This window comes from Nipponia nippon, unplaced genomic scaffold (genome assembly GCF_047370975.1).
Source record: "Nipponia nippon isolate SJK-2023a ecotype South Korea unplaced genomic scaffold, ASM4737097v1 scaffold_45, whole genome shotgun sequence".
Classification (NCBI taxonomy): domain Eukaryota; kingdom Metazoa; phylum Chordata; class Aves; order Pelecaniformes; family Threskiornithidae; genus Nipponia; species Nipponia nippon.
In genome coordinates, this window is record NW_028262364.1 from 1,103,729 (window position 1) to 1,373,516 (window position 269,788).

The 269,788-nt window shown below is 55.0% G+C and overlaps 30 protein-coding genes and 13 pseudogenes across 32 annotated transcripts; 21 read left to right on the plus strand and 22 right to left on the minus strand.

The window, feature by feature from the left end:
• Positions 1–2,833: 2,833 nt before the first annotated feature.
• On the plus strand, positions 2,834–3,567 carry LOC148052697 (feather keratin Cos2-3 pseudogene; annotated as a pseudogene).
• Positions 3,568–20,070: 16,503 nt separating this feature from the next.
• LOC148052698 (feather keratin Cos2-3-like) lies at positions 20,071–29,214 on the minus strand. Of its 2 annotated transcripts, none has more exons than XM_087778687.1 (2): positions 29,131–29,214; positions 20,071–20,388 (listed from the first exon to the last, which is right to left on the minus strand). In XM_087778687.1, exons 1-2 carry the CDS (start codon positions 29,212–29,214, stop codon positions 20,071–20,073), a joined length of 402 nt encoding a protein of 133 aa, XP_087634813.1. The 2 variants fall into 2 exon arrangements, with proteins under 2 accessions (XP_087634813.1, XP_087634814.1); XM_087778688.1 differs by lacking the exon at positions 29,131–29,214 and adding an exon at positions 20,683–20,810.
• Positions 20,939–30,076, plus strand: LOC148052699 (feather keratin Cos2-3-like). 2 transcript variants are annotated; one of them, XM_087778685.1, is made up of 2 exons: positions 20,939–21,022; positions 29,759–30,076. In XM_087778685.1, exons 1-2 carry the CDS (start codon positions 20,939–20,941, stop codon positions 30,074–30,076), a joined length of 402 nt encoding a protein of 133 aa, XP_087634811.1. The 2 variants fall into 2 exon arrangements, with proteins under 2 accessions (XP_087634811.1, XP_087634812.1); XM_087778686.1 differs by lacking the exon at positions 20,939–21,022 and adding an exon at positions 29,343–29,470.
• A 7,292-nt stretch (positions 30,077–37,368) lies between these two features.
• Positions 37,369–39,855, minus strand: LOC148052700 (feather keratin Cos2-3 pseudogene; annotated as a pseudogene).
• A 6,728-nt stretch (positions 39,856–46,583) lies between these two features.
• LOC148052701 (feather keratin Cos2-3 pseudogene) lies at positions 46,584–47,227 on the minus strand (annotated as a pseudogene).
• A 214-nt stretch (positions 47,228–47,441) lies between these two features.
• LOC104013759 (feather keratin Cos2-3) lies at positions 47,442–71,297 on the plus strand. The gene is made up of 2 exons (XM_087778662.1): positions 47,442–47,525; positions 70,965–71,297. Exons 1-2 carry the CDS (start codon positions 47,442–47,444, stop codon positions 71,295–71,297), a joined length of 417 nt encoding a protein of 138 aa, XP_087634788.1.
• On the minus strand, positions 52,048–75,238 carry LOC148052702 (feather keratin Cos2-3-like). The gene is made up of 2 exons (XM_087778664.1): positions 75,155–75,238; positions 52,048–52,368 (listed from the first exon to the last, which is right to left on the minus strand). Exons 1-2 carry the CDS (start codon positions 75,236–75,238, stop codon positions 52,048–52,050), a joined length of 405 nt encoding a protein of 134 aa, XP_087634790.1.
• Positions 75,239–75,366: 128 nt separating this feature from the next.
• Positions 75,367–76,100, plus strand: LOC148052703 (feather keratin Cos2-3 pseudogene; annotated as a pseudogene).
• Positions 76,101–83,184: 7,084 nt separating this feature from the next.
• On the plus strand, positions 83,185–83,894 carry LOC104011388 (cyclin-Y-like protein 1 pseudogene; annotated as a pseudogene).
• Positions 83,895–103,535: 19,641 nt separating this feature from the next.
• LOC104008556 (olfactory receptor 5B21) lies at positions 103,536–104,480 on the plus strand. Its single transcript, XM_009475834.2, has one exon. It carries the CDS (start codon positions 103,536–103,538, stop codon positions 104,478–104,480), a length of 945 nt encoding a protein of 314 aa, XP_009474109.2.
• Positions 104,481–124,065: 19,585 nt separating this feature from the next.
• LOC148052704 (feather keratin Cos2-3 pseudogene) lies at positions 124,066–125,239 on the minus strand (annotated as a pseudogene).
• A 4,523-nt stretch (positions 125,240–129,762) lies between these two features.
• On the minus strand, positions 129,763–130,913 carry LOC148052705 (feather keratin Cos2-3 pseudogene; annotated as a pseudogene).
• A 4,523-nt stretch (positions 130,914–135,436) lies between these two features.
• On the minus strand, positions 135,437–136,587 carry LOC148052706 (feather keratin Cos2-3 pseudogene; annotated as a pseudogene).
• Positions 136,588–137,628: 1,041 nt separating this feature from the next.
• Positions 137,629–138,951, plus strand: LOC148052707 (olfactory receptor 4E2-like). Its single transcript, XM_087778638.1, has 3 exons — positions 137,629–137,780; positions 137,867–138,240; positions 138,917–138,951. Exons 1-3 carry the CDS (start codon positions 137,629–137,631, stop codon positions 138,949–138,951), a joined length of 561 nt encoding a protein of 186 aa, XP_087634764.1.
• A 2,307-nt stretch (positions 138,952–141,258) lies between these two features.
• LOC104019506 (feather keratin Cos2-3) lies at positions 141,259–142,487 on the minus strand. Its single transcript, XM_087778696.1, has 2 exons — positions 142,203–142,487; positions 141,259–141,873 (listed from the first exon to the last, which is right to left on the minus strand). Exons 1-2 carry the CDS (start codon positions 142,350–142,352, stop codon positions 141,547–141,549), a joined length of 477 nt encoding a protein of 158 aa, XP_087634822.1. The 5' UTR covers positions 142,353–142,487; the 3' UTR covers positions 141,259–141,546.
• An 810-nt stretch (positions 142,488–143,297) lies between these two features.
• On the plus strand, positions 143,298–144,616 carry LOC148052708 (olfactory receptor 4E2-like). Its single transcript, XM_087778639.1, has 3 exons — positions 143,298–143,449; positions 143,536–143,909; positions 144,582–144,616. Exons 1-3 carry the CDS (start codon positions 143,298–143,300, stop codon positions 144,614–144,616), a joined length of 561 nt encoding a protein of 186 aa, XP_087634765.1.
• Positions 144,617–146,772: 2,156 nt separating this feature from the next.
• On the minus strand, positions 146,773–148,154 carry LOC148052709 (feather keratin Cos2-3-like). Its single transcript, XM_087778693.1, has 2 exons — positions 147,870–148,154; positions 146,773–147,539 (listed from the first exon to the last, which is right to left on the minus strand). The coding sequence occupies exons 1-2, from the start codon at positions 148,017–148,019 to the stop codon at positions 147,213–147,215; spliced, it is 477 nt and encodes a 158-aa protein (XP_087634819.1). The 5' UTR covers positions 148,020–148,154; the 3' UTR covers positions 146,773–147,212.
• An 810-nt stretch (positions 148,155–148,964) lies between these two features.
• On the plus strand, positions 148,965–150,289 carry LOC148052710 (olfactory receptor 4E2-like). The gene is made up of 3 exons (XM_087778640.1): positions 148,965–149,116; positions 149,203–149,564; positions 150,255–150,289. Exons 1-3 carry the CDS (start codon positions 148,965–148,967, stop codon positions 150,287–150,289), a joined length of 549 nt encoding a protein of 182 aa, XP_087634766.1.
• A 2,402-nt stretch (positions 150,290–152,691) lies between these two features.
• Positions 152,692–153,831, minus strand: LOC148052711 (feather keratin Cos2-3-like). The gene is made up of 2 exons (XM_087778698.1): positions 153,547–153,831; positions 152,692–153,216 (listed from the first exon to the last, which is right to left on the minus strand). The coding sequence occupies exons 1-2, from the start codon at positions 153,694–153,696 to the stop codon at positions 152,890–152,892; spliced, it is 477 nt and encodes a 158-aa protein (XP_087634824.1). The 5' UTR covers positions 153,697–153,831; the 3' UTR covers positions 152,692–152,889.
• Positions 153,832–154,641: 810 nt separating this feature from the next.
• On the plus strand, positions 154,642–155,966 carry LOC148052712 (olfactory receptor 4E2-like). Its single transcript, XM_087778641.1, has 3 exons — positions 154,642–154,793; positions 154,880–155,253; positions 155,932–155,966. The coding sequence occupies exons 1-3, from the start codon at positions 154,642–154,644 to the stop codon at positions 155,964–155,966; spliced, it is 561 nt and encodes a 186-aa protein (XP_087634767.1).
• A 2,604-nt stretch (positions 155,967–158,570) lies between these two features.
• On the minus strand, positions 158,571–158,876 carry LOC148052713 (feather keratin Cos2-3 pseudogene; annotated as a pseudogene).
• A 4,951-nt stretch (positions 158,877–163,827) lies between these two features.
• LOC148052714 (feather keratin Cos2-3 pseudogene) lies at positions 163,828–165,002 on the minus strand (annotated as a pseudogene).
• A 1,017-nt stretch (positions 165,003–166,019) lies between these two features.
• Positions 166,020–167,345, plus strand: LOC148052715 (olfactory receptor 4E2-like). The gene is made up of 3 exons (XM_087778642.1): positions 166,020–166,171; positions 166,258–166,631; positions 167,311–167,345. The coding sequence occupies exons 1-3, from the start codon at positions 166,020–166,022 to the stop codon at positions 167,343–167,345; spliced, it is 561 nt and encodes a 186-aa protein (XP_087634768.1).
• Positions 167,346–169,507: 2,162 nt separating this feature from the next.
• On the minus strand, positions 169,508–170,246 carry LOC148052716 (feather keratin Cos1-1/Cos1-3/Cos2-1 pseudogene; annotated as a pseudogene).
• A 1,446-nt stretch (positions 170,247–171,692) lies between these two features.
• Positions 171,693–173,016, plus strand: LOC148052717 (olfactory receptor 4E2-like). Its single transcript, XM_087778644.1, has 3 exons — positions 171,693–171,844; positions 171,931–172,292; positions 172,982–173,016. Exons 1-3 carry the CDS (start codon positions 171,693–171,695, stop codon positions 173,014–173,016), a joined length of 549 nt encoding a protein of 182 aa, XP_087634770.1.
• A 2,307-nt stretch (positions 173,017–175,323) lies between these two features.
• Positions 175,324–175,917, minus strand: LOC148052718 (feather keratin Cos1-1/Cos1-3/Cos2-1 pseudogene; annotated as a pseudogene).
• Positions 175,918–177,363: 1,446 nt separating this feature from the next.
• LOC148052719 (olfactory receptor 4E2-like) lies at positions 177,364–179,105 on the plus strand. The gene is made up of 3 exons (XM_087778645.1): positions 177,364–177,515; positions 177,602–177,975; positions 179,080–179,105. The coding sequence occupies exons 1-3, from the start codon at positions 177,364–177,366 to the stop codon at positions 179,103–179,105; spliced, it is 552 nt and encodes a 183-aa protein (XP_087634771.1).
• Positions 179,106–179,433: 328 nt separating this feature from the next.
• Positions 179,434–179,739, plus strand: LOC148052720 (feather keratin Cos1-1/Cos1-3/Cos2-1 pseudogene; annotated as a pseudogene).
• A 2,595-nt stretch (positions 179,740–182,334) lies between these two features.
• Positions 182,335–183,655, minus strand: LOC148052721 (olfactory receptor 4E2-like). The gene is made up of 3 exons (XM_087778646.1): positions 183,504–183,655; positions 183,044–183,417; positions 182,335–182,369 (listed from the first exon to the last, which is right to left on the minus strand). Exons 1-3 carry the CDS (start codon positions 183,653–183,655, stop codon positions 182,335–182,337), a joined length of 561 nt encoding a protein of 186 aa, XP_087634772.1.
• An 11,074-nt stretch (positions 183,656–194,729) lies between these two features.
• LOC148052722 (feather keratin Cos1-2-like) lies at positions 194,730–195,035 on the minus strand. The gene has a single exon (XM_087778703.1). It carries the CDS (start codon positions 195,033–195,035, stop codon positions 194,730–194,732), a length of 306 nt encoding a protein of 101 aa, XP_087634829.1.
• A 3,463-nt stretch (positions 195,036–198,498) lies between these two features.
• LOC148052723 (feather keratin Cos1-2-like) lies at positions 198,499–198,804 on the plus strand. The gene has a single exon (XM_087778681.1). The coding sequence runs from the start codon at positions 198,499–198,501 to the stop codon at positions 198,802–198,804; it is 306 nt and encodes a 101-aa protein (XP_087634807.1).
• An 11,002-nt stretch (positions 198,805–209,806) lies between these two features.
• Positions 209,807–210,112, minus strand: LOC148052724 (feather keratin Cos1-2-like). Its single transcript, XM_087778680.1, has one exon. The coding sequence runs from the start codon at positions 210,110–210,112 to the stop codon at positions 209,807–209,809; it is 306 nt and encodes a 101-aa protein (XP_087634806.1).
• A 3,436-nt stretch (positions 210,113–213,548) lies between these two features.
• On the plus strand, positions 213,549–213,854 carry LOC148052725 (feather keratin Cos1-2-like). Its single transcript, XM_087778694.1, has one exon. The coding sequence runs from the start codon at positions 213,549–213,551 to the stop codon at positions 213,852–213,854; it is 306 nt and encodes a 101-aa protein (XP_087634820.1).
• Positions 213,855–220,790: 6,936 nt separating this feature from the next.
• On the plus strand, positions 220,791–221,096 carry LOC148052726 (feather keratin Cos1-2-like). Its single transcript, XM_087778690.1, has one exon. It carries the CDS (start codon positions 220,791–220,793, stop codon positions 221,094–221,096), a length of 306 nt encoding a protein of 101 aa, XP_087634816.1.
• A 3,484-nt stretch (positions 221,097–224,580) lies between these two features.
• On the minus strand, positions 224,581–225,309 carry LOC148052727 (feather keratin Cos1-1/Cos1-3/Cos2-1-like). The gene is made up of 2 exons (XM_087778675.1): positions 225,274–225,309; positions 224,581–224,907 (listed from the first exon to the last, which is right to left on the minus strand). The coding sequence occupies exon 2, from the start codon at positions 224,884–224,886 to the stop codon at positions 224,581–224,583; it is 306 nt and encodes a 101-aa protein (XP_087634801.1). The 5' UTR covers positions 224,887–224,907; positions 225,274–225,309.
• A 5,520-nt stretch (positions 225,310–230,829) lies between these two features.
• On the plus strand, positions 230,830–231,135 carry LOC148052728 (feather keratin Cos1-2-like). The gene has a single exon (XM_087778699.1). The coding sequence runs from the start codon at positions 230,830–230,832 to the stop codon at positions 231,133–231,135; it is 306 nt and encodes a 101-aa protein (XP_087634825.1).
• A 3,484-nt stretch (positions 231,136–234,619) lies between these two features.
• On the minus strand, positions 234,620–234,925 carry LOC148052729 (feather beta keratin-like). Its single transcript, XM_087778611.1, has one exon. The coding sequence runs from the start codon at positions 234,923–234,925 to the stop codon at positions 234,620–234,622; it is 306 nt and encodes a 101-aa protein (XP_087634737.1).
• Positions 234,926–240,869: 5,944 nt separating this feature from the next.
• LOC148052730 (feather keratin Cos1-2-like) lies at positions 240,870–241,175 on the plus strand. The gene has a single exon (XM_087778697.1). It carries the CDS (start codon positions 240,870–240,872, stop codon positions 241,173–241,175), a length of 306 nt encoding a protein of 101 aa, XP_087634823.1.
• Positions 241,176–244,660: 3,485 nt separating this feature from the next.
• On the minus strand, positions 244,661–244,966 carry LOC148052731 (feather keratin 1-like). The gene has a single exon (XM_087778676.1). It carries the CDS (start codon positions 244,964–244,966, stop codon positions 244,661–244,663), a length of 306 nt encoding a protein of 101 aa, XP_087634802.1.
• Positions 244,967–250,911: 5,945 nt separating this feature from the next.
• LOC148052732 (feather keratin Cos1-2-like) lies at positions 250,912–251,217 on the plus strand. The gene has a single exon (XM_087778700.1). The coding sequence runs from the start codon at positions 250,912–250,914 to the stop codon at positions 251,215–251,217; it is 306 nt and encodes a 101-aa protein (XP_087634826.1).
• A 3,477-nt stretch (positions 251,218–254,694) lies between these two features.
• Positions 254,695–255,000, minus strand: LOC148052733 (feather keratin 1-like). Its single transcript, XM_087778613.1, has one exon. It carries the CDS (start codon positions 254,998–255,000, stop codon positions 254,695–254,697), a length of 306 nt encoding a protein of 101 aa, XP_087634739.1.
• A 5,948-nt stretch (positions 255,001–260,948) lies between these two features.
• Positions 260,949–261,254, plus strand: LOC148052734 (feather keratin Cos1-2-like). Its single transcript, XM_087778701.1, has one exon. It carries the CDS (start codon positions 260,949–260,951, stop codon positions 261,252–261,254), a length of 306 nt encoding a protein of 101 aa, XP_087634827.1.
• A 3,485-nt stretch (positions 261,255–264,739) lies between these two features.
• On the minus strand, positions 264,740–265,045 carry LOC148052735 (feather keratin 1-like). The gene has a single exon (XM_087778677.1). It carries the CDS (start codon positions 265,043–265,045, stop codon positions 264,740–264,742), a length of 306 nt encoding a protein of 101 aa, XP_087634803.1.
• Between the last annotated feature and the right edge of the window lie 4,743 nt (positions 265,046–269,788).

Here is a 269,788-nt window from a genome sequence, read left to right on the forward strand (position 1 = left end):
AGAAGCCTGCTTCAGCATGGGCTCTGCACAGGCCACAGTTCCTGCAGGACATGATATCCACCTGGTCTGGTGTGGGATCCTCCATGGGCTGCAGTGGGGAGATCTGCTCCACTGTGGTCTCTCACACGGGCTGCCTGGGAATCTCTGCACTGTCGCCTGCAGCACCTCCTCAACCTCTTTTTTCTCTGGCCTTGGTGGTTGCAGGATTGTTTCTCACACTTGTTTTTAGTTCATCCCTCACTTCCTGTGCTCCATTTTGCCCTTTCTCAAACGTGTTTTCATGGAGCCACTCCCAGCATTGCTAAGAGGCTCAGCGTTGGGCAGCAGGGAATCTGCTTTGGAGCTGGCTGGAACTGGCTCTGTCAGACGTGGGGGCAGCCCCTGGATTCTTCTCGCAGGGACCACCCCTGCAACCTTCCTGCCAAAGCCTTGCCACGTAAGCCAAATAGAGTGGGTCCAACAGAGTATGAGGCACAATTAGATGAATAAAAATTTCAACAGAAAAGAAGCAGTCCAGGCTCCATTAAGGGAGGGATGTTACTTTGAAAACTCTTAAGAAAAATGGTATTACTAGTCACGCTTAGAGATTTGGAATAAATGCTCCAAAAATACAGCCATCTAATGTCCTTGGTAGATCCTTTCGGAAGTGGAGCAGATGGAGCTAATTATGGTGATTTCCTTAATGTTATTAACATCAGATCTTAACTGCAGTATTTCACAGTCTCCCTGGGCCTCTTTGGCAGCTTAAGGCAATTTCCCAGAGGATTCTGCCTGGCCGGTCCCTGAGGCGACAAAAATCTGCTCTCATGGAGTGCGGGGTTGCAATTCTGCCTTCTGTTCTGCACAGCCACTGCACACTCCAGACGTGAGAGCTACCCCAGCTTTTCTCCAAAACCCCAATAAGATCATAGGTCTGCAAGTGTGCACAGAGTTTTACGTCGTCCTGCTTGTGTTCTGCCTCAGGCTCTTGTCTTACATATGATAGTGTGGGGAAAAGGCAGGTCAGTGAGTGTACTGGTTTTGCCTGGGACAGAGCTAAGTTTCTTTGTAGTAGCTCGTATGGGGCTATGTTTTGGATTTGTGCTGAAAATCGTGTTGATAAGACAGGGATGTTTTGTTTGTTGCCGAGCAGTGCTTGCACAGCCTCAAGGCCTTTTCTGTTTCTCAGCCTGCCCCGCCAGCGAGTAGCTGGGAGTGCACAAGAAGTTGGGAGGGGACACAGCTGGGACAGCTGACCCCAACTGATCAAAGCAATATTCCATACTGTATAATGTCATGCTACACAATAAAACTGGGGGGGTGAAGTTGGCAGAGGCTGCCGTTGCTCGGGGACTGGCTGGGCATGAGTTGGTGGTGAGCAATTGTTTTCTTTTGCATCACTTGTTTTTCTTGGTTTTATTTTCCTTTCTTTTTGTTGTTTTGTTTTTCCTTGCAATTGTTTTCTAACTATTAAACTGTCTTTATCTCAACCCATGATTTGTCTTGCTTTTACCCTTCCAATTCTCCCCGCCATGCCACCTGGCGGGAGTGAGTGAGGGGCTGTGTGGTGCTCAGCTGCCAGCCGGGGTTAAACAACAAGAAGAGTGCATCAGTGAGTCAAGGTCAGGATGAGGTCTCAGGACAATAATCAGGGTTCAACAAAGTCCAGTGATCACCAGGTGTGTTGATAGAGACGAGGCAGGTCTCAGGTCAAGCCGGGAAGTCACCCACATGTCAGGGTCCACACTGAGACCAGTGGGGTCCATGTCCACACAGAGGCACAGATGTGCCACTGCTAGACATGTAACTCGGGTTGGGGCCAAGCATTAGAACTTAAGCTGAAAAGCTGCTCCCATGGGAAGGGGAGTTGGCTCGCAATGAAGCCTCCCAGCAGCACCATCTGGCAATGATCTCAGCAAGGCCAACAAAGGGAAGGGGGCAGCCCTCAGCTATGCTACCTCTAAGTTGGGTCGGTCCAACTATCCTACCACTCACAGCAGAGCAACATCAGAACCCTGGTACCTTTAGTCCAATACCATCTGGTGTGAGGTCTCGGCCCCTGCCTCACTCAGCACCAGGCAGATGAGCTGCACAAGTGCATCTGCCATTGGCATGTACACGAGGAGCCTGTGTGCCACCCCAGTCACCAGCAACACTGCATCATAAGGGAATCGATTCAGGGACAGCGGCCTGCGAAGGCGGGCAGGCTTTCTTGGCCTTTCTCCCTGTACATAAAGCAAGAAAGGGAGGGCAAAGGAGGCAGAGACTGCATTTCGGTTCTCTGAGCAGCTCTCTGCCAGGCCAAAGGCACCACCACGCCGCTGTAGATTCCTTTCCAGCTACCATTCTGCTATGACCTGCACATGCCCTCACGATGAGGGTCACCACAGGCACAGACTGGCACACGTGTTCTCATGCATGCCTGCATGGAACCATGCAAAAATCTATGCGCTCACGTAAAGCCAGGAAAACGTCAGCAACTGTGGGCTCTGCTGAGGACATGCTGGGGACCACCTGTGACATGACCTCTCCAATGGCGGTCCTTGGGCATCTGGAGGAGAAGTATGAGAGCGGTGCCCATTTCCTGACAACTTTGCCACAAACAAGCCCACAGGAATGACCCAGGTGCACACATCACCTGCCTGCAGGGGATGCCACCAGCACTTGATCTGACCCTTCTGCCTGCGCCGACGTGTTCCTGCCCCGGAAATCCTCAGGGCTCTCATCCCAACACTTACAGAAGCCTTCATATGGGAAATGACGTGGCATAAGCCAGGAAACGAAAAGGCAGCAGTGCAGGAAACCAGGACACAGCCCATCCCATTAGCTGGGATGGTTTGCATCTGACATGAGCTTGTCAGAAAATTAGTACTTCCACAAAGGGTGCCTCTGGGCCTGAGGCAGTGCAGGGCTACTATAAAAGGCAGGCCAACTCTCTGCTCTCTCATCCACTGCTCTCGCCTCCTTCTCCTTGGCAATCAGGTGAGTGTGAAGACTCTTCTCCTTCATGTTTAGGTCTTTCTTCGATGCATGTCTCAGCTGATGTGGGCTGCCCTAGCCCAGGGCTGGGAGCTGCATCTCATGGGAGAGGGAAGGAGAGAGAAGGTCTTTCTTCCGCAGAGAGAGGCTGGGACTTAGCTGAGGTGGCTCCTGGGCCTCGAGCTGGGTAGTGTGTGCTGGGCCACGAGGTGCCTTGGCTCCATTGTGGTTGGATGCAGTGCTGCTCCTCATGTTTCCCTGTGCTCTGCTTCCCCCTGCCCTCTCTTCCAGGTGCACCTCTGTCCCAGAGACATGTCCTGCCAGCCCTGCTGCTCGCCCTGCGGCCCGACCCCGTTGGCCAACAGCTGCAATGAGCCCTGCGTCAGGCAGTGCCAGAACTCCACCGTTGTCATCGAGCCTCCTGCTGTGGTGGTGACCCTGCCCGGCCCCATCCTCAGCTCCTTCCCACAGAACACCGTTGTGGGATCCTCTACCTCCGCTGCCGTTGGCAGCATCCTCAGCTGTGATGGAGTGCCCATCACCTCTGGGTGCTGTGACCTCTCCTGCATTACCAGCCGCTACTGTGGCAACAGATGTCAGCCCTGCTGAAGCTGCTGGCAACGGCCCCAAGCAAGAACCTCCAAGACCTCACAACATGGTGCTGACAGGAAAGAGAGCTTCTTGCCATTGTTTCCTTCTTCCACTCTCCTCTCTCTCTCTCTTTCCTTTGCTGTCGCTGTCTCCCAATGCCAGCCTAGCAGAGACCTCTTGGCCTCCCTCCCTCGGCAGGGCAGGCCAGACGGACACCCTGCAGGAGCTCCACCGCATCTTAGTGGTTGCCCCTGGTGCTCCCTGGGAGCCACCTCCTTTTCTTCCTTAGACTCATTAAAGTTGTGCTGCATCCAAGCCTGAGCCTTCGAGTACTCTTTCCTTCCGAGGCAACTCTTCCGGTCTGCTCAGGAAAAAAGGTGGAGGAAGGGGTGGGTGGGATTCACTGCAGTGGATTTTGTTTTGTGCCCTTTCCCTTGGAGCTGAGGAAGACATCCCTGGCTCCCGCACCTGGCAGGGCCCAGCTGTTCTCCAGATATGCAGGGCTGAGGTAATTCACCAGTTCGGATTGCTATCAGCCACACTCAGCCTTCACTCCATCCACCTCTTTTACACAGACTCATCTTCCCTCCTTCATTCATGGCTCTTCTATTTCCTCCACCCCCAAGCTGCACGGTGGGATGTGGAATGGGGGTGGTGGTCAGTACGCAACAGTTCCTTTCTGCCACTGTTTGCTCCTCACGATTTTCTCTGCTCCAGCATGAGCCTTTCCCATAGGCTGCAGCCTTTCAAGACTGGCTCCAGCGTGGGTCCTGTCCATGGGCCAGGGTTCCTGCCAGGAGCCTGCTTCAGCATGGGCTCTGCATAGGCCACAGTTCCTGCAGGAGATGATATCCACCTGATCTGGCGTGGGATCCTCCATGGGCTGCAGTGGGGAGATCTGCTGCACCGTGGTCTCACCCACGCGTGGCCCAGGAATCTCTGCATCATTGCCTGGAGCACCTCCTCCTCCTCTTTCTTCTCTGGCCTTGCTGTTTGCAGGATTGTTTCTCACACTTTCTTTTTTCCTCCTTTCCTCCTTTCCTGTGCAGTGTTTTGCCCTTTCTCAAATATGTTTTCACGGAGGCACCTCCAGTGTCGCTCACGGGCTCAACGCTGGGCAGCAGTGAGTCTGTTTTGGAGCCAGTTGGAACTGACTCTGTCAGCCATGGGGGTAGGCACTGGACGCTTCTCACAGAGGCCACCCCTGCAACCTTCTGCCCAGCTACCAACGTCTTGCCACATAGACCCAATAAAAGCAAGTCCAACAGAGTGTGAAACACAATTAGGCAAATAAAAATTTCAACAGAAAAGAACCAGCCCAGGCTTCAGGAAGGGATTGAACTTCAAATAACCTTAAGAAGAATGGTATTATTGGCCAGGCTTTACGGCTTGGAAAGAAATGCTCCAAAAATACAGCCATCTAATGTCCTTGGTGGATCTTTCTGATGCCTTTACCAAGTGGAGCAGATGGAGCTAGTTATGGTGATTGCCTTATTTTTAGTAGCATCAGCTCTTAACTGCTGGATTTCATATTCTCCCTGGGCCTCTTTGACCCCCAGGGCGCTTTCCCAAAGGATTCTGCCTGGCAGGTCCCCGAGGGGACAAATACCTGCTCTTATGGAGCGCAGGGTTGCAGTTCTGCCTTCTGTTTTGCAGAGCCACTGCACACTCCAGACACGAGAGCCATTCCAGTTTTTCTCCAAAACCCCAGTAAGGGCATAGGTCTGCAAGTGTGCACAGAGTTTTAAGTTGTCCTGCTTGTGTTCTGCCTCAGGCTCTTGTCTTCCATATGTCTGGGGTCAGGCTGGAAAGGCGGGTCAGTGAGTCAGTGAGTCAAGGTCAGGAGGAGGCCTCATGGCAGTCATCAGTGTTCCACAATGTCCAGCGATCACCAGGTGTGTTCACAGAGATAAGGAAGGTCCCATGTTAAGCTGGGAAGTCACCTCCATGTCAGGGTCCAAACCGAGATCAGTGGGGTTCATGGTCAGATAGAGGCCCAGATGTGTCACTGCTGGAGCTGTAACTCGGCTTGGGGCCAAGCGCTAGAACTTAAGCTTGAAAGTTGCTCCCATGGGAAGGGGAGTCGTCCCTGGCTGAAGCCTCCCAGCAGAATGATCTCAGGAAGGTCAACAAAGGGAAGAGGGGAGCCCTCAATTGCACTACCTGTAAGCTGGATGAGAGACAAGGCAGACTAGGATGGAGGATGCACTTAGGTTACTGTCCTGGTTTCAGCTGGCATAGAGCTAATTTTCTTCCTAGTAGCTGGTATAGTGCTGCGTTTTGGATTTAGGATGAGAATAATGATGATACCACACTGATGTTTTAGTTGTTGCTAAGCAGTGCTTACACTAGGCATGGACTTTTCAGCTTCCCATGCTCTGCCAGGTGCACAAGAAGCTGGGAGGGAGCACAGCCAGGACAGCTGGCCCAGACTGCCCAAAGGGCTATTCCATTCTTTTGTAGCCACCCCTTATTCTATACCATATACGTCATGCCCAGTCTTTTCAACACATTCCAGTTAATCACCACCACTTTTCCAGTCTTTTGACAGGTAAGATATACACACACAGCTACCATTTCCTTAGTCTGTGGGCTATCCCTCTAAAACGTTCGTTGAGTTCCTTTAGTCCATGACTTTGGGCTTCATCTGTCATAACAGTCTTTCGGGGCAGGAGTGTGTGGTGTTGGGTTGCTGCATGCTGGAGCCAGTTTGGGTTCTATCACCTCTGCACTCTGCTCAGTTTCCTCAATGTTCATTCTTCATTAATTTGGGCGATTCTTACTGTATGCTGTTGACATGGCATATAGTAATCATAGACGTGATGACATACAGTATTATATAGCAACTAACATTACGCAATTCAGTTTGTCGGCTATTTGCACCCAAACCCAAATCCCCTTGAGGTACACATTGGTCTTGCCCATCCTCCCGCATCACCCACCAACTGCACCCAGGTCCTTGAGCAAAAGCAATCCCACAAATGGGTTTACATTTGCCTGAGGCGGGAGTAACCCAGACTGTCTTCCCCATCGTATTTTTTATGTGCACTACAGGGACTTTATCCCCCTCTACAGTACGTAAAAGCTTTGATGGGGCAGGGCCAGCTCGATTGGCAGATCCCCTACTGTTGACTAACGACGCGGCCTATGCTAAATGTGCATCCCAATGTTTGAATGTCCCACCACCCATTGCTCTCAGTATAGTCTTTAACAGTCCATTGTATCGTTTGATTTTCCTGGAGGCTGATGTGTGGTAGGGGATGTGATATACCCGCTCACTGCCGTGCTCTTTGGCCCAGGTGTCTATGAGGCTGTTTCAGAATTGAGTCCCGTTATCTGGCTCAATTCTTTCTGGGGTGCCACGTCGCCATAGGACTTGCTTTTCAAGACCCAGGAGAGCGTTCCGGGCAGCGGCACGGGGCACGGGATGTGTTTCCAGCCATCCGGTGGTTGCTTCCACCGTTGTAAGCACATGGCGCTTGCCTTGGCAGGTTTGTGGGCATGTGATATAATCGATCTGCCAGGCCTCCCCGGATTTATAGTTCAGCCATCGTCCTCCATGCCACAGAGGCTTTAATCGCTTGGCTTGCTTGATTGCAAGTGCATGTTTCGCATTCATGGATAACCTGTGCAAGAGTGTCCATGGCCAAGTCCACCCATCGGTCACATATAGCCCATCTATATGTTTCATCTCTTCCTTGATGGCCTGAGGTCTCGTGGGCCCGCCGCGCTAGAAGTATTTCACCCCTATGTTGCCAGTCCAGATCCACCTGAGCCACTTCAATCCTAGCAGCCTGATCCACCTGCTGGTTGTTTTGACGTTCTCCTGTGGCCCAACTCTTGGGTACGTGAGCATCTACGTGATGTACTTTTACAACCAGGTTCTCTATCCGGGCAGCAATAGCTTGCCACAATGCGGCAGCCCAGATGGGTTTGCCTCTGCACTGCTGGGTGCTCTGCTTCCATTGCTGCAACCAACCCAACAGGGCATGTGCTACCATCCATGAGCCAGTACAGAGATACAGCATCGGCCGTATTTCTCAGTCAGCAATATCTAAAGCCAGCTGGATGGCTTTCACCTCTGCAAACTGACTCAATTCACCTTCTCCTTCAGCACTTTCTGCAACTTCTCGTACAGGACTCCACAGAGCAGCTTTCCACCTCCGATGCTTCCCCGCAAGACAGCAGGACCCATCAGTGAACAGGGCATATTGCTTCTCATTTTCTGGTAGTTTATTATACAGTGGGGCCTCCTCAGCATGTGTCACCTCCTCCTCTGGCGATATTCCGAACTCTTTGCCTTCTGGCCAGTCCGTGATCACTTCCAAGATTCCTGGGTGACTGGGGTTTCCTATTGGAGCCCGTTGCATGATTAGCGTGACCCACTTCCTCCATGTAGCATCAGTTGCATGATGTGTAGACCTGCCTTTTCCCCAGACATATGTAAGACAAGAGCCTGAGGCAGAACACAAGCAGGACGACTTAAAACTCTGTGCACACTTGCAGACCTATGATCTTATTGGGGTTTTGGAGAAAAGCTGGGGTAGCTCTCACGTCTGGAGTGTGCAGTGGCTGTGCAGAACAGAAGGCAGAATTGCAACCCCGCACTCCATAAGAGCAGATTTTTGTCGCCTCAGGGACCGGCCAGGCAGAATCCTCTGGGAAATTGCCTTAAGCTGCCAAAGAGGCCCAGGGAGACTGTGAAATACTGCAGTTAAGATCTGATGTTAATAACATTAAGGAAATCACCATAATTAGCTCCATCTGCTCCACTTCCGAAAGGATCTACCAAGGACATTAGATGGCTGTATTTTTGGAGCATTTATTCCAAATCTCTAAGCGTGACTAGTAATACCATTTTTCTTAAGAGTTTTCAAAGTAACATCCCTCCCTTAATGGAGCCTGGACTGCTTCTTTTCTGTTGAAATTTTTATTCATCTAATTGTGCCTCATACTCTGTTGGACTCACTCTATTTGGCTTACGTGGCAAGGCTTTGGCAGGAAGGTTGCAGGGGTGGTCCCTGCGAGAAGAATCCAGGGTCTGCCCCCACGTCTGACAGAGCCAGTTCCAGCCAGCTCCAAAGCAGATTCCCTGCTGCCCAACGCTGAGCCTGTTAGCAATGCTGGGAGTGGCTCCATGAAAACACGTTTGAGAAAGGGCAAAATGGAGCACAGGAAGTGAGGGATGAACTAAAAACAAGTGTGAGAAACAATCCTGCAACCACCAAGGCCAGAGAAAAAAGAGGTTGAGGAGGTGCTGCAGGCGACAGTGCAGAGATTCCCAGGCAGCCCGTGTGAGAGACCACAGTGGAGCAGATCTCCCCACTGCAGCCCATGGAGGATCCCACACCAGATCAGGTGGATATCATGTCCTGCAGGAACTGTGGCCTGTGCAGAGCCCATGCTGAAGCAGGCTTCTGGTGGGAACTCTGGCCCACGGACAGGACCCACACTGGAGCCAGTCTTGACAGGCTGCAGCCTATGGGAAGGGCTCGTGCTGGAGCAGAGGAGAAGCCTGAGGAGGAAACAGTGGCAGAAAGGAACTGTTGCGTACTGACCACGACCCCCATCCCGCATCCCACCACGCAGCTTGGGGCTGGAGGACATAGAAGAGCCATGAATGAAGGAGGGAAGTTGCACTAGTGGCAGGTTTACAGCTTTTCTTTCCCCAACCACCCATCCCTCATTGCCTCTCTTTTCTGGCCCATCCACTCTCAATGTTTCAGAGACAGGTCAGTGCAGAAGATCTCAGCTGCCTTTGTAGTCCCAGCTTTCTAGAGGTTCGAGCACCACAGGCTGTTGCCCATGAGCTGTAGGCTTCAGGAGAGGTGGGAGGTAGGAGGAGGGGCACAGTACCCTTCTCCTCTCTTGTCGTCCTGGCAGGAGGCCCTTCTGTGCAAGGCGGAGCTCTGGGGAAAGGGGCCTCAGTGCTCCCCTGGCAGCCCTGTTTCCCCTATGCAGCCAGAGACCTGCAGGCAAAGATCCTCTTTCTGTGAGGGGCTGGGGTTAGTGGCCCCAGGGAAAAGGAGAAGGTGGCGAGAGAGCTCCTGCCATGCAACTGTTCTTCCCCTGCGCCCCAGGATGGGATTGCACCTGCCATCAGCTGCAACGAGAGAGCGTGGGCTGTTCTGATCAGTACTCTCTCTAGAGTACCATGGGAGGAACTGTCCGTCGCTCTTCTGTGTCATCTTGCAGGCCCATGCGAATAAGCTTTCTGTCGTGGAGCTGCTGTGTCTGCCGGCAGTTGGGGATGTGCAATCTGTGCGACACCTCAGCCCTGCAAATCTGTGTAACCAGCCGCTGGGCTGCACGGGGCACTGTATGGGTGTGGCAGAAGAACAGGGGACTTGCCTTAGCTGTCATTGCTCTTGGATGGCTGCCATGCCCCGTCCTTCTGGAGAGGGGTGGGAAGGTGAGGAGGAGGAGGCTCTGGGCTCTAGCCAAGGTGATTTCTCCTCCCCTCCCCTCCTTCCATCCTTCACGGCCGTCTTCTCTCTGAGCCTTCTCGCCCAGCACAGCTCCATCCAGAGCAAGAGGAACTGCCTTGAGTGCCTGTGGGGCTGCTGACCTCCCAGGGCCTCCTGCAGCACTGGGGTGCTCCCATGAAGACAGCCCAAGTTGGGACCACCATCTGTAGGGCGTGCTCTGAGGCCAAGGGGAATATTTCTGGGCAGAGATGCAGCAAGGGAAGGGCTGATGGTCAGTGACTGTGGAGTAGCCAGAGATGTCGTCCTCAGCTCCAAGGGACAGGGACTGAAGGAGGCGCACAGACGGTGTGTCCTGCCCTCGCATTCCTCTAGGAATGAGAAAGGGTCCACTTGCTCAGCCATTTGTTCCCTCCCAGCATATCTCCTTTCTCGCTGGACAGCTTTAAGGAGCATCCAGAGAGGAAACGAGCACACAGAGCCAGAGGCTGGGATGCAGCAGAGTTTAATGAGTCTAAAGAGGGAAACAAGATGTCTCCGAGAGGAGGCCACAGTGAAAGGACGGGCAGGCAAAAGTCAGTGCCCCACAGAGGGAGAGGGGCAGGCAGGTCCCCCCAGGCTGGCTTTGGTGGGCCTCATGGTCCAGGGGAGCAGAAAACAACACAGGAAAAGAAGGGAAAGGAGAAAGGGGAGGAAGGGAACGAGAGGCATTGGCCATGCTTTCAGAGAGCACAGGCTGGCCCCTTGCAAAGGGCTGACACCCTTTGCAGGAAGAGCGGGGCTTGCTCAGCCCCTCTCAGCGCAATGGCCACAATCTCCGTCATTCAGCCTGGCATCATCTTCTGGGTGTCCGGGGCTCCTTGTCTGGATTGTCAGCAGGGGCTTTAGCAATGGGGGCACCTTCTGCTGCCACAGTAGCGGCTGGTGATGCAGGAGAGGTCACAGCACCCAGAGGTGATGGGCACTCCCTGAGAGCTGAGGATGCTGCCAACAGCAGCGGAGGTGGAGGATCCCACAACGGTGTTCTGTGGGAAGGAGCTGAGGATGGGGCCAGGAAGAATCACCACCACGGGAGAGGGCTCGATGACAACGGTGGAGTTCTGGCACTGCCTGACGCAGGGCTCATTGCAGCTGTTGGCCAACGGGGTCGGGCCGCAGGGCGAGCAGCAGGGCTGGCAGGACATGTCTCTGGGACAGAGGTGCACCTGGAAGAGAGGGCAGGGGGAAGCAGAGCACAGGGAAACATGAGGAGCAGCCGGAAACCCCACCTAAAGGAAACCAAAGCGTCTGCCGGGTAGGCAGGTAGAAGCTGCGCAGGGGGGAGCAAGGGCTTCTTTGCCTGAGCCCAGCGGGGCCCTTCGGTTAGCAGCCAGGCCCAGGGATGCTCCTGACTAGCCTGCAGCAAAGAGCCACCTCATCCCAGCCTCAGTCTCTCTCCGTGACAGACCAGACCATCTCTCCTCTGCCCTCTGCCGTGACCACGATCTCAGAGCACAAACATAAGATGAAGGAGCAGGTATCAGCTGAGTTGTCCTTGAAGGCATGACCCCGTCCTAGAAGAGGTGGAGGAGAAAGGGGCTTCCAACTCACCTGGTTCCCAAGGAGAAGGAGGTGGCAGAAGTGGTTGAGAGAGCGACAAGTTGGGCTGGCTTTTATATTGTCTTCACACTGCCTCAGGCCCAAAGGCAGCTGCTGCCTAAGCATCAGTTTTCCTGTATGCTCCTAATGAACGGAAACATCCCAGGTAATGACATGGCACGTGTTGCTGTTTCCCTCCACGCTGTCTTTGCATTTCCTTGTTTTGTCATGCTCATTCCCTCACGGATGCTTGTATTCCTGGGGTGACAGGCCTTATGATTTCTGGGGCAAGGATGCGTCAGTGCGGGGAGAAGACACGGACTGAGTGCCAGAGGGTTCCAGCGGAGGCAGGTGATGTCAAGTGGGGCACTCTGGTGGTTTTGTTTTTTTTTTTTATGAGCCTGCTGACAGGAAGGGCCCAAGCTCCTCTCAGCCCTGCAATTATTGGCTCATCAAACAGGGGCTCCTGTGAGTATGTGGCCTGCCCTCCTCTTTCCTTCCCTCTCGGCTGACTCCAACAGTCAGTGGCTGTTGCCTTCCCAGGCAGGCGTGCTGCACTTCAGGTTTTCACCTCTCTTTCGCCTTAAGCTGCCCTCAGGAGGGAATTGCCAACCTCTTTGGCCTCCTCCTCTCTCTGGACAGTCCCTGAGACTCCTTTAACAGTGCTGCCTGTGCATCTGTCCTGCTTAGAGTGCCCCACCCCTGCTCTGGCAGGGAGGTCCCCAGCAGCTCCTCAGTCACATCCCTTCCCATCACCCCTGCCCCCATGTGCTTAGCTGCAATAACGTGCGTGGGAGCGTGATCGTGTACCAGTCTGTGCGATCATCTGCATGCACATCTATGTGCTTGTATGCTTGTGTGTACACACACCTGCGTGCCTCTGGTGACATCACGTTTCTGTGTAGGTGTGTATTTTTTTGCACGGGTGTCAGTACTTATATGCAACTACACGTGTCTGTGTCCTTGTGCACGTTTGCTTGTGTCTGTGCATCGGTGTGTATCTTTGTGCACGCTTGGGCATGTTGGGCACGTGTTAGTGCATGCGTGAGCGTACATAGTTGTGCGTGACCTCACGCCCAGGCCCAAGCATTCCAAGGCCTGCAGTGACATCCCGCCACGACAGTGCCAGGCACTGACACAGTCTCAGCCCCTCGTTGTCTGAGGGGACACGGACAGGGCCACAGCACTCAGCTCTCACTGAGGACAACCCTGAACCCAGGCCAACTCTTTTCATGCTGCCTCCAGGCAGCCTCGAGGGGCTGAGCTGCTTCCCAGGGCCCTCGCTCCTGACTCATGTAAAAGCTTTGAGGCTACAGGATTCTGCTGGTCTGTAGTCATGGGGTAGCCCTCTCCCCCGCCTGGCTCTTGTCCAGAGCCAGGAGCTATGGGAAAAGGAATGAGAGCCTGGGGAGGCTGGGAGGAGGAAGGTGGTGAACATCAGGGCTGGAGCCAATGGCACCAGAAAACGGCACCAACGTTGGAAAGGCCGAGGATCCCCCCCCAGCAGCACTACAGGAATCCAGCCGTGGCGTAAGCTCCCCCTCCAAGCCTCAAATGAGGGACTGCCTGGAAACAGCGGTTCCCAACCGTTTGGCCTTGGCTGAGATGCAGAAGACGTAGTTTCAGGGCCCCATGGCCTCGGGAAGAGAAGGGGAACGCCATCATCACTACACAGGGGAAACCACCCACTGGTTCTGCTCCGATCAGCATTTCCTTATAAGCAAGCATGCTGGCAAAACAGTTTGGCATTTGCCAGATGAAGCCTTTCATCTGGAGAAGCTGCAACGGCATGCTCTGACTTCACTGTGATTCCTGCCAAGTCCAGTTGGCAGTCGGCAGTGTTTTCAGGCTGCCCGCAGCCTCGCCTTCCCAGGAGGCTTGCTTTCCTGGAACCACCACTACCCACATTTGTTGCACGCTGTCCCTAAGCCAGCTCCCTCAGCCCTGCTGCCTCCCTGCTCTGGCAGCACTGAGGTGTACCCCACCTGGGTACCCCTGAGAGCTTCCTGAGGGGTGCAGGGAAGCAGCTGTGTGGCATCAGCCTAGGGGCATGTGCATAAGGGATCCTCTTTCTCTGCCAGTCAGATTCCTCCCTGATGCCTTCAGTCTGCCATCCCAAGCTCTCCATCATTCCTATTGATGTTGCCCCTCCTTTCCAGGCAGCACGTCACCAAAGGGCAGCACAGTGCATCCCCAGCTCCAGGGGGACCAGCGAGTGGAGACCTTCTGTCTTGCGTGGCCAGGCTCTTCTCAAGTAGTGCCCACCGGCAGGGAGAGAGGCAAAGGGCAAAAATTAACACACACAGCGTTCCAGCTGACCACAAAGAGAAACCTTTTTGCTGTGAGGGTGGTCAAACACTGGAACAGGTTGTTCAGAGAGGTCGTGGAGTCTTCATCTGTGGAGCCAGTCAAAACCTGTCTGGACATACTTCTAGACAACATGCTTTAGCTGACCTGAGGGCACAGCAGCAGCACCAGCCCCTGGCCACCAGGAAATTCTGCTTTCCTTCAGGGCCAAGCACACAGCAACCCTGAACTCACTTTTCGCCCATCACCGCAATGGCCTTCTGCACATACCCTCCACAGGGCCGTGCTGCAGTCCAGTGCAACCCCTTCAGGAGGCACTGCTCCAGCACTGCCCACCATGTCTCTCCGGAGCTGCTCTCACTTCTTAGCCAAGCACCCTTGACGGGGCGCTCAGGGCACTGTGACTTCTCTCTCCTCCTCTCTCCCACAGATGTTTGGGAAACACCTCTCCCCCTCAGCGAGGACAGACACCATCTTCATGGCCATCCAGGGCATGAGAGACTCCAGGAGCCATGACTCCTCAGTGGTTGCCTGTCTGCTGGCCTTGTCCATGAAAGCTGAAGGAAGTAAGCAGCCTGCAGCTGACGGGCCCAAAGACCCTCCAGCTGCCAAATCTAGGGAGTTTTTCTGAATGCCAGAGGAGCAGGGCCCTCCGTCCCCACTGCTGCTAAGTTAATCACACGTGCAGTAGCCGGAGCTACCTGAATCTCCCTGCGCGCAGCCCCAGAGCCCAGCTGCTGTAATAACTCTGCATCCCCACGTCTCCTGCCTTCTGGGGCAGGGGCTGCTGGGTGCTCCTCGTGAAGGGGTAAGGGCAGGGGCAGCGCTGCTGGACAGTCAGGGCCCTTGCGGCCTTTCCAGGCCCAAAGTAGCACCCAACCTGCCTGAGTCCAGGGAGGGAGCCAGGAAAGATTCATCCCTGTGCCCTCTGTCAGCTGGGCTTCCCATCCCTTTTGCCACAACCTCAGCTGAGCAACGTGATCCTGAAGGCTATGTGGAAGCAGGGCTGTGAATGGGAGGTGCTGTGCTGACAACTGAAGCTTTACAGCTGCTCTTCACTGTGCTAGCAAAGGTCCCGAGCAGCGTAGTAAAGGAGCGCTGCAAGCTGAATCCTCCTGGCATTCATTGGAAGGGATTAAAAAGGGGTTTTCATTGTGCTTGCCTGGGTAGCGGAGAGCTGAGGTCAGGGTAGCACAGGCTGCCAGAGGTTGTTTACGTGCGTACGTGCACATAAGGGCAGAGAAGGGCTGCTGTATAGCTTAGGGTTGTGTTGGGTTGTCATCCTGCTGCTGGAGTGAGGGACTGTGTCTGTCTCTGGATGGGGGTTTCTGCAGCAGGTGCTGTTCACAGAGATCTTTCTCTTGAAGAACCTCCCCTGTCTGTGGGGAGAAGGGAGAGAAAATGCAGCTGTGGGGAGAGACTGACAGACACCGGGGTTCAGGTGTTCTGTCTGTGCCTGCTCCTGTCTCCATCCAGGCAGTCCCTGGAGCAAAGCAGGCACAGGTGGGTAGCAGGTCCCTCCCCTCCCTCTGCAGGGGTGGGTGCAGCACTTCTGTCTGGCATAGATGTGGATGGCAGCAGCAGATCATCAGGGACACCTCCTCTTTGCTGAGGGACAGTTGATGTAGTAGTGATCTCAAGGCTGGGCAAAGAGAAGGAGGCTTCCAACGTCCTCCTTCGTGCCTTTTGCTTGACTGCAGCCTGCAATAACTGTCCATTACTTTTCTACAGTCCCTTTGGAGATCTGGCCTGAACTTCAGGGGCAGAAAAGAGCAGCTGTGGCCTGACTGCACAAGTAGGAACTGCCCAATGCTGAAGATCCCGGCCCTGGCCATAAGAAGCCTGGGGAACAGCAAAGGAGGAGGTTTCATTTCTTGCATTGGGACGAATGTTTTAACCGCTGGTCCATTGTCTCTCCAGAGGGCTTCTTCATGGCAGAGGAGCAGGGAGGTTAGGTAGAACACAGCAAACCATCTGAGACATATCAGGAGCAATGGGTATATAAAGATCATAAGACTCTGCACTTTTCTTTTGCAGATACCAAGCGTTCTTACGTGCACTGTTAATACGTAGGTATTTTGGAAGAGCAGTTGGGAACAGACCAGTAGCACATAGAGGAACTTCTCCTCTCCTGGATGTATTGGAGAAAATGTTGCCAATTTACTGAGGGATTGACATAATGCTTGAAGGACATTCAGAGAAGGTGAAGTCAAAAAAAAAACCCAAAACACAAAAAACAAAAAGAAAAACAAACAAACAAAAACAACAAAAAACAACAAGAAGAAGAATGCGCAGATACTCAGCTCAGCATTACGCAGGCTGCATTGTGTAGAAAGGTGTGGAGGGTTCTCTGGGTAGTTGTTCCCTGCCTGCCACTGTAGCTCTGTGATCTGCTCGCCCAGGAGTGGCAGCCAGGACCTGTGGTGAGGCTAGATCTCTGTCTCTCCAGCCAGGGCAGTAGGGAGAAATGCTGTGCGGCACGTTCCAGTGTGACTTTTTGCAGCTCAGTCCGGACCAAGAGCCTTGGATGAACAAAAGGGTCCAAAAATCCTAACGTGTACTCAAGGGGAGACTGGACTTGGAGGAAATTGGCATTGTCTCAGAAATGTGTCAAACCCAGAAGGGACAGATTTCCATGCAGCCCATGTCAGGCTGGTTCCCCTGAAGACAAAGCGACAGCTGCGCGTCCTTCACTTGACAACATGCTAAATTAATTTCATGCTTTCACGAATGAACTAATTGCTCCAGGGGGATGCACACCTTCGTGGGTGTCCCACCATAGCTTAGCTCCCTTGGGCAAGGACAATGGCAGCTCTCGCCCAGCGTTCTCTCCTCTTCCCAATGACACTTGATGAGATCCCCACCCGGGCTCTACACTATAGCTAACAGGCACCTTGAACAATTGAAGGAGGCAATTAAGAATGAGGCAATTAAGAAACCAATGCAACCAGGAATTCCCACACATACAGTGAGGTGCAACGGGAGTCAGGCATTTCATGGCAATGGCCAGTTCTGGCCAACGAGAAATGTCATTCAGAAGTCTGCCGGGTCCTCTGTGCTCTGGCCTAGGACCCGCACCTCAGCCCAGGCATGATCAGACCTTCATCTGGGGAAAATGGGTTCTGCCAGTCGGCAACAGGAGCTGGTTTTGTCCCCCTGACAGCAAGAGAAAGAGTAGATTTAACCCACCACAGCTTTGTTCCTTCCCTCTTGTCTGGGCAGCTGATTCCTTCTGGTCATGTACTGGGCCCCGGCAAAGGAGAACAAGACACCTGTAACTGATCTCATTCCCAGGGGGCTTCCCAGACCTCCCTAGCTGAGCACGTGGCCCCATGCACCTTTATCTTTGCCACGTAACTTCTAACCCTGGTGGAGAACGGCCTCCTCTTTGTCCCTGTGTGGAGCAATCAGCACCTGCAGACCTTGCTGCACTTCTTCTTCCTCATCAGGTCTCCTTTGTGGAAATGTGCTACACCACCACCGTTGTGTCAAAAAAGATGACGACTTCCCTTGCCACCAGGAAAACCATTTGTGTTGACCCGCTGGCTGGCACAGTCATTTTTCCCCTGCTTCCAGGCTGTCACTGAGTTCATGATCCGCTCCGTGATGTCGTTTAATGGTGATGCCACCATATGCAAACTGCTCCGTTACACCACTCTCACAAAAAGAAAATCTGGTAGCATGGGCACTGGGTTTGTCGTCATCTTCAGCCAGGTGGCTCTACTGCTGACTGGCTGTTCTGCACCAAGAAAGCCACCGCAGGGATCCAAGTCCCCTGACTCAGCTTCTGCTGATCCTGGTCCAGTGCCTGCTGCCACCCCGTTGTACCAAAGGGCTGGAGAACGTGTCCTATGAGGAAAGACTGAAGGAGTTAGGTCTTTTTTCCCCAGAGAAGAGACGGCTCGGCGGGAACCTCAGCATAGCATTCCAGTCCATGGAATGTACATAGCATTCCAGTACATAAAGGGTGGCTACAAAGAGGACGGAGTCTCTCTCATCACAAGGAGCCACATGGGGAAGACAAGGGCCAACGAGAACCTGTTGCACCGGGAGAGGTTTCATCTTGACAAAGAAATACATTTTTTACAGTAAGAACAATCATTCACTGCAACAACCGGCCCAGGGATGTGGTAGGGTCCCCACTGCTGGAAGTTTTCAAGATGCGATTGGACAAGGTGGTAGATAACCTCATCTAGGCTCCCTTTCCCATGCAGGAGTGGACCAGATGATCTTTCATGGCCCCTTCCAACCTGGACTATTCTATGATTCTATGGTCCTCTCAGTGGTGTACTTCAACCGCTATGTGACCATATGCAGACCACTCCACTGCACCACTGTCATGACAAAGAAAATCCGCATTGCAGAAGAGTTGATTGCAATTGAGGCTAGCATTTTTTTCGGAGAAAATGGGATGCTGCATGGGAATGTCCTCTTCCTTTACTAGACTCGTTCACCTAAAGAGACATACACTGCAGGAATGGAATAGCAAACAGGGACTTGAATATTTGAACTTCTTCTCTAGAAGGCTTTTGTTACAATCAAAAGAAATGAGATCCCCCAAAGGGTGAGTCAGCAGGCCCACATTAGACTTCTGTCTAAGGTGGCACATATATGTATCCCGAGGAGTGTACGGATCATCTCGGTCTTCTTGGTGACAGCTCTCTTGTGTGTTGAAGGGCTCCCTCCTGGAGTCCATTGCCTGGGCCCAGGGCAGAGCGGGGCCTTGGACCCATGCAGGGGCTGTGCCTTCCTGGGCTTAGAAGCACTATTCATCCTCCCAGTGTAACTGTCCGGACTGGTCCTGTTCCCTGCAAGGCCCAGCGTGGGGAGAGGTGTCCTACTGTGAGGGCCCAGCCCTGCCCTTCAGCGTGCCCATGTGGCTCCCAGTGGTGTGCAGAGTCTGTTGGAGGACAGATCTCTAACAGCCAGGGACTGCAGTGCTAGGAAGACCCTGGCCTGCATGTGAGGAGCAGCGGTGGTGTGAGCAGAGCTCAGGCTGACCCTGCCTCAGAGCACGTGGGGAGTCAGGGAAGCTGAGTACGAAGAGGTCATCCCCAGAGTTTGTGCTATACGTGGGTCGATGCTTTCCCTGTACCTCTGAAGGTGCCCAGCACCCAGTGAGATGGAGGAAGATGGTGTCCCTGCCCCGAACTGAGGGCAGGAGGAGCATGACTGGAACTTCAGATGGTTCACAGGGTACTGTGTGCCTGAGAGGTTATTTTGAGCCCAGCAGTGCCCTCAGGAGTTCCTTTTCTGCACTCAGGAGACCAAGGACACCAGAGGGGTGCCAGGATTTAGAGCATTGCCCGGGGCTCAACGCCAAGGTCTAAAAGGCAATTTTCAAGTATAATTGAAAATCACACCTACGTGTTGACATTAATAGTGAAGCCACAAGTCGCTTGCACAGGGAAGATGGACACGTGAAGCAAGCAATGAGAGCCTGCTGGGCATGTTGGGTTGAGAGGGAGTGGGGACGGCTTTGCGTAGGCAGAGTGTGGCTGATAGCAATCCAAACTTGTGAATTACCTCAGCCCTGCATATCTGGAGAACAGCTGGGCCCTGCCAGGTGCTGAAGGACTGTAGGAGGTACCTACCTCCTCTGCCTGTGCCCACGTGTGCTGGCCATGGACCCTAGGTGGGTCAATGGAGGGGAGGGGCAGACAGAGACGAGGCAGGTGGCTGTCCCCAGGCATTATTGTCTCCCCACGCCCACTCCTGCCACCCTTTGGAGCCATCCTCTCACTGAAGGCCATTGGCTGTGGAGTAGCCAGGGATGTCTTCCTCAGCTCCAAGGGAAAGGGCACAAAACAAAATCCACTGCAGTGAATCCCACCCTCCCCTTCCTCCACCTTTTCTCCCAGAGCAGACCGGAAGAGTTGCCTCGGAAGGAAAGAGTACTCGGAGGCTCAGGCTTGGATGCAGCACAACTTTAATGAGTCTAAGGAAGAAAAGGAGGTGGCTCCCAGGGAGCACCAGGGGCAACCACTAAGATGCGGTGGAGCTCCTGCAGGGTGTCCGTCTGGCCTGCCCTGCCGAGGGAGGGAGGCCAAGAGGTCTCTGCTAGGCTGGCATTGGGAGACAGCGACAGCAAAGGAAAGAGAGAGAGACAGAGGAGAGTGGAAGAAGGGAACAGTGGCCTGAAGCTCTCTTTCCTGTCAGCACCATGTTGTGAGGTCTTGGAGGTTCTTGCTTGGGGCCGTTGCCAGCAGCTTCAGCAGGGCTGACATCTGTTGCCACAGTAGCGGCTGGTAATGCAGGAGAGGTCACAGCACCCAGAGGTGATGGGCACTCCATCACAGCTGAGGATGCTGCCAACGGCAGCGGAGGTGGAGGATCCCACAACGGTGTTCTGTGGGAAGGAGCTGAGGATGGGGCCGGGCAGGGTCACCACCACAGCAGGAGGCTCGATGACAACGGTGGAGTTCTGGCACTGCCTGACACAGGGCTCATTGCAGCTGTTGGCCAACGGGGTCGGGCCGCAGGGCGAGCAGCAGGGCTGGCAGGACATGTCTCTGGGACAGAGGTGCACCTGGAAGAGAGGGCAGGGGGAAGCAGAGCACAGGGAAACATGAGGAGTAGCACTGCATCCAACCACAATGGAGCCAAGGCACCTCGTGGCCCAGCACACACTACCCAGCTCAAAGCCCAGGAGCCACCTCAGCTAAGTCCCAGCCTCTCTCTGCGGAAGGAAGACCTTCCCTCTCCTGCCCTCTCCCATGAGATGCAGCTCCCAGCCCTGGGCTAGGGCAGCCCACATCAGCTGAGACATGCATCAAGGAAAGACTGGATCTTGAAGGAGGAGGAGAAGAGTCTTCACACTCACCTGATTGCCAAGGAGAAGGAGGCGAGAGCAGTGGATGAGAGAGCAGAGAGTTGGCCTGCCTTTTATAGTAGCCCTGCACTGCCTCAGGCCCAGAGGCACCCTTTGTGGAAGTACTAATTTTCTGACAAGCTCATGTCAAATGCAAACCATCCCGGCTAATGGGATGGGCTGTGTCCTGGTTTCCTGCACTGCTGCCTTTTCGTTTCCTGGCTTATGCCACGTCATTTCCCATATGAAGGCTTCTGTAAGTGTTGGGATGAGAGGCCTGAGGATTTCCGGGGCAGGAACACGTCGGCGCAGGCAGAAGGGTCAGATCAAGTGCTGGTGGCATCCCCTGCAGGCATGACAGGGAGAGTCAAACTACTGAGGACTCCTTTGGTGTTCAAGCACCAGGACTTCCATGTCCCCTATAAAATACTGAACCCGATTGCCCAGCGACTATATCTAGGAAGGCAGGGATATGTGATTCAAGGCCAAATCACACAAAATCTGCTGCTGTTTCATGAGGGGGGGTCAGGCACATTCCCTCTTTGCGACAGAGGTGGCAGGTATTTTGTAATGGACCTAAGTGCATCCTCCATCCTAGTCTGCCTTGTCTCCCATCCAGCTTACAGGTAGTGCAATTGAGGGCTCCCTTGAAGCTGGGAGGCTTCAGCCAGGGACGACTCGCCTTCCCATGGCAGCAACTTTCAAGCTTCAGGTCTAGCGCTTGGCCCCAAGCCGAGTTACAGCTCCAGCAGTGACACATCGGGGCCTCTCTCTGACCATGGACCCCACTGAAGCGGGGAGGGAGCACAGCCAGGACAGCTGACCCAGACTGGCCAAAGGGCTATTCCATTCCATATAACATCACGCTCAGTATATAAACGGGGGAAGTTGGCAGGGTGCAGCGATTGCTGCTTGGGGACAAGCTGGGCATTGATCAGCGGCTGGTGAGCAATTTTGTATAGTGTATCACTTGCTTTGTGTATTATTATTGTATCATTATTATTATTGCTACTACTACTACTATTACTACTATTACTACTATTCTGTTCTATTTTACTTCAATTATTAAACTGTTCTTACCACAGCCCATGAGTTTTCTCACTTTTGGTTTTTGCGGTTTTCTGTGCTCCGCAGTGATTAGTGATGTTTTGCCTGGAGATTTGTTATTAAAACACTGACCTTGAGCTTCATCTGGTATTTGGGTTCTGTAGTGAAGCCATTACTGTACTTCGGGTACCACCTCATGGAGACAATTAGCCATTATACCTCTTCCTCTGAGAGGTGTTTTAGGGAGGAAATACAGAATGGCACCTTTGCTGCCTTCTTCTGTGGTGTTTCCTCCTTCAATTACAACCACTTTTCAGTTTCTTCAACATCCTTGGGTAGTTAAGATATATCTATTGGTAGTTCTCGGGAATACTGTCTTGGTTTTGTCTAAGGTTAATAAGCACTTTAAGAATATCATCCCGAGATCTGCCCCAAGGCCGGATAGTTATGAATGGCAGGGTGTGCGGAATAGCACGGGCAAAAGCCTAGGACGGTGGGCACCTCCAGTGTTTTGGAACTTCATCCCTGAACAAGTGCAGAGTCCTGAGAAATCAGTAGAATATTTGGAAAAGTATGCTGTCACCCTGGCAATTCTATGGAGACGCACATCACTGCAACGTGCTGGGGCCTGGCCCATGCCTACCGAGCCCTATTCAACACTATTCAGAAGCCTCAAGGGGAAGACATCATCTCTGGATCCGATGACAAAATGACAGGCGCTGCGGCTACGCCAGCCCCTGCGACAGGTGCTGCAGCTATGCCAGAGAACCAGCCTCTGCCAGTATCAGTCACCCCTATACAGAAGAAAAAATACACAAGAAAATCAGCTTGTTTACTAAGGGCTGATGATAAGCCAGGGCCATCACGAGAACAGGAGGAGGAAGAGGCAGAACCCATAAATGAGATGGTAACCACCCAATCCCTGTCCCTGAGTGACCTGCGAGATATGCAAAACGATTTCAGCCATCATCCAGGCGAGCACATTGTCACCTGGCTGCTTCGATGCTGGGATAATGGGGCCAGTAGCCTGGAATTAGAGGGGAGGGAAGCCAACCTGCTGGGATCCCTTTCTAGGGAAGGGGGCATTGAAAAAGCGATTGGAAAAGGGGCAAAAGCCCTCAGCCTCTGGAGGCAACTCCTGTCAGGCGTGAAGGAAAGGTATCCCTTCAAGGAAGATGTTGTATGCCACCCAGGCAAGTGGGCCACCAGGGAGAGAGGTATCCAGTACCTGAGGGAATTAGCCATGCTGGAGGTGATTTATGGTGACCTGGACAACGAGCAGTTATCCAAAGATCCAGATGAAGTCCAGCGCACATAACCCATGTGGCGGAAGTTTGGATGGAGTGCACCATCATTGTACGCAAACTCATTGGGAATAATGACCGGGAAAGATGAAGCGGGACCAACAGTGGATGAAGTGGCTGGCCAACTGCGGCAAGACGAAGAAAGTCTCTCTTCCTCCCTACGGGCCTGTGTCTTGGCTGTGGAGAAACTGCCTGACATGCTAGCTGAGAAATTATCTCGGGAGTTCTAGCGACTCAAAGAGGATATGTCCTGCTCCTCACCTGTACGAACCAGTATCTCAGCCATTAGGAGGAAGCACCTCTCTGTTCAAGAGAGAAGATATAGTGGATACACACCACGGGCCACCCTGGGGTATTACCTGCATGACCACGCAGAGGACATGAGGAAGTGGGATGGCAAATCTACCTCGACCCTAGAGGCACGGGTACGTGAGTTGCGAGGCAAAGCAATGACACAAGGGGGTTCTTCCAGGAAAATTGCTACTCCGGTTTCCAGTGAGCACTTCCCCAGACAGAGTAGAAGGGCTGATTTTGCATCCAATCTTAATAAATGGACTTTTGATTTGCATTTACAAGAAGTGAGAAACAAATGCTATGACCGGGACTAGAGGGGCCCTGCCTCCAGCCAGGTGGAGGAAAGGGACAACAGGGTTTACTGGACTGTGTGGATTCAACGGCCTGGCACATCAGACCCACAGAAGTATAAGGCTCTAGTGGACACCGGTGCACAGTGCACCCTCATGCCATCGAGCTATGAAGGGGCAGAACCCATCTGTATTTCTGGAGTGACAGGGGCATCCCAACAGCTGACTGTATCGGAGGCTGAAGTGAGCTTAACCGGGAAGGAGTGGCAGAAGCACCCAGAGGCTCCATGCATCCTTGGCCTAGATTACCTCAGGAGAAGGGATTTCAAGGACCCAAAAGGGTACCGGTGGGCTCTTGCTATAGCTGCCTTGGAGACGGAGGAAATTAAACAGCTGTCTACCCTGCCTGGTCTCTCGAAAGACCCTTCTATTGTAGGGATGTTGAGGGTCAAAGAACAACAGGTGCAAATCGCTACCACAACAGTGCACTGGCGGCAATGTCCCACCAACAGAGACTCCCTGATTCCTATCCATAAGCTGATTCGTCAGCTGGAGAGCCAAGGAGTGATCATCCAGACTCACCCACCCTTTAACAGTCCCATATGGCCAGTGCAAAAGCCTAATGGAGAGTGGAGGCTAACAGTAGACTGAAGGCAGTCATGCTGCCGCTGAGCGCTGCCGTGCCGGACATGCTAGAACTTCAGTACGAACTAGAGTCAAAAGCAGCCCAATGACATGCTATAATTGATATTGCTAATGCATTCTTCTCAATCCCTTTAGCGGCAGAGCGCAGGCCACAGTTTGCTTGCACCTGGAGGGGTGTCCAGTACACCTGGAACTGACTGCCCCAGGGGTGGAAACACAGCCCTACCATGTGCCATGGGCTGATCCAGATGGCACTGAACCAGGGTGGGGCTCCAGAACACCTGCAAGACATTGATGACATCACCATACGGGGCAACGCAGCAGAAAAGGCTTTTGAGAAAGGGAAGCAAATAGTCCAAATCTTTCTGGAGGCCGGCTTTGCCGTAAAACAAAGTAAGGTCAAGGGACCTGTACAGGAGATCCAGTTTTTAGGAACAAAATGGCAAGATGGACGTCGTCAGATCCCAATGGATGTGATCAACAAAATAACACGCCATGTCTCCACCAACCAGCAAAAAGGAAACACGAGCTTTCTTGGGCATTGTGGGCTTTTGGAGAATGCATCCTCCAAATTACAGTCTGATCACAAGCCCTGTCTATCAAGTGACCCAGAAGAATCATAGAATCATAGAATCGTCAAGGTTGGAAAAGACCCTTAAGATCATCGAGTCCAACCGTTAACCTAGCACTGCCAAGTCCATCTATACCATGTCCTCGAGCACCACATCTATCCGTTCTTTAAATACCTCTCGGGAAGGGGACTCAACCGCTTCCCTGGGTAGCCTGTTCCAATGCTTGACCACCCTTTCGGTGAAGAAGTTTCTCCTAATATCTAACCTCAACCTCCCCTGGCGCAGCTGGAGGCCGTTTCCTCTCGTCCTATCAGTTGTTACTAGGGAGAAGAGACCGACCCCCACCTCGCTACAACCTCCTCTCAGGTAGTTGTAGAGAGCAATAAGGTCTCCCCTCAGCCTCCTCTTCTCCAGACTAAACAACCCCAGTTCCCTCAGCCGCTCCTCCTAAGACTTGTGCTCTAGACCCTTCACCAACTTCGTTGCCCTCCTCTGGACACGCTCCAGCACCTCGATGTCCTTCTTGTAGTGAGGGGCCCAAAACTGAACCCAGTACTCGAGGTGTGGCCTCACCAATGCCGAGTACAGGGGCACTGTCACCTCCTTGGTCCTGCTGGTCACACTCTTCCTGATACAAGCCAGGATGCCATTGGCCCTCTTGGCCACCTGAGCACACTGCTGGCTCATGTTCAGGCGGCTGTCACCCAACACCCCCAGGTCCTTTTCTGCCAGGCAGCTCTCCAGCCACTCCTCCCCCGGCCTGTAGCGTTGCATGGGGTTGTTGTGAAGAAATATTTCAAATGGGGCCCTGAGCAATGACAAGCCTTTGAACAAATTAACCAGGAGGTAGTTCATGCAGCAGCCCTTGGGTCAGTCTGGGCAGGACAAGATGTAAAAAATGTGCTCTATAGCGCAGCCGGGGAGAATGGCCCTTTCTGGAGCCTCTGGCAGAAAGCACCAGGGGGGACTCGAGGTCGACCCCTAGGGTTCTGGAGGTGGGGATACAGAGGATCCGAGGCCCGCTATACTCCAAATGAAAAAGAGACACTGGCAGCATATGAAGACGTTTGAGCTGCTTTGGAAGTGGTTGGTAGTGAAGCACAGCTCCTCCTGACACCCCGACTGCTGGTGCTGGGCTGCATGTTCAAAGGGAGGATCCCCTCTACACATCATGCAACTGATGCTACATGGAGGAAGTGGGTCACGCTAATCATGCAACGGGCTCCAATAGGAAACCCCAGTCACCCAGGAATCTTGTGCCCCTCCTCCTACCTCCCACCTCTCCTGAAGCCTACAGCTCATGGGCAACAGCCTGTGGTGCTTGAACCTCTAGAAAGCTGGGACTACAAAGGCAGCTGAGATCTTCTGCACTGACCTGTCTCTGAAACATTGAGAGTGGATGGGCCAGAAAAGAGAGGCAATGAGGGATGGGTGGTTGGGGAAAGAAAAGCTGTAAACCTGCCACTAGTGCAACTTCCCTCCTTCATTCATGGCTCTTCTATGTCCTCCAGCCCCAAGCTGCGTGGTGGGATGCGGGATGGGGGTCGTGGTCAGTACGCAACAGTTCCTTTCTGCCACTGTTTCCTCCTCAGGCTTCTCCTCTGCTCCAGCACGAGCCCTTCCCATAGGCTGCAGCCTGTCAAGACTGGCTCCAGTGTGGGTCCTGTCCGTGGGCCAGAGTTCCCACCAGAAGCCTGCTTCAGCATGGGCTCTGCACAGGCCACAGTTCCTGCAGGACATGATATCCACCTGGTCTGGTGTGGGATCCTCCATGGGCTGCAGTGGGGAGATCTGCTCCACTGTGGTCTCTCACACGGGCTGCCTGGGAATCTCTGCACTGTCGCCTGCAGCACCTCCTCAACCTCTTTTTTCTCTGGCCTTGGTGGTTGCAGGATTGTTTCTCACACTTGTTTTTAGTTCATCCCTCACTTCCTGTGCTCCATTTTGCCCTTTCTCAAACATGTTTTCATGGAGCCACTCCCAGCATTGCTAACAGGCTCAGCGTCGGGCAGCAGGGAATCTGCTTTGGAGCTGGCTGGAACTGGCTCTGTCAGACGTGGGGGCAGCCCCTGGATTCTTCTCGCAGGGACCACCCCTGCAAGTTCCTGCCAAAGCCTTGCCACGTAAGCCAAATAGAGTGGGTCCAACGGAGTATGAGGCACAATTAGATGAATAAAAATTTCAACAGAAAAGAAGCAGTCCAGGCTCCATTAAGGGAGGGATGTTACTTTGAAAACTCTTAAGAAAAATGGTATTACTAGTCACGCTTAGAGATTTGGAATAAATGCTCCAAAAATACAGCCATCTAATGTCCTTGGTAGATCCTTTTGGAAGTGGAGCAGATGGAGCTAATTATGGTGATTTCCTTAATGTTATTAACATCAGATCTTAACTGCAGTATTTCACAGTCTCCCTGGGCCTCTTTGGCAGCTTAAGGCAATTTCCCAGAGGATTCTGCCTGGCCGGTCCCTGAGGCGACAAAAATCTGCTCTCATGGAGTGCGGGGTTGCAATTCTGCCTTCTGTTCTGCACAGCCACTGCACACTCCAGACGTGAGAGCTACCCCAGCTTTTCTCCAAAACCCCAATAAGATCATAGGTCTGCAAGTGTGCACAGAGTTTTACGTCGTCCTGCTTGTGTTCTGCCTCAGGCTCTTGTCTTACATATGATAGTGTGGGGAAAAGGCAGGTCAGTGAGTGTACTGGTTTTGCCTGGGACAGAGCTAAGTTTCTTTGTAGTAGCTCGTATGGGGCTATGTTTTGGATTTGTGCTGAAAATCGTGTTGATAAGACAGGGATGTTTTGGTTGTTGCCGAGCAGTGCTTGCACAGCCTCAAGGCCTTTTCTGTTTCTCAGCCTGCCCCGCCAGTGAGTAGCTGGGAGTGCACAAGAAGTTGGGAGGGGACACAGCTGGGACAGCTGACCCCAACTGATCAAAGCAATATTCCATACTGTATAATGTCATGCTACACAATAAAACTGGGGGGGTGAAGTTGGCAGAGGCTGCCGTTGCTCGGGGACTGGCTGGGCATGAGTTGGTGGTGAGCAATTGTTTTCTTTTGCATCACTTGTTTTTCTTGGTTTTATTTTCCTTTCTTTTTGTTGTTTTGTTTTTCCTTGCAATTGTTTTCTAACTATTAAACTGTCTTTATCTCAACCCATGATTTTTCTTGCTTTTACCCTTCCAATTCTCCCCGCCATGCCACCTGGCGGGAGTGAGTGAGGGGCTGTGTGGTGCTCAGCTGCCAGCCGGGGTTAAACAGCAACAAGAGTGCATCAGTGAGTCAAGGTCAGGATGAGGTCTCAGGACAATAATCAGGGTTCAACAAAGTCCAGTGATCACCAGGTGTGTTGATAGAGACGAGGCAGGTCTCAGGTCAAGCCGGGAAGTCACCCACATGTCAGGGTCCACACTGAGACCAGTGGGGTCCATGTCCACACAGAGGCACAGATGTGCCACTGCTAGACATGTAACTCGGGTTGGGGCCAAGCATTAGAACTTAAGCTGAAAAGCTGCTCCCATGGGAAGGGGAGTTGGCTCGCAATGAAGCCTCCCAGCAGCACCATCTGGCAATGATCTCAGCAAGGCCAACAAAGGGAAGGGGGCAGCCCTCAGCTATGCTACCTCTAAGTTGGGTCGGTCCAACTATCCTACCACTCACAGCAGAGCAACATCAGGACCCTGGTACCTTTAGTCCAATACCATCTGGTGTGAGGTCTCGGCCCCTGCCTCACTCAGCACCAGGCAGATGAGCTGCACAAGTGCATCTGCCATTGGCATGTACACGAGGAGCCTGTGTGCCACCCCAGTCACCAGCAACACAGCATCATAAGGGAATCGATTCAGGGACAGCGGCCTGCGAAGGCGGGCAGGCTTTCTTGGCCTTTCTCCCTGTACATAAAGCAAGAAAGGGAGGGCAGAGGAGGCAGAGACTGCATTTCGGTTCTCTGAGCAGCTCTCTGCCAGGCCAAAGGCACCACCACGCCGCTGTAGATTCCTTTCCAGCTACCATTCTGCTATGACCTGCACATGCCCTCACGATGAGGGTCACCACAGGCACAGACTGGCACACGTGTTCTCATGCATGCCTGCATGGAACCATGCAAAAATCTATGCGCTCACGTAAAGCCAGGAAAACGTCAGCAAGTGTGGGCTCTGCTGAGGACATGCTGGGGACCACCTGTGACATGACCTCTTCAATGGCGGTCCTTGGGCATCTGGAGGAGAAGTATGAGAGCGGTGCCCATTTCCTGACAACTTTGCCACAAACAAGCCCACAGGAATGACCCAGGTGCACACATCACCTGCCTGCAGGGGATGCCACCAGCACTTGATCTGACCCTTCTGCCTGCGCCGACGTGTTTCTGCCCCGGAAATCCTCAGGCCTCTCATCCCAACACTTACAGAAGCCTTCATATGGGAAATGACGTGGCATAAGCCAGGAAAGAAAAAGGCAGCAGTGCAGGAAACCAGGACACGGCCCATCCCATTAGCTGGGATGGTTTGCATCTGACATGAGCTTGTCAGAAAATTAGTACTTCCACAAAGGGTGCCTCTGGGCCTGAGGCAGTGCAGGGCTACTATAAAAGGCAGGCCAACTCTCTGCTCTCTCATCCACTGCTCTCGCCTCCTTCTCCTTGGCAATCAGGTGAGTGTGAAGACTCTTCTCCTTCATGTTTAGGTCTTTCTTCGATGCATGTCTCAGCTGATGTGGGCTGCCCTAGCCCAGGGCTGGGAGCTGCATCTCATGGGAGAGGGAAGGAGAGAGAAGGTCTTCCTTCCGCAGAGAGAGGCTGGGACTTAGTTGAGGTGGCTCCTGGGCCTCGAGCTGGGTAGTGTGTGCTGGGCCACGAGGTGCCTTGGCTCCATTGTGGTTGCATGCAGTGCTGCTCCTCATGTTTCCCTGTGCTCTGCTTCCCCCTGCCCTCTCTTCCAGGTGCACCTCTGTCCCAGAGACATGTCCTGCCAGCCCTGCTGCTCGCCCTGCGGCCCGACCCCGTTGGCCAACAGCTGCAATGAGCCCTGCGTCAGGCAGTGCCAGAACTCCACCGTCGTCATCCAGCCCTCCCCCGTGGTGGTGACCCTGCCCGGCCCCATCCTCAGCTCCTTCCCACAGAACACCGTTGTGGGATCCTCCACCTCCGCTGCCGTTGGCAGCATCCTCAGCTGTGATGGAGTGCCCATCACCTCTGGGTGCTGTGACCTCTCCTGCATTACCAGCCGCTACTGTGGCAACAGATGTCAGCCCTGCTGAAGCTGCTGGCCACGGCCCCAAGCAAGAACCTCCAAGACCTCACAACATGGTGCTGACAGGAAAGAGAGCTTCTTGCCATTGTTTCCTTCTTCCACTCTCCTCTCTCTCTCTCTTTCCTTTGCTGTCGCTGTCTCCCAATGCCAGCCTAGCAGAGACCTCTTGGCCTCCCTCCCTCGGCAGGGCAGGCCAGACGGACACCCTGCAGGAGCTCCACCGCATCTTAGTGGTTGCCCCTGGTGCTCCCTGGGAGCCACCTCCTTTTCTTCCTTAGACTCATTAAAGTTGTGCTGCATCCAAGCCTGAGCCTTCGAGTACTCTTTCCTTCCGAGGCAACTCTTCCGGTCTGCTCCGGGAAAAAAGGTGGAGGAAGGGGAGGGTGGGATTCACTGCAGTGGATTTTGTTTTGTGCCCTTTCCCTTGGAGCTGAGGAAGACATCCCTGGCTCCCGCACCTGGCAGGGCCCAGCTGTTCTCCAGATATGCAGGGCTGAGGTAATTCACCAGTTCGGATTGCTATCAGCCACACTCAGCCTTCACTCCATCCACCTCTTTTACACAGACTCATCTTCCCTCCTTCATTCATGGCTCTTCTATTTCCTCCACCCCCAAGCTGCACGGTGGGATGTGGAATGGGGGTGGTGGTCAGTACGCAACAGTTCCTTTCTGCCACTGTTTGCTCCTCACGATTTTCTCTGCTCCAGCACGAGCCTTTCCCATAGGCTGCAGCCTTTCAAGACTGGCTCCAGCGTGGGTCCTGTCCATGGGCCAGGGTTCCTGCCAGGAGCCTGCTTCAGCATGGGCTCTGCATAGGCCACAGTTCCTGCAGGAGATGATATCCACCTGATCTGGCGTGGGATCCTCCATGGGCTGCAGTGGGGAGATCTGCTGCACCGTGGTCTCACCCACGCGTGGCCCAGGAATCTCTGCATCATTGCCTGGAGCACCTCCTCCTCCTCTTTCTTCTCTGGCCTTGCTGTTTGCAGGATTGTTTCTCACACTTTCTTTTTTCCTCCTTTCCTCCTTTCCTGTGCAGTGTTTTGCCCTTTCTCAAATATGTTTTCACGGAGGCACCTCCAGTGTCGCTCACAGGCTCAACGCTGGGCAGCAGTGAGTCTGTTTTGGAGCCAGTTGGAACTGACTCTGTCAGCCATGGGGGTAGGCACTGGACGCTTCTCACAGAGGCCACCCCTGCAACCTTCTGCCCAGCTACCAACGTCTTGCCACATAGACCCAATAAAAGCAAGTCCAACAGAGTGTGAAACACAATTAGGCAAATAAAAATTTCAACAGAAAAGAACCAGCCCAGGCTTCAGGAAGGGATTGAACTTCAAATAACCTTAAGAAGAATGGTATTATTGGCCAGGCTTTACGGCTTGGAAAGAAATGCTCCAAAAATACAGCCATCTAATGTCCTTGGTGGATCTTTCTGATGCCTTTACCAAGTGGAGCAGATGGAGCTAGTTATGGTGATTGCCTTATTTTTAGTAGCATCAGCTCTTAACTGCTGGATTTCATATTCTCCCTGGGCCTCTTTGACCCCCCAGGGCGCTTTCCCAAAGGATTCTGCCTGGCAGGTCCCCGAGGGGACAAATACCTGCTCTTATGGAGCGCAGGGTTGCAGTTCTGCCTTCTGTTTTGCAGAGCCACTGCACACTCCAGACACGAGAGCCATTCCAGTTTTCCTCCAAAACCCCAGTAAGGTCATAGGTCTGCAAGTGTGCACAGAGTTTTAAGTTGTCCTGCTTGTGTTCTGCCTCAGGCTCTTGTCTTCCATATGTCTGGGGTCAGGCTGGAAAGGCGGGTCAGTGAGTCAGTGAGTCAAGGTCAGGAGGAGGCCTCATGGCAGTCATCAGTGTTCCACAATGTCCAGCGATCACCAGGTGTGTTCACAGAGATAAGGAAGGTCCCATGTTAAGCTGGGAAGTCACCTCCATGTCAGGGTCCAAACCGAGATCAGTGGGGTTCATGGTCAGATAGAGGCCCAGATGTGTCACTGCTGGAGCTGTAACTCGGCTTGGGGCCAAGCGCTAGAACTTAAGCTTGAAAGTTGCTCCCATGGGAAGGGGAGTCGTCCCTGGCTGAAGCCTCCCAGCAGAATGATCTCAGGAAGGTCAACAAAGGGAAGAGGGGAGCCCTCAATTGCACTACCTGTAAGCTGGATGAGAGACAAGGCAGACTAGGATGGAGGATGCACTTAGGTTACTGTCCTGGTTTCAGCTGGCATAGAGCTAATTTTCTTCCTAGTAGCTGGTATAGTGCTGCGTTTTGGATTTAGGATGAGAATAATGATGATACCACACTGATGTTTTAGTTGTTGCTAAGCAGTGCTTACACTAGGCATGGACTTTTCAGCTTCCCATGCTCTGCCAGGTGCACAAGAAGCTGGGAGGGAGCACAGCCAGGACAGCTGGCCCAGACTGCCCAAAGGGCTATTCCATTCTTTTGTAGCCACCCCTTATTCTATACCATATACGTCATGCCCAGTCTTTTCAACACATTCCAGTTAATCACCACCACTTTTCCAGTCTTTTGACAGGTAAGATATACACACACAGCTACCATTTCCTTAGTCTGTGGGCTATCCCTCTAAAACGTTCGTTGAGTTCCTTTAGTCCATGACTTTGGGCTTCATCTGTCATAACAGTCTTTCGGGGCAGGAGTGTGTGGTGTTGGGTTGCTGCATGCTGGAGCCAGTTTGGGTTCTATCACCTCTGCACTCTGCTCAGTTTCCTCAATGTTCATTCTTCATTAATTTGGGCGATTCTTACTGTATGCTGTTGACATGGCATATAGTAATCATAGACGTGATGACATACAGTATTATATAGCAACTAACATTACGCAATTCAGTTTGTCGGCTATTTGCACCCAAACCCAAATCCCCTTGAGGTACACATTGGTCTTGCCCATCCTCCCGCATCACCCACCAACTGCACCCAGGTCCTTGAGCAAAAGCAATCCCACAAATGGGTTTACATTTGCCTGAGGCGGGAGTAACCCAGACTGTCTTCCCCATCGTATTTTTTATGTGCACTACAGGGACTTTATCCCCCTCTACAGTACGTAAAAGCTTTGATGGGGCAGGGCCAGCTCGATTGGCAGATCCCCTACTGTTGACTAACGACGCGGCCTATGCTAAATGTGCATCCCAATGTTTGAATGTCCCACCACCCATTGCTCTCAGTATAGTCTTTAACAGTCCATTGTATCGTTTGATTTTCCTGGAGGCTGATGTGTGGTAGGGGATGTGATATACCCGCTCACTGCCGTGCTCTTTGGCCCAGGTGTCTATGAGGCTGTTTCAGAATTGAGTCCCGTTATCTGGCTCAATTCTTTCTGGGGTGCCACGTTGCCATAGGACTTGCTTTTCAAGACCCAGGAGAGCGTTCCGGGCAGCGGCACGGGGCACGGGATGTGTTTCCAGCCATCCGGTGGTTGCTTCCACCGTTGTAAGCACATGGCGCTTGCCTTGGCAGGTTTGTGGGCATGTGATATAATCGATCTGCCAGGCCTCCCCGGATTTATAGTTCAGCCATCGTCCTCCATGCCACAGAGGCTTTAATCGCTTGGCTTGCTTGATTGCAAGTGCATGTTTCGCATTCATGGATAACCTGTGCAAGAGTGTCCATGGCCAAGTCCACCCATCGGTCACATATAGCCCATCTATATGTTTCATCTCTTCCTTGATGGCCTGAGGTCTCGTGGGCCCGCCGCGCTAGAAGTATTTCACCCCTATGTTGCCAGTCCAGATCCACCTGAGCCACTTCAATCCTAGCAGCCTGATCCACCTGCTGGTTGTTTTGACGTTCTCCTGTGGCCCAACTCTTGGGTACGTGAGCATCTACGTGATGTACTTTTACAACCAGGTTCTCTATCCGGGCAGCAATAGCTTGCCACAATGCGGCAGCCCAGATGGGTTTGCCTCTGCACTGCTGGGTGCTCTGCTTCCATTGCTGCAACCAACCCAACAGGGCATGTGCTACCATCCATGAGCCAGTACAGAGATACAGCATCGGCCGTATTTCTCAGTCAGCAATATCTAAAGCCAGCTGGATGGCTTTCACCTCTGCAAACTGACTCAATTCACCTTCTCCTTCAGCACTTTCTGCAACTTCTCGTACAGGACTCCACAGAGCAGCTTTCCACCTCCGATGCTTCCCCGCAAGACAGCAGGACCCATCAGTGAACAGGGCATATTGCTTCTCATTTTCTGGTAGTTTATTATACAGTGGGGCCTCCTCAGCATGTGTCACCTCCTCCTCTGGCGATATTCCGAACTCTTTGCCTTCTGGCCAGTCCGTGATCACTTCCAAGATTCCTGGGTGACTGGGGTTTCCTATTGGAGCCCGTTGCATGATTAGCGTGACCCACTTCCTCCATGTAGCATCAGTTGCATGATGTGTAGACCTGCCTTTTCCCCAGACATATGTAAGACAAGAGCCTGAGGCAGAACACAAGCAGGACGACTTAAAACTCTGTGCACACTTGCAGACCTATGATCTTATTGGGGTCTGGGGAAAAGCTGGGGTAGCTCTCACGTCTGGAGTGTGCAGTGGCTGTGCAGAACAGAAGGCAGAATTGCAACCCCGCACTCCATAAGAGCAGATTTTTGTCGCCTCAGGGACCGGCCAGGCAGAATCCTCTGGGAAATTGCCTTAAGCTGCCAAAGAGGCCCAGGGAGACTGTGAAATACTGCAGTTAAGATCTGATGTTAATAACATTAAGGAAATCACCATAATTAGCTCCATCTGCTCCACTTCCGAAAGGATCTACCAAGGACATTAGATGGCTGTATTTTTGGAGCATTTATTCCAAATCTCTAAGCGTGACTAGTAATACCATTTTTCTTAAGAGTTTTCAAAGTAACATCCCTCCCTTAATGGAGCCTGGACTGCTTCTTTTCTGTTGAAATTTTTATTCATCTAATTGTGCCTCATACTCTGTTGGACTCACTCTATTTGGCTTACGTGGCAAGGCTTTGGCAGGAAGGTTGCAGGGGTGGTCCCTGCGAGAAGAATCCAGGGTCTGCCCCCACGTCTGACAGAGCCAGTTCCAGCCAGCTCCAAAGCAGATTCCCTGCTGCCCGACGCTGAGCCTGTTAGCAATGCTGGGAGTGGCTCCATGAAAACACGTTTGAGAAAGGGCAAAATGGAGCACAGGAAGTGAGGGATGAACTAAAAACAAGTGTGAGAAACAATCCTGCAACCACCAAGGCCAGAGAAAAAAGAGGTTGAGGAGGTGCTGCAGGCGACAGTGCAGAGATTCCCAGGCAGCCCGTGTGAGAGACCACAGTGGAGCAGATCTCCCCACTGCAGCCCATGGAGGATCCCACACCAGATCAGGTGGATATCATGTCCTGCAGGAACTGTGGCCTGTGCAGAGCCCATGCTGAAGCAGGCTTCTGGTGGGAACTCTGGCCCACGGACAGGACCCACACTGGAGCCAGTCTTGACAGGCTGCAGCCTATGGGAAGGGCTCGTGCTGGAGCAGAGGAGAAGCCTGAGGAGGAAACAGTGGCAGAAAGGAACTGTTGCGTACTGACCACGACCCCCATCCCGCATCCCACCACGCAGCTTGGGGCTGGAGGACATAGAAGAGCCATGAATGAAGGAGGGAAGTTGCACTAGTGGCAGGTTTACAGCTTTTCTTTCCCCAACCACCCATCCCTCATTGCCTCTCTTTTCTGGCCCATCCACTCTCAATGTTTCAGAGACAGGTCAGTGCAGAAGATCTCAGCTGCCTTTGTAGTCCCAGCTTTCTAGAGGTTCGAGCACCACAGGCTGTTGCCCATGAGCTGTAGGCTTCAGGAGAGGTGGGAGGTAGGAGGAGGGGCACAGTACCCTTCTCCTCTCTTGTCGTCCTGGCAGGAGGCCCTTCTGTGCAAGGCGGAGCTCTGGGGAAAGGGGCCTCAGTGCTCCCCTGGCAGCCCTGTTTCCCCTATGCAGCCAGAGACCTGCAGGCAAAGATCCTCTTTCTGTGAGGGGCTGGGGTTAGTGGCCCCAGGGAAAAGGAGAAGGTGGCGAGAGAGCTTCTGCCATGCAACTGTTCTTCCCCTGCGCCCCAGGATGGGATTGCACCTGCCATCAGCTGCAACGAGAGAGCGTGGGCTGTTCTGATCAGTACTCTCTCTAGAGTACCATGGGAGGAACTGTCCGTCGCTCTTCTGTGTCATCTTGCAGGCCCATGCGAATAAGCTTTCTGTCGTGGAGCTGCTGTGTCTGCCGGCAGTTGGGGATGTGCAATCTGTGCGACACCTCAGCCCTGCAAATCTGTGTAACCAGCCGCTGGGCTGCACGGGGCACTGTATGGGTGTGGCAGAAGAACAGGGGACTTGCCTTAGCTGTCATTGCTCTTGGATGGCTGCCATGCCCCGTCCTTCTGGAGAGGGGTGGGAAGGTGAGGAGGAGGAGGCTCTGGGCTCTAGCCAAGGTGATTTCTCCTCCCCTCCCCTCCTTCCATCCTTCACGGCCGTCTTCTCTCTGAGCCTTCTCGCCCAGCACAGCTCCATCCAGAGCAAGAGGAACTGCCTTGAGTGCCTGTGGGGCTGCTGACCTCCCAGGGCCTCCTGCAGCACTGGGGTGCTCCCATGAAGACAGCCCAAGTTGGGACCACCATCTGTAGGGCGTGCTCTGAGGCCAAGGGGAATATTTCTGGGCAGAGATGCAGCAAGGGAAGGGCTGATGGTCAGTGACTGTGGAGTAGCCAGAGATGTCGTCCTCAGCTCCAAGGGACAGGGACTGAAGGAGGCGCACAGACGGTGTGTCCTGCCCTCGCATTCCTCTAGGAATGAGAAAGGGTCCACTTGCTCAGCCATTTGTTCCCTCCCAGCATATCTCCTTTCTCGCTGGACAGCTTTAAGGAGCATCCAGAGAGGAAACGAGCACACAGAGCCAGAGGCTGGGATGCAGCAGAGTTTAATGAGTCTAAAGAGGGAAACAAGATGTCTCCGAGAGGAGGCCACAGTGAAAGGACGGGCAGGCAAAAGTCAGTGCCCCACAGAGGGAGAGGGGCAGGCAGGTCCCCCCAGGCTGGCTTTGGTGGGCCTCATGGTCCAGGGGAGCAGAAAACAACACAGGAAAAGAAGGGAAAGGAGAAAGGGGAGGAAGGGAACGAGAGGCATTGGCCATGCTTTCAGAGAGCACAGGCTGGCCCCTTGCAAAGGGCTGACACCCTTTGCAGGAAGAGCGGGGCTTGCTCAGCCCCTCTCAGCGCAATGGCCACAATCTCCGTCATTCAGCCTGGCATCATCTTCTGGGTGTCCGGGGCTCCTTGTCTGGATTGTCAGCAGGGGCTTTAGCAAGGGGGGCACCTTCTGCTGCCACAGTAGCGGCTGGTGATGCAGGAGAGGTCACAGCACCCAGAGGTGATGGGCACTCCCTGAGAGCTGAGGATGCTGCCAACAGCAGCGGAGGTGGAGGATCCCACAACGGTGTTCTGTGGGAAGGAGCTGAGGATGGGGCCAGGAAGAATCACCACCACGGGAGAGGGCTCGATGACAACGGTGGAGTTCTGGCACTGCCTGACGCAGGGCTCATTGCAGCTGTTGGCCAACGGGGTCGGGCCGCAGGGCGAGCAGCAGGGCTGGCAGGACATGTCTCTGGGACAGAGGTGCACCTGGAAGAGAGGGCAGGGGGAAGCAGAGCACAGGGAAACATGAGGAGCAGCCGGAAACCCCACCTAAAGGAAACCAAAGCGTCTGCCGGGTAGGCAGGTAGAAGCTGCGCAGGGGGAGCAAGGGCTTCTTTGCCTGAGCCCAGCGGGGCCCTTCGGTTAGCAGCCAGGCCCAGGGATGCTCCTGACTAGCCTGCAGCAAAGAGCCACCTCATCCCAGCCTCAGTCTCTCTCCGTGACAGACCAGACCATCTCTCCTCTGCCCTCTGCCGTGACCACGATCTCAGAGCACAAACATAAGATGAAGGAGCAGGTATCAGCTGAGTTGTCCTTGAAGGCATGACCCCGTCCTAGAAGAGGTGGAGGAGAAAGGGGCTTCCAACTCACCTGGTTCCCAAGGAGAAGGAGGTGGCAGAAGTGGTTGAGAGAGCGACAAGTTGGGCTGGCTTTTATATTGTCTTCACACTGCCTCAGGCCCAAAGGCAGCTGCTGCCTAAGCATCAGTTTTCCTGTATGCTCCTAATGAACGGAAACATCCCAGGTAATGACATGGCACGTGTTGCTGTTTCCCTCCACGCTGTCTTTGCATTTCCTTGTTTTGTCATGCTCATTCCCTCACGGATGCTTGTATTCCTGGGGTGACAGGCCTTATGATTTCTGGGGCAAGGATGCGTCAGTGCGGGGAGAAGACACGGACTGAGTGCCAGAGGGTTCCAGCGGAGGCAGGTGATGTCAAGTGGGGCACTCTGGTGGTTTTGTTTTTTTTTTTTTTATGAGCCTGCTGACAGGAAGGGCCCAAGCTCCTCTCAGCCCTGCAATTATTGGCTCATCAAACAGGGGCTCCTGTGAGTATGTGGCCTGCCCTCCTCTTTCCTTCCCTCTCAGCTGACTCCAACAGTCAGTGGCTGTTGCCTTCCCAGGCAGGCGTGCTGCACTTCAGGTTTTCACCTCTCTTTCGCCTTAAGCTGCCCTCAGGAGGGAATTGCCAACCTCTTTGGCCTCCTCCTCTCTCTGGACAGTCCCTGAGACTCCTTTAACAGTGCTGCCTGTGCATCTGTCCTGCTTAGAGTGCCCCACCCCTGCTCTGGCAGGGAGGTCCCCAGCAGCTCCTCAGTCACATCCCTTCCCATCACCCCTGCCCCCATGTGCTTAGCTGCAATAACGTGCGTGGGAGCGTGATCGTGTACCAGTCTGTGCGATCATCTGCATGCACATCTATGTGCTTGTATGCTTGTGTGTACACACACCTGCGTGCCTCTGGTGACATCACGTTTCTGTGTAGGTGTGTATTTTTTTGCACGGGTGTCAGTACTTATATGCAACTACACGTGTCTGTGTCCTTGTGCACGTTTGCTTGTGTCTGTGCATCGGTGTGTATCTTTGTGCACGCTTGGGCATGTTGGGCACGTGTTAGTGCATGCGTGAGCGTACATAGTTGTGCGTGACCTCACGCCCAGGCCCAAGCATTCCAAGGCCTGCAGTGACATCCCGCCACGACAGTGCCAGGCACTGACACAGTCTCAGCCCCTCGTTGTCTGAGGGGACACGGACAGGGCCACAGCACTCAGCTCTCACTGAGGACAACCCTGAACCCAGGCCAACTCTTTTCATGCTGCCTCCAGGCAGCCTCGAGGGGCTGAGCTGCTTCCCAGGGCCCTCGCTCCTGACTCATGTAAAAGCTTTGAGGCTACAGGATTCTGCTGGTCTGTAGTCATGGGGTAGCCCTCTCCCCCGCCTGGCTCTTGTCCAGAGCCAGGAGCTATGGGAAAAGGAATGAGAGCCTGGGGAGGCTGGGAGGAGGAAGGTGGTGAACATCAGGGCTGGAGCCAATGGCACCAGAAAACGGCACCAACGTTGGAAAGGCCGAGGATCCCCCCCCCAGCAGCACTACAGGAATCCAGCCGTGGCGTAAGCTCCCCCTCCAAGCCTCAAATGAGGGACTGCCTGGAAACAGCGGTTCCCAACCGTTTGGCCTTGGCTGAGATGCAGAAGACGTAGTTTCAGGGCCCCATGGCCTCGGGAAGAGAAGGGGAACGCCATCATCACTACACAGGGGAAACCACCCACTGGTTCTGCTCCGATCAGCATTTCCTTATAAGCAAGCATGCTGGCAAAACAGTTTGGCATTTGCCAGATGAAGCCTTTCATCTGGAGAAGCTGCAACGGCATGCTCTGACTTCACTGTGATTCCTGCCAAGTCCAGTTGGCAGTCGGCAGTGTTTTCAGGCTGCCCGCAGCCTCGCCTTCCCAGGAGGCTTGCTTTCCTGGAACCACCACTACCCACATTTGTTGCACGCTGTCCCTAAGCCAGCTCCCTCAGCCCTGCTGCCTCCCTGCTCTGGCAGCACTGAGGTGTACCCCACCTGGGTACCCCTGAGAGCTTCCTGAGGGGTGCAGGGAAGCAGCTGTGTGGCATCAGCCTAGGGGCATGTGCATAAGGGATCCTCTTTCTCTGCCAGTCAGATTCCTCCCTGATGCCTTCAGTCTGCCATCCCAAGCTCTCCATCATTCCTATTGATGTTGCCCCTCCTTTCCAGGCAGCACGTCACCAAAGGGCAGCACAGTGCATCCCCAGCTCCAGGGGGACCAGCGAGTGGAGACCTTCTGTCTTGCGTGGCCAGGCTCTTCTCAAGTAGTGCCCACCGGCAGGGAGAGAGGCAAAGGGCAAAAATTAACACACACAGCGTTCCAGCTGACCACAAAGAGAAACCTTTTTGCTGTGAGGGTGGTCAAACACTGGAACAGGTTGTTCAGAGAGGTCGTGGAGTCTTCATCTGTGGAGCCAGTCAAAACCTGTCTGGACATACTTCTAGACAACATGCTTTAGCTGACCTGAGGGCACAGCAGCAGCACCAGCCCCTGGCCACCAGGAAATTCTGCTTTCCTTCAGGGCCAAGCACACAGCAACCCTGAACTCACTTTTTGCCCATCACCGCAATGGCCTTCTGCACATACCCTCCACAGGGCCGTGCTGCAGTCCAGTGCAACCCCTTCAGGAGGCACTGCTCCAGCACTGCCCACCATGTCTCTCCGGAGCTGCTCTCACTTCTTAGCCAAGCACCCTTGACAGGGCGCTCAGGGCACTGTGACTTCTCTCTCCTCCTCTCTCCCACAGATGTTTGGGAAACACCTCTCCCCCTCAGCGAGGACAGACACCATCTTCATGGCCATCCAGGGCATGAGAGACTCCAGGAGCCATGACTCCTCAGTGGTTGCCTGTCTGCTGGCCTTGTCCATGAAAGCTGAAGGAAGTAAGCAGCCTGCAGCTGACGGGCCCAAAGACCCTCCAGCTGCCAAATCTAGGGAGTTTTTCTGAATGCCAGAGGAGCAGGGCCCTCCGTCCCCACTGCTGCTAAGTTAATCACACGTGCAGTAGCCGGAGCTACCTGAATCTCCCTGCGCGCAGCCCCAGAGCCCAGCTGCTGTAATAACTCTGCATCCCCACGTCTCCTGCCTTCTGGGGCAGGGGCTGCTGGGTGCTCCTCGTGAAGGGGTAAGGGCAGGGGCAGCGCTGCTGGACAGTCAGGGCCCTTGCGGCCTTTCCAGGCCCAAAGTAGCACCCAACCTGCCTGAGTCCAGGGAGGGAGCCAGGAAAGATTCATCCCTGTGCCCTCTGTCAGCTGGGCTTCCCATCCCTTTTGCCACAACCTCAGCTGAGCAACGTGATCCTGAAGGCTATGTGGAAGCAGGGCTGTGAATGGGAGGTGCTGTGCTGACAACTGAAGCTTTACAGCTGCTCTTCACTGTGCTAGCAAAGGTCCCGAGCAGCGTAGTAAAGGAGCGCTGCAAGCTGAATCCTCCTGGCATTCATTGGAAGGGATTAAAAAGGGGTTTTCATTGTGCTTGCCTGGGTAGCGGAGAGCTGAGGTCAGGGTAGCACAGGCTGCCAGAGGTTGTTTACGTGCGTACGTGCACATAAGGGCAGAGAAGGGCTGCTGTATAGCTTAGGGTTGTGTTGGGTTGTCATCCTGCTGCTGGAGTGAGGGACTGTGTCTGTCTCTGGATGGGGGTTTCTGCAGCAGGTGCTGTTCACAGAGATCTTTCTCTTGAAGAACCTCCCCTGTCTGTGGGGAGAAGGGAGAGAAAATGCAGCTGTGGGGAGAGACTGACAGACACCGGGGTTCAGGTGTTCTGTCTGTGCCTGCTCCTGTCTCCATCCAGGCAGTCCCTGGAGCAAAGCAGGCACAGGTGGGTAGCAGGTCCCTCCCCCTCCCTCTGCAGGGGTGGGTGCAGCACTTCTGTCTGGCATAGATGTGGATGGCAGCAGCAGATCATCAGGGACACCTCCTCTTTGCTGAGGGACAGTTGATGTAGTAGTGATCTCAAGGCTGGGCAAAGAGAAGGAGGCTTCCAACGTCCTCCTTCGTGCCTTTTGCTTGACCGCAGCCTGCAATAACTGTCCATTACTTTTCTACAGTCCCTTTGGAGATCTGGCCTGAACTTCAGGGGCAGAAAAGAGCAGCTGTGGCCTGACTGCACAAGTAGGAACTGCCCAATGCTGAAGATCCTGGCCCTGGCCATAAGAAGCCTGGGGAACAGCAAAGGAGGAGGTTTAATTTCTTGCATTGGGACGAATGTTTTAACCGCTGGTCCATTGTCTCTCCAGAGGGCTTCTTCATGGCAGAGGAGCAGGGAGGTTAGGTAGAACACAGCAAACCATCTGAGACATATCAGGAGCAATGGGTATATAAAGATCATAAGACTCTGCACTTTTCTTTTGCAGATACCAAGCGTTCTTACGTGCACTGTTAATACGTAGGTATTTTGGAAGAGCAGTTGGGAACAGACCAGTAGCACATAGAGGAACTTCTCCTCTCCTGGATGTATTGGAGAAAATGTTGCCAATTTACTGAGGGATTGACATAATGCTTGAAGGACATTCAGAGAAGGTGAAGTCAAAAAAAAACCCAAAACACAAAAAACAAAAAGAAAAACAAACAAACAAAAACAACAAAAAACAACAAGAAGAAGAATGCGCAGATACTCAGCTCAGCATTACGCAGGCTGCATTGTGTAGAAAGGTGTGGAGGGTTCTCTGGGTAGTTGTTCCCTGCCTGCCACTGTAGCTCTGTGATCTGCCCGCCCAGGAGTGGCAGCCAGGACCTGTGGTGAGGCTAGATCTCTGTCTCTCCAGCCAGGGCAGTAGGGAGAAATGCTGTGCGGCACGTTCCAGTGTGACTTTTTGCAGCTCAGTCCGGACCAAGAGCCTTGGATGAACAAAAGGGTCCAAAAATCCTAACGTGTACTCAAGGGGAGACTGGACTTGGAGGAAATTGGCATTGTCTCAGAAATGTGTCAAACCCAGAAGGGACAGATTTCCATGCAGCCCATGTCAGGCTGGTTCCCCTGAAGACAAAGCGACAGCTGCGCGTCCTTCACTTGACAACATGCTAAATTAATTTCATGCTTTCACGAATGAACTAATTGCTCCAGGGGGATGCACACCTTCGTGGGTGTCCCACCATAGCTTAGCTCCCTTGGGCAAGGACAATGGCAGCTCTCGCCCAGCGTTCTCTCCTCTTCCCAATGACACTTGATGAGATCCCCACCCGGGCTCTACACTATAGCTAACAGGCACCTTGAACAATTGAAGGAGGCAATTAAGAATGAGGCAATTAAGAAACCAATGCAACCAGGAATTCCCACACATACAGTGAGGTGCAACGGGAGTCAGGCATTTCATGGCAATGGCCAGTTCTGGCCAACGAGAAATGTCATTCAGAAGTCTGCCGGGTCCTCTGTGCTCTGGCCTAGGACCCGCACCTCAGCCCAGGCATGATCAGACCTTCATCTGGGGAAAATGGGTTCTGCCAGTCGGCAACAGGAGCTGGTTTTGTCCCCCTGACAGCAAGAGAAAGAGTAGATTTAACCCACCACAGCTTTGTTCCTTCCCTCTTGTCTGGGCAGCTGATTCCTTCTGGTCATGTACTGGGCCCCGGCAAAGGAGAACAAGACACCTGTAACTGATCTCATTCCCAGGGGGCTTCCCAGACCTCCCTAGCTGAGCACGTGGCCCCATGCACCTTTATCTTTGCCACGTAACTTCTAACCCTGGTGGAGAACGGCCTCCTCTTTGTCCCTGTGTGGAGCAATCAGCACCTGCAGACCTTGCTGCACTTCTTCTTCCTCATCAGGTCTCCTTTGTGGAAATGTGCTACACCACCACCGTTGTGTCAAAAAAGATGACGACTTCCCTTGCCACCAGGAAAACCATTTGTGTTGACCTGCTGGCTGGCACAGTCATTTTTCCCCTGCTTCCAGGCTGTCACTGAGTTCATGATCCGCTCCGTGATGTCGTTTAATGGTGATGCCACCATATGCAAACTGCTCCGTTACACCACTCTCACAAAAAAGAAAATCTGGTAGCATGGGCACTGGGTTTGTCGTCATCTTCAGCCAGGTGGCTCTACTGCTGACTGGCTGTTCTGCACCAAGAAAGCCACCGCAGGGATCCAAGTCCCCTGACTCAGCTTCTGCTGATCCTGGTCCAGTGCCTGCTGCCACCCCGTTGTACCAAAGGGCTGGAGAACGTGTCCTATGAGGAAAGACTGAAGGAGTTAGGTCTTTTTTCCCCAGAGAAGAGACGGCTCGGCGGGAACCTCAGCATAGCATTCCAGTCCATGGAATGTACATAGCATTCCAGTACATAAAGGGTGGCTACAAAGAGGACGGAGTCTCTCTCATCACAAGGAGCCACATGGGGAAGACAAGGGCCAACGAGAACCTGTTGCACCAGGAGAGGTTTCATCTTGACAAAGAAATACATTTTTTACAGTAAGAACAATCATTCACTGCAACAACCGGCCCAGGGATGTGGTAGGGTCCCCACTGCTGGAAGTTTTCAAGATGCGATTGGACAAGGTGGTAGATAACCTCATCTAGGCTCCCTTTCCCATGCAGGAGTGGACCAGATGATCTTTCATGGCCCCTTCCAACCTGGACTATTCTATGATTCTATGGTCCTCTCAGTGGTGTACTTCAACCGCTATGTGACCATATGCAGACCACTCCACTGCACCACTGTCATGACAAAGAAAATCCGCATTGCAGAAGAGTTGATTGCAATTGAGGCTAGCATTTTTTTCGGAGAAAATGGGATGCTGCATGGGAATGTCCTCTTCCTTTACTAGACTCGTTCACCTAAAGAGACATACACTGCAGGAATGGAATAGCAAACAGGGACTTGAATATTTGAACTTCTTCTCTAGAAGGCTTTTGTTACAATCAAAAGAAATGAGATCCCCCAAAGGGTGAGTCAGCAGGCCCACATTAGACTTCTGTCTAAGGTGGCACATATATGTATCCCGAGGAGTGTACGGATCATCTCGGTCTTCTTGGTGACAGCTCTCTTGTGTGTTGAAGGGCTCCCTCCTGGAGTCCATTGCCTGGGCCCAGGGCAGAGCGGGGCCTTGGACCCATGCAGGGGCTGTGCCTTCCTGGGCTTAGAAGCACTATTCATCCTCCCAGTGTAACTGTCCGGACTGGTCCTGTTCCCTGCAAGGCCCAGCGTGGGGAGAGGTGTCCTACTGTGAGGGCCCAGCCCTGCCCTTCAGCGTGCCCATGTGGCTCCCAGTGGTGTGCAGAGTCTGTTGGAGGACAGATCTCTAACAGCCAGGGACTGCAGTGCTAGGAAGACCCTGGCCTGCATGTGAGGAGCAGCGGTGGTGTGAGCAGAGCTCAGGCTGACCCTGCCTCAGAGCACGTGGGGAGTCAGGGAAGCTGAGTACGAAGAGGTCATCCCCAGAGTTTGTGCAATACGTGGGTCGATGCTTTCCCTGTACCTCTGAAGGTGCCCAGCACCCAGTGAGATGGAGGAAGATGGTGTCCCTGCCCCGAACTGAGGGCAGGAGGAGCATGACTGGAACTTCAGATGGTTCACAGGGTACTGTGTGCCTGAGAGGTTATTTTGAGCCCAGCAGTGCCCTCAGGAGTTCCTTTTCTGCACTCAGGAGACCACGGACACCAGAGGGGTGCCAGGATTTAGAGCATTGCCCGGGGCTCAACGCCAAGGTCTAAAAGGCAATTTTCAAGTATAATTGAAAATCACACCTACGTGTTGACATTAATAGTGAAGCCACAAGTCGCTTGCACAGGGAAGATGGACACGTGAAGCAAGCAATGAGAGCCTGCTGGGCATGTTGGGTTGAGAGGGAGTGGGGACGGCTTTGCGTAGGCAGAGTGTGGCTGATAGCAATCCAAACTTGTGAATTACCTCAGCCCTGCATATCTGGAGAACAGCTGGGCCCTGCCAGGTGCTGAAGGACTGTAGGAGGTACCTACCTCCTCTGCCTGTGCCCACGTGTGCTGGCCATGGACCCTAGGTGGGTCAATGGAGGGGAGGGGCAGACAGAGACGAGGCAGGTGGCTGTCCCCAGGCATTATTGTCTGCCCACGCCCACTCCTGCCACCCTTTGGAGCCATCCTCTCACTGAAGGCCATTGGCTGTGGAGTAGCCAGGGATGTCTTCCTCAGCTCCAAGGGAAAGGGCACAAAACAAAATCCACTGCAGTGAATCCCACCCTCCCCTTCCTCCACCTTTTTTCCCGGAGCAGACCGGAAGAGTTGCCTCGGAAGGAAAGAGTACTCGGAGGCTCAGGCTTGGATGCAGCACAACTTTAATGAGTCTAAGGAAGAAAAGGAGGTGGCTCCCAGGGAGCACCAGGGGCAACCACTAAGATGCGGTGGAGCTCCTGCAGGGTGTCCGTCTGGCCTGCCCTGCAGAGGGAGGGAGGCCAAGAGGTCTCTGCTAGGCTGGCATTGGGAGACAGCGACAGCAAAGGAAAGAGAGAGAGACAGAGGAGAGTGGAAGAAGGGAACAGTGGCCTGAAGCTCTCTTTCCTGTCAGCACCATGTTGTGAGGTCTTGGAGGTTCTTGCTTGGGGCCGTTGCCAGCAGCTTCAGCAGGGCTGACATCTGTTGCCACAGTAGCGGCTGGTAATGCAGGACAGGTCACAGCACCCAGAGGTGATGGGCACTCCATCACAGCTGAGGATGCTGCCAACGGCAGCGGAGGTGGAGGATCCCACAACAGTGTTCTGTGGGAAGGAGCTGAGGATGGGGCCGGGCAGGGTCACCACCACGGGGGAGGGCTGGATGACGACGGTGGAGTTCTGGCACTGCCTGACGCAGGGCTCATTGCAGCTGTTGGCCAACGGGGTCGGGCCGCAGGGTGAGCAGCAGGGCTGGCAGGACATGTCTCTGGGACAGAGGTGCACCTGGAAGAGAGGGCAGGGGGAAGCAGAGCACAGGGAAACATGAGGAGCAGCACTGCATCCAACCACAATGGAGCCAAGGCACCTCATGGCCCAGCACACACTACCCAGCTCAAGGCCCAGGAGCCACCTCAACTAAGTCCCAGCCTCTCTCTGCGGAAGGAAGACCTTCCCTCTCCCATGAGATGCAGCTCCCAGCCCTGGGCTAGGGCAGCCCACATCAGCTGAGACATGCATCAAGGAAAGACTGGATCTTGAAGAAGGAGGAGAAGAGTCTTCACACTCACCTGATTGCCAAGGAGAAGGAGGCGAGAGCAGTGGATGAGAGAGCAGAGAGTTGGCCTGCCTTTTATAGTAGCCCTGCACCGCCTCAGGCCCAGAGGCACCCTTTGTGGAAGTACTAATTTTCTGACAAGCTCATGTCAGATGCAAACCATCCCAGCTAATGGGATGGGCCGTGTCCTGGTTTGCTGCACTGCTGCCTTTTTGTTTCCTGGCTTATGCCACGTCATTTCCCATATGAAGGCTTCTGTAAGTGTTGGGATGAGAGGCCTGAGGATTTCCGGGGCAGGAACACGTCGGCGCAGGCAGAAGGGTCAGATCAAGTGCTGGTGGCATCCCCTGCAGGCAGGTGATGTGTGCACCTGGGTCATTCCTGTGGGCTTGTTTGTAGCAAAGTTGTCAGGAAATGGGCACCGCTCTCATACTTCTCCTCCAGATGCCCAAGGACCGCCATTGAAGAGGTCATGTCACAGGTGGTCCCCAGCATGTCCTCAGCAGAGCCCACACTTGCTGACGTTTTCCTGGCTTTACGTGAGCGCATAGATTTTTGCATGGTTCCATGCAGGCATGCATGAGAACACGTGTGCCAGTCTGTGCCTGTGGGACCCTCATTATGAGGGCATGTGCAGGTCATAGCAGAATGGTAGCTGGAAAGGAATCTACAGCGGCGTGGTGGTGCCTTTGGCCTGGCAGAGAGCTGCTCAGAGAACCGAAATGCAGTCTCTGCCTCCTCTGCCCTCCCTTTCTTGCTTTATGTACAGGGAGAAAGGCCAAGAAAGCCTGCCCGCCTTCGCAGGCCGCTGTCCCTGAATCGATTCCCTTATGATGCTGTGTTGCTGGTGACTGGGGTAGCACACAGGCTCCTCGTGTACATGCCAATGGCAGATGCACTTGTGCAGCTCATCTGCCTGGTGCTGAGTGAGGCAGGGGCCGAGACCTCACACCAGATGGTATTGGACTAAAGGTACCGACTAAAGGTACCAGGGTCCTGATGTTGCTCTGCTGTGAGTGGTAGGATAGTTGGACCGACCCAACTTAGAGGTAGCATAGCTGAGGGCTGCCCCCTTCCCTTTGTTGGCCTTGCTGAGATCATTGCCAGATGGTGCTGCTGGGAGGCTTCATTGCGAGCCAACTCCCCTTCCCATGGGAGCAGCTTTTCAGCTTAAGTTCTAATGCTTGGCCCCAACCCGAGTTACATGTCTAGCAGTGGCACATCTGTGCCTCTGTGTGGACATGGACCCCACTGGTCTCAGTGTGGACCCTGACATGTGGGTGACTTCCCGGCTTGACCTGAGACCTGCCTCGTCTCTATCAACACACCTGGTGATCACTGGACTTTGTTGAACCCTGATTATTGTCCTGAGACCTCATCCTGACCTTGACTCACTGATGCACTCTTGTTGCTGTTTAACCCTGGCTGGCAGCTGAGCACCACACAGCCCCTCACTCACTCCCGCCAGGTGGCATGGTGGGGAGAATTGGAAGGGTAAAAGCAAGAAAAATCATGGGTTGAGATAAAGACAGTTTAATAGTTAGAAAACAATTGCAAGGAAAAACAAAACAACAAAAAGAAAGGAAAATAAAACCAAGAAAAACAAGTGATGCAAAAGAAAACAATTGCTCACCACCAACTCATGCCCAGCCAGTCCCCGAGCAACGGCAGCCTCTGCCAACTTCACCCCCCAAGTTTTATTGCGTAGCATGATATTATACAGTATGGAATATTGCTTTGGTCAGTTGGGGTCAGCTGTCCCAGCTGTGTCCCCTCCCAACTTCTTGTGCACTCCCAGCTACTCGCTGGCGGGGCAGGCTGAGAAACAGAAAAGGCCTTGAGGCTGTGCAAGCACTGCTCGGCAACAAACAAAACATCCCTGTCTTATCAACACGATTTTCAGCACAAATCCAAAACATAGCCCCATACGAGCTACTACAAAGAAACTTAGCTCTGTCCCAGGCAAAACCAGTACACTCACTGACCTGCCTTTTCCCACACTATCATATGTAAGACAAGAGCCTGAGGCAGAACACAAGCAGGACGACTTAAAACTCTGTGCACACTTGCAGACCTATGATCTTATTGGGGTTTTGGAGAAAAGCTGGGGTAGCTCTCACGTCTGGAGTGTGCAGTGGCTGTGCAGAACAGAAGGCAGAATTGCAACCCCGCACTCCATGAGAGCAGATTTTTGTCGCCTCAGGGACCGGCCAGGCAGAATCCTCTGGGAAATTGCCTTAAGCTGCCAAAGAGGCCCAGGGAGACTGTGAAATACTGCAGTTAAGATCTGATGTTAATAACATTAAGGAAATCACCATAATTAGCTCCATCTGCTCCACTTCCGAAAGGATCTACCAAGGACATTAGATGGCTGTATTTTTGGAGCATTTATTCCAAATCTCTAAGCGTGACTAGTAATACCATTTTTCTTAAGAGTTTTCAAAGTAACATCCCTCCCTTAATGGAGCCTGGACTGCTTCTTTTCTGTTGAAATTTTTATTCATCTAATTGTGCCTCATACTCTGTTGGACCCACTCTATTTGGCTTACGTGGCAAGGCTTTGGCAGGAAGGTTGCAGGGGTGGTCCCTGCGAGAAGAATCCAGGGGCTGCCCCCACGTCTGACAGAGCCAGTTCCAGCCAGCTCCAAAGCAGATTCCCTGCTGCCCGACGCTGAGCCTGTTAGCAATGCTGGGAGTGGCTCCATGAAAACACGTTTGAGAAAGGGCAAAATGGAGCACAGGAAGTGAGGGATGAACTAAAAACAAGTGTGAGAAACAATCCTGCAACCACCAAGGCCAGAGAAAAAAGAGGTTCAGGAGGTGCTGCAGGTGACAGTGCAGAGATTCCCAGGCAGCCCGTGTGAGAGACCACGGTGGAGCAGATCTCCCCACTGCAGCCCATGGAGGATCCCACACCAGACCAGGTGGATATCATGTCCTGCAGGAACTGTGGCCTGTGCAGAGCCCATGCTGAAGCAGGCTTCTGGTGGGAACTCTGGCCCACGGACAGGACCCACACTGGAGCCAGTCTTGACAGGCTGCAGCCTATGGGAAGGGCTCATGCTGGAGCAGAGGAGAAGCCTGAGGAGGAAACAGTGGCAGAAAGGAACAGTTGCGTACTGACCACGACCCCCATCCCGCATCCCACCACGCAGCTTGGGGCTGGAGGACATAGAAGAGCCATGAATGAAGGAGGGAAGTTGCACTAGTGGCAGGTTTACAGCTTTTCTTTCCCCAACCACCCATCCCTCATTGCCTCTCTTTTCTGGCCCATCCACTCTCAATGTTTCAGAGACAGGTCAGTGCAGAAGATCTCAGCTGCCTTTGTAGTCCCAGCTTTCTAGAGGTTCAAGCACCACAGGCTGTTGCCCATGAGCTGTAGGCTTCAGGAGAGGTGGGAGGTAGGAGGAGGGGCACAGTACCGTTCTCCTCTCTTGTCGTCCTGGCAGGAGGCCCTTCTGTGCAAGGCGGAGCTCTGGGGAAAGGGGCCTCAGTGCTCCCCTGGCAGCCCTGTTTCCCCTATGCAGCCAGAGACCTGCAGGCAAAGATCCTCTTTCTGTGAGGGGCTGGGGTTAGTGGCCCCAGGGAAAAGGAGAAGGTGGCGAGAGAGCTCCTGCCATGCAACTGTTCTTCCCCTGCGCCCCAGGATGGGATTGCACCTGCCATCAGCTGCAACGAGAGAGCGTGGGCTGTTCTGATCAGTACTCTCTCTAGAGTACCATGGGAGGAACTGTCCGTCGCTCTTCTGTGTCATCTTGCAGGCCCATGCGAATAAGCTTTCTGTCGTGGAGCTGCTGTGTCTGCCGGCAGTTGGGGATGTGCAATCTGTGCGACACCTCAGCCCTGCAAATCTGTGTAACCAGCCGCTGGGCTGCATGGGGCACTGTATGGGTGTGGCAGAAGAACAGGGGACTTGCCTTAGCTGTCATTGCTCTTGGATGGCTGCCATGCCCCGTCCTTCTGGAGAGGGGTGGGAAGGTGAGGAGGAGGAGGCTCTGGGCTCTAGCCAAGGTGATTTCTCCTCCCCTCCCCTCCTTCCATCCTTCACGGCCGTCTTCTCTCTGAGCCTTCTCGCCCAGCACAGCTCCATCCAGAGCAAGAGGAACTGCCTTGAGTGCCTGTGGGGCTGCTGACCTCCCAGGGCCTCCTGCAGCACTGGGGTGCTCCCATGAAGACAGCCCAAGTTGGGACCACCATCTGTAGGGCGTGCTCTGAGGCCAAGGGGAATATTTCTGGGCAGAGATGCAGCAAGGGAAGGGCTGATGGTCAGTGACTGTGGAGTAGCCAGAGATGTCGTCCTCAGCTCCAAGGGACAGGGACTGAAGGAGGCGCACAGACGGTGTGTCCTGCCCTCGCATTCCTCTAGGAATGAGAAAGGGTCCACTTGCTCAGCCATTTGTTCCCTCCCAGCATATCTCCTTTCTCGCTGGACAGCTTTAAGGAGCATCCAGAGAGGAAACGAGCACACAGAGCCAGAGGCTGGGATGCAGCAGAGTTTAATGAGTCTAAAGAGGGAAACAAGATGTCTCCGAGAGGAGGCCACAGTGAAAGGACGGGCAGGCAAAAGTCAGTGCCCCACAGAGGGAGAGGGGCAGGCAGGTCCCCCCAGGCTGGCTTTGGTGGGCCTCATGGTCCAGGGGAGCAGAAAACAACACAGGAAAAGAAGGGAAAGGAGAAAGGGGAGGAAGGGAACGAGAGGCATTGGCCATGCTTTCAGAGAGCACAGGCTGGCCCCTTGCAAAGGGCTGACACCCTTTGCAGGAAGAGCGGGGCTTGCTCAGCCCCTCTCAGCGCAATGGCCACAATCTCCGTCATTCAGCCTGGCATCATCTTCTGGGTGTCCGGGGCTCCTTGTCTGGATTGTCAGCAGGGGCTTTAGCAAGGGGGGCACCTTCTGCTGCCACAGTAGCGGCTGGTGATGCAGGAGAGGTCACAGCACCCAGAGGTGATGGGCACTCCCTGAGAGCTGAGGATGCTGCCAACAGCAGCGGAGGTGGAGGATCCCACAACGGTGTTCTGTGGGAAGGAGCTGAGGATGGGGCCGGGCAGGGTCACCACCACGGGAGAGGGCTCGATGACAACGGTGGAGTTCTGGCACTGCCTGACGCAGGGCTCATTGCAGCTGTTGGCCAACGGGGTCGGGCCGCAGGGCGAGCAGCAGGGCTGGCAGGACATGTCTCTGGGACAGAGGTGCACCTGGAAGAGAGGGCAGGGGGAAGCAGAGCACAGGGAAACATGAGGAGCAGCCGGAAACCCCACCTAAAGGAAACCAAAGCGTCTGCCGGGTAGGCAGGTAGAAGCTGCGCAGGGGGGAGCAAGGGCTTCTTTGCCTGAGCCCAGCGGGGCCCTTCGGTTAGCAGCCAGGCCCAGGGATGCTCCTGACTAGCCTGCAGCAAAGAGCCACCTCATCCCAGCCTCAGTCTCTCTCCGTGACAGACCAGACCATCTCTCCTCTGCCCTCTGCCGTGACCACGATCTCAGAGCACAAACATAAGATGAAGGAGCAGGTATCAGCTGAGTTGTCCTTGAAGGCATGACCCCGTCCTAGAAGAGGTGGAGGAGAAAGGGGCTTCCAACTCACCTGGTTCCCAAGGAGAAGGAGGTGGCAGAAGTGGTTGAGAGAGCGACAAGTTGGGCTGGCTTTTATATTGTCTTCACACTGCCTCAGGCCCAAAGGCAGCTGCTGCCTAAGCATCAGTTTTCCTGTATGCTCCTAATGAACGGAAACATCCCAGGTAATGACATGGCACGTGTTGCTGTTTCCCTCCACGCTGTCTTTGCATTTCCTTGTTTTGTCATGCTCATTCCCTCACGGATGCTTGTATTCCTGGGGTGACAGGCCTTATGATTTCTGGGGCAAGGATGCGTCAGTGCGGGGAGAAGACACGGACTGAGTGCCAGAGGGTTCCAGCGGAGGCAGGTGATGTCAAGTGGGGCACTCTGGTGGTTTTGTTTTTTTTTTTTTATGAGCCTGCTGACAGGAAGGGCCCAAGCTCCTCTCAGCCCTGCAATTATTGGCTCATCAAACAGGGGCTCCTGTGAGTATGTGGCCTGCCCTCCTCTTTCCTTCCCTCTCAGCTGACTCCAACAGTCAGTGGCTGTTGCCTTCCCAGGCAGGCGTGCTGCACTTCAGGTTTTCACCTCTCTTTCGCCTTAAGCTGCCCTCAGGAGGGAATTGCCAACCTCTTTGGCCTCCTCCTCTCTCTGGACAGTCCCTGAGACTCCTTTAACAGTGCTGCCTGTGCATCTGTCCTGCTTAGAGTGCCCCACCCCTGCTCTGGCAGGGAGGTCCCCAGCAGCTCCTCAGTCACATCCCTTCCCATCACCCCTGCCCCCATGTGCTTAGCTGCAATAACGTGCGTGGGAGCGTGATCGTGTACCAGTCTGTGCGATCATCTGCATGCACATCTATGTGCTTGTATGCTTGTGTGTACACACACCTGCGTGCCTCTGGTGACATCACGTTTCTGTGTAGGTGTGTATTTTTTTGCACGGGTGTCAGTACTTATATGCAACTACACGTGTCTGTGTCCTTGTGCACGTTTGCTTGTGTCTGTGCATCGGTGTGTATCTTTGTGCACGCTTGGGCATGTTGGGCACGTGTTAGTGCATGCGTGAGCGTACATAGTTGTGCGTGACCTCACGCCCAGGCCCAAGCATTCCAAGGCCTGCAGTGACATCCCGCCACGACAGTGCCAGGCACTGACACAGTCTCAGCCCCTCGTTGTCTGAGGGGACACGGACAGGGCCACAGCACTCAGCTCTCACTGAGGACAACCCTGAACCCAGGCCAACTCTTTTCATGCTGCCTCCAGGCAGCCTCGAGGGGCTGAGCTGCTTCCCAGGGCCCTCGCTCCTGACTCATGTAAAAGCTTTGAGGCTACAGGATTCTGCTGGTCTGTAGTCATGGGGTAGCCCTCTCCCCCGCCTGGCTCTTGTCCAGAGCCAGGAGCTATGGGAAAAGGAATGAGAGCCTGGGGAGGCTGGGAGGAGGAAGGTGGTGAACATCAGGGCTGGAGCCAATGGCACCAGAAAACGGCACCAACGTTGGAAAGGCCGAGGATCCCCCCAGCAGCACTACAGGAATCCAGCCGTGGCGTAAGCTCCCCCTCCAAGCCTCAAATGAGGGACTGCCTGGAAACAGCGGTTCCCAACCGTTTGGCCTTGGCTGAGATGCAGAAGACGTAGTTTCAGGGCCCCATGGCCTCGGGAAGAGAAGGGGAACGCCATCATCACTACACAGGGGAAACCACCCACTGGCTCTGCTCCGATCAGCATTTCCTTATAAGCAAGCATGCTGGCAAAACAGTTTGGCATTTGCCAGATGAAGCCTTTCATCTGGAGAAGCTGCAACGGCATGCTCTGACTTCACTGTGATTCCTGCCAAGTCCAGTTGGCAGTCGGCAGTGTTTTCAGGCTGCCCGCAGCCTCGCCTTCCCAGGAGGCTTGCTTTCCTGGAACCACCACTACCCACATTTGTTGCACGCTGTCCCTAAGCCAGCTCCCTCAGCCCTGCTGCCTCCCTGCTCTGGCAGCACTGAGGTGTACCCCACCTGGGTACCCCTGAGAGCTTCCTGAGGGGTGCAGGGAAGCAGCTGTGTGGCATCAGCCTAGGGGCATGTGCATAAGGGATCCTCTTTCTCTGCCAGTCAGATTCCTCCCTGATGCCTTCAGTCTGCCATCCCAAGCTCTCCATCATTCCTATTGATGTTGCCCCTCCTTTCCAGGCAGCACGTCACCAAAGGGCAGCACAGTGCATCCCCAGCTCCAGGGGGACCAGCGAGTGGAGACCTTCTGTCTTGCGTGGCCAGGCTCTTCTCAAGTAGTGCCCACCGGCAGGGAGAGAGGCAAAGGGCAAAAATTAACACACACAGCGTTCCAGCTGACCACAAAGAGAAACCTTTTTGCTGTGAGGGTGGTCAAACACTGGAACAGGTTGTTCAGAGAGGTCGTGGAGTCTTCATCTGTGGAGCCAGTCAAAACCTGTCTGGACATACTTCTAGACAACATGCTTTAGCTGACCTGAGGGCACAGCAGCAGCACCAGCCCCTGGCCACCAGGAAATTCTGCTTTCCTTCAGGGCCAAGCACACAGCAACCCTGAACTCACTTTTCGCCCATCACCGCAATGGCCTTCTGCACATACCCTCCACAGGGCCGTGCTGCAGTCCAGTGCAACCCCTTCAGGAGGCACTGCTCCAGCACTGCCCACCATGTCTCTCCGGAGCTGCTCTCACTTCTTAGCCAAGCACCCTTGACAGGGCGCTCAGGGCACTGTGACTTCTCTCTCCTCCTCTCTCCCACAGATGTTTGGGAAACACCTCTCCCCCTCAGCGAGGACAGACACCATCTTCATGGCCATCCAGGGCATGAGAGACTCCAGGAGCCATGACTCCTCAGTGGTTGCCTGTCTGCTGGCCTTGTCCATGAAAGCTGAAGGAAGTAAGCAGCCTGCAGCTGACGGGCCCAAAGACCCTCCAGCTGCCAAATCTAGGGAGTTTTTCTGAATGCCAGAGGAGCAGGGCCCTCCGTCCCCACTGCTGCTAAGTTAATCACACGTGCAGTAGCCGGAGCTACCTGAATCTCCCTGCGCGCAGCCCCAGAGCCCAGCTGCTGTAATAACTCTGCGTCCCCATGTCTCCTGCCTTCTGGGGCAGGGGCTGCTGGGTGCTCCTCGTGAAGGGGTAAGGGCAGGGGCAGCGCTGCTGGACAGTCAGGGCCCTTGCGGCCTTTCCAGGCCCAAAGTAGCACCCAACCTGCCTGAGTCCAGGGAGGGAGCCAGGAAAGATTCATCCCTGTGCCCTCTGTCAGCTGGGCTTCCCATCCCTTTTGCCACAACCTCAGCTGAGCAACGTGATCCTGAAGGCTATGTGGAAGCAGGGCTGTGAATGGGAGGTGCTGTGCTGACAACTGAAGCTTTACAGCTGCTCTTCACTGTGCTAGCAAAGGTCCCGAGCAGCGTAGTAAAGGAGCGCTGCAAGCTGAATCCTCCTGGCATTCATTGGAAGGGATTAAAAAGGGGTTTTCATTGTGCTTGCCTGGGTAGCGGAGAGCTGAGGTCAGGGTAGCACAGGCTGCCAGAGGTTGTTTACGTGCGTACGTGCACATAAGGGCAGAGAAGGGCTGCTGTATAGCTTAGGGTTGTGTTGGGTTGTCATCCTGCTGCTGGAGTGAGGGACTGTGTCTGTCTCTGGATGGGGGTTTCTGCAGCAGGTGCTGTTCACAGAGATCTTTCTCTTGAAGAACCTCCCCTGTCTGTGGGGAGAAGGGAGAGAAAATGCAGCTGTGGGGAGAGACTGACAGACACCGGGGTTCAGGTGTTCTGTCTGTGCCTGCTCCTGTCTCCATCCAGGCAGTCCCTGGAGCAAAGCAGGCACAGGTGGGTAGCAGGTCCCTCCCCCTCCCTCTGCAGGGGTGGGTGCAGCACTTCTGTCTGGCATAGATGTGGATGGCAGCAGCAGATCATCAGGGACACCTCCTCTTTGCTGAGGGACAGTTGATGTAGTAGTGATCTCAAGGCTGGGCAAAGAGAAGGAGGCTTCCAACGTCCTCCTTCGTGCCTTTTGCTTGACTGCAGCCTGCAATAACTGTCCATTACTTTTCTACAGTCCCTTTGGAGATCTGGCCTGAACTTCAGGGGCAGAAAAGAGCAGCTGTGGCCTGACTGCACAAGTAGGAACTGCCCAATGCTGAAGATCCCGGCCCTGGCCATAAGAAGCCTGGGGAACAGCAAAGGAGGAGGTTTCATTTCTTGCATTGGGACGAATGTTTTAACCGCTGGTCCATTGTCTCTCCAGAGGGCTTCTTCATGGCAGAGGAGCAGGGAGGTTAGGTAGAACACAGCAAACCATCTGAGACATATCAGGAGCAATGGGTATATAAAGATCATAAGACTCTGCACTTTTCTTTTGCAGATACCAAGCGTTCTTACGTGCACTGTTAATACGTAGGTATTTTGGAAGAGCAGTTGGGAACAGACCAGTAGCACATAGAGGAACTTCTCCTCTCCTGGATGTATTGGAGAAAATGTTGCCAATTTACTGAGGGATTGACATAATGCTTGAAGGACATTCAGAGAAGGTGAAGTCAAAAAAAAAACCCAAAACACAAAAAACAAAAAGAAAAACAAACAAACAAAAACAACAAAAAACAACAAGAAGAAGAATGCGCAGATACTCAGCTCAGCATTACGCAGGCTGCATTGTGTAGAAAGGTGTGGAGGGTTCTCTGGGTAGTTGTTCCCTGCCTGCCACTGTAGCTCTGTGATCTGCCCACCCAGGAGTGGCAGCCAGGACCTGTGGTGAGGCTAGATCTCTGTCTCTCCAGCCAGGGCAGTAGGGAGAAATGCTGTGCGGCACGTTCCAGTGTGACTTTTTGCAGCTCAGTCCGGACCAAGAGCCTTGGATGAACAAAAGGGTCCAAAAATCCTAACGTGTACTCAAGGGGAGACTGGACTTGGAGGAAATTGGCATTGTCTCAGAAATGTGTCAGACCCAGAAGGGACAGATTTCCATGCAGCCCATGTCAGGCTGGTTCCCCTGAAGACAAAGCGACAGCTGCGCGTCCTTCACTTGACAACATGCTAAATTAATTTCATGCTTTCACGAATGAACTAATTGCTCCAGGGGGATGCACACCTTCGTGGGTGTCCCACCATAGCTTAGCTCCCTTGGGCAAGGACAATGGCAGCTCTCACCCAGCGTTCTCTCCTCTTCCCAATGACACTTGATGAGATCCCCACCCGGGCTCTACACTATAGCTAACAGGCACCTTGAACAATTGAAGGAGGCAATTAAGAATGAGGCAATTAAGAAACCAATGCAACCAGGAATTCCCACACATACAGTGAGGTGCAACGGGAGTCAGGCATTTCATGGCAATGGCCAGTTCTGGCCAACGAGAAATGTCATTCAGAAGTCTGCCGGGTCCTCTGTGCTCTGGCCTAGGACCCGCACCTCAGCCCAGGCATGATCAGACCTTCATCTGGGGAAAATGGGTTCTGCCAGTCGGCAACAGGAGCTGGTTTTGTCCCCCTGACAGCAAGAGAAAGAGTAGATTTAACCCACCACAGCTTTGTTCCTTCCCTCTTGTCTGGGCAGCTGATTCCTTCTGGTCATGTACTGGGCCCCGGCAAAGGAGAACAAGACACCTGTAACTGATCTCATTCCCAGGGGGCTTCCCAGACCTCCCTAGCTGAGCACGTGGCCCCATGCACCTTTATCTTTGCCACGTAACTTCTAACCCTGGTGGAGAACGGCCTCCTCTTTGTCCCTGTGTGGAGCAATCAGCACTTGCAGACCTTGCTGCACTTCTTCTTCCTCATCAGGTCTCCTTTGTGGAAATGTGCTACACCACCACCGTTGTGTCAAAAAAGATGACGACTTCCCTTGCCACCAGGAAAACCATTTGTGTTGACCTGCTGGCTGGCACAGTCATTTTTCCCCTGCTTCCAGGCTGTCACTGAGTTCATGATCCGCTCCGTGATGTCGTTTAATGGTGATGCCACCATATGCAAACTGCTCCGTTACACCACTCTCACAAAAAAGAAAATCTGGTAGCATGGGCACTGGGTTTGTCGTCATCTTCAGCCAGGTGGCTCTACTGCTGACTGGCTGTTCTGCACCAAGAAAGCCACCGCAGGGATCCAAGTCCCCTGACTCAGCTTCTGCTGATCCTGGTCCAGTGCCTGCTGCCACCCCGTTGTACCAAAGGGCTGGAGAACGTGTCCTATGAGGAAAGACTGAAGGAGTTAGGTCTTTTTTCCCCAGAGAAGAGACGGCTCGGCGGGAACCTCAGCATAGCATTCCAGTCCATGGAATGTACATAGCATTCCAGTACATAAAGGGTGGCTACAAAGAGGACGGAGTCTCTCTCATCACAAGGAGCCACATGGGGAAGACAAGGGCCAACGAGAACCTGTTGCACCGGGAGAGGTTTCATCTTGACAAAGAAATACATTTTTTACAGTAAGAACAATCATTCACTGCAACAACCGGCCCAGGGATGTGGTAGGGTCCCCACTGCTGGAAGTTTTCAAGATGCGATTGGACAAGGTGGTAGATAACCTCATCTAGGCTCCCTTTCCCATGCAGGAGTGGACCAGATGATCTTTCATGGCCCCTTCCAACCTGGACTATTCTATGATTCTATGGTCCTCTCAGTGGTGTACTTCAACCGCTATGTGACCATATGCAGACCACTCCACTGCACCACTGTCATGACAAAGAAAATCCGCATTGCAGAAGAGTTGATTGCAATTGAGGCTAGCATTTTTTTCGGAGAAAATGGGATGCTGCATGGGAATGTCCTCTTCCTTTACTAGACTCGTTCACCTAAAGAGACATACACTGCAGGAATGGAATAGCAAACAGGGACTTGAATATTTGAACTTCTTCTCTAGAAGGCTTTTGTTACAATCAAAAGAAATGAGATCCCCCAAAGGGTGAGTCAGCAGGCCCACATTAGACTTCTGTCTAAGGTGGCACATATATGTACCCCGAGGAGTGTACGGATCATCTCGGTCTTCTTGGTGACAGCTCTCTTGTGTGTTGAAGGCTCCCTCCTGGAGTCCATTGCTGGGCCCAGGGCAGAGCGGGGCCTTGGACCCATGCAGGGGCTGTGCCTTCCTGGGCTTAGAAGCACTATTCATCCTCCCAGTGTAACTGTCCGGACTGGTCCTGTTCCCTGCAAGGCCCAGCGTGGGGAGAGGTGTCCTACTGTGAGGGCCCAGCCCTGCCCTTCAGCGTGCCCATGTGGCTCCCAGTGGTGTGCAGAGTCTGTTGGAGGACAGATCTCTAACAGCCAGGGACTGCAGTGCTAGGAAGACCCTGGCCTGCATGTGAGGAGCAGCGGTGGTGTGAGCAGAGCTCAGGCTGACCCTGCCTCAGAGCACGTGGGGAGTCAGGGAAGCTGAGTACGAAGAGGTCATCCCCAGAGTTTGTGCAATACGTGGGTCGATGCTTTCCCTGTACCTCTGAAGGTGCCCAGCACCCAGTGAGATGGAGGAAGATGGTGTCCCTGCCCCGAACTGAGGGCAGGAGGAGCATGACTGGAACTTCAGATGGTTCACAGGGTACTGTGTGCCTGAGAGGTTATTTTGAGCCCAGCAGTGCCCTCAGGAGTTCCTTTTCTGCACTCAGGAGACCACGGACACCAGAGGGGTGCCAGGATTTAGAGCATTGCCCGGGGCTCAACGCCAAGGTCTAAAAGGCAATTTTCAAGTATAATTGAAAATCACACCTACGTGTTGACATTAATAGTGAAGCCACAAGTCGCTTGCACAGGGAAGATGGACACGTGAAGCAAGCAATGAGAGCCTGCTGGGCATGTTGGGTTGAGAGGGAGTGGGGTTTGGCTACTTCTTACCCAAACACCCTTGACAGGGCGCTCAGGGCACTGTGACTTCTCTCTCCTCCTTTCTCCCACAGATGTTTGGGAAATACCTCTCCCCCTCAGAAGGACAGACACCCATCCTCTCTGGTGTCTGTTGAACCCAGGTGTCTGTCAGTCTCTCCCCACAGACAGGGGAAAAGCTCTACTTTCTCTCCCTTCTCCCCACAGACAGGGGAGGTTCTTCAAGAGAAAGATCTCTGTGAACAGCACCTGCTGCAGAAACGCTCATGCAGAGACAGAGGCTGTCCCCAGTGCAGGCACCTCAGCCATGGGGAACCTGGTTCCCTGAAAGCAGCCAAAGGGGAGGGTGACATCAGAGCAACAGGGGATGGCAGGAGGTTTGAAAGATTAATTACTGTCCCAATCCACTGTCAGGGGAGGTTTTGATATGATCCCAAGGACGAGATAAGACGTTGAAATAGGTCAGATGTCGTACAACCTTTTACTTTTCGGGGGGGGGGGGGGGAAGAATGGAGGGATGAGGGAGGGCAAGGGAAGAGAGGAAAAGAATAGGAGAGAGAGGGGGAGAGAGAGAGAAGAAGGAGTCTTTCGCCACCTTCCCAAGTCCGAGGATCTTCCCCTGGGTCTTCAGTGGCCTCAAGCTTCGTTGGGGACTGAGGGGGGCCTGAGGGTGGAGGAAGGGAAGGAGTGGTCACGCGTGCCACCGCCACCGAGGGGCACGTGTGCTCCTTATATAGGGGTTCTCGTGCATGCGCAGATCGCAAATGTTTACGTGCAGTTTGTCACGGATGTGCTGTCCCCGCTTCTGCTCTTTTCGCGCCTTTTGTCCCTGTGCAGGTGCAGGAGGTTGTTTCTCTCAAAACTGTGGAGAAGATCGTTGTTCTCGAAGCGCGACGCCTGATGGCCACATTTTCTATCAGTCCTTCACACCACCCCGTGAGAGAAAACAAGGGAGAAAGAAAGAAAACGCAGAGTTGAGAGAGTTGGGGATAAGGGTGGAGGAAAATTGTGGGAAGGAAAAAGGGAACATGGTTTTGGGTGAAGGAGTGCCTTAACACAGATTAACTGAGGTGTTGCTCAATGCAAGCTCATTCTCGAACGACTTTAACAATTTTTCAACTTTGAAGGGTAAACATTGGAAATGGGGTTAACGAGGTAGGTAACGCCTAAAATAAAGGTAAAATAACTGGCAATATACAATTTCTTCCTTTAGGAGGAGTTGGGAATGGGTTTAAATGATGGGTATTGAGGTTGGTACTGAGGTTGGTTGCAGCTGATGGATGGTACGGATTTTTGTTACACTGTCAGGTGGAGTGCTAGGAACAAATTGCATAGTTGCCACAACATGTCGAGTTAATTGAATAAAACATGGAATTATACAGGGTAGGAACAGTTAGGCGGCAGTTGCACATAGCAAATACAATATTAACTGTTTGACCCATAGTGCCCCTGGTAACCAGGACCACAAATCGCCACTCCAGCCACTCCAGGTTTGGACAGGGACACGGGCTATTTTTCTGATATCTTTGGTTAATTGAAGAACCACTTTCCCCACGTCGTCTATTTCTAGACAGCAGTTAGAGACATTCAGTTTTCCACACACCCCTCCCTCCACAGCCAATAAATAATTTAAAACCATACTGTGTTGAAAGATTGCCATGCACATTTGTTGAGACTGTCGAGTTAATAGGTCTATAGCGTCAGTGGTTTTGTTGGTGATAATTTCTAGGGCCGCTTGTAGTCTGATTATTCGATTTAGATTATAGATTGGTTCTCTTGCCCCTGCAATGGGCTCGTTAGGATTCCAGGTCTCTGGCCTGTAATGTTGAATTATTCATTCGGGGGGCCATTCATCATTTCCCCTTTCTTGTGTCCCACCTAATTTTACCTTGGTAGACCGCGTCTTACAGGCAATACTTTTATCCCCGAGGTTATCATACATCTTTATGCCTAGTTGGGGCCCACTGGTTTCCGGCAAGAGGAAAAATAGGGGTCTGATGATCCCTATATAACAAATTCCCGACCACCCCGCGGGTAAGAATTTATATGCCGTATTCCCACAAATCCAATAATGCCCTTTTTTGGATTTATTTCCCTGAGTGAATGGCCCATCTTTCCCTGGTGGAAATTGAAAGTAAGTTGTGTCTTTGTTGCCCAGAGGGCTGAAAAGGGTGGTTGCCCCATCCCTTATTTGGCCGGTACAATACCAAGCCCCATAAGTACTGAACATTTAATATTTACTTATTGCAAAGAAAACTAAACAATTACATTTTCTAAGCAAGTACAACATTTCATGTTACTTGGCTATTAAGTTTTCCCATATACAGGACTATTTAATGATGAAAACAGAGGAAGATCAAAAAAGTAAGAATTATATATATAGTAAATCATAGGTTGAAATTCTTGAAATGCCTAACATAAACAGGTATCATTGGAAAGTTATTGTGTATTTTTTCTTAAATAAGCACACACACATATATATGCTTAAATATGCACCAGACAATTAGATGTCTTTGTACTATTGCATAAAGACTCTAGTGCACTGAAACATCTAATATTTAGCCTGTTTGCCATAAATATTAAATCTTGGTTTATTCATAGACCTGCAATGAAGTACAAACATATATGCACACATATGTACCACCAATTATAAAAACTGATATACACAGTGGAATATTCTGATGGGTTGGTGTCCCTGAGTTAAAATGATCCAAAGTAGCAGGTGCATCGTGGTCATATCGCCGCCCTTAAAAAACAGAAACAGGAACAAAACTCGCTCCTGGGGTTATGTCCTGGTTTCAGCTGGGATAGAGTTAATTTTCGTCTTGGTAGCTGGTATGGGGCTGTGTTTTGGGTTTAGGATGAGAACAATGTCGATGATACACTGATGCTTTGGTTCTTGCTAAGTAGTGCTAAACTGTTGCTAAATAGGTGCTAAGTGGCGCTCACACTGGTCAAGGACTTTTCAGCTTCCCCTGCTCTGCCGGTGCACAAGAAGCTGGGAGGGGGCACAGCTGGGGGGGGGGCGGTGCTGACCCAGACTGGCCCAAGGGCTATTCCATACCATATGACGTCATGCTCAGTATATAAGCTGGGGGAAGAAGAAGGAATTTGGGACATTGGGTATGATAGCGTTTGTCTTCCCAAGTAACCGTTATGTGTGATGGAGCCCTGCTTTCCTGGAGATGGCTGAACACCTGCCTGATGATGGGAAGTAGTGAATGAATTTCTTGTTTTGCTTTGTTTGCGTGCACGGTTTTTGCTTTGCCTATTTAACTGTTCTAATTGATTTTACTTCAATTATTAAACTGTTCTTATCTCAACCCACGAGTTTTCTCCCTTTTACCCTTCTGATTCTCTCCCCCATCCCACTGGTGGGGAGGGAGTGAGCCGCTGCATGGTGCTTAGTTGCTGGCTGGGGTTAAACCGTGACAGGTTAGAAGGAGAGAATAATCCATTTGGTGTGGATTTTGTGGGTTCTCCCACTGGTATCTTTCACTTTCCATGTATATTTGTTTAGGGGGGTATCTAATATGAGAGGCACAGCTCCCACGGTGGGAAGCTCAACCAGAATCGGCTGGTCAGGAGAGTAAGATGATGCACCAGGGGAATTGGGGTTTCGAGAGACAGGTACCATGGTTGGGGCTTGTGGACAAAATGCTGCAATTTTCAGACACCCGTTTGTACCCCAGCGATTATTGACATTGGCCGCTCCCTCCCCCACCCACTCAGCCCATCCCTGTTGGTGGGGTTTTAGAAAGCGCTTAAGCAGCCTGTTCGTCCATTCCACAATCCCGTTTGCCTGTGGATAATATGGGGTGTGGAACACCCACGAAATCCCTTCCCGAGCCCCCCACTCTTGCACTATTTTGGCAGTGAAGTGCGTGCCGTTGTCTGACTGGATGGCCTGTGGTTTAGGGAAGGTCCCGAACCATTCTTTAAGGGCCCTTTTGGTATTTTCCCCAGTCGCTTTCGCACAAGCCCGGGCTTGTACAAGTCCGGAGACTATTTCAACCCCCACCAGCACATAACACTTCCCTGCAGACTTTCGGAAGGGCCTGATATAGTCGACCTGCCAGGCCTCCCACAAACCTTTCCTCCCCATCCAATGCTGGTGCAGAAGGCGGGTTCGGTTTGGGAGGGGGTCCTTGTCTGGACCACTTCCGCACCAGGAGCTTTAACTTTTTGGTGGGGAGCCCATCCATCAAGTCTCGGGGCACACCCTTTTGCAGTTCCTTTTGCCACAATCCTTGTCGGAGCAGGGTTTTTTCCCTTTTTGTTAGGTTGGGGCTTCCCCCCGAAGGAGCCAGTGATTTATCTGCTGGCTCCGCTGCCCGCACGGCCCTAGTTTCTACCTTTTGCTAAGTCCTGCCTACTGGCCCGTATTTTCTCCCGTAGTTTATTAGTTCCTGAGCTATCTCCCCCGACGTCCACACCTTCCTCCCCCACTGCCGCTGTTTGGGGGTTACCGTTCCCTCCAGGGCAGCTGCGCTTCACTCCTCACGAGGCACATTTTGAATTCTCCCCTGTAATTGGATCCCGATAGGTTTTAGCGAGTTGGGGAGTCCTCTTATTAGTGGCATCAGCCACTCGGGGTCTACCGGTAGTAACATCGGAGAGCTTAGATTTGGTTTAAGTTCCCAGTCATACATCATTTGCAGGCATGCCGCCTTCTGTACGTTTTCTAATAGTTGATCGACAGACCCAGTTATAGCTAGGGGATCCCCCCTCTCTAATGGGTTCAGCCACCCCGCCCAATATGCGGCCCTCTGGGTCAGAGACCATGGGGCTCGGTGATCGCCTCTTGCGAGGAAGATGCCTGGGCCCCAATACCCCTCTGCTTCCTTTTCCGATAGCATGATCCCGCCCCCCCCGACAGGGATAACATCCACACATATTCAGTTTCGGACTCCCTTGTTGTCCTAGCAAAATCCTTCCGTAGTTTGGCCAATTTGGTGGCAGTAAAGGAGATTTCTTTAGTGACAACTTGGAGATGGTTGTCGCTATCGTCTTCATATATGTATTCTGTTTTTACCAGTGGGCACATATTGGGGGGGATATCCACAGTCTCTCTTAATCGTGTTAAATCTTTCTGGGAGTAAATTTGGCATACCCCTTCCTCCTCCAGCATTACCTCTGCCTCAGCAAGGGTGTCTGCCTCCCTCAGAAGTTGAACCCTCAGCTCCTCCTTCAAAATCATATTTTGGCGCTTCTCCTCTAGCGCCCGTTTGGTTTCTAGTAATTGCTCTCACAGCGGTGTTATCACTGCTTGCAATGAAGCAGCCACAGCCTCCGCTTGGCAGGGCGATCGTTTCCTGTCCTCCACCGCCACTGCCAGACATGCTCCTAGCACAGCGCAAACGATGGCTTTCCCTTTCCCCCTCCTAGCTCTAGGTTCTTTATGAAAGCCCGTTATTTGGTCTATAACGCTTTATAGTTGGAACCAATGGTCCCGTGCCCAATCTCGTCCCAGAGGCGAGGGGCGGGAGTGGTAAATTTCCAAGAGATTATATAATTTCTCTGTTTCATCGCTAAAATCACCTGGTTTCTGGGTGGCCATGTCCTACAAAGGGGAATTCGTCCTGGGAGGGTCAAACCTTAGTGAGCTCAAATTTTCCCCTATAGACTCCCCGGAGATCAAATTGTATTTTACTATGAAAACCAGGGACAACCTACAAAGGGGATATTGTCCTGAGGGGGTCACACCGTAAAATTCAACTTTCCCCTAAACTCCCTCAGGAGGCCAGACCATAAACTGCTGTATAAGTTTTAATATGAGGACCTCAACACCCACTCCTTCCTTGCGCTTTGTTCGTCTCCAGCTGCTTCCCTCGCAGGAGAGCAGAACCGTGGATCAGAACTCCGCACTCGCTTCATGCTTACTTGCACGTCTCATTCACACACAATCGCTCAGCACACCATAAGGTTGTATGACACTCTCGTCTCAAGGGATCCTGTCCGTGATGCCAATTAAATGTCCCGATCCACTGTCAGGGGAGGTTTCGATATGATCCCAAGGACGAGATTAAGACGCTGAAATTGGTCAGATGTCGTACAACCTTTTACTGTTTTTGGCGGGGGGGGGGAAAGAATGGAGGGATGAGGGAGGGCAAGGGAAGAGAGGAAAAGAATAGGAGAAAGAGGGGGAGAGAGAGAGAAGAAGGAGTCTTTCGCCACCTTCCCAAGTCCGAGGATCTTCCCCTGGGTCTTCAGTGGCCTCAGGCTTCATCGGGGACTGAGGGGGGCCTGAGGGTGGAGGAAGGGAAGGACTGGTCACGCGCGCCGCCGCCACCGAGGGGCACGTGTGCTCCTTATATGGGGGTTCTTGTGCATGCACAGATCGCAAATGTGTACGTGCGGTTTGTCATGGATGTGCTGTCCCCACTTCTGTTCTTTTCGCGCCTTTTGTCCCTGTGCAGGTGCAGGAGGTTGTTTCTCTCAAAACTGTGGAGAAGATGGTTGTTCTCGAAGCGCGACGCCTGATAGCACTACAGCGGCAATGTCGAGACAAAACCACATTTTCCATTCGTCCTTTACAATTACATTAGGGTTAATAAGCTAATGTTCAACTTATTATAATTTTGATATACTCCTCTGCACTTGATACATGCAAACCCTGACCCTCCCCCTGCCCCTGTCTCTGCCATGTCCTGCTCTTCCCAAGGTTTCCATTCTGGTCAACAAGGCAGGGGAATGCAAGGACAGGGAAGACAGGTAGCCCTGGCATGGGCAGGCTGTGTGCCTTTGAGCAGAGGGGACCAAGCAGGCCTACTTTGCCCTGCAAGATACAGCCAGATGGTGAAGCGTTTCTCCTGGCCATGGCCCCAGGGTGCCAGATTCCATGGGTCCCAGGCAGTCCAGGAGTTTAAAGCAAGGCAGAGGGTAGCTCTGGCTACTACATGCCTGATTAATTTACCAGAAGTAAACTCTCTGTTTGACCAACCCCACAGTGAAAAAGTTTTTCTTTGGAGCTGGGAATGCACAACTGGGATGGGACACAGCAGGTGCCAGGGCCCAGTAAGAGCTCTGCAGAGTGGACAGAACCTACAAAGCCCCCTTTCCAGCACTAGTCCCTCACTGCAGAACTCCAGGCTCTCAGGGTGTTTCAGTGGACCCTCAAATCCCACAAGGGGAGAAGACTGTCCCTACAGCTGCCTGATGGGACACGGGTGTGGAGCAGGACATGCTCAAGACCCACATTCCAGTGTGCCCAGAGTTGCCCTCATATGTTTGCTACTAAAAAAACACCCGTTAGAGGGGATGGGCCATCTCCCAGGTCACTCGGGGGATGCTGAGAGCATTATCTCTGCAAACATGTGGGGAAGGGGAAATGTACTGGGGAGTGAGCCAGTCCCTAATTTCAGGCTTAGAGGGGGAGCTTACGCCATGGCTGGATTCCTGTAGTGCTACTAGTGGGGGAATCCTCGGCCTTTCCAACGTTGGTGCCGTTTATGCTGCCATTGGCTCCAGCCCTGATGTTCACCACCTTCCTCCTCCCAGCCTCCCCAGGCTCTCATTCCTTTTCCCATAGCTCGTGGCTCTGGACAAGGCTCTGGACAAGGAAAGCAGAATTTCCTGGTGGCCAGGGGCTGGTGCTGCTGCTGTGCCCTCAGGTCAGCTAAAGCATGTTGTCTAGAAGTATGTCCAGACAGGTTTTGACTGGCTCCACAGATGAAGACTCCACGACCTCTCTGAACAACCTGTTCCAGTGTTTGACCACCCTCACAGCAAAAAGGTTTCTCTTTGTGGTCAGCTGGAACGCTGTGTGTGTTAATTTTTGCCCTTTGCCTCTCTCCCTGCCGGTGGGCACTACTTGAGAAGAGCCTGGCCACGCAAGACAGAAGGTCTCCACTCGCTGGTCCCCCTGGAGCTGGGGATGCACTGTGCTGCCCTTTGGTGACGTGCTGCCTGGAAAGGAGGGGCAACATCAATAGGAATGATGGAGAGCTTGGGATGGCAGACTGAAGGCATCAGGGAGGAATCTGACTGGCAGAGAAAGAGGATCCCTTATGCACATGCCCCTAGGCTGATGCCACACAGCTGCTTCCCTGCACCCCTCAGGAAGCTCTCAGGGGTACCCAGGTGGGGTACACCTCAGTGCTGCCAGAGCAGGGAGGCAGCAGGGCTGAGGGAGCTGGCTTAGGGACAGCGTGCAACAAATGTGGGTAGTGGTGGTTCCAGGAAAGCAAGCCTCCTGGGAAGGCGAGGCTGCGGGCAGCCTGAAAACACTGCCGACTGCCAACTGGACTTGGCAGGAATCACAGTGAAGTCAGAGCATGCCGTTGCAGCTTCTCCAGATGAAAGGCTTCATCTGGCAAATGCCAAACTGTTTTGCCAGCATGCTTGCTTATAAGGAAATGCTGATCGGAGCAGAACCAGTGGGTGGTTTCCCCTGTGTAGTGATGATGGCGTTCCCCTTCTCTTCCCGAGGCCATGGGGCCCTGAAACTACGTCTTCTGCATCTCAGCCAAGGCCAAACGGTTGGGAACCGCTGTTTCCAGGCAGTCCCTCATTTGAGGCTTGGAGGGGGAGCTTACGCCACGGCTGGATTCCTGTAGTGCTGCTGGGGGCCATCCTCGGCCTTTCCAACGTTGGTGCCGTTTTCTGGTGCCATTGGCTCCAGCCCTGATGTTCACCACCTTCCTCCTCCCAGCCTCCCCAGGCTCTCATTCCTTTTCCCATAGCTCCTGGCTCTGGACAAGAGCCAGGCGGGGGAGAGGGCTACCCCATGACTACAGACCAGCAGAATCCTGTAGCCTCAAAGCTTTTACATGAGTCAGGAGCGAGGGCCCTGGGAAGCAGCTCAGCCCCTCGAGGCTGCCTGGAGGCAGCATGAAAAGAGTTGGCCTGGGTTCAGGGTTGTCCTCAGTGAGAGCTGAGTGCTGTGGCCCTGTCCGTGTCCCCTCAGACAACAAGGGGCTGAGACTGTGTCAGTGCCTGGCACTGTCGTGGCGGGATGTCACTGCAGGCCTTGGAATGCTTGGGCCTGGGCGTGAGGTCACGCACAACTATGTACGCTCACGCATGCACTAACACGTGCCCAACATGCCCAAGCGTGCACAAAGATACACACCGATGCACAGACACAAGCAAACGTGCACAAGGACACAGACACGTGTAGTTGCATATAAGTACTGACACCCGTGCAAAAAAATACACACCTACACAGAAACGTGATGTCACCAGAGGCACGCAGGTGTGTGTACACACAAGCATACAAGCACATAGATGTGCATGCAGATGATCGCACAGACTGGTACACGATCACGCTCCCACGCACGTTATTGCAGCTAAGCACATGGGGGCAGGGGTGATGGGAAGGGATGTGACTGAGGAGCTGCTGGGGACCTCCCTGCCAGAGCAGGGGTGGGGCACTCTAAGCAGGACAGATGCACAGGCAGCACTGTTAAAGGAGTCTCAGGGACTGTCCAGAGAGAGGAGGAGGCCAAAGAGGTTGGCAATTCCCTCCTGAGGGCAGCTTAAGGCGAAAGAGAGGTGAAAACCTGAAGTGCAGCACGCCTGCCTGGGAAGGCAACAGCCACTGACTGTTGGAGTCAGCTGAGAGGGAAGGAAAGAGGAGGGCAGGCCACATACTCACAGGAGCCCCTGTTTGATGAGCCAATAATTGCAGGGCTGAGAGGAGCTTGGGCCCTTCCTGTCAGCAGGCTCATAAAAAAAAAAAACAAAACCACCAGAGTGCCCCACTTGACATCACCTGCCTCCGCTGGAACCCTCTGGCACTCAGTCCGTGTCTTCTCCCCGCACTGACGCATCCTTGCCCCAGAAATCATAAGGCCTGTCACCCCAGGAATACAAGCATCCGTGAGGGAATGAGCATGACAAAACAAGGAAATGCAAAGACAGCGTGGAGGGAAACAGCAACACGTGCCATGTCATTACCTGGGATGTTTCCGTTCATTAGGAGCATACAGGAAAACTGATGCTTAGGCAGCAGCTGCCTTTGGGCCTGAGGCAGTGTGAAGACAATATAAAAGCCAGCCCAACTTGTCGCTCTCTCAACCACTTCTGCCACCTCCTTCTCCTTGGGAACCAGGTGAGTTGGAAGCCCCTTTCTCCTCCACCTCTTCTAGGACGGGGTCATGCCTTCAAGGACAACTCAGCTGATACCTGCTCCTTCATCTTATGTTTGTGCTCTGAGATCGTGGTCACGGCAGAGGGCAGAGGAGAGATGGTCTGGTCTGTCACGGAGAGAGACTGAGGCTGGGATGAGGTGGCTCTTTGCTGCAGGCTAGTCAGGAGCATCCCTGGGCCTGGCTGCTATCCGAAGGGCCCCGCTGGGCTCAGGCAAAGAAGCCCTTGCTCCCCCCTGCGCAGCTTCTACCTGCCTACCCGGCAGACGCTTTGGTTTCCTTTAGGTGGGGTTTCCGGCTGTTCCTCAGGTGTCCCTGTGCTCTGTTTCCTCCCTGCCCTCTCTCCTAGGTGCACCTCTGGCCCAGAGACATGTCCTGCTACAACCAGTGCCAGCCCTGCTGCTCGCCCTGCGGCCCGACCCCGTTGGCCAACAGCTGCAATGAGCCCTGCGTCAGGCAGTGCCAGAACTCCACGGTTGTCATCGAGCCCTCTCCCGTGGTGGTGATTCTTCCTGGCCCCATCCTCAGCTCCTTCCCACAGAACACCGTTGTGGGATCCTCCACCTCCGCTGCTGTTGGCAGCATCCTCAGCTCTCAGGGAGTGCCCATCACCTCTGGGTGCTGTGACCTCTCCTGCATCACCAGCCGCTACTGTGGCAGCAGAAGGTGCCCCCCTTGCTAAAGCCCCTGCTGACAATCCAGACAAGGAGCCCCGGACACCCAGAAGATGATGCCAGGCTGAATGACGGAGATTGTGGCCATTGCGCTGAGAGGGGCTGAGCAAGCCCCGCTCTTCCTGCAAAGGGTGTCAGCCCTTTGCAAGGGGCCAGCCTGTGCTCTCTGAAAGCATGGCCAATGCCTCTCGTTCCCTTCCTCCCCTTTCTCCTTTCCCTTCTTTTCCTGTGTTGTTTTCTGCTCCCCTGGACCATGAGGCCCACCAAAGCCAGCCTGGGGGGACCTGCCTGCCCCTCTCCCTCTGTGGGGCACTGACTTTTGCCTGCCCGTCCTTTCACTGTGGCCTCCTCTCGGAGACATCTTGTTTCCCTCTTTAGACTCATTAAACTCTGCTGCATCCCAGCCTCTGGCTCTGTGTGCTCGTTTCCTCTCTGGATGCTCCTTAAAGCTGTCCAGCGAGAAAGGAGATATGCTGGGAGGGAACAAATGGCTGAGCAAGTGGACCCTTTCTCATTCCTAGAGGAATGCGAGGGCAGGACACACCATCTGTGCGCCTCCTTCAGTCCCTGTCCCTTGGAGCTGAGGACGACATCTCTGGCTACTCCACAGTCACTGACCATCAGCCCTTCCCTTGCTGCATCTCTGCCCAGAAATATTCCCCTTGGCCTCAGAGCACGCCCTACAGATGGTGGTCCCAACTTGGGCTGTCTTCATGGGAGCACCCCAGTGCTGCAGGAGGCCCTGGGAGGTCAGCAGCCCCACAGGCACTCAAGGCAGTTCCTCTTGCTCTGGATGGAGCTGTGCTGGGCGAGAAGGCTCAGAGAGAAGACGGCCGTGAAGGATGGAAGGAGGGGAGGGGAGGAGAAATCACCTTGGCTAGAGCCCAGAGCCTCCTCCTCCTCACCTTCCCACCCCTCTCCAGAAGGACGGGGCATGGCAGCCATCCAAGAGCAATGACAGCTAAGGCAAGTCCCCTGTTCTTCTGCCACACCCATACAGTGCCCCGTGCAGCCCAGCGGCTGGTTACACAGATTTGCAGGGCTGAGGTGTCGCACAGATTGCACATCCCCAACTGCCGGCAGACACAGCAGCTCCACGACAGAAAGCTTATTCGCATGGGCCTGCAAGATGACACAGAAGAGCGACGGACAGTTCCTCCCATGGTACTCTAGAGAGAGTACTGATCAGAACAGCCCACGCTCTCTCGTTGCAGCTGATGGCAGGTGCAATCCCATCCTGGGGTGCAGGGGAAGAACAGTTGCATGGCAGGAGCTCTCTCGCCACCTTCTCCTTTTCCCTGGGGCCACTAACCCCAGCCCCTCACAGAAAGAGGATCTTTGCCTGCAGGTCTCTGGCTGCATAGGGGAAACAGGGCTGCCAGGGGAGCACTGAGGCCCCTTTCCCCAGAGCTCCGCCTTGCACAGAAGGGCCTCCTGCCAGGACGACAAGAGAGGAGAAGGGTACTGTGCCCCTCCTCCTACCTCCCACCTCTCCTGAAGCCTACAGCTCATGGGCAACAGCCTGTGGTGCTCGAACCTCTAGAAAGCTGGGACTACAAAGGCAGCTGAGATCTTCTGCACTGACCTGTCTCTGAAACATTGAGAGTGGATGGGCCAGAAAAGAGAGGCAATGAGGGATGGGTGGTTGGGGAAAGAAAAGCTGTAAACCTGCCACTAGTGCAACTTCCCTCCTTCATTCATGGCTCTTCTATGTCCTCCAGCCCCAAGCTGCGTGGTGGGATGCGGGATGGGGGTCGTGGTCAGTACGCAACAGTTCCTTTCTGCCACTGTTTCCTCCTCAGGCTTCTCCTCTGCTCCAGCACGAGCCCTTCCCATAGGCTGCAGCCTGTCAAGACTGGCTCCAGTGTGGGTCCTGTCCGTGGGCCAGAGTTCCCACCAGAAGCCTGCTTCAGCATGGGCTCTGCACAGGCCACAGTTCCTGCAGGACATGATATCCACCTGATCTGGTGTGGGATCCTCCATGGGCTGCAGTGGGGAGATCTGCTCCACTGTGGTCTCTCACACGGGCTGCCTGGGAATCTCTGCACTGTCGCCTGCAGCACCTCCTCAACCTCTTTTTTCTCTGGCCTTGGTGGTTGCAGGATTGTTTCTCACACTTGTTTTTAGTTCATCCCTCACTTCCTGTGCTCCATTTTGCCCTTTCTCAAACGTGTTTTCATGGAGCCACTCCCAGCATTGCTAAGAGGCTCAGCGTCGGGCAGCAGGGAATCTGCTTTGGAGCTGGCTGGAACTGGCTCTGTCAGACGTGGGGGCAGCCCCTGGATTCTTCTCGCAGGGACCACCCCTGCAACCTTCCTGCCAAAGCCTTGCCACGTAAGCCAAATAGAGTGGGTCCAACAGAGTATGAGGCACAATTAGATGAATAAAAATTTCAACAGAAAAGAAGCAGTCCAGGCTCCATTAAGGGAGGGATGTTACTTTGAAAACTCTTAAGAAAAATGGTATTACTAGTCACGCTTAGAGATTTGGAATAAATGCTCCAAAAATACAGCCATCTAATGTCCTTGGTAGATCCTTTCGGAAGTGGAGCAGATGGAGCTAATTATGGTGATTTCCTTAATGTTATTAACATCAGATCTTAACTGCAGTATTTCACAGCAGTTTCTCAGCCTGCCCCGCCAGTTAGTAGGCTAGGAGTGCACAAGAAGTTGGGAGGGGACACAGCTGGGACAGCTGACCCCAACTGACCAAAGCAATATTCCATACTCTATAATGTCATGCTACACAATAAAACTGGGGGGGAGTGAAGTTGGCAGAGGCTGCCGTTGCTCGGGGACTGGCTCAGCATCCGTGGGTTGGTAGTGAGCAATTGTTTTCTTTTGCATCACTTGATTTTCTTGGTTCTATTTTCCTTTCTTTTTGTTGTTTTGTTTTTCCTTGCAATTGTTTTCTAACTATTAAACTGTCTTTATCTCAACCCATGAAGTCACCCACGTGTCAGGGTCCAAACTGAGACCAGTGGGGTCCATGTCCACACAGAGGCACAGATGTGCCACTGCTAGACATGTAACTCGGGTTGGGGCCAAGCATTAGAACTTAAGCTGAAAAGCTGCTCCCATGGGAAGGGGAGTTGGCTCGCAATGAAGCCTCCCAGCAGCACCATCTGGCAATGATCTCAGCAAGGCCAACAAAGGGAAGGGGGCAGCCCTCAGCTATGCTACCTCTAAGTTGGGTCGGTCCAACTATCCTACCACTCACAGCAGAGCAACATCAGGACCCTGGTACCTTTAGTCCAATACCATCTGGTGTGAGGTCTCGGCCCCTGCCTCACTCAGCACCAGGCAGATGAGCTGCACAAGTGCATCTGCCATTGGCATGTACACGAGGAGCCTGTGTGCTACCCCAGTCACCAGCAACACAGCATCATAAGGGAATCGATTCAGGGACAGCGGCCTGCGAAGGCGGGCAGGCTTTCTTGGCCTTTCTCCCTGTACATAAAGCAAGAAAGGGAGGGCAAAGGAGGCAGAGACTGCATTTCGGTTCTCTGAGCAGCTCTCTGCCAGGCCAAAGGCACCACCACGCCGCTGTAGATTCCTTTCCAGCTACCATTCTGCTATGACCTGCACATGCCCTCACGATGAGGGTCCCACAAGCACACACTGGCGCACGTGTTCTCATGCATGCCTGCATGGAACCATGCAAAAATCTATGCGCTCACGTAAAGCCAGGAAAACGTCAGCAAGTGTGGGCTCTGCTGAGGACATGCTGGGGACCACCTGTGACATGACCTCTTCAATGGCGGTCCTTGGGCATCTGGAGGAGAAGTATGAGAGCGGTGCCCATTTCCTGACAACTTTGCCACAAACAAGCCCACAGGAATGACCCAGGTGCACACATCACCTGCCTGCAGGGGATGCCACCAGCACTTGATCTGACCCTTCTGCCTGCGCCGACGTGTTCCTGCCCCGGAAATCCTCAGGCCTCTCATCCCAACACTTACAGAAGCCTTCATATGGGAAATGACGTGGCATAAGCCAGGAAACAAAAAGGCAGCAGTGCAGGAAACCAGGACACGGCCCATCCCATTAGCTGGGATGGTTTGCATTTGACATGAGCTTGTCAGAAAATTAGTACTTCCACAAAGGGTGCCTCTGGGCCTGAGGCAGTGCAGGGCTACTATAAAAGGCAGGCCAACTCTCTGCTCTCTCATCCACTGCTCTCGCCTCCTTCTCCTTGGCAATCAGGTGAGTGTGAAGACTCTTCTCCTTCATGTTTAGGTCTTTCTTCGATGTATGTCTCAGCTGATGTGGGCTGCCCTAGCCCAAGGCTGGGAGCTGCGTCTCATGGGAGAGGGAAGGAGAGAGAAGGTCTTCCTTCCGCAGAGAGAGGCTGGGACTTAGTTGAGGTGGCTCCTGGGCCTTGAGCTGGGTAGTGTGTGCTGGGCCATGAGGTGCCTTGGCTCCATTGTGGTTGGATGCAGTGCTGCTCCTCATGTTTCCCTGTGCTCTGCTTCCCCCTGCCCTCTCTTCCAGGTGCACCTCTGTCCCAGAGACATGTCCTGCCAGCCCTGCTGCTCGCCCTGCGGCCCGACCCCGTTGGCCAACAGCTGCAATGAGCCCTGTGTCAGGCAGTGCCAGAACTCCACCGTTGTCATCGAGCCCTCTCCCGTGGTGGTGACCCTGCCCGGCCCCATCCTCAGCTCCTTCCCACAGAACACCGTTGTGGGATCCTCCACCTCCGCTGCCGTTGGCAGCATCCTCAGCTGTGATGGAGTGCCCATCACCTCTGGGTGCTGTGACCTCTCCTGCATTACCAGCCGCTACTGTGGCAACAGATGTCAGCCCTGCTGAAGCTGCTGGCAACGGCCCCAAGCAAGAACCTCCAAGACCTCACAACATGGTGCTGGACAGGAGCTAGAACTTTGGGCCATTGTGTTTAGAGCTTCGGGCCATTGTATTTAGAGCTTCTTGCCATTGTTTCCTTCTTCCATTCTCCCCTCTCTCTTTCTTTCCTTTGCTGTCGCTGTCTCCCAATGCCAGCCTAGCAGAGACCTCTTGGCCTCCCTCCCTCTGCAGGGCAGGGAGACAGACACCTTGCAGGAGCTCCACCGCATCTTAGTGGTTGCCCCTGGTGCTCCCTGGGAGCCACCTCCTTTTCTTCTTTAGACTCATTAAAGTTGTGCTGCATCCACGCCTAGGCCTCCAAGTCCTCCTTCCTCCTGAGGCAACTCTTCCAATCTGCTCAGGGAAAGAGATGTTTTTTTGGAGAGAATAAGGCTGGGCACAAAAGAGGACCCTCCTCATTCCCAGAGGAAGGAGGGCATTACTCACCGCACTGGGTTTTATTTTGTGCTCTGTTGCTTGGAGCTGAGGAAGACATTCCTAGTCTTTCCACAGCCAATGGCCTTTCCACAGCCCATGGCCATCAGTCCTTCCAGCCTTGCTGCATCTCTTTCCAGATGGGCCTGGAGCACTGGGACCTGTAGCACATTCTGTTAATTGGGAACCCAACGCTTGAATGAGGAGCCCATGCCTGCGGGAAGCCAATGGATGAGAAGCTAGGAGGGGTCACAGCCAGGACAGCTGACCCAGACTGGTCAAAGGGCTATTCCATACCGTATGATGTCATGCTCAATATATAACTGGGGTGAGTTGGCCACGGGGGGGGAAGCGATTGCTGCTCGGGAATGGGCTGGGCATCAGTCAGTGGGGGGTGAGCAATTGTGTCGTGTATCACTTGCTTTGTATTTTATTATTGTATTATATTATTATTATTATTATTACCACTACTACTCCTACTACCATTCTATTTCATTTTACTTCAATTATTAAACTGCTCTTATCTCAACCCATGAATTTTCTGACTTTCACCCTTCCAATTCTCTCCCCCACCCCACTGGGGGGGGAGTGAGCAAGCGGCTGTGTGGTGCATAGTTGCTGGCTGGGGTTAAACCACGACAGTCCTTTTTGGCACCCAACGTGGGGCGAAGGGTTTGAGATAATAACAGATTAATCAGAGTGTATTAAGGAATTTGTATCTGTTAACAGTTACTGGTCATAATATTGATTCATCTGCTCTCGGTATTAGTCTACCTGATCTGCACCATGCTCTTGTGTTTGCAGTATATGTTAAAGATTGGTGTTGGGTGTTGCAGTTTGCTGTGCTCTGCTGTGATTACTGATGTTTTGCCTGGGAGATTTGTTATTAAAACACTGACCTGGAGCGCTATCTGGTATTTGGGTTCTGTAGTGAAGCCATTACTGTACTTTGGGTACCACCTCATGGAGACAATTAGCAATTATACCTCTTCCTCTGAGAGGCTTTTTATGGAGGAAATACAGAATGGCACCTTCACTGCCTTCTTCTATGATGTTTCCTCCTTCATTACAACAACTTTTTTGTATCTTGAACATCCTTGGGTAGTTAAGATACATCTATTGGTATTTCTTGGGTATATTGTTTCGGATTTTTCTAGAGTTAATAAGTATTTTAAGAATATCATCCAGAGATCTGCCCCAAGGCTGGATAGTTATGAGTGGCAGGGTGTGTGGGAGAGTATGGGCAAAAGCCTAGGATGGTGGGCCCCTCCAGATTTTTGGAATTTCACCCCTGAACAAGCGCGGAATCCTGAAAACTTAGTAGAACATTTGGAAAAAGTATGCTGTGATCCTGACAATTCTAGGGAGACACAAATCACTGCAATGTGCTGGGGCCAGGCCCATTCCTACCGAGCCATATTAAACACTATTCAGAACCCTCAAGGGGAAGAGAAGGTCTCTGGATCGGACAAGAAAACGACTGGCGCTGCAGCTATGCCAGCCCCGGCAACAGACACTGCGGCTACGCCGGGCCCTGTGACCAGCACTGCCGATACACCAGCCCCTGTAACAGGTGCTGTGGCTACACCAGAGAACCAACCCGTGCCAGTATCAGTTGCCCCTATACAGAAGAAAAAATACACAAGAAAATCAACTCGTTTAGTAAGGGCTGATGGTGAACCAGGGGAATCACAAGAACAGGAGGAGGAAGAGGCAGAACTCACAAATGAGATGGTAACAACCCGATCTCTGTCCCTGAGTGAGCTACGAGATATGCGAAAAGATTTTAGTCGTCATCCAGGCGAGCACATCATCACTTGGCTGCTCCGATGCTGGGATAACGGGGCTAGCAGCCTGGAATTAGAGAGTAAGTAAGCCAAGCAGCTGGGATCCCTTTCTAGGGAAGGGGGCATTGAAAAAGCGATTGGAAAAGGGGCTTGTACAGGAGATCCAGTTTTTAGGAACAAAATGGCAAGATGGACGTCGTCAGATCCCAATGGATGTGATCAACAAAATAACACGCCATGTCTCCACCAACCAGCAAAAAGGAAACACGAGCTTTCTTGGGCATTGTGGGCTTTTGGAGAATGCATCCTCCAAATTACAGTCTGATCACAAGCCCTGTCTATCAAGTGACCCAGAAGAATCATAGAATCATAGAATCGTCAAGGTTGGAAAAGACCCTTAAGATCATCGAGTCCAACCGTTAACCTAGCACTGCCAAGTCCATCTATACCATGTCCTCGAGCACCACATCTATCCGTTCTTTAAATACCTCTCGGGAAGGGGACTCAACCGCTTCCCTGGGTAGCCTGTTCCAATGCTTGACCACCCTTTCGGTGAAGAAGTTTCTCCTAATATCTAACCTCAACCTCCCCTGGCGCAGCTGGAGGCCGTTTCCTCTCGTCCTATCAGTTGTTACTAGGGAGAAGAGACCGACCCCCACCTCGCTACAACCTCCTCTCAGGTAGTTGTAGAGAGCAATAAGGTCTCCCCTCAGCCTCCTCTTCTCCAGACTAAACAACCCCAGTTCCCTCAGCCGCTCCTCCTAAGACTTGTGCTCTAGACCCTTCACCAGCTTCGTTGCCCTCCTCTGGACACGCTCCAGCACCTCGATGTCCTTCTTCTAGTGAGGAGCCCAAAACTGAACCCAGTACTCGAGGTGTGGCCTCACCAATGCCGAGTACAGGGGCACTGTCACCTCCCTGGTCCTGCTGGTCACACTCTTCCTGATACAAGCCAGGATGCCATTGGCCCTCTTGGCCACCTGAGCACACTGCTGGCTCATGTTCGGGTGGCTGTCAACCAACACCCCCAGGTCCTTTTCTGCCAGGCAGCTCTCCAGCCACTCCTCCCCCAGCCTGTAGCGTTGCATGGGGTTGTTGTGAAGAAATATTTCAAATGGGGCCCTGAGCAACGACAAGCCTTTGAACAAATTAACCAGGAGGTAGTTCATGCAGCAGCCCTTGGGTCAGTCTGGGCAGGACAAGATGTAAAAAATGTGCTCTATAACGCAGCCGCGGAGAATGGCCCTTTCTGGAGCCTCTGGCAGAAAGCACCAGGGGGGACTCGAGGTCGACCCCTAGGGTTCTGGAGGTGGGGATACAGAGGATCCGAGGCCCACTATACTCCAAATGAAAAAGAGACACTGGCAGCATATGAAGACGTTTGAGCTGCTTTGGAAGTGGTTGGTAGTGAAGCACAGCTCCTCCTGACACCCCGACTGCTGGTGCTGGGCTGCATGTTCAAAGGGAGGATCCCCTCTACACATCATGCAACTGATGCTACATGGAGGAAGTGGGTCACGCTAATCACGCAACGGGCTCCAATAGGAAACCCCAGTCACCCAGGAATCTTGGAAGTGATCACGGACTGGCCAGAAGGCAAAGAGTTCGGAATATCGCCAGAGGAGGAGGTGACACGTGCTGAGGAGGCCCCACTGTATAATAAACTACCAGAAAATGAGAAGCAATATGCCCTGTTCACTGATGGGTCCTGCTGTCTTGCGGGGAAGCATCGGAGGTGGAAAGCTGCTCTGTGGAGTCCTGTACGAGAAGTTGCAGAAAGTGCTGAAGGAGAAGGTGAATTGAGTCAGTTTGCAGAGGTGAAAGCCATCCAGCTGGCTTTAGATATTGCTGACTGAGAAATACGGCTGATGCTGTATCTCTGTACTGGCTCATGGATGGTAGCACATGCCCTGTTGGGGTGGTTGCAGCAATGGAAGCAGAGCACCCAGCAGTGCAGAGGCAAACCCATCTGGGCTGCCGCATTGTGGCAAGCTATTGCTGCCCGGATAGAGAACCTGGTTGTAAAAGTACATCACGTAGATGCTCACGTACCCAAGAGTTGGGCCACAGGAGAACGTCAAAACAACCAGCAGGTGGATCAGGCTGCTAGGATTGAAGTGGCTCAGGTGGATCTGGACTGGCAACATAGGGGTGAATTACTTCTAGCTCGGCAGGCCCACGAGACCTCAGGCCATCAAGGAAGAGATGAAACATATAGATGGGCTATATGTGACCGATGGGTGGACTTGGCCATGGACACTCTTGCACAGGTTATCCATGAATGCGAAACATGCACTTGCAATCAAGCAAGCCAAGCGATTAAAGCCTCTGTGGCATGGAGGACGATGGCTGAACTATAAATCCGGGGAGGCCTGGCAGATCGATTATATCACATGCCCACAAACCTGCCAAGGCAAGCGCCATGTGCTTACAACGGTGGAAGCAACCACCGGATGGCTGGAAACACATCCCGTGCCCCGTGCCGCTGCCCGGAACGCTCTCCTGGGTCTTGAAAAGCAAGTCCTATGGCGACGTGGCACCCCAGAAAGAATTGAGCCAGATAACGGGACTCAATTCTGAAACAGCCTCATAGACACCTGGGCCAAAGAGCACGGCAGTGAGCGGGTATATCACATCCCCTACCACACATCAGCCTCCAGGAAAATCAAACGATACAATGGACTGTTAAAGACTATACTGAGAGCAATGGGTGGTGGGACATTCAAACATTGGGATGCACATTTAGCATAGGCCGCGTCGTTAGTCAACAGTAGGGGATCTGCCAATCGAGCTGGCCCTGCCCCATCAAAGCTTTTACGTACTGTAGAGGGGGATAAAGTCCCTGTAGTGCACATAAAAAATACGATGGGGAAGACAGTCTGGGTTACTCCCGCCTCAGGCAAATGTAAACCCATTTGTGGGATTGCTTTTGCTCAAGGACCTGGGTGCAGTTGGTGGGTGATGCGGGAGGATGGGCAAGACCAATGTGTACCTCAAGGGGATTTGGGTTTGGGTGCAAATAGCCGACAAACTGAATTGCGTAATGTTAGTTGCTATATAATACTGTATGTCATCACGTCTATGATCACTATGTGCCATATCAACGGTATACAGTAAGAATCGCCCAAATTAATGAAGAATGAACATTAAGGAAACTGAACAAAGTGCAGTGGTGATGGAACCAGAACTGACTTCAGCATTCAACAATCCAACACCACACACCATCTCTCCTGCTCTGAAAGACTGTTATGACAGATGAAGCCCAAAGTCATGGACTAAATGAATTCAACAAACATTTTAGAGGGATAGCCTATAGACTAGGGAAATTATATCTATATGTGTGTGTATATATATATATAAAACATATCAAAAGACTGGAAAAGTGATAGTGATTAACTGGAATGTATTTGAAAGTGTAAGACCTGGGCATGACGTATATGGTATGGAATAAGGGGTGGATACTGTCCTGGTTTCAGCTGGGATAGAGTTAATTTTCTTCTTAGTAGCTGGTATAGTGCTGTGTTTTGGATTTAGGATGAGAATAATGTTGATAACACACTGATGTGTTAGTTGTTGCTAAGCAGTGCTTACACCACTCAAGGACTTTTCAGCTTCCCATGCTCTGCCCGGTGCACAAGAAGCTGGGAGGGGGCACAGGCAGGACAGCTGACCCAGACTGGCCAAAGGGCTATTCCATACCGTATGACGTCATGCTCAGTATATAACTGGGGCGAGTTGGCCGGGGGGGAAGCGATTGCTGCTTGGGAATGGGCTGGGCATCAGTCAGTGGGGGGTGAGCAATTGTGTCGTGTATCACTTGCTTTGTATATTATTATTGTATTATATTATTATTATTACTACTACTACTACTACCATTCTATTTCATTTTACTTCAATTGTTAAACTGCTCTTATCTCAACCCATGAGTTTTCTGACTTCACCCTTCCAATTCTCTCCCCCACCCCACTGGGGGGGAGTGTGCGAGCAGCTGTGTGGTGCATAGTTGCTGGCTGGGGTTAAACGACAACAATGAGGTCAGCAGCCTCTCTGTCTGTTGGGGAAGGGCTCTCCTCTAGCTCTAGATGGAGTTGTGCTGGGGGAGCAAACTTTCATAGGCAATGTCTCCTAAGGTCATAAAAGGAACTCCTGAAGGCACTGCTGGGCTCAAAATAACATCTCAGGCACACAGTGCCCTATGAACCATGTCAGGTTCCACTCATGCTCCACCTACTGACAGTATCGGGCAGAGGCACCATATTTGACCATCTGTCTGGGCACTGGGCACCTTCTTGCTGGGCACAGAAACCAAGGCTTCACTTCCTGCTTTATGAGACCTGCTGCCCCGGCACTGGGGTCAGTTGCCAGCACCCAGGCATCTCCAGTTTCTCCTTACTGTGCGAATGACCCCCACGGGCAGCCCCACAGGTCGAGAATCAGTCCTGCCCTGGGGACATGGTTTTACAGGACTGGCTTCAACCCAAGTGTAGCACAAACACTGGGGCAGGAGCTTGCCCATACTCAGCTTCCCTGGCTCCCCAAGTGCTCTGAGGCAGGGCCAGCCTAAGCTCTGCTTACATCACCACTGCTCCTCACATGCAGGCCAGGGTCTTCCCAGCACTGCAGTCCCTGGCAGCTGGAGATCTGTCATTGCCCCTTGTCTGCTCCATGTGGCTTTTTGTGATGAGAGAGCCTCTGTCCTAGCTGCCCTTTAAGTAGAGGACTACTGTGATAAGGTCGCCCTGAGACTTCTGTTCTCCAGGGAGAAAAGACTTAACTCCTTCAGTCTTTCCTTATAGAACAAGTTCTCCAGCCCTTTGGTCATCTTTGACATGTACAAGGTGGTGACAGCAGGTGGCAGATCAGAATCAGTGGAGGCCAAATCAGGGAACTCAGATCCCAGCAGTAGCAGCCCTCACCTCCAGCACATCAGTGACCAGGTGTTCCTAATCTAATCCATCCGATCATACCAGAGCAAGTACAATTTTCCTGAGGAAGTCTCAAATAGATGTGCAAGAGAAGAGGAAGAGTAACCACATCAACCATGTTTCTTCTGGGCAGCTTACAAAAATATACAGCTCATGCTTAACAATATTTATAGATGACTGCACAGTCAGTCAACCTAATCTTAGAAGCACAATAAAGTGCAACATTATCAATATTCTACCATACAAAGAACAGAGATTCAGACAGATTATTGGATATTTTGAAAAATCTCATCCTCTCACATAGGAAGAAGTTCCAGATGACTACTACAAGCATGGTCCTGATGGCAAGCACATCTACCAGTTTGTTCAGACACTTTTCAGTGCTGCACGGCTGACAGCTGAATATGCAATTTGGTTTATTTGGAAAGGCTTTTAACCTATGCAGAGACTGACATATGCCCTAGCAACTGTAAACAGATAGTCCTAGGAGCTATAATGCTGGCTTCTAAAGTAGGGATGATCAGGCTCTGTGGAATGTGGATTATGGCCAAACATTGAAGGACTTATTGAAGGACAATGAACTCAGTAATAGCCAGGAAGAAAGGGGAACATGACTGTGCCAGACAGCAGGCCACACAAATACTTTTCCTTATGATATGGAAGGTTGTCATAATTTTTGCCACAACAGTGGTGGTGTACCAGATCTCCACAAAGGAAATCTGATGAGGAAGAAATGCATCTGCAGGTGCTTATTACTCCACAGAGTGACAATGAAGAGGTCATTCCCCACCAGGGTTAGAAGATACATGCAGAAGATAATGGCACGTGGGGTCATGTGTCTACCTAGGGAGGTCAGGAAGACCAAGGGAATGAGACTGGTTACAGGTGTCTTGTTCTCCTTTGCCATGTCTCTGAAAATTACAAAGGAGGTTATCTCAAAGTAAAAAAAAATTCTGCCTGAAGGAAGGTCCTAACTAATAAAAATTTCAGCTACATATTGCAAATAATCACCTGCATGATCATCCTCACTAAGCCAATTCTATCCCCAGAATGCATTCTCTTAAAACAAAAGTGAACATAAATGGAATTTAAGGATGCTATAAAAATAACAAAGTGTGGTCATTTTTTTTCCAGTTCATCTACTCCTGATCTGCAGCTCTCAACAGCTGGAAGAATACATTGAGGGTTTTTTTTTGAAATGTGGTCCTTTTTGACGCAGAGGCATCTATTCTCCCTTGTATGATTTTATTCTTTCCAAGAATAATTGCAATTTTCCAGTTCTCAGAAAGGTATCAAATAGGAGTCCTGTTCTTTCCTGGCTGGGTTCCTGGTCCTGTCCTCCACCTTATTCTTGCTTATGTTTATGTTTCTCAAGGGCATCATATTGTCCTGTTGGAGTAGCTTTGTCATATCCTTTAGTGGGTTTGACCTTGGCTAGCTGTCAGATGCACACCACTCTTTCTCAATCCCCCTCCTCCACAAGACAGGGGGAGAAAACAAGGTGAAAAAACTCGTGGGTCAAGATAAAGACAGGAAGATCAAATACCAGTTACCCTCACAAGCAAAACAGACTCAATGTGGGGAAGATTAATGTAAATTATTACCAATTAAAAATAGAATATGATGGTGAGAAACAAAGACAAAAAAACCCCAACTAAAACCAGTTTAAGTATGCTTTTCAATGATACTTGACAATTTCTTTGACCTCCACCCTCAGCTCCAGGTAGTGACTTAAACACTTGTCACTCTCAGGCAATCACCATCTCCTAGGTGCAGAGGAGGAACTCCTGAAGGCACCGCTGAACTTGAAATAAGAGCTCAGGCATGCAGGATTCCATGGACCAGGCAATGCTCTCCTCACTCCCCTCCTGCCTGCATTTCTGGGAAGATTCACTGTCCATATTCATTATCCAGGAAGTGGGCACTTCTTGCTGTGCCCAGGCCAAGGCCTCACTTCTTCCTCTCTGAGACCCGCAAGCAGTGGCACTGGGTGATTCATCAGCACACCATCTCCTCACCCTGCCTTGGACAACAGAGCTTTGTTTCAGAGGGAATCTGTCCTCCAACAGACCTCACATACGGAGAGGATCTGCAGCAAAATAATGGAGGGCAGATCAGTGTCACCAAGGTAGGAGACCTCTCCTCATGCTAAGCTTTGCTGGCCAAAGTGCTAGGATGGGTGGAAGGAAGGCACAGCCCCTGAGTGTGTACTCAGGAACCCAGAAACCATCCAAGATGACAGAGAATTGGAAGTGGGATGTGATGTTCTCATAGAGGCTCCTTGGGTCCCTCACCCCACTGCAGGTGTCCTGGTCCCAACACACAAGGACCAGGCACTACACGCTGTTCTCTGGAGGCTCTGGGCAATGGGAAAGCAGGGAGCTGGGGCACAGCACAGCTCCCCTCTGGGGGCACCCTGGCAGGAGGTGACAGGCATTTTTGGACAGTGGGATCCACACTGAGCTGAGGTGCATGCTGAGACCAATGCTCCTGTTTGTATGTGAGAATGTCAGAAAACCACCTCCCAGCCCCAAGAGCAGAGCTCCTGGAAATGACTCAGTGGGGAAGGTGAAGGAAGAATTGAGGAAGAGAAAATACGTGTTCTTGTCTTGCCTGAAACACTCCTTCTCTGGTTCTGTCTGCTCTGGTAGTGAATCATTTTTGTCCCTCAGCCAACAGCCCACTGAACCTCTTCATGGAGGACACCCTGGGGGTGATCTTGCAGATGGCCGTGTGGATCCCCTGAGCTCTCCACAGACACAATGTGTATCCAGCTTTCCAGCTCTAAGTGTAGACAAGGAAGCACAGAAGATGTGAGCATGTTAACTGAGCAGGCTAATGCAGAACCTCTGTGTCCTGGTTTCAGCTGGGATAGAGTTAATTTTCTTCGGAGTGAATGAGCAGCTGTGTGGTGCTTAGCTGTTAGCTGGAGTTAAACCACGACACTCTGTCTGCACTTCTCAGTGACCATCCACCTTGCCTTCCCTCTCAGGCACAGGACATCTCTTTTCTTCAGGTGCCTTATTCTCTTTGCTTCTTTCTGGTTCTCCCAGTTCTGTCTCTCCTTCTCATACACACCAATTTGATACAGACTAAGCTCTGCCTGTCACTCCAGAAGGCTTCACTGCTAACACACACACTTTTACTCCCTCAGAAAGGAAAACTCAGCTAGAACTTATTTGTAGCCACCACGGTTGGTTTTGTCAGCTTCCTACACAGCTGCTCTCCAAGGTCAGCTCTTTTCTTCACCAAATGGGCTTAGCATGACACCGTGCACAGAGAGAGAAGCTCATTCCTAGAAATGGAGTGAACAGCTGTTTTCTGTCAGTAAAGTAGGGCACAGGGATTCCCCCTAGCAAAGCAGTGGTGATTCCCCTGGGATGAAGGAGAGACATGAAAAGCAACAGAATGGCTTGGGGCATGGGTGGGAATCCAGCTGAACAGAAAATCTTCCCCAGTCTCTGGCTGATGGTTTTTTTTCACATGCTGAGGGTTTGGCTGATGCCCAGGTGCATGGCTAGGAAGGGATTTTCCTTCCTCAGGCTATTTTGGCTAGGAGATAAGCCCACAAGAGTCCTCATGTCTCACAATAAGGGCTCCCTTCTGCAACAGTGTGCTTCAGAGGAGGCTGAGGGCAGAGCAGGACAAGCCAGTCAGATACGTCTTTTTAATACTCATTCCCATGCCGCAGTTAGTTTCAGCTCAGGGGGTTTGATGAAGCCTGGTGTGGTTCATGTGGCACCCCTCATTAGCTCTCGCTGAAGTCCAGGCACTCCTTGAACCTGGCAGTTTTATTGTACTATTTTGCTCTTTTCCCAAGACCCTGGATCTGAACTCAGACAAAAAAAGTCACACCAGCATGCTGTTAATGACATTTGTCTTTACTGAACAGGCTGTGGAGACAGAGACCCAGCCTCACCACAACCTCAACATGCCACCGCTGGACAAGCAGGTCTACAAGAAAACAGTGCTGGGGAGGGAAACACTCCACAGGGAACACACACACTCTTTCTGTGTGATGCTGCATGCTGTGGGTACCAATGTCGGCTCAGTGGAGAGACAAGTGGTGCTGCCCTGCAGCTTGGCATCCTGCACATGGAAAGGTACCTGAGAGTTCTCCACAGACAGCACAGAGGAGAACCTCTCTGAATCTACCCAAGGTTTGGATCTATCCATTCACAGCGGCATCTGAGAGGCCTGGGTCAGGAACTCCTCTTGCTCCAATCCCTGCTAGCCTGAAAGACACATCTCATCAAAGGCTGCAGTCCCACCAAGACTTCCAGAAAAAACAGGACTATATCATGCTTTCCCTTTCACAGGTTGCCCACAGAGTTCCAAGAAAGAGGGAGTACCTACTTGCAGGTTCCCATCTTCTCCTACCTCTGCTGCCTCAAAGCAGCCTCCAAACCTCACTGTGAAGAGTGGAGAAAATCTTTTTAACTGCTGCTCCACATAGACCTCCTTACATCCCCACACTGCTGACCCAGGGAGGCTCTCTAGAGAGATGATAGACTGGTGCTCATCCCAAGCAAAGGAATCAAGTTGCAATCATCTTTGCTATGCCACAGCTTCCCTAGGGCCAGGGCCAGGTTTTTCAGGCACTTGGAGATTCTTACTTGAGCAGTGAGGCAGCAGCTGGAATTTTCACAGCCCTCTAAGTCAGAAGGTATTCCAACATCCTCTCAGGCAGACATACCTGCTGTAGAACTGCTTCCTCCAAACTCCAGGTCACAATGTCAACGGGGCCTTGGGCACCTGAAAATTTATGTAGTAGACTAAGGAACAGATCATGCAGTCCACTGTCAGGCAACAGAAGGCTGCCAGGAGCCTTCCAACATGTTATGTGTTTTGATGATCTCAATGAGCCCAACCATTCCCCATCAAGGGAGGTGTGTATGATGATTTTCTCTGTCTGTATAGTACCCAGCTGGACATGAGGTCTGCATCCTGGGAGTGGAGAAGGTCCCCTTCAAGCCCACTCATGTCCACCTCTTCTATAGGTACTACCTGGATCGAGATAGGACCAGGCACAGACAAAAGTTTCCCAGGGACTGGCTGGACCCAGGACTCTCTTCCCAAAGGCCTCTTTACAGCTTTGACAAAGCTCAGATCTTCATCACCTTATCTCTGCTTAGCAAATTTCATAGTGATTCACTCCTGAGGTATGAACTTCCTTTGAGCCCCCGAAGTGTCTTTACAGGAAGTGGCTGGTTCAATCATTCATTCAATCTCCAGGACCTTACATCAACACCAAAGGCTCTGTGTTTGGGGTTGAGAAAGATATGTACAACAAGCTCTTCATCTCAAAACTAGTCACTGTGAGGAACGCTTGAAGGTGTCGGTAACCTCCCTTTCTGGTGCTGGTGTTGAACTCGAAATCCTAACTTTTTGACATTAAGTCCTAGCAGAAACAGGATTGTCTTGGGAGGAGATTATGAAATTGGAGGTTTGTATATCTGAGCTTGTTTACAAAGTAACCAAACAAGAAACCACTTCTTTTCTTTTTTAAGGACGAAGCTAACAGTAACATGTCACATGGGTCTTGTTCTAACACTGCTCAGGCTTTCGATGGCTATGTTAGTGGTGTCAAAAAAAAAAAAAAAAACAAGAGAAGATGACCCTACCCACTGCAAGGCAGCAATGCCCAGTCTTTGCAGCAGGACTGAGGGCTGTCAGTCTATTCACAGGGAGAAGGATCTCTGCTGCTCATCTTTCTGTGCAGAGCAGAAAGGCGCTGCTTCTTTCTGGGAGCTAGCGGGGCTGGCAGCTGCAATCATTCCTTTCTGGGCACTGCCAGACACTGCCACTGGTCCCATCATGATTTCCTCTCCCAATACCAATGCCTATGCGGGGGATTTCTGTCTTCTTCCTGGTACGAGTATGGAGGGCAAGGAAGTGTGAGTGGCAGGAGAGGAATTTTGCCTGTTGGGCAGCTCTACAGCTGTGTCAGGGCGGGGGGGGGGGTGGGGGGGTGGGACACACAGCACACGGGACCTCACAGGGCTGCAGGGCTTTAGTGGGTCCGATGCTGATGCTGGTATGGATTCCAGTGCTGGGCAGGCAGACAAACCGCCCCAGGGCCTGGGGCCAGGCGGGTCGGAGGGGCAGAGCAGCAGCGCCCCCTGGCGGGCCCGGCCGGGGCTGTCCCCCCGCCCCCGCCACACCCGCCCGGCCCCGCCCGTGCTGGTTCGTGCCCGGCCGCAGCCCCGGCTCCTCTCCCCGTGCCTCCCACGGCGCAGTAATACACCGCCGCGTGCCCGCGCCGGGGCCGGGCGAGCCACAGGGCGCTGGACCGGCGGTCTGCCGACACCCACAGCTGCCCCACTGGGGCCAGCAGCTCTTTGGATCCTTTAAGACCGAGCGCAATGGATGCAGGGCCTCAGCCCAGGAGCTGATGATACCAATGGATGAATTCGGTGTCAGAGTATGACCAGTTGATGTTGATGCCAGTGCTCTCGGTGATCTCTGCCAACAGCTCCTGCTGCACCTGGGCTTTGTGTGCAGCCACTGTCGAGGAGACAAAGAAGAAAATAACCTCATAACCTGCTTTCTGCTCAGCTGTTTCCCAGGACAAATCCCACAGAAGCAGTCAGGAACATACAGACGTGATAAGGAGAAAAGTTCCTAGAGGATGTCAGCATCATACAGAAAGACACAGAGGAAAGCACAGAAATAGGGAGAGCTGGATGAAGAATAGACTGATGAGTTTGCTGAGGGAAGGTGGGACGAGAGCAGTGGAAGGGATGGAGGGGAGGACAGTGTGGGGCAAAGACGTCTGTGAAGAAGCCAGAGGTCACAGCAGACGAGGGAACTGTGGTGCCACTCCATGTCCAGCCCCAGTCCTGGCCCCACACAGCACCGAGCCTGGCCCCTGTTCTCTGCCCCCAGCCCTGCACACCTAGGAGCACCGCAGCCAGCCCCACCGGACCTGCGCCCCAGCATTGCCACATCCCGCCATTCCGCTGCCCACACCTCACTGCCTTCCACCAGCTCTGGGTCTCTGTTCCATCCATGGTGCCTCCTCTCTGCCATGTCCTCTCCTCCACTGGTACCAGCTCCACTCTGGGACCATGCCCTGCACCAGTGCCACATGGGACCTCACTTGGTCCTGGGCGCTGGCAGGGTGCAGAGGGGAGGCAAGAGTGGTGGGAGCAGGGTTCTCAGTGGGGCTGTGGCCCATGGAGGCAGAGGGATCAGGGCAGGCAGGACAGAAGTGGAATAGGACAGGAAGCATGGGGCTGCTAAGCCGTGGTCCCCCTGCATTGCCAGGCACAGACAGGAGTGGGATGAGCTGCCATCATGGGGGCGTCTGGCACTACTGGATTGCAGGAACAGGTGCTGCTGTGCAGGGACACGGCACCCCAAAAACACACACTGACCCTCCACCCTAGAGCGCCACAGACTGGTGCTGCCCTTGGAGGCCTGTGGCCCATAGTGCTAGCCAAGTGGCCCATGAAAGGATGGAAGCAGCCCCAGAAAGAGAGGCTGGGAGTGCTGAGCAAGCAGGAGCAGCAGCTCAGCCCCAGGGCCTGAAGGCAGTGCCAGCGGAGGGACCAGCAGGAGCAGAGCTGCCTGGAGCAACACTGGGTGTATGGGATTATAGGCAGGGGTTGCCCCCAGCATGGGCACCTTGGCCACAGGGATCCCAGTGCCCTGAAAGCAGCCAAAGTGGAAGGGAGGATGACAGCAACAGGGCATGGCAGGAATTTTTTTGAAGTTACTTATTTTCTCAAAATGTCTCATTGGAAAATTGGTCATTTAAAACTACATCTGGAAGTAAAGGGCACTGGGTTCTGCTGCATGCTTTCATCCATCAACGTAAAAGGAAAAGTAAGCTATATCAGGTGAAGTCTCCAGAGGATGCAAAGCAGGCATCGACTATCATGCAAAAATGCAGGAAGAATCAAGTGCTGAAGGTCAGGCAGGGGAGGAGGCTGTGGGAGCAGGAGCGGTGGAACAAGTAGAGGGGGAGAAGCTGAATATATAAGAGGAGGAGTCAGTGCTGCTGGGAGACATGTGGTCTGGGAGAGAAACAGCACCTTTCTGGAGCCAGATGGATCCTTCCTCCCTCTCAAACACAAGAACAAACCCAACCCTCCTTTCCAGCACTTTCTCAGGCAGCTTCTCTCCCCACCTAGCATCATGACTCACAAGCCCATGAACGTCCTTCCTCTTCCTCAGTCCACAGGTGTCTCTTGTAGAGGGAAAATACCTACTGAATCTGGCCCAGCCCCCTCCCACCAGACAACCTGGTGAGGTCAGCTTTCATATCCTGATTCCTCAAGGTGAACATGAGGGGATTCACCAGGAGTGTCTTTGTGGTGCAGAAGTCAGCAGCCAACTCTGTCCTCAGGTACATGAGACCATGGGCATGTAATAGCCAGTCACACAGGCCCAAGATGAGCGTTCAGAGGAGTGAGGCATGGACACTACCTGCACGCAGGGAGGGAATTGATTTTAGGGGTCCTGTGTCAGGATGACAGGGATTTCTACTCACCAGCACATGCCTTTGCAGGTGGACATCAGCTCCTTGGCCACATTCAGAGCCAATGGAAGGGCACGTAGCTCCGATAACCAGAGCTCAGCATATTTTCCAGTTTTCAGATGGCATTTTCTGGTGAGTGTGCAGAACTTTTCCCAACTTACAGAACAAGCTGTATATACACATATACCTACAGCTGAGAAACAACACAATCCAGTACACCACTCTGCTGCCATCACTGGCCTTCAGAGCTCAGAAAGTGCTAGAAGAGGTAAATTTCCATTGGCAGGTGCGGGAAAGAAACCTGACTTCTCTATCAGTGCACCTTAGAAGAAAGACTGAAATGATATGGTTCAGCTGTCATCAACTGGACTGGTTTGACTTCATGCAAATAGCACTTGCAGTTCCACAAATTAAGCAATGAAACAATGATGCCACTGGAAGGGGGCTGATGGACTGTGAGCACGGTACCCTGACATAACGACAGTGCAACCTGGACTATCTCGACATTCTGGTCCACCTGGACCCCCAGGCCTGCTGGCAACAGATGGCGTACACCTATCTCAAAGTGGGAAAACGATCTTTGCACAGGAGTTAGCATGGCTCATTGAAAGAGCTTTAAACTAGATTTGAAGAGGGCAAGGGATAAAACCAGGCTCGCTAGAGATAAGCCTGTGGGTGGCATGTCAATGTTTGAGGGATGGTGTGCTAGCGAGGTCCTTCAGTCTGCCGTCTCAGTGAAGGTAGGGGATGGAGAGCCATGCGGCAGCAAAGACACAAGGGTTATGGATGTGTTAGAAACCACGGAAGCACCTGAGAGAATGGTCATGTAGGAATTAGGGCTTCTCCCCCAAAAAAGGTGTCGGGATCAATAGTCCATCTACACCAATGCACACAGCATGGGCAACAGGAGGAGCTGGACGTCATTGTGCAGCAGGAAAACTATGATGTAGTTTCCATCATGGAAACACAGTGGGATGACTTGCACAACTGGAGTGCTGCAACGGACGGCTATAAACTCTTCAGAAGGTTTAGGCAAGGAAGGAGAGGCGGAGGGGTAGCCTTGTATGTTAGGGAATGTTTTGATTGTCTAGAGCTTAATGATGGCGATGATAGGATTGAGTGTTCATGGGTAAGAATCAGGAGGCAGATATCATGGTGGGATTCTGTTATAGACCACCCAACCAGGATGAAGAGGCAGACGAAATATTCTATAAGCAGCTGGGAGAAGTCTCACAATTGCTAGCCCTTGTTCTTGTGGGGGACTTCAACTTACCAGGTGTCTGCTGGAAATACAATACAGCAGAGAGGAAATAGTCTAGGAGTGTGTGGAAGATAACTTCCTTACACAGCTGGTGAGTGAGCCAACTAGGGAAGGCACCCCGCTGGACCTGTTGTTTGCAAACAGAGAAGAACTTGTGGGTGACGTGATGGCTGGAGACCGTCTTGGGCATAGCAATCATGAAATGACAGTTTTCGATTCTCGGAGAAGTAAAGAGGGGGTTCAGCAGAACTCCTACCTTGGACTTCCGGAGGGCAGACTTTGTCCTGTTTAGGAGCCTGGTTGACAGAGTCCCTTGGGAAGCAGTCCTGAAGGGCAAAGGAGTCCAGGAAGGCTGGACATTCTTCAAGAAGGAAATCTTAAAGGCGCAGGAGCAGGCCATCCCCATGTGCCGAAAGATGAGCTGGCAGGGGAGAAGACTGGCCTGGCTGAACAGAGAGTTTTGGCTGGAACTCAGGAAAAAACTGGGAGTTTATGACCTTTAGAAGAAGGGACAGGCAACTCAGGAGGACTACAAGGATGTTATGAGGTTATGCAGGGAGAAAAGGAGAAGGGCCAAAGCCCAACTAGAACTTAATCTGGCTACTGCTGTAAAACACTATAAAAAATGTTTCTATAAATACATTAGAAACAAGAGGACGGCTAAAGAGATGGGGGGGGGAACATAGTAACAAAGGATGAGGAAAAGGCTGAGGAACTTAATGCCTTCATTGCCTTAGCCTTTAATAGTCAGACCACTTGTTCTCGGGGTACCCAGCCCCCCGAGCTGGAAGACAAGGATGGGGAGCAGAATGAAAGCCCCATAATCCAAGGGGAAATGGTTGGCAACATGCTACACCAATTAGACACACACAAGTCTATGGGGCCAGATGGGATCCACCCAAGGGTACTGATGGAGCTGGCAGAAGTGCTCACCAAGCCACTCTCCATCATCTATCAGCAGTCCTGGCTAACCAGGGAGTCCCAGTTGACTGGAAGTTAGCAAATGTGATGCCCATCTACAGGAAGGGCTGGAAGGAGGATCCGGAGAACTACAGGCCTGTCAGCCTGACTTCAGTGCTGGGGAAGGTTATGGAGCTGATCATCTTGAGCGCCATCCCATGGCATGTACAGGAAAACCAGGTGATCAGGCCCAGTCAGCATGGGTTAATGAAAGGCAGGTCCTGCTTGACTGGCCTGACCTCCTTCAGTGATGAGGTGACCCGCTTAGTGGATGAGGGAAAGGCTGTGGATGTTGTCTATCTGGACTTTACTAGGGTCTTTGACACTGTTTCCTGTAGCAAAAAGTTGTGGTGAATGGAGCCAAATCCCGTTGGCGGCCAGTCACAAGTGGTGCTCCCCAGGCCTCAGTATGGGGCCAGTTCTGTTTACTGTCTTTATCAAGGATCTGGAGGAGGGGATTGAGTGCACCCTCAGTCAGTTTGCAGACGACACCAAGTTGGGCGGGTGTGTTGATCTGCTGGAGGGTAGAAAGTCTCGACAGAGGGGTCTGGACAAGCTGGGTCGATGGGCTGAGGCCAACTGTATGAGGTTCAACAAGGCAAAGTGTCGGGTCCTGCACTTGGGTCACAAGAAGCCCATGCAACGCTACAGGCTGGGGGAGGAGTGTCTGGAGAGCTGCCTGGTGGAAAAGGACCTGGGGGTGTTGGTCAATAGGCGGCTGAATATGAGCCGGCAGTGTGCCCAAGTGTCCCAGAAGGCCAAGAGCATCGTGGCTTGTATCAGAAATAGTGTGGCCAGCAGGACTGGGAAAGTGATTCTCCCCCTGTACTCAACACTGGTGAGGCCACACCTCGAATCCTGTGTTCAGTTTTGGGTCCGTCACCACAAGAAGGACGTTGAGGTGCTGGAGTGTGTCCAAAGAAGGACAATGAAGCTGGTGAAGGGTGTAGAGTACAAGTCTTAGGAGGAGCAGCTGAGGGAGCTGGGGTTGTTTAGCCTGGAGAAAAGGAGGCTGAGGGGAGACGTTATCGCTCTCTACAGTTACCTGAAAGGAGGTTGTAGCGAGGTGAGGGTCAGTCTCTTCTCCCAAGTAACAAGCGACAGGACAAGAGGAAATGGCCTCAAGTTGTGCCAGGGGAGGTTTAGATTGGATACTAGAAAAAAATTCTTCACCAAAAAGGGCTGTCAGTCATTGGAACAGGCTGCCCAGGGAAGTGGTTCAGTCCCCATCTCTGGAGGTATTTAAAAGACGGGTGCTTAGGGACATGGTTTAGTGGTGGACTTGGAAGTGCTAGGTTAATGGTTGGACTTGATGATCTTAAAGGTCTTTTCCTCTACCTGTTGAACAGGCTATGGGAGGTCATAACCACCCTAAGCACTTACCCAAATCCTTCCACACACCCTGCCACTCAGGGACTGGCCACCTCAGGGCATGTTTCACTGTTGCCTCACCCAAAAGTTGTCTCCTCTTACACTAGGACAACACTGAATTCCACAAAACTGACAATAAGCCAACAGTGTCAATTAGTACAGCTGTTAAGTAAACACCTCACGTAAGGGTGAACAAGGACCTCAGGAGCCTGCGCAACGGAACAACCCACATCAGTCCTGGATGGGAAGAGGCAGGTGTATTCCCTCCTCCTCTCCACAAGACAGCTCCCCCAGCACAGCAAGGGCCTCAGTGCCAGGGCAAAGCACGTAGCCTTTGCTTCTATTAACACGTTCTCAAGCTCAGCCAAATAAAGAGATAAGCAGTGCAGCAAGCAAACTCCCTGACCTGCACAGAAGCCTGCCAGTTGGTAACTGCTACTACAGCTACGGCGTGCTCAATTCAAAACCGCCATTGTCTCGAGCCCCACGTGAAGCAACAAAAAGACTGGGGGTGAGTTGACTTTGTCTGGCCACCAGGTGCCCACCAAGCTGCTCTCTCAGTCCCCTTCCTCAGTGGGACAGGGGGAGAAAATAAGATGATAAACTTGTGGGGCAAGATAAAGGCAGTTTAATGAATGAAAGCAAAAGGTGCACACAAAAGCAAAGCAAAGCAAAAAGTTTTATTCTCTACTTCCCATCAGCAGGCAATGTCCAGCCACTCCTGTGAAGCAGGGCCAGAGTTTGTGTAGTGGTTGCGATAGACAAATGCCTTAATAATAAATGCCATCCCCACTCCTCCTCCTTTCTCTTGCGTTTTATTGCTGAGCATGACCTCGTATGGTACGGAATATCCTTTTGGTCATTCTGGGTCTGCTGGTCTGGCTATGTCCTCTTGCAACCTCTTGACCACCCCCAGCCTACTGACCTTTGGGAGAGGGAGTTGGAGAGACAGCCTTGCTGCTGTGCAAGCTCTGCTCAGCAGTAGTCAAAACATTTATGTGTTATCAACACCGTTCTAGCTACAAATACGGAGCACAGCACTATGAGGGTTAATATGGGGAAAGTTAACTCCATCCCAGAGAGACCCAGTACCTGTGTGCTCACATGTGAGTAAAGTTTGTGTTTGTTCAAGCACATTGTATGTGTTTTCACCCATATATGTGTGTGAGATGTGCACACACACGTATATACACATGCTTGTAATGATACATACATGTGTGTCCAAATAACCATGCATGTATGTGCACCCTTTGTGTGTGCATGTGAGCATGTTTTTTATGAATTTGTGTGTATGTGGTTGTGAAATTCCTTCCATTTGCTTGTGATGTCAATAAGTGAGTTCACGATGAAAACAAGGGGTCCAACTGAAACCTTCAGAACCTGCTGCTCTGTAATGCTCATGGATAGAGTAGTAGAGAGTGCCATGAGCAGCACATTCCCTCACGATGAGGGACACACAAGAACACAAAAATACATATGATCATGTAGATCTGCATGGAGTCATGCACAACTTTGTGCACCCACACGCATTCACAGAGATCCACATGCACAAATGTCCACGCAAGCAAGCACACATGCATCTACACAAGTTAACTGTGGACTTAAGTGACAAGACTCTGGATTCCATCCCAATGGGGAAGGTCTGGAGTACCTGGGGGTAGAATAAAGCTCCAGACACATCAATACTGTATGCTGAGAACTCCCAGAGACTTTCCAGAGTGGGCAGGAGGCCAAAGAGGCTGGCAATGTTCTTAAATTAAATGCTAGCAACACAGCCCACTCACCTGAGAAAGCGAAAACAAATACCTGTCTGGCAAGTCGGGGGTAGCAAGCTGGGAGGGAGGGATGGAGGAAGAAAGAAGGGTGTAACATGCCCTCTCACACAGAAGCCTTTGGGTGTCCGACTGAGGATTGCACGGGTGCAAGTAGCTGGGCCCAGGCCGACGTTACCTGCTTACATGGGACCTTTCTGGCACTTGGTCCACATCTTCTGCCTGTATAAACACACTCCTGTCCTTGAAATCCTTGTGCCTGTCATTCCAGCACACCATGGGGGCTGTGGCCTCTCCAGCTTCTGCAGCCTACTAAACCTGCTAGTGAAGGCTCTGTCACATGGTGACCCTTCACCATTGCCAGAGGAAAGGTAGAGTGGGAGATATTGAGTAGGCCCCATTCAGGACCTGTACCTTGGAGCTAAGAAAGGTTTCTCCAGACCCAGTGGCCATGAGGGTCTTCCTTGCTTTGTCTCTTCTGAAAAATGTCCTTGCAGCCTCAGAACATGTCCTGCAGATGTGGACCCTGACCAGTGCTAGGGTCTGGTGAGGACCCTGGGGCCTGCAGGAGGCCCTTAGAGGGCAGCATCCCCACAGGGTCTTGAGGAAAGATGTTCCTCTTGCTGGGGAGTTGGCTTGTACAGAAGATTATCTTTAAGGATGGCACATTTTCCTGTATAGTGGGAGACGAAAGGGAGAGGGTTGCATTGCAGGAAGAGAGGATGGGGTGTTGCCTACATGTCCCAAGGGTAGCCAGAAGCTTTCCGAATTATTGTTTTCTCCAGCGGAAGACATTAGAGGATGTCATCTACCTGAGGAAGGGGAGCTCCTGAACTGTTTGCAGGAAATGGTTGGGCATGCTGACATGCATCCACCCAAAGTCCTGCTCAAGGATCCCTGCAGCAGGGAGTAAACCCATGCTTTCTGACCCAGCACACCTTCCAGCCCCTCACAAACAAAACTGAAGTGGGGAGAAAGGAAAACCTGCTAAGAGGGGAGGTAAATACGTTAAGACAGACGTGATAATGCCGATAATGCTGATAAAAAAATTTCCACCTGCTAATTAGCAATTTTTTGCATGTTGAAGAGAGTGTATTTGTCAGTAATTAATGCTGGAAGTAACTTCATCAGCTCAGCTTCATTTCTATTTCCTCACCTCAGCATTTCCAGCTTATGACAAGTCAGGCTTGTCCCAGACTCACAACCCACTGCTGCAGCATGACTTCCTGCACAGGAGCTCTGGCTGGTTCCAGACCCCCACCTTTTTCTCTAAGGAGTTTTCAGTCACCAGGGAGCTGCAAGGTTTCATGTGTTCATTTCTTTTTTTCTTTATTTTCTGCAAACTTGAGGAACACTTGAGTCTTTGCCAAGAGGTGCTGTTCTACGTGTCTTTTGTTTTTCCTTACATGTAGATGTGGTCTGGATGAATGTCTGGAACTGACTTGGCAGCTTCAACTCCAATGCAGTTTCTTTCTTTCCTTTAGGAGGTAACAACCCCCTAAACCTGTCAAAACACCTCGGTTAGGAGCAGCCAGGCTGAGCTGACCAATCCTCTTTTCACTTTGTAACAGTGGGCATTCAGCAACTTGCTAACAGTGCCCGGAGGGGCTGGGAGCTGGCCCTAGAACTCCTGGTTCCCAGCAGGGTTTTCTCTGCTGTTCTTAGAAAGGGCAGAAGAGCAGGCCAATGCTGTCCCAGACAGATAAACAGGGTCAGTCCTCTCTCCCCGGCCAGCACAAAGCCCACGGCCCACACCTTGGAGCATGGGTGGCTGCACCAGCGTAGGGAGCAAAGCCAGCTAATCCTGGGAGAATTGACAAGATAGTACTTGGAGCCTTCCCTCCTCTATCCAACCACACACTCTGAGTTCTTCACACAAGGTTTTGAACTATGGCAAAGAGGCACCATGGGTTTGTGTTATTAGCTCTCCCTAATGAGCCCTGGGGATGATTCACCTTGCAAGGACGTAGCCAGTTAAGCAATTCAGAAATGCGTGCACTCTGAAATTACCATGTATATAATGAGTTGCCGTAGGAGCTTGACATTTTGTGACAGGAAATGTTTGTCAGAGCTCTGTAAGGTCATCTTTACTCTGATCTACCACCTGTTCCTCAAGCAAAGCAAAATCAGACCTTCATCTGGGATAAACTGATTACCATAATTTACAACAGTGTGGGTATTTTGGCCCTCTGATGCCAATAGAGACAATGAATTTACCCTGCCACTGCTTGGACACCCTGCTTTTGTCTGGGCAGTCATTTTCTTTAGGCGTGACAAAGATGTGCCAAAGCAGAATATGACATTGCTTTCTATAGAATTGCAAACTGAAGAAAGTCTACATTCCTGAGAGCTGGAGGAGGAGAAAACTGCACATTGTGGATCCACCTCTGTTGTTTGATCCCACGTCTGGGCAAAGCCTAGAATTCCACAGGGTAGAGAACACTGGAGGACTGCAGTCTGGACTCCTGGATTTTTGGTAGGGAGGGGTGGCTGTTGAGCTTCAGTTCAAAGGGCTGGACTTGAGGGTCCATGTCCAGAGGAAAGGTGTGGCCTAGTGGTTAGAGCAAGTGGTGCTGGGTGTCACAGTGCCTTGGTCAAATTCTCAAGTCTCACAAGGAAGGGTGAGGTCTATTGTTCATAGACTCCCACACCCCTATTCCTCTCTGCTTTCCTGAAGTGAATCCAACATTTAGAGAAGCAGAGCTCAAAAGTGAAAAATTCTATGTTGCCTTCCCTTATTCAGGGCCAAGTAAACAGTGCCCTACAAGAGGAGGACAGACATTCAGGCCTAGGAATAGTTCCATAGGAAGACTGAATCCCTTACCTAGTGTGGAAAAATATCACCTCCCATCAATTACTCCACAGGCAGAGCTCAAGTCCCTGACACTTTCAAAGATCCGGTTACTCCAGCACAACTCAAGCCTAGCTCAGAGAATTTCTACCTCCCAGGGGCAAGCAGGTCATTAACCACAAACCCCACAATACCTCAAGAAGCCAAAAGGCTCCTGACCCCATAGGAAATGATGTATCCTGAGTCAAGCCTTAGGGGAAGAAATCTGATGACCAGTCTCTGCCTTCCTGACCTGGGATCTGGACAGGGGGAACAAATGACCAGCAATTTTCTCTGCTCTTAAGGGGTCAGTCATTGTGGAAGATGAGCCATCCATGGCAGGAGGTAACACAAGAAAGCTTGCCCATGGCCATGTGGAAGATGGTCCTGGAGCTCCCTACAGCCACAATGATTTTTCAGCTCCAGCCTCAACTGTGGTCAAAGAGACACAAAAAGCATGAGCATGTTGACTGAGCTCATGTCTTCTGTCTGCACTTCTCCGTGACTGCTCAGTCTTGGAAGAGACTCCAGGCACTTGGACATGAGATCTGCAGCTGGGCCCACGTACCTGTGCCCAAGGACCTGGCAATGTCCACCCTCATCAACTCTTCTGTCCTTGATGGTAGTTGTGGAAATGCTTTAAAACCCACTGAGGCTGGATCACACCTGCTCTGGAGTGTCTGTAACTGCTTACCTTCCTGGCTGGGATGATGTTTCATTCGGGGGTTAATTCTACCTGTTGAGTATTAGAGCTCTCTTCAGCCCTGGAGAGCAAGCAAAAGCAGGACCTCAAATGTCTAAAGGACCTGAGGCACAGATGAGTGCAGGACACTGAAGGCTGCAGACAATTCCACATCAATTCAATCAGTAGTCCTCTGACATAAATTGGGATATACAAGGCCCTGCCTAGGGCTGTCAGTGAGGAGCTGGGACCTCTATGAGAGGCAGGTTGACCTAGACCAGCAGTGGAACGTCAGTGGGGTACCCTATGCCCTCTCAAGTGGACTGGTAACCTTCCTGAGACACAAGCCCAAATCCATAGAGTTGGATCCAGATGGAAAGTCAGCACCCTCCAGCTGAGCATCCACATGCAGTGCTGGGGTGGGATTGCCTGAACACAGGACCCTGGAAGCAGTTCTGTTGCTCATGGGCTGTTCGAGGCATCCATATGGGGCAGAGAGCTATGACACAATGGTTGGAGGCAACTCTGCCTCTCTTGGAGTGGCAGTGGGAGGCCAAAGAGACCCACTAGGCAGTGGAAATGCTCTAGTGCACAGGTGACAAGCTTCATCCTTAAGCCACTACTGACCAGATGAGGACCGCACATGTGGAGTCCAGATGTTGGCATCTCCACGTTCATGCTCACAGTCCAGAGTGTGACTCCCAGCAGAAACTCACCCTTTCTTTGAGATTCATCTCACCCATCCTGAAGACCCAGGGCACAAAAGTCCATTTGCACTGGCCACTCTTTCCTGCCTTGCCAGCCAGTGGAGAGATAAATCAGACAAGGCACTGTGGACTTCTGCATTTGAAAAGATGATTCAAAACTATGGGGACATATGGGCAGCTCAGCTCACTTCAGCCCTGATGGGTCTAACCTCTAAGCACCAAAGCGAGGTTTGGGTGGCCTCACTCCTCTGAGGACAGAGCCTGGCACCCCCAAAGGTGACTTATCCCATCCCACCTTGCAGGTCGCCATGGACTGGAGAAAATGTGTGCTGCTTGTTTCTTTTTCTCCCCACTGAGCATTGGTAGACATGGGAAAGATGACTGTCATGAGCTACAGCTGCCTGATTCTGAGGGGGTTATTTCCAATGTAGTCTTCTACAGGGAGAGATCTGAATCCCCTTCCTGGGGTCTCCCTTGTCTTTGCTGCAGTGTTTACAGAAGCCATTGCTTATTATTCTGCCTCAGTTTTGCTCTTCCTCAGAGCAGGCTGAACTGCCACAGAGGTCTGGGGATGGGTAGCCCTTGCTGGAGTTGTTGACACACTTTCCACCAGCGCAGAGCTTCCTTCCCCCAGAGACTAGTTACACAGTGGTGCTCCCTGCAGTCCCAAGGAGAAAGGAGATGCAGCAAGATCCTTCAGGAGGCTGATTCCTTCTATAAGCAGCAGAAGAGTTTGGAGAGCAGGTACATTCAGGTACTGTTAATGACTCACAGCAGGAACTGCTGGAAGCAGAGTACAGGAGTGTAGCTGCCTGTGTGGCAGGAGTTGGGGTCTGAAGAGATAAGAAGGAAGGGAAGGAAGTGGACAGGAAGAAACTGAGTGTGAGATCCAGCCCTCGAGTTTTGTTCACAGGTACCATCAGAGAAGTCAGTACTTCATGGTGAGGCTTACAGGTAGGTGCTGCATTTGCACAGGTAAACTTGTTGTTACTTAGCTCATGGGAGTTTGTGTGGTGTCAGTTCTACAGGACCTGTGCCTCTGTCTTGTCCTTTCCTGGGTGTCTTACTTCCTGAGCTCATTCCTTCCTCCAGATACTGCCTCTGTGTCCTTGACATTGCTGAGCTCTTTGGCAGCGAGACTGTTACTGCTCAGTTAGAGCTGTGCTGCTGCTGTGAGGGAGCCAGCTTGGGGCCACTCTTATACCCCACGTGGGCTGTAGGAAGGGTCTGGGCAGGTGTGGGCCCAGGGTGCCTGCACATGTCACTTCATCTCTCACAGTGAAATTCTGCTTCACTCTCTCTCTCTCATCTCAGGGATCAGTCTCCCATCTTCAGCTTTCTCACATTTTATCCTATGCTACTCTCCAGATACAGCACTGATTTGGGGGCCCTCTCTCCACAGGAGTACCTCACAGAACAGTGCTTCCCAGTCCAGGAGAAGGCTGTCAAGGAGTTAGTGTGATTGCCCATTTTGAGGTGCCAGTCCTTCCCAGCAACTGTCTGTTCTGTGTAGGTACCTGCCACGGTTGTCTCCAATTCACTGTAAAAGCTCTAAAGTCAAAAGATGAGAAACCACAGGCACGTTGGTGTGTCCCTCCCCAATTTTGCAGAAATGCAAGAAGGAGGATTGGGCAGAGGGCTTCATCTCTCAGCATGGGGCTTCCCTGTGCACACATGCAAATGCCTACTTGGTGTTTACCTCCATCACTTACTAGATACTGCTCCTGCCCCATCTCAGCTCTCACTCACCATCCCTTTCCCTAGAGAGCTCTGAGAGCACATCTTGAAGTGTGGAGGCACAGGTACTGTGCTGCTGCAGGAATGCAGCCCAAATGCACTCAGAGAGTGCAGCTGAAGGGGAAAAGATATGAAGCATGTTATCTTCATGATCTTCTCTGACCTATTTCCTTCCTTCTAGAACAGTCTTTCTTCATCACATTGCCTCATTGATTCAGATGTCCCTTTCCGTGCATTCACCTTTCCTTCCCTTTCTCCTTCCCTTTCTCCTTCCCTTTCTCCTTTCCTTCTTACAGAGAATATGAAAACTCTCAGGTGTGTGTGAACGTCCATGCTTTCTCCAGAAGAAGCTGCTTCCACAATTCCTTTGTGAAACAATACATCAACAAGAGCTCTATCTTGCAGCTCTCCTGCCTGGCAAGTGGGAAAAAAAAAGACTGACAGCACAGCATGGAGAGAGGGGAATGGGAGAACCAGACATTGCTGATGGAGTTCCGCTTGCTTGGACTGGGGGATGACCATGAGCTCCAGACACCTCTCTTTCTCCTCTGTCTGACCATATACACAGTGACCATGGTTGGGAATAGCCTCATCATTGTGCTGGTGGTCACAGACCCGCATCTCCACACACCCATGTACTTCTTCCTGGTGAATCTGTCCAGCCTAGAGACCTGCTACAGCTCCACCATCCTGCCCAGGCTGCTAGCCAGCTTCCTGACTGGAGATAGGACCATCTCTGTGCAGGGATGTATGGCACAGTTTTTCTTCTTCGGCACTTTTGCAACTTCTGAGTGTTACCTGCTGGCTGCTATGTCCTATGACCGGTATCTAGCCGTATGTCAACCCCTGCTTTATGCAAGCCTCATGAACTGGAAGATATGTCTCCAACTGGTGGCTGGATCATGGGTTGCAGGACTGCTAATTTCTACAGGAATCACATCTTTCATATCTCGCCAAAGGTTCTGTGGCCCCAGTGCAATTGACCATTTCTTCTGTGAAGAAGCTCCATTGCTAGAACTCTCCTGCAGTGACACTGAGATGATCAGAATTCTTATTATCATATTATCTTTCCCAGATGTAGTTTTCCCATTTCTGTTCACGCTGGCATCCTATGTCTGCATCATAGCTGCCATCCTGAGGATCCCATCCAGCATGGGGAGGCACAAGGCCTTTTCCACCTGCTCCTCTCATCTCACTATGGTCATTGTTTTCTATGGGACCCTCATCATTGTCTACATGTTGCCCAGAACAGTGCCACTGAGACAGCTCAACAAAATGTTCTCCTTTTTTTACACAGTCCTCACACCTCTCATCAATCCACTCATCTACGCTCTGAGGAACAGAGAGGTCAAGGGGGCACTCGGGAGGGTGCTCAGAAGGGCTGCCTTGCATTGACAGCTCCAACTAGGTGTGAATTTCAGGGCACAAATCTGGTTCTCCTGCAAACTGGTGAAGAGAACATGAGAAGGAATGTGCTCCTTCCCAGAAGTACCTCTCCAAGTGTCTGGCTTTCACCTAGGCTGTGCAACAGCAACAGGCAGAGGCAGAAGAGGGCTGTCCTGGTTTCAGCTGGGATAGAGTTGATTTTCTTCCTAGTAGCTGGTATAGTGCTGTGTTTTGGATTTAATATGAGAATAATGTTGATGTTTTAGTTGTTGTTAAGTAGTGCTTACACTGGTCAAGGACTTTTTCAGCTTCCCATGGTCTGCCAGGTGCACAAGAAGCCGGGAGGGAGCACAGCCAGGACAGCTGACCCAGACTGGCCAAAGGGCTATTCCATACCATATAATGTCATGCTTAGTACATAAACTGGGGGGGGGGTTGGCCTGAGGGCAGTGATCCCTGATCGGGGATGGGCTGGGTGTCGGTCAGCGGGTGCTGAGTGGTTGCATCACTTGTTTTTCCTGGCTTTTGTTCCTCTCTTTTTTTCTTGTTGTTTCCCTTTTCACTACAATTTATTATCATCATCATCATAATAATTTTATTATTATTATTTCTATTTTATTTTATTTCAATTATTAAACTGTTCTTATCTCAACCCATGAGTTTTCTTACTTTTGCCCTTCCAATTCTCTCCCTCACCCCACCAGGGGTGGGGGGAGGGTGAGTGAGTGGCTGTGTGGTGCTTAGTTGCTGGCTGGGGTTAAACCATGACAAGGGCCTTAGGGAAACACATGTCCAGTTGAGAAGAGAAGGTAATATCTTTCTATTGCTTGCTTTTTCCTTAGAGGCAATGGAATGGTGGGGGCTACTTTATGTGGGAGCTGAAACCAAATGCTGAACTTCTCTTTATCAGGGAAGTGAATAAAGCAATCTGGGTTGAAATGTGACATTGGTCTTGGGGCAAGTGTGGCACCATTTTTTCTGACTGTGAGATCCTGGGGTGGGAACTGTCTTCCTTTAGCCATGCACATTTCCAGTGAGAAAGTCATTCAGACCATGACCCTAGTATCACTTTTATTCAGTGGAGACCCCTGGCTGAGCACAGCTGCTTACATGCCTGGAAGTGCCTCTTTTGGTTCGAGATATCACTGAGTATCCCACACATCCAGAATTTCCTGTCATATGGGGAGCAAATGAACTCAGGAAGGAAGCTGAAGGTATCTGAGAGGGCCTCTAGCCCTAACTGTGGCCAGCAGCATTCACATCTGCTACATCAGAGACTCCAGTGGAAACAGGTCTGTCATAAACCCACCTTGAGATCAGTGCTAACCACAGGTCACACATGGTATGCCTTCAGAGCACCTCATTCTTTCTGCAGTGTGTCCTGGGAGTATGGAGGAACCAGGTGGAGTGGAGAAGGCCCTTTCACTGTTGTGACACTCATAAATCTGTTTCACCTTTTACTTATTTATGAAGAATCCAGACTGCACATGGAGTTGGTGTTGGATGGTGAGAGGTTTAGTCTTCATAGGAAGCATTTGAGAAGTATTTAAGATGCTTTAGACCTATCCTAAGATATAACCAGTTTTTAAATAAGGTAAAAACTGACCTTGCATCCCATATGCTTCCCTGGACTTGTGTAGGCCCCATTTGGTTGTGTGCTCCCTATCTTGAACTTTCTTCTCTGTGAGTAAAGCTTCCCTCATGCAGATTCTGCCCTGGGCTTAGGGATGTGGTAAAATCAGTGTCTCTGTATTCCTCCTAGGTAGCCCATCTGCTGACAAGTAGATTCCTGAACCAGATGAAGTCTGCTCTCATGGTTCCGATGCTACTATTTTTTTTACCCACTTCTCTCAGGATCTTAAACTCTACCATCTCATGTTCACTGCAGCCAAAGCTGCCTTCAGATTTCATACCCTCACCCAGTTCTTCCTTTTAGGTAAGCAACTGGTAGAGCAGATAATTTACCCTAGTTGGTCAGTGATCAGTGGATCACCTACATTAAAAAACTGTTTTTAATACACTGCAGATATCACCTGATTGCTTGTGATCCACTGTGTTGCCTTTTCAGCAGGTATGAGGGGGAGCAGGGAGAGTCCCCCAGGAGAATGAGGACCTGTGATTGTGAGTCTTCCTCTAGCAGCCTGAAGAAGCCTTTGTCTGCTTCCTCTCCTTGATCAGGTGGCTTGTGGTAGGTGTTCAGCATGACATCACCATGTTGGTCTGTCCTCTGGACCTTTCCCAGAAGCTCTTGACTGTCTCTCCAGTTCTGTGAAGGGAAAACCCCACACATTTGAGCCACTGCCAAGTTTCCCAACATTCAGGAAACATTCCAAAAGACTAGAAGTGTCAAACATCTGGCTGTGAAGATTGTGGTATCTCCAGAGCTGAAAATAAGTAGATGGCAAATATGGATGTTTAAATAGAGAATCATTAAGGTTTAATTCATCCTACCTCATTTTAGATGTCAGAGTATCTATCACAGTAAAGGTCTGAATCATAACAATCTAAATAAAGATCTGAGCTGTGCATCAGGCAACAAATCTGGTGCTCTTACTCAGGTCAATGGCGAGAGATATTGTAGGTGACGCAGAGGTAGTGATCCGATGTAGGAGGTGATTGATCACCCATGGAAAGTTCTGCTCTCTTTGCATGGGTGAAGGAAAGAACTGAGATTAATGCCTTTGATACACCACAGGTAGCTTTACCATCTCAGCAGAGACATCTGCAAGGAATCAGTCTCATAAACCTCCCTTTCATGTTATAAATGAGCAAAAACAGTGTTCCAGGATGTAGCTTGTCTTTGAGACTTTTTCAGATATTTATTTGGAGACAGAATTCTAATTAGAAATGAATTTATCTCCCTGACCTCCAGAGCAGGTGTCTTCACCTGATCTATTCATCTTTGCTCCACTGATCATCAGTGGAGAGAAATGGGCAGTGTCAGGCCTTAGTTCACCTCCTCCAAAAGTTACTGTACAGGTCAGGCAAGCCATGTTTTAGAAGGATCAATTTTTCTCCCAGTGGTGCTCAAGAGAGTTTAAAGACTAAAGCTGACCTAGGCAGAAGAAAATTCACAGTAGACATCCAGGTTTTGTTGAGAAGACTTCCACCCCAAGAGACACTGTCTACACTGTCCAGGACCAAAACAGAGAGATGTTGGACATGACAAAATCACTTTCTGCAACTCCTGTGTCAAGACCAAGGGCTCAATGTGGTTAAAGGGAGGGTGATTTACTTGTGCTTTGTGTGACAGATGCAGCTGATTAGAGCAACCTGCCCAACTTCTTTTCTACATACAAAAATATCTCTCTCCCTGGAGTACTTTGGACATGGGCGTGAGGTTCAGCAGTCGGATGGAGGTGCTTGTTCAGGCTGGTATGGCAGGTAATGAGTTCACTTCTGATCATTTGATGAAGCAAGACATGCAGACATGACAATGCATATTGGTCATGCAATTGGTTCACACAATTCAACTAGATCAGTGGACATTTTGTTCCCATTGGCTTTACCAACACTTTCTGCCCTCTCTCCGAGATTATCCTAATAGCCAAACTGTGGAGATAGAAGCTGGAGAAGTGGAGTTTAAGGTGGGTGAAAAATTCACTAGATATCTGGTCTCAGAGGATTCTCACAAGAGGTAAATACTCCATCTCCCATGAAGGCACCTTGATCCACTGAATTTGCAACATCAGAAAATCTTGTCTTTACTAGAAACAAAAGGCAAAGGCTCAGGCAAAAGATGACAGAAAGAAATGCCATTGTCTTGAGAGCTTATTAAAATCCTCCTGTTTACCATTTCCCTTGTCAATATAAACAAACAAACCACCAAGACTGGAAAAGCACCCTAATTAGCCACATGGGAATGACTTATCTTCCAAGTCTTAATGAGCGGTAAAAAACATTCCACACTTCAGCAGGGGCAGGGATGGGTGGTGCTAGCCTTTAGGTCCCCTTGGGGGGATTGCACACATGTCTTTAAATCATTGCATGCAACCTGGTCAGCAGGAACCTTGAGTCTTCTTCTCATGCTACTGTGGAAGAGCTGTTCCTTTAGGAACTCTAGGTTCACCAGTGTGCACCAAGGGGATCCATTTCTGTCTAACATCTCTTCAACAGTGCAGTGAACTGCACAGATTCAACACCAATATTAGACTCAAGGGAAGGATGAATAAACAGGTGTGTAGCAGATGCTGTTGATTTCTTATGAGCTTTGAAGATGGACTTCTGCTCATACTCTTTTTAGCCAAGACCTGGTTTTGTCCCAACTAAAGAGATGCATTTAAATGAAGAAACCCAGTTCAAAGTGTAATTATATAGCCTTCTACTACCTGGAGTCAGATGAGATGGGTCAGGTCCTCTGGTGGGGCCTTTCATGATTCCTTTCATTTTTCTAGGTTTCCAAGGGCTTAATCCTCCTTCAGGGTCCCTTTGAAGTTGCTTCCACAGTGTTCATTCAGTTCTATCATCATTTAACTTCAGAAAACAAAGCCAGGTGCAGACCTTCAGGATGTCTGACTTGCTCCCCCTGGACCATTCCTCCACCACTATCCCAGAAGACTGAGTACATACACCCCCACACGCCTTTGGTCCTCGCCCAGCACATGGAAATACATCTTAAGCACCAAGCTACAGAAACCTCTCTCTGAACGGCACTGCACATGAGAAAAGGGAGGTAGAGCCCTTATGCTACATCCTCTGGAGGGTGTTCTCCACCCACTAACAAGTCCTTTCCTGTGTTTGGGGGCTGGAATAGGTGGTTACTGGAAGGAAAATGTTACCCTTCCACCCCCCCACCTAGATGCAGTGCCTTAGTCATCAGGTCCAACTTGTAATGATTGTTACTAGAAAGGATCCCAGCTAATGAAAAACGGGGAATTGTTGAGACCACTTCTTGGGCAGGATCTCAAAAATGGTGAGGTAAAGGAAAGTTCCAGCTGCCACTCTTTCCAGGATGACTCCTCCTAGCTTGCTGATGCCCTTGTCAGATCAAGTGACCCTAGTGACCACAAAAATGCAGATGGGGGACATGAAGACAAACAGTACAACGTAGAGCAGTTACCCGTGTGATCAGGTTTCCCTCTGGCTTAGCTTGAAGGCCGAGTGAACATGACCTACATGGCTAAGATTCCTTGAAGAGCTGCATCACTTCCTGTTAAGGCATACCAAATCTGGTAGCCCAGTAGAAATGCTTCCATAGTTCCATGTGTCCAGAGCCAACCAGCAGGAAGGCTCAGAATGTATTCCAAGTAAGCACACACACACACAAGCAAACCACACAGCTCAACGCAGGCAGGCACACTCAGCACTCATATGAAAACAAAAAAGTGCTAAAGGCACACCCTGTTCCTCTCTCTGGCTGATCAGAAGGTCATTTAGTGGGAAATATATGTATACTTGTATACAATGTGGATCTCTGGAGTAGCTTGGCTTAGACATTCAGTCTACCCTGTAGCCATCCTTTGGATCCAACAGCAGACACAAACACCCCAGAAGTATGTGCCCTCTTACCCAAGGTCACACTCTAGTTGCTGGCACCTAAACATCTATACATACAGCCTGACACAGAACAGAGGGTTCCTCATGCTGAGAAATAAGTAGAAATTGAATTTAGTGAGAAGATAGGAGACACTGCAATTATCAGGCTCAGGGCATCACCAGCATTCACACACATAGAGAGTGAAATTACATGGAAAGACAGATAAGGAAGATTCAATCAGAAGATAGGACAGAATGCCGTGGTCAAGGGCAGGGCTTAGTTAGACAAGCATACTGACTGGCAACTGCTTACATCTAACAAGCTCGTTTTATAGCCCCATCTCTATTTCTCATTCCCTTTCCCTAAACATTCCTTAGTAATTTTTCCCTAGTCCCACAGGTCTTCCTTGAATTTCCCAAATCCTCATGTTCATCTCATTTCCCCCTTCTTATCAGTTACAAAGTCCAGATGGCCCTTCTCCAAAGCTATGACTGTATTTTCATAACGGTCCATTAATTAGCTATTGGAGATTTTTAGTCTTGGTTATTGTTATCCCTTGTCTATCATCAGGTTTGTGCCTCCTTGTGATTTTGGTTATTGCATCCCCCTTTATGTATTATCCCACTTGCACTATAAAGGTCCTTGATCAGGTAACATTAATGAAACAGAGACTGTCCCATTCCACATACCCTTACATGAGGAATGGCTGAGAGGACTGGGTTTGATCAGCCTCAAGAAGGCTATGGGAAGACATAACTTCTGTCTACAACTACCAGCTGGGTGCCGATAGAGAAGATGGAGCTGCCTCCCTGCTGGACCTCAAGCTTGCCCAGTGCCCATGGGACTCAGATCCATGGTGGGGCTGCTGCTGCTGCTGCTGCCCACCCTCCTGGCATGGACCAGACCTGAGACACAACCTTCCCAATGCACCTGTCCTGCAGCCCAGCCGTGGAGAGGCCTCGCTTGTCCAGGCAGCCCACAGAGCACATCTGCCCTGGGAGGTCCAAGGCAAGGACAGGCAGGGTTTGATATCATCCTTACACTTTTCCAGGCACAGGCAGGGCAGGGGAGCTGTGGGGAAGGGCACAGATTCCTGGTGAGAGCTCCCAGATGTTCGCACCCACGCTTGCACAGGGGAACATCTCTCTCCACATCCAGAGCTCTACCCCATGGGTTCATTTGCTGCCCTGCCACAAGTGGCTGCATCATCCTGCCCCAGGTTGGTCAAGGTATTCCTAGTCAGGATCAGGAGAAAGATGGCTGAGAACAGGACAATGAGGTACAATTCTCAGCCAAAACTGGATGACCTGTCTTTCTTTGTCCTGTTCACAGCCAGACCCAGCAGCACAAGAGAGTCACCTGGTGAGGTTCCATCCATCCCCTGGAAAAGGTTCCCTCCCAGGATGCAGGGAGAGGAATCCACACTGCACCTGAGGAAGGAGGTTGGAAGTTGCTGCTATTGTCTTTGATCCTCTGGGGACATGGCAAGGATGGGAAATATCTAAAACTCCCCAGAATAGAGATTTCCAGGCTACCTGCTTCAGTTCCATGAACACCAAGGCCAGAACTTGGCTAGCCCTGTGACCTGAGCAGGGGAGATCAGTTACATCCCTCTCTGGGATTGTTCCTTGCATTCCATGAGAGCTCATGTGAGCGTTTTTTTCAGGCTCTGCATGGGCAGGCAGGAGCTCAGATCTCTGCAACAGAATGTATCTCCTGTTTTTGTGGCCTGAGCTGTGCTAGCCCACCTAGAATCCCTCCCCAGATTAATCAGGTCCACTGAACATGAAAGAAGCACAGAGACACTAAGTCATGGCTGTATCTCACACATCTTAATGTGAAGAAACCCACTCTAGTGAGTGCAGACACACAGTCTGATCTGCTGTACCTGAAAAAGTTTTTAGGTATGCCTGGGAATGCAGGCCTAAGATGTGAGCTCAAGGGAGTAAGTCATGAACACTACCTACGTTTTAGATAGAAAAGTTTCCTGGGTGTTATGTCTGCATAAGGAGCATTTCTATGTACCAACATGTGTCTTGGCAGGAAGCCATCAGCCATATTCTGACGTTGTGGAAGGGCATATAATTAGGACTAGCACAGTCCTAAGCATGATTTCTCATTATTCAATTTACAAGTGGTACTTGTCTGCAGAGAGCACAGAACATTTGTCATCATACAGAATGACCCACGTTGTGTCCCCCACAGATGAGTAGTACAGTCATATAAACCCCTCTGTCACCTTCACTACTGCTCAGAGGTACAGAACAAAGCTGTGAGTTGTTGGGGGTAGGGGGCATCTCTCAACTGAACTAACTTCTTGGACAACAGTTCATTGTGATGTAGGGAGGGGACAGGTTGGCTGTCCCATTTTCATGTAAAAACAGTATGGTTCAAAACTAAGACTAGTGCAGTACCGGAATTAGGGCATGGGCATAGCTTTTTAGCTATCTGTTCTACCCCTTATTCTCTCACTTCTCCTTCCTTTATGGTAAACCTCCCCTGCCATACCTACTTTAAAATTCTCTCTTTGTTAACATGCCTGACTGCAAAGACTCTGCTGCATGACTTTGTCAAGTATTTCCCATCCTTGATCAGTAGTCCTCGTTCATCAAAGACAGTTCTCTGACAATCAAAACCAAAGTTCTGCTTGCAACACAACGCATGCAGCCAGCTGTTGATCCGCTGGATGAGTTCTCTTCTACTCAAGCCTTTCCAGTTTGGGCCTTCACACCCTTACTTCACCCAGAGCTCTGTAGTCACTCTAGAGACACTTTGGGCATTATCATTGGTGCCCACAACAAAAAGTACCAAAGACAAAACAAGCTCAACAGTCCCTCTGCAACATATTGCATCTGCTCTCTGGCACACAAGAAACCTCTTGAGACACCAGGTCAGGTTAGCAGACTGGTGCTTAAGATTCCTAAGAGAGGGAGTCTCCTAAAGATGTCACAGGTCTTTTCTCCTTCATGGAGGAAAAATTATTTGAGCACAGCTCCCTCAGGTGAATTCCCTATATGTGTCTTTTTGTCCTCACTAGTTCTCAGGCAACAGCACCTGTTCTGAAGTTAAAGTCTGCAGGTGGAACAAGAGCCTTTTTTCTATTGCCGGAAGTCACCAACTTCCAGCCTTCCCCACCTTTACTGTCCCCCTCTGCCATGTGGTTGGCCATGGTCTCCACCTATCCTGCTTTTCTTGCTGTGTGTAGCTTAAGCTCTTGCCTCCATGGAGACAGGCACTACCAACACAGCACTAGATGCAGATCCACTCAAGATTTCCCTGCACAAGGTGGGCAGAATTTCTCTGGATTTCTACCTGGATGCAAAGCTAATGTTCTTTTGAGCTCTTTAACACTGAGGCGAGGAGAGGCAACCTAGCCTGCAGGGATGGGCAGTGCTGAGGAACTCCAACTGTTGGTATGTTGCATTATACAGAATTTCCAAACTGGAGTGAAACAGCCCTTTCTGGTCTCTGAAATCTGCAGTAGCAGAGCATGATCTTTTGAGGGTCAGGGAAAAAAGGGCACAGGAAACAGGGGCTGCATCTCAGTGCCTGCTGCTGGGGCACCTCTCAACCTGGGAGCTGTCACTGCTCTGCTAAGTTAGGCCCTTTCTGGCCTGGGGAACCTGCAGCTCTGTGGTGCTCACGGACATAGAAATGGAAAGGGCCCCTGACACGATCATCACATCTTGTTGTGATGACAGCCAAGTATGTACAAACAGACGTGTTCATGCTCACCTGCATGGAATTGCATACAATTTTTTCCATACCATGCATTTAAAGAAATTTATTATACACATAAGTGTACCCATCAAGCAAAAATGCCTACAGATGACCACCTCTGGATTCAACTAGACACAACTTTGTTAGGGCTGGCACACCCCAGGGCACCTTAAGGCCAAAAGCATGGATTGGCTGGGAATCCCCAGACATCTCCTAGAGAGTGGAGGAAGCCAAGCACCCTGGGAAATCTCTCCCAAGATTCATGTTAGAAGGAGAAATGTTGAAACTCAGCAGTGCAGTCCACCTGCCTGGGAAGAGAAAGACCAGTAACAACCAGAAAGGGCTGGGACAGAGAGGGAAAAGGACATGGCACGTCATCACGTATGGGAGCCCTTGCATGTCTGGTCAAGGATTGCAGACCTGAGAGGAGCTTGGTCTTTCCTCCCAATGGGGCTGAAAACAACCCCTCAAGAGTTCCCAGGCCAGTGTCCCTAGTCTCTACAGGACCCCTCCAGCAACTGGTGTGAGTGTTCTGCCAGGAATGACATGCCCACGTGGGAGCAGGACACCCCAAAGCATCTGTGGCTGTGGATATGTCAGTGCTGCAGAAGGTATATCTCTGAAGGGATCGTGATCCAAGGATAAATTCAACACTGGAGAACATACACCTTGAAGCATCTGTGGCTGTGGATAAGTCCACACCGCAGCAGGTACACCTTGAAGCATAAGTGGCTGTGCATGAAACCATACTGGAACACCTCACAGCGTCTGTGGCTGTGGATAGGTCTATGCTGCAGCAAGTATACCCCTGAAGAGACTGTGGCTCATAGATAAGGCCACACTGCAACAGGTAAACCCCTATGGGACTGTGGTCTGTGCATAAGTCCACACCAAAGCAGGGGCAAAGGGAGGAATTAATTCCAATGTTAAACTATCATCTGGTCCAAAAGGACCAGGGGAGGACACTGTAAGAGATATACCTTTAGATTGTTGTAACCCATGATTTGAGTTACAGGAACAAGTACTATAGCAGGAACCACTTGAACCAATGGAGGACAAGCCTCACAAGAAGCAATGGAAGTGCAGCCATGACCCAACTTGAGCTGGCTTTAGTGCCCAGTAACTCCACACAACACACCACCTCTCCTGTCCTGAGTGTACCACCATAACAGATGGAGCCCAAAGTCATGGACTCAAGGAACTCAGTGGACTTTTGTGGACATTTTACAGACATTATACAGGGGTGGTCCATAGACTAAGGGAATCATATCTGTATATGTATCAAAGGATGGGAAGAGGGGGGGGTGGTTAATGAGGATATATTGGATAGTGTAGTGTGGGACCTGAGCATGATGTAAATGGTATGGAATAAGGGGTGGAGAATGTACTGGTTTTGGCTAGGATAGAGTTAGGTTTCTTCACAGTAGCTGGTGTGGGGCTATGTTTTGGATTTGTGCTGAAAACAGTGTTGATGAAACACTGACGTTGTAGTTATTGCTGAGCAGCTCTTACACAGCATCGAGGACTTTTCTGTTTCTCAGCCTGCCCTGCCAGTGAGTAGGCTGCATGTGCACAAGAAGCTGGGAGGGGACACAGCTGGGACAGCTGACCCCAACTGACCAAAGGGATATTCCATACCGTATGATATCATGCTTAGCAATAAAAGCTAGGGGAAAAAGGAGTAAAGGGGAGGACATTTGGAGTTATGGCGTTTGTCTTCCCAAGTAGCCGTTACACATGATGGAGCTCTGTGTTTCTGGAAATGGCTAAACACCTGCCTGCTGATGGGAAGTAGTGAATGAATTCCTTATTTTGCTTTGCTTGCGCACGCAGCTTTTGCTTTACCTATTAAACTGTCTTTATCTCAACTCATGAGTTTTTTCACTTTTTCCCTTCTGATTCTCTCCTGCATCTCACCAGGGGGTGGGGGGAGTGAGTGGCTTTGTAGTTAAACCACAACAGATTGCCAAAAGAAGGCTGCATTCCAGCCTCAACCAGAGTCACTTACAGCAAGATCTCCTCTTCAGTGACAGCCTGGATCATGCCTTCATCCTGGTCCTGTCCTACAAAAATATCAGGAAGAAAAACTGCTGCACTTTTTACCCAAATGCCCTCCTGTGGTCAGCTCCCACAGAGTGGGGACAAAATTATGCAGACGGTCACAGGGGCGAGCAAACACACAGAAAATCTCCTTCCCACCCCAGGTGATTTCCCCTTGGTTTCAGGGCTCCAGTTTCCACTGAAGCAGCACGCTTTAGGTTCTTCAGAAATGCCCCATCTGGGCAGATTCTGTGATCTATTCACAGAGACTCATCAAGTTCTTTTTTTGCATGGGAAAAGGGATTTCTAACAGGAGATCCCTGGGTGAACAGGGGAAATAACACCACCAGGGGAGAGCTGAGGGCCACTTCCCTAGAGCTCAGCCTTGCACAGAGACACCTGCTCCCTCAAATAGATTTTTGCACAGCCAGGGAAGCTCCCAGCACCAGGATGTCATGCATAGCACAGAGATATGAGGAGACCTTGACTTCCTCTAGTGCAGGAGGCTGAAGTTTACTGTGGTGTTTGGCAATGTGGTGAATGGGCTGCTCTCCTTGGACCCAGTTGCTGCCTGATATGACAGCTGGGGGGAACTTGTCCTCTCCTCTGCTGGTACCAGATCATAGTGTGTAAGTTAGAGCTCTAGTAGGTACGAGTTGTCTGGAAGGTGTCTGCCTCCCACCATGACTAGGCCCTTTTTCTGGGCAACAGTGGTCTGGCTCATGGTGTCTGGAAGAAAGCGAGAGACAGCAACAGTGCAAGAAAAGACTCCAGGAAGCAAACCTAGACGTGTGATGCAAGTTCTTGTGGAAGAAGGCTTCCTGTTCCTTGCTCTTCAGCAAGAACACAAGGGCTGGGAACAGCAAGGTGGTGAGGGCAAGAGCTCTCAGTTCTCAGCTCAGTGTGGTCCCACAGTGTAATAATGACCACCACCACCACTCAGATGCCCCTAAAGGACAACTGTATTGTGCCCTGCTCCCAGATTCCTGCTATCTTGTTGCTCAAAGATCCCAGGAAACAGCCTGTTTGTCTGGCCCTTGTGCTGGGACCCATGGAGCAGCTGAGAAGGTTGCATCCTGCTTCCAATCTCCTGTCATCCAGGATGGCTCCTGGGTCCCAGAATCCACAAATCAAAGCCAGAATGGAGGAAAGAGGGGTCTTTGGCAGTTTTGACATACAAGAAGAAATCAGTGGCTACAGCATGCTTCATCGTATGTGCCAGCCAGAAGAGAGAGTGGAACTGCCTATTAATGTTAATAGGATGAGAGCAGCTGCACCTTTAAAATATTCACTGAATTTGTGTTGCCAGGTGTTGTGGTTTAACCCCAGCTAGCAACTAAGCACCACACAGCTGCTCACTCACTCCCCCCCACCGGTGGGATGGGGGAGAGAATCGGAAGGGTAAAAGGGAGAAAACATGGGTTGAGATAAGAACAGTTTAATAACTGAAGTAAAATAAAATAGAATTGTAGTAATAGTAGTAGTAGTAGTAGTAGTAATAATAATAATAAAACCAAATAATAATAATGCAATAATAATATACAAAGCAAGTGATACACTGTACAGTTGCTCACCACCCACTGATCAATGTCCAGCATGTCCCCAAGCAGCGATCGCTGCCCCCTGGCCAACTCCCACAGTTTATATACTGAGCATGATATCATGTGGTATGGAATAGCCCTTTGGCCAGTCTGGGTCAGCTGTCCTTCCTATGCCCCCTCCCAGCTTCTTGTGCGCTGGGCAGAGCATGGCAAGCTGAAAAGTCCTTGACCAGTATAAGCACTACTTAGCAACTGCTTAGCAACAACTTAGCACTACTTAGCACTACTTAGCACCAACTAAAACAGCAGTGTATTATCAACATTATTCTCATCCTAAATCCAAATCACAGCACTATACCAGCTACTAGGAAGAAAATTAACTCTATCCCAGCTGAAACCAGGACACCAGGGCAGAAATTTTGGCAGCAGTAGAGGAGAGAGCTCCCTCAGGGACACAGCTGTGAAACATTGGCCCAAGTGGATCAGAAGAGAGAGGCAGAGAAAAATGAATGCAGGGAGAGAGGGAGCAAGGAAGCGAAGGATGGGGAAAGAAAAGCAGAAGTTAGTCTGCAATGGTCTGGGCCCCATGGCCATGTCCCAGGCAGTGCTTATTGCTCCCCTTATGGCTCTGTCAGAAAGGCCGAGATACAACTAGGCTGAGTCAGACCACAGGGGCATTGACAGGAATCAGGGTGCCAGTCCTGTGGAACAGAGCAATGGGAGCAGGTGGGGACCTCTCAGGAATTGGCAACCACATGTCCCAGGAGAGAAGCCCTGCATCCATGGGCCTCAGGGCCAGTCTCTGATGAATTCCCTGATGTGTCTTTTTGAGCTACCAATGCCCAGGTGAGGGCACCTCTTCTGAAGGAGCAGTTCTGCAGGCAGAGCAGCAGCTGTCCTCACACATGGCAATCCTTGGATGACTGGTCAAGGATTGCAGGGCTGGGAGGATCTTGGCCTTCCCTACCAACTGGGCTGAAAACAATTCCACAGGAGTGCCCCAGGCCAATGTCCCCAGCCTGCAAGGGAACCCTCTACCACTTCGGATGTGCCTTATGATAGCAATGATGTATTCCTGCCATGAAAATTCTTGGAATTCTCATTCCACCTCTCAAAATAAATATCCATGGGGGAACAAACATGGCATAAACACAGGAATCAAAAGACAGCAAAGATGGAATTTGAAACACAGGCCATATCATTAGCTGGGATGCTTTGCAACTGAGCCTCTCAGATAATTATTACTTCTCTAGGCCTGGAGGAGTGCAGGACCAGGCCAATTCTTCACTCTCTCATCTGTTTCACTCCCCTTTTTTCTCCTTGTGAAACAGTAGAGTTGGAAGCTCCGTTCTCTTCCTCCAGGATGTGCTCTTGACTGAATAGACATCTCAGTTCAGTCCTATGATAAGGCTTGGGAGTGCCTGTAATGGACGTGGGAAATGGGTAAAGGGTCTAGTATGAAGGGAGATGGAGGGTTTGATTAAGTGGATTCTGAGCTCTAACCTAGACAAAGACTCCTTGGCCCTGGCTGCTCTTTGCAGGGTTCTTGGGACCTAAGGACAGTGAATTATAAATGCCTCCCGGCATAGCCTCCACCTCCTCACACAGCAGGTACCCTGGATCTCTCGTTGTGGGATGACAGACTGCTCCTTACCCAGCCCCGCGCTCTATTTCCCCTGCCTTCTCTCTCAAGTGCACCACCAGCCCCCAGACATGTCCTGCTACAACCCGTGCCTGCCCTGCCAGCCCTGCAGCCCGACCCCACTGGCCAGCACCTGCAACAAGTCCCGGGTCAGGCAGTGCCAAGACACAACTGTCTTCATCGAGCCTTCTGCTGTGGTTGTGACGCTGCCAGCACCATTCTCAGCTCCTTCCCACAGAGTACCGTTGTGGGATCCTCCACCTCCACTGTCGTTGGCAGTGTACTTTTAGAAAGCTCAAGCCATAGAAGAGTAAGTGTGAACTGTGAGGGCCCTCTCCTGGGAAAAATGAATGGCTGTGAAATGAGAGAAGAGACTAGAAAGGTTGGACTAGATGACCCTTGAGGTCCCTTCCAACCTGGAATTCTATCATTCTATGATTGAGACAAGAAGAAAGGAGAGGAGAGGAGAGGAGAGGAGAGGAGAGGAGAGGAGAGGAGAGGAGAGGAGAGGAGAGGAGAGGAGAGGAGAGGAGAGGAGAGGAGAGGAGAGGAGAGGAGAGGAGAGGAGAGAGGAGAGGAGAGGAGAGGAGAGGAGAGGAGAGGAGAGGAGAGGAGAGGAGAGGAGAGGAGAGGAGAGGAGAGGAGAGGAGAGGAGAGGAGAGGAGAGGAGAGGAGAAGAGATTGGGGAGAAATGCAAAAAAAGGCAGACACATTCTATAAGAGCAGCATATGTATTCATGAATACACGACTGCATGGCTGCCTTTTCATTTCCTTGTTTGGCTGTACCCGCTCCCCTTTGAAGGCTCCTTTTCAGCGCTGGGGTGGGAGGCCCAAGGATTGCTGGGACAGGAGCGCATCGGTGCCTGCAGAAGATGAGTGCGAAGGGCCGGAGGGGTCGCGTGCAGGCTGGGGACATTGGCCTGGGGCACTCGCGTGGGCTTCTTTGCAGCCCCATTGGCAGGAAGGGCTCTGCTGCTCCCAGCCCTGCAGTCCCCGCCTGGATGCCAAAGGGCTCCCGAGCGGGACCAGGTGCCGCATTCCCCTTTCTCCCACCCTCCGAGACCTCTCTGATGGTCACTGGCCATTGCCTCCGCAGGCGGGTAGTCAGCGCTGCAGCCTTTGACTCTCTTCCTCCTCCTGCTGCTCTGGGGAGGCCTTTGTGCACCTCTTGGGCCTCCCCCACTCTCTCTGGGGGTCCCTTACCAACACCAACACCAACACCAACACCAACACCAACACCAACACCAACACCAACACCAACACCATGAGTGTGCCTGGAGCCTTGTCCTGCCCCGGGGTGCTCCAGCCCTGCTCTGCCCTGCCCTGCCCTGCCAAGGGGCTTCCCCGTCTGTCCCCGGGCAAGTCCACGCTTGCTCACGTGTAGGCAGGGGTGCTTGCTTAATTGCCCTTGTGTGCATACTGGAGCTGCGTGCAAGGGAATTCCACATGGGCCTGAGGAAAAACTCTTTTACTGGGAGGGTGGCCAAGCCCAGGAGATACTGCCCAGGCAGCCTGTGCAAGCTCCATTCTTGGGGATATTCAGGAGCACACGGGGCAGTGTCCTGATCAACCTGCTCTCGTTGAGCCTGCTCTGAGCAGGAGAGTTGCACCTGACCATCTCCAGAGCCACCTTCCAACCTCAACGGTTCTAGGATTCTGGGCCTCGGCAATCGGCCACTCATTGGTCACGATGCTCAAGATGCCACTGCACTTCCTACCTGTGGAGAGGACAAGCTGCTTTGGCAGCTGCGTGGCCCAGCTCTTCCTGCTCGCAGTCGTGGCCTGCGACCGATCTGTGGCCATGTGCCAGCCCCAGGGGTCCCCGGTGTCATGCGAGGGAAGGTCTGTGCCATTGCGGTGGCAGGCCTGAGGGCTGGGGCCACTCTCCCCTTGTTGGCGCCAGTGGCGCTCACCCTGTGTTTGCCCAGCCGCAGCCCCAATGACCTGGACTGCTTCTTCTGTGAGGTACCGCCCATGCTGGCCTGTGCCGAGAGCTGCTGGGCTGGTGTGCTCCTTGTCTCCAAAGGTGGCACCAATGCCCTGGTGTGCAGCCTGGCCTTGCTGGGCTCCTGGGACTCAGTGGTTCAGCTCTCCACCAGGGCGGCAGACAGGAGAAGAGAGACGCAAGGCACTTGCCACTTCACTGTGGTTGTGCTGTTCTTCGGGCCATGGTCCCGGATCTTCACCCGCCTCACTACCAGCCTCTCCCGGGACAGAGGAGTGTCCGTCTTCAACAGTGCTGGTGCTGCCTCTCCTCAAGCCACTGCTCTAGAGCCCGAAGAAACAGAAGGTGAGGGAAGCGGTAAGAAAGTGGGAAACAGAGTGGTATTCTCCAGGATGTGGAAGGATGGTGGAAGGACTGGGAGCATCCAACTGGGGCAAGTTTCTTTCTAGAGGAGGGGAGGTGGGACGGAGAAGGAGGGCTTGCAACGACAGTGGATAAGGATCCACACACTGGATGGGAAAGAGGCAGAGGAGAAAATGGAAGGAGAGGCAAGGCACGGCAAGGCACGGCAAGGCAAGGCAAGGCAAGGTACAGAGCTCTTTTGATGGGTGCCTTTCATGAGTTGTTCTCCATCCACAGGGACCGCTTGGCTTTTCGGGACACAATGCCCATGTGCAACAGCCATATGTGGAATTACTCTGAGGAAACAAGCAATTTGCAGGCAGTATGTGCGATTGTCTTGATGACAGTGTAGGTGGCTTCTGTGGTGAATGACTGGCTGCTCTGGAGGTGCGAGGTGGTGCAACTCATCTCGTGCTTCCTTGGGATTTGGGGGGGGGGGGGGGGACGGGGGCTCTGCGGGCACCCCATGGTACAGTCAGTGGGACCACTTGGTGAGCAAAGTCCACCCCAGCGCAAACGACTGCTCATGGGGGGAGAGATCTGTGAAGATGTCTGCCAGCTGGTCTAGAGAGACAGGCCTCTCTCTTTGGAATCGCTGGCATTTGCTCTGAGTTTTCCCTGCCGTTTTGTTTCCAATTTGTGGGGACGGCAAGTGGGTAGTTACGACCTGAAAAGACACGGAGAAGTCAAGAAGAGGAGGAGCTATCCTGTTGGGCGATCGCCGCTACAATCCATGGCTGATCGATTATGTGGTACGGACAGCCGTTCCCTGTGGGACACCGTTGACAATCTTTCTACCATTCCCAGTGGGCCGCCTTCCCCTTCTCCATACAAAATACAACCAGTGTCATGGGTGGTGGCTTCAGCCGCGTGGCCTTCTCTCAGGTAAGAAAGACAGGCTGACCATGTGGGCAGAAAGCCCCGGGAGGAAGGAGGTAGAGCTGAATGTCCTGAGAAGTGCTGGATGGAGAGGGCGAGGCAGAAATGGGGATCGGTGTCATCAAGCAGGAGAAAAGCAGCGCTGCTCGGCATCAATGTGTGCCGACACAGATGCTGCCCTGTGTCTGGCTGTGCGCTGGGTGGCCAGAGAAGTCGGCCAGGGAGCCTTTTGCCCTGCTGGAGATGGGTGTGAGGGCTGTGTCCCTGGCTGCCTCCTTTGTCTCCTTCTGCCTGAGCACTGCACTGCCAGTTCTGGGAACTGTCAGCAGGCTGCCACCTGCCTGTCGCAGGCGTGCACGGCTCCCCTTGGGCAGCCTGGCCTGGAGTTTCACAAGAGGCAGCAGTGTTACAAGCGGGTATGAGTGCCTGCGAGGATGTTCAGGGCCCTTGTGACCGAGAGGATTTTGAAAGGTCGAGCTGTGGCCTGGCTGCACCAGTTGGAAGCTCCCAGCGCTGGAAAACCTGGTCCTGGCCCTGGGGAGCCCGGGGCCCAGCACCGCTGGCCGCTTGACTCCCTTAGTCTGGCCGAGCAAGTGCTTTAACCACTAGGCAATGTGAGTAGAAAAGCTCCCTGGGGCAGAGGTGTGAGATCCCAGGCAGCCCTCGGAGTGTTTTGCTCCGCCCTTTGGGCTGAGGTTTGGAGGTGGCTTTGAGCTGGTAGAGGGAGGAGAAGACAGGAGCTGGCAAGCTTCAGCTCCCACTTCCTGGAGCTCCCTGGGCACCTTGCTGAGTGGGGAGCGTGACGCGGTCCAGGTTTGCCCGGCAGCCTTGGCGGGACTGGCGGAGGCTGGTGAGACACGGGTGTCAGGCTGGGGAGGAGCAGGGCGGTGGGCCAGTGGGAGTGTCAGCGCTGGAGGGGGAAGAGGGGAGTCCTGGCCCTTTGGCAAAACTGGGAGCTATCGTGTTGGGAGAGGGGAGGCTGCAGATGGCGCGTGGCAAAGGATGGGAGCATGACGTGTTGTGAGCAACGGGCGTGAAAGGGGGAGCAGGACTCTACACATCCCTTTTGCAGGTAGCGCAAAGCCTCCTATGTGCTGTTTCTACATGCGTGCCTAGAGAGACAGAGAGTGAGCTGTCAGGAAACAGACCACATCTGCACTTGGAAACTCCGCCTCTTCTAGCTGTGCTGGAGGGAGTGCTGGCAGCCTGACTGGGGATAGAGAAGATCCCTGCAAGCCCTACAAGGAAGGCTAAGTCAACGCAAGGAGAGCTGAAATGCTGGAGAAGCACCGGCTTGCAGTTGGAAGCCACAAAGGCAGGTGGGCGAGGAAGAGCCCACCTCTCTTCCTCGCCTGAGGGAGAGAGAGGTTGTAGCTGGAGCTGTCTTGTGGCCAGAGGTGCACCGGGGAGAGATGGCAGGGAGGAGCAGAGGGGCACGTGAGGCGCAACCTGTCACACAACCACCACCACCGCCACCACCACACCTGCCGCAGGGAGAGGGGCCCTCCTGAAGCAAGAGGTGCCAGCCAGGGAGGGCTCACAGGTGCTGCTGGTTGCAGAACCAGTGCCCAGTGCCGCCACCACCCGCCAGTGCGGCCGGGGAGATGGACTCCTCGCTCGGGCAGTGCTTGGGCTCCCCGTCATCTGCAGGGCGTGCTCAAAGGCTGAGGAGGGCATTTGCGTGCAGGGATGCAGCAAGGCAGGCCCTGACGGCTGCTGGCCCTGCAGCGGCCGGGGGCATCTCCCTCAGCTGCAAGGGACAGTGTCTTGAAAGGAGCCCATTGCCTGGGTCTCACCCTCCGCTTCCTGCGGGAATGCCAATGGCTCTCCTTTGTGCCTGCAAGATCTCCCCAGAGCGACACCTTTCTCTCTGGAAGCCAGGGAGAGCGTCCGGAGAGAGAAGGACCACGCAGAGGCCCAGGCTGGGATGCAGCAGAACTTTAATGAGTCGAAAGAGGGGAAGGAGGTCCTCTGAGTGGGGGGCCAAGGTGCAGGGAGCACCAGGGGGAGCTAGGAGTCTTTGCCCCTTGGCCAGGGTGGAGTTCGCACTGGGCGCCTGCCTGCCTGCCTGCCTGCCTGCCTGCCTGCCTGCCCCCGAGAGGGAAAGGGGCAGCAGGTCCTTCCTCGCGTGGGGCTTAGCAGGTGCTCAGAGCCCAGGGGAGCAGAAGACAACAGAGAGAAGAGAGAGAGAAAAGAGACTGAGAAACAGGCAAGCTAGAGAAGGGCCATGTTTTCAGAGAGCCCAGGCGCGCCTCTTCCTGCCTTCCTTTGCGGCTGGAGCCGTGGATGCTCAGCCCCTTTGAAAGCCATGGCCAGGATCTCCGTGCTCAGTCCATTACCGTCTTCTGGGTTCCTGGGGGTCCTCCTGTGGGGCCGCCTGCGGCAGCTTTAGCAGGGGAGGCATGTTCTCCCGCAGTAGCGGCTGGAAATGCCAGAGAGGTCACAGCACCCAGAGGTGATGGGCACTCCCTGAGAGCTGAGGATGCTGCCAACAGCAGCGGAGGTGGAGGATCCCACAACGGTGTTCTGCGGGAAGGAGCTGAGGATGGGTCCGGGCAGGGTCACCACCACGGGAGAGGGCTCGATGACGACGGTGGAGTTCTGGCACTGCCTGACACAGGGCTCATTGCAGCTGTTGGCCAGCGGGGTCGGGCAGCAGGGCTGGCATGGCAGGCACGGGTTGTAGCAGGACATGTCTTGGGGCTGGAGGTGCACCTGGGAGAGAGGGCAGGGAGGAGCACGGGGGCGTGTGAGGAGCAGCCTGTGCGCCCACCACGAGGGAGCCAAGGCACGTGCTGGGAGGGGAGCTGGAGGCTCTGCAGGGAGGCCCACGCGCCTCTTTGCCTGTCCCCCGCGCGCCTCTTTGCCTGTCCCCCCGCGCGCCGTGCAAAGAGAGCCAGGCACAGGAAAGCTCTTTCCTAGACAAGAGCCCAAGAGTCCCCTCGGCCCAGACCCAGGCCCTGTCCACGCCAGACCTTCTCCCCGCTTCCCCGCCCAGGAGCAGCAGCCCCAAGCCCCGGTCTAGGACAGGGCTTCCAACTCACTTGCTTCCGAAGGAGAAGAAGGGGAGCGAAGCGGATGAGAGAGTGAAGAGCTGGGGTGGCTTTTATAGTGGTCCTGCACTGCCCCAGGTCCAGGGGAAGCCTCTGTGGAAGTAATAATTTTCTGAGAAGCTCATCTGAAATGCAAAACATCCCAGCTAATGATACGGGCTGCGTTTTGGTTTCCTGCACGGCTGCCTTTTCATTTCCTTGTTTGGCTGTACCCGCTCCCCTTTGAAGGCTCCTTTTCAGCGCTGGGGTGGGAGGCCCAAGGATTGCTGGGACAGGAGCGCATCGGTGCCTGCAGAAGATGAGTGCGAAGGGCCGGAGGGGTCGCGTGCAGGCTGGGGACATTGGCCTGGGGCACTCGCGTGGGCTTCTTTGCAGCCCCATTGGCAGGAAGGGCTCTGCTGCTCCCAGCCCTGCAGTCCCCGCCTGGATGCCAAAGGGCTCCCGAGCAGGACCAGGTGCCGCATTCCCCTTTCTCCCACCCTCCGAGACCTCTCTGATGGTCACTGGCCATTGCCTCCGCAGGCGGGTAGTCAGCGCTGCAGCCTTTGACTCTCTTCCTCCTCTTGCTGCTCTGGGGAGGCCTTTGTGCACCTCTTGGGCCTCCCCCACTCTCTCTGGGGGTCCCTTACCAACACCAACACCAACACCAACACCAACACCAACACCAACACCAACACCAACACCATGAGTGTGCCTGGAGCCTTGTCCTGCCCCGGGGTGCTCCAGCCCTGCTCTGCCCTGCCCTGCCCTGCCAAGGGGCTTCCCCGTCTGTCCCCGGGCAAGTCCACGCTTGCTCACGTGTAGGCAGGGGTGCTTGCTTAATTGCCCTTGTGTGCATACTGGAGCTGCGTGCAAGGGAATTCCACATGGGCCTGAGGAAAAACTCTTTTACTGGGAGGGTGGCCAAGCCCAGGAGATACTGCCCAGGCAGCCTGTGCAAGCTCCATTCTTGGGGATATTCAGGAGCACACGGGGCAGTGTCCTGATCAACCTGCTCTCGTTGAGCCTGCTCTGAGCAGGAGAGTTGCACCTGACCATCTCCAGAGCCACCTTCCAACCTCAACGGTTCTAGGATTCTGGGCCTCGGCAATCGGCCACTCATTGGTCACGATGCTCAAGATGCCACTGCACTTCCTACCTGTGGAGAGGACAAGCTGCTTTGGCAGCTGCGTGGCCCAGCTCTTCCTGCTCGCAGTCGTGGCCTGCGACCGATCTGTGGCCATGTGCCAGCCCCAGGGGTCCCCGGTGTCATGCGAGGGAAGGTCTGTGCCATTGCGGTGGCAGGCCTGAGGGCTGGGGCCACTCTCCCCTTGTTGGCGCCAGTGGCGCTCACCCTGTGTTTGCCCAGCCGCAGCCCCAATGACCTGGACTGCTTCTTCTGTGAGGTACCGCCCATGCTGGCCTGTGCCGAGAGCTGCTGGGCTGGTGTGCTCCTTGTCTCCAAAGGTGGCACCAATGCCCTGGTGTGCAGCCTGGCCTTGCTGGGCTCCTGGGACTCAGTGGTTCAGCTCTCCACCAGGGCGGCAGACAGGAGAAGAGAGACGCAAGGCACTTGCCACTTCACTGTGGTTGTGCTGTTCTTCGGGCCATGGTCCCGGATCTTCACCCGCCTCACTACCAGCCTCTCCCGGGACAGAGGAGTGTCCGTCTTCAACAGTGCTGGTGCTGCCTCTCCTCAAGCCACTGCTCTAGAGCCCGAAGAAACAGAAGGCGAGGGAAGCGGTAAGAAAGTGGGAAACAGAGTGGTATTCTCCAGGATGTGCAAGGATGGTGGAAGGACTGGGAGCATCCAACTGGGGCAAGTTTCTTTCTAGAGGAGGGGAGGTGGGACGGAGAAGGAGGGCTTGCAACGACAGTGGATAAGGATCCACACACTGGATGGGAAAGAGGCAGAGGAGAAAATGGAAGGAGAGGCAAGGCACGGCAAGGCACGGCAAGGCAAGGCAAGGCAAGGTACAGAGCTCTTTTGATGGGTGCCTTTCATGAGTTGTTCTCCATCCACAGGGACCGCTTGGCTTTTCGGGACACAATGCCCATGTGCAACAGCCATATGTGGAATTACTGTGAGGAAACAAGCAATTTGCAGGCAGTATGTGCGATTGTCTTGATCACAGTGTAGGTGGCTTCTGTGGTGAATGACTGGCTGCTCTGGAGGTGCGAGGTGGTGCAACTCATCTCGTGCTTCCTTGGGATTTGGTGGGGGGGGGGGACGGGGGCTCTGCGGGCACCCCATGGTACAGTCAGTGGGACCACTTGGTGAGCAAAGTCCACCCCAGCGCAAACGACTGCTCATGGGGGGAGAGATCTGTGAAGATGTCTGCCAGCTGGTCTAGAGAGACAGGCCTCTCTCTTTGGAATCGCTGGCATTTGCTCTGAGTTTTCCCTGCCGCTTTGTTTCCAATTTGTGGGGACGGCAAGTGGGTAGTTACGACCTGAAAAGACACGGAGAAGTCAAGAAGAGGAGGAGCTATCCTGTTGGGCGATCGCCGCTACAATCCATGGCTGATCGATTATGTGGTACGGACAGCCGTTCCCTGTGGGACACCGTTGACAATCTTTCTACCATTCCCAGTGGGCCGCCTTCCCCTTCTCCATACAAAATACAACCAGTGTCATGGGTGGTGGCTTCAGCCGCGTGGCCTTCTCTCAGGTAAGAAAGACAGGCTGACCATGTGGGCAGAAAGCCCCGGGAGGAAGGAGGTAGAGCTGAATGTCCTGAGAAGTGCTGGATGGAGAGGGCGAGGCAGAAATGGGGATCGGTGTCATCAAGCAGGAGAAAAGCAGCGCTGCTCGGCATCAATGTGTGCCGACACAGATGCTGCCCTGTGTCTGGCTGTGCGCTGGGTGGCCAGAGAAGTCGGCCAGGGAGCCTTTTGCCCTGCTGGAGATGGGTGTGAGGGCTGTGTCCCTGGCTGCCTCCTTTGTCTCCTTCTGCCTGAGCACTGCACTGCCAGTTCTGGGAACTGTCAGCAGGCTGCCACCTGCCTGTCGCAGGCGTGCACGGCTCCCCTTGGGCAGCCTGGCCTGGAGTTTCACAAGAGGCAGCAGTGTTACAAGCGGGTATGAGTGCCTGCGAGGATGTTCAGGGCCCTTGTGACCGAGAGGATTTTGAAAGGTCGAGCTGTGGCCTGGCTGCACCAGTTGGAAGCTCCCAGCGCTGGAAAACCTGGTCCTGGCCCTGGGGAGCCCGGGGCCCAGCACCGCTGGCCGCTTGACTCCCTTAGTCTGGCCGAGCAAGTGCTTTAACCACTAGGCAATGTGAGTAGAAAAGCTCCCTGGGGCAGAGGTGTGAGATCCCAGGCAGCCCTCGGAGTGTTTTGCTCCGCCCTTTGGGCTGAGGTTTGGAGGTGGCTTTGAGCTGGTAGAGGGAGGAGAAGACAGGAGCTGGCAAGCTTCAGCTCCCACTTCCTGGAGCTCCCTGGGCACCTTGCTGAGTGGGGAGCGTGACGCGGTCCAGGTTTGCCCGGCAGCCTTGGCGGGACTGGCGGAGGCTGGTGAGACACGGGTGTCAGGCTGGGGAGGAGCAGGGCGGTGGGCCAGTGGGAGTGTCAGCGCTGGAGGGGGAAGAGGGGAGTCCTGGCCCTTTGGCAAAACTGGGAGCTATCGTGTTGGGAGAGGGGAGGCTGCAGATGGCGCGTGGCAAAGGATGGGAGCATGACGTGTTGTGAGCAACGGGCGTGAAAGGGGGAGCAGGACTCTACACATCCCTTTTGCAGGTAGCGCAAAGCCTCCTATGTGCTGTTTCTACATGCGTGCCTAGAGAGACAGAGAGTGAGCTGTCAGGAAACAGACCACATCTGCACTTGGAAACTCCGCCTCTTCTAGCTGTGCTGGAGGGAGTGCTGGCAGCCTGACTGGGGATAGAGAAGATCCCTGCAAGCCCTACAAGGAAGGCTAAGTCAACGCAAGGAGAGCTGAAATGCTGGAGAAGCACCGGCTTGCAGTTGGAAGCCACAAAGGCAGGTGGGCGAGGAAGAGCCCACCTCTCTTCCTCGCCTGAGGGAGAGAGAGGTTGTAGCTGGAGCTGTCTTGTGGCCAGAGGTGCACCGGGGAGAGATGGCAGGGAGGAGCAGAGGGGCACGTGAGGCGCAACCTGTCACACAACCACCACCACCGCCACCACCACACCTGCCGCAGGGAGAGGGGCCCTCCTGAAGCAAGAGGTGCCAGCCAGGGAGGGCTCACAGGTGCTGCTGGTTGCAGAACCAGTGCCCAGTGCCGCCACCACCCGCCAGTGCGGCCGGGGAGATGGACTCCTCGCTCGGGCAGTGCTTGGGCTCCCCGTCATCTGCAGGGCGTGCTCAAAGGCTGAGGAGGGCATTTGCGTGCAGGGATGCAGCAAGGCAGGCCCTGACGGCTGCTGGCCCTGCAGCGGCCGGGGGCATCTCCCTCAGCTGCAAGGGACAGTGTCTTGAAAGGAGCCCATTGCCTGGGTCTCACCCTCCGCTTCCTGCGGGAATGCCAATGGCTCTCCTTTGTGCCTGCAAGATCTCCCCAGAGCGACACCTTTCTCTCTGGAAGCCAGGGAGAGCGTCCGGAGAGAGAAGGACCACGCAGAGGCCCAGGCTGGGATGCAGCAGAACTTTAATGAGTCGAAAGAGGGGAAGGAGGTCCTCTGAGTGGGGGGCCAAGGTGCAGGGAGCACCAGGGGGAGCTAGGAGTCTTTGCCCCTTGGCCAGGGTGGAGTTCGCACTGGGCGCCTGCCTGCCTGCCTGCCTGCCTGCCTGCCTGCCTGCCCCCGAGAGGGAAAGGGGCAGCAGGTCCTTCCTCGCGTGGGGCTTAGCAGGTGCTCAGAGCCCAGGGGAGCAGAAGACAACAGAGAGAAGAGAGAGAGAAAAGAGACTGAGAAACAGGCAAGCTAGAGAAGGGCCATGTTTTCAGAGAGCCCAGGCGCGCCTCTTCCTGCCTTCCTTTGCGGCTGGAGCCGTGGATGCTCAGCCCCTTTGAAAGCCATGGCCAGGATCTCCGTGCTCAGTCCATTACCGTCTTCTGGGTTCCTGGGGGTCCTCCTGTGGGGCCGCCTGCGGCAGCTTTAGCAGGGGAGGCATGTTCTCCCGCAGTAGCGGCTGGAAATGCCAGAGAGGTCACAGCACCCAGAGGTGATGGGCACTCCCTGAGAGCTGAGGATGCTGCCAACAGCAGCGGAGGTGGAGGATCCCACAACGGTGTTCTGCGGGAAGGAGCTGAGGATGGGTCCGGGCAGGGTCACCACCACGGGAGAGGGCTCGATGACGACGGTGGAGTTCTGGCACTGCCTGACACAGGGCTCATTGCAGCTGTTGGCCAGCGGGGTCGGGCAGCAGGGCTGGCATGGCAGGCACGGGTTGTAGCAGGACATGTCTTGGGGCTGGAGGTGCACCTGGGAGAGAGGGCAGGGAGGAGCACGGGGGCGTGTGAGGAGCAGCCTGTGCGCCCACCACGAGGGAGCCAAGGCACGTGCTGGGAGGGGAGCTGGAGGCTCTGCAGGGAGGCCCACGCGCCTCTTTGCCTGTCCCCCCGCGCGCCGTGCAAAGAGAGCCAGGCACAGGAAAGCTCTTTCCTAGACAAGAGCCCAAGAGTCCTCTCGGCCCAGACCCAGGCCCTGTCCACGCCAGACCTTCTCCCCGCTTCCCCTCCCAGGAGCAGCAGCCCCAAGCCCCGGTCTAGGACAGGGCTTCCAACTCACTTGCTTCCGAAGGAGAAGAAGGGGAGCGAAGCGGATGAGAGAGTGAAGAGCTGGGGTGGCTTTTATAGTGGTCCTGCACTGCCCCAGGTCCAGGGGAAGCCTCTGTGGAAGTAATAATTTTCTGAGAAGCTCATCTGAAATGCAAAACATCCCAGCTAATGATACGGGCTGCGTTTTGGTTTCCTGCACGGCTGCCTTTTCATTTCCTTGTTTGGCTGTACCCGCTCCCCTTTGAAGGCTCCTTTTCAGCGCTGGGGTGGGAGGCCCAAGGATTGCTGGGACAGGAGCGCATCGGTGCCTGCAGAAGATGAGTGCGAAGGGCCGGAGGGGTCGCGTGCAGGCTGGGGACATTGGCCTGGGGCACTCGCGTGGGCTTCTTTGCAGCCCCATTGGCAGGAAGGGCTCTGCTGCTCCCAGCCCTGCAGTCCCCGCCTGGATGCCAAAGGGCTCCCGAGCAGGACCAGGTGCCGCATTCCCCTTTCTCCCACCCTCCGAGACCTCTCTGATGGTCACTGGCCATTGCCTCCGCAGGCGGGTAGTCAGCGCTGCAGCCTTTGACTCTCTTCCTCCTCTTGCTGCTCTGGGGAGGCCTTTGTGCACCTCTTGGGCCTCCCCCACTCTCTCTGGGGGTCCCTTACCAACACCAACACCAACACCAACACCAACACCAACACCAACACCAACACCAACACCATGAGTGTGCCTGGAGCCTTGTCCTGCCCCGGGGTGCTCCAGCCCTGCTCTGCCCTGCCCTGCCCTGCCAAGGGGCTTCCCCGTCTGTCCCCGGGCAAGTCCACGCTTGCTCACGTGTAGGCAGGGGTGCTTGCTTAATTGCCCTTGTGTGCATACTGGAGCTGCGTGCAAGGGAATTCCACATGGGCCTGAGGAAAAACTCTTTTACTGGGAGGGTGGCCAAGCCCAGGAGATACTGCCCAGGCAGCCTGTGCAAGCTCCATTCTTGGGGATATTCAGGAGCACACGGGGCAGTGTCCTGATCAACCTGCTCTCGTTGAGCCTGCTCTGAGCAGGAGAGTTGCACCTGACCATCTCCAGAGCCACCTTCCAACCTCAACGGTTCTAGGATTCTGGGCCTCGGCAATCGGCCACTCATTGGTCACGATGCTCAAGATGCCACTGCACTTCCTACCTGTGGAGAGGACAAGCTGCTTTGGCAGCTGCGTGGCCCAGCTCTTCCTGCTCGCAGTCGTGGCCTGCGACCGATCTGTGGCCATGTGCCAGCCCCAGGGGTCCCCGGTGTCATGCGAGGGAAGGTCTGTGCCATTGCGGTGGCAGGCCTGAGGGCTGGGGCCACTCTCCCCTTGTTGGCGCCAGTGGCGCTCACCCTGTGTTTGCCCAGCCGCAGCCCCAATGACCTGGACTGCTTCTTCTGTGAGGTACCGCCCATGCTGGCCTGTGCCGAGAGCTGCTGGGCTGGTGTGCTCCTTGTCTCCAAAGGTGGCACCAATGCCCTGGTGTGCAGCCTGGCCTTGCTGGGCTCCTGGGACTCAGTGGTTCAGCTCTCCACCAGGGCGGCAGACAGGAGAAGAGAGACGCAAGGCACTTGCCACTTCACTGTGGTTGTGCTGTTCTTCGGGCCATGGTCCCGGATCTTCACCCGCCTCACTACCAGCCTCTCCCGGGACAGAGGAGTGTCCGTCTTCAACAGTGCTGGTGCTGCCTCTCCTCAAGCCACTGCTCTAGAGCCCGAAGAAACAGAAGGCGAGGGAAGCGGTAAGAAAGTGGGAAACAGAGTGGTATTCTCCAGGATGTGCAAGGATGGTGGAAGGACTGGGAGCATCCAACTGGGGCAAGTTTCTTTCTAGAGGAGGGGAGGTGGGACGGAGAAGGAGGGCTTGCAACGACAGTGGATAAGGATCCACACACTGGATGGGAAAGAGGCAGAGGAGAAAATGGAAGGAGAGGCAAGGCACGGCAAGGCACGGCAAGGCAAGGCAAGGCAAGGTACAGAGCTCTTTTGATGGGTGCCTTTCATGAGTTGTTCTCCATCCACAGGGACCGCTTGGCTTTTCGGGACACAATGCCCATGTGCAACAGCCATATGTGGAATTACTGTGAGGAAACAAGCAATTTGCAGGCAGTATGTGCGATTGTCTTGATCACAGTGTAGGTGGCTTCTGTGGTGAATGACTGGCTGCTCTGGAGGTGCGAGGTGGTGCAACTCATCTCGTGCTTCCTTGGGATTTGGTGGGGGGGGGGGACGGGGGCTCTGCGGGCACCCCATGGTACAGTCAGTGGGACCACTTGGTGAGCAAAGTCCACCCCAGCGCAAACGACTGCTCATGGGGGGAGAGATCTGTGAAGATGTCTGCCAGCTGGTCTAGAGAGACAGGCCTCTCTCTTTGGAATCGCTGGCATTTGCTCTGAGTTTTCCCTGCCGCTTTGTTTCCAATTTGTGGGGACGGCAAGTGGGTAGTTACGACCTGAAAAGACACGGAGAAGTCAAGAAGAGGAGGAGCTATCCTGTTGGGCGATCGCCGCTACAATCCATGGCTGATCGATTATGTGGTACGGACAGCCGTTCCCTGTGGGACACCGTTGACAATCTTTCTACCATTCCCAGTGGGCCGCCTTCCCCTTCTCCATACAAAATACAACCAGTGTCATGGGTGGTGGCTTCAGCCGCGTGGCCTTCTCTCAGGTAAGAAAGACAGGCTGACCATGTGGGCAGAAAGCCCCGGGAGGAAGGAGGTAGAGCTGAATGTCCTGAGAAGTGCTGGATGGAGAGGGCGAGGCAGAAATGGGGATCGGTGTCATCAAGCAGGAGAAAAGCAGCGCTGCTCGGCATCAATGTGTGCCGACACAGATGCTGCCCTGTGTCTGGCTGTGCGCTGGGTGGCCAGAGAAGTCGGCCAGGGAGCCTTTTGCCCTGCTGGAGATGGGTGTGAGGGCTGTGTCCCTGGCTGCCTCCTTTGTCTCCTTCTGCCTGAGCACTGCACTGCCAGTTCTGGGAACTGTCAGCAGGCTGCCACCTGCCTGTCGCAGGCGTGCACGGCTCCCCTTGGGCAGCCTGGCCTGGAGTTTCACAAGAGGCAGCAGTGTTACAAGCGGGTATGAGTGCCTGCGAGGATGTTCAGGGCCCTTGTGACCGAGAGGATTTTGAAAGGTCGAGCTGTGGCCTGGCTGCACCAGTTGGAAGCTCCCAGCGCTGGAAAACCTGGTCCTGGCCCTGGGGAGCCCGGGGCCCAGCACCGCTGGCCGCTTGACTCCCTTAGTCTGGCCGAGCAAGTGCTTTAACCACTAGGCAATGTGAGTAGAAAAGCTCCCTGGGGCAGAGGTGTGAGATCCCAGGCAGCCCTCGGAGTGTTTTGCTCCGCCCTTTGGGCTGAGGTTTGGAGGTGGCTTTGAGCTGGTAGAGGGAGGAGAAGACAGGAGCTGGCAAGCTTCAGCTCCCACTTCCTGGAGCTCCCTGGGCACCTTGCTGAGTGGGGAGCGTGACGCGGTCCAGGTTTGCCCGGCAGCCTTGGCGGGACTGGCGGAGGCTGGTGAGACACGGGTGTCAGGCTGGGGAGGAGCAGGGCGGTGGGCCAGTGGGAGTGTCAGCGCTGGAGGGGGAAGAGGGGAGTCCTGGCCCTTTGGCAAAACTGGGAGCTATCGTGTTGGGAGAGGGGAGGCTGCAGATGGCGCGTGGCAAAGGATGGGAGCATGACGTGTTGTGAGCAACGGGCGTGAAAGGGGGAGCAGGACTCTACACATCCCTTTTGCAGGTAGCGCAAAGCCTCCTATGTGCTGTTTCTACATGCGTGCCTAGAGAGACAGAGAGTGAGCTGTCAGGAAACAGACCACATCTGCACTTGGAAACTCCGCCTCTTCTAGCTGTGCTGGAGGGAGTGCTGGCAGCCTGACTGGGGATAGAGAAGATCCCTGCAAGCCCTACAAGGAAGGCTAAGTCAACGCAAGGAGAGCTGAAATGCTGGAGAAGCACCGGCTTGCAGTTGGAAGCCACAAAGGCAGGTGGGCGAGGAAGAGCCCACCTCTCTTCCTCGCCTGAGGGAGAGAGAGGTTGTAGCTGGAGCTGTCTTGTGGCCAGAGGTGCACCGGGGAGAGATGGCAGGGAGGAGCAGAGGGGCACGTGAGGCGCAACCTGTCACACAACCACCACCACCGCCACCACCACACCTGCCGCAGGGAGAGGGGCCCTCCTGAAGCAAGAGGTGCCAGCCAGGGAGGGCTCACAGGTGCTGCTGGTTGCAGAACCAGTGCCCAGTGCCGCCACCACCCGCCAGTGCGGCCGGGGAGATGGACTCCTCGCTCGGGCAGTGCTTGGGCTCCCCGTCATCTGCAGGGCGTGCTCAAAGGCTGAGGAGGGCATTTGCGTGCAGGGATGCAGCAAGGCAGGCCCTGACGGCTGCTGGCCCTGCAGCGGCCGGGGGCATCTCCCTCAGCTGCAAGGGACAGTGTCTTGAAAGGAGCCCATTGCCTGGGTCTCACCCTCCGCTTCCTGCGGGAATGCCAATGGCTCTCCTTTGTGCCTGCAAGATCTCCCCAGAGCGACACCTTTCTCTCTGGAAGCCAGGGAGAGCGTCCGGAGAGAGAAGGACCACGCAGAGGCCCAGGCTGGGATGCAGCAGAACTTTAATGAGTCGAAAGAGGGGAAGGAGGTCCTCTGAGTGGGGGGCCAAGGTGCAGGGAGCACCAGGGGGAGCTAGGAGTCTTTGCCCCTTGGCCAGGGTGGAGTTCGCACTGGGCGCCTGCCTGCCTGCCTGCCTGCCTGCCTGCCTGCCTGCCCCCGAGAGGGAAAGGGGCAGCAGGTCCTTCCTCGCGTGGGGCTTAGCAGGTGCTCAGAGCCCAGGGGAGCAGAAGACAACAGAGAGAAGAGAGAGAGAAAAGAGACTGAGAAACAGGCAAGCTAGAGAAGGGCCATGTTTTCAGAGAGCCCAGGCGCGCCTCTTCCTGCCTTCCTTTGCGGCTGGAGCCGTGGATGCTCAGCCCCTTTGAAAGCCATGGCCAGGATCTCCGTGCTCAGTCCATTACCGTCTTCTGGGTTCCTGGGGGTCCTCCTGTGGGGCCGCCTGCGGCAGCTTTAGCAGGGGAGGCATGTTCTCCCGCAGTAGCGGCTGGAAATGCCAGAGAGGTCACAGCACCCAGAGGTGATGGGCACTCCCTGAGAGCTGAGGATGCTGCCAACAGCAGCGGAGGTGGAGGATCCCACAACGGTGTTCTGCGGGAAGGAGCTGAGGATGGGTCCGGGCAGGGTCACCACCACGGGAGAGGGCTCGATGACGACGGTGGAGTTCTGGCACTGCCTGACACAGGGCTCATTGCAGCTGTTGGCCAGCGGGGTCGGGCAGCAGGGCTGGCATGGCAGGCACGGGTTGTAGCAGGACATGTCTTGGGGCTGGAGGTGCACCTGGGAGAGAGGGCAGGGAGGAGCACGGGGGCGTGTGAGGAGCAGCCTGTGCGCCCACCACGAGGGAGCCAAGGCACGTGCTGGGAGGGGAGCTGGAGGCTCTGCAGGGAGGCCCACGCGCCTCTTTGCCTGTCCCCCCGCGCGCCGTGCAAAGAGAGCCAGGCACAGGAAAGCTCTTTCCTAGACAAGAGCCCAAGAGTCCTCTCGGCCCAGACCCAGGCCCTGTCCACGCCAGACCTTCTCCCCGCTTCCCCTCCCAGGAGCAGCAGCCCCAAGCCCCGGTCTAGGACAGGGCTTCCAACTCACTTGCTTCCGAAGGAGAAGAAGGGGAGCGAAGCGGATGAGAGAGTGAAGAGCTGGGGTGGCTTTTATAGTGGTCCTGCACTGCCCCAGGTCCAGGGGAAGCCTCTGTGGAAGTAATAATTTTCTGAGAAGCTCATCTGAAATGCAAAACATCCCAGCTAATGATACGGGCTGCGTTTTGGTTTCCTGCACGGCTGCCTTTTCATTTCCTTGTTTGGCTGTACCCGCTCCCCTTTGAAGGCTCCTTTTCAGCGCTGGGGTGGGAGGCCCAAGGATTGCTGGGACAGGAGCGCATCGGTGCCTGCAGAAGATGAGTGCGAAGGGCCGGAGGGGTCGCGTGCAGGCTGGGGACATTGGCCTGGGGCACTCGCGTGGGCTTCTTTGCAGCCCCATTGGCAGGAAGGGCTCTGCTGCTCCCAGCCCTGCAGTCCCCGCCTGGATGCCAAAGGGCTCCCGAGCAGGACCAGGTGCCGCATTCCCCTTTCTCCCACCCTCCGAGACCTCTCTGATGGTCACTGGCCATTGCCTCCGCAGGCGGGTAGTCAGCGCTGCAGCCTTTGACTCTCTTCCTCCTCTTGCTGCTCTGGGGAGGCCTTTGTGCACCTCTTGGGCCTCCCCCACTCTCTCTGGGGGTCCCTTACCAACACCAACACCAACACCAACACCAACACCAACACCAACACCAACACCAACACCATGAGTGTGCCTGGAGCCTTGTCCTGCCCCGGGGTGCTCCAGCCCTGCTCTGCCCTGCCCTGCCCTGCCAAGGGGCTTCCCCGTCTGTCCCCGGGCAAGTCCACGCTTGCTCACGTGTAGGCAGGGGTGCTTGCTTAATTGCCCTTGTGTGCATACTGGAGCTGCGTGCAAGGGAATTCCACATGGGCCTGAGGAAAAACTCTTTTACTGGGAGGGTGGCCAAGCCCAGGAGATACTGCCCAGGCAGCCTGTGCAAGCTCCATTCTTGGGGATATTCAGGAGCACACGGGGCAGTGTCCTGATCAACCTGCTCTCGTTGAGCCTGCTCTGAGCAGGAGAGTTGCACCTGACCATCTCCAGAGCCACCTTCCAACCTCAACGGTTCTAGGATTCTGGGCCTCGGCAATCGGCCACTCATTGGTCACGATGCTCAAGATGCCACTGCACTTCCTACCTGTGGAGAGGACAAGCTGCTTTGGCAGCTGCGTGGCCCAGCTCTTCCTGCTCGCAGTCGTGGCCTGCAACCAATCTGTGGCCATGTGCCAGCCCCAGGGGTCCCCGGTGTCATGCGAGGGAAGGTCTGTGCCATTGCGGTGGCAGGCCTGAGGGCTGGGGCCACTCTCCCCTTGTTGGCGCCAGTGGCGCTCACCCTGTGTTTGCCCAGCCGCAGCCCCAATGACCTGGACTGCTTCTTCTGTGAGGTACCGCCCATGCTGGCCTGTGCCGAGAGCTGCTGGGCTGGTGTGCTCCTTGTCTCCAAAGGTGGCACCAATGCCCTGGTGTGCAGCCTGGCCTTGCTGGGCTCCTGGGACTCAGTGGTTCAGCTCTCCACCAGGGCGGCAGACAGGAGAAGAGAGACGCAAGGCACTTGCCACTTCACTGTGGTTGTGCTGTTCTTCGGGCCATGGTCCCGGATCTTCACCCGCCTCACTACCAGCCTCTCCCGGGACAGAGGAGTGTCCGTCTTCAACAGTGCTGGTGCTGCCTCTCCTCAAGCCACTGCTCTAGAGCCCGAAGAAACAGAAGGCGAGGGAAGCGGTAAGAAAGTGGGAAACAGAGTGGTATTCTCCAGGATGTGCAAGGATGGTGGAAGGACTGGGAGCATCCAACTGGGGCAAGTTTCTTTCTAGAGGAGGGGAGGTGGGACGGAGAAGGAGGGCTTGCAACGACAGTGGATAAGGATCCACACACTGGATGGGAAAGAGGCAGAGGAGAAAATGGAAGGAGAGGCAAGGCACGGCAAGGCACGGCAAGGCAAGGCAAGGCAAGGTACAGAGCTCTTTTGATGGGTGCCTTTCATGAGTTGTTCTCCATCCACAGGGACCGCTTGGCTTTTCGGGACACAATGCCCATGTGCAACAGCCATATGTGGAATTACTCTGAGGAAACAAGCAATTTGCAGGCAGTATGTGCGATTGTCTTGATGACAGTGTAGGTGGCTTCTGTGGTGAATGACTGGCTGCTCTGGAGGTGCGAGGTGGTGCAACTCATCTCGTGCTTCCTTGGGATTTGGGGGGGGGGGACGGGGGCTCTGCGGGCACCCCATGGTACAGTCAGTGGGACCACTTGGTGAGCAAAGTCCACCCCAGCGCAAACGACTGCTCATGGGGGGAGAGATCTGTGAAGATGTCTGCCAGCTGGTCTAGAGAGACAGGCCTCTCTCTTTGGAATCGCTGGCATTTGCTCTGAGTTTTCCCTGCCGCTTTGTTTCCAGTTTGCGGGGACGGCAAGTGGGTAGTTACGACCTGAAAAGACACGGAGAAGTCAAGAAGAGGAGGAGCTATCCTGTTGGGCGATCGCCGCTACAATCCATGGCTGATCGATTATGTGGTACGGACAGCCGTTCCCTGTGGGACACCGTTGACAATCTTTCTACCATTCCCAGTGGGCCGCCTTCCCCTTCTCCATACAAAATACAACCAGTGTCATGGGTGGTGGCTTCAGCCGCGTGGCCTTCTCTCAGGTAAGAAAGACAGGCTGACCATGTGGGCAGAAAGCCCCGGGAGGAAGGAGGTAGAGCTGAATGTCCTGAGAAGTGCTGGATGGAGAGGGCGAGGCAGAAATGGGGATCGGTGTCATCAAGCAGGAGAAAAGCAGCGCTGCTCGGCATCAATGTGTGCCGACACAGATGCTGCCCTGTGTCTGGCTGTGCGCTGGGTGGCCAGAGAAGTCGGCCAGGGAGCCTTTTGCCCTGCTGGAGATGGGTGTGAGGGCTGTGTCCCTGGCTGCCTCCTTTGTCTCCTTCTGCCTGAGCACTGCACTGCCAGTTCTGGGAACTGTCAGCAGGCTGCCACCTGCCTGTCGCAGGCGTGCACGGCTCCCCTTGGGCAGCCTGGCCTGGAGTTTCACAAGAGGCAGCAGTGTTACAAGCGGGTATGAGTGCCTGCGAGGATGTTCAGGGCCCTTGTGACCGAGAGGATTTTGAAAGGTCGAGCTGTGGCCTGGCTGCACCAGTTGGAAGCTCCCAGCGCTGGAAAACCTGGTCCTGGCCCTGGGGAGCCCGGGGCCCAGCACCGCTGGCCGCTTGACTCCCTTAGTCTGGCCGAGCAAGTGCTTTAACCACTAGGCAATGTGAGTAGAAAAGCTCCCTGGGGCAGAGGTGTGAGATCCCAGGCAGCCCTCGGAGTGTTTTGCTCCGCCCTTTGGGCTGAGGTTTGGAGGTGGCTTTGAGCTGGTAGAGGGAGGAGAAGACAGGAGCTGGCAAGCTTCAGCTCCCACTTCCTGGAGCTCCCTGGGCACCTTGCTGAGTGGGGAGCGTGACGCGGTCCAGGTTTGCCCGGCAGCCTTGGCGGGACTGGCGGAGGCTGGTGAGACACGGGTGTCAGGCTGGGGAGGAGCAGGGCGGTGGGCCAGTGGGAGTGTCAGCGCTGGAGGGGGAAGAGGGGAGTCCTGGCCCTTTGGCAAAACTGGGAGCTATCGTGTTGGGAGAGGGGAGGCTGCAGATGGCGCGTGGCAAAGGATGGGAGCATGACGTGTTGTGAGCAACGGGCGTGAAAGGGGGAGCAGGACTCTACACATCCCTTTTGCAGGTAGCGCAAAGCCTCCTATGTGCTGTTTCTACATGCGTGCCTAGAGAGACAGAGAGTGAGCTGTCAGGAAACAGACCACATCTGCACTTGGAAACTCCGCCTCTTCTAGCTGTGCTGGAGGGAGTGCTGGCAGCCTGACTGGGGATAGAGAAGATCCCTGCAAGCCCTACAAGGAAGGCTAAGTCAACGCAAGGAGAGCTGAAATGCTGGAGAAGCACCGGCTTGCAGTTGGAAGCCACAAAGGCAGGTGGGCGAGGAAGAGCCCACCTCTCTTCCTCGCCTGAGGGAGAGAGAGGTTGTAGCTGGAGCTGTCTTGTGGCCAGAGGTGCACCGGGGAGAGATGGCAGGGAGGAGCAGAGGGGCACGTGAGGCGCAACCTGTCACACAACCACCACCACCGCCACCACCACACCTGCCGCAGGGAGAGGGGCCCTCCTGAAGCAAGAGGTGCCAGCCAGGGAGGGCTCACAGGTGCTGCTGGTTGCAGAACCAGTGCCCAGTGCCGCCACCACCCGCCAGTGCGGCCGGGGAGATGGACTCCTCGCTCGGGCAGTGCTTGGGCTCCCCGTCATCTGCAGGGCGTGCTCAAAGGCTGAGGAGGGCATTTGCGTGCAGGGATGCAGCAAGGCAGGCCCTGACGGCTGCTGGCCCTGCAGCGGCCGGGGGCATCTCCCTCAGCTGCAAGGGACAGTGTCTTGAAAGGAGCCCATTGCCTGGGTCTCACCCTCCGCTTCCTGCGGGAATGCCAATGGCTCTCCTTTGTGCCTGCAAGATCTCCCCAGAGCGACACCTTTCTCTCTGGAAGCCAGGGAGAGCGTCCGGAGAGAGAAGGACCACGCAGAGGCCCAGGCTGGGATGCAGCAGAACTTTAATGAGTCGAAAGAGGGGAAGGAGGTCCTCTGAGTGGGGGCCAAGGTGCAGGGAGCACCAGGGGGAGCTAGGAGTCTTTGCCCCTTGGCCAGGGTGGAGTTCGCACTGGGCGCCTGCCTGCCTGCCTGCCTGCCTGCCTGCCTGCCTGCCCCCGAGAGGGAAAGGGGCAGCAGGTCCTTCCTCGCGTGGGGCTTAGCAGGTGCTCAGAGCCCAGGGGAGCAGAAGACAACAGAGAGAAGAGAGAGAGAAAAGAGACTGAGAAACAGGCAAGCTAGAGAAGGGCCATGTTTTCAGAGAGCCCAGGCGCGCCTCTTCCTGCCTTCCTTTGCGGCTGGAGCCGTGGATGCTCAGCCCCTTTGAAAGCCATGGCCAGGATCTCCGTGCTCAGTCCATTACCGTCTTCTGGGTTCCTGGGGGTCCTCCTGTGGGGCCGCCTGCGGCAGCTTTAGCAGGGGAGGCATGTTCTCCCGCAGTAGCGGCTGGAAATGCCAGAGAGGTCACAGCACCCAGAGGTGATGGGCACTCCCTGAGAGCTGAGGATGCTGCCAACAGCAGCGGAGGTGGAGGATCCCACAACGGTGTTCTGCGGGAAGGAGCTGAGGATGGGTCCGGGCAGGGTCACCACCACGGGAGAGGGCTCGATGACGACGGTGGAGTTCTGGCACTGCCTGACACAGGGCTCATTGCAGCTGTTGGCCAGCGGGGTCGGGCAGCAGGGCTGGCATGGCAGGCACGGGTTGTAGCAGGACATGTCTTGGGGCTGGAGGTGCACCTGGGAGAGAGGGCAGGGAGGAGCACGGGGGCGTGTGAGGAGCAGCCTGTGCGCCCACCACGAGGGAGCCAAGGCACGTGCTGGGAGGGGAGCTGGAGGCTCTGCAGGGAGGCCCACGCGCCTCTTTGCCTGTCCCCCGCGCGCCTCTTTGCCTGTCCCCCCGCGCGCCGTGCAAAGAGAGCCAGGCACAGGAAAGCTCTTTCCTAGACAAGAGCCCAAGAGTCCCCTCGGCCCAGACCCAGGCCCTGTCCACGCCAGACCTTCTCCCCGCTTCCCCTCCCAGGAGCAGCAGCCCCAAGCCCCGGTCTAGGACAGGGCTTCCAACTCACTTGCTTCCGAAGGAGAAGAAGGGGAGCGAAGCGGATGAGAGAGTGAAGAGCTGGGGTGGCTTTTATAGTGGTCCTGCACTGCCCCAGGTCCAGGGGAAGCCTCTGTGGAAGTAATAATTTTCTGAGAAGCTCATCTGAAATGCAAAACATCCCAGCTAATGATACGGGCTGCGTTTTGGTTTCCTGCACGGCTGCCTTTTCATTTCCTTGTTTGGCTGTACCCGCTCCCCTTTGAAGGCTCCTTTTCAGCGCTGGGGTGGGAGGCCCAAGGATTGCTGGGACAGGAGCGCATCGGTGCCTGCAGAAGATGAGTGCGAAGGGCCGGAGGGGTCGCGTGCAGGCTGGGGACATTGGCCTGGGGCACTCGCGTGGGCTTCTTTGCAGCCCCATTGGCAGGAAGGGCTCTGCTGCTCCCAGCCCTGCAGTCCCCGCCTGGATGCCAAAGGGCTCCCGAGCGGGACCAGGTGCCGCATTCCCCTTTCTCCCACCCTCCGAGACCTCTCTGATGGTCACTGGCCATTGCCTCCGCAGGCGGGTAGTCAGCGCTGCAGCCTTTGACTCTCTTCCTCCTCCTGCTGCTCTGGGGAGGCCTTTGTGCACCTCTTGGGCCTCCCCCACTCTCTCTGGGGGTCCCTTACCAACACCAACACCAACACCAACACCAACACCATGAGTGTGCCTGGAGCCTTGTCCTGCCCCGGGGTGCTCCAGCCCTGCTCTGCCCTGCCCTGCCCTGCCAAGGGGCTTCCCCGTCTGTCCCCGGGCAAGTCCACGCTTGCTCACGTGTAGGCAGGGGTGCTTGCTTAATTGCCCTTGTGTGCATACTGGAGCTGCGTGCAAGGGAATTCCACATGGGCCTGAGGAAAAACTCTTTTACTGGGAGGGTGGCCAAGCCCAGGAGATACTGCCCAGGCAGCCTGTGCAAGCTCCATTCTTGGGGATATTCAGGAGCACACGGGGCAGTGTCCTGATCAACCTGCTCTCGTTGAGCCTGCTCTGAGCAGGAGAGTTGCACCTGACCATCTCCAGAGCCACCTTCCAACCTCAACGGTTCTAGGATTCTGGGCCTCGGCAATCGGCCACTCATTGGTCACGATGCTCAAGATGCCACTGCACTTCCTACCTGTGGAGAGGACAAGCTGCTTTGGCAGCTGCGTGGCCCAGCTCTTCCTGCTCGCAGTCGTGGCCTGCGACCGATCTGTGGCCATGTGCCAGCCCCAGGGGTCCCCGGTGTCATGCGAGGGAAGGTCTGTGCCATTGCGGTGGCAGGCCTGAGGGCTGGGGCCACTCTCCCCTTGTTGGCGCCAGTGGCGCTCACCCTGTGTTTGCCCAGCCGCAGCCCCAATGACCTGGACTGCTTCTTCTGTGAGGTACCGCCCATGCTGGCCTGTGCCGAGAGCTGCTGGGCTGGTGTGCTCCTTGTCTCCAAAGGTGGCACCAATGCCCTGGTGTGCAGCCTGGCCTTGCTGGGCTCCTGGGACTCAGTGGTTCAGCTCTCCACCAGGGCGGCAGACAGGAGAAGAGAGACGCAAGGCACTTGCCACTTCACTGTGGTTGTGCTGTTCTTCGGGCCATGGTCCCGGATCTTCACCCGCCTCACTACCAGCCTCTCCCGGGACAGAGGAGTGTCCGTCTTCAACAGTGCTGGTGCTGCCTCTCCTCAAGCCACTGCTCTAGAGCCCGAAGAAACAGAAGGCGAGGGAAGCGGTAAGAAAGTGGGAAACAGAGTGGTATTCTCCAGGATGTGCAAGGATGGTGGAAGGACTGGGAGCATCCAACTGGGGCAAGTTTCTTTCTAGAGGAGGGGAGGTGGGACGGAGAAGGAGGGCTTGCAACGACAGTGGATAAGGATCCACACACTGGATGGGAAAGAGGCAGAGGAGAAAATGGAAGGAGAGGCAAGGCACGGCAAGGCACGGCAAGGCAAGGCAAGGCAAGGTACAGAGCTCTTTTGATGGGTGCCTTTCATGAGTTGTTCTCCATCCACAGGGACCGCTTGGCTTTTCGGGACACAATGCCCATGTGCAACAGCCATATGTGGAATTACTCTGAGGAAACAAGCAATTTGCAGGCAGTATGTGCGATTGTCTTGATGACAGTGTAGGTGGCTTCTGTGGTGAATGACTGGCTGCTCTGGAGGTGCGAGGTGGTGCAACTCATCTCGTGCTTCCTTGGGATTTGGGGGGGGACGGGGGCTCTGCGGGCACCCCATGGTACAGTCAGTGGGACCACTTGGTGAGCAAAGTCCACCCCAGCGCAAACGACTGCTCATGGGGGAGAGATCTGTGAAGATGTCTGCCAGCTGGTCTAGAGAGACAGGCCTCTCTCTTTGGAATCGCTGGCATTTGCTCTGAGTTTTCCCTGCCGCTTTGTTTCCAGTTTGCGGGGACGGCAAGTGGGTAGTTACGACCTGAAAAGACACGGAGAAGTCAAGAAGAGGAGGAGCTATCCTGTTGGGCGATCGCCGCTACAATCCATGGCTGATCGATTATGTGGTACGGACAGCCGTTCCCTGTGGGACACCGTTGACAATCTTTCTACCATTCCCAGTGGGCCGCCTTCCCCTTCTCCATACAAAATACAACCAGTGTCATGGGTGGTGGCTTCAGCCGCGTGGCCTTCTCTCAGGTAAGAAAGACAGGCTGACCATGTGGGCAGAAAGCCCCGGGAGGAAGGAGGTAGAGCTGAATGTCCTGAGAAGTGCTGGATGGAGAGGGCGAGGCAGAAATGGGGATCGGTGTCATCAAGCAGGAGAAAAGCAGCGCTGCTCGGCATCAATGTGTGCCGACACAGATGCTGCCCTGTGTCTGGCTGTGCGCTGGGTGGCCAGAGAAGTCGGCCAGGGAGCCTTTTGCCCTGCTGGAGATGGGTGTGAGGGCTGTGTCCCTGGCTGCCTCCTTTGTCTCCTTCTGCCTGAGCACTGCACTGCCAGTTCTGGGAACTGTCAGCAGGCTGCCACCTGCCTGTCGCAGGCGTGCACGGCTCCCCTTGGGCAGCCTGGCCTGGAGTTTCACAAGAGGCAGCAGTGTTACAAGCGGGTATGAGTGCCTGCGAGGATGTTCAGGGCCCTTGTGACCGAGAGGATTTTGAAAGGTCGAGCTGTGGCCTGGCTGCACCAGTTGGAAGCTCCCAGCGCTGGAAAACCTGGTCCTGGCCCTGGGGAGCCCGGGGCCCAGCACCGCTGGCCGCTTGACTCCCTTAGTCTGGCCGAGCAAGTGCTTTAACCACTAGGCAATGTGAGTAGAAAAGCTCCCTGGGGCAGAGGTGTGAGATCCCAGGCAGCCCTCGGAGTGTTTTGCTCCGCCCTTTGGGCTGAGGTTTGGAGGTGGCTTTGAGCTGGTAGAGGGAGGAGAAGACAGGAGCTGGCAAGCTTCAGCTCCCACTTCCTGGAGCTCCCTGGGCACCTTGCTGAGTGGGGAGCGTGACGCGGTCCAGGTTTGCCCGGCAGCCTTGGCGGGACTGGCGGAGGCTGGTGAGACACGGGTGTCAGGCTGGGGAGGAGCAGGGCGGTGGGCCAGTGGGAGTGTCAGCGCTGGAGGGGGAAGAGGGGAGTCCTGGCCCTTTGGCAAAACTGGGAGCTATCGTGTTGGGAGAGGGGAGGCTGCAGATGGCGCGTGGCAAAGGATGGGAGCATGACGTGTTGTGAGCAACGGGCGTGAAAGGGGGAGCAGGACTCTACACATCCCTTTTGCAGGTAGCGCAAAGCCTCCTATGTGCTGTTTCTACATGCGTGCCTAGAGAGACAGAGAGTGAGCTGTCAGGAAACAGACCACATCTGCACTTGGAAACTCCGCCTCTTCTAGCTGTGCTGGAGGGAGTGCTGGCAGCCTGACTGGGGATAGAGAAGATCCCTGCAAGCCCTACAAGGAAGGCTAAGTCAACGCAAGGAGAGCTGAAATGCTGGAGAAGCACCGGCTTGCAGTTGGAAGCCACAAAGGCAGGTGGGCGAGGAAGAGCCCACCTCTCTTCCTCGCCTGAGGGAGAGAGAGGTTGTAGCTGGAGCTGTCTTGTGGCCAGAGGTGCACCGGGGAGAGATGGCAGGGAGGAGCAGAGGGGCACGTGAGGCGCAACCTGTCACACAACCACCACCACCGCCACCACCACACCTGCCGCAGGGAGAGGGGCCCTCCTGAAGCAAGAGGTGCCAGCCAGGGAGGGCTCACAGGTGCTGCTGGTTGCAGAACCAGTGCCCAGTGCCGCCACCACCCGCCAGTGCGGCCGGGGAGATGGACTCCTCGCTCGGGCAGTGCTTGGGCTCCCCGTCATCTGCAGGGCGTGCTCAAAGGCTGAGGAGGGCATTTGCGTGCAGGGATGCAGCAAGGCAGGCCCTGACGGCTGCTGGCCCTGCAGCGGCCGGGGGCATCTCCCTCAGCTGCAAGGGACAGTGTCTTGAAAGGAGCCCATTGCCTGGGTCTCACCCTCCGCTTCCTGCGGGAATGCCAATGGCTCTCCTTTGTGCCTGCAAGATCTCCCCAGAGCGACACCTTTCTCTCTGGAAGCCAGGGAGAGCGTCCGGAGAGAGAAGGACCACGCAGAGGCCCAGGCTGGGATGCAGCAGAACTTTAATGAGTCGAAAGAGGGGAAGGAGGTCCTCTGAGTGGGGGGCCAAGGTGCAGGGAGCACCAGGGGGAGCTAGGAGTCTTTGCCCCTTGGCCAGGGTGGAGTTCGCACTGGGCGCCTGCCTGCCTGCCTGCCTGCCTGCCTGCCTGCCTGCCCCCGAGAGGGAAAGGGGCAGCAGGTCCTTCCTCGCGTGGGGCTTAGCAGGTGCTCAGAGCCCAGGGGAGCAGAAGACAACAGAGAGAAGAGAGAGAGAAAAGAGACTGAGAAACAGGCAAGCTAGAGAAGGGCCATGTTTTCAGAGAGCCCAGGCGCGCCTCTTCCTGCCTTCCTTTGCGGCTGGAGCCGTGGATGCTCAGCCCCTTTGAAAGCCATGGCCAGGATCTCCGTGCTCAGTCCATTACCGTCTTCTGGGTTCCTGGGGGTCCTCCTGTGGGGCCGCCTGCGGCAGCTTTAGCAGGGGAGGCATGTTCTCCCGCAGTAGCGGCTGGAAATGCCAGAGAGGTCACAGCACCCAGAGGTGATGGGCACTCCCTGAGAGCTGAGGATGCTGCCAACAGCAGCGGAGGTGGAGGATCCCACAACGGTGTTCTGCGGGAAGGAGCTGAGGATGGGTCCGGGCAGGGTCACCACCACGGGAGAGGGCTCGATGACGACGGTGGAGTTCTGGCACTGCCTGACACAGGGCTCATTGCAGCTGTTGGCCAGCGGGGTCGGGCAGCAGGGCTGGCATGGCAGGCACGGGTTGTAGCAGGACATGTCTTGGGGCTGGAGGTGCACCTGGGAGAGAGGGCAGGGAGGAGCACGGGGGCGTGTGAGGAGCAGCCTGTGCGCCCACCACGAGGGAGCCAAGGCACGTGCTGGGAGGGGAGCTGGAGGCTCTGCAGGGAGGCCCACGCGCCTCTTTGCCTGTCCCCCCGCGCGCCTCTTTGCCTGTCCCCCCGCGCGCCGTGCAAAGAGAGCCAGGCACAGGAAAGCTCTTTCCTAGACAAGAGCCCAAGAGTCCCCTCGGCCCAGACCCAGGCCCTGTCCACGCCAGACCTTCTCCCCGCTTCCCCTCCCAGGAGCAGCAGCCCCAAGCCCCGGTCTAGGACAGGGCTTCCAACTCACTTGCTTCCGAAGGAGAAGAAGGGGAGCGAAGCGGATGAGAGAGTGAAGAGCTGGGGTGGCTTTTATAGTGGTCCTGCACTGCCCCAGGTCCAGGGGAAGCCTCTGTGGAAGTAATAATTTTCTGAGAAGCTCATCTGAAATGCAAAACATCCCAGCTAATGATACGGGCTGCGTTTTGGTTTCCTGCACGGCTGCCTTTTCATTTCCTTGTTTGGCTGTACCCGCTCCCCTTTGAAGGCTCCTTTTCAGCGCTGGGGTGGGAGGCCCAAGGATTGCTGGGACAGGAGCGCATCGGTGCCTGCAGAAGATGAGTGCGAAGGGCCGGAGGGGTCGCGTGCAGGCTGGGGACATTGGCCTGGGGCACTCGCGTGGGCTTCTTTGCAGCCCCATTGGCAGGAAGGGCTCTGCTGCTCCCAGCCCTGCAGTCCCCGCCTGGATGCCAAAGGGCTCCCGAGCGGGACCAGGTGCCGCATTCCCCTTTCTCCCACCCTCCGAGACCTCTCTGATGGTCACTGGCCATTGCCTCCGCAGGCGGGTAGTCAGCGCTGCAGCCTTTGACTCTCTTCCTCCTCCTGCTGCTCTGGGGAGGCCTTTGTGCACCTCTTGGGCCTCCCCCACTCTCTCTGGGGGTCCCTTACCAACACCAACACCAACACCAACACCAACACCATGAGTGTGCCTGGAGCCTTGTCCTGCCCCGGGGTGCTCCAGCCCTGCTCTGCCCTGCCCTGCCCTGCCAAGGGGCTTCCCCGTCTGTCCCCGGGCAAGTCCACGCTTGCTCACGTGTAGGCAGGGGTGCTTGCTTAATTGCCCTTGTGTGCATACTGGAGCTGCGTGCAAGGGAATTCCACATGGGCCTGAGGAAAAACTCTTTTACTGGGAGGGTGGCCAAGCCCAGGAGATACTGCCCAGGCAGCCTGTGCAAGCTCCATTCTTGGGGATATTCAGGAGCACACGGGGCAGTGTCCTGATCAACCTGCTCTCGTTGAGCCTGCTCTGAGCAGGAGAGTTGCACCTGACCATCTCCAGAGCCACCTTCCAACCTCAACGGTTCTAGGATTCTGGGCCTCGGCAATCGGCCACTCATTGGTCACGATGCTCAAGATGCCACTGCACTTCCTACCTGTGGAGAGGACAAGCTGCTTTGGCAGCTGCGTGGCCCAGCTCTTCCTGCTCGCAGTCGTGGCCTGCGACCGATCTGTGGCCATGTGCCAGCCCCAGGGGTCCCCGGTGTCATGCGAGGGAAGGTCTGTGCCATTGCGGTGGCAGGCCTGAGGGCTGGGGCCACTCTCCCCTTGTTGGCGCCAGTGGCGCTCACCCTGTGTTTGCCCAGCCGCAGCCCCAATGACCTGGACTGCTTCTTCTGTGAGGTACCGCCCATGCTGGCCTGTGCCGAGAGCTGCTGGGCTGGTGTGCTCCTTGTCTCCAAAGGTGGCACCAATGCCCTGGTGTGCAGCCTGGCCTTGCTGGGCTCCTGGGACTCAGTGGTTCAGCTCTCCACCAGGGCGGCAGACAGGAGAAGAGAGACGCAAGGCACTTGCCACTTCACTGTGGTTGTGCTGTTCTTCGGGCCATGGTCCCGGATCTTCACCCGCCTCACTACCAGCCTCTCCCGGGACAGAGGAGTGTCCGTCTTCAACAGTGCTGGTGCTGCCTCTCCTCAAGCCACTGCTCTAGAGCCCGAAGAAACAGAAGGTGAGGGAAGCGGTAAGAAAGTGGGAAACAGAGTGGTATTCTCCAGGATGTGCAAGGATGGTGGAAGGACTGGGAGCATCCAACTGGGGCAAGTTTCTTTCTAGAGGAGGGGAGGTGGGACGGAGAAGGAGGGCTTGCAACGACAGTGGATAAGGATCCACACACTGGATGGGAAAGAGGCAGAGGAGAAAATGGAAGGAGAGGCAAGGCACGGCAAGGCACGGCAAGGCAAGGCAAGGCAAGGTACAGAGCTCTTTTGATGGGTGCCTTTCATGAGTTGTTCTCCATCCACAGGGACCGCTTGGCTTTTCGGGACACAATGCCCATGTGCAACAGCCATATGTGGAATTACTCTGAGGAAACAAGCAATTTGCAGGCAGTATGTGCGATTGTCTTGATGACAGTGTAGGTGGCTTCTGTGGTGAATGACTGGCTGCTCTGGAGGTGCGAGGTGGTGCAACTCATCTCGTGCTTCCTTGGGATTTGGGGGGGGGGGGGACGGGGGCTCTGCGGGCACCCCATGGTACAGTCAGTGGGACCACTTGGTGAGCAAAGTCCACCCCAGCGCAAACGACTGCTCATGGGGGGAGAGATCTGTGAAGATGTCTGCCAGCTGGTCTAGAGAGACAGGCCTCTCTCTTTGGAATCGCTGGCATTTGCTCTGAGTTTTCCCTGCCGCTTTGTTTCCAGTTTGCGGGGACGGCAAGTGGGTAGTTACGACCTGAAAAGACACGGAGAAGTCAAGAAGAGGAGGAGCTATCCTGTTGGGCGATCGCCGCTACAATCCATGGCTGATCGATTATGTGGTACGGACAGCCGTTCCCTGTGGGACACCGTTGACAATCTTTCTACCATTCCCAGTGGGCCGCCTTCCCCTTCTCCATACAAAATACAACCAGTGTCATGGGTGGTGGCTTCAGCCGCGTGGCCTTCTCTCAGGTAAGAAAGACAGGCTGACCATGTGGGCAGAAAGCCCCGGGAGGAAGGAGGTAGAGCTGAATGTCCTGAGAAGTGCTGGATGGAGAGGGCGAGGCAGAAATGGGGATCGGTGTCATCAAGCAGGAGAAAAGCAGCGCTGCTCGGCATCAATGTGTGCCGACACAGATGCTGCCCTGTGTCTGGCTGTGCGCTGGGTGGCCAGAGAAGTCGGCCAGGGAGCCTTTTGCCCTGCTGGAGATGGGTGTGAGGGCTGTGTCCCTGGCTGCCTCCTTTGTCTCCTTCTGCCTGAGCACTGCACTGCCAGTTCTGGGAACTGTCAGCAGGCTGCCACCTGCCTGTCGCAGGCGTGCACGGCTCCCCTTGGGCAGCCTGGCCTGGAGTTTCACAAGAGGCAGCAGTGTTACAAGCGGGTATGAGTGCCTGCGAGGATGTTCAGGGCCCTTGTGACCGAGAGGATTTTGAAAGGTCGAGCTGTGGCCTGGCTGCACCAGTTGGAAGCTCCCAGCGCTGGAAAACCTGGTCCTGGCCCTGGGGAGCCCGGGGCCCAGCACCGCTGGCCGCTTGACTCCCTTAGTCTGGCCGAGCAAGTGCTTTAACCACTAGGCAATGTGAGTAGAAAAGCTCCCTGGGGCAGAGGTGTGAGATCCCAGGCAGCCCTCGGAGTGTTTTGCTCCACCCTTTGGGCTGAGGTTTGGAGGTGGCTTTGAGCTGGTAGAGGGAGGAGAAGACAGGAGCTGGCAAGCTTCAGCTCCCACTTCCTGGAGCTCCCTGGGCACCTTGCTGAGTGGGGAGCGTGACGCGGTCCAGGTTTGCCCGGCAGCCTTGGCGGGACTGGCGGAGGCTGGTGAGACACGGGTGTCAGGCTGGGGAGGAGCAGGGCGGTGGGCCAGTGGGAGTGTCAGCGCTGGAGGGGGAAGAGGGGAGTCCTGGCCCTTTGGCAAAACTGGGAGCTATCGTGTTGGGAGAGGGGAGGCTGCAGATGGCGCGTGGCAAAGGATGGGAGCATGACGTGTTGTGAGCAACGGGCGTGAAAGGGGGAGCAGGACTCTACACATCCCTTTTGCAGGTAGCGCAAAGCCTCCTATGTGCTGTTTCTACATGCGTGCCTAGAGAGACAGAGAGTGAGCTGTCAGGAAACAGACCACATCTGCACTTGGAAACTCCGCCTCTTCTAGCTGTGCTGGAGGGAGTGCTGGCAGCCTGACTGGGGATAGAGAAGATCCCTGCAAGCCCTACAAGGAAGGCTAAGTCAACGCAAGGAGAGCTGAAATGCTGGAGAAGCACCGGCTTGCAGTTGGAAGCCACAAAGGCAGGTGGGCGAGGAAGAGCCCACCTCTCTTCCTCGCCTGAGGGAGAGAGAGGTTGTAGCTGGAGCTGTCTTGTGGCCAGAGGTGCACCGGGGAGAGATGGCAGGGAGGAGCAGAGGGGCACGTGAGGCGCAACCTGTCACACAACCACCACCACCGCCACCACCACACCTGCCGCAGGGAGAGGGGCCCTCCTGAAGCAAGAGGTGCCAGCCAGGGAGGGCTCACAGGTGCTGCTGGTTGCAGAACCAGTGCCCAGTGCCGCCACCACCCGCCAGTGCGGCCGGGGAGATGGACTCCTCGCTCGGGCAGTGCTTGGGCTCCCCGTCATCTGCAGGGCGTGCTCAAAGGCTGAGGAGGGCATTTGCGTGCAGGGATGCAGCAAGGCAGGCCCTGACGGCTGCTGGCCCTGCAGCGGCCGGGGGCATCTCCCTCAGCTGCAAGGGACAGTGTCTTGAAAGGAGCCCATTGCCTGGGTCTCACCCTCCGCTTCCTGCGGGAATGCCAATGGCTCTCCTTTGTGCCTGCAAGATCTCCCCAGAGCGACACCTTTCTCTCTGGAAGCCAGGGAGAGCGTCCGGAGAGAGAAGGACCACGCAGAGGCCCAGGCTGGGATGCAGCAGAACTTTAATGAGTCGAAAGAGGGGAAGGAGGTCCTCTGAGTGGGGGGCCAAGGTGCAGGGAGCACCAGGGGGAGCTAGGAGTCTTTGCCCCTTGGCCAGGGTGGAGTTCGCACTGGGCGCCTGCCTGCCTGCCTGCCTGCCTGCCTGCCTGCCTGCCTGCCCCCGAGAGGGAAAGGGGCAGCAGGTCCTTCCTCGCGTGGGGCTTAGCAGGTGCTCAGAGCCCAGGGGAGCAGAAGACAACAGAGAGAAGAGAGAGAGAAAAGAGACTGAGAAACAGGCAAGCTAGAGAAGGGCCATGTTTTCAGAGAGCCCAGGCGCGCCTCTTCCTGCCTTCCTTTGCGGCTGGAGCCGTGGATGCTCAGCCCCTTTGAAAGCCATGGCCAGGATCTCCGTGCTCAGTCCATTACCGTCTTCTGGGTTCCTGGGGGTCCTCCTGTGGGGCCGCCTGCGGCAGCTTTAGCAGGGGAGGCATGTTCTCCCGCAGTAGCGGCTGGAAATGCCAGAGAGGTCACAGCACCCAGAGGTGATGGGCACTCCCTGAGAGCTGAGGATGCTGCCAACAGCAGCGGAGGTGGAGGATCCCACAACGGTGTTCTGCGGGAAGGAGCTGAGGATGGGTCCGGGCAGGGTCACCACCACGGGAGAGGGCTCGATGACGACGGTGGAGTTCTGGCACTGCCTGACACAGGGCTCATTGCAGCTGTTGGCCAGCGGGGTCGGGCAGCAGGGCTGGCATGGCAGGCACGGGTTGTAGCAGGACATGTCTTGGGGCTGGAGGTGCACCTGGGAGAGAGGGCAGGGAGGAGCACGGGGGCGTGTGAGGAGCAGCCTGTGCGCCCACCACGAGGGAGCCAAGGCACGTGCTGGGAGGGGAGCTGGAGGCTCTGCAGGGAGGCCCACGCGCCTCTTTGCCTGTCCCCCCGCGCGCCTCTTTGCCTGTCCCCCCGCGCGCCGTGCAAAGAGAGCCAGGCACAGGAAAGCTCTTTCCTAGACAAGAGCCCAAGAGTCCCCTCGGCCCAGACCCAGGCCCTGTCCACGCCAGACCTTCTCCCCGCTTCCCCTCCCAGGAGCAGCAGCCCCAAGCCCCGGTCTAGGACAGGGCTTCCAACTCACTTGCTTCCGAAGGAGAAGAAGGGGAGCGAAGCGGATGAGAGAGTGAAGAGCTGGGGTGGCTTTTATAGTGGTCCTGCACTGCCCCAGGTCCAGGGGAAGCCTCTGTGGAAGTAATAATTTTCTGAGAAGCTCATCTGAAATGCAAAACATCCCAGCTAATGATACGGGCTGCGTTTTGGTTTCCTGCACGGCTGCCTTTTCATTTCCTTGTTTGGCTGTACCCGCTCCCCTTTGAAGGCTCCTTTTCAGCGCTGGGGTGGGAGGCCCAAGGATTGCTGGGACAGGAGCGCATCGGTGCCTGCAGAAGATGAGTGCGAAGGGCCGGAGGGGTCGCGTGCAGGCTGGGGACATTGGCCTGGGGCACTCGCGTGGGCTTCTTTGCAGCCCCATTGGCAGGAAGGGCTCTGCTGCTCCCAGCCCTGCAGTCCCCGCCTGGATGCCAAAGGGCTCCCGAGCGGGACCAGGTGCCGCATTCCCCTTTCTCCCACCCTCCGAGACCTCTCTGATGGTCACTGGCCATTGCCTCCGCAGGCGGGTAGTCAGCGCTGCAGCCTTTGACTCTCTTCCTCCTCCTGCTGCTCTGGGGAGGCCTTTGTGCACCTCTTGGGCCTCCCCCACTCTCTCTGGGGGTCCCTTACCAACACCAACACCAACACCAACACCAACACCATGAGTGTGCCTGGAGCCTTGTCCTGCCCCGGGGTGCTCCAGCCCTGCTCTGCCCTGCCCTGCCCTGCCAAGGGGCTTCCCCGTCTGTCCCCGGGCAAGTCCACGCTTGCTCACGTGTAGGCAGGGGTGCTTGCTTAATTGCCCTTGTGTGCATACTGGAGCTGCGTGCAAGGGAATTCCACATGGGCCTGAGGAAAAACTCTTTTACTGGGAGGGTGGCCAAGCCCAGGAGATACTGCCCAGGCAGCCTGTGCAAGCTCCATTCTTGGGGATATTCAGGAGCACACGGGGCAGTGTCCTGATCAACCTGCTCTCGTTGAGCCTGCTCTGAGCAGGAGAGTTGCACCTGACCATCTCCAGAGCCACCTTCCAACCTCAACGGTTCTAGGATTCTGGGCCTCGGCAATCGGCCACTCATTGGTCACGATGCTCAAGATGCCACTGCACTTCCTACCTGTGGAGAGGACAAGCTGCTTTGGCAGCTGCGTGGCCCAGCTCTTCCTGCTCGCAGTCGTGGCCTGCGACCGATCTGTGGCCATGTGCCAGCCCCAGGGGTCCCCGGTGTCATGCGAGGGAAGGTCTGTGCCATTGCGGTGGCAGGCCTGAGGGCTGGGGCCACTCTCCCCTTGTTGGCGCCAGTGGCGCTCACCCTGTGTTTGCCCAGCCGCAGCCCCAATGACCTGGACTGCTTCTTCTGTGAGGTACCGCCCATGCTGGCCTGTGCCGAGAGCTGCTGGGCTGGTGTGCTCCTTGTCTCCAAAGGTGGCACCAATGCCCTGGTGTGCAGCCTGGCCTTGCTGGGCTCCTGGGACTCAGTGGTTCAGCTCTCCACCAGGGCGGCAGACAGGAGAAGAGAGACGCAAGGCACTTGCCACTTCACTGTGGTTGTGCTGTTCTTCGGGCCATGGTCCCGGATCTTCACCCGCCTCACTACCAGCCTCTCCCGGGACAGAGGAGTGTCCGTCTTCAACAGTGCTGGTGCTGCCTCTCCTCAAGCCACTGCTCTAGAGCCCGAAGAAACAGAAGGCGAGGGAAGCGGTAAGAAAGTGGGAAACAGAGTGGTATTCTCCAGGATGTGCAAGGATGGTGGAAGGACTGGGAGCATCCAACTGGGGCAAGTTTCTTTCTAGAGGAGGGGAGGTGGGACGGAGAAGGAGGGCTTGCAACGACAGTGGATAAGGATCCACACACTGGATGGGAAAGAGGCAGAGGAGAAAATGGAAGGAGAGGCAAGGCACGGCAAGGCACGGCAAGGCAAGGCAAGGCAAGGTACAGAGCTCTTTTGATGGGTGCCTTTCATGAGTTGTTCTCCATCCACAGGGACCGCTTGGCTTTTCGGGACACAATGCCCATGTGCAACAGCCATATGTGGAATTACTCTGAGGAAACAAGCAATTTGCAGGCAGTATGTGCGATTGTCTTGATGACAGTGTAGGTGGCTTCTGTGGTGAATGACTGGCTGCTCTGGAGGTGCGAGGTGGTGCAACTCATCTCGTGCTTCCTTGGGATTTGGGGGGGGGGGGGACGGGGGCTCTGCGGGCACCCCATGGTACAGTCAGTGGGACCACTTGGTGAGCAAAGTCCACCCCAGCGCAAACGACTGCTCATGGGGGGAGAGATCTGTGAAGATGTCTGCCAGCTGGTCTAGAGAGACAGGCCTCTCTCTTTGGAATCGCTGGCATTTGCTCTGAGTTTTCCCTGCCGCTTTGTTTCCAGTTTGCGGGGACGGCAAGTGGGTAGTTACGACCTGAAAAGACACGGAGAAGTCAAGAAGAGGAGGAGCTATCCTGTTGGGCGATCGCCGCTACAATCCATGGCTGATCGATTATGTGGTACGGACAGCCGTTCCCTGTGGGACACCGTTGACAATCTTTCTACCATTCCCAGTGGGCCGCCTTCCCCTTCTCCATACAAAATACAACCAGTGTCATGGGTGGTGGCTTCAGCCGCGTGGCCTTCTCTCAGGTAAGAAAGACAGGCTGACCATGTGGGCAGAAAGCCCCGGGAGGAAGGAGGTAGAGCTGAATGTCCTGAGAAGTGCTGGATGGAGAGGGCGAGGCAGAAATGGGGATCGGTGTCATCAAGCAGGAGAAAAGCAGCGCTGCTCGGCATCAATGTGTGCCGACACAGATGCTGCCCTGTGTCTGGCTGTGCGCTGGGTGGCCAGAGAAGTCGGCCAGGGAGCCTTTTGCCCTGCTGGAGATGGGTGTGAGGGCTGTGTCCCTGGCTGCCTCCTTTGTCTCCTTCTGCCTGAGCACTGCACTGCCAGTTCTGGGAACTGTCAGCAGGCTGCCACCTGCCTGTCGCAGGCGTGCACGGCTCCCCTTGGGCAGCCTGGCCTGGAGTTTCACAAGAGGCAGCAGTGTTACAAGCGGGTATGAGTGCCTGCGAGGATGTTCAGGGCCCTTGTGACCGAGAGGATTTTGAAAGGTCGAGCTGTGGCCTGGCTGCACCAGTTGGAAGCTCCCAGCGCTGGAAAACCTGGTCCTGGCCCTGGGGAGCCCGGGGCCCAGCACCGCTGGCCGCTTGACTCCCTTAGTCTGGCCGAGCAAGTGCTTTAACCACTAGGCAATGTGAGTAGAAAAGCTCCCTGGGGCAGAGGTGTGAGATCCCAGGCAGCCCTCGGAGTGTTTTGCTCCGCCCTTTGGGCTGAGGTTTGGAGGTGGCTTTGAGCTGGTAGAGGGAGGAGAAGACAGGAGCTGGCAAGCTTCAGCTCCCACTTCCTGGAGCTCCCTGGGCACCTTGCTGAGTGGGGAGCGTGACGCGGTCCAGGTTTGCCCGGCAGCCTTGGCGGGACTGGCGGAGGCTGGTGAGACACGGGTGTCAGGCTGGGGAGGAGCAGGGCGGTGGGCCAGTGGGAGTGTCAGCGCTGGAGGGGGAAGAGGGGAGTCCTGGCCCTTTGGCAAAACTGGGAGCTATCGTGTTGGGAGAGGGGAGGCTGCAGATGGCGCGTGGCAAAGGATGGGAGCATGACGTGTTGTGAGCAACGGGCGTGAAAGGGGGAGCAGGACTCTACACATCCCTTTTGCAGGTAGCGCAAAGCCTCCTATGTGCTGTTTCTACATGCGTGCCTAGAGAGACAGAGAGTGAGCTGTCAGGAAACAGACCACATCTGCACTTGGAAACTCCGCCTCTTCTAGCTGTGCTGGAGGGAGTGCTGGCAGCCTGACTGGGGATAGAGAAGATCCCTGCAAGCCCTACAAGGAAGGCTAAGTCAACGCAAGGAGAGCTGAAATGCTGGAGAAGCACCGGCTTGCAGTTGGAAGCCACAAAGGCAGGTGGGCGAGGAAGAGCCCACCTCTCTTCCTCGCCTGAGGGAGAGAGAGGTTGTAGCTGGAGCTGTCTTGTGGCCAGAGGTGCACCGGGGAGAGATGGCAGGGAGGAGCAGAGGGGCACGTGAGGCGCAACCTGTCACACAACCACCACCACCGCCACCACCACACCTGCCGCAGGGAGAGGGGCCCTCCTGAAGCAAGAGGTGCCAGCCAGGGAGGGCTCACAGGTGCTGCTGGTTGCAGAACCAGTGCCCAGTGCCGCCACCACCCGCCAGTGCGGCCGGGGAGATGGACTCCTCGCTCGGGCAGTGCTTGGGCTCCCCGTCATCTGCAGGGCGTGCTCAAAGGCTGAGGAGGGCATTTGCGTGCAGGGATGCAGCAAGGCAGGCCCTGACGGCTGCTGGCCCTGCAGCGGCCGGGGGCATCTCCCTCAGCTGCAAGGGACAGTGTCTTGAAAGGAGCCCATTGCCTGGGTCTCACCCTCCGCTTCCTGCGGGAATGCCAATGGCTCTCCTTTGTGCCTGCAAGATCTCCCCAGAGCGACACCTTTCTCTCTGGAAGCCAGGGAGAGCGTCCGGAGAGAGAAGGACCACGCAGAGGCCCAGGCTGGGATGCAGCAGAACTTTAATGAGTCGAAAGAGGGGAAGGAGGTCCTCTGAGTGGGGGGCCAAGGTGCAGGGAGCACCAGGGGGAGCTAGGAGTCTTTGCCCCTTGGCCAGGGTGGAGTTCGCACTGGGCGCCTGCCTGCCTGCCTGCCTGCCTGCCTGCCTGCCTGCCTGCCTGCCCCCGAGAGGGAAAGGGGCAGCAGGTCCTTCCTCGCGTGGGGCTTAGCAGGTGCTCAGAGCCCAGGGGAGCAGAAGACAACAGAGAGAAGAGAGAGAGAAAAGAGACTGAGAAACAGGCAAGCTAGAGAAGGGCCATGTTTTCAGAGAGCCCAGGCGCGCCTCTTCCTGCCTTCCTTTGCGGCTGGAGCCGTGGATGCTCAGCCCCTTTGAAAGCCATGGCCAGGATCTCCGTGCTCAGTCCATTACCGTCTTCTGGGTTCCTGGGGGTCCTCCTGTGGGGCCACCTGCGGCAGCTTTAGCAGGGGAGGCATGTTCTCCCGCAGTAGCGGCTGGAAATGCCAGAGAGGTCACAGCACCCAGAGGTGATGGGCACTCCCTGAGAGCTGAGGATGCTGCCAACAGCAGCGGAGGTGGAGGATCCCACAACGGTGTTCTGCGGGAAGGAGCTGAGGATGGGTCCGGGCAGGGTCACCACCACAGGAGAGGGCTCGATGACGACGGTGGAGTTCTGGCACTGCCTGACACAGGGCTCATTGCAGCTGTTGGCCAGCGGGGTCGGGCAGCAGGGCTGGCATGGCAGGCACGGGTTGTAGCAGGACATGTCTTGGGGCTGGAGGTGCACCTGGGAGAGAGGGCAGGGAGGAGCACGGGGGCGTGTGAGGAGCAGCCTGTGCGCCCACCACGAGGGAGCCAAGGCACGTGCTGGGAGGGGAGCTGGAGGCTCTGCAGGGAGGCCCACGCGCCTCTTTGCCTGTCCCCCCGCGCGCCTCTTTGCCTGTCCCCCCGCGCGCCGTGCAAAGAGAGCCAGGCACAGGAAAGCTCTTTCCTAGACAAGAGCCCAAGAGTCCCCTCGGCCCAGACCCAGGCCCTGTCCACGCCAGACCTTCTCCCCGCTTCCCCTCCCAGGAGCAGCAGCCCCAAGCCCCGGTCTAGGACAGGGCTTCCAACTCACTTGCTTCCGAAGGAGAAGAAGGGGAGCGAAGCGGATGAGAGAGTGAAGAGCTGGGGTGGCTTTTATAGTGGTCCTGCACTGCCCCAGGTCCAGGGGAAGCCTCTGTGGAAGTAATAATTTTCTGAGAAGCTCATCTGAAATGCAAAACATCCCAGCTAATGATACGGGCTGCGTTTTGGTTTCCTGCACGGCTGCCTTTTCATTTCCTTGTTTGGCTGTACCCGCTCCCCTTTGAAGGCTCCTTTTCAGCGCTGGGGTGGGAGGCCCAAGGATTGCTGGGACAGGAGCGCATCGGTGCCTGCAGAAGATGAGTGCGAAGGGCCGGAGGGGTCGCGTGCAGGCTGGGGACATTGGCCTGGGGCACTCGCGTGGGCTTCTTTGCAGCCCCATTGGCAGGAAGGGCTCTGCTGCTCCCAGCCCTGCAGTCCCCGCCTGGATGCCAAAGGGCTCCCGAGCGGGACCAGGTGCCGCATTCCCCTTTCTCCCACCCTCCGAGACCTCTCTGATGGTCACTGGCCATTGCCTCCGCAGGCGGGTAGTCAGCGCTGCAGCCTTTGACTCTCTTCCTCCTCTTGCTGCTCTGGGGAGGCCTTTGTGCACCTCTTGGGCCTCCCCCACTCTCTCTGGGGGTCCCTTACCAACACCAACACCAACACCAACACCAACACCAACACCAACACCAACACCAACACCAACACCATGAGTGTGCCTGGAGCCTTGTCCTGCCCCGGGGTGCTCCAGCCCTGCTCTGCCCTGCCCTGCCCTGCCAAGGGGCTTCCCCGTCTGTCCCCGGGCAAGTCCACGCTTGCTCACGTGTAGGCAGGGGTGCTTGCTTAATTGCCCTTGTGTGCATACTGGAGCTGCGTGCAAGGGAATTCCACATGGGCCTGAGGAAAAACTCTTTTACTGGGAGGGTGGCCAAGCCCAGGAGATACTGCCCAGGCAGCCTGTGCAAGCTCCATTCTTGGGGATATTCAGGAGCACACGGGGCAGTGTCCTGATCAACCTGCTCTCGTTGAGCCTGCTCTGAGCAGGAGAGTTGCACCTGACCATCTCCAGAGCCACCTTCCAACCTCAACGGTTCTAGGATTCTGGGCCTCGGCAATCGGCCACTCATTGGTCACGATGCTCAAGATGCCACTGCACTTCCTACCTGTGGAGAGGACAAGCTGCTTTGGCAGCTGCGTGGCCCAGCTCTTCCTGCTCGCAGTCGTGGCCTGCGACCGATCTGTGGCCATGTGCCAGCCCCAGGGGTCCCCGGTGTCATGCGAGGGAAGGTCTGTGCCATTGCGGTGGCAGGCCTGAGGGCTGGGGCCACTCTCCCCTTGTTGGCGCCAGTGGCGCTCACCCTGTGTTTGCCCAGCCGCAGCCCCAATGACCTGGACTGCTTCTTCTGTGAGGTACCGCCCATGCTGGCCTGTGCCGAGAGCTGCTGGGCTGGTGTGCTCCTTGTCTCCAAAGGTGGCACCAATGCCCTGGTGTGCAGCCTGGCCTTGCTGGGCTCCTGGGACTCAGTGGTTCAGCTCTCCACCAGGGCGGCAGACAGGAGAAGAGAGACGCAAGGCACTTGCCACTTCACTGTGGTTGTGCTGTTCTTCGGGCCATGGTCCCGGATCTTCACCCGCCTCACTACCAGCCTCTCCCGGGACAGAGGAGTGTCCGTCTTCAACAGTGCTGGTGCTGCCTCTCCTCAAGCCACTGCTCTAGAGCCCGAAGAAACAGAAGGCGAGGGAAGCGGTAAGAAAGTGGGAAACAGAGTGGTATTCTCCAGGATGTGCAAGGATGGTGGAAGGACTGGGAGCATCCAACTGGGGCAAGTTTCTTTCTAGAGGAGGGGAGGTGGGACGGAGAAGGAGGGCTTGCAACGACAGTGGATAAGGATCCACACACTGGATGGGAAAGAGGCAGAGGAGAAAATGGAAGGAGAGGCAAGGCACGGCACGGCACAGCAAGGCAAGGCAAGGCAAGGTACAGAGCTCTTTTGATGGGTGCCTTTCATGAGTTGTTCTCCATCCACAGGGACCGCTTGGCTTTTCGGGACACAATGCCCATGTGCAACAGCCATATGTGGAATTACTCTGAGGAAACAAGCAATTTGCAGGCAGTATGTGCGATTGTCTTGATCACAGTGTAGGTGGCTTCTGTGGTGAATGACTGGCTGCTCTGGAGGTGCGAGGTGGTGCAACTCATCTCGTGCTTCCTTGGGATTTGGGGGGGGACGGGGGCTCTGCGGGCACCCCATGGTACAGTCAGTGGGACCACTTGGTGAGCAAAGTCCACCCCAGCGCAAACGACTGCTCATGGGGGAGAGATCTGTGAAGATGTCTGCCAGCTGGTCTAGAGAGACAGGCCTCTCTCTTTGGAATCGCTGGCATTTGCTCTGAGTTTTCCCTGCCGCTTTGTTTCCAATTTGTGGGGACGGCAAGTGGGTAGTTACGACCTGAAAAGACACGGAGAAGTCAAGAAGAGGAGGAGCTATCCTGTTGGGCGATCGCCGCTACAATCCATGGCTGATCGATTATGTGGTACGGACAGCCGTTCCCTGTGGGACACCGTTGACAATCTTTCTACCATTCCCAGTGGGCCGCCTTCCCCTTCTCCATACAAAATACAACCAGTGTCATGGGTGGTGGCTTCAGCCGCGTGGCCTTCTCTCAGGTAAGAAAGACAGGCTGACCATGTGGGCAGAAAGCCCCGGGAGGAAGGAGGTAGAGCTGAATGTCCTGAGAAGTGCTGGATGGAGAGGGCGAGGTAGAAATGGGGATCGGTGTCATCAAGCAGGAGAAAAGCAGCGCTGCTCGGCATCAATGTGTGCCGACACAGATGCTGCCCTGTGTCTGGCTGTGCGCTGGGTGGCCAGAGAAGTCGGCCAGGGAGCCTTTTGCCCTGCTGGAGATGGGTGTGAGGGCTGTGTCCCTGGCTGCCTCCTTTGTCTCCTTCTGCCTGAGCACTGCACTGCCAGTTCTGGGAACTGTCAGCAGGCTGCCACCTGCCTGTCGCAGGCGTGCACGGCTCCCCTTGGGCAGCCTGGCCTGGAGTTCCACAAGAGGCAGCAGTGTTACAAGCGGGTATGAGTGCCTGCGAGGATGTTCAGGGCCCTTGTGACCGAGAGGATTTTGAAAGGTCGAGCTGTGGCCTGGCTGCACCAGTTGGAAGCTCCCAGCGCTGGAAAACCTGGTCCTGGCCCTGGGGAGCCCGGGGCCCAGCACCGCTGGCCGCTTGACTCCCTTAGTCTGGCCGAGCAAGTGCTTTAACCACTAGGCAATGTGAGTAGAAAAGCTCCCTGGGGCAGAGGTGTGAGATCCCAGGCAGCCCTCGGAGTGTTTTGCTCCGCCCTTTGGGCTGAGGTTTGGAGGTGGCTTTGAGCTGGTAGAGGGAGGAGAAGACAGGAGCTGGCAAGCTTCAGCTCCCACTTCCTGGAGCTCCCTGGGCACCTTGCTGAGTGGGGAGCGTGACGCGGTCCAGGTTTGCCCGGCAGCCTTGGCGGGACTGGCGGAGGCTGGTGAGACACGGGTGTCAGGCTGGGGAGGAGCAGGGCGGTGGGCCAGTGGGAGTGTCAGCGCTGGAGGGGGAAGAGGGGAGTCCTGGCCCTTTGGCAAAACTGGGAGCTATCGTGTTGGGAGAGGGGAGGCTGCAGATGGCGCGTGGCAAAGGATGGGAGCATGACGTGTTGTGAGCAACGGGCGTGAAAGGGGGAGCAGGACTCTACACATCCCTTTTGCAGGTAGCGCAAAGCCTCCTATGTGCTGTTTCTACATGCGTGCCTAGAGAGACAGAGAGTGAGCTGTCAGGAAACAGACCACATCTGCACTTGGAAACTCCGCCTCTTCTAGCTGTGCTGGAGGGAGTGCTGGCAGCCTGACTGGGGATAGAGAAGATCCCTGCAAGCCCTACAAGGAAGGCTAAGTCAACGCAAGGAGAGCTGAAATGCTGGAGAAGCACCGGCTTGCAGTTGGAAGCCACAAAGGCAGGTGGGCGAGGAAGAGCCCACCTCTCTTCCTCGCCTGAGGGAGAGGGAGGTTGTAGCTGGAGCTGTCTTGTGGCCAGAGGTGCACCGGGGAGAGATGGCAGGGAGGAGCAGAGGGGCACGTGAGGCGCAACCTGTCACACAACCACCACCACCGCCACCACCACACCTGCCGCAGGGAGAGGGGCCCTCCTGAAGCAAGAGGTGCCAGCCAGGGAGGGCTCACAGGTGCTGCTGGTTGCAGAACCAGTGCCCAGTGCCGCCACCACCCGCCAGTGCGGCCGGGGAGATGGACTCCTCGCTCGGGCAGTGCTTGGGCTCCCCGTCATCTGCAGGGCGTGCTCAAAGGCTGAGGAGGGCATTTGCGTGCAGGGATGCAGCAAGGCAGGCCCTGACGGCTGCTGGCCCTGCAGCGGCCGGGGGCATCTCCCTCAGCTGCAAGGGACAGTGTCTTGAAAGGAGCCCATTGCCTGGGTCTCACCCTCCGCTTCCTGCGGGAATGCCAATGGCTCTCCTTTGTGCCTGCAAGATCTCCCCAGAGCGACACCTTTCTCTCTGGAAGCCAGGGAGAGCGTCCGGAGAGAGAAGGACCACGCAGAGGCCCAGGCTGGGATGCAGCAGAACTTTAATGAGTCGAAAGAGGGGAAGGAGGTCCTCTGAGTGGGGGGCCAAGGTGCAGGGAGCACCAGGGGGAGCTAGGAGTCTTTGCCCCTTGGCCAGGGTGGAGTTCGCACTGGGCGCCTGCCTGCCTGCCTGCCTGCCTGCCTGCCTGCCTGCCCCCGAGAGGGAAAGGGGCAGCAGGTCCTTCCTCGCGTGGGGCTTAGCAGGTGCTCAGAGCCCAGGGGAGCAGAAGACAACAGAGAGAAGAGAGAGAGAAAAGAGACTGAGAAACAGGCAAGCTAGAGAAGGGCCATGTTTTCAGAGAGCCCAGGCGCGCCTCTTCCTGCCTTCCTTTGCGGCTGGAGCCGTGGATGCTCAGCCCCTTTGAAAGCCATGGCCAGGATCTCCGTGCTCAGTCCATTACCGTCTTCTGGGTTCCTGGGGGTCCTCCTGTGGGGCCGCCTGCGGCAGCTTTAGCAGGGGAGGCATGTTCTCCCGCAGTAGCGGCTGGAAATGCCAGAGAGGTCACAGCACCCAGAGGTGATGGGCACTCCCTGAGAGCTGAGGATGCTGCCAACAGCAGCGGAGGTGGAGGATCCCACAACGGTGTTCTGCGGGAAGGAGCTGAGGATGGGTCCGGGCAGGGTCACCACCACGGGAGAGGGCTCGATGACGACGGTGGAGTTCTGGCACTGCCTGACACAGGGCTCATTGCAGCTGTTGGCCAGCGGGGTCGGGCAGCAGGGCTGGCATGGCAGGCACGGGTTGTAGCAGGACATGTCTTGGGGCTGGAGGTGCACCTGGGAGAGAGGGCAGGGAGGAGCACGGGGGCGTGTGAGGAGCAGCCTGTGCGCCCACCACGAGGGAGCCAAGGCACGTGCTGGGAGGGGAGCTGGAGGCTCTGCAGGGAGGCCCACGCGCCTCTTTGCCTGTCCCCCCGCGCGCCTCTTTGCCTGTCCCCCCGCGCGCCGTGCAAAGAGAGCCAGGCACAGGAAAGCTCTTTCCTAGACAAGAGCCCAAGAGTCCCCTCAGCCCAGACCCAGGCCCTGTCCACGCCAGACCTTCTCCCCGCTTCCCCTCCCAGGAGCAGCAGCCCCAAGCCCCGGTCTAGGACAGGGCTTCCAACTCACTTGCTTCCGAAGGAGAAGAAGGGGAGCGAAGCGGATGAGAGAGTGAAGAGCTGGGGTGGCTTTTATAGTGGTCCTGCACTGCCCCAGGTCCAGGGGAAGCCTCTGTGGAAGTAATAATTTTCTGAGAAGCTCATCTGAAATGCAAAACATCCCAGCTAATGATACGGGCTGCGTTTTGGTTTCCTGCACGGCTGCCTTTTCATTTCCTTGTTTGGCTGTACCCGCTCCCCTTTGAAGGCTCCTTTTCAGCGCTGGGGTGGGAGGCCCAAGGATTGCTGGGACAGGAGCGCATCGGTGCCTGCAGAAGATGAGTGCGAAGGGCCGGAGGGGTCGCGTGCAGGCTGGGGACATTGGCCTGGGGCACTCGCGTGGGCTTCTTTGCAGCCCCATTGGCAGGAAGGGCTCTGCTGCTCCCAGCCCTGCAGTCCCCGCCTGGATGCCAAAGGGCTCCCGAGCGGGACCAGGTGCCGCATTCCCCTTTCTCCCACCCTCCGAGACCTCTCTGATGGTCACTGGCCATTGCCTCCGCAGGCGGGTAGTCAGCGCTGCAGCCTTTGACTCTCTTCCTCCTCCTGCTGCTCTGGGGAGGCCTTTGTGCACCTCTTGGGCCTCCCCCACTCTCTCTGGGGGTCCCTTACCAACACCAACACCAACACCAACACCAACACCATGAGTGTGCCTGGAGCCTTGTCCTGCCCCGGGGTGCTCCAGCCCTGCTCTGCCCTGCCCTGCCCTGCCAAGGGGCTTCCCCGTCTGTCCCCGGGCAAGTCCACGCTTGCTCACGTGTAGGCAGGGGTGCTTGCTTAATTGCCCTTGTGTGCATACTGGAGCTGCGTGCAAGGGAATTCCACATGGGCCTGAGGAAAAACTCTTTTACTGGGAGGGTGGCCAAGCCCAGGAGATACTGCCCAGGCAGCCTGTGCAAGCTCCATTCTTGGGGATATTCAGGAGCACACGGGGCAGTGTCCTGATCAACCTGCTCTCGTTGAGCCTGCTCTGAGCAGGAGAGTTGCACCTGACCATCTCCAGAGCCACCTTCCAACCTCAACGGTTCTAGGATTCTGGGCCTCGGCAATCGGCCACTCATTGGTCACGATGCTCAAGATGCCACTGCACTTCCTACCTGTGGAGAGGACAAGCTGCTTTGGCAGCTGCGTGGCCCAGCTCTTCCTGCTCGCAGTCGTGGCCTGCGACCGATCTGTGGCCATGTGCCAGCCCCAGGGGTCCCCGGTGTCATGCGAGGGAAGGTCTGTGCCATTGCGGTGGCAGGCCTGAGGGCTGGGGCCACTCTCCCCTTGTTGGCGCCAGTGGCGCTCACCCTGTGTTTGCCCAGCCGCAGCCCCAATGACCTGGACTGCTTCTTCTGTGAGGTACCGCCCATGCTGGCCTGTGCCGAGAGCTGCTGGGCTGGTGTGCTCCTTGTCTCCAAAGGTGGCACCAATGCCCTGGTGTGCAGCCTGGCCTTGCTGGGCTCCTGGGACTCAGTGGTTCAGCTCTCCACCAGGGCGGCAGACAGGAGAAGAGAGACGCAAGGCACTTGCCACTTCACTGTGGTTGTGCTGTTCTTCGGGCCATGGTCCCGGATCTTCACCCGCCTCACTACCAGCCTCTCCCGGGACAGAGGAGTGTCCGTCTTCAACAGTGCTGGTGCTGCCTCTCCTCAAGCCACTGCTCTAGAGCCCGAAGAAACAGAAGGCGAGGGAAGCGGTAAGAAAGTGGGAAACAGAGTGGTATTCTCCAGGATGTGCAAGGATGGTGGAAGGACTGGGAGCATCCAACTGGGGCAAGTTTCTTTCTAGAGGAGGGGAGGTGGGACGGAGAAGGAGGGCTTGCAACGACAGTGGATAAGGATCCACACACTGGATGGGAAAGAGGCAGAGGAGAAAATGGAAGGAGAGGCAAGGCACGGCAAGGCACGGCAAGGCAAGGCAAGGCAAGGTACAGAGCTCTTTTGATGGGTGCCTTTCATGAGTTGTTCTCCATCCACAGGGACCGCTTGGCTTTTCGGGACACAATGCCCATGTGCAACAGCCATATGTGGAATTACTGTGAGGAAACAAGCAATTTGCAGGCAGTATGTGCGATTGTCTTGATGACAGTGTAGGTGGCTTCTGTGGTGAATGACTGGCTGCTCTGGAGGTGCGAGGTGGTGCAACTCATCTCGTGCTTCCTTGGGATTTGGTGGGGGGGGGGGACGGGGGCTCTGCGGGCACCCCATGGTACAGTCAGTGGGACCACTTGGTGAGCAAAGTCCACCCCAGCGCAAACGACTGCTCATGGGGGGAGAGATCTGTGAAGATGTCTGCCAGCTGGTCTAGAGAGACAGGCCTCTCTCTTTGGAATCGCTGGCATTTGCTCTGAGTTTTCCCTGCCGCTTTGTTTCCAGTTTGCGGGGACGGCAAGTGGGTAGTTACGACCTGAAAAGACACGGAGAAGTCAAGAAGAGGAGGAGCTATCCTGTTGGGCGATCGCCGCTACAATCCATGGCTGATCGATTATGTGGTACGGACAGCCGTTCCCTGTGGGACACCGTTGACAATCTTTCTACCATTCCCAGTGGGCCGCCTTCCCCTTCTCCATACAAAATACAACCAGTGTCATGGGTGGTGGCTTCAGCCGCGTGGCCTTCTCTCAGGTAAGAAAGACAGGCTGACCATGTGGGCAGAAAGCCCCGGGAGGAAGGAGGTAGAGCTGAATGTCCTGAGAAGTGCTGGATGGAGAGGGCGAGGCAGAAATGGGGATCGGTGTCATCAAGCAGGAGAAAAGCAGCGCTGCTCGGCATCAATGTGTGCCGACACAGATGCTGCCCTGTGTCTGGCTGTGCGCTGGGTGGCCAGAGAAGTCGGCCAGGGAGCCTTTTGCCCTGCTGGAGATGGGTGTGAGGGCTGTGTCCCTGGCTGCCTCCTTTGTCTCCTTCTGCCTGAGCACTGCACTGCCAGTTCTGGGAACTGTCAGCAGGCTGCCACCTGCCTGTCGCAGGCGTGCACGGCTCCCCTTGGGCAGCCTGGCCTGGAGTTTCACAAGAGGCAGCAGTGTTACAAGCGGGTATGAGTGCCTGCGAGGATGTTCAGGGCCCTTGTGACCGAGAGGATTTTGAAAGGTCGAGCTGTGGCCTGGCTGCACCAGTTGGAAGCTCCCAGCGCTGGAAAACCTGGTCCTGGCCCTGGGGAGCCCGGGGCCCAGCACCGCTGGCCGCTTGACTCCCTTAGTCTGGCCGAGCAAGTGCTTTAACCACTAGGCAATGTGAGTAGAAAAGCTCCCTGGGGCAGAGGTGTGAGATCCCAGGCAGCCCTCGGAGTGTTTTGCTCCACCCTTTGGGCTGAGGTTGGAGGTGGCTTTGAGCTGGTAGAGGGAGGAGAAGACAGGAGCTGGCAAGCTTCAGCTCCCACTTCCTGGAGCTCCCTGGGCACCTTGCTGAGTGGGGAGCGTGACGCGGTCCAGGTTTGCCCGGCAGCCTTGGCGGGACTGGCGGAGGCTGGTGAGACACGGGTGTCAGGCTGGGGAGGAGCAGGGCGGTGGGCCAGTGGGAGTGTCAGCGCTGGAGGGGGAAGAGGGGAGTCCTGGCCCTTTGGCAAAACTGGGAGCTATCGTGTTGGGAGAGGGGAGGCTGCAGATGGCGCGTGGCAAAGGATGGGAGCATGACGTGTTGTGAGCAACGGGCGTGAAAGGGGGAGCAGGACTCTACACATCCCTTTTGCAGGTAGCGCAAAGCCTCCTATGTGCTGTTTCTACATGCGTGCCTAGAGAGACAGAGAGTGAGCTGTCAGGAAACAGACCACATCTGCACTTGGAAACTCCGCCTCTTCTAGCTGTGCTGGAGGGAGTGCTGGCAGCCTGACTGGGGATAGAGAAGATCCCTGCAAGCCCTACAAGGAAGGCTAAGTCAACGCAAGGAGAGCTGAAATGCTGGAGAAGCACCGGCTTGCAGTTGGAAGCCACAAAGGCAGGTGGGCGAGGAAGAGCCCACCTCTCTTCCTCGCCTGAGGGAGAGAGAGGTTGTAGCTGGAGCTGTCTTGTGGCCAGAGGTGCACCGGGGAGAGATGGCAGGGAGGAGCAGAGGGGCACGTGAGGCGCAACCTGTCACACAACCACCACCACCGCCACCACCACACCTGCCGCAGGGAGAGGGGCCCTCCTGAAGCAAGAGGTGCCAGCCAGGGAGGGCTCACAGGTGCTGCTGGTTGCAGAACCAGTGCCCAGTGCCGCCACCACCCGCCAGTGCGGCCGGGGAGATGGACTCCTCGCTCGGGCAGTGCTTGGGCTCCCCGTCATCTGCAGGGCGTGCTCAAAGGCTGAGGAGGGCATTTGCGTGCAGGGATGCAGCAAGGCAGGCCCTGACGGCTGCTGGCCCTGCAGCAGCCGGGGGCATCTCCCTCAGCTGCAAGGGACAGTGTCTTGAAAGGAGCCCATTGCCTGGGTCTCACCCTCCGCTTCCTGCGGGAATGCCAATGGCTCTCCTTTGTGCCTGCAAGATCTCCCCAGAGCGACACCTTTCTCTCTGGAAGCCAGGGAGAGCGTCCGGAGAGAGAAGGACCACGCAGAGGCCCAGGCTGGGATGCAGCAGAACTTTAATGAGTCGAAAGAGGGGAAGGAGGTCCTCTGAGTGGGGGGCCAAGGTGCAGGGAGCACCAGGGGGAGCTAGGAGTCTTTGCCCCTTGGCCAGGGTGGAGTTCGCACTGGGCGCCTGCCTGCCTGCCTGCCTGCCTGCCTGCCTGCCTGCCCCCGAGAGGGAAAGGGGCAGCAGGTCCTTCCTCGCGTGGGGCTTAGCAGGTGCTCAGAGCCCAGGGGAGCAGAAGACAACAGAGAGAAGAGAGAGAGAAAAGAGACTGAGAAACAGGCAAGCTAGAGAAGGGCCATGTTTTCAGAGAGCCCAGGCGCGCCTCTTCCTGCCTTCCTTTGCGGCTGGAGCCGTGGATGCTCAGCCCCTTTGAAAGCCATGGCCAGGATCTCCGTGCTCAGTCCATTACCGTCTTCTGGGTTCCTGGGGGTCCTCCTGTGGGGCCGCCTGCGGCAGCTTTAGCAGGGGAGGCATGTTCTCCCGCAGTAGCGGCTGGAAATGCCAGAGAGGTCACAGCACCCAGAGGTGATGGGCACTCCCTGAGAGCTGAGGATGCTGCCAACAGCAGCGGAGGTGGAGGATCCCACAACGGTGTTCTGCGGGAAGGAGCTGAGGATGGGTCCGGGCAGGGTCACCACCACGGGAGAGGGCTCGATGACGACGGTGGAGTTCTGGCACTGCCTGACACAGGGCTCATTGCAGCTGTTGGCCAGCGGGGTCGGGCCGCAGGGCTGGCATGGCAGGCACGGGTTGTAGCAGGACATGTCTTGGGGCTGGAGGTGCACCTGGGAGAGAGGGCAGGGAGGAGCACGGGGGCGTGTGAGGAGCAGCCTGTGCGCCCACCACGAGGGAGCCAAGGCACGTGCTGGGAGGGGAGCTGGAGGCTCTGCAGGGAGGCCCACGCGCCTCTTTGCCTGTCCCCCCGCGCGCCTCTTTGCCTGTCCCCCCGCGCGCCGTGCAAAGAGAGCCAGGCACAGGAAAGCTCTTTCCTAGACAAGAGCCCAAGAGTCCCCTCGGCCCAGACCCAGGCCCTGTCCACGCCAGACCTTCTCCCCGCTTCCCCTCCCAGGAGCAGCAGCCCCAAGCCCCGGTCTAGGACAGGGCTTCCAACTCACTTGCTTCCGAAGGAGAAGAAGGGGAGCGAAGCGGATGAGAGAGTGAAGAGCTGGGGTGGCTTTTATAGTGGTCCTGCACTGCCCCAGGTCCAGGGGAAGCCTCTGTGGAAGTAATAATTTTCTGAGAAGCTCATCTGAAATGCAAAACATCCCAGCTAATGATACGGGCTGCGTTTTGGTTTCCTGCACGGCTGCCTTTTCATTTCCTTGTTTGGCTGTACCCACTCCCCTTTGAAGGCTCCTTTTCAGCGCTGGGGTGGGAGGCCCAAGGATTGCTGGGACAGGAGCGCATCGGTGCCTGCAGAAGATGAGTGCGAAGGGCCGGAGGGGTCGCGTGCAGGCTGGGGACATTGGCCTGGGGCACTCGCGTGGGCTTCTTTGCAGCCCCATTGGCAGGAAGGGCTCTGCTGCTCCCAGCCCTGCAGTCCCCGCCTGGATGCCAAAGGGCTCCCGAGCGGGACCAGGTGCCGCATTCCCCTTTCTCCCACCCTCCGAGACCTCTCTGATGGTCACTGGCCATTGCCTCCGCAGGCGGGTAGTCAGCGCTGCAGCCTTTGACTCTCTTCCTCCTCCTGCTGCTCTGGGGAGGCCTTTGTGCACCTCTTGGGCCTCCCCCACTCTCTCTGGGGGTCCCTTACCAACACCAACACCAACACCAACACCAACACCATGAGTGTGCCTGGAGCCTTGTCCTGCCCCGGGGTGCTCCAGCCCTGCTCTGCCCTGCCCTGCCCTGCCAAGGGGCTTCCCCGTCTGTCCCCGGGCAAGTCCACGCTTGCTCACGTGTAGGCAGGGGTGCTTGCTTAATTGCCCTTGTGTGCATACTGGAGCTGCGTGCAAGGGAATTCCACATGGGCCTGAGGAAAAACTCTTTTACTGGGAGGGTGGCCAAGCCCAGGAGATACTGCCCAGGCAGCCTGTGCAAGCTCCATTCTTGGGGATATTCAGGAGCACACGGGGCAGTGTCCTGATCAACCTGCTCTCGTTGAGCCTGCTCTGAGCAGGAGAGTTGCACCTGACCATCTCCAGAGCCACCTTCCAACCTCAACGGTTCTAGGATTCTGGGCCTCGGCAATCGGCCACTCATTGGTCACGATGCTCAAGATGCCACTGCACTTCCTACCTGTGGAGAGGACAAGCTGCTTTGGCAGCTGCGTGGCCCAGCTCTTCCTGCTCGCAGTCGTGGCCTGCGACCGATCTGTGGCCATGTGCCAGCCCCAGGGGTCCCCGGTGTCATGCGAGGGAAGGTCTGTGCCATTGCGGTGGCAGGCCTGAGGGCTGGGGCCACTCTCCCCTTGTTGGCGCCAGTGGCGCTCACCCTGTGTTTGCCCAGCCGCAGCCCCAATGACCTGGACTGCTTCTTCTGTGAGGTACCGCCCATGCTGGCCTGTGCCGAGAGCTGCTGGGCTGGTGTGCTCCTTGTCTCCAAAGGTGGCACCAATGCCCTGGTGTGCAGCCTGGCCTTGCTGGGCTCCTGGGACTCAGTGGTTCAGCTCTCCACCAGGGCGGCAGACAGGAGAAGAGAGACGCAAGGCACTTGCCACTTCACTGTGGTTGTGCTGTTCTTCGGGCCATGGTCCCGGATCTTCACCCGCCTCACTACCAGCCTCTCCCGGGACAGAGGAGTGTCCGTCTTCAACAGTGCTGGTGCTGCCTCTCCTCAAGCCACTGCTCTAGAGCCCGAAGAAACAGAAGGTGAGGGAAGCGGTAAGAAAGTGGGAAACAGAGTGGTATTCTCCAGGATGTGCAAGGATGGTGGAAGGACTGGGAGCATCCAACTGGGGCAAGTTTCTTTCTAGAGGAGGGGAGGTGGGACGGAGAAGGAGGGCTTGCAACGACAGTGGATAAGGATCCACACACTGGATGGGAAAGAGGCAGAGGAGAAAATGGAAGGAGAGGCAAGGCACGGCAAGGCACGGCAAGGCAAGGCAAGGCAAGGTACAGAGCTCTTTTGATGGGTGCCTTTCATGAGTTGTTCTCCATCCACAGGGACCGCTTGGCTTTTCGGGACACAATGCCCATGTGCAACAGCCATATGTGGAATTACTGTGAGGAAACAAGCAATTTGCAGGCAGTATGTGCGATTGTCTTGATGACAGTGTAGGTGGCTTCTGTGGTGAATGACTGGCTGCTCTGGAGGTGCGAGGTGGTGCAACTCATCTCGTGCTTCCTTGGGATTTGGGGGGGGGGGGACGGGGGCTCTGCGGGCACCCCATGGTACAGTCAGTGGGACCACTTGGTGAGCAAAGTCCACCCCAGCGCAAACGACTGCTCATGGGGGGAGAGATCTGTGAAGATGTCTGCCAGCTGGTCTAGAGAGACAGGCCTCTCTCTTTGGAATCGCTGGCATTTGCTCTGAGTTTTCCCTGCCGCTTTGTTTCCAGTTTGCGGGGACGGCAAGTGGGTAGTTACGACCTGAAAAGACACGGAGAAGTCAAGAAGAGGAGGAGCTATCCTGTTGGGCGATCGCCGCTACAATCCATGGCTGATCGATTATGTGGTACGGACAGCCGTTCCCTGTGGGACACCGTTGACAATCTTTCTACCATTCCCAGTGGGCCGCCTTCCCCTTCTCCATACAAAATACAACCAGTGTCATGGGTGGTGGCTTCAGCCGCGTGGCCTTCTCTCAGGTAAGAAAGACAGGCTGACCATGTGGGCAGAAAGCCCCGGGAGGAAGGAGGTAGAGCTGAATGTCCTGAGAAGTGCTGGATGGAGAGGGCGAGGCAGAAATGGGGATCGGTGTCATCAAGCAGGAGAAAAGCAGCGCTGCTCGGCATCAATGTGTGCCGACACAGATGCTGCCCTGTGTCTGGCTGTGCGCTGGGTGGCCAGAGAAGTCGGCCAGGGAGCCTTTTGCCCTGCTGGAGATGGGTGTGAGGGCTGTGTCCCTGGCTGCCTCCTTTGTCTCCTTCTGCCTGAGCACTGCACTGCCAGTTCTGGGAACTGTCAGCAGGCTGCCACCTGCCTGTCGCAGGCGTGCACGGCTCCCCTTGGGCAGCCTGGCCTGGAGTTTCACAAGAGGCAGCAGTGTTACAAGCGGGTATGAGTGCCTGCGAGGATGTTCAGGGCCCTTGTGACCGAGAGGATTTTGAAAGGTCGAGCTGTGGCCTGGCTGCACCAGTTGGAAGCTCCCAGCGCTGGAAAACCTGGTCCTGGCCCTGGGGAGCCCGGGGCCCAGCACCGCTGGCCGCTTGACTCCCTTAGTCTGGCCGAGCAAGTGCTTTAACCACTAGGCAATGTGAGTAGAAAAGCTCCCTGGGGCAGAGGTGTGAGATCCCAGGCAGCCCTCGGAGTGTTTTGCTCCGCCCTTTGGGCTGAGGTTTGGAGGTGGCTTTGAGCTGGTAGAGGGAGGAGAAGACAGGAGCTGGCAAGCTTCAGCTCCCACTTCCTGGAGCTCCCTGGGCACCTTGCTGAGTGGGGAGCGTGACGCGGTCCAGGTTTGCCCGGCAGCCTTGGCGGGACTGGCGGAGGCTGGTGAGACACGGGTGTCAGGCTGGGGAGGAGCAGGGCGGTGGGCCAGTGGGAGTGTCAGCGCTGGAGGGGGAAGAGGGGAGTCCTGGCCCTTTGGCAAAACTGGGAGCTATCGTGTTGGGAGAGGGGAGGCTGCAGATGGCGCGTGGCAAAGGATGGGAGCATGACGTGTTGTGAGCAACGGGCGTGAAAGGGGGAGCAGGACTCTACACATCCCTTTTGCAGGTAGCGCAAAGCCTCCTATGTGCTGTTTCTACATGCGTGCCTAGAGAGACAGAGAGTGAGCTGTCAGGAAACAGACCACATCTGCACTTGGAAACTCCGCCTCTTCTAGCTGTGCTGGAGGGAGTGCTGGCAGCCTGACTGGGGATAGAGAAGATCCCTGCAAGCCCTACAAGGAAGGCTAAGTCAACGCAAGGAGAGCTGAAATGCTGGAGAAGCACCGGCTTGCAGTTGGAAGCCACAAAGGCAGGTGGGCGAGGAAGAGCCCACCTCTCTTCCTCGCCTGAGGGAGAGAGAGGTTGTAGCTGGAGCTGTCTTGTGGCCAGAGGTGCACCGGGGAGAGATGGCAGGGAGGAGCAGAGGGGCACGTGAGGCGCAACCTGTCACACAACCACCACCACCGCCACCACCACACCTGCCGCAGGGAGAGGGGCCCTCCTGAAGCAAGAGGTGCCAGCCAGGGAGGGCTCACAGGTGCTGCTGGTTGCAGAACCAGTGCCCAGTGCCGCCACCACCCGCCAGTGCGGCCGGGGAGATGGACTCCTCGCTCGGGCAGTGCTTGGGCTCCCCGTCATCTGCAGGGCGTGCTCAAAGGCTGAGGAGGGCATTTGCGTGCAGGGATGCAGCAAGGCAGGCCCTGACGGCTGCTGGCCCTGCAGCGGCCGGGGGCATCTCCCTCAGCTGCAAGGGACAGTGTCTTGAAAGGAGCCCATTGCCTGGGTCTCACCCTCCGCTTCCTGCGGGAATGCCAATGGCTCTCCTTTGTGCCTGCAAGATCTCCCCAGAGCGACACCTTTCTCTCTGGAAGCCAGGGAGAGCGTCCGGAGAGAGAAGGACCACGCAGAGGCCCAGGCTGGGATGCAGCAGAACTTTAATGAGTCGAAAGAGGGGAAGGAGGTCCTCTGAGTGGGGGCCAAGGTGCAGGGAGCACCAGGGGGAGCTAGGAGTCTTTGCCCCTTGGCCAGGGTGGAGTTCGCACTGGGCGCCTGCCTGCCTGCCTGCCTGCCTGCCTGCCTGCCTGCCCCCGAGAGGGAAAGGGGCAGCAGGTCCTTCCTCGCGTGGGGCTTAGCAGGTGCTCAGAGCCCAGGGGAGCAGAAGACAACAGAGAGAAGAGAGAGAGAAAAGAGACTGAGAAACAGGCAAGCTAGAGAAGGGCCATGTTTTCAGAGAGCCCAGGCGCGCCTCTTCCTGCCTTCCTTTGCGGCTGGAGCCGTGGATGCTCAGCCCCTTTGAAAGCCATGGCCAGGATCTCCGTGCTCAGTCCATTACCGTCTTCTGGGTTCCTGGGGGTCCTCCTGTGGGGCCGCCTGCGGCAGCTTTAGCAGGGGAGGCATGTTCTCCCGCAGTAGCGGCTGGAAATGCCAGAGAGGTCACAGCACCCAGAGGTGATGGGCACTCCCTGAGAGCTGAGGATGCTGCCAACAGCAGCGGAGGTGGAGGATCCCACAACGGTGTTCTGCGGGAAGGAGCTGAGGATGGGTCCGGGCAGGGTCACCACCACGGGAGAGGGCTCGATGACGACGGTGGAGTTCTGGCACTGCCTGACACAGGGCTCATTGCAGCTGTTGGCCAGCGGGGTCGGGCCGCAGGGCTGGCATGGCAGGCACGGGTTGTAGCAGGACATGTCTTGGGGCTGGAGGTGCACCTGGGAGAGAGGGCAGGGAGGAGCACGGGGGCGTGTGAGGAGCAGCCTGTGCGCCCACCACGAGGGAGCCAAGGCACGTGCTGGGAGGGGAGCTGGAGGCTCTGCAGGGAGGCCCACGCGCCTCTTTGCCTGTCCCCCCGCGCGCCTCTTTGCCTGTCCCCCCGCGCGCCGTGCAAAGAGAGCCAGGCACAGGAAAGCTCTTTCCTAGACAAGAGCCCAAGAGTCCCCTCGGCCCAGACCCAGGCCCTGTCCACGCCAGACCTTCTCCCCGCTTCCCCTCCCAGGAGCAGCAGCCCCAAGCCCCGGTCTAGGACAGGGCTTCCAACTCACTTGCTTCCGAAGGAGAAGAAGGGGAGCGAAGCGGATGAGAGAGTGAAGAGCTGGGGTGGCTTTTATAGTGGTCCTGCACTGCCCCAGGTCCAGGGGAAGCCTCTGTGGAAGTAATAATTTTCTGAGAAGCTCATCTGAAATGCAAAACATCCCAGCTAATGATACGGGCTGCGTTTTGGTTTCCTGCACGGCTGCCTTTTCATTTCCTTGTTTGGCTGTACCCGCTCCCCTTTGAAGGCTCCTTTTCAGCGCTGGGGTGGGAGGCCCAAGGATTGCTGGGACAGGAGCGCATCGGTGCCTGCAGAAGATGAGTGCGAAGGGCCGGAGGGGTCGCGTGCAGGCTGGGGACATTGGCCTGGGGCACTCGCGTGGGCTTCTTTGCAGCCCCATTGGCAGGAAGGGCTCTGCTGCTCCCAGCCCTGCAGTCCCCGCCTGGATGCCAAAGGGCTCCCGAGCGGGACCAGGTGCCGCATTCCCCTTTCTCCCACCCTCCGAGACCTCTCTGATGGTCACTGGCCATTGCCTCCGCAGGCGGGTAGTCAGCGCTGCAGCCTTTGACTCTCTTCCTCCTCCTGCTGCTCTGGGGAGGCCTTTGTGCACCTCTTGGGCCTCCCCCACTCTCTCTGGGGGTCCCTTACCAACACCAACACCAACACCAACACCAACACCATGAGTGTGCCTGGAGCCTTGTCCTGCCCCGGGGTGCTCCAGCCCTGCTCTGCCCTGCCCTGCCCTGCCAAGGGGCTTCCCCGTCTGTCCCCGGGCAAGTCCACGCTTGCTCACGTGTAGGCAGGGGTGCTTGCTTAATTGCCCTTGTGTGCATACTGGAGCTGCGTGCAAGGGAATTCCACATGGGCCTGAGGAAAAACTCTTTTACTGGGAGGGTGGCCAAGCCCAGGAGATACTGCCCAGGCAGCCTGTGCAAGCTCCATTCTTGGGGATATTCAGGAGCACACGGGGCAGTGTCCTGATCAACCTGCTCTCGTTGAGCCTGCTCTGAGCAGGAGAGTTGCACCTGACCATCTCCAGAGCCACCTTCCAACCTCAACGGTTCTAGGATTCTGGGCCTCGGCAATCGGCCACTCATTGGTCACGATGCTCAAGATGCCACTGCACTTCCTACCTGTGGAGAGGACAAGCTGCTTTGGCAGCTGCGTGGCCCAGCTCTTCCTGCTCGCAGTCGTGGCCTGCGACCGATCTGTGGCCATGTGCCAGCCCCAGGGGTCCCCGGTGTCATGCGAGGGAAGGTCTGTGCCATTGCGGTGGCAGGCCTGAGGGCTGGGGCCACTCTCCCCTTGTTGGCGCCAGTGGCGCTCACCCTGTGTTTGCCCAGCCGCAGCCCCAATGACCTGGACTGCTTCTTCTGTGAGGTACCGCCCATGCTGGCCTGTGCCGAGAGCTGCTGGGCTGGTGTGCTCCTTGTCTCCAAAGGTGGCACCAATGCCCTGGTGTGCAGCCTGGCCTTGCTGGGCTCCTGGGACTCAGTGGTTCAGCTCTCCACCAGGGCGGCAGACAGGAGAAGAGAGACGCAAGGCACTTGCCACTTCACTGTGGTTGTGCTGTTCTTCGGGCCATGGTCCCGGATCTTCACCCGCCTCACTACCAGCCTCTCCCGGGACAGAGGAGTGTCCGTCTTCAACAGTGCTGGTGCTGCCTCTCCTCAAGCCACTGCTCTAGAGCCCGAAGAAACAGAAGGCGAGGGAAGCGGTAAGAAAGTGGGAAACAGAGTGGTATTCTCCAGGATGTGCAAGGATGGTGGAAGGACTGGGAGCATCCAACTGGGGCAAGTTTCTTTCTAGAGGAGGGGAGGTGGGACGGAGAAGGAGGGCTTGCAACGACAGTGGATAAGGATCCACACACTGGATGGGAAAGAGGCAGAGGAGAAAATGGAAGGAGAGGCAAGGCACGGCACGGCACAGCAAGGTAATGCAGTGACTGCGTGCTTGGCGGTGCGAGGTGGTGCAACTCATCTCCTGCAAGCACCTCTGCCTACACATGAGCAAGCGTGGACTTGCCCGGGGACAGACGGGGAAGCCCCTTGGCAGGGCAGGGCAGGGCAGAGCAGGGCTGGAGCACCCCGGGGCAGGACAAGGCTCCAGGCACACTCATGGTGTTGGTGTTGGTGTTGGTGTTGGTGTTGGTGTTGGTGTTGGTGTTGGTGTTGGTGTTGGCGTTGGTAAGGGACCCCCAGAGAGAGCGGAGGAGGCCCAAGAGGTGCACAAAGGCCTCCCCAGAGCAGCAGGAGGAGGAAGAGAGTCAAAGGCTGCAGCGCTGACTACCCGCCTGCGGAGGCAATGGCCAGTGACCATCAGAGAGGTCTCGGAGGGTGGGAGAAAGGGGAATGCGGCACCTGGTCCCGCTCAGGAGCCCTTTGGCATCCAGGCGGGGACTGCAGGGCTGGGAGCAGCAGAGCCCTTCCTGCCAATGGGGCTGCAAAGAAGCCCACGCGAGTGCCCCAGGCCAATGTCCCCAGCCTGCACGCGACCCCTCCGGCCCTTCGCACTCATCTTCTGCAGACACCGATGCGCTCCTGTCCCAGCAATCCTTGGGCCTCCCACCCCAGCGCTGAAAAGGAGCCTTCAAAGGGGAGCGGGTACAGCCAAACAAGGAAATGAAAAGGCAGCCGTGCAGGAAACCAAAACGCAGCCCGTATCATTAGCTGGGATGTTTTGCATTTCAGATGAGCTTCTCAGAAAATTATTACTTCCACAGAGGCTTCCCCTGGACCTGGGGCAGTGCAGGACCACTATAAAAGCCACCCCAGCTCTTCACTCTCTCATCCGCTTCGCTCCCCTTCTTCTCCTTCGGAAGCAAGTGAGTTGGAAGCCCTGTCCTAGACCGGGGCTTGGGGCTGCTGCTCCTGGGAGGGGAAGCGGGGAGAAGGTCTGGCGTGGACAGGGCCTGGGTCTGGGCCGAGGGGACTCTTGGGCTCTTGTCTAGGAAAGAGCTTTCCTGTGCCTGGCTCTCTTTGCACGGCGCGCGGGGGGACAGGCAAAGAGGCGCGCGGGGGGACAGGCAAAGAGGCGCGTGGGCCTCCCTGCAGAGCCTCCAGCTCCCCTCCCAGCACGTGCCTTGGCTCCCTCGTGGTGGGCGCACAGGCTGCTCCTCACACGCCCCCGTGCTCCTCCCTGCCCTCTCTCCCAGGTGCACCTCCAGCCCCAAGACATGTCCTGCTACAACCCGTGCCTGCCATGCCAGCCCTGCGGCCCGACCCCGCTGGCCAACAGCTGCAATGAGCCCTGTGTCAGGCAGTGCCAGAACTCCACCGTCGTCATCGAGCCCTCTCCCGTGGTGGTGACCCTGCCCGGACCCATCCTCAGCTCCTTCCCGCAGAACACCGTTGTGGGATCCTCCACCTCCGCTGCTGTTGGCAGCATCCTCAGCTCTCAGGGAGTGCCCATCACCTCTGGGTGCTGTGACCTCTCTGGCATTTCCAGCCGCTACTGCGGGAGAACATGCCTCCCCTGCTAAAGCTGCCGCAGGCGGCCCCACAGGAGGACCCCCAGGAACCCAGAAGACGGTAATGGACTGAGCACGGAGATCCTGGCCATGGCTTTCAAAGGGGCTGAGCATCCACGGCTCCAGCCGCAAAGGAAGGCAGGAAGAGGCGCGCCTGGGCTCTCTGAAAACATGGCCCTTCTCTAGCTTGCCTGTTTCTCAGTCTCTTTTCTCTCTCTCTTCTCTCTGTTGTCTTCTGCTCCCCTGGGCTCTGAGCACCTGCTAAGCCCCACGCGAGGAAGGACCTGCTGCCCCTTTCCCTCTCGGGGGCAGGCAGGCAGGCAGGCAGGCAGGCAGGCAGGCAGGCGCCCAGTGCGAACTCCACCCTGGCCAAGGGGCAAAGACTCCTAGCTCCCCCTGGTGCTCCCTGCACCTTGGCCCCCACTCAGAGGACCTCCTTCCCCTCTTTCGACTCATTAAAGTTCTGCTGCATCCCAGCCTGGGCCTCTGCGTGGTCCTTCTCTCTCCGGACGCTCTCCCTGGCTTCCAGAGAGAAAGGTGTCGCTCTGGGGAGATCTTGCAGGCACAAAGGAGAGCCATTGGCATTCCCGCAGGAAGCGGAGGGTGAGACCCAGGCAATGGGCTCCTTTCAAGACACTGTCCCTTGCAGCTGAGGGAGATGCCCCCGGCCGCTGCAGGGCCAGCAGCCGTCAGGGCCTGCCTTGCTGCATCCCTGCACGCAAATGCCCTCCTCAGCCTTTGAGCACGCCCTGCAGATGACGGGGAGCCCAAGCACTGCCCGAGCGAGGAGTCCATCTCCCCGGCCGCACTGGCGGGTGGTGGCGGCACTGGGCACTGGTTCTGCAACCAGCAGCACCTGTGAGCCCTCCCTGGCTGGCACCTCTTGCTTCAGGAGGGCCCCTCTCCCTGCGGCAGGTGTGGTGGTGGCGGTGGTGGTGGTTGTGTGACAGGTTGCGCCTCACGTGCCCCTCTGCTCCTCCCTGCCATCTCTCCCCGGTGCACCTCTGGCCACAAGACAGCTCCAGCTACAACCTCCCTCTCCCTCAGGCGAGGAAGAGAGGTGGGCTCTTCCTCGCCCACCTGCCTTTGTGGCTTCCAACTGCAAGCCGGTGCTTCTCCAGCATTTCAGCTCTCCTTGCGTTGACTTAGCCTTCCTTGTAGGGCTTGCAGGGATCTTCTCTATCCCCAGTCAGGCTGCCAGCACTCCCTCCAGCACAGCTAGAAGAGGCGGAGTTTCCAAGTGCAGATGTGGTCTGTTTCCTGACAGCTCACTCTCTGTCTCTCTAGGCACGCATGTAGAAACAGCACATAGGAGGCTTTGCGCTACCTGCAAAAGGGATGTGTAGAGTCCTGCTCCCCCTTTCACGCCCGTTGCTCACAACACGTCATGCTCCCATCCTTTGCCACGCGCCATCTGCAGCCTCCCCTCTCCCAACACGATAGCTCCCAGTTTTGCCAAAGGGCCAGGACTCCCCTCTTCCCCCTCCAGCGCTGACACTCCCACTGGCCCACCGCCCTGCTCCTCCCCAGCCTGACACCCGTGTCTCACCAGCCTCCGCCAGTCCCGCCAAGGCTGCCGGGCAAACCTGGACCGCGTCACGCTCCCCACTCAGCAAGGTGCCCAGGGAGCTCCAGGAAGTGGGAGCTGAAGCTTGCCAGCTCCTGTCTTCTCCTCCCTCTACCAGCTCAAAGCCACCTCCAAACCTCAGCCCAAAGGGCGGAGCAAAACACTCCGAGGGCTGCCTGGGATCTCACACCTCTGCCCCAGGGAGCTTTTCTACTCACATTGCCTAGTGGTTAAAGCACTTGCTCGGCCAGACTAAGGGAGTCAAGCGGCCAGCGGTGCTGGGCCCCGGGCTCCCCAGGGCCAGGACCAGGTTTTCCAGCGCTGGGAGCTTCCAACTGGTGCAGCCAGGCCACAGCTCGACCTTTCAAAATCCTCTCGGTCACAAGGGCCCTGAACATCCTCGCAGGCACTCATACCCGCTTGTAACACTGCTGCCTCTTGTGAAACTCCAGGCCAGGCTGCCCAAGGGGAGCCGTGCACGCCTGCGACAGGCAGGTGGCAGCCTGCTGACAGTTCCCAGAACTGGCAGTGCAGTGCTCAGGCAGAAGGAGACAAAGGAGGCAGCCAGGGACACAGCCCTCACACCCATCTCCAGCAGGGCAAAAGGCTCCCTGGCCGACTTCTCTGGCCACCCAGCGCACAGCCAGACACAGGGCAGCATCTGTGTCGGCACACATTGATGCCGAGCAGCGCTGCTTTTCTCCTGCTTGATGACACCGATCCCCATTTCTGCCTCGCCCTCTCCATCCAGCACTTCTCAGGACATTCAGCTCTACCTCCTTCCTCCCGGGGCTTTCTGCCCACATGGTCAGCCTGTCTTTCTTACCTGAGAGAAGGCCACGCGGCTGAAGCCACCACCCATGACACTGGTTGTATTTTGTATGGAGAAGGGGAAGGCGGCCCACTGGGAATGGTAGAAAGATTGTCAACGGTGTCCCACAGGGAACGGCTGTCCGTACCACATAATCGATCAGCCATGGATTGTAGCGGCGATCGCCCAACAGGATAGCTCCTCCTCTTCTTGACTTCTCCGTGTCTTTTCAGGTCGTAACTACCCACTTGCCGTCCCCGCAAACTGGAAACAAAGCGGCAGGGAAAACTCAGAGCAAATGCCAGCGATTCCAAAGAGAGAGGCCTGTCTCTCTAGACCAGCTGGCAGACATCTTCACAGATCTCTCCCCCATGAGCAGTCGTTTGCGCTGGGGTGGACTTTGCTCACCAAGTGGTCCCACTGACTGTACCATGGGGTGCCCGCAGAGCCCCCGTCCCCCCCACCAAATCCCAAGGAAGCACGAGATGAGTTGCACCACCTCGCACCTCCAGAGCAGCCAGTCATTCACCACAGAAGCCACCTACACTGTCATCAAGACAATCGCACATACTGCCTGCAAATTGCTTGTTTCCTCAGAGTAATTCCACATATGGCTGTTGCACATGGGCATTGTGTCCCGAAAAGCCAAGCGGTCCCTGTGGATGGAGAACAACTCATGAAAGGCACCCATCAAAAGAGCTCTGTACCTTGCCTTGCCTTGCCTTGCCGTGCCTTGCCGTGCCTTGCCTCTCCTTCCATTTTCTCCTCTGCCTCTTTCCCATCCAGTGTGTGGATCCTTATCCACTGTCGTTGCAAGCCCTCCTTCTCCGTCCCACCTCCCCTCCTCTAGAAAGAAACTTGCCCCAGTTGGATGCTCCCAGTCCTTCCACCATCCTTGCACATCCTGGAGAATACCACTCTGTTTCCCACTTTCTTACCGCTTCCCTCGCCTTCTGTTTCTTCGGGCTCTAGAGCAGTGGCTTGAGGAGAGGCAGCACCAGCACTGTTGAAGACGGACACTCCTCTGTCCCGGGAGAGGCTGGTAGTGAGGCGGGTGAAGATCCGGGACCATGGCCCGAAGAACAGCACAACCACAGTGAAGTGGCAAGTGCCTTGCGTCTCTCTTCTCCTGTCTGCCGCCCTGGTGGAGAGCTGAACCACTGAGTCCCAGGAGCCCAGCAAGGCCAGGCTGCACACCAGGGCATTGGTGCCACCTTTGGAGACAAGGAGCACACCAGCCCAGCAGCTCTCGGCACAGGCCAGCATGGGCGGTACCTCACAGAAGAAGCAGTCCAGGTCATTGGGGCTGCGGCTGGGCAAACACAGGGTGAGCGCCACTGGCGCCAACAAGGGGAGAGTGGCCCCAGCCCTCAGGCCTGCCACCGCAATGGCACAGACCTTCCCTCGCATGACACCGGGGACCCCTGGGGCTGGCACATGGCCACAGATCGGTCGCAGGCCACGACTGCGAGCAGGAAGAGCTGGGCCACGCAGCTGCCAAAGCAGCTTGTCCTCTCCACAGGTAGGAAGTGCAGTGGCATCTTGAGCATCGTGACCAATGAGTGGCCGATTGCCGAGGCCCAGAATCCTAGAACCGTTGAGGTTGGAAGGTGGCTCTGGAGATGGTCAGGTGCAACTCTCCTGCTCAGAGCAGGCTCAACGAGAGCAGGTTGATCAGGACACTGCCCCGTGTGCTCCTGAATATCCCCAAGAATGGGGATATTTGTCCAATAATGGAGATAACTCAGCCCTTTGGCTGAGCCTTTCGGGCCCCCGCATGTCAAGGGCCTTTCCGAGGAAAAGCGCCTCATATAGCATGCCACCGAGCAGTTCTGCAGCTTTGGAAATTACTTTCCCCCATCACGTAACTGGGTGGTTACTAAGTTCAGCCAGGAGGTGTGTATGGTTGGTTCATCCTTGTCTTCCTTAGGAGAAGGAAGTGATATGACTTCCTGTGGTAGAAAGGTCCTTTTCCTGGGCAGCTGCCCACATCTGCCTGTTGGTATGTTCCTAGACTGACCTCTCTACTAGAGCCTTGGAGTCTGGTCCCACTGGAAAACAGCAGGGGATGTGGAACGTCACGAGGAAGGACAGGAGAATTGTTGCAGGTGTCACAGGGTTTGCAGGCTGTATGCTGAACAGACCCTCCAGACAGAATCACAAAGCCACACACCTCCTCCAGGAACCACAGGTTAAACCAAGTAATTCATGCGAAGCACCATAAACAACCTTAGATATTATTTTTCTGAATTTCATCTTGGCTATTCAGAGTCATCTCTGTGGCTCCATCAATAATTCAATACCCACAAACCAAACCCACGACTTCCCAAGTGCTTATGCTCTAGATGGTCACCCAGTAACCAAATGACCTGCTCTTCACAGTCCTTTGGAAACCCATAAGATCTGCTCACTGGGAACAGGTGCAGGAATGTGGTCCTTTCGGCCATCACTTCACACTTTATAGATTATTGGTGAGGAACAGAGATCCTCACAGCAAGTTGTGCTGGCCAGGATCTTATGAGTCCCTGCTTCCCTACAGATAACACAGCAGATTCAAACCAGTTTTTAGCTGCATCTAGCTCATTTCTACAATTTAATTTCACTGAGGCTCTGTTAAGGCAACTTGGCTTCCCTAGTATTGAAAGCATTTACATATTTTTTTTGTTAAACTTGAAAAAAAAATTAAACTTTCTTCCTCAACTCAAGGTAGTAATTAAAGCACTGGCACCCCTTAGGCATCCATGGTCACCTGGGTGCAAAGCACTGGGCTCAAAATAAGAGTTCAGGCTCACAGGTTGCCACAGACCAGACAAGGTTGCCCTTGCGCTCCTCCATCCATGGTGTGGGGAAGAGCCACCATCCTTCTTTATCACTGCAGGTACTGGGTACCTTCTTACCATGGTCAGACACCAAGGCCTTGCTTCCTACCCACCAAAACCTGCAGCACCAGCACCTGGGTGAGTCACCACTGCCCATGCAGCTCCAGCTCCTCACCCTGCCCATGTACCGCAGGATTCCCTGCTCCCTCCTGACCTCACAGACAGTCACCTGGCTCAAGCACCAGTTCTGCCATAGGGACACAGCAGTGCAGGACACTCATGCTGTTTGCTGACCCTCTTGACTGCTCTTTTCTTCAGTTATAAGCAGAGTGTCACAGGGGTTTTCAAATACACTAGGAAACCTAGAGATGAGGATGGGGCCCTCTACAGACAGCTAGAATTAGCCTCACATTCACAGGCCCTGGTCCTTATGGGGGACTTCAACCATCCCAGTATCTGCTGAAGAAACAACACAACAGGGCACAAGCAATCCAGGAGGTTCATGGAGGGCATCAATGACAACTTCCTGACCCAATTGATAGAGCAGCCAATGAGGAGAGATGCTCTGCTGGACCTCACACTCACTAATAAGAAGGGTCTTGCTGGGGATGTGAAAGTTGAAAGCAGCCTTAGATGCAGTGACCTTGAAATAGTGGCATACAGGATGCTGCGAAGAGGGAGCAGGACAAAAAGGAAGAACAAAGCCCTGGACTTTAGTAGCCAGATTTTGGTGTTTCAGAGATCTGTTCAGAAAAGACCCAAGGGATAAGGCCCTGGAGGGAAGAAAGTGGCAAAAAAGCTGGTTAATAGTCAAGGATCACCTCCTCCAAGCTCAAAAGCAGTTCATCCCAAGCATAGAATCATAGAATCATAGAATCGTTAAGGTTGGAAAAGACCCTTAAGATCATCGAGTCCAACCATTAACCTAGCACTGCCAAGTCCACCACTAAACCATGTCCTTGAGCACCACGTCTACCCTTCTTTTAAATACCTCCAGGGATGGACAAAAGAACAACTAGGGAAAATGTGGGCCCACTGCTGAATAGGGCAGAGGCCCTGGTGACACAGGACATGAATTTCTTCTTCATCTCAGTCTTTACTTGCAAGACCAGTCTTCAGGAATTCCAGGCCCCACAGACCAAGGGGAAAGTCTGGAGCAAGGAAGACATACCCTTGGTAGAATGGGATCAGGTTAGACAATACTTAGGCAAACTGGACATACATAAGTCCATGGGCCCTGATGGGACACACCCACAAGTGCTGAGGAAGCTGGCTGATATCATTATGAGGCCACTCTCAATAATCTTTGAATGATCATAGTGATTGGGAGAGGTGCCTGAGGACTGGAGGAAAGCAAGTGACACCCTCATCTTGAAAAAAGACAAGAAGGAGGTGTGGGAGGGCTCCAGAATCCCCATGGAAGGAAAGGGCTATTCCTAGCATAGTCTTTCAGTTGAGTCCTCACCTGCCTAGCTAGAAACATCTGCTCTTCTGCACATGCCTGCTTGGCCATTGGGGATTTCATGAGTTTTGCCCCACTGGAGTTTTACACCTTCCCCTGGGGTCCCCAGTTTTCTGGAGATAGTACTATTTTTTCTGGGAATAGAGGTCCTCACTGTTTCTGCCAGTTGTCCCCTTCCAGTGGTGTTTGCAAATACTGTTCTGCATCACCCCATGGAGCCTGGCTGTGTCCTGTTCTGGTAGGACAACCTTCAACCACAGCAAGGAGCCAGTCTTCAGCGGGGTCTTTAGGATTGCCACAAGAGGTGGCAAGGTGTCAAGAATGAGTGGTTAGGTCACTTAAAGAATCACCGTCAAAGACTTTTGCAAAAAGTTACTTTAATAGAAATTTATAAAAGCGTGATTTAACAAAGTTCGATGGTAAGGTTCACTCTATTACTCTCTAAATGAATGGGGGAGGAGAGAGAGAGAGAAGGGAAAGTTGAGATAAAAGAAAATGCAAAAGAGGGGGAGGGGTAAAGGAAGCACTCCCATTGAGTCACAAGGTTCAGAATGGACCCCCTTGCTTTCTAAACTCCTTCTCAGAGAGGAGCCTAGGTGTGGCTGGATCCAGTCCTAGTCTCAAACTTGGTTAATGGTTTATGTCTAAGGACTGTGTATGTTTAGTGGCAGTTCAAGGTTTGTTCACAGTAAGGAGAGAATCACAGAAATTTAACAGTAATTAATCATTGGTTAATCTAGCATCTACAAAGTGATTAAATGGGGTTTACTACAATATTTGTATTGCTACACACACACACACACAATAGGCCTGATAAAGGTACCTAGTAATTTATGACAAATTTAATGAAATACACACAATATGTGCAAATAAAGGTACCTGTTAAAAATTCCCCTCGAGTTCAGTGAAATACTCACTTCAAATGATTGTCTCAAAGGGCGAAAGTCAAGCTCAAAGAGTGAAAGGCGCTGGAGATCAGCCCAGGTACCATTGCCAGGCCTTCTTATACAAACTTAAGAGTTTGCAACTCTGAGAGGCGTCCCGCTCGGACAGTGTTTCTGGCACAGCTCGCTGTAGTCCAGGAGAGCTCGAAGGGTCTCCCTTGGTACTGCTGTTTATAGGGTTGTGAGGTGATTGACTTTAGGCATCAGTGAATTTCCATTCTGGCCACAATTCCGGTTGGTAATTGCTGAGTTCTCATCAACCTCAGCAAGACAGGTACAATCCTCCCATACCGATCCGCCTGAGTTATGATACACAACGATATATTCCCAAGCTGTCAGGGGCGTGGCTGATTATGCCAGGTGTAGTCAAGGCATTCTTGTTTCCCAGCTCAGCCATACAAAAGTGACTGGGACAGCCAAGGGGCACTTAACCACCAGAGTCATTGCTCAAAGGCCAAGCCTTGACAGGAGTCCCTGTGACTGTAAAGTGGTCCAGAGGAGAGGGGGGGATGCACCACCACACAAGGACATCTTATTCCATGGCTGAAAGATGAGGGGTTGGTGGAAGAAGGATGAGGGATACCTCCCACACAACAGGGAGCACATGGGGTACTCATCGGTGTGCTACACTGAGTGGTGTGGATTGCACAGCCCTGTGCCCTGGAGCAGGAAGGGGATGTGAAGGGAGGGGTTGATGGGGAACTGGGGAAGCCCCCCCTTTTAGGACTGCATTCAGGATGACTATATGCACCAGCCTCTGCAATGATAAGCTCTGGTGATTTAAGTTTATTCTAAATTAGCGTTTTCTCCCAAAAAGATCCAAAAAATCATAATCTTTCTCCCCACTCCCCACAGTAAGGTTGGGAGCAATTAAGGCTTCAGAATCTCTTAGACACCCCCACCCCACAAAAGTTCTGCACCTCTTCATCATTCAAAGAGTATCCCTGAATATGTGAAGGGTCCCAAGGCTGATGGAGCTTTGCCCAGCCAAGGAACTCCTCTCCTTAGAGACCACTTTGGAGCTGGTTGCATCCTGTCCTCTCACAGTCTCTTAAGATGGACAGGAGAAGGAATGTGCCCAAGCCAGGGAGTGGGATAAGGGCTGTGAGAAAAGAGGGAGAGAGTGTGTGTGTACGTGTGTGAAGTTATGGAGGTTTTGGAGGGGAGAAGTTGTCCACACACGCTGACTGGCAGACTGACATTAAATTCCAAAAAGCAAGGGACATGTCCGAGGGAACTTCCCCAGCAGCCCCCTCACCCTACAACCACTGTAAGACACAACAACTCTTCTGTGACTGTGGTAGTGCCACAGCTCTCAAAACCAGTGAGTACCCTGTGAGGAGGGACTGGAGAAACAGCAGGGGCTGAGGTGAGAAGGGGGATTTTGGAAGCATGTTGTGAAGCCTCAAAAGTAACAAGGAGGAGGGCTTTGGAGTAATTCACCATGAACAGAAAGGACAAATTGTCATCTAGCCCTTGTCAGGCTGGTTCTACTGAAGTCAGTGTGATACCTTTAGGCCCTTGCTTTTTTGGACATGGCAAATGGATGTCATATGGTCTTTGATGAACAGATCGTAATTGCTCCTGAGGGATACTCACTTACGAAGGTATCTATCTCATTAGAGCTTAGCTTTCCGCTGCAAAGACATCAGCAGCTATCATCCAGCATTCCCTACTCTTTCCAAATACAAACTCTGAATTCTCCACCCAAGGGTTTGCATCACAGCTAAAAGACAGCATGAGCATTCATTATAAACTCTTCCAAATGAGACTGGGAGATAATTTTCCTTACAAGGAGGTAGCCAAGTAGTCAATTCAGAAATGTGGCATCCAGGAACCTCAGCCTATAGGTGCAGCAAAACTCTCTCACTGCTGCTCCAGACAGACCTCCTTGTGACTGCAATGTACTGATATAAGGCCTATGTTTGTTATGATCCTGGTAAGAACAGTACTCAGAGTCCACAAGGTATTGGTTAAAATACCATTTATTGGACCTATCACAGGAAAGAAAAAGAGGATTGACAATCTTAGATCCTTTCAGATGCTGGGAACCCCAAGATGTATCCCCAAGCATCAGACAGACCTCCAGTCAGAGCATGGCACAGAATGCAGATCCCATCCATGGAGAGTTTTGCTGTTATTTTGGCCCTTTGAGGTCTTTTAGGATTTTCCTGGAAGAAAACAATTCTAGTCATTTCTACTCTCTACTGTTTAATCTCTTCATTAGTGACCTGGACAATGGGATAGAGTGCACCCACAGCAGGTTTGCAGATGACACGAAACTGGGAGGAGTGGTACCTTTGTGCTACCATTCAGAGGCACCTGGGCAGGCTGGAGAAATGAACAGACAAGAGTCATGCAGTTCAATAAAGGGAAATGCAAAATCCTGCACTTGCACCTGTGGATTAATAATCCCATTCACTGGTACAGGCTGGGGCTGACAACCTGATAAGCAGTTTTGGAGAAAAGCACGTAAGGGTCCTGGTGGTGGACACCACATTAGACATGAACCAGCAATGTACTCTTGTAACAAAGGCCAACAGCATCCCCAGGCTGTGTTAGGAAGACCATTGCCAGCAGATCGAGGGAGGTGAGTGTCTTCCCAGAGAAAACCCATGTGCAGCAATATGTAACTGTAATATGAATTTTTGTATTTCTGACTCAATACAGTTATATTTCTTGAGTACCATTTCAGTGGAGGTTGCTACAGTGGAAAACAGTATGTATTTCTTTCATTGTACTTTCTATTTTACCACCTCCATGCAATTGGTCTAGCTTCACCTAACTCTTTATTAATACCCTTCTTTAATAATAGAATCAAGACTCCCAGCTGCTTTCATGACAAATAGATTACCTAGTTGGACCTCCTAAATAATACAAGGTCCAGAAGCTCCACTGAATTATATTTCTAGTACAATCTAAGCAAGTCTTCCAAAATGAACATACAACTTTGCAGTTTGTTGGAGTCTTTTTGGAGTGAGGAAAATGTTCATTTGGCAAGAATGGTGTATCTTTCATCACCGTTAATAAATTCTCCAGATATTATTTTCCTATTGAAATGGCATGCTTTGTATCCAGTCCTGACTCAAAGACAATGTGGGGTACTTCTACTCCATCTAAAAGCCTTCTGCTATACCTGGACAGACTTCAGAGATTTTGAACAAACCATTCCTCTGCATTTTCATGGAGAATGCTATAAATTTATTTTCTTCATTTTTACTAACAAGGATGTCTCATCAAAAGGAAGCACTTCGTAAGATATTTAACTCTTAATTATATATGTTCTGTCCTTTTATGTGGAGAGGATGAAAAGGGATATTTTTAGTAGGATAGAAGAAAAAAAAAATCAATCTGAAATATTTTTTTCTTTTTTTTTTCTGTAGAGCTATGGAATTCAATTATATATGACACCTCTAAGACCAAAAATGTACTGAGATTACCAGACAGACTTGATAATCTCTAGAGTGAAGGAGAATTAAAAGGCTGAACTTCAAAGGTAAATGCAAATTCTCCAGGTACCCAATATGGTAAATATCTTCTCATATCATCTGATGATTTGTCTATGTTTTTACAGTCAGTGAGTCAAGAGTAAGATCTGAATTGCGGAAATTAATGCTTTCTATCCTACTATTTCACTTGTTCCTGGGGTTGCCAGCAAGCAGAGGAACACAAAACTTCCTAAAAAATAGACCAAAAATAGATTAACTTTCTATGTGCAATTTCCCCTTCCCGTTCAGAAAGAAAAAGTTGGAGAAAGAGACATTGATTCAGACCACAGTGAAAGAGTTCATCCTTCTGGGATTTTTCTTGATCCCACAGACACCAGTGTTTCTCTCTGTGGTGTTCCTGAGCCTCTGCCTGTGCAGCCTCATTGCAGCTTCTTCACAGTGGTGTCTAATGTCCATGACAGATGCCTCCACACATCCACATACTTCCTCAACAATCTCTCTTTTGTTGGCACCTGTCATTCCTCGGTCACAGTGCCCAAGGCACTGGCTGACCTCTTCAGAAGAAGGCCATTTCTTTTGAAGGCTGCATGGCTTAGATAATTTTCTTCACCTCTTTGTTTGCATAGAGATCTGATCATCAAGGGCCAGGGATGCCAAAGGCTGATGGCAGCCTCCTTCAGCCCCACATGCCCTGCTTGGGTGCTGCACCCCAGGGACCATGCTGGGCCACCTGCTACTGATTCACTTCCTTGTTGTGATCCCAGTAAAGAAGCATCCCTATTTCTTCACGATGTGTGGGTACTTTTTATTTATTGCGACAATAGGAAGTGAGAAAAATTACCCCTGTAGTGAACCAGGATCATATGGGGGTGGCATGGTTCCCAGGGTTGTCTGTAGCTCAAAACAATCAGATCCACTTTTTTTTTTCTTTTTTTTTGCCAGAAAACACATTTTTTTTTGCCAGAAAACACTGGGCCCCAAAACCCGGAGGGTGGAAGACAGCTTTATCCAAGCCTACCCTCTCCAGAGATATCCTGGGATCAGAAAAGACACCTGCCCTATGGAAAATTTTCATCACATGTCTTCTTTTGTCCTGTTGCTCAGCTGTGGCACCCTCTATCCCCACCCAAGGCAAGTGCCAGAGTGAAGGAACCTGGGGCTTGGCTCCAGGCTGCCCAAACCTTTTCCAAGAGGGAGCTGCTCCCTGGGGCAGCACAGCGGCCAGGCTGGGCTCTGTGCATCTTGTGAACATGTGTACTATGATGTTTTACAGAATGGTGACCTCTCCAACTAAGGGGCAAAAAGAGGTGGCATAAACAGGCCGTGTGTCCAGCAGAGGGGTGGGACTTCTAGGTCAAGAGGGACACATGTTTGCCCAGAGGATGGGATTCCACCCATAGGACAGGACTTTAATAGGAGGTTGGGGATGTGGCACCTATGACTTCTTGTGCTCTTATATTGCCAATCTGCCCCAGTGTTTTCTTCCCTAGTCTTAAAGACAGAATTACCAAGACAAAGGAGTGCAGTAAAAAGCTGGATGGGAAGGAAGGGAGCAGGAGGATGGAGGTTTCTGTGAGAAACCTGGCCTTATCTCAATCCATGAGCTTTTTCATCCTATTTTCTCCCCTTGTCCTGTTGAATAGGGGGAATGATAGAGCAGCTTGGTGACAACCTGGCAGCCAGCCGAGGTTAACACACTTACAGATGTATATCACTGTGGGAGCTCTCTGTTGCCGTGCAGATGTGAATTTTTCCTTTTACAACACAGTTACATCAATATTCTGCAGGGATAATAGGAAATTGAAAGTCCTTTTCCTGTTAACAGTATTAGGATATCCCAGGCTCTCTCATGGCTGACACATGCAATGAAGCATGCTGCGGCTACCACTTTCTTCCGGAATATCTAGGAAGGAACCTCTAGGGCTTGCTATTCCCTCCCTTCCAGCTCTGCTTTGTGAGTACTCAGGGACCCAGGAGAAACCCAAGATGACAGGGAATGGGAAATGGGATGTAACTTTCACAGCAGCTCCTGATTCTCTCACCCTGCAGGTGCTGTCCTGGTCCCAGCACGCAAGGGTCAGGCACCACAGGCTGTTCCCTGGGGCTCTCGGCAGCAGCAGACCAGGGACCTGGAGCAGGGGCACAGCACAGCTCCCCTACCAGGCCATCCTGCAAGAGGTGATAGGCATTATTGTAATGCAGGATCCACGCTGAGACAAGAGCTCTAAGCTCCTGTGCCAAACCACTGTTCGTCTTGCTGTCTCCAGCCTTCTAGTTCTTGCTGCAGAGTCAGGAATATGTTGCCTTCTCCAGGATCATCTGAATCGTGGAGCCTTTCCCTGTGCAATCACTGACTTCCACTTTTTCCAGATTCCATGGGAAAGACCACTGTGAGTCAGCAGAAGGGACTAGTCATAGTGGAGGAAAGATACACCTTCCAGACCACCTGCTTTTATCAGATATGCCACTTTGGTGCCATGTTCTGACACCAGCAGAGGGGACACCAAACCTCACATCTGGTCTCTATCACACAGCAGCTGGCCCCAAGCAGAGCAGCCAGCTCACCACATGGCTGAGCACCACGGGGAAATAGAAACACCAGCAGCTGCAGGAATTCGAGGTCTCTGATGCTGGTTTGTGACTCTCTGCTGTCCATGAAACCCTAGTGCAGGGAGCTTCCACAGCTGGGAAAAAAATGTGAAAGGAAGGGAGTGTTTCTGTGCAAGAGTGAGCTCTGGGGCCACTTCTCTGTTGGCTGTGCTATTTCACCTCCACAGCCAGGCATGTCCAGTTAATGAACCTCTTTCTCAACGTAGCCTCTCTTCAGAGGATGGACAAAGTGGTAAGACAGCCTGTGCAGAGGAAATTTTCTCTCTCCACATCCCAGGTCAGGATCACACTCACTGTAGGCTACACAGGGCTCTTTTGACCTGGTCTCACTGCATGGTTCCAAGGGCTGAAAGAGACTGGTAAAGGTTCATCCAAGTCCAGCAGTCCTGTGTCAAAAACTTTTTTGGTCTCTGCAGAAGAATTTTTCCCACAAAACAGAAAGGAGGGATTGTTCCCAGATGGAGCATTTATGCAGAACAAAAGGGATCCTGGCATGCAGCGTCTGTGAAAAGCGGACCCCCAACCTGCAAGAGTGGAAATTTAATGGCATGGGAAGAATTGCCAGATGTGGACCAAGTTATCCTGGTGCCCTAGAGAAACACAGTGGCACTCTGTGTGCACTTTCCCTCTTTCCCTCCACAGCATAAGGTTGGCCATGAGTGTCATTCAGAGTAGAATACTTTTGCAGCTCAAATATTAAAAGCCTACTGGTTTTGTAAAAGGCAGAGAAGTTTAGAAAGCAAAGAGTAACCCAATGCATGACTAAGAACACTCTGTGCAAGCCTATGTTAAGAGTCATTGCAAAACCATCCCCATATACGTCATCCCAGAACCAACCTAGAGCAACATCTCTCTCCCTGGGCATCTTGGGAAAGAGTCTGTAAGGAAAAGGATGACACAGAGGCGTGGGCTGGGATGCAGCAGAACTTTAATGAGGCAAAAGAGGGAAACAGCTTGCTCTGAGTGGAGGTCCCAGTGCAGGGAGCACCGGGGCAGGTAAGAGTCTGAACCCCACGGCTGTGGCAGAGCTCCCGCCAGGCGTGCATCGGCCTGACCCAGAGAGGGAGCAGGGCCAGCAGGTCCTCCCTAGGCTGGCTTTGTGGGGCTCACGGCCCAGGGGAGCAGAAGAGAACAAGGACACGGGAGGGAAAGGAGAGAGCGGAAGAGGGGAAAGGCAGGCATGGGCTGTGCTTTCGGAGAGCCCAGGCTGGCCCTGTCCCTTTACAAGGGCTGCTGGCATTGCTCAGCCCCTCTGGAAGCAAGAAGCCAATGCTCCGTCCCCAGTCCGGTACCATCTTGTGGGTCCCTGGGGGCCTTCCCCAGGGCCATCGCCAGCAGCTTTAGCAGGGGAGGCACCGGCTGCCGCAGTAGCGGCTGCCAAAGCCCGAGAGGCCAAGGCCCCCGGAGGAGATGGGCACTCCCTGAGAGCTGAGGATGCTGCCAACGGCAGCGGAGGTGGAGGATCCCACGGCGGTGCTCTGCGGGAAGGAGCTGAGGATGGGTCCGGGCAGGGTCACCACCACGGGAGAGGGCTGGATGACGACGGTGGAGTCCTGGCACTGCCTGACACAGGGCTCATTGCAGCTGTTGGCCAGCGGGGTGGGGCCGCAGGGCTGGCAGGGCAGGCACGGGTTGTAGCAGGACATGTCTTGGGTCTGGAGGTGCACCTGGGAGAGAGAGTAGAGCCGAAGCAGTGGATAAGGAGTGGTCTGTCACCCCACCGCGAGGGAGAAAAGCCATGAGCTGGAGCCGAGAGCTGGAGGTGTTGTAGGGAGGGCCAGGCATTGGCCTTCCCCTCTGCCCAAAAGCGCCCTGCAAAGAGCAACCAAGCCCAGGGACATCCCTTCCTAGCCCATAGCTCAGGAGACACTCAGCCAAGCCTCCACCTCTCTCCATGCCACACCTTCTGCCCCCTTCCCTCTCCCATGGCAAGCAGTTCCAAGACCCAGCGTAGGACAAAGGGTCAGGTATGAGCTGCGGGATGCTGGAGAAGTACGAGGAGGAGGAGGAGAAAGGGCTTCAGACCCACCTTCTTGCCAAGCAGATGGAGGCGAGAGGAGTGGGTGAGAGAGTGAGGAGAAGGGGCTGCTTTTATACTGCTCCTGCACTGCCCCAGGCCCAGGCTCACTGCACGCGGGCAATAATTTTCCAGCAGACTCACCTCCTAAGCAAACTGTCCTACCTAATGGCACAGGTTGGGTTTTGGTTTCCGTCAACGCCACTGTTTCATTTCCTCGCTTCTGACATGCCTGGTCTGCCATGCAGGCTCCTTTCGTGCGTTGGGATGAGAGGCCCAAGGATATCCCGCCTAAGATCGTGTCTGGGCAGGCAGGAGACGTGCCCCCAGGTGGTGGAGGGGTCCCGTGCAGGCAGGGGATGTTGGCTTGGGCCAGTGAGGTGCAATTGTTTGCAGCTCCCTTTGCAGGAAGAGGTTTCAGCTGTCTTCCTCCTGATGCCCTTTGCTCTGGGGAGACTATTTGCTAGGCTGTCTGAGTATGCAGGGAAAGCCAAAGCCCACCTGGCACTGAACCAGGCAAAGCATGTGGAGGGCAACTAGAAAGTTTTCTCCCAGGTAGGTCAGCAGCAAAAGGGAGGCTTGGTGAAAGGCTGAATGGGGCAGCTTCCCTGGGGACAGGGCTTACAGGAAAGGGGAGGCACTCCAAGGCTTCTTGGCCTTGGTCTTTATTGGCAGGATTTGCTGTTGAGCGATTGGGCTTCTGAAATTCCTCGGAAGTCTGGAGCAGGAAAGACTTACCTGCACTAGAAGAGCATCAGGCCTGGGAACATTTAAACCGATTGGACTGACATGAGTGCATGCAACCTGATGCCATGAAGCCAAAGGACTTAGCTGGTGTCACTACAAGGATGCTCTCAGCTCCCTTTGGAAGTCACCGCAGTCAGGGAATGGATCTGAGGACTGGAAGAAAGCCAGTGGGCCTCCTGTCTTCAAGAAGGGCATGAAGGAGGAGCCGGGGAACAATGGGCCGGTCGGCCTTATCTCGATCCCAGCAATGGTGATGGAGCAAATCATCCCGGAAGCCCTTTCCCAAAAGGAAAGGACAAGAAGGTGCTTGTGAGTGGTCAGCATGGATTTATGGAGGGGAAAGCAGGCCTGACTGACCTCACGGCCTTCTTTGATGATGTGCCTGCCTCCGGTGGGTGAAGGATGTGCAGCAAATGTTGTTAGTCTCCTCTAACCAAAGCTTTTGACGCTGTCTCCTGTCACAATCCTTAGAGGCCAACTGACGAAATACAGGCTAGGGAAGAGGGCAGTGCAGGGGATTGAAATCTGGCATGGGTGCTGCTCTCCAAGGGCTGCGATGAGTGGCATGAAGTCCAGCTGGCAGAGAGTTTTCCTAGTGCACTGCAGGGGTCCAGACTGAGGCCAACAGTGTTTAACCCCTTTATGAGATGTCCTGCAGTGTTGGGGGAAGAACCTCCCGCACCGCTACAGGCTGCGGCCGACGGGCTTGCAAACAGCTCGTCCCTGGGTCCCATGCGATACGTCTTCTGCTGGCAGTAGGGCTTCAGCATGCGCCTTTCTCACGCCCCAAAGGCATGCTCCTCAGCTTGGAGCACAACCCTACACCGTTGGAGAGGCAAGGAAAGTTGCCTGGTTCCCCGGGGAATGAGGGCTGTCAGGACCCTGAGAATCCTCAGGGAGGGGACAGGATCAGAAGGCCCCTGAGTACAAAACCAGCTCTCAGACTACATCGAGGAGGTGATGCACTTCCCTGCCCTGCAGACACGGAGGCAGCTGGGATGCGTCCCAGGAGGCCAAGGGAATGCCTTCAGTAGGCAAGCTTCCTGGGATAGACTGTCCCTACCCATGGCGAGTCACACTCTAATTTTGGATTGGCCGTGTGTCAGCCTTTTGGTGTGAGGCCAAGCCAGGAGCGCTTGCTGTCTGCAGGCCCGTGTCTCATGCAGGGCTGAACTCCCCTCCGGCCAGGGCCGCTCCATCCATAACGCAGGAAAACTGGTCCGAGCACTGGGCTGTAGCCGAGTACACAGCTCCAGGCAGCCGTAACAGCCATTGCCCTCAGCCTGACCTTCTTGCCAGCACTCCCACAGCCGTGGGGGCTCACAGGACGGTCTGCCTGTTTTGCAAAAGTGTCTCCTGCTGGTCAGGGTCCAAAGCGTGTGGGCTAAGTCCACAGCGGTGAGGAGAGTGGGAGGAACGAGGCACTGTCCCGAGCCCCAGTGCACCCCTCATGCAGGGAGGAGGGACCTGACTCCACCAGGCTTGTTGAGCAATCATGGTGTTCAGAAGGGTAATGTTTTCCTTCTTCATGCCTGCTGAAGGCAGTGATTGGAGACCCCAGAGACCGCCACGAGAGGGGATGATCTTGCCAAATAAAGCGCTAAAGGATTAAGGGAGAAGGATGCGTCACGTCGTCAGGCATGTCAGGTACATCTTCTGCCCGTACTGACATGATTCTTCCGGGGAAATCCTTGGGCCTGTCATCCTGGTACTTGAAAGGAGCCTCCACAGCCTAATGGGCACGCCAGAAATGAGGAAAGGTAATGGCAGCGTTGACGGAAACCAAAACCCAACCTGTGCCATTAGGTAGGATAATTTGCTTAGGAGGTGAGTCTGCTGGAAAATTACTGCCCACGTGCAGTGACCCTGGGCCTGAGGCAGTGTAGGAGCAGTATAAAAGCAGCCCCTTCTCCTCACTCTCTCATCCACTCCTCTTGCCTCCACCTCCTTGGGAAGAAGGTGAGTTTAGAGCCCTTTCTCCTCCTCCTCCTCCTCCTCCTCCTCCTCCTCCTCCTTCTCCTCCTCCTCCTTCTCCTCCTCCTCCTCCAGGATTTCTCAGAACATATCTGCCCCTTTGTCTTACGATGGGTCTTGGAGCTACTACCCTTGCGAGAGGCAAGGGGGCAGACAGTGTGGCATGGAGAGAGGCTGGGGCTTTGCTGAGATGTCTCCTCAGCTATGGGCTAGGTGGGCACCTCCACAGGCTTGGTTGCACTTGGCAGGGCTCTTCTGGGCTGAAGGGAAGGGTCTTCTCCCTCCTGGTGGGGTGACAAGCTGCTCTGCAACTACCCGTCACACTTTGTTTTCCCTGCCCTCTCTCTCAGGTGCACCTCCGGCCCCAAGACATGTCCTGCTACAACCCGTGCCTGCCCTGCCAGCCCTGCGGCCCCACCCCGCTGGCCAACAGCTGCAATGAGCCCTGTGTCAGGCAGTGCCAGGACTCCACCGTTGTCATCCAGCCCTCCCCCGTGGTGGTGACCCTGCCCGGACCCATCCTCAGCTCCTTCCCGCAGAGCACCGCCGTGGGATCCTCCACCTCCGCTGCCGTTGGCAGCATCCTCAGCTCTCAGGGAGTGCCCATCTCCTCTGGGGGCCTTGGCCTCTCGGGCTTTGGCAGCCGCTACTGCGGCAGCCGGTGCCTCCCCTGCTAAAGCTGCTGGCGATGGCCCTGGGGAAGGCCCCCAGGGACCCACAAGATGGTACCGGACTGGGGACGGAGCATTGGCTTCTTGCTTCCAGAGGGGCTGAGCAACACCAGCAGCCCTTGTAAAGGGACAGGGCCAGCCTGGGCTCTCCGAAAGCACGGCCCATGCCTGCCTTTCCCCTCTTCCGCTCTCTCCTTTCCCTCCCGTGTCCTTGTTCTCTTGTGCTCCCCCGGGCCGTGAGCCCCACAAAGCCAGCCTAGGGAGGACCTGCTGGCCCTGCTCCCTCTCTGGGTCAGGCCGATGCACACCTGGCGGGAGCTCTGCCACAGCCATGGGGTTCAGACTCCCACCTGCCCCTGGTGCTCCCTGCATTCAGAGTGACCTTGTTTCCCTCTTTTGCCTCATTAAAGCTCTGCTGCATCCCAGCCCACGCCTCTGTGTCATCCTTTCCCCTGCAGATGCTTTCCCCAGATGCCCAGAAAGAGAGAGATGTTGCTCAGGGGTAATTCTGGCAGGGTGCTCTTCGGGATGGTTGTGCAGTGCTTGTTAACACAGTTGTGTTGGGTCTGTCTGGGATGGAGTTAACTTTCCCCGTAGCAGCCTTCATAGCGCTGTGCTTTGAAGCTGTAGCTAGAACAGTTCTGATATAACACATAAATGTTTTGGCTTTTGCTGAGCAGACCTTGCACAGCAGCAAGGCTGTCTCTCCAACCGCACTCCCAAAGGCCCGTAGGCTGCAGTGAGGCAAGAGGTTGGGAGAGGACATAGGCAGGACAGCTGACTCAGACTGACCAAAGGGATATTCCATACCATATGACGCTGTGCTCAGCAACAAAAGTTATGAGAAATAAGGAGGAGGCAGAGAGGGCATTCAGTATTAAGGGGTTTGTCTTCCAAAGCAACCACTAGAGGTACTCTGGCCCTGCTCTGCAGGAAGTGGCTGAAAATCACTTGCTGATGGAAGGTAGGGAATACTTCCCCCAGTCTTTTTGTTGCTTCACGTGGGGCTCGAGACAATGGCGGTTTTGAATTGAGCACGCCGTAGCTGTAGTAGCAGTTACCAACTGGCAGGCTTCTGTGCAGGTCAGGGAGTTTGCTTGCTGCACTGCTTATCTCTTTATTTGGCTGAGCTTGAGAACGTGTTAATAGAAGCAAAGGCTACGTGCTTTGCCCTGGCACTGAGGCCCTTGCTGTGCTGGGGGAGCTGTCTTGTGGAGAGGAGGAGGGAATACACCTGCCTCTTCCCATCCAGGACTGATGTGGGTTGTTCCGTTGCGCAGGCTCCTGAGGTCCTTGTTCACCCTTACGTGAGGTGTTGAATACTGCTAGTTAACGCTGCTGACTTAATGTGGGCTTTGTGGCATCTGGTGTCATGCTGGCATAAGAGGAGACACCTTTTAGGTGCAGCGACAGTGAAACATGCCCTGAGGCGGCTGGTCCCTGCGTGGCAGCTTGTGGCACCGCACTGGAGCTTGACCTGTGCCTATCGAGCCACGATTCAGTACTATCAGAGGACCGTGGTTAAGACGGGGACCCAAACCACCTCTGAGAATGCCATGATTGAGCCAGGCATCCAAAGTACATCTAAGAACATGGTAGTTGAGGCAGAGACCCAAACCACATGTGAGGACACCATGGCTGAGATAGGCACCCAGACACCACCTACAGCAATCGCCTCAGTAGGGAAAAAGAAATAGCGGGCCATGAGGGGGATGGGTCCATCTCATTGATTAGTAAGGGAGTGAGGAGGAGGAGGAGGAGGAGGAGGAGGAGGAGGTGGAAGAGTCTGGTTGGTAAGCCAGTCCTTCAGCAAAGGAATGGGAGGCAGAAGTGAGAGAAATCACTCGAGACAGAAAGCACGCAGTCCCTGACCTCGAGAGATCTTGGAGACGTGTGTAAAGATTACAGGCACCAGCCAGGCAGGTGGATTACTGCCTGGCAAGTCTGATGCTGGGAGAGCGGGGCCAACAGTCAGGAACTGGAAGGTAAGGAAGCCCAACAGCTGGGATGCCTCACTAGGGACTGGGGAGTTGACAGCGGAATTGGAAAAGAGGCAATGTGCTGCAGTCTCTGGAGGCGTCTCCTGGCAAGTGTGAGGGCAAGATAGCTGTTCAAGGAAGACCTTGTGATCTGGCGAGGCAAGTGGACTACCGCTTAGGAAGGCATCCAGTACCTGAGAGAATTAGCGGTGCCGGAAGTCATCTACGGTGACCTCGATGACAATGAGGTCTCCAAAGGTCTGGAGAATGCCCTGTGTACATGAGCCATGTGAAAAAGGTTGTCCAAAATGCACCAGTGTCATATTCTAATGGCTTGGCAACAACGCATTGCCCAGGCGTGGATACACCAACTGTGGGGAGAGCATCTTCCTGTCTCTGAAATCTGGAAGAAAATCTCTCTCCTTCCCTGTCACCAGAGGCCAGCACTTGAGCTGTGAGGGGCAACCCATGGAGACAGCCCTCTCCCACCACGGTCAGTGGGAAAGGGAACCCCCAGAGCACGCTGCGTGGCTCGCTCTGGTTCTTCCTGCAGGACCAGGGGGAGGACTGAGGAAGTGGGATGGGGAGCCCACCTTTAAGCTGGAAGCCTGTGTACGCAAACTGAGGGGAAAGACAGCTGCTAAGAAGGGGCCATGCAAGAAGGCTGTCATTTTAGTTGCCCCATCCCGTGGGGCAAGAGGGGAGAAGAAGGGTTTGAGAAGGGCAAAAGAATAATTCTGACTCTTCTTAAAGGTGGATTGGCCATAAAAAGAAGCAAGGCCAAAGGACCTGGACAGGAGAGGCGTTTCTTGGGAGTACAATGGCAGGGTGGATGTCGTCCCATCGCTATGGGTGTGATCAGTAAGACAACAACTATGTCTCCACCACCTGGTAGAGGTGTGCCCTGGAGAAGTTAGGGGTGAGTGGGGCACCTGGGGAGCCTTCAGCATTCACAAAAGGAAGGGAGGGTGGGACAGAGTGCAGCGGGTCCCCTTTGGGTACTGTCACTGGCAGGTTTGGAGGGCATCCAGGACTCCGGCAGAGCCCCTGCTCATCAGAGCCAGCTTGGCTGAGCCTCTGCCTAGACGTTCTCTCTTGGCCTCGGTGCACATGCTACGGAAGGGGCATGTGGCCACTGCTGGTGGTGGTTGAGGAGCCTGGGCTGTGGGAGGCCCTGGGAGGGCAGCAGCCCCACAGATTCCTGGGACGTGTCCAGGAGGGGAGAGGAGGAGAGGGGAGAGGAGGGGCGGCAGTTCCTCTTGCCCTGGCTGCCACTGTGCTGGGGAGGGAGGATCAAGCAGGACATGGCCTCGAATGGTTTACCCAAGTGGACGAAAGAGCTGTTCCATGCCATCGTGCTCAGCAGTAAAACTGTGGGCAGTCTTTCCACAGTAGCAGCTCTTTTGAGAATACCTGGGCATTGGTCTGCTGGTGCTAGGTAGTGGAGGATTGCCTTTGCACCACTTGTTTTTTTCTCCTTTGTCCCTTCCTCTCTTAGACTGTCCTGGTTTTGACCCAAGGGTATTTTGCTGTCTTGCTCTTCCAATTCTGCCCCCATCCCACTGGGACAGCAGAGCGAGTGAGAAGGGCCAGTGGGTGCTTAGTGCCGGCCGGGGTCAACGTACCGCACAGACCCACAGGCAGTGCACGTCTCATTCTCACCTTGTTCCTTCCCTGTCTGTGCCCAGGGCTTCCTAGGAAAATGTCTGGAGAGAGGGAGGCAGGGAGAAACTCAGGGCAGTAAGAGAGGCAGCAGGTGTGGGCTGAGTGCCTCGAAGGGCTGTCCAGGAGCTCTCCAAAGCAGTGTGGAGACCAGCTGCAAAGGCTGCAGAGAGGCTTGCAGCTGAACTGCTGCAGGACACATCTGGGCACGGTGACACATGCCTGCCCAGAGCCCTGATTGGCCGCTGGCTTGGTAGCAGCCTGCCATCCTTCAGGCCCCGACAAGCAGCAGCCCAAAAGCAGGGCCAAGAAAGGTTGTGTTTGCGGCAACGCCATCAAAACAGGTGCGACTCCCAGCACTGTTCCCGCACACCAAGCACTGTCATCAACATCTGGGGCTATATGAGCAGGAGCGTAGCCAGGAGATCGACGGGAGCGACGCAGGCACTCTGCTCAGCACTCACCTGACGGCATCTAGAACACTGTTTGGCGTTTTGGGCTCTAATGCAAGAAAGATGCATCTACAAGTAGGGCTGGAGGGAGGCTGCGTAAACTCCAGGCCTGTCAGTCTGACCTCGGTGCCGGCGAAGGTTACGGAGCCCATCATCTTGAGCGCCATCACGTGGCATGTGCAGGAAAACCAGGTGATCAGGCCCAGTCAGCATGGGTTTGTGCAAGGCAGGTCCTGCTTGACTAACCTGACCTCCTTCAATGATGAGGTGACCCGCTTAGTGGATGAGGGAAAGGCTGTGGGTGTTGTTTACCTGGACTTGAGTAAAGCCTTTGACACCGTTTCCCATAGCATTCTCCTGGAGAAACTGGGTGTTCCTGGCTTGGACGGGTGTACTCGTTGCTGAGTAAAAAATAGGCTGGCTGGCCGGGCCCAAAGGCTTGTAGTGAACAGAGTTAAATCCAGCTGGCGGCCAGTCACAAGTGGTGCTCCCCAGGCCTCAGTATGGGGCCAGTTCTGTTTACTGTCTTTATCAAGGATCTGGAGGAGGGGATTGAGTGCACCCTCAGTCAGTTTGCAGACGACACCAAGTTGGGTGGGCGTGTTGATCTGCTGGAGGGTAGAAAGTCTCGACAGAGGGGTCTTCTGGCCAGGCTGGATCGATGGGCCGAGGCCAGCTGTATGAGGTTCTATGAGGCGAAGTGCCGGGTCCTGCACTTGGGTCACAACAAGCCCATGCAACGCTACAGGCTGGGGGAGGAGTGGCTGGAGAGCTGCCTGGCGGAAAAGGACCTGGGGGTGTTGGTCGATAGGTGGCTGAATATGAGCCGGCAGTGTGCTCAGGTGGCCCAGAAGGCCAAGGGCATCCTGGCTTGTATCAGAAAGAGCGTGGCCAGCAGGACTGGGGAAGTGATCATCCCCTTGTACTTGGCACTGGTGAGGCCGCACCTCGAATCCTGTGTTCAGTTTTGGGCCCCTCACCACAAGAAGGACATTGAGGTGCTGGAGCGTGTCCAAAGAAGAGCAACAAAGCTGGTGAAGGGTGTAGAGCACAAGTCTTAGGAGGAGCAGCTGAGGGAGCTGGGGTTGTGTAGCCTGGAGAAAAGGAGGCTGAGGGGAGACGTTATTGCTCTCTACAACTACCTGAAAGGAGGTTGTAGCGAGGCGGGTGTCGGTCTTTTTTCACAAGTAGCAAATGATAGGAGGAGAGGAAACGGCCTCAAGTTGTGCCAGGGGAGGTTTAGATTGGATATTAGGAACAGTTTCTTCACCGAAAGGGTAGTCAGGCACTGGAACAGGCTGCCCAGGGAAGTGGTTGAGTCCCCTCTCGGGCCTTGGCATCTCGGGCCTCTCGGGCTTTGGCAGCCGCTACTGCGGCTACTCATCGAGTACTCATCGCCTACTGCTACTCATCGAGTCCAACCGTAAACCTAGCATGGCCAAGTCCCACTAGACCATGTCCCTAAGTACCACATCTACACGTCTTTTAAATACCTCCAGGGATGGGGACTCAACCACTTCCCTGGGCAGCCTGTTCCAGTGCCTGACTACCCTTTCGGTGAAGAAACTGTTCCTAATATCCAATCTAAACCTCCCCTGGCACAACTTGAGGCCGTTTCCTCTCCTCCTATCATTTGCTACTTGTGAAAAAAGACCGACACCCGCCTCGCTACAACCTCCTTTCAGGTAGTTGTAGAGAGCAATAACGTCTCCCCTCAGCCTCCTTTTCTCCAGGCTACACAACCCCAGCTCCCTCAGCTGCTCCTCCTAAGACTTGTGCTCTACACCCTTCACCAGCTTTGTTGCTCTTCTTTGGACACGCTCCAGCACCTCAATGTCCTTCTTGTGGTGAGGGGCCCAAAACTGAACACAGGATTCGAGGTGCGGCCTCACCAGTGCCAAGTACAAGGGGATGATCACTTCCCCAGTCCTGCTGGCCACGCTCTTTCTGATACAAGCCAGGATGCCCTTGGCCTTCTGGGCCACCTGAGCACACTGCCGGCTCATATTCAGCCACCTATCGACCAACACCCCCAGGTCCTTTTCCGCCAGGCAGCTCTCCAGCCACTCCTCCCCCAGCCTGTAGCGTTGCATGGGCTTGTTGTGACCCAAGTGCAGGACCCGGCACTTCGCCTCATAGAACCTCATACAGCTGGCCTCGGCCCATCGATCCAGCCTGGCCAGAAGACCCCTCTGTCGAGACTTTCTACCCTCCAGCAGATCAACACGCCCACCCAACTTGGTGTCGTCTGCAAACTGACTGAGGGTGCACTCAATCCCCTCCTCCAGATCCTTGATAAAGACAGTAAACAGAACTGGCCCCATACTGAGGCCTGGGGAGCACCACTTGTGACTGGCCGCCAGCTGGATTTAACTCTGTTCACTACAAGCCTTTGGGCCCGGCCAGCCAGCCTATTTTTTACTCAGCAACGAGTACACCCGTCCAAGCCAGGAACACCCAGTTTCTCCAGGAGAATGCTATGGGAAACGGTGTCAAAGGCTTTACTCAAGTCCAGGTAAACAACACCCACAGCCTTTCCCTCATCCACTAAGCGGGTCACCTCATCATTGAAGGAGGTCAGGTTAGTCAAGCAGGACCTGCCTTGCACAAACCCATGCTGACTGGGCCTGATCACCTGGTTTTCCTGCACATGCCACGTGATGGCGCTCAAGATGATGGGCTCCGTAACCTTCGCCGGCACCGAGGTCAGACTGACAGGCCTGGAGTTTACGCAGCCTCCCTCCAGCCCTACTTGTAGATGCATCTTTCTTGCATTAGAGCCCAAAACGCCAAACAGTGTTCTAGATGCCGTCAGGTGAGTGCTGAGCAGAGTGCCTGCGTCGCTCCCGTCGATCTCCTGGCTACGCTCCTGCTCATATAGCCCCAGATGTTGATGACAGTGCTTGGTGTGCGGGAACAGTGCTGGGAGTCGCACCTGTTTTGATGGCGTTGCCGCAAACACAACCTTTCTTGGCCCTGCTTTTGGGCTGCTGCTTGTCGGGGCCTGAAGGATGGCAGGCTGCTACCAAGCCAGCGGCCAATCAGGGCTCTGGGCAGGCATGTGTCACCGTGCCCAGATGTGTCCTGCAGCAGTTCAGCTGCAAGCCTCTCTGCAGCCTTTGCAGCTGGTCTCCACACTGCTTTGGAGAGCTCCTGGACAGCCCTTCGAGGCACTCAGCCCACACCTGCTGCCTCTCTTACTGCCCTGAGTTTCTCCCTGCCTCCCTCTCTCCAGACATTTTCCTAGGAAGCCCTGGGCACAGACAGGGAAGGAACAAGGTGAGAATGAGACGTGCACTGCCTGTGGGTCTGTGCGGTACGTTGACCCCGGCCGGCACTAAGCACCCACTGGCCCTTCTCACTCGCTCTGCTGTCCCAGTGGGATGGGGGCAGAATTGGAAGAGCAAGACAGCAAAATACCCTTGGGTCAAAACCAGGACAGTCTAAGAGAGGAAGGGACAAAGGAGAAAAAAACAAGTGGTGCAAAGGCAATCCTCCACTACCTAGCACCAGCAGACCAATGCCCAGGTATTCTCAAAAGAGCTGCTACTGTGGAAAGACTGCCCACAGTTTTACTGCTGAGCACGATGGCATGGAACAGCTCTTTCGTCCACTTGGGTAAACCATTCGAGGCCATGTCCTGCTTGATCCTCCCTCCCCAGCACAGTGGCAGCCAGGGCAAGAGGAACTGCCGCCCCTCCTCTCCCCTCTCCTCCTCTCCCCTCCTGGACACGTCCCAGGAATCTGTGGGGCTGCTGCCCTCCCAGGGCCTCCCACAGCCCAGGCTCCTCAACCACCACCAGCAGTGGCCACATGCCCCTTCCGTAGCATGTGCACCGAGGCCAAGAGAGAACGTCTAGGCAGAGGCTCAGCCAAGCTGGCTCTGATGAGCAGGGGCTCTGCCGGAGTCCTGGATGCCCTCCAAACCTGCCAGTGACAGTACCCAAAGGGGACCCGCTGCACTCTGTCCCACCCTCCCTTCCTTTTGTGAATGCTGAAGGCTCCCCAGGTGCCCCACTCACCCCTAACTTCTCCAGGGCACACCTCTACCAGGTGGTGGAGACATAGTTGTTGTCTTACTGATCACACCCATAGCGATGGGACGACATCCACCCTGCCATTGTACTCCCAAGAAACGCCTCTCCTGTCCAGGTCCTTTGGCCTTGCTTCTTTTTATGGCCAATCCACCTTTAAGAAGAGTCAGAATTATTCTTTTGCCCTTCTCAAACCCTTCTTCTCCCCTCTTGCCCCACGGGATGGGGCAACTAAAATGACAGCCTTCTTGCATGGCCCCTTCTTAGCAGCTGTCTTTCCCCTCAGTTTGCGTACACAGGCTTCCAGCTTAAAGGTGGGCTCCCCATCCCACTTCCTCAGTCCTCCCCCTGGTCCTGCAGGAAGAACCAGAGCGAGCCACGCAGCGTGCTCTGGGGGTTCCCTTTCCCACTGACCGTGGTGGGAGAGGGCTGTCTCCATGGGTTGCCCCTCACAGCTCAAGTGCTGGCCTCTGGTGACAGGGAAGGAGAGAGATTTTCTTCCAGATTTCAGAGACAGGAAGATGCTCTCCCCACAGTTGGTGTATCCACGCCTGGGCAATGCGTTGTTGCCAAGCCATTAGAATATGACACTGGTGCATTTTGGACAACCTTTTTCACATGGCTCATGTACACAGGGCATTCTCCAGACCTTTGGAGACCTCATTGTCATCGAGGTCACCGTAGATGACTTCCGGCACCGCTAATTCTCTCAGGTACTGGATGCCTTCCTAAGCGGTAGTCCACTTGCCTCGCCAGATCACAAGGTCTTCCTTGAACAGCTATCTTGCCCTCACACTTGCCAGGAGACGCCTCCAGAGACTGCAGCACATTGCCTCTTTTCCAATTCCGCTGTCAACTCCCCAGTCCCTAGTGAGGCATCCCAGCTGTTGGGCTTCCTTACCTTCCAGTTCCTGACTGTTGGCCCCGCTCTCCCAGCATCAGACTTGCCAGGCAGTAATCCACCTGCCTGGCTGGTGCCTGTAATCTTTACACACGTCTCCAAGATCTCTCGAGGTCAGGGACTGCGTGCTTTCTGTCTCGAGTGATTTCTCTCACTTCTGCCTCCCATTCCTTTGCTGAAGGACTGGCTTACCAACCAGACTCTTCCACCTCCTCCTCCTCCTCCTCCTCCTCCTCCTCCTCACTCCCTTACTAATCAATGAGATGGACCCATCCCCCTCATGGCCCGCTATTTCTTTTTCCCTACTGAGGCGATTGCTGTAGGTGGTGTCTGGGTGCCTATCTCAGCCATGGTGTCCTCACATGTGGTTTGGGTCTCTGCCTCAACTACCATGTTCTTAGATGTACTTTGGATGCCTGGCTCAATCATGGCATTCTCAGAGGTGGTTTGGGTCCCCGTCTTAACCACGGTCCTCTGATAGTACTGAATCGTGGCTCGATAGGCACAGGTCAAGCTCCAGTGCGGTGCCACAAGCTGCCACGCAGGGACCAGCCGCCTCAGGGCATGTTTCACTGTCGCTGCACCTAAAAGGTGTCTCCTCTTATGCCAGCATGACACCAGATGCCACAAAGCCCACATTAAGTCAGCAGCGTTAACTAGCAGTATTCAACACCTCACGTAAGGGTGAACAAGGACCTCAGGAGCCTGCGCAACGGAACAACCCACATCAGTCCTGGATGGGAAGAGGCAGGTGTATTCCCTCCTCCTCTCCACAAGACAGCTCCCCCAGCACAGCAAGGGCCTCAGTGCCAGGGCAAAGCACGTAGCCTTTGCTTCTATTAACACGTTCTCAAGCTCAGCCAAATAAAGAGATAAGCAGTGCAGCAAGCAAACTCCCTGACCTGCACAGAAGCCTGCCAGTTGGTAACTGCTACTACAGCTACGGCGTGCTCAATTCAAAACCGCCATTGTCTCGAGCCCCACGTGAAGCAACAAAAAGACTGGGGGGAAGTATTCCCTACCTTCCATCAGCAAGTGATTTTCAGCCACTTCCTGCAGAGCAGGGCCAGAGTACCTCTAGTGGTTGCTTTGGAAGACAAACCCCTTAATACTGAATGCCCTCTCTGCCTCCTCCTTATTTCTCATAACTTTTGTTGCTGAGCACAGCGTCATATGGTATGGAATATCCCTTTGGTCAGTCTGAGTCAGCTGTCCTGCCTATGTCCTCTCCCAACCTCTTGCCTCACTGCAGCCTACGGGCCTTTGGGAGTGCGGTTGGAGAGACAGCCTTGCTGCTGTGCAAGGTCTGCTCAGCAAAAGCCAAAACATTTATGTGTTATATCAGAACTGTTCTAGCTACAGCTTCAAAGCACAGCGCTATGAAGGCTGCTACGGGGAAAGTTAACTCCATCCCAGACAGACCCAACACAACTGTGTTAACAAGCACTGCACAACCATCCCGAAGAGCACCCTGCCAGAATTACCCCTGAGCAACATCTCTCTCTTTCTGGGCATCTGGGGAAAGCATCTGCAGGGGAAAGGATGACACAGAGGCGTGGGCTGGGATGCAGCAGAGCTTTAATGAGGCAAAAGAGGGAAACAAGGTCACTCTGAATGCAGGGAGCACCAGGGGCAGGTGGGAGTCTGAACCCCATGGCTGTGGCAGAGCTCCCGCCAGGTGTGCATCGGCCTGACCCAGAGAGGGAGCAGGGCCAGCAGGTCCTCCCTAGGCTGGCTTTGTGGGGCTCACGGCCCGGGGGAGCACAAGAGAACAAGGACACGGGAGGGAAAGGAGAGAGCGGAAGAGGGGAAAGGCAGGCATGGGCCGTGCTTTCGGAGAGCCCAGGCTGGCCCTGTCCCTTTACAAGGGCTGCTGGTGTTGCTCAGCCCCTCTGGAAGCAAGAAGCCAATGCTCCGTCCCCAGTCCGGTACCATCTTGTGGGTCCCTGGGGGCCTTCCCCAGGGCCATCGCCAGCAGCTTTAGCAGGGGAGGCACCGGCTGCCGCAGTAGCGGCTGCCAAAGCCCGAGAGGCCAAGGCCCCCAGAGGAGATGGGCACTCCCTGAGAGCTGAGGATGCTGCCAACGGCAGCGGAGGTGGAGGATCCCACGGCGGTGCTCTGCGGGAAGGAGCTGAGGATGGGTCCGGGCAGGGTCACCACCACGGGGGAGGGCTGGATGACAACGGTGGAGTCCTGGCACTGCCTGACACAGGGCTCATTGCAGCTGTTGGCCAGCGGGGTGGGGCCGCAGGGCTGGCAGGGCAGGCACGGGTTGTAGCAGGACATGTCTTGGGGCCGGAGGTGCACCTGAGAGAGAGGGCAGGGAAAACAAAGTGTGACGGGTAGTTGCAGAGCAGCTTGTCACCCCACCAGGAGGGAGAAGACCCTTCCCTTCAGCCCAGAAGAGCCCTGCCAAGTGCAACCAAGCCTGTGGAGGTGCCCACCTAGCCCATAGCTGAGGAGACATCTCAGCAAAGCCCCAGCCTCTCTCCATGCCACACTGTCTGCCCCCTTGCCTCTCGCAAGGGTAGTAGCTCCAAGACCCATCGTAAGACAAAGGGGCAGATATGTTCTGAGAAATCCTGGAGGAGGAGGAGGAGAAGGAGGAGGAGGAGAAGGAGGAGGAGGAGGAGGAGGAGGAGGAGGAGGAGGAGGAGGAGAAAGGGCTCTAAACTCACCTTCTTCCCAAGGAGGTGGAGGCAAGAGGAGTGGATGAGAGAGTGAGGAGAAGGGGCTGCTTTTATACTGCTCCTACACTGCCTCAGGCCCAGGGTCACTGCACGTGGGCAGTAATTTTCCAGCAGACTCACCTCCTAAGCAAATTATCCTACCTAATGGCACAGGTTGGGTTTTGGTTTCCGTCAACGCTGCCATTACCTTTCCTCATTTCTGGCGTGCCCATTAGGCTGTGGAGGCTCCTTTCAAGTACCAGGATGACAGGCCCAAGGATTTCCCCGGAAGAATCATGTCAGTACGGGCAGAAGATGTACCTGACATGCCTGACGACGTGACGCATCCTTCTCCCTTAATCCTTTAGCGCTTTATTTGGCAAGATCATCCCCTCTCGTGGCGGTCTCTGGGGTCTCCAATCACTGCCTTCAGCAGGCATGAAGAAGGAAAACATTACCCTTCTGAACACCATGATTGCTCAACAAGCCTGGTGGAGTCAGGTCCCTCCTCCCTGCATGAGGGGTGCACTGGGGCTCGGGACAGTGCCTCGTTCCTCCCACTCTCCTCACCGCTGTGGACTTAGCCCACACGCTTTGGACCCTGACCAGCAGGAGACACTTTTGCAAAACAGGCAGACCGTCCTGTGAGCCCCCACGGCTGTGGGAGTGCTGGCAAGAAGGTCAGGCTGAGGGCAATGGCTGTTACGGCTGCCTGGAGCTGTGTACTCGGCTACAGCCCAGTGCTCGGACCAGTTTTCCTGCGTTATGGATGGAGCGGCCCTGGCCGGAGGGGAGTTCAGCCCTGCATGAGACACGGGCCTGCAGACAGCAAGCGCTCCTGGCTTGGCCTCACACCAAAAGGCTGACACACGGCCAATCCAAAATTAGAGTGTGACTCGCCATGGGTAGGGACAGTCTATCCCAGGAAGCTTGCCTACTGAAGGCATTCCCTTGGCCTCCTGGGACGCATCCCAGCTGCCTCCGTGTCTGCAGGGCAGGGAAGTGCATCACCTCCTCGATGTAGTCTGAGAGCTGGTTTTGTACTCAGGGGCCTTCTGATCCTGTCCCCTCCCTGAGGATTCTCAGGGTCCTGACAGCCCTCATTCCCCGGGGAACCAGGCAACTTTCCTTGCCTCTCCAACGGTGTAGGGTTGTGCTCCAAGCTGAGGAGCATGCCTTTGGGGCGTGAGAAAGGCGCATGCTGAAGCCCTACTGCCAGCAGAAGACGTATCGCATGGGACCCAGGGACGAGCTGTTTGCAAGCCCGTCGGCCGCAGCCTGTAGCGGTGCGGGAGGTTCTTCCCCCAACACTGCAGGACATCTCATAAAGGGGTTAAACACTGTTGGCCTCAGTCTGGACCCCTGCAGTGCACTAGGAAAACTCTCTGCCAGCTGGACTTCATGCCACTCATCGCAGCCCTTGGAGAGCAGCACCCATGCCAGATTTCAATCCCCTGCACTGCCCTCTTCCCTAGCCTGTATTTCGTCAGTTGGCCTCTAAGGATTGTGACAGGAGACAGCGTCAAAAGCTTTGGTTAGAGGAGACTAACAACATTTGCTGCACATCCTTCACCCACCGGAGGCAGGCACATCATCAAAGAAGGCCGTGAGGTCAGTCAGGCCTGCTTTCCCCTCCATAAATCCATGCTGACCACTCACAAGCACCTTCTTGTCCTTTCCTTTTGGGAAAGGGCTTCCGGGATGATTTGCTCCATCACCATTGCTGGGATCGAGATAAGGCCGACCGGCCCATTGTTCCCCGGCTCCTCCTTCATGCCCTTCTTGAAGACAGGAGGCCCACTGGCTTTCTTCCAGTCCTCAGATCCATTCCCTGACTGCGGTGACTTCCAAAGGGAGCTGAGAGCATCCTTGTAGTGACACCAGCTAAGTCCTTTGGCTTCATGGCATCAGGTTGCATGCACTCATGTCAGTCCAATCGGTTTAAATGTTCCCAGGCCTGATGCTCTTCTAGTGCAGGTAAGTCTTTCCTGCTCCAGACTTCCGAGGAATTTCAGAAGCCCAATCGCTCAACAGCAAATCCTGCCAATAAAGACCAAGGCCAAGAAGCCTTGGAGTGCCTCCCCCTTTCCTGTAAGCCCTGTCCCCAGGGAAGCTGCCCCATTCAGCCTTTCACCAAGCCTCCCTTTTGCTGCTGACCTACCTGGGAGAAAACTTTCTAGTTGCCCTCCACATGCTTTGCCTGGTTCAGTGCCAGGTGGGCTTTGGCTTTCCCTGCATACTCAGACAGCCTAGCAAATAGTCTCCCCAGAGCAAAGGGCATCAGGAGGAAGACAGCTGAAACCTCTTCCTGCAAAGGGAGCTGCAAACAATTGCACCTCACTGGCCCAAGCCAACATCCCCTGCCTGCACGGGACCCCTCCACCACCTGGGGGCACGTCTCCTGCCTGCCCAGACACGATCTTACGCGGGATATCCTTGGGCCTCTCATCCCAACGCACGAAAGGAGCCTGCATGGCAGACCAGGCATGTCAGAAGCGAGGAAATGAAACAGTGGCGTTGACGGAAACCAAAACCCAACCTGTGCCATTAGGTAGGACAGTTTGCTTAGGAGGTGAGTCTGCTGGAAAATTATTGCCCGCGTGCAGTGAGCCTGGGCCTGGGGCAGTGCAGGAGCAGTATAAAAGCAGGCCCTTCTCCTCACTCTCTCATCCACTCCTCTTGCCTCCACCTCCTTGGGAAGAAGGTGAGTTTAGAGCCCTTTCTCCTCCTCCTCCTCCTTCTCCTCCTCCTCCTCCAGGATTTCTCAGAACATATCTGCCCCTTTGTCTTACGATGGGTCCTGGAGCTACTACCCTTGCGAGAGGCAAGGGGGCAGACAGTGTGGCATGGAGAGAGGCTGGGGCTTTGCTGAGATGTCTCCTCAGCTATGGGCTAGGTGGGCACCTCCACAGGCTTGGTTGCACTTGGCAGGGTCTTCTGGGCTGAAGGGAAGGGTCTTCTCCCTCCTGGTGGGGTGACAAGCTGCTCTGCAACTACCCGTCACACTTTGTTTTCCTTGCCCTCTCTCTCAGGTGCACCTCCAGACCCAAGACATGTCCTGCTACAACCCGTGCCTGCCCTGCCAGCCCTGCGGCCCCACCCCGCTGGCCAACAGCTGCAATGAGCCCTGTGTCAGGCAGTGCCAGGACTCCACCGTCGTCATCCAGCCCTCCCCCGTGGTGGTGACCCTGCCCGGACCCATCCTCAGCTCCTTCCCACAGAGCACCGCCGTGGGATCCTCCACCTCCGCTGCCGTTGGCAGCATCCTCAGCTCTCAGGGAGTGCCCATCTCCTCTGGCGGCTTTGGCCTCTCGGGCTTCGGCAGCCGCTACTGCGGCAGCCGGTGCCTCCCCTGCTAAAGCTGCTGCCTGCACTGAGGCCTCCACTCGGATCGACCTCATTTCCCTCCTGCCACTCATTAAAGTTCTGCTGCATCCCAGCCTGCGCTTCTCTCTCATCCTTTCCCCTGCAGATCCTCTCCCATGATGCCCACGCCAAGACATGTTCCTCAGGGCTGGTTCTGGGAGGGGGGTGTTGGGCATGATTTTCCACTGATTGTCAACACAGGCTTGCAGTCAGCATGCTTAGTTGCGCATCGGGTGATCCTCCAGTTTCTAAAATTGTCTGCCTTTCTGCGTCGCAATGGAATTACCCGACATAGTTCAGTGACTACTTTGTCATCCACTTTGTTGTGCACACCTCTTCTTTTTCCTTGGAAAGCTCAACACTGTGATGCGAGTAGTCAGCAGGGAATGTGGTATTGACAAGACATAGGCACTAGCTTCCCAGGAGAGGCCAGGACAACCCATCCTCACCATAGCATTCTCAAAGGAACAGAGGAACACAGTGCAGTGGGCTGCCTTGACAGCAGACCATAGTAGAATACAATCAGAGAATGGTTGTGCTTGGAAGAGACCTTGAAAGATCATCTAGTCCAACCCCCCTGCCATGGGCAGGGATAGCTGGCCCTACATCACGTCACTCAAAGTTCCCTCGAACCTCACTTTCAACACTGCCCGTGATGGGGCAGCCCATCGTTCTCGGGGCAACCTTTTCCAGGGTCTCACCACCCTCATCGTAATACATTTCTTCCTTACGTCCAAGCTTCATCTACCCAGCTTCAGTTTAAAACCGTTGCTCTTCTCCGGTCCCTACAGGCCTTGATAAAATGTCTCTCTCCAACTTCCTGATAAGTCCCCTTTATATACTGAAAGGCTGCAATAAGGTCTCAGAGCAGGGCTGCTCTCAGCCGCTTATACTCCAGTCTGTATTGACTGTAACATCACGCTCAGCAATAAAATGTTGCGCAGTCTTTGCAAAGGAGCAGCTCTGGGGAGAATGCATGGGCGTGAGTCTGCTGCTGCTAGGTGGTGGGTGATTGCCTTTGCACCACTTGGTTTTCTCCCTTCTTTCCCCTTCCCCTCTTAGACTGGCCTGAGCTCAACCCAAGGGTATTTCGCTTTCTTGCTCTTCCAATTCTCCCCCCATCCGAATGGGACAACGCATCGAGAGAGCTGCTGCGGGGTGCTTAGTACTAGTCAGGGGCAGCACACCACACAGGCCCACGGGCAGTGCATGCCCTCCTTGCCCTGCTCCTTGCCTCTCTGTGCCCAGGCTTTCCTGGGAATGTTTCTGCAGAGAGGGGAGCAGGGAGAGACCCGCGCCAGGAAGAAAGGCAGCGGGTGTGGGCTGAGTGTCTCAAAGGGCTGTCCAAGAGCTCTCCAAAGCAGTGCGCAGACCAGCAGCAAAGGCTGCGGAGAGACTTGCCGCCGGCAAAGGGGAGCAGCTGAACTGCTGCAGGACACAGCCGGGCAAGATGATACTTCTCCACCCAGAGCCCTGACCAGAAGCTGCCTTGGCAGTCACCAGCCCTGTCTCCCCACAAATCCTTCAGTCCCTCACAAGCAGGGCCAGGAAAGGTGCTTTTGCGGCAACCCCATCAAAACAGGTGCGACTCCCAGCACTCTTCCCGCACACCAAGGACTGTCATCAACATCCTGGGCTATATGAGCAGGCGTGTAGACAGGAGATCGAGGGGAGTGATGAGCGCCCTCTGCTCAGCACTCACCTGACGGCATCTAGAACACTCTTCCGCGTTTGGGGCTCTAATGCAAGAAAGACCTTGACTGAATGGGGCGAGTTCAGCGGAGGGTGGGCTGGATGGTGAGGGGGCTGGAGCACTTGGTTGGGGAGGAGAGGCTGAGGGCTCGCTGAGCATGGAGAAGAGAATGCTTTGGTGGGAGACCTAAAATCATCTCTGCAGTAGCTATGGTCATTCAACTGCCTCGGGTCACTCTGTCCAGCCCCAGAGACGCACAGAAGTTCAGAAAGCAGATGGTCACACGAAGCATGGCTAAGCATATTCAAAGCAAGCCTGTGTTAACAATCACGGCAGAACCATCTCCAGCCAGCTCCTCCCAGAACCACCCCTGAGCAACATCTCTCTTCCTGGGCATCTTGGCAAAGTGTCTGCAGGGAAAAGGATGAGACAAAGGCATGGGCTGGCATGCAGCAGAACTTTAATGAGGCAAAAGGGAAATGAGGTCAAGACGGGTGCAGGTCCCCGTGCAGGGAGCACCAGGGGCATATGTGAATCGGCACCCCACGGCTGTGGCAGAGATCCCACCAGGTCTCCATCTGCCTGCCCCAGAGACAGAGCAGGGCCTGCAGTTCTGCCCTAGGCTGACTTTACGGGGCTCACAGCCCACGGAGAGCAATAGAACAAGGACATGGGAGGGAAAGGAGAGAGCGGAAGAGGGGAAAGGCAGGCATGGGCCGTGCTTTCGGAGCTCCCAGGATGGCCCCATCCTTTTGCAAGGGGTACTGGCGTTGCTCAGTTCCTCAGAAAACAAGTCGATGCTCTGTCCCCAGTCCGGTACCATCTTGTGGGTCCCTGGGGGCCTTCCCCAGGGCCATCGCCAGCAGCTTTAGCAGGGGAGGCAACTCCTGCCACAGTGGCGGCTGCCAAAGCCCGAGAGGCCAAAGCCCCTGGAGGAGATGGGCACTCCCTGAGAGCCGAGGATGCTGCCAACGGCAGCGGAGGTGGAGGATCCCACGGCGGTGCTCTGCGGGAAGGAGCTGAGGATGGGTCCGGGCAGGGTCACCACCACGGGGGAGGGCTCAATGACAACGGTGGAGTCCTGGCACTGCCTGACACAGGGCTCATTGCAGCTGTTGGCCAGCGGGGTGGGGCCGCAGGGCTGGCAGGGCAGGCACGGGTTGTAGCAGGACATGTCTCGGGGCTGGAGGTGCACCTGGGAGAGAGGGCAGGGGGAAGCAGAGCAGGGGCGATGGGTGAGGAGCAGCCTGTCACCCCACCGCGAGGGAGAAAAACCATGAGCTGGAGACAAGAGCTAGAGGCATTTTGGGGAGGCTCACGGGCTTCACCTTCCCCTCAGCCCAAAACAGCCCTGCCAAGAGCATTCAAGCTCATCGAGGTCCCCGTCTAGCCCATCACCCACTTCAGCCAAGCATCAGCCTCTCTCCATGCCACACCTTCTCTGCCCTTCCCTCTCCCATGATAGGTAGCCCCATGACCCGGTGTAGGACAAACGGCAGATACGCACTCAGAAAACCCAAAGGAAAACGCAGAGGAGGAAGAGAAAGGGCTTCAAACTCACCTTCTTCCCAAGGAGATGGAGGTGAGAACAGTGGATGAGAGAGTGGGGAGAAGGGCCCGCTTTTATACTGCTCCTGCACCGCCCCAGGCCCACAGTCACTGCACGCGGGCACTAATTTTCCAACAGACTCACCTCCCAAGCAAAATATGCTACCTAATGGCAGAGGCTGTGGTTTGGTTTCCGTCAATGCTGCCATTTCATTTCCTCATTGCTGACATGCTTGGTCTGCCATGCAGGCTCCTTTCACGCGCTGGGATGAGAGGCCCAAGGATACCCCAGGCAGGGTCATGTCTAACTGCTGGACGGGTCCACCTGGCATTGAATCAGGCAAAGCATGTGGAGGGCAACGAGAAGGTCTTCTTCCACGTAGGTCAGCAGCAAAAGCAAGCCTTGGTCAAAGGCAGCCCCAGCCCTGAACGAGGCAGCTTCCCTGGGGACAGGGCTTACAGCAAAGGTGGAGGTAACCCCAAGGTTTCTTCGCCTTGGTCTTGCTCTGGCACGGTTTGCTGTCAGAGATCGCTCTCCTGACATTTTCCTAGGAACATCTGGAACAGGAAAGACCTGCAGCAGAGGAGGATCGGGTCTGGGAGCATTTAAACCGATTGGACTGACATGACTGCTAGCAACCTGCTGCGAGGCACCCGAGGGAGTCGGTTGGTGTCACTACAAGGTCGCTCCCAAGTCCCTTTGAAAGTCACAGCAGTCAGGGAATGCATCTGAGGACTGGAGGGAAGCCAGTGAGATTCCCACCAGTGGGTAAAAGAGCTGATGGGAGGGAGTCAAGAACGTAGAGCCAGACTATTCCGAGTCCTATGCAGTGAAGGAACAAGAGGTAACGGGCACATATTGAAATAGGGGAAATTCCCGGAAAACAGAAGAAAACACATTGTTAGTGTGAGCATGGGCAAGCACCCGCTGGGGGTGCCCAGATAAATTGTGGCTTCTCCATCCTTGTAGATATTCAGGGCTTGACAGGACTTGGCCCTAAGAACCTTCCAAAGGCTGACCGTGCTTTGAGCAGGGGCGGTTGGACTAGACGATCTCCAGAGGTGCCTTCCAACCTCAAGGATCCTGAGGTTCTGTCATGGGCAAAAAACAGGTGATGCACAGCTGCCACTAACAAGGATAAATTGCTTAGGAACATTGGAATCAAGGGCAGCCTTGGCTGTCACACCTGAGAAGCAGCGGAGTTCATGATGTGAACACAGGAAGGAAAGCCAGTAGCGGAGTGCTGTCCCTGGCTTTCAGGCACGCCAAATTCGGCCTAGTCAGGCAGCTGGCAGGTAGAATGCCATGGAGGCAGCTGTGAAGGGCAAAGGAGCTCAGAAAAGCTGGCAGCGCCTTAGGCACCTCATGGTCCAAGAGCAAGAAGGGTCCAGCCCGATACTCAGGAAAACAAAGAGATGTCTCAGCAGATCACCTTTGCCTAAGGTGGGACTCAAGGTGGGGAAGCAATGTCAAAAGGCAGCATCCTGGAGGTGGAAGGAGGAACGAGCTGCAAAGGAGGAATTTGGAAATAATTCCTAGGCATGTTGGGATGCTGTTAGGAAAGCCAAACTCAGCCTGCATTGAGTCTTGCAAGGGGCATGAAGAGCAACAGGCAACAACCATCAAGAGCAACACAGAATCATAGAATCGTTTCGGTTGAAAAAGACCTTGAAGGTCATCGAGTCCAACCGTTAACCTAGCACTGCCAAGTCCACCTCTAAACCCTGTCCCTTAGCACTCTATCTGCCCGTCTTTGAAATACCTCCAGGGAGGAGGACTCAAGCACTGCCCTGGGCAGCCTGTTCCAGTGCCTGACTACCCTTTCAGTGAAGAACTTCTTCCTAACATCCAACCTAAACCTGCCCTGACGCAACGTGAGGCCGTTTCCTCTCGTCCTGTAGCTTGTTACTAGGGAGAAGAGACCAACCCCCACCTCGCTGCAACCTCCTTTCAGGTAGTTGTAGAGAGCAATAAGGTCTCCCCTCAGCCTCCTTTTCTCCAGGCTAAACAACCCCAGCTCCCTCAGCTGCTCCTCCTAAGACTTGTGCTCTACACCCTTCACCAGCTTTGTTGCCCTGCTCTGGCCACGCTCCAGCACCTCAACGTCCTTCTTGTGGTGAGGGGCCCAAAACTGAACACAGTACTCGAGGTGCAGCCTCACCAGTGCCAAGTACAAGGGGATGATCACTTCCCCAGTCCTGCTGGCCACACTATTTCGGACGCAAGCCAGGATGCCCTTGGCCTTCTGGGCCACCTGAGCACACTGCCGGCTCATATTCAGCCACCTATCGACCAACACCCCCAGGTCCTTTTCCACCAGGCAGCTCTCCAGACATTCTTCCCCCAGCCTGCAGCGTTGCATGGGCTTCTTGTGACCCAAATGCAGGACCCGGCACATTGCCTCATAGAACCTCATACAGCTGGCCTCGGCCCATCGATCCAGCCTGGCCAGACTGTGTCATGCAGGTCAGGGTCCAATGCGTGTGAACAAAGCGCATGGTGGGGTGAGGAGAGTGGGAGGAACAAGGCACTGTCCCGAGCCCCAGCACACCCCTCTGGTACTGAAAGGGGAGGAACACGACTCCACAGGGCTTGCTGAGAAATCAGGGGCTTGGGGAGGGCAATGTTCTCCTTCCGCAAGCCTGCTGATTGCACTGGTTGGGGACCCCCAGAGACTGCCACGAGAGGGGACGCCTTTGCCAAAGAAACCAGCAAATGTCTGCCCAGAAGGAGAAGCTTTCCTTGGGCGCAGGCGTTTGAAACCAGTAGCGCAGCCCACCTGCCTTTCAGGACACTGCCAGGCAGTGCTCAGGGACTGCTGCAGCAAGCAAGGCGGCAGGCAGGGAGGGGGAAGGATGCAGCATGGCCTCATGCGCAGAAGCCTCTGGGCACCCAGGAGAGCACTGCATTGGTGGGAAGACGTGCCCACCTTCCTGCACAGGCATTCAAAAACAGCCTCACCAGATTTCTCCAGACCCATGTCTTCCATCTGCACAGACACCTCCGGCACTTGCGGGCACATCTTCTGCCTGTACGCCCATGATGCTGCTCAGGAAATCCTTGGGCCTCTCATCCCAATACTTCAAAAGAGCGTCCCTGGCCTAATGCTCATGGCAGAAATGAGGAAATGAAATGACAGTGTTGATGGAAACCAGACCACAACCTGGGCCATTAGGTAGCATATTTTGCTTGGGAGGTGAGTCTGTTGGAAAATTAGTGCCCGCGTGCAGTGACTGTGGGCCTGGGGCGGTGCAGGAGCAGTATAAAAGCAGGCCCTGCTCCTCACTCTCTCATCCACTCTTCTTGCCTCCACCTCCCTGGGAAGAAGGTGAGTTTGGAGCCCTTTCTGTTCTTCCTCCTCCTCAGCCTGCTCCTCCTTCTCCTCCTCGGGGATTTCTCAACACATACCTGCCTCTTTGTCCTATGCTGGGTCCTGAGGCTGCTGGCCATGGGAGAGGGAAGGGAGCAGAAGGTGGGACATGGAGAGAGGCTGATGCTTGGCTGAGGTATCTCCTGAGCTACGCGCTAGGTGAAGACCTCCCTGAGCTTAGTCACTTTTGGTGAAGCTCCTTTGGGCTGAGGGAAAGGGGCGGCCTTGTGCTGGGGGGATAGGCTGCTCTTCAACCACCCCTCCTCCTCTCCTTCCCCCTGCCCTCTCTCTCTCAGGCGCACCTCCAGACCCAAGACATGTCCTGCTACAACCCGTGCCTGCCCTGCCAGCCCTGCGGCCCCACCCCGCTGGCCAACAGCTGCAATGAGCCCTGTGTCAGGCAGTGCCAGGACTCCACCGTCGTCATCCAGCCCTCCCCCGTGGTGGTGACCCTGCCCGGACCCATCCTCAGCTCCTTCCCACAGAGCACTGCCGTGGGATCCTCCACCTCCGCTGCCGTTGGCAGCATCCTCAGCTCTCAGGGAGTGCCCATCTCCTCTGGCGGCTTTGGCCTCTCGGGCTTCGGCAGCCGCTACTGCGGCAGCCGGTGCCTCCCCTGCTAAAGCTGCTGCCTGCACTGAGGCCTCCACTCGGATCGACCTCATTTCCCTCTTTCCACTCATTAAAGTTCTGCTGCATCCCAGCCTGCGCTTCTCTCTCATCCTTTCCCCTGCAGATCCTCTCCCATGATGCCCACGCCGAGACATGTTCCTCAGGGCTGGTCCTGGGAGGGGGTGTTGGGCATGATTTTGCACGGATTATCAACACAGGCTTGCAGTCAGCATGCTTAGTTGCGCATCGGGTGATCCTCCAGTTTCTAAAATTGTCTGCCTTTCTGCGTCGCAATGGAATTACCCGACATAGTTCAGTGACTACTTTGTCATCCACTTTGTTGTGCACACCTCTTCTTTTTCCTTGGAAAGCTCAACACTGTGATGCGAGTAGTCAGCGGGGAATGTGGTATTGACAAGACATAGGCACTAGCTTCCCAGGAGAGGCCAGGACAACCCATCCTCACCATAGCATTCTCAAAGGAACAGAGGAACACAGTGCAGTGGGCTGCCTTGACAGCAGACCATAGTAGAATACAATCAGAGAATGGTTGTGCTTGGAAGAGACCTTGAAAGATCATCTAGTCCAACTCCCCTGCCATGGGCAGGGATAGCTGGCACTACATCACGTCACTCAAAGTTCCCTCGAACCTCACTTTCAACACTGCCCGTGATGGGGCAGCCCATCGTTCTCGGGGCAACCTTTTCCAGGGTCTCACCACCCTCATCGTAATACATTTCTTCCTTACGTCCAAGCTTCATCTACCCAGCTTCAGTTTAAAACCGTTGCTCTTCTCCTGTCCCTACAGGCCTTGATAAAATGTCTCTCTCCAACTTCCTGATAAGTCCCCTTTATATACTGAAAGGCTGCAATAAGGTCTCAGAGCAGGGCTGCTCTCAGCCGTTTATCCTCCAGTCTGTACTGATATGGAGGATTGCCCCAGTGCAGGTGCAGGACCGCGCACTTGGCCTTGTCCAAGTTCCTGAATTTCACATCGGACCATTCCTCAAGCCTGTCAAGATCCCTCTGGACAGCGTCCCTTCCCTCAGGCGTACCAGTTGCGCCCCTCACCCTGGTGTCATGCACAAACTTGATGAGGGCGCACTCAATCGCACTATCCATGTCATTGATGAAGGCAGGAAACAGTATTGGTCCCAGGACGGACCCCTGAAGGGCACCAGTTGCACTGGTTTCCACTTGGACCTTGAGACGTTGACTGTAACTCTTGGGATGCAGCCACAGTGCCCTTGAGGCACTGTCACTTGCAGGTGAGGAAGGCTTCCATGACTCCCGCAGAGCCCCTGCCCATCAGGCCCAGCTTTGCTGAGCCTCTGCCCCAACGTGGCAGAGGCACTGTTTGCGTCGGTACACATGCTGTGGAAGTGGCGTGGGCCCACTGCTGACCTCGGTTGAGGAGCCTGGGCTGTGGAAGGCTCTGGGAGGGCAGCAGCCCCAAAAGCTCCTGGGACGAGGAAGAGAGTGGAGAGGAGGGGCCACAATTCCTCTTGCCCTGGCTGCCACTGGGCTGGGGGGAGGAGGCTCAAGCAGAAAATGGCCCCAGAGGACAACAGGAGAGGGAACGAGGGAACCAGGCTGTACTGGCTCTGGCTGGGATGGAGGTGATTTTCTTCAGCGCAGCCCATATGGTGCTGTGCTTCAAATGTGGGCAGAAACAGGGCAGACAACACACCAAAGCTTTAGCTAGTGCTGCGCAGTGCTTGCTCACCATCAAGGCCGTCTCTCTTTCTCACTCTGCACGCCCCTGCAGGGGTGGAGCAAGCACCTGGGAGGGGACACAACCAGGACGGCTGACCTGAATTGACCACAAGGCTATTCCATGCCACATAACATCACGCTCAGCAATAAAATGTTGCGCAGTCTTTGCAAAGGAGCAGCTCTGGGGAGAATGCATGGGCGTGAGTCTGCTGCTGCTAGGTGGTGGGTGATTGCCTTTGCACCACTTGGTTTTCTCCCTTCTTTCCCCTTCCCCTCTTAGACTGGCCTGAGCTCAACCCAAGGGTATTTCGCTTTCTTGCTCTTCCAATTCTCCCCCCATCCGAATGGGACAACGGAACAAGAGAGCTGCTGCGGGGTGCTTAGTACTAGTCAAGGGCAGCACACCACACAGGCCCACGGGCAGTGCATGCCCTCCTTGCCCTGCTCCTTCCCTCTCTGTGCCCAGGCTTTCCTGGGAATGTTTCTGCAGAGAGGGGAGCAGGGAGAGACCCGCGCCAGGAAGAGAGGCAGCGGGTGTGGGCTGAGTGTCTCAAAGGGCTGTCCAAGAGCTCTCCAAAGCAGTGCGCAGACCAGCAGCAAAGGCTGCGGAGAGACTTGCCGCCGGCAAAGGGGAGCAGCTGAACTGCTGCAGGACACAGCCGGGCAAGATGATCCTTCTCCACCCAGAGCCCTGACCAGAAGCTGCCTTGGCAGTCACCAGCCCTGTCTCCCCACAAATCCTTCAGTCCCTCACAAGCAGGGCCAGGAAAGGTGCTTTTGCGGCAACCCCATCAAAACAGGTGCGACTCCCAGCACTCTTCCCGCACACCAAGGACTGTCATCAACATCCTGGGCTATATGAGCAGGCGTGTAGACAGGAGATCGAGGGGAGTGATGAGCGCCCTCTGCTCAGCACTCACCTGACGGCATCTAGAACACTCTTCCGCGTTTGGGGCTCTAATGCAAGAAAGACCTTGACTGAATGGGGCGAGTTCAGCGGAGGGTGGGCTGGATGGTGAGGGGGCTGGAGCACTTGGTTGGGGAGGAGAGGCTGAGGGCTCGCTGAGCATGGAGAAGAGAATGCTTTGGTGGGAGACCTAAAATCATCTCTGCAGTAGCTATGGTCATTCAACTGCCTCGGGTCACTCTGTCCAGCCCCAGAGACGCACAGAAGTTCAGAAAGCAGATGGTCACACGAAGCATGGCTAAGCATATTCAAAGCAAGCCTGTGTTAACAATCACGGCAGAACCATCTCCAGCCAGCTCCTCCCAGAACCACCCCTGAGCAACATCTCTCTTCCTGGGCATCTTGGCAAAGTGTCTGCAGGGAAAAGGATGAGACAAAGGCATGGGCTGGCATGCAGCAGAACTTTAATGAGGCAAGAGGGAAATGAGGTCAAGACGGGTGCAGGTCCCCGTGCAGGGAGCACCAGGGGCATATGTGAATCGGCGCCCCATGGCTGTGGCAGAGATCCCACCAGGTCTCCATCTGCCTGCCCCAGAGACAGAGCAGGGCCTGCAGTTCTGCCCTAGGCTGACTTTACGGGGCTCACAGCCCACGGAGAGCAATAGAACAAGGACATGGGAGGGAAAGGAGAGAGCGGAAGAGGGGAAAGGCAGGCATGGGCCGTGCTTTCGGAGCTCCCAGGATGGCCCCATCCTTTTGCAAGGGGTATACGCGTTGCTCAGTTCCTCAGAAAACAAGTCGATGCTCTGTCCCCAGTCCGGTACCATCTTGTGGGTCCCTGGGGGCCTTCCCCAGGGCCATCGCCAGCAGCTTTAGCAGGGGAGGCAACTCCTGCCACAGTAGCGGCTGCCGAAGCCTGAGAGGCCAAAGCCGCCAGAGGAGATGGGCACTCCCTGAGAGCTGAGGATGCTGCCAACGGCAGCGGAGGTGGAGGATCCCACGGCAGTGCTCTGTGGGAAGGAGCTGAGGATGGGTCCGGGCAGGGTCACCACCACGGGGGAGGGCTCAATGACAACGGTGGAGTCCTGGCACTGCCTGACACAGGGCTCATTGCAGCTGTTGGCCAGCGGGGTGGGGCCGCAGGGCTGGCAGGGCAGGCACGGGTTGTAGCAGGACATGTCTCGGGGCTGGAGGTGCACCTGGGAGAGAGGGCAGGGGAAAGCAGAGCAGGGGCGATGGGTGAGGAGCAGCCTGTCACCCCACCGCGAGGGAGAAAAACCATGAGCTGGAGACAAGAGCTAGAGGCATTTTAGGGAGGTTCATGGGCTTCACCTTCCCCTCAGCCCAAAACAGCCCTGCCAAGTGCGACCAAGCTCATCAAGGTCCTCGTCTAGCCCATCGCCCACTTCAGCCAAGCATCAGCCTCTCTCCATGCCACACCTTCTCTGCCCTTCCCTCTCCCATGATAGGTAGCCCCATGACCCGGTGTAGGACAAACGGCAGATACGCACTCAGAAAACCCAAAGGAAAACGCGGAGGAGGAAGAGAAAGGGCTTCAAATTCACCTTCTTCCCAAGGCGATGGAGGTGAGAACAGTGGATGAGAGAGTGGGGAGAAAGGCCTGCTTTTATACTGCTCCTGCACCGCCCCAGGCCCACAGTCACTGCACGCGGGCACTAATTTTCCAAGACTCACCTCCCAAGCAAAACATCCTACCTAATGGCACAGGTTGTGGTTTGGTTTCCGTCAATGCTGCCATTTCATTTCCTCATTGCTGACATGCTTGGTCTGCCATGCAGGCTCCTTTCACGCGCTGGGATGAGAGGCCCAAGGATACCCCAGGCAGGGTCATGTCTAACTGCTGGACGGGTCCACCTGGCATTGAATCAGGCAAAGCATGTGGAGGGCAACGAGAAGGTCTTCTTCCACGTAGGTCAGCAGCAAAAGCAAGCCTTGGTCAAAGGCAGCCCCAGCCCTGAACGAGGCAGCTTCCCTGGGGACAGGGCTTACAGCAAAGGTGGAGGTAACCCCAAGGTTTCTTCGCCTTGGTCTTGCTCTGGCACGGTTTGCTGTCAGAGATCGCTCTCCTGACATTTTCCTAGGAACATCTGGAACAGGAAAGACCTGCAGCAGAGGAGGATCGGGTCTGGGAGCATTTAAACCGATTGGACTGACATGACTGCTAGCAACCTGCTGCGAGGCACCCGAGGGAGTCGGTTGGTGTCACTACAAGGTCGCTCCCAAGTCCCTTTGAAAGTCACAGCAGTCAGGGAATGCATCTGAGGACTGGAGGGAAGCCAGTGAGATTCCCACCAGTGGGTAAAAGAGCTGATGGGAGGGAGTCAAGAACGTAGAGCCAGACTATTCCGAGTCCTATGCAGTGAAGGAACAAGAGGTAACGGGCACATATTGAAATAGGGGAAATTCCCGGAAAACAGAAGAAAACACATTGTTAGTGTGAGCATGGGCAAGCACCCGCTGGGGGTGCCCAGATAAATTGTGGCTTCTCCATCCTTGTAGATATTCAGGGCTTGACAGGACTTGGCCCTAAGAACCTTCCAAAGGCTGACCGTGCTTTGAGCAGGGGCGGTTGGACTAGACGATCTCCAGAGGTGCCTTCCAACCTCAAGGATCCTGAGGTTCTGTCATGGGCAAAAAACAGGTGATGCACAGCTGCCACTAACAAGGATAAATTGCTTAGGAACATTGGAATCAAGGGCAGCCTTGGCTGTCACACCTGAGAAGCAGCGGAGTTCATGATGTGAACACAGGAAGGAAAGCCAGTAGCGGAGTGCTGTCCCTGGCTTTCAGGCACGCCAAATTCGGCCTAGTCAGGCAGCTGGCAGGTAGAATGCCATGGAGGCAGCTGTGAAGGGCAAAGGAGCTCAGAAAAGCTGGCAGCGCCTTAGGCACCTCATGGTCCAAGAGCAAGAAGGGTCCAGCCCGATACTCAGGAAAACAAAGAGATGTCTCAGCAGATCACCTTTGCCTAAGGTGGGACTCAAGGTGGGGAAGCAATGTCAAAAGGCAGCATCCTGGAGGTGGAAGGAGGAACGAGCTGCAAAGGAGGAATTTGGAAATAATTCCTAGGCATGTTGGGATGCTGTTAGGAAAGCCAAACTCAGCCTGCATTGAGTCTTGCAAGGGGCATGAAGAGCAACAGGCAACAACCATCAAGAGCAACACAGAATCATAGAATCGTTTCGGTTGAAAAAGACCTTGAAGGTCATCGAGTCCAACCGTTAACCTAGCACTGCCAAGTCCACCTCTAAACCCTGTCCCTTAGCACTCTATCTGCCCGTCTTTGAAATACCTCCAGGGAGGAGGACTCAAGCACTGCCCTGGGCAGCCTGTTCCAGTGCCTGACTACCCTTTCAGTGAAGAACTTCTTCCTAACATCCAACCTAAACCTGCCCTGACGCAACGTGAGGCCGTTTCCTCTCGTCCTGTAGCTTGTTACTAGGGAGAAGAGACCAACCCCCACCTCGCTGCAACCTCCTTTCAGGTAGTTGTAGAGAGCAATAAGGTCTCCCCTCAGCCTCCTTTTCTCCAGGCTAAACAACCCCAGCTCCCTCAGCTGCTCCTCCTAAGACTTGTGCTCTACACCCTTCACCAGCTTTGTTGCCCTGCTCTGGCCACGCTCCAGCACCTCAACGTCCTTCTTGTGGTGAGGGGCCCAAAACTGAACACAGTACTCGAGGTGCAGCCTCACCAGTGCCAAGTACAAGGGGATGATCACTTCCCCAGTCCTGCTGGCCACACTATTTCGGACGCAAGCCAGGATGCCCTTGGCCTTCTGGGCCACCTGAGCACACTGCCGGCTCATATTCAGCCACCTATCGACCAACACCCCCAGGTCCTTTTCCACCAGGCAGCTCTCCAGACATTCTTCCCCCAGCCTACAGCGTTGCATGGGCTTCTTGTGACCCAAATGCAGGACCCGGCACATTGCCTCATAGAACCTCATACAGCTGGCCTCGGCCCATCGATCCAGCCTGGCCAGACCCCTCTGTCGAGACTTTCTACCCTCCAGCAGATCAACACGCCCGCCCAACTTGGTGTCGTCTGCAGACTGACTGAGGGTGCCCTCAATCCCCTCCTCCAGATCCTTGATAAAGACAGTAAACAGAACTGGCCCCATACTGAGGCCTGGGGAGCACCACTTGTGACTGGCCGCCAACGGGATTTGGCTCCATTCACCACAACTTTTTGCTACAGGAAACAGTGTCAAAGACCCTAGTAAAGTCCAGATAGACAACATCCACAGCCTTTCCCTCATCCACTAAGCGGGTCACCTCATCACTGAAGGAGGTCAGGCCAGTCAAGCAGGACCTGCCTTTCATCAACCCATGCTGACTGGGCCTGATCCCCAGTTGTCCTGTACGTGCCACGTGAAGGCACTCAGGATGATCTGCTCCAGAGCCCTCCCCAGCACCGCTCCAGTGCTCCACCACCCTCTGGGTGAAGAACCTTTTCCTAATATCCAACCTAAAGTGGGACCGCCCTGGTTAGCCAGGACTGCTGATAGATGATGGAAAGTGGCCTGGTGAGCACCTCCGCCAGCTCCCTCAGTACCCATCTGGCCCCATAGACTTGTCCGTGACTAAGTGGTGTAGCAGGTCACTAACCATTTCCCCGGGGATTACAGGGGCTTGTTCTGCTCCCTGTCCCTGTCTTCTAGCTCAGGGGGCTGGGTACCCCGAGCACAACTGCTCTGACTATTAAAGACTGAGGCAAAGAAGGCATTAAGTACCTCAGTCTTTTCCTTCTCCTCTGTCACTAGGTTTCCCCCCGCATCCAATAAAGGATGGAGATTCCCCTTAGCTCTCCTTTTGTTGCTAATGCATTTGGAGAAACAATTTTTGTTGTCTTTTCCAGCAGTAGCCAGTTGGCAGCAGCCAAAGATTGACGGAGGAAAATGTGGGCCCGCTGCTGACGTGGGTAGCTGATTTCCTGAAGAGTGGACAGAGAGCAGGTTGGGGGGAGTCAATGCCTTCTCGCTCTCCATATTCACCTACAAGGGCTCCCAGGCCCGCTGTGCCCTCTGAAAGAGTTGAAGGAAGGAGGGGAGGCCTCCCAGCAGCGGGTGGGCTTCAAATCCAGGACTGCCTGAGTCAAGTCAACCCGTACAAGCCAGCTGATGCACTCCAAGGCAGGGCTGCTGTAAAGGGCGACTTAGACGTGCTGGAGGACTGCGCCAAAGGAGTCTCAAAGTCCTCACCTTCCTAGCCAAAGAGACCAGGCTGCGGTGAGGAGCTCTCCTGAATACTCCGTGGAGGGAAAGAAAGAGTTGCAGAAAACACCTCCCCACTGTCTGGGACTCATGCCCAGGACTCAGGCGATACGTCTTCTCCTGGCAGTAGTGCTTCAGCGTGCCTTCTGTCCCATGCCCCAAAGGCCTCCTCAGCCGGGAGCACAACCCAGCACCATTGGAGAGGCAAGGAAACTTGCCCCAACTCCCTGACCAGCGAGGGCTGGCAGGACCCTGCAGTGCCACATGCCTGAGGATGCTCAGGCAGGGCATGTGCTCACGAGTGCCCTGGCTACAAAACCAGCTCTCGGACTACATCAAGGAGGCGATGCACTTCCCTGCCCTGCAGACACGGAGGCAGCTGGGACACGGCCCAGGAGGCCAAGGGAATGCCTTCAGTAGGCAAGCTTCCTGGGATAGACTCTCCCTACTCATGGCGAGTCACACTCTAATTTCGGAACGGCCGTGTGTCAGCCTCTTGGCATGAGGCCAAGCCAGGAGTGCATGCTGTCTGCAGGCCCGTGTCCCACGCACAGCTGAATTCCCCTCCGGCCAGGGCTGTTCCATCCCTGCCCCAGGAAAATGAGCTCTGAGCACTGGGCTGTACCTGAGTACACAGCTCCAGGCCAGGCCATTATGTGTCATGCAGGTCAGGGTCCAATGCGTGTGAACAAAGCGCATGGTGGGGTGAGGAGAGTGGGAGGAACAAGGCACTGTCCCGAGCCCCAGCACACCCCTCTGGTACTGAAAGGGGAGGAACACGACTCCACAGGGCTTGCTGAGAAATCAGGGGCTTGGGGAGGGCAATGTTCTCCTTCCGCAAGCCTGCTGATTGCACTGGTTGGGGACCCCCAGAGACTGCCACGAGAGGGGACGCCTTTGCCAAAGAAACCAGCAAATGTCTGCCCAGAAGGAGAAGCTTTCCTTGGGCGCAGGCGTTTGAAACCAGTAGCGCAGCCCACCTGCCTTTCAGGACACTGCCAGGCAGTGCTCAGGGACTGCTGCAGCAAGCAAGGCGGCAGGCAGGGAGGGGGAAGGATGCAGCATGGCCTCATGCGCAGAAGCCTCTGGGCACCCAGGAGAGCACTGCATTGGTGGGAAGACGTGCCCACCTTCCTGCACAGGCATTCAAAAACAGCCTCACCAGATTTCTCCAGACCCATGTCTTCCATCTGCACAGACACCTCCGGCACTTGCGGGCACATCTTCTGCCTGTACGCCCATGATGCTGCTCAGGAAATCCTTGGGCCTCTCATCCCAATACTTCAAAAGAGCGTCCCTGGCCTAATGCTCATGGCAGAAATGAGGAAATGAAATGACAGTGTTGATGGAAACCAGACCACAACCTGGGCCATTAGGTAGCATATTTTGCTTGGGAGGTGAGTCTGTTGGAAAATTAGTGCCCGCGTGCAGTGACTGTGGGCCTGGGGCGGTGCAGGAGCAGTATAAAAGCAGGCCCTGCTCCTCACTCTCTCATCCACTCTTCTTGCCTCCACCTCCCTGGGAAGAAGGTGAGTTTGGAGCCCTTTCTGTTCTTCCTCCTCCTCAGCCTGCTCCTCCTTCTCCTCCTCGGGGATTTCTCAACACATACCTGCCTCTTTGTCCTATGCTGGGTCCTGAGGCTGCTGGCCATGGGAGAGGGAAGGGAGCAGAAGGTGGGACATGGAGAGAGGCTGATGCTTGGCTGAGGTATCTCCTGAGCTACGCGCTAGGTGAAGACCTCCCTGAGCTTAGTCACTTTTGGTGAAGCTCCTTTGGGCTGAGGGAAAGGGGCGGCCTTGTGCTGGGGGGATAGGCTGCTCTTCAACCACCCCTCCTCCTCTCCTTCCCCCTGCCCTCTCTCTCTCAGGCGCACCTCCAGACCCAAGACATGTCCTGCTACAACCCGTGCCTGCCCTGCCAGCCCTGCGGCCCCACCCCGCTGGCCAACAGCTGCAATGAGCCCTGTGTCAGGCAGTGCCAGGACTCCACCGTCGTCATCCAGCCCTCCCCCGTGGTGGTGACCCTGCCCGGACCCATCCTCAGCTCCTTCCCACAGAGCACTGCCGTGGGATCCTCCACCTCCGCTGCCGTTGGCAGCATCCTCAGCTCTCAGGGAGTGCCCATCTCCTCTGGCGGCTTTGGCCTCTCGGGCTTCGGCAGCCGCTACTGCGGCAGCCGGTGCCTCCCCTGCTAAAGCTGCTGCCTGCACTGAGGCCTCCACTCGGATCGACCTCATTTCCCTCTTTCCACTCATTAAAGTTCTGCTGCATCCCAGCCTGCGCTTCTCTCTCATCCTTTCCCCTGCAGATCCTCTCCCATGATGCCCACGCCGAGACATGTTCCTCAGGGCTGGTCCTGGGAGGGGGGTGTTGGGCATGATTTTGCACGGATTATCAACACAGGCTTGCAGTCAGCATGCTTAGTTGCGCATCGGGTGATCCTCCAGTTTCTAAAATTGTCTGCCTTTCTGCGTCGCAATGGAATTACCCGACAGTTCAGTGACTACTTTGTCATCCACTTTGTTGTGCACACCTCTTCTTTTTCCTTGGAAAGCTCAACACTGTGATGCGAGTAGTCAGCGGGGAATGTGGTATTGACAAGACATAGGCACTAGCTTCCCAGGAGAGGCCAGGACAACCCATCCTCACCATAGCATTCTCAAAGGAACAGAGGAACACAGTGCAGTGGGCTGCCTTGACAGCAGACCATAGTAGAATACAATCAGAGAATGGTTGTGCTTGGAAGAGACCTTGAAAGATCATCTAGTCCAACTCCCCTGCCATGGGCAGGGATAGCTGGCACTACATCACGTCACTCAAAGTTCCCTCGAACCTCACTTTCAACACTGCCCGTGATGGGGCAGCCCATCGTTCTCGGGGCAACCTTTTCCAGGGTCTCACCACCCTCATCGTAATACATTTCTTCCTTACGTCCAAGCTTCATCTACCCAGCTTCAGTTTAAAACCGTTGCTCTTCTCCTGTCCCTACAGGCCTTGATAAAATGTCTCTCTCCAACTTCCTGATAAGTCCCCTTTATATACTGAAAGGCTGCAATAAGGTCTCAGAGCAGGGCTGCTCTCAGCCGTTTATCCTCCAGTCTGTACTGATATGGAGGATTGCCCCAGTGCAGGTGCAGGACCGCGCACTTGGCCTTGTCCAAGTTCCTGAATTTCACATCGGACCATTCCTCAAGCCTGTCAAGATCCCTCTGGACAGCGTCCCTTCCCTCAGGCGTACCAGTTGCGCCCCTCACCCTGGTGTCATGCACAAACTTGATGAGGGCGCACTCAATCGCACTATCCATGTCATTGATGAAGGCAGGAAACAGTATTGGTCCCAGGACGGACCCCTGAAGGGCACCAGTTGCACTGGTTTCCACTTGGACCTTGAGACGTTGACTGTAACTCTTGGGATGCAGCCACAGTGCCCTTGAGGCACTGTCACTTGCAGGTGAGGAAGGCTTCCATGACTCCCGCAGAGCCCCTGCCCATCAGGCCCAGCTTTGCTGAGCCTCTGCCCCAACGTGGCAGAGGCACTGTTTGCGTCGGTACACATGCTGTGGAAGTGGCGTGGGCCCACTGCTGACCTCGGTTGAGGAGCCTGGGCTGTGGAAGGCTCTGGGAGGGCAGCAGCCCCAAAAGCTCCTGGGACGAGGAAGAGAGTGGAGAGGAGGGGCCGCAATTCCTCTTGCCCTGGCTGCCACTGGGCTGGGGGGAGGAGGCTCAAGCAGAAAATGGCCCCAGAGGACAACAGGAGAGGGAACGAGGGAACCAGGCTGTACTGGCTCTGGCTGGGATGGAGGTGATTTTCTTCAGCGCAGCCCATATGGTGCTGTGCTTCAAATGTGGGCAGAAACAGGGCAGACAACACACCAAAGCTTTAGCTAGTGCTGCGCAGTGCTTGCTCACCATCAAGGCCGTCTCTCTTTCTCACTCTGCACGCCCCTGCAGGGGTGGAGCAAGCACCTGGGAGGGGACACAACCAGGACGGCTGACCTGAATTGACCACAAGGCTATTCCATGCCACATAACATCACGCTCAGCAATAAAATGTTGCGCAGTCTTTGCAAAGGAGCAGCTCTGGGGAGAATGCATGGGCGTGAGTCTGCTGCTGCTAGGTGGTGGGTGATTGCCTTTGCACCACTTGGTTTTCTCCCTTCTTTCCCCTTCCCCTCTTAGACTGGCCTGAGCTCAACCCAAGGGTATTTCGCTTTCTTGCTCTTCCAATTCTCCCCCCATCCGAATGGGACAACGGATCAAGAGAGCTGCTGCGGGGTGCTTAGTACTAGTCAGGGGCAGCACACCACACAGGCCCACGGGCAGTGCATGCCCTCCTTGCCCTGCTCCTTCCCTCTCTGTGCCCAGGCTTTCCTGGGAATGTTTCTGCAGAGAGGGGAGCAGGGAGAGACCCGCGCCAGGAAGAGAGGCAGCGGGTGTGGGCTGAGTGTCTCAAAGGGCTGTCCGAGAGCTCTCCAAAGCAGTGCGCAGACCAGCAGCAAAGGCTGCGGAGAGACTTGCCGCCGGCAAAGGGGAGCAGCTGAACTGCTGCAGGACACAGCCGGGCAAGATGATCCTTCTCCACCCAGAGCCCTGACCAGAAGCTGCCTTGGCAGTCACCAGCCCTGTCTCCCCACAAATCCTTCAGTCCCTCACAAGCAGGGCCAGGAAAGGTGCTTTTGCGGCAACCCCATCAAAACAGGTGCGACTCCCAGCACTCTTCCCGCACACCAAGGACTGTCATCAACATCCTGGGCTATATGAGCAGGCGTGTAGACAGGAGATCGAGGGGAGTGATGAGCGCCCTCTGCTCAGCACTCACCTGACGGCATCTAGAACACTCTTCCGCGTTTGGGGCTCTAATGCAAGAAAGACCTTGACTGAATGGGGCGAGTTCAGCGGAGGGTGGGCTGGATGGTGAGGGGGCTGGAGCACTTGGTTGGGGAGGAGAGGCTGAGGGCTCGCTGAGCATGGAGAAGAGAATGCTTTGGTGGGAGACCTAAAATCATCTCTGCAGTAGCTATGGTCATTCAACTGCCTCGGGTCACTCTGTCCAGCCCCAGAGACGCACAGAAGTTCAGAAAGCAGATGGTCACACGAAGCATGGCTAAGCATATTCAAAGCAAGCCTGTGTTAACAATCACGGCAGAACCATCTCCAGCCAGCTCCTCCCAGAACCACCCCTGAGCAACATCTCTCTTCCTGGGCATCTTGGCAAAGTGTCTGCAGGGAAAAGGATGAGACAAAGGCATGGGCTGGCATGCAGCAGAACTTTAATGAGGCAAGAGGGAAATGAGGTCAAGACGGGTGCAGGTCCCCGTGCAGGGAGCACCAGGGGCATAGATGAATCTGCACCCCACGGCTGTGGCAGAGATCCCACCAGGTCTCCATCTGCCTGCCCCAGAGACAGAGCAGGGCCTGCAGTTCTGCCCTAGGCTGGCTTTACGGGGCTCACAGCCCATGGGAGCGCAACAGAACAAGGACACGGGAGGGAAAAGAGAGAGCGGAAGAGGGGAAAGGCAGGCATGGGCCGTGCTTTCGGAGCTCCCAGGATGGCCCCATCCTTTTGCAAGGCGTATACGCGTTGCTCAGTTCCTCAGAAAGCAAGTCGATGCTCTGTCCCCAGTCCGGTACCATCTTGTGGGTCCCTGGGGGCCTTCCCCAGGGCCATCGCCAGCAGCTTTAGCAGGGGAGGCAACTCCTGCCACTGTAGCGGCTGCCGAAGCCTGAGAGGCCAAAGCCGCCAGAGGAGATGGGCACTCCCTGAGAGCTGAGGATGCTGCCAACGGCAGCGGAGGTGGAGGATCCCACGGCAGTGCTCTGTGGGAAGGAGCTGAGGATGGGTCCGGGCAGGGTCACCACCACGGGGGAGGGCTCAATGACAACGGTGGAGTCCTGGCACTGCCTGACACAGGGCTCATTGCAGCTGTTGGCCAGCGGGGTGGGGCCGCAGGGCTGGCAGGGCAGGCACGGGTTGTAGCAGGACATGTCTCGGGGCTGGAGGTGCACCTGGGAGAGAGGGCAGGGGGAAGCAGAGCAGGGGCGATGGGTGAGGAGCAGCCTGTCACCCCACCGCGAGGGAGAAAAACCATGAGCTGGAGACAAGAGCTAGAGGCATTTTAGGGAGGCTCACGGGCTTCACCTTCCCCTCAGCCCAAAACAGCCCTGCCAAGTGCGACCAAGCTCATCGAGGTCCCCGTCTAGCCCATCGCCCACTTCAGCCAAGCATCAGCCTCTCTCCATGCCACACCTTCTCTGCCCTTCCCTCTCCCATGATAGGTAGTCCCATGACCCGGTGTAGGACAAACGGCAGATACGCACTCAGAAAACCCAAAGGAAAACGCGGAGGAGGAAGAGAAAGGGCTTCAAACTCACCTTCTTCCCAAGGAGATGGAGGTGAGAAGAGTGGATGAGAGAGTGGGGAGAAGGGCCCGCTTTTATACTGCTCCTGCACCGCCCCAGGCCCACAGTCACTGCACGCGGGCACTAATTTTCCAAGACTCACCTCCCAAGCAAAATATGCTACCTAATGGCAGAGGCTGTGGTTTGGTTTCCGTCAATGCTGCCATTTCATTTCCTCATTGCTGACATGCTTGGTCTGCCATGCAGGCTCCTTTCACGCGCTGGGATGAGAGGCCCAAGGATACCCCAGGCAGGGTCATGTCTAACTGCTGGACGGGTCCACCTGGCATTGAATCAGGCAAAGCATGTGGAGGGCAACGAGAAGGTCTTCTTCCACGTAGGTCAGCAGCAAAAGCAAGCCTTGGTCAAAGGCAGCCCCAGCCCTGAACGAGGCAGCTTCCCTGGGGACAGGGCTTACAGCAAAGGTGGAGGTAACCCCAAGGTTTCTTCGCCTTGGTCTTGCTCTGGCACGGTTTGCTGTCAGAGATCGCTCTCCTGACATTTTCCTAGGAACATCTGGAACAGGAAAGACCTGCAGCAGAGGAGGATCGGGTCTGGGAGCATTTAAACCGATTGGACTGACATGACTGCTAGCAACCTGCTGCGAGGCACCCGAGGGAGTCGGTTGGTGTCACTACAAGGTCGCTCCCAAGTCCCTTTGAAAGTCACAGCAGTCAGGGAATGCATCTGAGGACTGGAGGGAAGCCAGTGAGATTCCCACCAGTGGGTAAAAGAGCTGATGGGAGGGAGTCAAGAACGTAGAGCCAGACTATTCCGAGTCCTATGCAGTGAAGGAACAAGAGGTAACGGGCACATATTGAAATAGGGGAAATTCCCGGAAAACAGAAGAAAACACATTGTTAGTGTGAGCATGGGCAAGCACCCGCTGGGGGTGCCCAGATAAATTGTGGCTTCTCCATCCTTGTAGATATTCAGGGCTTGACAGGACTTGGCCCTAAGAACCTTCCAAAGGCTGACCGTGCTTTGAGCAGGGGCGGTTGGACTAGACGATCTCCAGAGGTGCCTTCCAACCTCAAGGATCCTGAGGTTCTGTCATGGGCAAAAAACAGGTGATGCACAGCTGCCACTAACAAGGATAAATTGCTTAGGAACATTGGAATCAAGGGCAGCCTTGGCTGTCACACCTGAGAAGCAGCGGAGTTCATGATGTGAACACAGGAAGGAAAGCCAGTAGCGGAGTGCTGTCCCTGGCTTTCAGGCACGCCAAATTCGGCCTAGTCAGGCAGCTGGCAGGTAGAATGCCATGGAGGCAGCTGTGAAGGGCAAAGGAGCTCAGAAAAGCTGGCAGCGCCTTAGGCACCTCATGGTCCAAGAGCAAGAAGGGTCCAGCCCGATACTCAGGAAAACAAAGAGATGTCTCAGCAGATCACCTTTGCCTAAGGTGGGACTCAAGGTGGGGAAGCAATGTCAAAAGGCAGCATCCTGGAGGTGGAAGGAGGAACGAGCTGCAAAGGAGGAATTTGGAAATAATTCCTAGGCATGTTGGGATGCTGTTAGGAAAGCCAAACTCAGCCTGCATTGAGTCTTGCAAGGGGCATGAAGAGCAACAGGCAACAACCATCAAGAGCAACACAGAATCATAGAATCGTTTCGGTTGAAAAAGACCTTGAAGGTCATCGAGTCCAACCGTTAACCTAGCACTGCCAAGTCCACCTCTAAACCCTGTCCCTTAGCACTCTATCTGCCCGTCTTTGAAATACCTCCAGGGAGGAGGACTCAAGCACTGCCCTGGGCAGCCTGTTCCAGTGCCTGACTACCCTTTCAGTGAAGAACTTCTTCCTAACATCCAACCTAAACCTGCCCTGACGCAACGTGAGGCCGTTTCCTCTCGTCCTGTAGCTTGTTACTAGGGAGAAGAGACCAACCCCCACCTCGCTGCAACCTCCTTTCAGGTAGTTGTAGAGAGCAATAAGGTCTCCCCTCAGCCTCCTTTTCTCCAGGCTAAACAACCCCAGCTCCCTCAGCTGCTCCTCCTAAGACTTGTGCTCTACACCCTTCACCAGCTTTGTTGCCCTGCTCTGGCCACGCTCCAGCACCTCAACGTCCTTCTTGTGGTGAGGGGCCCAAAACTGAACACAGTACTCGAGGTGCAGCCTCACCAGTGCCAAGTACAAGGGGATGATCACTTCCCCAGTCCTGCTGGCCACACTATTTCGGACGCAAGCCAGGATGCCCTTGGCCTTCTGGGCCACCTGAGCACACTGCCGGCTCATATTCAGCCACCTATCGACCAACACCCCCAGGTCCTTTTCCACCAGGCAGCTCTCCAGACATTCTTCCCTCAGCCTGCAGCGTTGCATGGGCTTCTTGTGACCCAAATGCAGGACCCGGCACATTGCCTCATAGAACCTCATACAGCTGGCTTCGGCCCATCGATCCAGCCTGGCCAGACCCCTCTGTCGAGACTTTCTACCCTCCAGCAGATCAACACGCCCGCCCAACTTGGTGTCGTCTGCAGACTGACTGAGGGTGCCCTCAATCCCCTCCTCCAGATCCTTGATAAAGACAGTAAACAGAACTGGCCCCATACTGAGGCCTGGGGAGCACCACTTGTGACTGGCCGCCAACGGGATTTGGCTCCATTCACCACAACTTTTTGCTACAGGAAACAGTGTCAAAGACCCTAGTAAAGTCCAGATAGACAACATCCACAGCCTTTCCCTCATCCACTAAGCGGGTCACCTCATCACTGAAGGAGGTCAGGCCAGTCAAGCAGGACCTGCCTTTCATCAACCCATGCTGACTGGGCCTGATCCCCAGTTGTCCTGTACGTGCCACGTGAAGGCACTCAGGATGATCTGCTCCAGAGCCCTCCCCAGCACCGCTCCAGTGCTCCACCACCCTCTGGGTGAAGAACCTTTTCCTAATATCCAACCTAAAGTGGGACCGCCCTGGTTAGCCAGGACTGCTGATAGATGATGGAAAGTGGCCTGGTGAGCACCTCCGCCAGCTCCCTCAGTACCCATCTGGCCCCATAGACTTGTCCGTGACTAAGTGGTGTAGCAGGTCACTAACCATTTCCCCGGGGATTACAGGGGCTTCGTTCTGCTCCCTGTCCCTGTCTTCTAGCTCAGGGGGCTGGGTACCCCGAGCACAACTGCTCTGACTATTAAAGACTGAGGCAAAGAAGGCATTAAGTACCTCAGTCTTTTCCTTCTCCTCTGTCACTAGGTTTCCCCCCGCATCCAATAAAGGATGGAGATTCCCCTTAGCTCTCCTTTTGTTGCTAATGCATTTGGAGAAACAATTTTTGTTGTCTTTTCCAGCAGTAGCCAGTTGGCAGCAGCCAAAGATTGACGGAGGAAAATGTGGGCCCGCTGCTGACGTGGGTAGCTGATTTCCTGAAGAGTGGACAGAGAGCAGGTTGGGGGAGTCAATGCCTTCTCGCTCTCCATATTCACCTACAAGGGCTCCCAGGCCCGCTGTGCCCTCTGAAAGAGTTGAAGGAAGGAGGGGCAGGCCTCCCAGCAGCGGGTGGGCTTCAAATCCAGGACTGCCTGAGTCAAGTCAACCCGTACAAGCCAGCTGATGCACTCCAAGGCAGGGCTGCTGTAAAGGGCGACTTAGACGTGCTGGAGGACTGCGCCAAAGGAGTCTCAAAGTCCTCACCTTCCTAGCCAAAGAGACCAGGCTGCGGTGAGGAGCTCTCCTGAATACTCCGTGGAGGGAAAGAAAGAGTTGCAGAAAACACCTCCCCACTGTCTGGGACTCATGCCCAGGACTCAGGCGATACGTCTTCTCCTGGCAGTAGTGCTTCAGCGTGCCTTCTGTCCCATGCCCCAAAGGCCTCCTCAGCCGGGAGCACAACCCAGCACCATTGGAGAGGCAAGGAAACTTGCCCCAACTCCCTGACCAGCGAGGGCTGGCAGGACCCTGCAGTGCCACATGCCTGAGGATGCTCAGGCAGGGCATGTGCTCACGAGTGCCCTGGCTACAAAACCAGCTCTCGGACTACATCAAGGAGGCGATGCACTTCCCTGCCCTGCAGACACGGAGGCAGCTGGGACACGGCCCAGGAGGCCAAGGGAATGCCTTCAGTAGGCAAGCTTCCTGGGATAGACTCTCCCTACTCATGGCGAGTCACACTCTAATTTCGGAACGGCCGTGTGTCAGCCTCTTGGCATGAGGCCAAGCCAGGAGTGCATGCTGTCTGCAGGCCCGTGTCCCACGCACAGCTGAATTCCCCTCCGGCCAGGGCTGTTCCATCCCTGCCCCAGGAAAATGAGCTCTGAGCACTGGGCTGTACCTGAGTACACAGCTCCAGGCCAGGCCATTATGTGTCATGCAGGTCAGGGTCCAAAGCGTGTGAACAAAGCGCATGGTGGGGTGAGGAGAGTGGGAGGAACAAGGCACTGTCCCGAGCCCCAGCACACCCCTCTGGTACTGAAAGGGGAGGAACACGACTCCACAGGGCTTGCTGAGAAATCAGGGGCTTGGGGAGGGCAATGTTCTCCTTCCGCAAGCCTGCTGATTGCACTGGTTGGGGACCCCCAGAGACTGCCACGAGAGGGGACGCCTTTGCCAAAGAAACCAGCAAATGTCTGCCCAGAAGGAGAAGCTTTCCTTGGGCGCAGGCGTTTGAAACCAGTAGCGCAGCCCACCTGCCTTTCAGGACACTGCCAGGCAGTGCTCAGGGACTGCTGCAGCAAGCAAGGCGGCAGGCAGGGAGGGGGAAGGATGCAGCATGGCCTCATGCGCAGAAGCCTCTGGGCACCCAGGAGAGCACTGCATTGGTGGGAAGACGTGCCCACCTTCCTGCACAGGCATTCGAAAACAGCCTCACCAGATTTCTCCAGACCCATGTCTTCCATCTGCACAGACACCTCCGGCACTTGCGGGCACATCTTCTGCCTGTACGCCCATGATGCTGCTCAGGAAATCCTTGGGCCTCTCATCCCAATACTTCAAAAGAGCGTCCCTGGCCTAATGCTCATGGCAGAAATGAGGAAATGAAATGACAGTGTTGATGGAAACCAGACCACAACCTGGGCCATTAGGTAGCATATTTTGCTTGGGAGGTGAGTCTGTTGGAAAATTAGTGCCCGCGTGCAGTGACTGTGGGCCTGGGGCGGTGCAGGAGCAGTATAAAAGCGGGCCCTGCTCCTCACTCTCTCATCCACTCTTCTTGCCTCCACCTCCCTGGGAAGAAGGTGAGTTTGGAGCCCTTTCTGTTCTTCCTCCTCCTCAGCCTGCTCCTCCTTCTCCTCCTCGGGGATTTCTCAACACATACCTGCCTCTTTGTCCTATGCTGGGTCCTGAGGCTGCTGGCCATGGGAGAGGGAAGGGAGCAGAAGGTGGGACATGGAGAGAGGCTGATGCTTGGCTGAGGTATCTCCTGAGCTATGCGCTAGGTGAAGACCTCCCTGAGCTTACTCACTTTTGGTGAAGCTCCTTTGGGCTGAGGGAAAGGGGCGGCCTTGTGCTGGGGGGATAGGCTGCTCTTCAACCACCCCTCCTCCTCTCCTTCCCCCTGCCCTCTCTCTCTCAGGCGCACCTCCAGACCCAAGACATGTCCTGCTACAACCCGTGCCTGCCCTGCCAGCCCTGCGGCCCCACCCCGCTGGCCAACAGCTGCAATGAGCCCTGTGTCAGGCAGTGCCAGGACTCCACCGTCGTCATCCAGCCCTCCCCCGTGGTGGTGACCCTGCCCGGACCCATCCTCAGCTCCTTCCCACAGAGCACTGCCGTGGGATCCTCCACCTCCGCTGCCGTTGGCAGCATCCTCAGCTCTCAGGGAGTGCCCATCTCCTCTGGCGGCTTTGGCCTCTCGGGCTTCGGCAGCCGCTACTGCGGCAGCCGGTGCCTCCCCTGCTAAAGCTGCTGCCTGCACTGAGGCCTCCACTCGGATCGACCTCATTTCCCTCTTTCCACTCATTAAAGTTCTGCTGCATCCCAGCCTGCGCTTCTCTCTCATCCTTTCCCCTGCAGATCCTCTCCCATGATGCCCACGCCGAGACATGTTCCTCAGGGCTGGTTCTGGGAGGGGGGTGTTGGGCATGATTTTGCACGGATTATCAACACAGGCTTGCAGTCAGCATGCTTAGTTGCGCATCGGGTGATCCTCCAGTTTCTAAAATTGTCTGCCTTTCTGCGTCGCAATGGAATTACCCGACATAGTTCAGTGACTACTTTGTCATCCACTTTGTTGTGCACACCTCTTCTTTTTCCTTGGAAAGCTCAACACTGTGATGCGAGTAGTCAGCAGGGAATGTGGTATTGACAAGACATAGGCACTAGCTTCCCAGGAGAGGCCAGGACAACCCATCCTCACCATAGCATTCTCAAAGGAACAGAGGAACACAGTGCAGTGGGCTGCCTTGACAGCAGACCATAGTAGAATACAATCAGAGAATGGTTGTGCTTGGAAGAGACCTTGAAAGATCATCTAGTCCAACCCCCTGCCATGGGCAGGGATAGCTGGCACTACATCACGTCACTCAAAGTTCCCTCGAACCTCACTTTCAACACTGCCCGTGATGGGGCAGCCCATCGTTCTCGGGGCAACCTTTTCCAGGGTCTCACCACCCTCATCGTAATACATTTCTTCCTTACGTCCAAGCTTCATCTACCCAGCTTCAGTTTAAAACCGTTGCTCTTCTCCTGTCCCTACAGGCCTTGATAAAATGTCTCTCTCCAACTTCCTGATAAGTCCCCTTTATATACTGAAAGGCTGCAATAAGGTCTCAGAGCAGGGCTGCTCTCAGCCGTTTATCCTCCAGTCTGTACTGATATGGAGGATTGCCCCAACGCAGGTGCAGGACCGTGCACTTGGCCTTGTCCAAGTTCCTGAATTTCACATCGGACCATTCCTCAAGCCTGTCAAGATCCCTCTGGACAGCGTCCCTTCCCTCAGGCGTACCAGTTGCGCCCCTCACCCTGGTGTCATGCACAAACTTGATGAGGGCGCACTCAATCGCACTATCCATGTCATTGATGAAGGCAGGAAACAGTATTGGTCCCAGGACGGACCCCTGAAGGGCACCAGTTGCACTGGTTTCCACTTGGACCTTGAGACGTTGACTGTAATTCTTGGGATGCAGCCACAGTGCCCTTGAGGCACTGTCACTTGCAGGTGAGGAAGGCTTCCATGACTCCCGCAGAGCCCCTGCCCATCAGGCCCAGCTTTGCTGAGCCTCTGCCCCAACGTGGCAGAGGCACTGTTTGCGTCGGTACACATGCTGTGGAAGTGGCGTGGGCCCACTGCTGACCTCGGTTGAGGAGCCTGGGCTGTGGAAGGCTCTGGGAGGGCAGCAGCCCCAAAAGCTCCTGGGACGAGGAAGAGAGTGGAGAGGAGGGGCCGCAATTCCTCTTGCCCTGGCTGCCACTGGGCTGGGGGGAGGAGGCTCAAGCAGAAAATGGCCCCAGAGGACAACAGGAGAGGGAACGAGGGAACCAGGCTGTACTGGCTCTGGCTGGGATGGAGGTGATTTTCTTCAGCGCAGCCCATATGGTGCTGTGCTTCAAATGTGGGCAGAAACAGGGCAGACAACACACCAAAGCTTTAGCTAGTGCTGCGCAGTGCTTGCTCACCATCAAGGCCGTCTCTCTTTCTCACTCTGCACGCCCCTGCAGGGGTGGAGCAAGCACCTGGGAGGGGACACAACCAGGACGGCTGACCTGAATTGACCACAAGGCTATTCCATGCCACATAACATCACGCTCAGCAATAAAATGTTGCGCAGTCTTTGCAAAGGAGCAGCTCTGGGGAGAATGCATGGGCGTGAGTCTGCTGCTGCTAGGTGGTGGGTGATTGCCTTTGCACCACTTGGTTTTCTCCCTTCTTTCCCCTTCCCCTCTTAGACTGGCCTGAGCTCAACCCAAGGGTATTTCGCTTTCTTGCTCTTCCAATTCTCCCGCGATCCGAATGGGACAACGGATCGAGAGAGCTGCTGCGGGGTGCTTAGTACTAGTCAGGGGCAGCACACCACACAGGCCCACGGGCAGTGCATGCCCTCCTTGCCCTGCTCCTTGCCTCTCTGTGCCCAGGCTTTCCTGGGAATGTTTCTGCAGAGAGGGGAGCAGGGAGAGACCCGCGCCAGGAAGAGAGGCAGCGGGTGTGGGCTGAGTGTCTCAAAGGGCTGTCCAAGAGCTCTCCAAAGCAGTGCGCAGACCAGCAGCAAAGGCTGCGGAGAGACTTGCCGCCGGCAAAGGGGAGCAGCTGAACTGCTGCAGGACACAGCCGGGCAAGATGATCCTTCTCCACCCAGAGCCCTGACCAGAAGCTGCCTTGGCAGTCACCAGCCCTGTCTCCCCACAAATCCTTCAGTCCCTCACAAGCAGGGCCAGGAAAGGTGCTTTTGCGGCAACCCCATCAAAACAGGTGCGACTCCCAGCACTCTTCCCGCACACCAAGGACTGTCATCAACATCCTGGGCTATATGAGCAGGCGTGTAGACAGGAGATCGAGGGGAGTGATGAGCGCCCTCTGCTCAGCACTCACCTGACGGCATCTAGAACACTCTTCCGCGTTTGGGGCTCTAATGCAAGAAAGACCTTGACTGAATGGGGCGAGTTCAGCGGAGGGTGGGCTGGATGGTGAGGGGGCTGGAGCACTTGGTTGGGGAGGAGAGGCTGAGGGCTCGCTGAGCATGGAGAAGAGAATGCTTTGGTGGGAGACCTAAAATCATCTCTGCAGTAGCTATGGTCATTCAACTGCCTCGGGTCACTCTGTCCAGCCCCAGAGACGCACAGAAGTTCAGAAAGCAGATGGTCACACGAAGCATGGCTAAGCATATTCAAAGCAAGCCTGTGTTAACAATCACGGCAGAACCATCTCCAGCCAGCTCCTCCCAGAACCACCCCTGAGCAACATCTCTCTTCCTGGGCATCTTGGCAAAGTGTCTGCAGGGAAAAGGATGAGACAAAGGCATGGGCTGGCATGCAGCAGAACTTTAATGAGGCAAGAGGGAAATGAGGTCAAGACGGGTGCAGGTCCCCGTGCAGGGAGCACCAGGGGCATAGATGAATCTGCACCCCACGGCTGTGGCAGAGATCCCACCAGGTCTCCATCTGCCTGCCCCAGAGACAGAGCAGGGCCTGCAGTTCTGCCCTAGGCTGGCTTTACGGGGCTCACAGCCCATGGGAGCGCAACAGAACAAGGACACGGGAGGGAAAAGAGAGAGCGGAAGAGGGGAAAGGCAGGCATGGGCCGTGCTTTCGGAGCTCCCAGGATGGCCCCATCCTTTTGCAAGGGGTACTGGCGTTGCTCAGTTCCTCAGAAAACAAGTCGATGCTCTGTCCCCAGTCCGGTACCATCTTGTGGGTCCCTGGGGGCCTTCCCCAGGGCCATCGCCAGCAGCTTTAGCAGGGGAGGCAACTCCTGCCACTGTAGCGGCTGCCGAAGCCCGAGAGGCCAAAGCCCCCGGAGGAGATGGGCACTCCCTGAGAGCTGAGGATGCTGCCAACGGCAGCGGAGGTGGAGGATCCCACGGCAGTGCTCTGCGGGAAAGAGCTGAGGATGGGTCCGGGCAGGGTCACCACCACGGGGGAGGGCTGGATGACGACGGTGGAGTCCTGGCACTGCCTGACACAGGGCTCATTGCAGCTGTTGGCCAGCGGGGTGGGGCCGCAGGGCTGGCAGGGCAGGCACGGGTTGTAGCAGGACATGTCTCGGGGCTGGAGGTGCACCTGGGAGAGAGGGCAGGGGGAAGCAGAGCAGGGGCGATGGGTGAGGAGCAGCCTGTCACCCCACCGCGAGGGAGAAAAACCATGAGCTGGAGACAAGAGCTAGAGGCATTTTGGGGAGGCTCACGGGCTTCACCTTCCCCTCAGCCCAAAACAGCCCTGCCAAGAGCATTCAAGCTCATCGAGGTCCCCGTCTAGCCCATCGCCCACTTCAGCCAAGCATCAGCCTCTCTCCATGCCACACCTTCTCTGCCCTTCCCTCTCCCATGATAGGTAGCCCCATGACCCGGTGTAGGACAAACGGCTGGTACGCACTGAGAAAACCCAAAGGAAAACGCGGAGGAGGAAGAGAAAGGGCTTCAAACTCACCTTCTTCCCAAGGAGATGGAGGTGAGAAGAGTGGATGAGAGAGTGGGGAGAAGGGCCCGCTTTTATACTGCTCCTGCACCGCCCCAGGCCCACAGTCACTGCACGCGGGCACTAATTTTCCAAGACTCACCTCCCAAGCAAAATATGCTACCTAATGGCAGAGGCTGTGGTTTGGTTTCCGTCAATGCTGCCATTTCATTTCCTCATTGCTGACATGCTTGGTCTGCCATGCAGGCTCCTTTCACGCGCTGGGATGAGAGGCCCAAGGATACCCCAGGCAGGGTCATGTCTAACTGCTGGACGGGTCCACCTGGCATTGAATCAGGCAAAGCATGTGGAGGGCAACGAGAAGGTCTTCTTCCACGTAGGTCAGCAGCAAAAGCAAGCCTTGGTCAAAGGCAGCCCCAGCCCTGAACGAGGCAGCTTCCCTGGGGACAGGGCTTACAGCAAAGGTGGAGGTAACCCCAAGGTTTCTTCGCCTTGGTCTTGCTCTGGCACGGTTTGCTGTCAGAGATCGCTCTCCTGACATTTTCCTAGGAACATCTGGAACAGGAAAGACCTGCAGCAGAGGAGGATCGGGTCTGGGAGCATTTAAACCGATTGGACTGACATGACTGCTAGCAACCTGCTGCGAGGCACCCGAGGGAGTCGGTTGGTGTCACTACAAGGTCGCTCCCAAGTCCCTTTGAAAGTCACAGCAGTCAGGGAATGCATCTGAGGACTGGAGGGAAGCCAGTGAGATTCCCACCAGTGGGTAAAAGAGCTGATGGGAGGGAGTCAAGAACGTAGAGCCAGACTATTCCGAGTCCTATGCAGTGAAGGAACAAGAGGTAACGGGCACATATTGAAATAGGGGAAATTCCCGGAAAACAGAAGAAAACACATTGTTAGTGTGAGCATGGGCAAGCACCCGCTGGGGGTGCCCAGATAAATTGTGGCTTCTCCATCCTTGTAGATATTCAGGGCTTGACAGGACTTGGCCCTAAGAACCTTCCAAAGGCTGACCGTGCTTTGAGCAGGGGCGGTTGGACTAGACGATCTCCAGAGGTGCCTTCCAACCTCAAGGATCCTGAGGTTCTGTCATGGGCAAAAAACAGGTGATGCACAGCTGCCACTAACAAGGATAAATTGCTTAGGAACATTGGAATCAAGGGCAGCCTTGGCTGTCACACCTGAGAAGCAGCGGAGTTCATGATGTGAACACAGGAAGGAAAGCCAGTAGCGGAGTGCTGTCCCTGGCTTTCAGGCACGCCAAATTCGGCCTAGTCAGGCAGCTGGCAGGTAGAATGCCATGGAGGCAGCTGTGAAGGGCAAAGGAGCTCAGAAAAGCTGGCAGCGCCTTAGGCACCTCATGGTCCAAGAGCAAGAAGGGTCCAGCCCGATACTCAGGAAAACAAAGAGATGTCTCAGCAGATCACCTTTGCCTAAGGTGGGACTCAAGGTGGGGAAGCAATGTCAAAAGGCAGCATCCTGGAGGTGGAAGGAGGAACGAGCTGCAAAGGAGGAATTTGGAAATAATTCCTAGGCATGTTGGGATGCTGTTAGGAAAGCCAAACTCAGCCTGCATTGAGTCTTGCAAGGGGCATGAAGAGCAACAGGCAACAACCATCAAGAGCAACACAGAATCATAGAATCGTTTCGGTTGAAAAAGACCTTGAAGGTCATCGAGTCCAACCGTTAACCTAGCACTGCCAAGTCCACCTCTAAACCCTGTCCCTTAGCACTCTATCTGCCCGTCTTTGAAATACCTCCAGGGAGGAGGACTCAAGCACTGCCCTGGGCAGCCTGTTCCAGTGCCTGACTACCCTTTCAGTGAAGAACTTCTTCCTAACATCCAACCTAAACCTGCCCTGACGCAACGTGAGGCCGTTTCCTCTCGTCCTGTAGCTTGTTACTAGGGAGAAGAGACCAACCCCCACCTCGCTGCAACCTCCTTTCAGGTAGTTGTAGAGAGCAATAAGGTCTCCCCTCAGCCTCCTTTTCTCCAGGCTAAACAACCCCAGCTCCCTCAGCTGCTCCTCCTAAGACTTGTGCTCTACACCCTTCACCAGCTTTGTTGCCCTGCTCTGGCCACGCTCCAGCACCTCAACGTCCTTCTTGTGGTGAGGGGCCCAAAACTGAACACAGTACTCGAGGTGCAGCCTCACCAGTGCCAAGTACAAGGGGATGATCACTTCCCCAGTCCTGCTGGCCACACTATTTCGGACGCAAGCCAGGATGCCCTTGGCCTTCTGGGCCACCTGAGCACACTGCCGGCTCATATTCAGCCACCTATCGACCAACACCCCCAGGTCCTTTTCCACCAGGCAGCTCTCCAGACATTCTTCCCCCAGCCTGCAGCGTTGCATGGGCTTCTTGTGACCCAAATGCAGGACCCGGCACATTGCCTCATAGAACCTCATACAGCTGGCCTCGGCCCATCGATCCAGCCTGGCCAGACCCCTCTGTCGAGACTTTCTACCCTCCAGCAGATCAACACGCCCGCCCAACTTGGTGTCGTCTGCAGACTGACTGAGGGTGCCCTCAATCCCCTCCTCCAGATCCTTGATAAAGACAGTAAACAGAACTGGCCCCATACTGAGGCCTGGGGAGCACCACTTGTGACTGGCCGCCAACGGGATTTGGCTCCATTCACCACAACTTTTTGCTACAGGAAACAGTGTCAAAGACCCTAGTAAAGTCCAGATAGACAACATCCACAGCCTTTCCCTCATCCACTAAGCGGGTCACCTCATCACTGAAGGAGGTCAGGCCAGTCAAGCAGGACCTGCCTTTCATCAACCCATGCTGACTGGGCCTGATCCCCAGTTGTCCTGTACGTGCCACGTGAAGGCACTCAGGATGATCTGCTCCAGAGCCCTCCCCAGCACCGCTCCAGTGCTCCACCACCCTCTGGGTGAAGAACCTTTTCCTAATATCCAACCTAAAGTGGGACCGCCCTGGTTAGCCAGGACTGCTGATAGATGATGGAAAGTGGCCTGGTGAGCACCTCCGCCAGCTCCCTCAGTACCCATCTGGCCCCATAGACTTGTCCGTGACTAAGTGGTGTAGCAGGTCACTAACCATTTCCCCGGGGATTACAGGGGCTTTGTTCTGCTCCCTGTCCCTGTCTTCTAGCTCAGGGGGCTGGGTACCCCGAGCACAACTGCTCTGACTATTAAAGACTGAGGCAAAGAAGGCATTAAGTACCTCAGTCTTTTCCTTCTCCTCTGTCACTAGGTTTCCCCCCGCATCCAATAAAGGATGGAGATTCCCCTTAGCTCTCCTTTTGTTGCTAATGCATTTGGAGAAACAATTTTTGTTGTCTTTTCCAGCAGTAGCCAGTTGGCAGCAGCCAAAGATTGACGGAGGAAAATGTGGGCCCGCTGCTGACGTGGGTAGCTGATTTCCTGAAGAGTGGACAGAGAGCAGGTTGGGGGGAGTCAATGCCTTCTCGCTCTCCATATTCACCTACAAGGGCTCCCAGGCCCGCTGTGCCCTCTGAAAGAGTTGAAGGAAGGAGGGGGAGGCCTCCCAGCAGCGGGTGGGCTTCAAATCCAGGACTGCCTGAGTCAAGTCAACCCGTACAAGCCAGCTGATGCACTCCAAGGCAGGGCTGCTGTAAAGGGCGACTTAGACGTGCTGGAGGACTGCGCCAAAGGAGTCTCAAAGTCCTCACCTTCCTAGCCAAAGAGACCAGGCTGCGGTGAGGAGCTCTCCTGAATACTCCGTGGAGGGAAAGAAAGAGTTGCAGAAAACACCTCCCCACTGTCTGGGACTCATGCCCAGGACTCAGGCGATACGTCTTCTCCTGGCAGTAGTGCTTCAGCGTGCCTTCTGTCCCATGCCCCAAAGGCCTCCTCAGCCGGGAGCACAACCCAGCACCATTGGAGAGGCAAGGAAACTTGCCCCAACTCCCTGACCAGCGAGGGCTGGCAGGACCCTGCAGTGCCACATGCCTGAGGATGCTCAGGCAGGGCATGTGCTCACGAGTGCCCTGGCTACAAAACCAGCTCTCGGACTACATCAAGGAGGCGATGCACTTCCCTGCCCTGCAGACACGGAGGCAGCTGGGACACGGCCCAGGAGGCCAAGGGAATGCCTTCAGTAGGCAAGCTTCCTGGGATAGACTCTCCCTACTCATGGCGAGTCACACTCTAATTTCGGAACGGCCGTGTGTCAGCCTCTTGGCATGAGGCCAAGCCAGGAGTGCATGCTGTCTGCAGGCCCGTGTCCCACGCACAGCTGAATTCCCCTCCGGCCAGGGCTGTTCCATCCCTGCCCCAGGAAAATGAGCTCTGAGCACTGGGCTGTACCTGAGTACACAGCTCCAGGCCAGGCCATTATGTGTCATGCAGGTCAGGGTCCAAAGCGTGTGAACAAAGCGCATGGTGGGGTGAGGAGAGTGGGAGGAACAAGGCACTGTCCCGAGCCCCAGCACACCCCTCTGGTACTGAAAGGGGAGGAACACGACTCCACAGGGCTTGCTGAGAAATCAGGGGCTTGGGGAGGGCAATGTTCTCCTTCCGCAAGCCTGCTGATTGCACTGGTTGGGGACCCCCAGAGACTGCCACGAGAGGGGACGCCTTTGCCAAAGAAACCAGCAAATGTCTGCCCAGAAGGAGAAGCTTTCCTTGGGCGCAGGCGTTTGAAACCAGTAGCGCAGCCCACCTGCCTTTCAGGACACTGCCAGGCAGTGCTCAGGGACTGCTGCAGCAAGCAAGGCGGCAGGCAGGGAGGGGGAAGGATGCAGCATGGCCTCATGCGCAGAAGCCTCTGGGCACCCAGGAGAGCACTGCATTGGTGGGAAGACGTGCCCACCTTCCTGCACAGGCATTCGAAAACAGCCTCACCAGATTTCTCCAGACCCATGTCTTCCATCTGCACAGACACCTCCGGCACTTGCGGGCACATCTTCTGCCTGTACGCCCATGGTGCTGCTCAGGAAATCCTTGGGCCTCTCATCCCAATACTTCAAAAGAGCGTCCCTGGCCTAATGCTCATGGCAGAAATGAGGAAATGAAATGACAGTGTTGATGGAAACCAGACCACAACCTGGGCCATTAGGTAGCATATTTTGCTTGGGAGGTGAGTCTGTTGGAAAATTAGTGCCCGCGTGCAGTGACTGTGGGCCTGGGGCGGTGCAGGAGCAGTATAAAAGCGGGCCCTGCTCCTCACTCTCTCATCCACTCTTCTTGCCTCCACCTCCCTGGGAAGAAGGTGAGTTTGGAGCCCTTTCTGTTCTTCCTCCTCCTCAGCCTACTCCTCCTTCTCCTCCTCGGGGATTTCTCAACACATACCTGCCTCTTTGTCCTATGCTGGGTCCTGAGGCTGCTGGCCATGGGAGAGGGAAGGGAGCAGAAGGTGGGACATGGAGAGAGGCTGATGCTTGGCTGAGGTATCTCCTGAGCTATGCGCTAGGTGAAGACCTCCCTGAGCTTACTCACTTTTGGTGAAGCTCCTTTGGGCTGAGGGAAAGGGGCGGCCTTGTGCTGGGGGGATAGGCTGCTCTTCAACCACCCCTCCTCCTCTCCTTCCCCCTGCCCTCTCTCTCTCAGGCGCACCTCCAGACCCAAGACATGTCCTGCTACAACCCGTGCCTGCCCTGCCAGCCCTGCGGCCCCACCCCGCTGGCCAACAGCTGCAATGAGCCCTGTGTCAGGCAGTGCCAGGACTCCACCGTCGTCATCCAGCCCTCCCCCGTGGTGGTGACCCTGCCCGGACCCATCCTCAGCTCCTTCCCACAGAGCACTGCCGTGGGATCCTCCACCTCCGCTGCCGTTGGCAGCATCCTCAGCTCTCAGGGAGTGCCCATCTCCTCTGGCGGCTTTGGCCTCTCGGGCTTCGGCAGCCGCTACTGCGGCAGCCGGTGCCTCCCCTGCTAAAGCTGCTGCCTGCACTGAGGCCTCCACTCGGATCGACCTCATTTCCCTCTTTCCACTCATTAAAGTTCTGCTGCATCCCAGCCTGCGCTTCTCTCTCATCCTTTCCCCTGCAGATCCTCTCCCATGATGCCCACGCCGAGACATGTTCCTCAGGGCTGGTTCTGGGAGGGGGGTGTTGGGCATGATTTTGCACGGATTATCAACACAGGCTTGCAGTCAGCATGCTTAGTTGCGCATCGGGTGATCCTCCAGTTTCTAAAATTGTCTGCCTTTCTGCGTCGCAATGGAATTACCCGACATAGTTCAGTGACTACTTTGTCATCCACTTTGTTGTGCACACCTCTTCTTTTTCCTTGGAAAGCTCAACACTGTGATGCGAGTAGTCAGCGGGGAATGTGGTATTGACAAGACATAGGCACTAGCTTCCCAGGAGAGGCCAGGACAACCCATCCTCACCATAGCATTCTCAAAGGAACAGAGGAACACAGTGCAGTGGGCTGCCTTGACAGCAGACCATAGTAGAATACAATCAGAGAATGGTTGTGCTTGGAAGAGACCTTGAAAGATCATCTAGTCCAACCCCCTGCCATGGGCAGGGATAGCTGGCACTACATCACGTCACTCAAAGTTCCCTCGAACCTCACTTTCAACACTGCCCGTGATGGGGCAGCCCATCGTTCTCGGGGCAACCTTTTCCAGGGTCTCACCACCCTCATCGTAATACATTTCTTCCTTACGTCCAAGCTTCATCTACCCAGCTTCAGTTTAAAACCGTTGCTCTTCTCCTGTCCCTACAGGCCTTGATAAAATGTCTCTCTCCAACTTCCTGATAAGTCCCCTTTATATACTGAAAGGCTGCAATAAGGTCTCAGAGCAGGGCTGCTCTCAGCCGTTTATCCTCCAGTCTGTACTGATATGGAGGATTGCCCCAACGCAGGTGCAGGACCGTGGACTTGGCCTTGTCCAAGTTCCTGAATTTCACATCGGACCATTCCTCAAGCCTGTCAAGATCCCTCTGGACAGCGTCCCTTCCCTCAGGCGTACCAGTTGCGCCCCTCACCCTGGTGTCATGCACAAACTTGATGAGGGCGCACTCAATCGCACTATCCATGTCATTGATGAAGGCAGGAAACAGTATTGGTCCCAGGACGGACCCCTGAAGGGCACCAGTTGCACTGGTTTCCACTTGGACCTTGAGACGTTGACTGTAACTCTTGGGATGCAGCCACAGTGCCCTTGAGGCACTGTCACTTGCAGGTGAGGAAGGCTTCCATGACTCCCGCAGAGCCCCTGCCCATCAGGCCCAGCTTTGCTGAGCCTCTGCCCCAACGTGCCCATTTGGCCTCGGTACACATGCTGTGGAAGTGGCGCGGGCCCACTGCTGACCTCGGTTGAGGAGCCTGGGCTGTGGAAGGCTCTGGGAGGGCAGCAGCCCCAAAAGCTCCTGGGACGAGGAAGAGAGTGGAGAGGAGGGGCCGCAATTCCTCTTGCCCTGGCTGCCACTGGGCGGCGGGAGGAGGCTCAAGCAGAAAATGGCCCCAGAGGACAACAGGAGAGGGAACGAGGGAACCAGGCTGTACTGGCTCTGGCTGGGATGGAGGTGATTTTCTTCAGCGCAGCCCATATGGTGCTGTGCTTCAAATGTGGGCAGAAACAGGGCAGACAACACACCAAAGCTTTAGCTAGTGCTGCGCAGTGCTTGCTCACCATCAAGGCCGTCTCTCTTTCTCACTCTGCACGCCCCTGCAGGGGTGGAGCAAGCACCTGGGAGGGGACACAACCAGGACGGCTGACCTGAATTGACCACAAGGCTATTCCATGCCACATAACATCACGCTCAGCAATAAAATGTTGCGCAGTCTTTGCAAAGGAGCAGCTCTGGGGAGAATGCATGGGCGTGAGTCTGCTGCTGCTAGGTGGTGGGTGATTGCCTTTGCACCACTTGGTTTTCTCCCTTCTTTCCCCTTCCCCTCTTAGACTGGCCTGAGCTCAACCCAAGGGTATTTCGCTTTCTTGCTCTTCCAATTCTCCCCCCATCCGAATGGGACAACGGATCGAGAGAGCTGCTGCGGGGTGCTTAGTACTAGTCAGGGGCAGCACACCACACAGGCCCACGGGCAGTGCATGCCCTCCTTGCCCTGCTCCTTGCCTCTCTGTGCCCAGGCTTTCCTGGGAATGTTTCTGCAGAGAGGGGAGCAGGGAGAGACCCGCGCCAGGAAGAGAGGCAGCGGGTGTGGGCTGAGTGTCTCAAAGGGCTGTCCAAGAGCTCTCCAAAGCAGTGCGCAGACCAGCAGCAAAGGCTGCGGAGAGACTTGCCGCCGGCAAAGGGGAGCAGCTGAACTGCTGCAGGACACAGCCGGGCAAGATGATCCTTCTCCACCCAGAGCCCTGACCAGAAGCTGCCTTGGCAGTCACCAGCCCTGTCTCCCCACAAATCCTTCAGTCCCTCACAAGCAGGGCCAGGAAAGGTGCTTTTGCGGCAACCCCATCAAAACAGGTGCGACTCCCAGCACTCTTCCCGCACACCAAGGACTGTCATCAACATCCTGGGCTATATGAGCAGGCGTGTAGACAGGAGATCGAGGGGAGTGATGAGCGCCCTCTGCTCAGCACTCACCTGACGGCATCTAGAACACTCTTCCGCGTTTGGGGCTCTAATGCAAGAAAGACCTTGACTGAATGGGGCGAGTTCAGCGGAGGGTGGGCTGGATGGTGAGGGGGCTGGAGCACTTGGTTGGGGAGGAGAGGCTGAGGGCTCGCTGAGCATGGAGAAGAGAATGCTTTGGTGGGAGACCTAAAATCATCTCTGCAGTAGCTATGGTCATTCAACTGCCTCGGGTCACTCTGTCCAGCCCCAGAGACGCACAGAAGTTCAGAAAGCAGATGGTCACACGAAGCATGGCTAAGCATATTCAAAGCAAGCCTGTGTTAACAATCACGGCAGAACCATCTCCAGCCAGCTCCTCCCAGAACCACCCCTGAGCAACATCTCTCTTCCTGGGCATCTTGGCAAAGTGTCTGCAGGGAAAAGGATGAGATAAAGGCATGGGCTGGCATGCAGCAGAACTTTAATGAGGCAAGAGGGAAATGAGGTCAAGACGGGTGCAGGTCCCCGTGCAGGGAGCACCAGGGGCATAGATGAATCTGCACCCCACGGCTGTGGCAGAGATCCCACCAGGTCTCCATCTGCCTGCCCCAGAGACAGAGCAGGGCCTGCAGTTCTGCCCTAGGCTGGCTTTACGGGGCTCACAGCCCATGGGAGCGCAACAGAACAAGGACACGGGAGGGAAAAGAGAGAGCGGAAGAGGGGAAAGGCAGGCATGGGCCGTGCTTTCGGAGCTCCCAGGATGGCCCCATCCTTTTGCAAGGGGTACTGGCGTTGCTCAGTTCCTCAGAAAACAAGTCGATGCTCTGTCCCCAGTCCGGTACCATCTTGTGGGTCCCTGGGGGCCTTCCCCAGGGCCATCGCCAGCAGCTTTAGCAGGGGAGGCAACTCCTGCCACTGTAGCGGCTGCCGAAGCCCGAGAGGCCAAAGCCCCCGGAGGAGATGGGCACTCCTTGAGAGCTGAGGATGCTGCCAACGGCAGCGGAGGTGGAGGATCCCACGGCAGTGCTCTGCGGGAAGGAGCTGAGGATGGGTCCGGGCAGGGTCACCACCACGGGGGAGGGCTGGATGACGACGGTGGAGTCCTGGCACTGCCTGACACAGGGCTCATTGCAGCTGTTGGCCAGCGGGGTGGGGCCGCAGGGCTGGCAGGGCAGGCACGGGTTGTAGCAGGACATGTCTCGGGGCTGGAGGTGCACCTGGGAGAGAGGGCAGGGGGAAGCAGAGCAGGGGCGATGGGTGAGGAGCAGCCTGTCACCCCACCGCGAGGGAGAAAAACCATGAGCTGGAGACAAGAGCTAGAGGCATTTTGGGGAGGCTCACGGGCTTCACCTTCCCCTCAGCCCAAAACAGCCCTGCCAAGAGCATTCAAGCTCATCGAGGTCCCCGTCTAGCCCATCGCCCACTTCAGCCAAGCATCAGCCTCTCTCCATGCCACACCTTCTCTGCCCTTCCCTCTCCCATGATAGGTAGCCCCATGACCCGGTGTAGGACAAACGGCTGGTACGCACTGAGAAAACCCAAAGGAAAACGCGGAGGAGGAAGAGAAAGGGCTTCAAACTCACCTTCTTCCCAAGGAGATGGAGGTGAGAAGAGTGGATGAGAGAGTGGGGAGAAGGGCCCGCTTTTATACTGCTCCTGCACCGCCCCAGGCCCACAGTCACTGCACGCGGGCACTAATTTTCCAAGACTCACCTCCCAAGCAAAATATGCTACCTAATGGCAGAGGCTGTGGTTTGGTTTCCGTCAATGCTGCCATTTCATTTCCTCATTGCTGACATGCTTGGTCTGCCATGCAGGCTCCTTTCACGCGCTGGGATGAGAGGCCCAAGGATACCCCAGGCAGGGTCATGTCTAACTGCTGGACGGGTCCACCTGGCATTGAATCAGGCAAAGCATGTGGAGGGCAACGAGAAGGTCTTCTTCCACGTAGGTCAGCAGCAAAAGCAAGCCTTGGTCAAAGGCAGCCCCAGCCCTGAACGAGGCAGCTTCCCTGGGGACAGGGCTTACAGCAAAGGTGGAGGTAACTCCAAGGTTTCTTCGCCTTGGTCTTGCTCTGGCACGGTTTGCTGTCAGAGATCGCTCTCCTGACATTTTCCTAGGAACATCTGGAACAGGAAAGACCTGCAGCAGAGGAGGATCGGGTCTGGGAGCATTTAAACCGATTGGACTGACATGACTGCTAGCAACCTGCTGCGAGGCACCCGAGGGAGTCGGTTGGTGTCACTACAAGGTCGCTCCCAAGTCCCTTTGAAAGTCACAGCAGTCAGGGAATGCATCTGAGGACTGGAGGGAAGCCAGTGAGATTCCCACCAGTGGGTAAAAGAGCTGATGGGAGGGAGTCAAGAACGTAGAGCCAGACTATTCCGAGTCCTATGCAGTGAAGGAACAAGAGGTAACGGGCACATATTGAAATAGGGGAAATTCCCGGAAAACAGAAGAAAACACATTGTTAGTGTGAGCATGGGCAAGCACCCGCTGGGGGTGCCCAGATAAATTGTGGCTTCTCCATCCTTGTAGATATTCAGGGCTTGACAGGACTTGGCCCTAAGAACCTTCCAAAGGCTGACCGTGCTTTGAGCCAGGGGCGGTTGGACTAGACGATCTCCAGAGGTGCCTTCCAACCTCAAGGATCCTGAGGTTCTGTCATGGGCAAAAAACAGGTGATGCACAGCTGCCACTAACAAGGATAAATTGCTTAGGAACATTGGAATCAAGGGCAGCCTTGGCTGTCACACCTGAGAAGCAGCGGAGTTCATGATGTGAACACAGGAAGGAAAGCCAGTAGCGGAGTGCTGTCCCTGGCTTTCAGGCACGCCAAATTCGGCCTAGTCAGGCAGCTGGCAGGTAGAATGCCATGGAGGCAGCTGTGAAGGGCAAAGGAGCTCAGAAAAGCTGGCAGCGCCTTAGGCACCTCATGGTCCAAGAGCAAGAAGGGTCCAGCCCGATACTCAGGAAAACAAAGAGATGTCTCAGCAGATCACCTTTGCCTAAGGTGGGACTCAAGGTGGGGAAGCAATGTCAAAAGGCAGCATCCTGGAGGTGGAAGGAGGAACGAGCTGCAAAGGAGGAATTTGGAAATAATTCCTAGGCATGTTGGGATGCTGTTAGGAAAGCCAAACTCAGCCTGCATTGAGTCTTGCAAGGGGCATGAAGAGCAACAGGCAACAACCATCAAGAGCAACACAGAATCATAGAATCGTTTCGGTTGAAAAAGACCTTGAAGGTCATCGAGTCCAACCGTTAACCTAGCACTGCCAAGTCCACCTCTAAACCCTGTCCCTTAGCACTCTATCTGCCCGTCTTTGAAATACCTCCAGGGAGGAGGACTCAAGCACTGCCCTGGGCAGCCTGTTCCAGTGCCTGACTACCCTTTCAGTGAAGAACTTCTTCCTAACATCCAACCTAAACCTGCCCTGACGCAACGTGAGGCCGTTTCCTCTCGTCCTGTAGCTTGTTACTAGGGAGAAGAGACCAACCCCCACCTCGCTGCAACCTCCTTTCAGGTAGTTGTAGAGAGCAATAAGGTCTCCCCTCAGCCTCCTTTTCTCCAGGCTAAACAACCCCAGCTCCCTCAGCTGCTCCTCCTAAGACTTGTGCTCTACACCCTTCACCAGCTTTGTTGCCCTGCTCTGGCCACGCTCCAGCACCTCAACGTCCTTCTTGTGGTGAGGGGCCCAAAACTGAACACAGTACTCGAGGTGCAGCCTCACCAGTGCCAAGTACAAGGGGATGATCACTTCCCCAGTCCTGCTGGCCACACTATTTCGGACGCAAGCCAGGATGCCCTTGGCCTTCTGGGCCACCTGAGCACACTGCCGGCTCATATTCAGCCACCTATCGACCAACACCCCCAGGTCCTTTTCCACCAGGCAGCTCTCCAGACATTCTTCCCCCAGCCTGCAGCGTTGCATGGGCTTCTTGTGACCCAAATGCAGGACCCGGCACATTGCCTCATAGAACCTCATACAGCTGGCCTCGGCCCATCGATCCAGCCTGGCCAGACCCCTCTGTCGAGACTTTCTACCCTCCAGCAGATCAACACGCCCGCCCAACTTGGTGTCGTCTGCAGACTGACTGAGGGTGCCCTCAATCCCCTCCTCCAGATCCTTGATAAAGACAGTAAACAGAACTGGCCCCATACTGAGGCCTGGGGAGCACCACTTGTGACTGGCCGCCAACGGGATTTGGCTCCATTCACCACAACTTTTTGCTACAGGAAACAGTGTCAAAGACCCTAGTAAAGTCCAGATAGACAACATCCACAGCCTTTCCCTCATCCACTAAGCGGGTCACCTCATCACTGAAGGAGGTCAGGCCAGTCAAGCAGGACCTGCCTTTCATCAACCCATGCTGACTGGGCCTGATCCCCAGTTGTCCTGTACGTGCCACGTGAAGGCACTCAGGATGATCTGCTCCAGAGCCCTCCCCAGCACCGCTCCAGTGCTCCACCACCCTCTGGGTGAAGAACCTTTTCCTAATATCCAACCTAAAGTGGGACCGCCCTGGTTAGCCAGGACTGCTGATAGATGATGGAAAGTGGCCTGGTGAGCACCTCCGCCAGCTCCCTCAGTACCCATCTGGCCCCATAGACTTGTCCGTGACTAAGTGGTGTAGCAGGTCACTAACCATTTCCCCGGGGATTACAGGGGCTTCGTTCTGCTCCCTGTCCCTGTCTTCTAGCTCAGGGGGCTGGGTACCCCGAGCACAACTGCTCTGACTATTAAAGACTGAGGCAAAGAAGGCATTAAGTACCTCAGTCTTTTCCTTCTCCTCTGTCACTAGGTTTCCCCCCGCATCCAATAAAGGATGGAGATTCCCCTTAGCTCTCCTTTTGTTGCTAATGCATTTGGAGAAACAATTTTTGTTGTCTTTTCCAGCAGTAGCCAGTTGGCAGCAGCCAAAGATTGACGGAGGAAAATGTGGGCCCGCTGCTGACGTGGGTAGCTGATTTCCTGAAGAGTGGACAGAGAGCAGGTTGGGGGGAGTCAATGCCTTCTCGCTCTCCATATTCACCTACAAGGGCTCCCAGGCCCGCTGTGCCCTCTGAAAGAGTTGAAGGAAGGAGGGGGAGGCCTCCCAGCAGCGGGTGGGCTTCAAATCCAGGACTGCCTGAGTCAAGTCAACCCGTACAAGCCAGCTGATGCACTCCAAGGCAGGGCTGCTGTAAAGGGCGACTTAGACGTGCTGGAGGACTGCGCCAAAGGAGTCTCAAAGTCCTCACCTTCCTAGCCAAAGAGACCAGGCTGCGGTGAGGAGCTCTCCTGAATACTCCGTGGAGGGAAAGAAAGAGTTGCAGAAAACACCTCCCCACTGTCTGGGACTCATGCCCAGGACTCAGGCGATACGTCTTCTCCTGGCAGTAGTGCTTCAGCGTGCCTTCTGTCCCATGCCCCAAAGGCCTCCTCAGCCGGGAGCACAACCCAGCACCATTGGAGAGGCAAGGAAACTTGCCCCAACTCCCTGACCAGCGAGGGCTGGCAGGACCCTGCAGTGCCACATGCCTGAGGATGCTCAGGCAGGGCATGTGCTCACGAGTGCCCTGGCTACAAAACCAGCTCTCGGACTACATCAAGGAGGCGATGCACTTCCCTGCCCTGCAGACACGGAGGCAGCTGGGACACGGCCCAGGAGGCCAAGGGAATGCCTTCAGTAGGCAAGCTTCCTGGGATAGACTCTCCCTACTCATGGCGAGTCACACTCTAATTTCGGAACGGCCGTGTGTCAGCCTCTTGGCATGAGGCCAAGCCAGGAGTGCATGCTGTCTGCAGGCCCGTGTCCCACGCACAGCTGAATTCCCCTCCGGCCAGGGCTGTTCCATCCCTGCCCCAGGAAAATGAGCTCTGAGCACTGGGCTGTACCTGAGTACACAGCTCCAGGCCAGGCCATTATGTGTCATGCAGGTCAGGGTCCAAAGCGTGTGAACAAAGCGCATGGTGGGGTGAGGAGAGTGGGAGGAACAAGGCACTGTCCCGAGCCCCAGCACACCCCTCTGGTACTGAAAGGGGAGGAACACGACTCCACAGGGCTTGCTGAGAAATCAGGGGCTTGGGGAGGGCAATGTTCTCCTTCCGCAAGCCTGCTGATTGCACTGGTTGGGGACCCCCAGAGACTGCCACGAGAGGGGACGCCTTTGCCAAAGAAACCAGCAAATGTCTGCCCAGAAGGAGAAGCTTTCCTTGGGCGCAGGCGTTTGAAACCAGTAGCGCAGCCCACCTGCCTTTCAGGACACTGCCAGGCAGTGCTCAGGGACTGCTGCAGCAAGCAAGGCGGCAGGCAGGGAGGGGGAAGGATGCAGCATGGCCTCATGCGCAGAAGCCTCTGGGCACCCAGGAGAGCACTGCATTGGTGGGAAGACGTGCCCACCTTCCTGCACAGGCATTCGAAAACAGCCTCACCAGATTTCTCCAGACCCATGTCTTCCATCTGCACAGACACCTCCGGCACTTGCGGGCACATCTTCTGCCTGTACGCCCATGATGCTGCTCAGGAAATCCTTGGGCCTCTCATCCCAATACTTCAAAAGAGCGTCCCTGGCCTAATGCTCATGGCAGAAATGAGGAAATGAAATGACAGTGTTGATGGAAACCAGACCACAACCTGGGCCATTAGGTAGCATATTTTGCTTGGGAGGTGAGTCTGTTGGAAAATTAGTGCCCGCGTGCAGTGACTGTGGGCCTGGGGCGGTGCAGGAGCAGTATAAAAGCGGGCCCTGCTCCTCACTCTCTCATCCACTCTTCTTGCCTCCACCTCCCTGGGAAGAAGGTGAGTTTGGAGCCCTTTCTGTTCTTCCTCCTCCTCAGCCTGCTCCTCCTTCTCCTCCTCGGGGATTTCTCAACACATACCTGCCTCTTTGTCCTATGCTGGGTCCTGAGGCTGCTGGCCATGGGAGAGGGAAGGGAGCAGAAGGTGGGACATGGAGAGAGGCTGATGCTTGGCTGAGGTATCTCCTGAGCTATGCGCTAGGTGAAGACCTCCCTGGGCTTACTCACTTTTGGTGAAGCTCCTTTGGGCTGAGGGAAAGGGGCGGCCTTGTGCTGGGGGGATAGGCTGCTCTTCAACCACCCCTCCTCCTCTCCTTCCCCCTGCCCTCTCTCTCTCTCAGGCGCACCTCCAGACCCAAGACATGTCCTGCTACAACCCGTGCCTGCCCTGCCAGCCCTGCGGCCCCACCCCGCTGGCCAACAGCTGCAATGAGCCCTGTGTCAGGCAGTGCCAGGACTCCACCGTCGTCATCCAGCCCTCCCCCGTGGTGGTGACCCTGCCCGGACCCATCCTCAGCTCCTTCCCACAGAGCACTGCCGTGGGATCCTCCACCTCCGCTGCCGTTGGCAGCATCCTCAGCTCTCAGGGAGTGCCCATCTCCTCTGGCGGCTTTGGCCTCTCGGGCTTCGGCAGCCGCTACTGCGGCAGCCGGTGCCTCCCCTGCTAAAGCTGCTGCCTGCACTGAGGCCTCCACTCGGATCGACCTCATTTCCCTCTTTCCACTCATTAAAGTTCTGCTGCATCCCAGCCTGCGCTTCTCTCTCATCCTTTCCCCTGCAGATCCTCTCCCATGATGCCCACGCCGAGACATGTTCCTCAGGGCTGGTTCTGGGAGGGGGGTGTTGGGCATGATTTTGCACGGATTATCAACACAGGCTTGCAGTCAGCATGCTTCGTTGCGCATCGGGTGATCCTCCAGTTTCTAAAATTGTCTGCCTTTCTGCGTCGCAATGGAATTACCCGACATAGTTCAGTGACTACTTTGTCATCCACTTTGTTGTGCACACCTCTTCTTTTTCCTTGGAAAGCTCAACACTGTGATGCGAGTAGTCAGCGGGGAATGTGGTATTGACAAGACATAGGCACTAGCTTCCCAGGAGAGGCCAGGACAACCCATCCTCACCATAGCATTCTCAAAGGAACAGAGGAACACAGTGCAGTGGGCTGCCTTGACAGCAGACCATAGTAGAATACAATCAGAGAATGGTTGTGCTTGGAAGAGACCTTGAAAGATCATCTAGTCCAACCCCCCTGCCATGGGCAGGGATAGCTGGCACTACATCACGTCACTCAAAGTTCCCTCGAACCTCACTTTCAACACTGCCCGTGATGGGGCAGCCCATCGTTCTCGGGGCAACCTTTTCCAGGGTCTCACCACCCTCATCGTAATACATTTCTTCCTTACGTCCAAGCTTCATCTACCCAGCTTCAGTTTAAAACCGTTGCTCTTCTCCTGTCCCTACAGGCCTTGATAAAATGTCTCTCTCCAACTTCCTGATAAGTCCCCTTTATATACTGAAAGGCTGCAATAAGGTCTCAGAGCAGGGCTGCTCTCAGCCGTTTATCCTCCAGTCTGTACTGATATGGAGGATTGCCCCAACGCAGGTGCAGGACCGTGCACTTGGCCTTGTCCAAGTTCCTGAATTTCACATCGGACCATTCCTCAAGCCTGTCAAGATCCCTCTGGACAGCGTCCCTTCCCTCAGGCGTACCAGTTGCGCCCCTCACCCTGGTGTCATGCACAAACTTGATGAGGGCGCACTCAATCGCACTATCCATGTCATTGATGAAGGCAGGAAACAGTATTGGTCCCAGGACGGACCCCTGAAGGGCACCAGTTGCACTGGTTTCCACTTGGACCTTGAGACGTTGACTGTAACTCTTGGGATGCAGCCACAGTGCCCTTGAGGCACTGTCACTTGCAGGTGAGGAAGGCTTCCATGACTCCCGCAGAGCCCCTGCCCATCAGGCCCAGCTTTGCTGAGCCTCTGCCCCAACGTGGCAGAGGCACTGTTTGCATCGGTACACATGCTGTGGAAGTGGCGTGGGCCCACTGCTGACCTCGGTTGAGGAGCCTGGGCTGTGGAAGGCTCTGGGAGGGCAGCAGCCCCAAAAGCTCCTGGGACGAGGAAGAGAGTGGAGAGGAGGGGCCGCAATTCCTCTTGCCCTGGCTGCCACTGGGCTGGGGGGAGGAGGCTCAAGCAGAAAATGGCCCCAGAGGACAACAGGAGAGGGAACGAGGGAACCAGGCTGTACTGGCTCTGGCTGGGATGGAGGTGATTTTCTTCAGCGCAGCCCATATGGTGCTGTGCTTCAAATGTGGGCAGAAACAGGGCAGACAACACACCAAAGCTTTAGCTAGTGCTGCGCAGTGCTTGCTCACCGTCAAGGCCGTCTCTCTTTCTCACTCTGCACGCCCCTGCAGGGGTGGAGCAAGCACCTGGGAGGGGACACAACCAGGACGGCTGACCTGAATTGACCACAAGGCTATTCCATGCCACATAACATCACGCTCAGCAATAAAATGTTGCGCAGTCTTTGCAAAGGAGCAGCTCTGGGGAGAATGCATGGGCGTGAGTCTGCTGCTGCTAGGTGGTGGGTGATTGCCTTTGCACCACTTGGTTTTCTCCCTTCTTTCCCCTTCCCCTCTTAGACTGGCCTGAGCTCAACCCAAGGGTATTTCGCTTTCTTGCTCTTCCAATTCTCCCCCATCCGAATGGGACAACGGATCGAGAGAGCTGCTGCGGGGTGCTTAGTACTAGTCAGGGGCAGCACACCACACAGGCCCACGGGCAGTGCATGCCCTCCTTGCCCTGCTCCTTGCCTCTCTGTGCCCAGGCTTTCCTGGGAATGTTTCTGCAGAGAGGGGAGCAGGGAGAGACCCGCGCCAGGAAGAGAGGCAGCGGGTGTGGGCTGAGTGTCTCAAAGGGCTGTCCAAGAGCTCTCCAAAGCAGTGCGCAGACCAGCAGCAAAGGCTGCGGAGAGACTTGCCGCCGGCAAAGGGGAGCAGCTGAACTGCTGCAGGACACAGCCAGGCAAGATGATCCTTCTCCACCCAGAGCCCTGACCAGAAGCTGCCTTGGCAGTCACCAGCCCTGTCTCCCCACAAATCCTTCAGTCCCTCACAAGCAGGGCCAGGAAAGGTGCTTTTGCGGCAACCCCATCAAAACAGGTGCGACTCCCAGCACTCTTCCTGCACACCAAGGACTGTCATCAACATCCTGGGCTATATGAGCAGGCGTGTAGACAGGAGATCGAGGGGAGTGATGAGCGCCCTCTGCTCAGCACTCACCTGACGGCATCTAGAACACTCTTCCGCGTTTGGGGCTCTAATGCAAGAAAGACCTTGACTGAATGGGGCGAGTTCAGCGGAGGGTGGGCTGGATGGTGAGGGGGCTGGAGCACTTGGTTGGGGAGGAGAGGCTGAGGGCTCGCTGAGCATGGAGAAGAGAATGCTTTGGTGGGAGACCTAAAATCATCTCTGCAGTAGCTATGGTCATTCAACTGCCTCGGGTCACTCTGTCCAGCCCCAGAGACGCACAGAAGTTCAGAAAGCAGATGGTCACACGAAGCATGGCTAAGCATATTCAAAGCAAGCCTGTGTTAACAATCACGGCAGAACCATCTCCAGCCAGCTCCTCCCAGAACCACCCCTGAGCAACATCTCTCTTCCTGGGCATCTTGGCAAAGTGTCTGCAGGGGAAAGGATGAGATAAAGGCATGGGCTGGCATGCAGCAGAACTTTAATGAGGCAAGAGGGAAATGAGGTCAAGACGGGTGCAGGTCCCCGTGCAGGGAGCACCAGGGGCATAGATGAATCTGCACCCCACGGCTGTGGCAGAGATCCCACCAGGTCTCCATCTGCCAGCGCCAGAGACAGAGCAGGGCCTGCAGTTCTGCCCTAGGCTGGCTTTACGGGGCTCACAGCCCATGGGAGCGCAACAGAACAAGGACACGGGAGGGAAAAGAGAGAGCGGAAGAGGGGAAAGGCAGGCATGGGCCGTGCTTTCGGAGCTCCCAGGATGGCCCCATCCTTTTGCAAGGGGTACTGGCGTTGCTCAGTTCCTCAGAAAACAAGTCGATGCTCTGTCCCCAGTCCGGTACCATCTTGTGGGTCCCTGGGGGCCTTCCCCAGGGCCATCGCCAGCAGCTTTAGCAGGGGAGGCAACTCCTGCCGCTGTAGCGGCTGCCGAAGCCCGAGAGGCCAAAGCCCCCGGAGGAGATGGGCACTCCCTGAGAGCTGAGGATGCTGCCAACGGCAGCAGAGGTGGAGGATCCCACGGCAGTGTTCTGCGGGAAAGAGCTGAGGATGGGTCCGGGCAGGGTCACCACCACGGGGGAGGGCTGGATGACGACGGTGGAGTCCTGGCACTGCCTGACACAGGGCTCATTGCAGCTGTTGGCCAGCGGGGTGGGGCCGCAGGGCTGGCAGGGCAGGCACGGGTTGTAGCAGGACATGTCTCGGGGCTGGAGGTGCACCTGGGAGAGAGGGCAGGGGGAAGCAGAGCAGGGGCGATGGGTGAGGAGCAGCCTGTCACCCCACCGCGAGGGAAAAAAACCATGAGCTGGAGACAAGAGCTAGAGGCATTTTGGGGAGGCTCACGGGCTTCACCTTCCCCTCAGCCCAAAACAGCCCTGCCAAGAGCATTCAAGCTCATCGAGGTCCCCGTCTAGCCCATCGCCCACTTCAGCCAAGCATCAGCCTCTCTCCATGCCACACCTTCTCTGCCCTTCCCTCTCCCATGATAGGTAGTCCCATGACCCGGTGTAGGACAAACGGCAGGTACGCACTCAGAAAACCCAAAGGAAAACGTGGAGGAGGAAGAGAAAGGGCTTCAAACTCACCTTCTTCCCAAGGAGATGGAGGTGAGAAGAGTGGATGAGAGAGTGGGGAGAAGGGCCCGCTTTTATACTGCTCCTGCACCGCCCCAGGCCCACAGTCACTGCACGCGGGCACTAATTTTCCAAGACTCCCCTCCCAAGCAAAATATGCTACCTAATGGCACAGGCTGTGGTTTGGTTTCCGTCAATGCTGCCATTTCATTTCCTCATTGCTGACATGCTTGGTCTGCCATGCAGGCTCCTTTCATGTGCTGGGATGAGAGGCCCAGGGATACCCCGGGCAGGGTCGTGTCAGTGAGGGCACAAGATGCCTCCTAACTGTGGAGGGGTCCACCTGGCATTGAATCATAGAATCTTAGAATGGTAGAATACCAGGTTGGAAGGAACCTCAAGGATCATCTAGTCCAGCCTTTCTAGGCAAGAATTTGCACGGTCTAGACGGGATGGCCCAGCACCATGTCCAGCTGAGTCTTAAACGTGCTCAGCGTGGCGGAGTCAACCACTTCCCTGGGGAGATTATTCCAATGGTTGACTGTTCTCGTTGTGAAAAATTTTCCTCTCGTGTCCAGTCGGAATCTCCCTGGGAGTAACTTGTACCCAGTACCCCTTGTCCTCACCATGGGACTCCTTGTAAAAAGGGAGTCTCCGTCTTCTTTTTAGCTCCCCTTTAAGTACTGGTACATGGTGATGAGATCACCTCTAAGCCTCCTTTTCTCCAGGCTGAACAAGCCCACTTCTCTCAGCCTACCCTCATATGGCAGGCTTCCCAGACCCTTGACCATCTTGGTGGCCCTTCTCTGGACCCCCTCCATATGTCCACATCTTTTTTGTATAACGGGGACCAGAACTGCACACAGTATTCCAGCTGTGGCCTGACAAGCGCCGAGCAGAGTGGGATAATGACTTCTTTCATCTCGCCTGGTGATGCCCTTTTTGATGCAACCCACCATCCTACTGGCCTTCTTGGCTGCAGCAGCACACTGTTCACTCCAATTGAGCTTCCTGTCCACCAGGACCCCCAGGTCCCTTTCCGCAGAGCTGCTCTCTAGCCACGGAGATCCCAGTCTGTGCTGCACTCCTGGATTATGTTTTCCCAGGTGCAAGACCTTACACTTGGCCTTGTTAAACTTCATAAGGTTCATGTTAGCCCACTCTTCCAGCCTATCCAGATCTTCCTGCAGGGTGGCTCTCCCTTCCAGAGTGTCCGCTTCCCCTCTCAGTTTGGTGTCATCTGCAAACTTCATCAGGCTACGCTTGATCCTCGTTTCCAGATCACTTATGAAGGTATTGAATAGCCTTGGGCCCAATATCGATCCCTGGGGGACCCCACTTGTGACGGGTTGCCAGTTTGAAAAAGAGCTATTTACCACCATCCCTTGGGAGCGGCCCGTCAGCCAATTCCCCACCCACTGCACACACAGCTTGTCTAGGCCATAACGCATCAATTTCTCCAGGAGGAGGCCGTGGGGAACCCTATCGAAAGCCTTGGAGAAGTCGAGGTAGACAATCTCCACGGCTCGCCCCATGTCAACCGAGCAGGTCACTTTATCATAGAAGGCCACCAGATTTGTCAGGCACGATCTGCCCTTGGTGAAGCCGCGTTGGCTTTTCCCAACCATGTGCTGCATTTGACTCGTGATGGCCCCCAGGACGATCCGTTCCATAACTTTCCCGGGCATTGAAGTAAGACTGATGGGCCTATAATTACCCGGATCCTCCCTTGACACCTTCTTGGAGATAGGGGTAACGTTCGCCTACCTCCAGTCCTCTGGGACATCCCCTGATCTCCCCATAGCTTCAATCAGGCAAAGCATGTGGAGGGCAACAAGAAGGTCTTCTTCCACGTAGGTCAGCAGCAAAAGCAAGCCTTGGTCAAAGGCAGCCCCAGCCCTGAACGGGGCAGCTTCCCTGACGACAGGGCTTACAGCAAAGGCGGAGGTAACTCCAAGGTTTCTTCGCCTTGGTCTTGCTCTGGCACGGTTTGCTGTCAAGAGATCGCTCTCCTGACATTTTCCTAGGAACATCTGGAACAGGAAAGACCTGCAGCAGAGGAGGATTGGGTCTGGGAGCATTTAAACCGATTGGACTGACATGAGTGCAAGTGGCCTCCTGGAAGGCACCCGAGGGAGTCGATTGGTGTCACTACAAGCTTGCTCCCAAGTCCCTTTGAAAGTCACAGCAGTCAGGGAATGCATCTGAGGACTGGAAGAAAGCCAACGGGCCTCCTGTCTTCAAGAAAGGCACGAAGGAGGAGCTGGGGAATGACAGCCCCGTCAGCCTCACCTCGATCCCTGCAAAGGTGATGCAGCAAATCATCCTGGAAGCCATTTGCCAAGATGAAAGGACAAGAAGGTGCTTGTGTTGGTCGTCTCATCTAACCAAGGCTTTTGACGCTGCCTCCTGTCACAATCCTTCCAGACCAACTGACGAAATACAGGCTAGGGAAGAGGGCAGTGCAGGGGATTGAAATCTGGCATGGGTGCTGCTCTCTCCAGCTGGCGGCCACTCACTCCTGGTGCCCGGTAGGGGTCTAGACTGGGGCCAACAGTGTTTCACCCCCTTATGCAAAGTCCTGCAGTGGGGAAGGAAGAACCTCCTGCACCACTACAGGCTGTGGCCGATGGGCTTCCAAACAGCTTTGCAGCAGGGCACGTGGGTCCTGGTGGACACCATGAGGCAGCCCGTGGCCATGCCAAAATGGCATCCAACAGCATCCTGGGCCTCATTAGGAAGGGCTTTGCTATCAGATGGCAGAAGGGCATCCCTCTTCTTGGCTCAGCACTGCTGAGACCACAACTGTCATGAACAGCGTCCAGTTTGTGGCTGCCCTGCATGAGAGAGGCACGGCCATACTGGCACGAGTCCAGCAAAATGCCACAGAGCCCATGAGTTTGTTGTCTACTTGGACTTTAGTAAGGCCTTTGACACTGTCTCCCACAGCATTCTCCTGGAGAAGCTGGCTGATCGCGGCTTGGATAAGTGCACTCTGCGCTGGGTACAACACTGGCTGGACGGCCGAGCCCAGAGAGTGGTGGTTAACGGAGTCAAATCCAGTTGGCGGCCGGTCACGAGTGGTGTTCCCCAGGGCTCAGTGTTGGGGCTGGTCCTGTTCAATATCGTCACTGGTGACCTGCATGAGGGGATTGAGTGCACCCTCAGTCAGTTTGCAGATGACACCAAGTTGGGCGGGCGTGTTGATCTGCTGGAGGGTAGGAAGGCCCTACAGAGGGGTCTGGCCAGGCTGCATCGATGGGCCGGGGCCAAATGTATGAGGTTCAACAAGGCTCAGTGCCGGGTCCTGCACTTGGGTCACAACAACCCCAGGCACCGCTACAGGCTGGGGGAGGAGTGGCTGGAGAGCTGCCTGGCAGAAAAGGACCTGGGGGTGTTGGTTGACAGCCGTCTGAACATGAGCCGGCAGTGTGCTCAGGTGGCCAAGAAGGCCAAGGGCATCCTGGCTTGTATCAGGAACAGTGTGGCCAGCAGGACCAAGTCTTACGAGGAGCGGCTGAGAGAACTGGGGTTGTTTAGTCTGGAGAAGAGGTGGCTGAGGGGAGACCTTATTGCTCTCTACAGCTACCTGCAAGGAGGTTGCAGCGAGGTGGGGGACGGTCTCTTCTCCCTAGTAACAAGCGATAGGACGAGAGGAAACGGCCTCAAGCTGCGCCAGGGCAGGTTTAGGTAGGATATTAGGAAAATCTTCTTCACCGAAAGGGTAGTCAGACATTGGAACAGGCTGCCCAGGGAAGTGGTTGAGTCTCCATCCCTGGAGGCATTTAAAAGAAGGGCAGACATGGTGCTCGAGGACGTGGTTTAGTGGTGGACTTGGCAGTGCTAGGTTAACGGTTGGACTCGATGATCTTAAGGGTCTTTTCCAACCTTAACGATTCTGTGATTCTACGAAACAACCGGAGCCCCTGAGGCAGGAGGGGCTGCAAGAGGTGGGGGTGTTCACCCTGGAGGAGAGAAGGCCCCGGGGCACGCCTCTTACCAATGGCTAAAGGACCTGATGGGAGGCAGTCAAGAACGTAGAGCCACACTGTTCTGAGTCCTACCCAGTGAAGGGACAAGAGGTAATGGGCACATATTGAAATAGGGGAAATTCCAGGAAAACGGAAGAAAAGACTTGGCCCTGATCATCCTCCAAAGGCTGAACATGCTTTGAGCAGCAGGGTTGGACTAGACGATCTCCAGAGGTCCCTTCCAACCCAAGGAACCTGCGATTCTGTCATGGGCAAAAAACAGGTGATGCACAGCTGCCACTAACAAGGATAAATTGCTTGGGAACATTGGAATCAAGGGCAGCCATGGCAATCGCACCTGAGAAATTGAGAGTTAAAGACCTGGCAGCAGGGAGGA

Excerpts from the sequence above, each read along its gene's own strand:
- LOC148052698 (XM_087778687.1), bottom strand. The coding sequence starts at position 29,214 with ATGAGAGGCCTGAGGATTTCCGGGGCAGAAACACGTCGGCGCAGGCAG. Across the intron at positions 20,389-29,130 it reads GCTGGTGGCATCCCCTGCAG|GTGCACCTCTGTCCCAGAGA; the intron begins GCAGGTGATGTG and ends CCTCTCTTCCAG.
- LOC148052721 (XM_087778646.1), bottom strand. The coding sequence starts at position 183,655 with ATGCTCAAGATGCCACTGCACTTCCTACCTGTGGAGAGGACAAGCTGC. Across the intron at positions 183,418-183,503 it reads CCGGTGTCATGCGAGGGAAG|CCGCAGCCCCAATGACCTGG; the intron begins GTCTGTGCCATT and ends GTGTTTGCCCAG. Across the intron at positions 182,370-183,043 it reads AACAGAAGGCGAGGGAAGCG|TTTGCGGGGACGGCAAGTGG; the intron begins GTAAGAAAGTGG and ends CTTTGTTTCCAG.
- LOC148052729 (XM_087778611.1), bottom strand. The coding sequence starts at position 234,925 with ATGTCCTGCTACAACCCGTGCCTGCCCTGCCAGCCCTGCGGCCCCACC.
- LOC148052722 (XM_087778703.1), bottom strand. The coding sequence starts at position 195,035 with ATGTCCTGCTACAACCCGTGCCTGCCCTGCCAGCCCTGCGGCCCCACC.
- LOC148052719 (XM_087778645.1), top strand. The coding sequence starts at position 177,364 with ATGCTCAAGATGCCACTGCACTTCCTACCTGTGGAGAGGACAAGCTGC. Across the intron at positions 177,516-177,601 it reads CCGGTGTCATGCGAGGGAAG|CCGCAGCCCCAATGACCTGG; the intron begins GTCTGTGCCATT and ends GTGTTTGCCCAG. Across the intron at positions 177,976-179,079 it reads AACAGAAGGCGAGGGAAGCG|CAAGTGAGTTGGAAGCCCTG; the intron begins GTAAGAAAGTGG and ends CTCCTTCGGAAG.
- LOC104019506 (XM_087778696.1), bottom strand. The coding sequence starts at position 142,352 with ATGTTTTGCATTTCAGATGAGCTTCTCAGAAAATTATTACTTCCACAG. Across the intron at positions 141,874-142,202 it reads TTCTTCTCCTTCGGAAGCAA|GTGCACCTCCAGCCCCAAGA; the intron begins GTGAGTTGGAAG and ends CCTCTCTCCCAG.
- LOC148052702 (XM_087778664.1), bottom strand. The coding sequence starts at position 75,238 with ATGAGAGGCCTGAGGATTTCCGGGGCAGGAACACGTCGGCGCAGGCAG. Across the intron at positions 52,369-75,154 it reads GCTGGTGGCATCCCCTGCAG|GTGCACCTCTGTCCCAGAGA; the intron begins GCAGGTGATGTG and ends CCTCTCTTCCAG.
- LOC148052707 (XM_087778638.1), top strand. The coding sequence starts at position 137,629 with ATGCTCAAGATGCCACTGCACTTCCTACCTGTGGAGAGGACAAGCTGC. Across the intron at positions 137,781-137,866 it reads CCGGTGTCATGCGAGGGAAG|CCGCAGCCCCAATGACCTGG; the intron begins GTCTGTGCCATT and ends GTGTTTGCCCAG. Across the intron at positions 138,241-138,916 it reads AACAGAAGGCGAGGGAAGCG|TTTGCGGGGACGGCAAGTGG; the intron begins GTAAGAAAGTGG and ends CTTTGTTTCCAG.
- LOC148052726 (XM_087778690.1), top strand. The coding sequence starts at position 220,791 with ATGTCCTGCTACAACCCGTGCCTGCCCTGCCAGCCCTGCGGCCCCACC.
- LOC104008556 (XM_009475834.2), top strand. The coding sequence starts at position 103,536 with ATGGAGAGAGGGGAATGGGAGAACCAGACATTGCTGATGGAGTTCCGC.
- LOC148052733 (XM_087778613.1), bottom strand. The coding sequence starts at position 255,000 with ATGTCCTGCTACAACCCGTGCCTGCCCTGCCAGCCCTGCGGCCCCACC.
- LOC148052710 (XM_087778640.1), top strand. The coding sequence starts at position 148,965 with ATGCTCAAGATGCCACTGCACTTCCTACCTGTGGAGAGGACAAGCTGC. Across the intron at positions 149,117-149,202 it reads CCGGTGTCATGCGAGGGAAG|CCGCAGCCCCAATGACCTGG; the intron begins GTCTGTGCCATT and ends GTGTTTGCCCAG. Across the intron at positions 149,565-150,254 it reads AGAGCCCGAAGAAACAGAAG|TTTGCGGGGACGGCAAGTGG; the intron begins GTGAGGGAAGCG and ends CTTTGTTTCCAG.
- LOC148052735 (XM_087778677.1), bottom strand. The coding sequence starts at position 265,045 with ATGTCCTGCTACAACCCGTGCCTGCCCTGCCAGCCCTGCGGCCCCACC.
- LOC104013759 (XM_087778662.1), top strand. The coding sequence starts at position 47,442 with ATGAGAGGCCTGAGGATTTCCGGGGCAGGAACACGTCGGCGCAGGCAG. Across the intron at positions 47,526-70,964 it reads GCTGGTGGCATCCCCTGCAG|GTGCACCTCTGGCCCAGAGA; the intron begins GCAGGTGATGTG and ends CCTCTCTCCTAG.
- LOC148052732 (XM_087778700.1), top strand. The coding sequence starts at position 250,912 with ATGTCCTGCTACAACCCGTGCCTGCCCTGCCAGCCCTGCGGCCCCACC.
- LOC148052717 (XM_087778644.1), top strand. The coding sequence starts at position 171,693 with ATGCTCAAGATGCCACTGCACTTCCTACCTGTGGAGAGGACAAGCTGC. Across the intron at positions 171,845-171,930 it reads CCGGTGTCATGCGAGGGAAG|CCGCAGCCCCAATGACCTGG; the intron begins GTCTGTGCCATT and ends GTGTTTGCCCAG. Across the intron at positions 172,293-172,981 it reads AGAGCCCGAAGAAACAGAAG|TTTGCGGGGACGGCAAGTGG; the intron begins GTGAGGGAAGCG and ends CTTTGTTTCCAG.
- LOC148052709 (XM_087778693.1), bottom strand. The coding sequence starts at position 148,019 with ATGTTTTGCATTTCAGATGAGCTTCTCAGAAAATTATTACTTCCACAG. Across the intron at positions 147,540-147,869 it reads TTCTTCTCCTTCGGAAGCAA|GTGCACCTCCAGCCCCAAGA; the intron begins GTGAGTTGGAAG and ends CCTCTCTCCCAG.
- LOC148052734 (XM_087778701.1), top strand. The coding sequence starts at position 260,949 with ATGTCCTGCTACAACCCGTGCCTGCCCTGCCAGCCCTGCGGCCCCACC.
- LOC148052730 (XM_087778697.1), top strand. The coding sequence starts at position 240,870 with ATGTCCTGCTACAACCCGTGCCTGCCCTGCCAGCCCTGCGGCCCCACC.
- LOC148052727 (XM_087778675.1), bottom strand. The coding sequence starts at position 224,886 with ATGTCCTGCTACAACCCGTGCCTGCCCTGCCAGCCCTGCGGCCCCACC.
- LOC148052731 (XM_087778676.1), bottom strand. The coding sequence starts at position 244,966 with ATGTCCTGCTACAACCCGTGCCTGCCCTGCCAGCCCTGCGGCCCCACC.
- LOC148052699 (XM_087778685.1), top strand. The coding sequence starts at position 20,939 with ATGAGAGGCCTGAGGATTTCCGGGGCAGGAACACGTCGGCGCAGGCAG. Across the intron at positions 21,023-29,758 it reads GCTGGTGGCATCCCCTGCAG|GTGCACCTCTGTCCCAGAGA; the intron begins GCATGACAGGGA and ends CCTCTCTTCCAG.
- LOC148052715 (XM_087778642.1), top strand. The coding sequence starts at position 166,020 with ATGCTCAAGATGCCACTGCACTTCCTACCTGTGGAGAGGACAAGCTGC. Across the intron at positions 166,172-166,257 it reads CCGGTGTCATGCGAGGGAAG|CCGCAGCCCCAATGACCTGG; the intron begins GTCTGTGCCATT and ends GTGTTTGCCCAG. Across the intron at positions 166,632-167,310 it reads AACAGAAGGCGAGGGAAGCG|TTTGCGGGGACGGCAAGTGG; the intron begins GTAAGAAAGTGG and ends CTTTGTTTCCAG.
- LOC148052724 (XM_087778680.1), bottom strand. The coding sequence starts at position 210,112 with ATGTCCTGCTACAACCCGTGCCTGCCCTGCCAGCCCTGCGGCCCCACC.
- LOC148052725 (XM_087778694.1), top strand. The coding sequence starts at position 213,549 with ATGTCCTGCTACAACCCGTGCCTGCCCTGCCAGCCCTGCGGCCCCACC.
- LOC148052712 (XM_087778641.1), top strand. The coding sequence starts at position 154,642 with ATGCTCAAGATGCCACTGCACTTCCTACCTGTGGAGAGGACAAGCTGC. Across the intron at positions 154,794-154,879 it reads CCGGTGTCATGCGAGGGAAG|CCGCAGCCCCAATGACCTGG; the intron begins GTCTGTGCCATT and ends GTGTTTGCCCAG. Across the intron at positions 155,254-155,931 it reads AACAGAAGGCGAGGGAAGCG|TTTGCGGGGACGGCAAGTGG; the intron begins GTAAGAAAGTGG and ends CTTTGTTTCCAG.
- LOC148052708 (XM_087778639.1), top strand. The coding sequence starts at position 143,298 with ATGCTCAAGATGCCACTGCACTTCCTACCTGTGGAGAGGACAAGCTGC. Across the intron at positions 143,450-143,535 it reads CCGGTGTCATGCGAGGGAAG|CCGCAGCCCCAATGACCTGG; the intron begins GTCTGTGCCATT and ends GTGTTTGCCCAG. Across the intron at positions 143,910-144,581 it reads AACAGAAGGCGAGGGAAGCG|TTTGCGGGGACGGCAAGTGG; the intron begins GTAAGAAAGTGG and ends CTTTGTTTCCAG.
- LOC148052723 (XM_087778681.1), top strand. The coding sequence starts at position 198,499 with ATGTCCTGCTACAACCCGTGCCTGCCCTGCCAGCCCTGCGGCCCCACC.
- LOC148052728 (XM_087778699.1), top strand. The coding sequence starts at position 230,830 with ATGTCCTGCTACAACCCGTGCCTGCCCTGCCAGCCCTGCGGCCCCACC.
- LOC148052711 (XM_087778698.1), bottom strand. The coding sequence starts at position 153,696 with ATGTTTTGCATTTCAGATGAGCTTCTCAGAAAATTATTACTTCCACAG. Across the intron at positions 153,217-153,546 it reads TTCTTCTCCTTCGGAAGCAA|GTGCACCTCCAGCCCCAAGA; the intron begins GTGAGTTGGAAG and ends CCTCTCTCCCAG.